At 43.7% G+C, this 288,358-nt stretch overlaps 6 protein-coding genes and 2 long non-coding RNA genes across 15 annotated transcripts; 3 read left to right on the top strand and 5 right to left on the bottom strand.

Annotated features, from left to right (window-relative positions):
• The first annotated feature begins 50,466 nt into the window (after positions 1-50,466).
• Positions 50,467-90,627, top strand: CREB1 (cAMP responsive element binding protein 1). 2 transcript variants are annotated; one of them, XM_066189716.1, is made up of 8 exons: positions 50,468-50,796; positions 69,347-69,468; positions 72,857-73,003; positions 74,840-74,940; positions 77,789-77,931; positions 79,352-79,534; positions 80,957-81,107; positions 84,084-90,627. In XM_066189716.1, exons 2-8 carry the CDS (start codon positions 69,355-69,357, stop codon positions 84,226-84,228), a joined length of 984 nt encoding a protein of 327 aa, XP_066045813.1. In that variant the 5' UTR covers positions 50,468-50,796; positions 69,347-69,354; the 3' UTR covers positions 84,229-90,627. The 2 variants fall into 2 exon arrangements, with proteins under 2 accessions (XP_066045814.1, XP_066045813.1); XM_066189717.1 differs by lacking the exon at positions 69,347-69,468 and having other exon boundaries at positions 50,467-50,796.
• A 3,527-nt stretch (positions 90,628-94,154) lies between these two features.
• METTL21A (methyltransferase 21A, HSPA lysine) lies at positions 94,155-97,429 on the bottom strand. Its single transcript, XM_066189718.1, has 3 exons — positions 97,240-97,429; positions 96,039-96,150; positions 94,155-94,989 (listed from the first exon to the last, which is right to left on the bottom strand). Exons 1-3 carry the CDS (start codon positions 97,384-97,386, stop codon positions 94,592-94,594), a joined length of 657 nt encoding a protein of 218 aa, XP_066045815.1. The 5' UTR covers positions 97,387-97,429; the 3' UTR covers positions 94,155-94,591.
• A 232-nt stretch (positions 97,430-97,661) lies between these two features.
• Positions 97,662-104,801, top strand: LOC136293230 (uncharacterized). Of its 2 annotated transcripts, none has more exons than XR_010722113.1 (4): positions 97,662-97,972; positions 99,855-99,947; positions 100,269-100,424; positions 103,140-104,801. It is a non-coding gene; the product is annotated as an uncharacterized lncRNA (long non-coding RNA). The 2 variants fall into 2 exon arrangements; XR_010722112.1 differs by having other exon boundaries at positions 99,855-99,982.
• Positions 104,802-107,737: 2,936 nt separating this feature from the next.
• CCNYL1 (cyclin Y like 1) lies at positions 107,738-140,941 on the top strand. The gene is made up of 10 exons (XM_066189714.1): positions 107,738-108,006; positions 120,087-120,161; positions 122,385-122,419; positions 124,094-124,194; positions 125,636-125,671; positions 126,407-126,458; positions 129,534-129,653; positions 131,672-131,838; positions 136,247-136,409; positions 139,201-140,941. The coding sequence occupies exons 1-10, from the start codon at positions 107,760-107,762 to the stop codon at positions 139,315-139,317; spliced, it is 1,113 nt and encodes a 370-aa protein (XP_066045811.1). The 5' UTR covers positions 107,738-107,759; the 3' UTR covers positions 139,318-140,941.
• A 3,285-nt stretch (positions 140,942-144,226) lies between these two features.
• On the bottom strand, positions 144,227-148,689 carry FZD5 (frizzled class receptor 5). The gene has a single exon (XM_066189713.1). It carries the CDS (start codon positions 148,687-148,689, stop codon positions 146,959-146,961), a length of 1,731 nt encoding a protein of 576 aa, XP_066045810.1. The 3' UTR covers positions 144,227-146,958.
• Positions 148,690-160,463: 11,774 nt separating this feature from the next.
• On the bottom strand, positions 160,464-241,639 carry PLEKHM3 (pleckstrin homology domain containing M3). Of its 3 annotated transcripts, XR_010722111.1 has the most exons (9): positions 241,564-241,639; positions 231,918-232,777; positions 224,543-225,478; positions 211,970-212,115; positions 209,767-209,960; positions 197,985-198,048; positions 180,807-180,964; positions 163,459-163,587; positions 160,464-160,513 (listed from the first exon to the last, which is right to left on the bottom strand). XR_010722111.1 is itself a non-coding variant. In XM_066189711.1 (8 exons), the coding sequence occupies exons 2-8, from the start codon at positions 232,573-232,575 to the stop codon at positions 170,615-170,617; spliced, it is 2,334 nt and encodes a 777-aa protein (XP_066045808.1). In that variant the 5' UTR covers positions 232,576-232,777; positions 241,564-241,639; the 3' UTR covers positions 164,371-170,614. The 3 variants fall into 3 exon arrangements, 2 of the variants coding, with proteins under 2 accessions (XP_066045808.1, XP_066045809.1); XM_066189711.1 differs by lacking the exons at positions 160,464-160,513; positions 163,459-163,587 and adding an exon at positions 164,371-170,792; XM_066189712.1 differs by lacking the exons at positions 160,464-160,513; positions 163,459-163,587; positions 241,564-241,639 and adding exons at positions 164,371-170,792; positions 233,079-233,092.
• Positions 241,640-256,573: 14,934 nt separating this feature from the next.
• Positions 256,574-259,224, bottom strand: LOC136293224 (uncharacterized). Its single transcript, XR_010722109.1, has 2 exons — positions 257,303-259,224; positions 256,574-256,845 (listed from the first exon to the last, which is right to left on the bottom strand). It is a non-coding gene; the product is annotated as an uncharacterized lncRNA (long non-coding RNA).
• Positions 259,225-259,358: 134 nt separating this feature from the next.
• Positions 259,359-288,121, bottom strand: CARF (calcium responsive transcription factor). 4 transcript variants are annotated; one of them, XM_066189706.1, is made up of 16 exons: positions 288,032-288,121; positions 286,291-286,530; positions 285,173-285,293; positions 282,825-282,954; positions 282,360-282,444; positions 278,645-278,834; positions 276,344-276,464; positions 275,323-275,466; positions 274,662-274,895; positions 274,107-274,269; positions 273,043-273,118; positions 269,295-269,425; positions 267,960-268,320; positions 266,789-267,494; positions 260,544-260,597; positions 259,359-259,504 (listed from the first exon to the last, which is right to left on the bottom strand). In XM_066189706.1, the coding sequence occupies exons 2-14, from the start codon at positions 286,471-286,473 to the stop codon at positions 267,376-267,378; spliced, it is 2,058 nt and encodes a 685-aa protein (XP_066045803.1). In that variant the 5' UTR covers positions 286,474-286,530; positions 288,032-288,121; the 3' UTR covers positions 259,359-259,504; positions 260,544-260,597; positions 266,789-267,375. The 4 variants fall into 4 exon arrangements, with proteins under 4 accessions (XP_066045803.1, XP_066045804.1, XP_066045805.1 ...); XM_066189707.1 differs by having other exon boundaries at positions 288,027-288,056; XM_066189708.1 differs by lacking the exon at positions 275,323-275,466.
• Positions 288,122-288,358: the final 237 nt, after the last annotated feature.

Below are 288,358 nucleotides of genomic sequence, written 5' to 3'. Positions count from 1 at the left end.
CAGCACTTGGCAGATCATCTCATTCAGCCTGTGGAATACTGCTTTTCTGGGTGAGACAGATACCTGTCTGCTGGAAGAAAGGCAGTAACTCCAAGAGCACTCCATTATTCCTAGGGTGTTGGTACCAGAACACAAGAGTTTGTGGGTTAAACATGAGAGAGACAAAGCTTAGTCCAAAGTGGCAAATCATCAGAACCCAGAAAGAAACCCATATCCTCTCAAACTGCAGATTAATGCACAGTGGCTATCATACCTGATTCCCTCTGAGCTCTCTCTGGCTGGAGAAGATTCCTGGCTGACCGACTTGATTTGGTTGTTGAGGAAGCTCTGTTGGCCTGTCCTTTCTCCTGGGGCAGTGCTCAGCAGAGGGCCAGCAGTTTGTCATCCTTGCCCTTTGTACCCATAACAATTCCTGCTGACAGTGCCTAACTGTTACTACTGGTAAAGCCACAGGGAATGTCATGAGATTATTTTATAAGGAGTGGAGGAAATCATTTTATAAAGTGGAAGTTGCCTGCACAAGCTGAGCTGAGAAGTTGTTCTGAGGAAAGAAATTAAGAGGTTATACAGGTGATAAAGTGGTAGCCAAGAAGCTCTGAGTCTTGTTCTGCAAAACTCTGCCTGGTTTGTGGGTGGCCAAGCATAGACATGCTGGGTCTCATCATTCCTGCCACAGCTTTGCCAAGGAGAAGACAGGTGCCTTTCATGCCAGATGGATCCCTGCTGATTTCCAAAACCAGGAGTTGAGAGACAGAGATACAGAGCTTTGGAGGAGGAAAGGGTGAGGGAGACATGTCTCTCCAGAAACTCTTACAGATTCCTGGAAGCAGGTGAGCCGGCTCAGTGGCTGCCTCAGTCTCTGACATCACTTTTTCTCTGTGGTAACTTCCACAGAGACATCACTGAGTTTTTGACAGGGGTGTCTCAAGGGCTTTCATGACCTGGATGGGTGACATACAATGCTGCCATGTGCTTGCTGTCAGTACCGCTCTGTTGGCAAATGAGCCCTCTCCTGTTCCGATAAGAAGGAAAAGCACTGGCCACAAACTTTCCACCCTTTGACTCCGCTACCCTCCAGTTCACCAGGGGCCACCCAGGGAGACCAACAGTGGGAGCTGAACCACTGCCCTCTTGCATTTTTCAAGCATGCAGTTCTGCTGCAGAGTGTCCTGAGAAACCATGACAAATCCCTTTCTAGGCAAACTCATTACAGCATGCATATATACACTTTTTAATAATTTTTATTAACCTGTTTGCTGAAATCTGCACAAATTCAGGAATAGTTTTCATTAAGTTGCCATGATGAAGGTTAGCAGAGTATTCCTGAAAAAACTTTCACCCAGCACTTGTGGTGTTAAGTGTGATTTTATAAGCCAGCAGGATTGCTCATGCCTTGCCAAAACTGGGGATGCACAGCCCTTCTCCTTAAGAAGGGCAACTGCTGCAGGAGCTCACTCTGGGTCCCTTTGAAGTCAATGGCAAACTTCCCATTGGCTTAAGTAGGAACATGTGTTTCAAGAAATGAATAACGTGAAACTTGAAAAGTAAGGGGTGGCGCGATCAGGACACGGCCTGGTTTGACCTGGAGACTCAACTTGTATTTTACTACTATGTCTGCCTCCATCTCTCAGCTGTGCATTAAGCAGTACAAGTTTGATTTGTGTCAAAGAGAGCTACATACTATTATTAGTAACCTATATTATTAGCATTAATGGGATTAGGACTGATAAACTATGGAGGTTTCTTTGTTTTCCGTCGGTAATTTCCACTTTAAACTGGACTTGGACAGAGTGTGTGTCAGGGCTTATGGCCTCTGTATTTGTCATGCATGTTTTGTTCCTGCTTTTAACAAGCTGGTAGAAAAGTCTAGGAGTACAAATGAAAGAGGTATTTGGAAAGAAATCCCTTAACAGAGACTTGTTGAAGCTGCTGCTATTTTCTTCTCCAGAGCAGAGTAAACAGTTAATAAAATTACGTTGCTGTTGCTGTGATGAGTTGATCCTAAGAGCTGACATGGTGCTTGTCCCCAGATGCAAATCTTGCTTGCTGCAGAGAAGTGGGTGAAGACTCCCCACGCCCCCAAAGAAGCTGGCATTGTGGGAGGGTTCCAATGCAACTGTGATCCCCAGCCTAGCCCAGATGGTCACCCCATGTGTCTTTGCGGGACCCGGGCAGACCTTGGCTGCTGCAGCACCAGAAGGCAGCGCTGGGACCTCTAGCCTGGCCTAAATTGTTCTAGTAAAAGCCACTGGTCATAACGCCAGGGATTTATAAAACAGCACAGTCTGTAGTGTGGGGCTGTGTCTCTGCAGGGTGTGGGGCATCTCAGCAGTGCTTTGCAGAGCATGTTGGTGGAGGGCTGTCCCTGCAGGATTGCAGAAGGGACGTTCCCTTGGCCAGCAGCGCTGTAGCTGCCCAGTCTTGGAAGCACACTGGCCACCACGGGTCCAGCTGCACGGGGAGCCCTGCAAGGCAAGACCCCGCCTGTGCAACAGGCACCGGCACAGTCCTCGCTGGCCAGAGCATCCTGAGGGGGCCGGGGGCTCCTGTCCCCTCGATACCCGCCACCCAGGGGCCATGTCCTCCCCACTAGACCAGCAGGGAGGCTGGACAGGCATGGCCATGTGTCTTGCCATTCACTGCAAGACAAATGCTTATTGAAATAATTGCCTCTAACAGCTTGGGAGAGGCCATTAGGGTCTGCCCGGGCAGTGATCTACAGATAATGACTCCCTCCGAGATTTTCTCACTCCTGCAATCCTCATACCAGGTGCATTAAAGCTGACCTATGAAGAAAAATGTTTTTCTCTTTGTCTCTTGCCTTTGTCTTTTTTATTATTTTTTTTAATTCCTTGTAGAGTTTTATGAAATACTACTGTTATTGGTGCATTGCTCATTGCTTCTTAGGGTTGCACCAAAGGGTGAGCCTTGCTATTTACAGAGTGGGAGACAAACTTGCTGATATTTTACCTTAGAAACAGGGGGACTGTCGAGGTGAGCCTCCACTGAGCAGAGGGACTGTATGGATCTCAGGCTGGGGATGCAGACCCTTAATTGGAGGGACAAAGGTGCCAGGTGTGAGGAGAGGTACCTGTTCTCCAGAGCCCTTCACCAGCAGTGGCTGTAAAGGTCCACAGCAGAAGGGAATTTTCATCTGAAGAGCACACAGGGTTGTTTTTTTTTTAATTGAAGCATTTTGTGAGAATGTGCCCATCTGGATTTTCCACAGGAAAGTCAAAGTGAATTATTTCGGTTTCTGTCTTGTTTTGATAATGGTGAAATGTCTTGTTTTGATTTCCATGATGAAAAAAATGTTTTACTCCCACCTTCTCATTTTACTACATTTTCTGCTAACTATAGACATACTGTTCAAAACAGTTAGCAATTTATTGTTCTATTTTTCTAAATATTATTTAGTATTATATCTATTTTTTATATGTGCTGTCGAGTTTTGACATCTAAGCCAAGTGTCTTTTTATTCTGGTCAAATGAAACAAAATTAAGTTTAAATGCCTAGGCAAAACAATTCAATGTTTATTGAAACGAAATATTTTCTTAGTTTTTGAGGGGGGGTCAGGTTTTTTGATCTTTTGTTGTTGTTGGGTTTTTTCGGGGAGGGGGGGAGTTGTTTTGTTGGTTTTTTGGTTTTTTGTTCATTTGGTTTTTAGTTTGGGGTGTTTTTTTTTCGTTTTCCACTTTCTTATTGGAAACTATATTCCAGGTGTGAGGCTGTGGAAATCTCGTGTTTTCAGTCAGTGTGCTCTTGGGCACTCAAATCAGAGCTAGCAATTAAAAAGCAAGCAAGCAGGTTAAAAAGAATATGAGAAAAAATCATTTCCCTTTTTAGTTAATGAGGCTTCACATGGAAGAAGAGAGGATGAAAGGCTTTGGTGTGACCTGTTGTGTAACAGTAGCCGTGCTTAGGAAATGACTGTAGGATGTCCATGCTTGCAGTCACCTTCTGATCAGCTCCCAGGCTGGAGTTTATGAAGTTGTGTGCAGAAGCAATTGAGAAGGTGGTGCAGATTCCTGAGGAAGAGTAGAGGGCAGTGCCTCTGCCTGGCACAGACATCTGGCTTTGGGTGCTGGGGTTTCTGTTATCAGTGTCGCTAACTTGTTGTATGATGCTCTCACACTGGGCTGTGGTAATGGCATGTATACATCACACTTCGGAGATGCTTTTTATTGACTAAATGTGAATATTATTGTCATCGTTTATTACGGGGAAGTATCTCATAGTAATTGAAATACAATATGGTGCCATTAATCACTCTGAGTATGAAATGCTAACTTTAAACTGTTCATAGTGTATTAAATGCTCCTCTAACCATAAAACAATTTGACTTGCAGTCAGATAGTTTACAAATGGCCAATGTTTAGGATTCACGGTGATTGACATTTATGTGGCAGTGTTCATGTGTTCGAGTTCCTGAACAAAGTACTTTCTTTGGGGTTTCTGTGAAGGTATTGGGACTTGCTGCTTTCCAGTTCCCCCATGCAGAGATATAAAAGGATGCAAACTGCAGGCATGACCATTGTGTTTTATAGCATGTCCACTGCAAACTTGAGAGATGTGTGACAGTCTGGATTGCCCAGTGGGCAGTGTGTTGTAAACATCGCTGGCCTTCTTTTCTTGAGACTCCTGGTGAAGGAAAGCAGTAAAGAAGGGACAGAAACTCAAGTGGAGAGGTTTTAGGCAGGGACTGCTCAAATGAAACCCATTTTCTTTCATGGGATGCTTTTCTAAATTCTCTCTCCTGTGTTAAGTAGAAATGAAATAAATGCTTTTAAAAATAATTTTCAATTGAAACTTAATCTACCTACCAAAAAGGAAACAATAATTTAAACTGATACCATTGTAAAACAATAACAGTGCTGTCCACAGTGCCTTGGTCAGATGTGATAGTTCATCTCTGCGTCTGCCCGGATTCTGACCTCTCCTCACCAATGGCACCCCGAGAGATGGGAGAGGCCCTCAGGTGCAGCTCCAGCCCAGCTCCTGTCTGCCAAGGATAGCCAAGCGCTCCGTGCTCAGTGTCCCGGGATTTCAGCAAGAAGCACCAGGCATTGGAGCCAGGCTGTGTCCATCCATTCTGCTTGTGGCACAAACCCCATGTGTGCCCAGTGGCACATGGCACAGGGCAGTGGGCAGGGGTCAGGGGCTGTGTGCTGTGCAGAGGTGTGCATGACAGGCTGGCACGGCACAGCACGGCCTGGCCTGCACAAAATACAGTATTTTAGAAAGCTCAGACATTTGCTGGTGCTGTGGCTGTGAGAAGCACTGCTATTAAACCACTTACAGAACCCTCACTTTTACTGCCTCGTTTAAAAGAGGTACTTCAATGGCATTCACAGGAGGGGAGAAGATGTGTAAGGTCAATTCACAGGGCACATGTTTAAAGATTTTCCAAGAAGAGCAGAGCAAGGTCTTTCTTCTGGGGAGGGAGGGGCTTTTTTTTTTTAGCCAGAGCTTTTATTGTCAATATGTATTTTTAATACAAGGGAAGTGATAGAAGCAGTAGCAGGTGACAGAGCCCATTGCTGTTCAGCTGCTGACATTTATAAAACAATGCCAACATCTCTTCAAAACAGACGCTTGCTTTCCACTACTGTATTGATGTACACATTTATTTTATAGCCAACAGCAGCAAGATGAAAATGATAATGCATGAAGAAATCCCAGAGGCACAGCCCAGTGGTTTTGCAAGGCAGCCTCTTTGCCTTTGGCATCATCTGGATGCTAACGGTCCTGGATGAGTCAGTATGAAGCAGCACGGGCTGCACTCATACACACTGAATGCTCACTCTTTTTTTTCTGTTTCTGGTGACACCTGTGTATATCTTAATCATCCCGGCACATTTACATTTGTTCCTCAGTTATGTACAAACAAACCTGGGCAGTTCAATGGCAGCTATTGGCTAGAGAGCACCGATCAACTGTGAGGTTGTGTAACGTGGTGGGCACCAGAGAGGTGAAAAGTAAGTGTACTACAGGCTATAAAACGGGAGAGGGAACCTTCCAAGTAGCATACTGGAGCAGAATAAATTTAGTGTGCGGCATCAGTATAGGCTGGGGGACACATGAATGGTGGTGCCAGTCTGCAGGCTCAGCCCCCGTGTGACCAGCTCAGACCCCAGGTGTTTGCTGGGGGAGCACTGAGGTGCCGTGGGACTCACGCTGAAAGCCCCATGTCCAAGGACTTCCCATATCTGGCACTGAGGTTCCTCCTGTGCTGAGGAGGAGGAGGAAGACTGGTCACACTAGGTTAGAGCCCAGCCTTGCAAACCAAGCATTTTTGGTCATGTAAGAATAGTCCTCATGGCAGCAGGCTGACCTTCAATCCAGGAGGAAAGCTTATCACGTCTCGGATGATTCTTACCGCAAGGAAATCAATACAGCAATGAGCTTTTATTTCTGGATGGAAAGTTAAAATAAAGAATACGCCATATCTATTGATTCTTTGAATTTACATATTTGGATATTTATATATTTGATGTCTGCCTTCTGTGTGCAGCTGTTTGCCAAATGTGACAGGATTTGTTTTTTAAACCTGGGGGTGAGTTCTGCCCTGTGCATTTAAAATAAGATTTCTCTAAATTATTGAATATGTCAATAAATAAAGCAGAGGAAGCAGGCAAGGAAAAACCCAGAGGTCCTTGCTGAAAGGAAGTTGTAGATGCTGGTAATAGGCTCTTGCAGCAGTAAAAGAGAAATAAAAAGGGCAACTAAAAAAAATGGAAGGGACAAAGAGTGGAACTGGGTATCTCTGCTCTGATTTTCTCTGGGTTTCATGGTGTTTGTTGACTTGGCCATGGACTGCATTTTTTGCTTTTCTGTGAATTTAATTCTGCCTCGTAGTGGAAGGTGAAGGATAAGAGAAACTTTTAAATAAATGCTTCAGTAAAGGGAGGAGAGAAGTCTGAGATGTGTAGGTGTTGCAGACGTCCATGGGATGGAGGAGATAAGCACCAGGGTGAGAGAGCCCCAGAGGAGCTGCCAGTCCCCAGGCATAAGGAAGGACAGTGCTGGGGAAACCCAAGGGACTGGCAAGGAGGAATGGACACCAGTGTGGCCAGTGGCAGGGCTGGGGGCTGCCTGCAAGTGCCTCGGCCCTGACCCCACTGGCCCGCCAGCTCTTGGGGGAGCTGATGAATAAAACATCACATTTTACAGAACATGTGTCATCCCAGCCCCAACATTATCAAGTCCCTTACTCTCCTCTCAAGAGATATTGCAAGAGCAACCATTTAAATGAACGTTACATTATTTACAAGTTTCACTATTATTAAATTAATGTTACATTCATCAGGGCTTTTATTTTGTTTTGTTTTCAAGGCAGAGCTGTAATTTGAGCAACATATTCATCAAGTCTGAAATGGTGGCTCCAATTATTTTAACATTCATTTGCCCATTCAGCTTCCTTTGCATCTGCTGGTTTCCTCCCCGTGACAGTATGTCGAAGCTGGGACACATTTGTGCTGCTCAGCTGCAAAGCTGCCGCAAGGGATGTGATGGAACACATCCGATCCCAACACGGTCAAGGCCAGAGGGGCTCTTCTGTAGGGGCAGTAAGATGCTGCTTTCAAAGGCAGCACGTGCCCAGGTGTGGATCTCCTTTCTCCGCTGGCAAACCCTTCCTGGTGTCACACACGTAAAGATGGAGCTATCAGCTTCCTAAGGGTAACAAAAAAAGGCTCCATTGATTTGCTGGCACAGGAGCTTGAGTACAGCAGTCGTGTGCCTGTGTTGTAGCAGTGCTTGTCAAGGTGAGTGTGGGCTAATTGGTCCAAATCTGAAAGGATGCTCTTGAGTGCTGGGTAAGCAACCATAAGAAAGCATCAGCCATTCAGCAAGTGCTGAAAATAAGCCAGAATAGCTAAAAAAAAAAGTTTCATTATTTATTTTAATGCTGGAAGTGTAAGCTTTCCTGTCATGATCGTAAAATCTGATCATTTATTAATGCTCCTTGCTTTGAGGCTACATCATGTACATCATCCCCAGCCTTCTGCCATTCCTGGTGTCTTCAGCCTGGTCCCACAGCTGTGCCCTGCCGTCTACCCACACTGCTGCCCATCCCACAGCAGGTGCCAGGACCCCCCTCTTCCCAGCCACAGGCTCTCATAAGGCAGCGGTGGGGAAAGAGTGGACTTTTAGAAATAAAAAATCAATAACCACGATCTGTTTTCCCTTTGTCTGCTTTCTCAGCCTGGGAGATTCACTTGAGCTTTTCCCTGCAACCACAAGAGCTAATGACATGCTTTAGGTTTTGGGTTTGTTTTTTTTCTTTCCCAGATGAGACAGGAGGATCTCATCTGATTATTTACCCGCAAAAGCTAGAGCCTCTGGGGCAGACACAACCCAAACATCACGGGGCTCTGTGCAAGGAGATGGCCCTGATATGCAAGCACTCTTGAAGGGCCACGCTGATGTCTGTGGGATTGAGCCCTGGCAGCTGTCTTGGACCCTGATTTTGTGCCTCCTCTGGAATCTCTCCACTGCTGTGGCAGTGCAGGAGTTGTGGGGCCACATCCCTCAGGGACCAGCTGGAGCATCAGTAGGATGCATGGCTGGGGGGCGGTGTGGGAGACAGGATAGCAGCATTCAGAAAAATAATGAAATGTGGCCCCAGAAAGACCCTCAGCGACAGCTCCTCGGATGTGCCTGTGCTCTGTTCATTAATCTGTGATAATTAGACTTATTTGCAGAGGTTAACAGCAGTGGCACATGGTAATTAACCACTTGTTCCCTGCCGAACCACTCATAAAGCTTCTCACATCCACAGGTCCGGCTCCAGGTAGTTTTGGTGCTGATGAGACCCAGTGCTGGGAGGTCAGGGACACCCACCCCGGGGGACATGTTTCCAAGACCTCTTGTTTGTCCCACACCTGTTTCAGGGACAAGCTGCAGGAGGGGTAGGAGGAAAACAAATTGGTATCCATCTGTTCTTTGCCCCTCTCTCCTACCCTGCCTTGATGGCCAGCTGGGGGCTGTTAATTTCCCCAGAGCAGAAGAAATATCGCCCCCAGCGAACCCTGCAGGGCTGCTGCGGGCAGGTATTTTGGCAGGGTGGGTGGAAAGGGATCAATGTACCCGCCCAGTTTTGCAGGGCAGCGGATATATGGCATTAGAGCTACCGAGCACTGCAGTGGGTCCTGATGGATGGTATTGGCAGAGCTGTGCACAGCTTGACCAGTGTAGGGGTCAGGGAAGATGGAGCAGAAGGGTGGCTTTTGGGCAAGACTTCCCCTCCCCTTTCATCTCTTCTCCCCCTCTCTACCCCCACAGTACCCCCCCTCCCCCCCAGCGAAACCAAGCTAATTAGTCAAATAGATGAGGATAGGCCAGGCAGGGAGAAGCCCCGTTGCGTGTCCTATATTAGTAACTCACGTGGGAGTAGCCAGATTGGAAGGAGATTGAAAGGGAAAATTGTAGGTGTACATCGGAAGATAAGTGGGCTAAGCCTTTCCCCCGGCCCCGCGTGCCTGGCTCCCAACACAAAAATGATGTCATCCTTCTCGGTGGCCGGCCAGCCACCCCACATCAGCCCCCTGCAGTGTGACGGCCAGCGGGACGCTGCTCGGGGGCTTCAGCCTCTGAATAAATGATGAGCCGCGGGGGGGAGCGAGGCAGCGCGGGCGCTCTGACCGGCATTAAAGCAATTAGCCAGCAGCGAGGAGGGAGCGACACTGGTTTTAGCCCCCAAAAAGTTGCACAGGCAGTTGCAGGGAGGGGGGCAGCCTGTGACGGGGGTTTCTGTAGGCATTGACTGCATCCGTCTTTCTTGAGCTGCCTGCCGCTGCCACCCTCACCTCAGGCAGAAGGGCCCCGCTTGCCAAAGTACAGCCATTGTGTCTGCACTGGGTTGCTTCGGAGACCGCAAGGCCTGAATCTTCCCTGCCTTATGTGGGGTTTATCGCAGGTAACTTCTGTTCTCAGGAAGTTGCTGTGTTCTAACACCATCCCATCTGTCCCAGTGATTAGAAATCCTCTCTGCTGCCCTGATCTGCACTGTCCACTCCCAGAGCCCAGTGTACTGGGGTCCCCAAATGGACCCTTGGAGTGGGCATCACAGAAACACATGTGGTGACTGCAGCACATCCATTAGAAAGCGTGTTAAACAAAGGAGCACACCTTCTAAAGCAGCAGGCAGCAGCGTGGCGGGGGATTTTCTGACTCACTAATGGGGCAAATTTCAGTATTGGGGGCCTCATGCAGTGATTTCTGTTCTCCTGTCAGTGACCAGCAGCAGACCCTTCCCTTGAGGAGAGACACACCAGCCTGTGGAGTGCTGTCCTGCCACTCCGAGGGAAGCAGTGGGTATTTGCAATTAGCACCTTCTCCCTGGGTTCAGGAATTTGTTTCAATTATCAGTCAGGCAAGTGCAGCATGAGATGCTCAGCCTTTGTTGGAGGCAGGTCAGCAGTGGGGCTGCATGCAGTGCCATGCTTTGGGAGGGCAGGGGCTCCCTGCTCTGCCTGGCATCCCAGATGCTTCCTGTTCGGCTCGCTGGCTGGCACTGGCAGTTCTCAATTCCCACGCCAATGGCAACTGAGGTGACAAGTCCAGTTCTTGGCTCTGTCAAACCTACTTTCCTGACCTACTTTTCTTCACTCCGCAGTGGTGGAGCAATGCCCAGTGTGTGCCTTGTGCTGGTGGCACTGTTGTGTGCAGTGAGAGGGCATCTCGGCAACAAAAGTTTCCAGGAAAAAAAGAATACACAAACATGGAAATGCAAAAAGCAAGGGGAACAAAGAACATCTCCTGCTGACACCCTGCAGCCTGCAGTGCCCATCTCACCCTGTGAGATCCCCCAGCCCTGCTGTTCAGGGCAAAACACAGCCAGCTGTGGGCCCTGCTGAGGGGACTGAAGGATGGCGGGCCCAGGAAGGGCTGTCCTGTTGTTCCTTTCACTGCGTTCACTGCTGCTGCTTTCACCTGCAGAGTAAAAGCCAGGCAAAGATGCTGTCACCATTACCAAGGGTTTTTTTCCTTCCAGGGTTTTTTTCCTTCTGGGTCAAAACCACCTTTAGCCGGGTGTTTCAGTGAACCATGGCTTCACTGAAGTCAGTCATTTTGTGTATGCCTGCCTTTCTTTGGTGATGGTGGGGAACAGAAGAGGCAGTGCAGTGCCTGGCAAGCTCTGGGCCTTGAAAAGGAAAAACAATGGCGAGAGGAAGCACTTCTGATGCCAACCTCTACCTTCACAAAAAAATATTTCTTTGCACCTGGGAAAAATCACGTGGGGAAAAATGTCTTTGCTCACAGTTTTACTGGTGTGTGGTCCTGCACCTCTCCCTCTCTTCTCTCTTCAGACTCCTTTGCCAGCTTGCTCTCGCACTTCCTCGAAGCCATTCCTCACAGCTTTCCTGTCTGCCTGCTCTTCTTGCCCCAGGACATCTTCATAGTGACAGCCAAGCACCTTTGTTGCACCAGCTCCCACTGACTCTCTCAGGCAGCACAGGTTTTCCTTGTGTGTCTGTGCTGTGCATATTTTGCTTATTGTTTCAGCTGTTTGGGGTTTCAGATGAGTTCACCAACTTCTTTATCCCAAGTGGCAGGACACAGGAACCTCCACACATCTAACACACAGTTTTGCTGGTACACAAGCTTTACAGTTCACAGGATGTGCCACTGTATCCAGAAATTAAAAGCAAACATTCTTTCTGAATTAGACAGAAAGTTAAAAACTAGCTAGACTATCCCCAACCGGAAGAATGTCATAAGTGAGTTTGGGAAGCTCTCAAATCTTGGCTCTGGGCAGACCCACCAGGAGTGCAAGCATGTCCTTGTGATTTTTTTTTTTTTTGGTTCAGTGATAGTTCATTGAGCAGGAGATGAAACATTTCAGGCTGCCATTTGTCAGTGCCTTTCTAACTAGCTGCAAAAATGAGTGCTTGCATCTGAAGGAAAAAGATAGATAGGCACATGTGCAGTAATGACTATAATCATTTGGTCGGGAGGACAGTTCTCTCCCAGCTTGCTGGCAATGCTCGTGGTTTCTGTGGTTCAGGATCTCCTCTTACCACCTGTCTCAGCAAAAAACCAGTGCAGATCCCACCACATGCAGCCCAAAAACAAGACCAAAATCCCATGCTAGTGCTGGCTTACCAGAAAGGGTCACATGCTGACATTTTATCTGCAAGCCCCCAGCCTGTGAGTCCCCGTTTGAATGCTGGCCCTCTGTGGCAGGGCTCTGTCCATGGGCTCTCAGGGCCTGTGTTGGTGCTGCAGCTCTGCTGCTGGTGCTGCACAGCTCTGCCGCTGCACAGCAGCTGCCACTGCCATAATGCTTTAATGGTCGTTCACATGGCACTGTGAGACAACCTCATAGCAGCAAGCAGGTTTGCAGAAGAACTCTGGAAATTATGCCAAATGATAAAAACACAGTTTGAGGGTTAACTGGAGACCTTCCTTTAAGCCACACTTCACCCCCTTCCTGGAGCCTATCTATGCATCCGTCTGGGTGTGCTCAGCAGGCACAGAGGGCAGTCTTGTTTCTGGAAATGCTACTGGTGGTCTCAGTTTTCTGAAGTCTGAACACATAACACAATATTTGTATTTTTTTTTTCTTCCACCTCTTGTTCCCTCTTGTTTCTGGCTTTTTTTTCAGAGCTGAGTGGACCATGAGAGCAATAATAACTACACCAACACAGCAAAGGAAATGTCTATTGGTGTGCATACTGACAACACAAACCCACGTTCTGAGCCGCAGTTCTAAAGAGTGATTTTCTGTAAAAAGATAAAAATAATGCAAAAACCCCGCTGCTCCTTGATGAATGAATTTTCATTCCTCTACAGAATGAAAATTAGTCTAGTGATGCAATTTTTATTTCATTTAAAATGTTTCCCAGTTTTCTAACCAGCTATTGCAAAAGGATTTGCCATTAGTAACAGAAGAAGCTTCACATCTGGTCGGGGTTTCACCGTCAGACAAAGGGGAGGACTTTAGTGAGGCATTAAATGTAGATAATGGATTATCAACAGGGAGAATAGACCTTGGGAGGGTGGGTGTGGGGAGGGACCCGGGGACGACGAGGCATCAAGGGGCACAAAGGCAGCAAAGTCAGACATCTGGGAGGGCTGCAGATAGCTCTAGGGGAGCTGCTGCTCCCTCCTTGGGTGGCTGTGCTGATCCCCTGATGCCTCCCAGACACGGCAGTCAAGAGGGGAAATCAAATATTAACTGGTTCCTGCTCCCAACCTGCATGAAGAAAAAGATGAGTGAAGCGGGAGGGAGACTGGTGGAGCCAGAAGAACAGTAGGAAGCCATGCAGAAGCCAAACACTAAATTATTAGTGAGCATGAGTAGCAAAGCTTTCAAAGGCAGGTTTGACAGAGACACTAACAAAATCCCCAGGGTAAACAAGAGCCTTTGTTAAAATTAGTGTAAGACCTATGTAGCAGCTTTGGTGGATTCAAAGAGCAGCCCTGAGATGGAAGGTGAGCAGGAAGAAGCCAGGAGGAAACGAAGTGCCTGGAAACAGCAGCAGGGAGACCTAGCAGAGCTGAACAAATCTGGGGAGGAGGAAGATTTGCAGTTAATTACACTCCATCCTGCCCAGCAACCCCCAGCCTGGAGCAGGACCCCAGGCACGTGGCAGGCCCAGAGTCAAGGCCAGCAGCCAGGGCAGCAGGTGCTGGGAAGCCGTGCCCAGAGGAGCACCACCATTGGCAAACACCAGTTCATCCGGAGCACCTGGAGCAGTGGGGTTGGAGCAGCAGCAAAGGCTCTGTGTGTCTGTCCTGGGCATGTGGAGCCTGAAGCCCGGCTCTGCGTCTGTCCTGGATGAATCCTGACAGGTGTCCCACGGCATCTCTGCTTTCCCCTTCCTTTGTGCCTTGTAAGTCAGTGCCCTCCCCAGACAGCCACTGCCCCTCTGGCAGCCCAGGGGAATGGGTTGGTGACTTTGCAGCCCCAGGAGCCTCGGGGTGTGGGAGGGCCCAGAGAGAGCCCCGTATAGACCAAAAACGGGGGAGCAGGAGCCAGAGCCAGGAGCCTCTGGGCATGGGAAGGGCAAGGTGGGGAGGAGACGCCATGGGCAATAGATTGCTTTCTGTCTCCAGACCTTCCCCTTGTCTCTGACTTCGTGATAAGGACTCAGAGTGGGAGAGAGACGCCTAGATATCCAGCAGGAAGGGAAGGCCCTCTGGAACAGCCTGAACTGCTGGTTATTTGGCATTTGCAGTATTGCCTTAGAGACATCTTTGGGATCAGGGCACCTTGCAATTTGTCTTTTCAGTGTCTCCCACTGGAAGATTAGCAGAGCTGGTCCTGTAGCTTCTCAGTCCCCCAGATGTCAGCAGAGTTTTGTGGCAGTAACCTTATCCCTTCAGGAAACCTCTGGGAGAGGAAGACATGGAGGGTTGATGGGTGATGCTTGATGAACTGGGTAGACATAGCTGCATCTGCCTAAGAAACAGCTGGGGCTCTCAGGGCAGGGATTGTGCCAGGTCTGCTGCCCACACCAGAAGCCTCAGGGTCTTGGGGGCAAGACTCTGGGAAGGGTCAGCCAGCTAAAATGAGAGGATGTGGTCAAGCTCCATCCCTGGAGGATCCTGCCATGGCCACGGTGTGGGCCTACACCCCACACCGTCCTCTCTGCTGTCAGCAGAAGCAGCACAACTTAAAAGCAGCTTTGGCTTCACCTCCTCTGAAAGACGGGCCTGGGTCCAAAACCTACTGACGTCAAGAGCAGCCTGGCCCCGGCAGAGCCTGCTCGAGATGGTTTTGGTCTGATGAGAGCTCATCAGTCATAGCACAGCTCCAGAAATGCCAAACAAAGGGTGGCTCAGCCCAAAGTGTTTGTATGGCCACGTTGCTATAGTGCCCGGGAACCTCGGCTTTGAACACAGCCATCGTCACTGCAGCCTGAGAGGGAGGGATGTGCTTGTCTGGGTCCCAGGCAAGGAAATGGAGGCCCAGAGCCATAAATCACTTGCCTGTGGCTGAAGGAAAGGAGAGCTCATGGGCTGTGAGCCTTCTGGGGTACAGGCCAGCCCCTCCCAACCACCCCTGTGCTTGCAAGAGTTGACAAAAGACCAACCTCCCAGTCTCTGGTGTTGCTGAAGGCCTCTTTGGTGTCCGTTTGGTCCTTGCACAGACGCAGAGAAGCCCATGGTTAGGCAGCACCATGGGATGGAGCAAAAAGGCAGGAGCCATCACTGTGCTGGGGGACAGGAGCATGGGAGGGAGAACAGCAGTCTGTAAATAAGCTATGGCAGCAGCTGACCAAGCCTGTGGGCTTTCTTTGGAGAAGACCCAAGCATGTTGCTTTGAACATCAGGCACTCAGCACCCACCAAAGGGAGGCTGCCTGACCCGGCCAGGATGGATGGCTGGAGGACACAGGGCAGGGAGCCGTGGTCTGTAACAGGAGCTACTGCAACGATCACGCTGTCTTATTTTGCAGCGATTGGGCTTCAATGCTAATGCTCTTGGTACCTTTCCAGCAGGGATATGCAGGAGCGTCCGGTGGGTGTGACTCAGCACAGGCAGAGCTGCAGCAGCGTCCCCAGCCCTGCACCACTGCCCTCATCCCGCCTGCGAGCGTGCCTGGCATTGCTCCGCCCAGGGCAGGCACTCCGGGGCTGGCAGCAGCCTCGGCCCAGCAGCAAGGACTGGAAAAGGTGGGGCCGTGGCAAGGAAAACCTCAATGCATCAAAGAGTGGTGTCAGCCCCATGGGAACTGGGTTTCTGTGAGTGATTACATTCCATAAGTGCTTTTGCTGTAAATTGTATAGGCATACACCCGGGGTCAGAAGCGACCCCAGCTCTTAACAGTGGCTCTGGAAATAAGAGAAAGGTGAGAGGAGGGCAGCGGGGGTGTCCATGCAGGAGTGACAGGGACACAGCTCCCAAGGACACACACAGAGATCAAGACGAAAGCCTGCGTGAAGTGGTACAGGCTTCACATGAGCAGTCTCTGATGGCAGAACAGCCATAAATTCTGCCTCAAAATGAGGTGCAGGGGGTGGCTGTGCTGTGCTCATGGAAGGACAGCGCTCTCCTTTGCCTGCTGCTCATGGAAGAGCAAAGAGCCCTGCACAGCCAGGGCAGCCCTGGGGCCCCTGGGGCCTGAGACCGGATTTTTCTTATTTGGGTTTCTGTCTTGTAGGTATCTTCTCTGTATGACAAAAGTCCTGGAGGGAAAAAGCTATTAACAATGTTTCCTGTTTGCTGGTTTAGCTGATGGAACTGACAGTCAGTAAGTTTTGCTGAAGCAGATGGAGAATGAGCCCATGGAAAATGTACCATAGGAGGAGGCAGGATGCTGAGGCTTCAACAAAGGCTTTTTATCCAAAATGTCAGCTGGTCATTGAAATTAAGTGATGTTAATTACAAAACAAACAGAAACACTGGACACCAAGCAGCCTGCTCCAGTCACGTCACAGCAGCTCAGCTCACATCATCAAATTCTGTAACTACACCATAGGCAACCCTTTTTTGCCTCCCCAGGGTATTGAGGTAAAGCAAAGATCCACATTCCTAATGCCAAAAAGTAGCTTTATAAAAATACCCACTTCCAGGTCTTTTTATTCAGCACGGGGAAGCAAACACTGGGCATGGGCCCAAATTGTACTTTCCTTTGTGGGTCACCTTTAAGAACTGAACAAATGGAGGATCTTAGCATTAAAATAGAATATGACTGGAAACTTCATCAGGGATTGAACTCCCTCTGGCATGCCTCTGACCCTCCCTGCCAGCTCTGCTCCCTGGGACCTGGAGCTTCACGGAGCAACATTGTCCAGGAATCCACACTGGCCGCTGGGAGCAGGGTCCAGGCATCCGCTCACCGTGCCGGATGCACTGCACTGCGGAGATACGCCCTGACCTTTACAGTGATGGGCCTTGGAGGGTTAGGAAATCCTGGCCTGGCTGAGGGAAAATCCTTGTGCACAAATAAGCCTTGCAAAGCCCCCACTTGGTTGCAAGGTTCCTGCACCGACCGGTGCCCCTATGGTGGGCACTGTCATCGGGGGAAAGCGAGGATAGGGAGAGGGTTCTGGGGAAGGGGTGTGGCAAGAGAGCAGCCTTCCCACACCACCTACCCCTTTTTCTATCAGTGATGGGGAAAAGTCTGCTGGACACTTCTGGGGCTGCTGTGTACCTGCTGGGCACCTGTGCCTGACAGTGGCTCAGACAGCAGGGAGCAGGCAGCTCCCTCCTGCGCTGTCCTCTCCCTGGTAACAGGAACTCTGCTGAAACAGGTCATGATGGTGTCTCTTTGGGGACTGAGGAGTGAGCTCAGGCTGAGCAGCTGCTTGGAAACCCAAGCCACCCCCATGGGGCTGGAGGGGCTTCCTGGGCATCCTCTGGCTGTTGCCAGTAGATGTGGTCCCTCCCTGGTGCCATGTTTTATCCCTTCATGTCAAGAACGTGGCTTTTCCCTGCAATATTTCAAGACACACTATTACAAACCAGGATGGAAGGGCTGTTTCTTGCAGCAGGAATTGTGAAGAAAAGTCTTTTCCCTCCCAGGTGAGTGGTGGGAAATGGCCTATGGGCAATGGCTCTTTAGGAACCTGTGGGAAGGGGCTTGATGGCCTGTACCCCGACTCAGCTTTTTCTTCATCTGTGCTGCAGTAGCAGCAAAAGCCCTCAGCTTAAATTCCAGCAGGTAGGACTATACCATCCTGAAGTTGGAGAAAGCAGGGCAGTGAGAGGGGAGAGACCTGCCTGGAGCCCTAGCTCAGTAGACATCTGTCCTTCCACCACCCCCCACTGCCATGCACCCCCATGTCGCCTTGCAGGCTGTGCAGGGATGTGCAGGGATTTCTTTCCTTGATTTCCGCACCGCCTTCTGCCAACACCAGCCAACTGCCTTCTCACTGCCTTCTGCCAACTTCTGTACCCCCAACACCAGCTCCTCTCCTCCTTGGCCTTCCCTCCTCCTACCACCCTCTCTGACTCTCATCCTAGGGCTGGACAAACCACACACCTCCTGCTCTCACTTGCAGCTGCAGCTTCAGCGTGCTTACATCCAGAGTGCACGGTAAATAAATCCTGGACGTATGCAGATTTATAACTTAATGGTCTGGCTGTAAAAAGTTATTTCCCTTTTCAGCCCTTTTGCAATAGGCTTGCCCCTCCTCTCCTCGTTTATTTGTTACTATGAATATTTAATGGCTGACTGTAACAAGAAGTTTAAATACCTAAATTCATTCTCTGGTACAGGCACACTGGCTGCCCTGCTGTTGCCAGGGAGTTGTGTGACAGCCTGGGACATGGGAGGTCTGGGGAGGCTGTGCAGGCGATTGGGGGTTCAAGGAGAATTCACATGCCAGCGTGGGCTGTGGGGTGAGACCTTGCAAAGGCTCGGGCAGTGACAGGGCTTTAGGAAGGCTTGGTGAGGACAGGAGGTGGCACTGCTCCCACGGTCATCCCTGTTGCTGCCTTCACCCCTTGGTGACTCTTCCTTTCTTTCCTCAGCTCCCCTGTCCTCACTGTGCCCCAACCTCTGTGGGGAGCATGCTTCGCACCTCTCACCCTGTGGGGGCACACGGGCCTTCATCCCTGTACCAGAGGTCAGCCAACAGAAAGAAAACGCATCCTGGCTGTGTTTGCACAGAGGATATTAGTCTGTAGGAGGAAGGGAAGAGCTGCCTTATTTCTCACGCAGGCTGGCTGCCAGCTCTGCAGAGAGATGGTCAGGGCTCTGGCCTTGCACTGGGGCTGGCTGGCTCTGAAACCCACCGTGAGCCACAAGAACAAAAGGCCCGCAGTCCCTGTTCCTCGCTGGCTTGGCAGCTTGTGTGCCCAGGTTTGCACAGATGTTTTCCCCTAGCAGGTCCAGCCCGCTCAGGCATGGCCTGTGCAACACATTTCTCAGCAGTTCCACCACGTTTTCTCCCCGTCCTGGCCAGGCACATGGCAAGCCCAGACAGCCCCTGCAGAGCAACAGCCACGCGCTGAACATGGAGGCAGGTTTCAATGAGACCTAGGAGCACCCAGCTGACTGCATCCAGATTCACTGTCAGCACCTAGGAAAAAAAAATTCCCCATCAGATCGGTAGGAATTCAGCTTGGTTTTTTCTCCTGCACCTAGCAGGGGTGTGGAGCAAAGCCACCCAGCCCACCCTGCCCAAACAAACCTGCCCTCGCTCTTGCACCAGTCCACAAAGACTTAGTGCAGGCACGAGGAGTGTGGCAGCGCAGACAACCATCCCTCACACCATTACTGGAAAAACAGAGCTCGTGGCCAAAACAAGGGAGGAAAACGCCTTCTGGAATGGCACCTCCCACACACCTGCATTGCTATAATTTGTCAGAGGTCAGGAGGACCTGTAGTAGCCCAGCCTGTCCCTCTGCAAGGGGACTTGCAGCTCATGTCGCCGCTGTCTGCCCTGAGCATGGCATGGAGGCTTCCAGGGCATAAATAATTCAAGAGCAGTGAAGAGGATTTCTTCCCCCCTTCCTCCCTTCCCTGGCTTATAACAAATGTTAATTTAATCAATCGGCAGTAAATCTGGCTGGTTGCTGACTCACGACAGATGGTGCCCCTGCGGGCTGTAGCAGCAGCTCCCCTCCCTCCTTCGGAGATGAACAATGCGGGAGCCGTTTCCTTGCTTTTCACCTTTTCCCTCTTTGCCTTCAGTTGGTACCAAACGGACACGACTGCAAAATATGTCGGAGGCTGCAGGCAGAGGTGCTGAGCTGGCAACAGGAAGCCCTGGCTTGTACACGGCCCTGGCTGGGCATAATTTGGGGCTAATGAGGGCTCCAAGGTGCAGGGCTGGCAGTGCGGTATTTGCCAGCACCAAGGGGCTGTTGCAATATTCAGAAGCCCAGCAGAAGATGTTATTCAGGTGAAGAGAGGTTCCCCATGCTTGTGACCTTGTTCTTCTGAGACAGTGGGAGCAGAGCCCTGACAGGGGTCTACCCCCAAAGCCCCCCACCCCACTCTCCATCCCCCACAATCCCAGATGGGAAGTGAGGGCAGGGAAAGGCTTCCAAGGGCACCGAGGCTTTTGGGAGTGTGGGACAGGCAGTGTTTCAGCACAGGGATTGATTTTAACAGAGAAATTAATTACTTTCTGGTCATCACGTCTGCTGGTGTGCTGGTGGTGTTGGTGTCTGCTCACCTGAGTATAGGTCATACTCCATTGTCTGGCTGAGGATGTTATTTAGAAATGGGAGAGAAACAAATGTCCCCATCATGGGCCTGGCATCAACACGCAGCTACCTGAGGGTGTTATTCTCTTGGGCTGACAGAAAAAGAGGAAAGCAGCTAGACAAAACTGTCAGGAAACAAATATAAAAATACCAATTACTGCTAAAACAAGCTCACATTTTTGCACTTTTATCAATCTCTGGTAATGTTTTGACCTGCGTAACAGCAGGACAAGGAGGATGTGACGAGACCAAATTGGAAATTGTATGCTGAAATGTTCCCCTAAATGAAAATTGGCTTACAATGAAATGGATTTTTTTTCTGCTTCAACATGTCCATTTTTGCTTACAAAAAATCAATGACAGCTTAAAAAAATTAAAACATTTCTTCGAAAGTTTAATGGGGAAGAAAAAAAAGAAGTCTTTCCATGATGAATGTACCGTTTTCATCAGATAAAACCTATTAAGATGAGCTAGAAAGCTTTTACTTAGTGGGTTAAAGAAAAAATTACTCCAGTGGCCTTTTTTTGCTGAGATCAAGAGCAGTATGTTTAATATCTGTTACAGCCTCTGTCAGGAGACTACCTGCTGCCTTGGCAGGGGATGCAGTCAATTATCTAATAGGTCCTTCCCGTGGCGGAGCGTCAGGTTGCCTCAGTGCTGCCAGGGCTGCGGGGGATGAAAACAAGGGTTCTGGTGTAGCCTCCCCAGGTGTGATGGAAAGGGGGGGGCTCTGTGGGGGTGCTGCAGGGTGCTGCTTCCCCCCAGCACTGTTGTTTCCCTCAAGGAGGACCAAGATCTAGTTTTGAAACGAGCACCGGGAGCCAGCTGCAGGCGGGAGCACCTGACATTGGGGTTTCCTGAAAAACAGGCGGCAAATGCCCAGCTCCCAGTGAGGGGTTTGGCTTTGACTGGTTTTAGAGTCCTCATACAGCTTTTGGTTAGAGGAAAAGACCTCTATTCTTCATCTGTTGTTCTGTGTTTCCTCTCCTCGTCGTGCCAGACACCTGCTCACCCCTTTTTGCAGACTTCTCCTTAACATGCATTTGCTGCTTCAGCCTGGGTCGGGTGTCTCCCACAGATGCGCAGCAGAAACCTCCACTCCTAGCCTTGATTTCCCTCTGCATTGGTTCTCATCTCCCTGGGAAAGGGATGGTGGCTTTCACATCTCGAATGCCATCCAGACCAGGACCAGGAGATAATTAATAATGGAAAACAACGCCACAACCGTTCCTTGGATGTCACTTACCCTGAAATGGGAAGCAGACGAGGGCTGTGAATCAGCAGCACTTGCTGTGGAGAGTGCACTTTCAATACATTGATTTTGTGTTGCACAGCTCCCTAAAGAGCGCGTGGGGTTTGCTCACAAAGCTTTGATTTGGCTAATCAGCAGGATTATCTGCTGCAGCGTGTCTCGAGGCTCTTGGAAATGAAAGGAATTATAAAAGTATATTAATATATTACAACATCTACTTGCCAGCGGCTCCTGCCCAGCACGGGCCCTGGCACCCGCCATGGGGGAAGCTGGCAGAGCTCCCAGCACCTCCAGCATCTCCCTCCTTCCCTGAAGAGTCCCTGTCCACGCTTTGCCCTGGGGTGAGATTGCTGCTGCAATCCCATTCGTTATCACGCTTAGTGCTACCTGGAGTGTTTCTCTTCCCAGCTATAGGAGGAGTGAATGTCCCTTCCTTGAAGAGCGGCCATGTCAATGCCAACAAACAATAGGATAACCCAGGTAATGAGAAGGAATATCCAGACTTCTGTTTCTTCTTCTTCTTTTTTTTTTTTTCTTTTTTTTTTTTTTTAATGTGACTTGAACTTCTGCAGCACCGCCATAGGGCACATCACAACGCCACCATCCCAGTTTGCATGACACTGACACCAGTGGGTTTTTCCTGTCCCTGTCCCTGTCCAGCTGATAATCACTATCAGTGTTTTTTTTTAAAGGAAGCTCCAGTCAGGGCTCCAGTGCATGGTTTAATGCATTTTAAATTGCCTGGTAGTTGCAGCTGGTGTCCCTGTCCTCCAGCAAGAATGTTTCCAGGGTACATGTCACCCACTGAAGCAACGTGTCTTTTCTACCCCAATGTGTGGCCCTGGTGTTGTGGAGTAACTAATCCCTTCCCCAAGGAGTCAAATGGCTCTTGAGGCAAAACACACATGACATGGTTTCTGCATGATTTTTAAAACCTGCTTTTAAACCTGCTTGTGGAAACCTTGAATTTCTACTAGACCACGATGCTCTGGAGGGGAGCTGTATGGCAATTAAAATGCTGCCGTTGTTCTATTTCAATTAGAGGTCCTCTTAATTGCCAAGTCTTCAAGGTTTTTAAACTAGCCTCTGGTGAAAGACTGCAGCAGCGTGTGGAGATAGATTGTGTTCACGTCATCTCACGCCAGCAGCCATCAGAACAGCTACTCCGCTGCAACCACATCGGGCTATCACGGCTTGCTTCTTTATTTCTTTTGTCACTGTTGTTCATTACCAAAGAGCTCGGCTGCTGTTCAACAAAGCACTTAAGGCCTTGCTTCATTTGCAGTGAAGTCAATTCCCTTTTGCGGTGCTGCAGCTTGTCTACATCAAGGGTTTGCGTGGAAACAATGCCGGATAGCCGCTCTGTCACTCCTCCCAGTATCGGCAAGCTGGAAGTGATGCTTTACCTCCCAAAGCACTGCAGAGAGTGCGACTGCTTTAAAAAAAAAGCGTGCATATTCCACACATATTCTCCAAAATACACCTATTTATTTGAATTTGTTCCTATTCAGAATTAGCATGAGGGTTTCCAAACAGATTCTTATGTTCACTTCACCGGGTAAGGAACAGTATTGTAGTCTCTTCCCAAAACTTTGTGTAACTGTTGTCCTTCCTTTTTTGGGCATTCCTGCTGCCCTCAGTGCACCATTTCTAAAGGAGCATGAATCTTCGGGGATGCACTGTGGGATGAAAAGGAGCTGGACTGCTATGGCTGATTAGAGGAAAATTATTTCCACGTGCACAGAGGTTACTGCTTGCCTGGGAAGGGGATATGGAAAGGAATCAGTGCAGAGATCCTTAAAGCTTACGGCACGCAGAGAGACAGTGTGGGAGGAAGAGGAAGGAAGTTTGCAGAGATGAATCTGGGGAGGCTGATTTAAATAAATCCCACAGAAGGGTTTTCTCACAGGAAATATATTTATTGGATCAAGAAGGCAATAAACCAAGCAGATGATCCTTATCGAGGCTTCTGTGCTTGGGGGAAGCGGGGCCAAAGGCAGCCATAATGATAACACGGATGACCTCAGTGACGATTTGCTGTGAGTGACACGCTGAAGTTTTACATGCTTCTCAGAAGCCCTGTCATTCAGCCACTCTCCTTGCTATAAAAAAGGTTAATTGATGCAAACCACATTTTTTCCACCAGCATGTGCCAAAGCAGCCAGTGTATTGTACACACACAAAACAACAACCAGGCTTTCACATGGCTTGAATTAGATGGATGACAAGAGCTACCAGGGGGAGTCAATTAAGCTGCAACCTTGGAGTCAAACTTGCAGATTTTATAACAGTGCCTAGTAAATAATGGGTACTTGCACATCTCCTTTCACTAAGAGGCACTAGCATATGTCTTTGAATATGTTCTCCTGGTAATTGCACAGGGAGCATACACATTTGGTCCTGTTGTCTACCATGAATAATGCATAGTGAAGAGGGGGGAGCCGAAAGTGCCGAGCTGCTCGGTTTTAGATGGACTTTTTTATCATTGTTATTTAGATGTCACAGCCGTTCTCCTAAAGAATTGTTCGCCTCCTTTGTCACTGCAAAAGTGGGCTTATTTAGGGGGGAAACAAAAAAATGAACCATGGACTAAAGCTAATCTGAGATTATCCATGCAAATTGGCAGCTGAGATTCAGATGTGAAAAATCTACCCCTGATAAAAATGACTAAGAGGATTTCTGCTGAATTTTGTTTTTCTCCTGACTCACTAATCCATGCTGGGGGAAAATCCTCCTGTCCGGCCTTGTTTAGGTTAAACAACATTAATAATGTTGAGCTGAGGACGGCAGGCATTGGGATCCATTTTAAGCGCGTGCTGCACTGCTGTTGTGCTGCTCACAAAAGCACAGGCTTTGCTTCTCCTCTCAGTATTCCTCACATTTGCCTTAAATCAAAAAGGTTAGTCAGCACAGCCGGCTCCTTTGCTTTCAACCTGCTGGGGTTTTTTTTTCTTAAGACTCCCACTCAAAAGGCAGAGTCAATTCAAAACCCAGGAAGCCTAAAGGCTAAGCAAGCTGCCCGGGGAAAATAGAAAGAGTATGTGTTTGCAGGCTGAGGTTTGAATATCTTGTAGGAGCCAGGGCTCCAGCTGTGTCTGGATTGTACCTTTGCAGTATTAGCACGCAATGGGAGCTTCTTTTGGAGACGTCGCCATGCTGGCTCTGCCTGGCGCCAGCAACCACAGCAGTGAGAAAGCAGCAATGCTCCCAGCCATGCAGGCAGTTTGGGTTGCCATTTCCAAGGAAAAATTGTTTAAAATCCGGCTTGCCAGTTAGGTATTTACTGTAGAACAGTTTCTATCGTTCACAATGCAACATGAGAGTTACCTCCCGCAGCGGTGGCTAAACCTGTGTGAATGCATTTACAGCAGCTGAGGTGGAGGCTGCACGTGCTGACGCTCCTGCATGCAGGGTGTGATTGCTTATCCTTTGTAACCACCTTTAACTGCTTTGTTACAGCACATGCCATGCAAATTGCTTGCTTCAGTTCAGCTAGGCTAAAGTAGACTGTTATTTATTAATATCAAGAGTTATCTTTTTTTCCCTGTGACAAACATGCTTGAAGCCCTCTGGGGATCCTGAGCAGCATGTGCTGAGGTGCAGCTCCCGGTGGGGTTTCACTCAGGGCTTAGGATAAATACACACCAGCAGCTATAACTCCTGAAATGTTGCTTAAGCCAGCTCGGCACACAGGGGTGCTGGACCTTCCCCCGGTACACGATTGAGGATGCCATACAGTTCTTGGTATGGGCAGAGCTGTCACATAAATAGTCCTTATCACAGGACCTGGTGGCAGACCATGGAGGGAGTGAAAGATGCTCTCACCAAACACCACACGATCACCCAAGTAGGGTGGCCATGCAGTGCCATGGCTGCAGGACAGCTGCCCTGGTGTGGGGCTGGGAGCAAGGGCCAGAGCAGCCTCCCTAGATCACCACCAAACCCCCTTGAATATCCATCCCAACCTTGTGGTATGGGGACTCGAGAGGAAGGAAACAGAAATTTGTGTATGGTTTGTTGTATTTTTCAAGGGATTTTGGGTCCGCTTGCTTTTAATTTCATTAAAATCCCAGATATTTGGACATGTTCCACGGCTGACTGAAAAATGAGGGGGCTGGAAAGGATTATGTGAAAAAGTTGTCAACATATTCCTCTTCCCACACTCTACGCTTCCCAAAAGTGCCCCAAAAACTCCAAAAATGTCAATCAATAATAATTAGCCCATCAGACACAAGTGAGAAAATTCAGGCCCGTGAGCCGGCACGTCCCCCCTCCCCGCGAGCACGCCGCGAAGCCGCCGGGTACCGTGCCAGCCTCGCCGGGGGCGTGGGAGGATTTGGACGCGGCAACAGCCTCGGTGCCAGCTCTGGGCACCAGCAGCTCTGGCAATGACAGCCATTTCTTCAGATTCCCGCGGCCCGCAGGGATGCGGAGGCTGCAGGGCATAGAGACTCAGCCTCAGGGACCCAGGCTTCCAGGGGACCCAGAGGAGTGGCCTTGTGGCCAGGTGGCTGGAGAAGGGTGACAACTCCCCACCCTGCAGCTTACTCCCCTGCCTGCCTGAGGGATCCAGGGGATGTGGCCTGGCAGCCAACGTTAGCATCCAGGCAAAGCTATGGTCAGGAACTGTCTTGCTTGGATAACCTCGAAATGTCAGTGCTGCATCTCACCTGCTCCCATAAGCACAGCTATTGATGCAGCAGCATTTTTTAATCCCACAAGTGAGCTAGATTTCAAGGAAAGCATAGAAAGAGCTGCTGAAGCTTGTGCCAAAGACATTTGGGAAGAGCTTTCTATTCCCCTACATCCCCCTGCTCAGCTGACGAGCACAGACCCCACCACTTGCTATTAATCACACGTTGGTAGCACCTGGCTTCAGTACAGGCTTTTTTCCTCTAAAGAAATTCCTCTGACCTAATGAATGCCATTTAGCTAGAGTGTGTCAGAGGCCTGAATTGGCCCAGGAAAGCTCCCTGGGCAGAGGGGTTTTCTTTCAGGGCTCAAAGTCTGCTTGATGTGTTTTAACCCTTAGATGCCTGGAAAAAAAGGTCTGTGTTTTCTGTAGGAAAACGGCCGTTTTATTGTCATCACTAGATTTACGAACACATAGAAAAGGACCCACGTTACAAGTTCAGCTCCTAGAATGGTCACTTTTTACCTGGCAGTAAACAGGTAAAATGCCTCTGTCATGGTGGGATTTCACTTTGCACTCTCACAGTGACTCTGTTCAGGTCTGGTGGGGGTTTCCCTCAGCTGCAAGGGGACCCAGAGCTTGCAGTTTCTGGTAGATGTAAGCAGCTAAAACCACCCTGTTTCCCAACCAAAAGCTGGCACGCACGCACATGAGCACATCCCCGCATGCAGCCATGCTGCAAATGATGCAACCACTGCTAGAAATGCATCAGGGCCCCGGAGGGAGCCGCTGGCAACTGGTGCTCCTGGAGGCTGTCAGCTCCTGCTCTCCACAGCAGCAAGAAACTGTGGTCAGGTCACCATGGGAGTGGATCGTCACAAAACCAGGACAAGCAGTGTAGCTAGTGGAAACACTGATATATTAGACTTTGAGGACCCAGAGAAGGTTTTTATGAGATTTTAATTATCCTGTGTTTTAATTATTGATTGATTGGTCCCCCAGTGAAGCGAGAGTGCCAAAAAGCAGGTTTCAGGACAGAGTAAAGCCCATCTGTGTCTCTCTGGGTGTTAGTTGCTCGAGGCACATTCAGTAGGCCTGTTCGCTGTGCACTAAAATACAGGCAGTATGAAAAGGAGCTTGGCTCTTTACTAAATACACTGCAGGCATCAGTCCCTCAGGAGTGATGCCTTTAGCCTTCAGCCGGTTTTCCATTTTTTAGGACCACCGGTCATGACAGGGGCTGTTGCATCTGACCCACGGCTGGCAGTGCCCTCTCCTTCGGAGAGCTCGCACTGAGCCCCAGCGCTGGCGCACAGACTTCCCCACGTCTCTCCCTTCCTTCTCCCGGCGCCTCCCGCTGCTCTCCTCGCATCTCCTCCCTCCCGCCCATGGCCCCTTCGCTGCCCCTCTCTGCCGCCACGGAGCCCCGTCCCCCGGCGGTGCTGGCACTGCCGCAGCTGTGCACAGGCTTTGGCTCTGCGGGGATCATCCCGGCTTGTCCACACGGATGCGCTGAGGGAGAGGCAAAAAGCCCATCGCCTGCGGAAGCGCAGACCCCAACAGGGTGCCGAGGCCACCTGGCCTGCCCCTGGGGACACGGCCAGGGCTGTGCTGGGGGCTGCTGGAGGGGCTGGGCACCACAGGATGCTGCACAGAGCAGAGGAGCGTCACACACCTGTGCCCGGCTTGCAGTGCTCAGGACAGACGGATGCTCGGGTACAGCATCCCAAAATCTCTTTGTGCTGCAGCAGTAGAAGCAACGGGAGGGCTTGTGCTCTGGCAGGGGAAAGATTGTCCTATAACAGCCCGTTTTGGTCATCATGTGGAAAGGTGGGAGGCACTTGTTTATTTATTCCCAATCCCCTCAAAGACCCGCAGCCTTCCCTCCTTTGGGGGCAGCACTGCCCGGCAGAGTCTGCACCGCCAGGCTGCACCCTGTACCCTGAGGGTGCTGGGCCACCCCCTGCCCTGCAGCTCTTCCCTGCAAAACAGGGAGGTGTGTGCTTCATTTTAGCGGCACGAGGAGTCCCACAGGGGCTAATTATAACTCCTAGGATTTTATCAACAATTAGCTCAGCACGGATGGTCACATATCTGCACAGTGCCAGCTGTTGTTATCAGCTGAGCTGGTTATAATGCTGGCTCCTAATTTTCCCAAGTATTCCCCATCTTGAAGCCTTGATTTTGGTTACTCGCAAGGTTGCCAAACTCTTAACCATTGAGACAGACATTTTCCATCCCAAGAATCTGCCTCCAAGGAGGTTTTCTTTATGTCTAGAAAGATTTCATTCAGGCTGAGACAAAGAAATAGCTTTGCTCATGGAAAGCACTCTCCAGTTTTAGGCTTCTCTGGGTTTTCCCTACTTTGGCAACTGGATACTTTGCAAATGTGATTTTTTTAGAGTACATAACCCATGTAACTCACTGCTGAGCAATCTCAGGAGTCAGAGGAACTTTGTGACAGGGCAGGAGGTAGTCACAGCATCGTGGCTTCTGGCTTGCTGCTTCTCTCTGAAGCCACCAGCACTGGAGGTTTGCTGCCATTAATCTCTAATGTCTGGCTGCTTTTTTTCCAGCCCAGTCTCTACTGAGAGAAACCCAGCCCAGCAGTTCGGTGTTCATCTCACAGGGGTCTAATGCAGGAGGAAATGCTGGCAAGGAAGCAATGAGGCACATGGGCACCACGGGAGATATGCTGCAAAGCCCAGCGCCGTTGGGGCAGAGTGGCTCCAGCCGAGGGGTCTGCAGTGATCCCTGGGTGATGGGACTGGACGGACCATGAGGATGAGGGCAGCTTGGGCAGGGATGGCAGATTGAGTATCCCTAGAGAACTGTCTCCCCTGAAAGGTGTCAGGAGTATTTGGACTGAGCAGAGATGAAGGGCAGTGCATTTCTTGGCACCATATCACTGCAAGCACCTCCAGGGAGCAAAGGGCTGAAGATGCAGACAAAATTGGGAAAGAAAGGGGAAGAACTGATGGAGAGAGCTAGCAAGGAATGAAAGGACAGGGTGGAGACATAGGGCTGGCAGGATGATTAGCACCAGATGGCAGGTATCAATTATTTACCATTTATGTACAATAAAAAAAAATACAATTTAACGATGGGAAGAGCATGAAACAAGTTCAATAGCAATTCAAAAGCATATGGAAATAAAATGCAGCAAATTAAGGGGTTGTAATAAATGTGCATCGCTGGTTGTAATGCCCCTGAAAGAATTATAAATGTGAAGCCTTTGTGAATTACACTTAAAAATAAATGTAACATAAAAAAGAAATTAGGTATACAAATAACTTTACATTCAGGCATTTATAAAATAAAATCTGTTTGCAGCAGCTAATTAGGAAAAGGGCTCTAATGAGCCTCACTCTTCTTTACCTTAGAGGCAAGGCTGAAATGCGGATAAAAGTGGATATAGGTATGGTGGGTGCCATTAAAAACTCGACTTCCCTAACTTTCCAGTCATTTCAGAGATGAGATATCTCTTTTCCAAAGACAGGAGCTGAAATAGCGGTGCCGTTAAACCTCTGCTGTGTCTGGAGAGGCCATCTGTACCTCCCTGCAGATGCCCCGATGCTGGCACTGCCTGCCTTTAGTATTGCCACTATTACTCAATTGCTGGATCAATAAATTAACATTGACTAGTGGGAAAAGACATGACTACGCTGAGCTTGAAATGTGCAACTCCCAGTGAAGATCCTGTGTTGCTGTAAGTGGTATTTTTTGGTTTACCACAGGATGGGTACTGCTGGAGCTGGCAGAATAATCTTAGTGCAGTGATCGGGGCCACTGCCACCTGAGCCACTCACTTTGTGTAAAACAGTATATCAGAAACAAAAGAAGGTGAAAGCACATTACTCCTTTCTACTGGATTAGAAATTTTCAATCAAAATATCATTAAACTGATCACTTCCCACAGAGCATTTGCTTTTCACTAGCTGGTGCTTTCCAACAGCTGTCCAACGAAGGCAAATCAGCAGTGTTCTTTGCTTTGCTCCTCTCCCACCCCAAATTATTGGCAACCGCTTTGAAGTTCTCCACAAATGATGTTTCACTGGGCAGAAGCCTGGGAAAGGTTTGTTCAGCACTTAAATTGCATTTTCCGTCTTTCTTTTCTAAAGAGCACTGGTAGCAAAAGAAGCAGCTGCCAAAAGGGGCTGGCCTCATGTCCTGAAGTTTTTGGTGTGGAAAATCATTTGGAGAGGGGAGTTGTCTCACAGAGGCTGTGGGCAGCAGTGCTTATGGGCAGGATGATGGGCAGAGTGGCTGCTCCCAGCCTGGGGAAGCCTTGCCAGGTGAGATGGCAGCGGCCGGGCTGCAGGACAGTGGCGTGGGCCACAACCCATCCATGTGGACGGAACAGAGAGACACCACTTGCCCTAAAGTTCTTGCATTTGCCTCGCATGCCAGCATCACTTCCATATTTTTAAATATTTAATCTATGCAGCCTGGTTGCCATGGGAACCCTCATGTAGAAATCTGGACTTTGGGTTAATCAGAAGAATCCTTCCCACGGCTGGGCAGGAGCCGGCCTTCCCCCCCGTGCAATGCCAGCGAAGGGGCTCCTTGTGAAGGGGTTTGCTCTGCCCTGCTTGAGGGTATGTTAGTATCAGCCTCTAATACACTGTCACCTAAACTTTGGGAAATCCTCTCTCTAACACTCAGGTAATTCCTACTGAAAGTCCTGGACTGCCCCAGAGTACTCACTGTGGAGAAAGCTCTTTTCGACAAGCAGTCTAGGAAATGTCTGTGCCACCTGGTCGGACACCACAGGACACCTCTGGTTCCCACTGCACACAGTGCCAAGCAAGAGAACAGAGACCACGAGCAGCCTGCTGGGAGAAAAGGGCTCTGAATTCTCATGACGGGCTGAAGACAATCATTCCCTTGTTCATTTCAACACCTCTGTAAGCAGCAGGGACTTGGGCTGAGAACACAGAATAAAGCACACAGGTTATCAGCAGAGCTCAGCCTCTCCAATTTGGCCAAAATACACCAATGTGTGTGAAAGGACGAGCCCACTTAGGAATATCATAATCCTTTCACAGATCACCATTTTGTGTTTCTTTATTTTCTGGTTTGTGGTCTGAAGTGCTCAGCAAGCTGCACAGCACAAGCAGCTGCACCTCCTGCACAATGGCAATGAGATGCTTCCCTCAACTTGGGTCCCCTCCAGCAGACTCCTGCTCCCACATGACTCCCACAATTCATCCTCCAGCCAAGCTACTGGGAACCAAAGTCTTACCAGAATACAGACTTCTCATCCCATACAGTTGTCCCAGTTACCCCCCAAAAGGTCCATCAGCCACAGGAGGTGTCCAAGAGTGGGAGGTGCTGGTGGAAACCCATCACTGACCATAGCCAGAGTGCCTGGGCACAGGGTTTGACAGAGCTGAATCCAGGGTACACTGTGCTTTACTCCTCATAATGACCTGGATGTGTTAGCCAGGTCATCCTTATGGCCTCATCCAAAGCTTTTCATCTGGCATGGAGGATTTTACATTACTAGCCTTTAAATGGGAGCAGATTGGTGGCTCTTGGTCTGCTTTCCTGGCCACTTTTCCCTTGTGTCACCCAGGGAAGACAAGGTGTGACTGGTCACCCCTGTGCCCAACCCCTGACAGTGATGAGAAGGAGGAGAGGGGTCCCTCTGCACAGCCAGCATTGCTCTTCCTTCCCTTCTATTTTTAGATGTCTTCACCCACTCTTGTTTAAATATATTACCCAGATCCCTAATATTTGCCAGCTGGGGGTAGTAACACTGGCTCCCAAGGTGCCTGCGGCATTTACATGAAATTAGGCAATGGAAGAAAATCGTCCCAGCAATTACGTGAGACATGACGGGGAGCCAAAAAGAAAAATGTATGCAAAAGGTGTGCTCTCCTGCCAACAAATTAGGGTTAAGTTACAGAGTCCAAGGGCCTTCAAATAACTTAAACGCTGTATTACAAATTTAGTTTCAATTAACGAATTAAATAGGAAAACAAGCTTATTGCCTAGCAGCTACCATAGGAGGTAAACAGCAGTGACCTTCTCTCCTGTCACCAAATGACTCAATTAATAAAAAACCTAAATTAAGAAAATTTCCTCAGTGCTTGCACTCTGCAGCCCTCCTCTGCTCTGAATCGGCCCAAGTGCTGGGGCCGGGCGGCAGCGAACACATGCCACACAAAGCCCCTCCCAGCTCCTCTGCAGCCCTGCCTGGGCTTGGCACAAGCTAATGGTTATTCTGTAACCTCTGTGCCTCCCGAACAGGGCCGAGACCCTCTGCTGTGGTCACTTGCAAGCAGGGTGGCTGCAGGGAACGGGGCCAGGGCCCAGAGCATCCCCCCAGCGTGGGTGCTGTGACCAGTGGGAGCAGGTCCGCCCTGCCACATCCCCTGTGACAGTGTTTCAGCAAACAACTCGCTGCCGACTGCCCTTTTTTATTACTTTACAGCACAGTTTTTCCTCAAATTTTATGGCATTTCATTAGAGCCGCCAGAAGGTGATACTGCCCCCTTTCCAGAAGTGAAATAAATTCCAGTTTTATCGCTTCTGGAAATGCTGGAACAGCTGTCAGGACATTTGATGGATTTTCTCAATTACAGGACTTGTGGAGCATTTTATACTTACATCCGCACCCAAGTCTAATATACTGTACTAGATGTTTGTTCCCCCCGTTATCTCTTTGCATCTCCCTCCCTAATAATGGTCAACTTGTTATTTTCCTCTTAATTCCTTTCTTTACTGTAACCTTTTTTTCTCCACAGTAATAATCTAGCCTTTTCCTTCTTTACTTCCTAATAATATTTAACTACTCTGTGCAAGCAGGCAGTGACCCCATAGCTGGCAGGTGCCCCTGTGGCAGCTTAATCAAAAGAGCACTTCCCCCCAGTCCCAGCAGCTTTGGGGTTGGATGTCATGGGGACAGACTGAGCAAGGAGGAGTGACTCCTCTGTGCTCCCTGGTGCCTACGGGGCACAGTTTCCTTGGAAATATAGCCCCTCTCTATCTGCCTCCTTGCTGATTTTGGAGCTTCCCAGTGCAGGCAACACCCCACATGCAGGGACCCGTCACCATCTGCAGGCCCTTCTGTCTGGGCCAGGGAGCGCAGGAGGAGGCCCACAGCCATCTCCACCTCCTGAACACATCCCTGACAGATGAATGCTCATTTCCCAGTGCTCCCAAGGGAGCCCTTCTCATCTGGGCTGCTCCCGGGACTGTTTTCCAAGTGATCTATAAGAAATAATTTCTCAGGCACTTCTCCACCCTGTCATGTACCTGACAGGCTGTATCAGCTCACACGCCACCGTGAACAGATCCTGTACTGACAGAGGCATAATCTTGTTGCATCTTTCAGAGAGGATGCCCCACCAAAGTCAAGGAATTGATGGAGATACATATTTTTGTCAGGGTAAAATTATCTCAGCTCACCAACAAAATGCACAAGGATGCCAAATTACACCTTTCCATTCTTTCTGTCTGTGATCCAAAGTGGGTGACAGCTCAAGGTCTGCAGCTTCCTGAGGCAATGAGCAGCACAGGGGTTCAGACAGGAATGTCCCCTGTGAGCATCCTCCCTCCAAAATGAGGAGAGTGCTGTGGGCACCAGAGCTAAGCACTGTGGAAAAAGGCCGCTACTGCTTTGTGTCACTTAAAATAGGCACTTTAAATCCATTCCTTCCTCCGAGGCACAGGGAGAGGAAATCCTGCAGAAACGAGTGCCCCACCACTGCATATACTGCTAGAAGTAGTTGCAACAGTAAAAAAAAAGCATGTGTGTTTTGAGGTTTGCTTAATTTAACACAAAACTTCATCTCTTTGAGAAGATGAGGGCAACCAGGGAGCAGGATGAGGTCTCTCCTTGCTGTAGGAGCAGGGGTGAAATAGAGTTGAGATGAAGATGTAGTCCACCCTAGAGGAGCACTTGTACCCTCTCATTGCCAAGATCAAGCACTACCTGAGTTTCCCGCCTTCCCCCATCTCCTGCCATCCCACTCAAGAGAACTGACAGAGAAATATGAAAGAGTGGCTCCATGCAGAACACTGCAGATCTGCAGGAAATTTCCACAAGTCAAGGTGTGATCCCAGATTTATTCAAATGAGAACAATCAAGGCAATTAAAGGCAAAGAAGTGCTTGTAGATGGGGGGAATCTACTACCAAACAGACTTGCTATTAGAGTCTATCAAATTGACACAAAAATATTAAAAAGCTGATTTACATTAAGAAAAAAAAAAAGGAATAACAAAAAGACTAACATTCCCTAAAATAGATAACACATCCTGCTGAGAAAATCACTCCACACATAAAGGAGAAGCAAAGGTGATTACATATAACAAAACTAATCTTTTCTATTGCTTTAATCACCTCAGACCATTTCACCTGCTTATTTGGAAACTGTTAACCCAAGGAAAAAATTATTGTGAGGACGTCCTCATTTCCAGTGCTGTGCTCAAATGGGCTTGTTTTCCTAGACATCCATCCCCGGTGTCTTTAACAACAGCCATTGCTCTGCAAGATAAATGTTTGCTTAAGACTATTCTGTAGTTAATACATATATTCATGACTCAAGCATAATGCAGCAAGGAAAGAGGGTACCAGGAAGCCATGAATGACCCACCAGGGTCATGGCAGGAGTCTGTCTGCTGCACAGTCAGCAGTAAATTTTGCCCAGATTTTACAGGTGTGTAGTCTGGGGGCCTGGTGGGTGGCCTGGGCACAGGGTGCACCACAGTAGCCTTGAATGCTTCCTTCCTAAAATCCTGACTGGCAAGGTCAGGACAGAGCTTACCTGGGCCTGTTCACAGAGCTAGTGACATGAGTGTCTGTGGGATGAGCAAAGATGAGGGATGATCATCTCTCCTTTCATGGGGTGCCTTCCACCCCAGCAGCTCTGGAGCTCCTTGTGTGCCAGGACCAACATTGCTGGGACCCACAGGTAGTCAGCAGCTCATACCCACACCCTGTCACAGCACAAGAGGGAGAGCACTGCATGTGGAGAGCAGGAAGAGAGGTTTTCGATTGGGAGCACGGATTTATGCTGCCAGTGCTGGGGTCAGTTCAGAGGAGCAGTGCTTTCATGCACCCGTGTGCACATGTGTAGGTGTGTGTAGCACACAGCAGTGCCCAGGTGAGTGCAGACCCCCTGTGTGCCCATGGTTGGCCCCTGCCCTGCACACCACACCAACACACAGCCTGCAAACAGCTGTGGCACAGTTGGTGCTGACCCGGCAGCTGAGAGCCAGGGGCTCACTGCTGCTCTCCAGGGGGCAGGAAACTGCAGTGGCTGGCACGGGCACAGGGGAAGAGGTGATGTTAAAGCAAATGGATTTCATACATTGATGCTCTGGCCTCTAGTCGGGGTGAGCTGCAAAGAGCCCCAGCTTTCAGGTGCACATGGTGTATCGAAGCTGTTGACTCTGCACTGGCAACAAGAACAGGAGCGCCTTAGCTGGCTGCAGGGACCTTAACACACTGTGTCCACAAAGGTGAATGTGTTGGATGTCTCCTATATGTGCGTGATTATCTTGAATTTAATTGTATTTGATACTGGGATGCAACACCTCTTGCTGAATCAGCGATGGTTCTTTCTTCACCCAAATAGCAGCTTCTGAGATTTTACAGACGGTTTATTGTTATATGTCACAGCTTTGATCCCACTGAAGCCCACGGAAACTCACCAACCTGGCAGGTTTTGTGTCAGAGCTAAGTGAGTAAATAAACATGCAGAGGAGACTTCCAAGCAGCAGCAGCCTGGAGTGGCACCAGGCGCCACTGCTGTCACTGGCAGCTCCGTGTTGTGGCGGTAAATTCTTGCAGCCCAAACAGCTCACTCATTTTTCTTACAAATGCTGTTTTGCCATAATCTCCAAATTCAGGGCTGGCATGAGTGAGACATGTTATCCTGCGATGTCAGCAAGGACAGGTAAAAAAATTCCTTCTCCCAGTTACTGCTTTAAAACTTAGTTCAGGCAGGAAATACGTGCACTACCCTTTCAGACACTCATTACCTCCAAAAGCCAGGATATGAGGAGAAGACATCAAGCCTGGGTGCATGGAGGGAATGGAGAATAGCGAGCATCCTCCTCCCAGCCATAAATCACAGAAATCGAATTAAATCATGTCAAATTGAGGGACAAAAAGCCAGTTATAGATCCATTTTGCAATGCCAGCCGACATGGCTTCCATTTGTGATTCGTTGAGTGACATTACTTATCCTGAGTGCTCCTCTGACAATATAAGCTCTTAATGTGAAGACATGTGTAAAATTACAGTAAAATGAATGAAACCCAGGAAATTATGTAAAGTTTACAGGGTTGCTGTATTTTTTTCTTTTTTCTTTTTTTTTTCTCTTTTTCTTTTTCCCTCTTCCTTTTTTGAGGCCTCCTCTCAATTTCTGCCTTCTAAATGAGGATCTGGGCAATGCGTCAGCTGACAGTGCCTGCCTGGAGCAATGGGCTCTTCTGCTTTTGATGCATCTGAGCAACTTGAAACTAATACCAGCATGCACTGTACAGTGAATAGACCTTCATGTTTATGAGGCAAATCCTGCAGCACTTAAAAGCAATCTATGCTGAAGTGTCCCATGTATCTTCGTCTTCCAAGTGCAACACACTTATGAAAATTGCAGATGCTGTGGAGCTGTTTGTCTGCAAGGAGACATTACAGGTGACATATGAACCTGATTTCTCAAACAGATGAGGTCTGTGAGAGGATTAAGGAAACATCAATAAATTAAGATGTAGAATAAAGTTCCTGCTGTTTTCCTTGGCCTCTCTCTTGTTGGCTTGAGAGTCAAGTGCTCACGCCTGCAAACTTGGCAGAGCACCAGGTAATCCTCCTTTGCCTACTGCTATTATTACAAGCAGATCTTCTGCCGTGATTCCCCCTTGGCAGAGAAGGCAAAGCCCCAGTCCCCAGTACCCCTGGCAGTGCCCCCTCCCCTGCCGCCAGCCCCTCGGCCATCAGCCCTGTGGGTTTGCGAGGCATCCAGCATGCAAATGCTGATTTGTCTTGAATTTTTTTTCTTTTTCTAGATGTGCACTGCAAACCCACGTGGTGCCCGTTCCTGAAGTCCATCGGAGATAGGTCCGTCTGTCTGGGAGCACAGACATGCAGGCAGCTCATGGGTCTGGGGTTACAGCCTGGGTCCCCACATCAAATGCAGGACCCCTACAGAAGGCAGTCACCTTAGTTCAAGACCCACGTGGAGATTTCTGGGTTTCCTCAGTATCCTTTGTGCATGAAATAGAGTTAAATGCAAGGGGAGAAAAGCTTCTTTCTCTGCAGTGACCCCAGGAAAAAGGTCATTAAACCCATATCACAGCCCTATTTGCAGCAGCCCTGTGCTGTGCTGCACTTCCCAAGGAGACAGAATACAGGAAGGGAAACCAAATTCCTGCTGCCATCTTCAGCTCTGCCCTGATAATGCATTGCAGCAGGGCTGTGCAGGGGCTGCACACTGGGTAACCTACAGCCCCCAAAACTCCCATAGGCAGACCCCTGTCCTGGATGCTCATAGGAAGAACACCTGGTGCTGTCGGGGGTGGGTGCTTGCTGCCAAACAAGGGAGCTACAGCAGATGGACACCACCCCAAAATCAACACTCAAGAGATAAATTGTTTGAAATCCCAAGAAGTATGTCTCTCATAAAGCATTCACAGTGACAGAGCAAGGCATCAAAATGTTTTGCTTTTTCTTCAAAACAGAATTTTTGCTGTTGCATTGTATATAAATGGAATTTTTTATAAAGGGTGAAATAACTCCATGAGGGTCTGTACCAGCTAAACAATCTAGACTGGTCTGAACTACATAATTTTCCTGACTTGGTTAGAAATTGCATGACTCCACAGACTGTGTGGAGAAAAAACACACAATAAGAAACTACTATTTTCTTTATGAGCACAAATCCAGGTGGAGAAGGTCAAAGATAGGAAGGCAGGTAAAGGGAACAGATATGACCTGGTCTGACCGAGATGCTATCACCAGCACCCACATTTGGTTGAAGCAGTTGGCCAGTGTTATCCCCTTAGGACAGAACTGTCCACACAAGGAATTAGGAAGGAGCAAGGGGTGAAGGAGCTTGGCTCTGTCTTTCCTGACTGCAATGGGGGCAGAGCAGCAGAATCCAGGCCCCAGAGAGCAGTCTGGGAACGTGCAGGCTGTGCTAGCAGCATGACTCCCACACTGAAGCCGGCTGCCAGCCTTTCTCCTTTTCGTCAGCACAGTCTGCTTCACGGGAACAAGGGAAATCTCCAAACCTGGAACGTAAAAAAGGCATCAAGCAAAGACACAGAAGTCTTTCCATTTGTTTCATTGCAGATAATGGGTGGCAGCTACCACTCTGAGATCAAGTCTTCCACTGCTGAAGACCTCCAGCTGAAACATCACCAGTCATTTACAACCTGCCATTAAACATATACGGTCATTATAGCTCCTTTCCCTGCTGTTTGCAGCCTCAGAACTTTTTGCTTAGGCTGCACATAAGTTCTTGTTCAGAAGATTTAAAAGGAGAAAAAAAAATAACAATCTTGATCTCCCAGAAGCTGTCTCAGGCTAGGGAGAGAAATCATGCTGGTGTCCCAGCAGGGCGGCACACTCAGAGAGAATTATCAGAGTAACTCAAGGTACACATATAGCTTCTCATGGTAGTGTTCCAAACCCCAGATGCCTATGTCATCCTACATATTTCTGGGCATGGCACTCCAATATTCCTTGCATTAAACCCATCTTAAACAGGACTCCAAGAGTTTGATTTTACTTGCAGGCAGTCACAGGAAAATCTAATGATTAACCAAAGCTTTTTCCATAGCAGTTTTTCTTCCCTTTAGCAGTAACACCTGTGTCTCTGTAGCTATTAAATATGTAACCCCAGGGGCACTACCAGCCTTTGCTGATGGGCTCAGCTTTGGCCAGAGGCACATCTGTCTTGGAACCAACCAGCATTGTCTCCATCAGACATAAGGGAAGCTTCTGGCAGCTTCTCAGAGAAGTCACCCTTGTAGCTCCCCACTACCAAGACTTTGCCACGCAAACCCAGTCTTCCATCTGAAAAGCAAGATCAGACCTGCAGGGAAAGGTGATATCCCCTGTTAGACCCTCTGCTGTGGCAAAAGCCGATGGAGGAGTTTTGGAACCGCTGGTATCCCACAGAGCACTCGGCAGCCACCCCTGTCCTGCACTGCACGGCAGCATGGAGGAGGGCTTCACCAAAGCCTCCAAGCCTGGTTTTTCCAACTGTATTCTTTATTCAGATCAGAAAAAACGCCTGTCCCTACAAACCTTTCATCACCTGAGGTACCTCCCCACAGAGATGACATGAGAGAAATGATGGGAAAAGGAACGATCAAAGAACTCTGTTATCAGGATTTCGGGAAGCTGTGCTATCATTCCAAATGTAGGCATGGCAGACACTGCTGTGGAGCACTGATGGGCCCATGGCTGCATAGCAGCCCATGCTAAGTGAGATGTCCTTAATGATCAGGAATCCTGCACAAAGAAATCAATGCTGGGAAAAAACAGACTTCCTCTCCAAAGGTGTCTGACCTGGGGTAGCTCATGTGAGCTTGCCTAACAGAGCAGATACCATCACCCAAATTTTAACTAGGTTAAGTAACTGGCACCCAGCCCACTGCCCTTTGCAGATGAAGCCAACCCCAGATTATCTGGCCTGTGCAGCTGTTTAACCCGAAGTTATTCCTTGTGGACTGTAGTTGGCACACTCTAATAGAGCTTTGGCATTGTGCTTACAGAAACAGCTTGTTTCTGTTCACTAGGAGTTAGTGCTGTAGTATGGGGCTTTCTCTTGCATTTTCAGGTTCCTGCGTCTACCACGCTTCTGCCTTGATGAGATGTGTCAGCCAACTCATGGAAATTTGGCACTGAAATGGTACTGTGTTGCATTGTTTTCTCACTCTGCCGTTCATGATCCCTCCCGTTCCTCCCAAGTCACAGTTACAATAAGGGCTGGCAAGCCTCAAAGACAAAAGCAGCTTTGGGATATTTATCCCACCTTCTTCTTGGACATGTAGTTGATGTAGCCATTATGGAAGTGATAGTCACGGCAAGCCCAGAGAATGAGAGGAGGATGAAATTCAGAGCTTAGAAATACAAAAACTGCTGTAACTCAGGGCAGGTCTCCTGTCCACCATGGGAATCAGTGGTGGGAGACATCAGGAGCAAGGCCAGACCTGCCTACGGCTTTGCAAAATTCAAAGCTCCTACTGCATTTCTGTTTTGCAGAAATCAAGACTCATCCAGATGAGGTTCAGCAGAAACTCCAAATTGAGGCAAGAAACCTGGATAGGAAGTGTCCAGTTTGTTCCTTCTCTGCTAAAAGCATCCATGAATGACACCAAACTGGATCTTTAAATTTGTTTTACTTGTGTACTTATGCTCCCAAAAGAGTTAAATGTGTTTGGCAGATTAAGACAGGTGTGCTGGGCACAGGACTAGAGATCACCCATGCCCCAGAGCTAAATAAAAGTGAGGAAATACTCTCTGCTAAAGAACATCAGCTTTCCATGTGCTGCATCCAGATAGAGCAGCATCCTTCCACTGTTCTTCTTACTCTCTTTCTACTGATAAAAATGGACAGGAGAGTTCCTCTCCCAGAATAACTTACTCTCCGTTCAGAGCAGGGTCTTTCCAAGGTGAAGCTATTCAAATTAAACCACAAATCTTCTCATCCAGGGATAACAGTCTGCTGCCTTCCCAAACCTGTTCTCATTTTCTTTTGCCATTTTGACACCATTAGCCTTCCACAAGCACTAGCACACACAGAGATAATTCTGTTAATTTTATCGTGCTTGGAAAGGCACAGAACAGCCTAAACTCAGCCAAATGCTTGGCTTTGCTTTTTCCCCATCGTATAATATCCTTTTGTATATAGCTCTGCGTGGCAACTCATTTATATCAAACCTTACCAGTTAAGGGAGGGGGAAAGGGGGGCAATCAATAGTTATCTTGCCAAGGGGATCTGCAGTTGGTAGCCTCCACTTTTCCTGCACGCAGAGCCAGCTCTCACTTGCTGCTCCCCAGCCAGGCTGGTGCTGTGAATCCCATGGCTCCACACCCACAGTCGGGCAGCTGGTACAACCTATGACTGGACACCCACGGAGCACCTCACAGCCACATAGCCACTGGTTGTGGCTGGGGGCTTGGAAACACAATACCTTTGTACCCTTGGGGTTTGGGGAAACCGCAGAACTGGAGGGAAACAAGCATTTCCACAGCTGTATGATCTGAGCAGGGGCTGTCTAAAAAAAAAAAAAAAAAAGGATGCTTTGCATATAAGTTGAGGTGAGGAGCTGCTTTTCGGGTACTGATTTCTCATGCAGATTTTCACACAGACATCCCAGGGCCGTTTCCCAGCGGCACACTGGGGCTGCCTGGGAGCAGCAGACAAGGCAGGTGCAGCATTCAGAGCCCCCGGGCAGTGCTGAAAATGCTGCTGACCGTGTTCCCAGCAGTGGCATGCGAGGGTCATTTCAGTGGGACTGAGGGTCATCATCCCAAAGAGGGGACACCAGGTCAGACAGGGTCCTTGGGGAGAGCTAGAGGCCACTTCCCACCACAGCCCTCACCTATGCCCCAGGGAGATCACCCCCAGAGAGAGAGAGAGAGAGGGAAAAAGCAAACATTTGTACCCCAATGAACTGACTAAGATTTTCTAAATTAGTAGATTCCTCTCTACGCACAGTTTTTGCTTCAAGCACAGTGTAGAAAAAAAAATCGATTTGCTTCTCTCAGTCCAATTCCCTTTTATCTAATAGGGCTGTTGTAAATGCCAATTTTACTGTCATTTACACTGTGCCCATCTGAGCTATTTTATCAATAGTTAAATAAGAATACTTTAAAGTAATGTGATTTTTTATTTGAATTCAAATTTATGTTCAGATGCTTTGACACAAATCTCGTAAGGAAGGCTCACTATTTTCATAGAACAAATTAAATTGTATGTTATATAGCCACACAAGTAAATACGTTATATCATTGGATAAGTAAATACTTGTGATTAGATACAGTATCTCATTCTTACCTACACATAATAGCAAGGCTAATGGAAGTGTTGTACAAATCACTGTGTTTTAATAGTTAGCAGTCCATAAAAGTCAACCTGAAAGACAATAAGCAAGAACAAGCGCGCACACACACACACAAAAACGCTAAACCCAGTTATCTGGACCGAGACTTCCTGCTTGCCTGTTTCCAATTCAAAGCAGCTTAGACTCATTTTCACTTAAGCCAGTGCCTCTGGGCAGAGAGGTCAAAGCGTAATTAGTTCTGCAGAAGATGTGGGAGGTGGATAAAAGGTGATGATGGACCCTGCTGGTGGGATGGATGATGGGGATGGACAATGGTGATGGGCTGCCAGAAACAGGGCAGAGTTAAAGCTGCAGAAGCCAGAATCTGGACAGTCCAATAGCCAAAACTGCCCATTTTCAGGGAGTTTGGGAAGAGCACTGATCTTGGTTCATGTTGTCAGACAACGCTTTCCTTCTGATTGTGGAAGAGAAAATCAGTTCTTTTTAAGCTGATAAACACATCCCAGCTGGGACCCAATTTGTTGTTTGGATATTACAGGCTGAGAGACAGACTGGAGTCCTGGCATGTTTTAAAGAAATTGTGGCTCTCTCATCAGCTAAATTAGTAATAGATAGCACACGCCTGTTATGGAAACCAAAGAGGGCTAATGGTAATCACTGTTTTCTTCCACCCACCCTCTTTTTTGCCTGCATTTTGTTTCAGATCAACCTGCACTACTTTTTAAATGTTTTCACTATAATTTTCTTTTTTAAACAACCTCTCCCTCCTTTCCCTAATTCCTGCAACCTGAGTTTATACTAAGTGGACGTGCTAAGAAATGGAGCTGCTGAATGTACATGGACTGACTGTGAGATAGTGATACTGAAACCAAACACCACACGCAGGCTCTTCTCTTTCTTGCAGAACCACAATTATTCACCAAATTAGTTTGCTAGCTTCTTGAGAGGTAAGACTTATTTTTAAAAAAAATTTTTCATTCAACAGTCAGTCTAAATAATATTTTCTATATGATAGGAATTGGCTCAAAACCAAGATGCTGTGCAGATAGAAATGGGGTATTAAACATCAGAAAGATATAGAATATACCACCTTAACCATCCATGTCTGAGTTAAAATGTAGGCACTCAGGGCCACAGCTGAGGGTATTTCCAGGAATTATTCCCTAATTTCCCCTTCTCTTCCTTTTTCACCCTGACAGAATTTACTGCATTTGGTTTGGTTTCTCATTTTGGCTTTCACTTCCACTGTGTCTCATCCAACAGCTTTTTCCTCCATGTCCAGCAGATGAAATCCCATTCCCCTTTGAAAGGAAAAGCTCTCCTAATGGTGTGTTAGCTCTCCTAATGGTGGTGCCGAGAAGCCCCAACTCCTTCTCCCTCATGTGTAGGGCCAATGTGGCCTCATGATAGCAATTGCTTCATGGCGTGCAGGGTCCCAGGTACATTGCAGTGCCAGGTCAGTATCCCATTAATACTATATTTGCCATGCTTAACCAGGCCCACAAGCCATGAAGTATGTGATAAATGGCCTAATAGACAAGGAAACAGTCACCATTGTTTGGAGAGGTACCTGGTATTTACAGCATGTCTAAGCCCCTCCCTGGCCACCAATTCATTTCAATTCTCCCTTCTGTGTGACAATCTGTCACATGAAAACACAAGATGCTCTTTAAAGCTTATGTGACCTTTAGAGGTTCAGCCTAAAGCAGTTTTGCTGACATCTGGCACATGAGGGACTTGCCATAAGATGAGATAACAACAACAACCGCTCTTCTGCAGAGCCAGCATCTGTCGATCCTAAGGCAGGGAAAGCAGCACAGAAGACAGAGGCCGACAGGTTGTACCTGAGCTGGCCCTGCAGTGCTGAGCCTAAGTCACACCTTCAGTAAGTTAGAGGGGACAGAGACAGGGGCTAAAGCTGGTGAGAAGGGGGTTTAGTGAGAACACAAGTCATCATTTATCATTGGCTAAGGAGAAGGGGGTCCCCGGAAGCCTGCGATAAATAAGCTAGGATGTCTCTGCAATGAAAAGACACTGTATGAAGAATCTGGTCTAAATTCTCAGAACAAAATAACCTAAAGGAGAAATCATTAAATAGGCCTCAAGCAAAGTGAGAAGAAATTCAGCTTAATGAGGAAGACAGAGAAAAGTGAAGCTTTAATGGGAAGAAAATATTCAGGAGGCATTTTTCATGTATTGAAGGGAAAGCCTAGACTTTTTCCTAGTCTGCATGAAGTTCAGACAGTGGGCTGGACTGGGCTTTCTGCAGTGTGCTCAAAAAGCCAGAAAATTTCTTTTTCTGGCTACCCTTAGAAAATACAGCACACTGTCAAAGTGTCAAAAAAAAGCTGGTTGTGCTTATCCGTTCCCACACTCCTGCCCTTGAAACATCCCCTCTGCTTCTGGGAGAGGTGATATTTGATAATTCCAAAATGGGCTGTTATTTAGCACAGAATGTAACCAAAGTACTCAGAGCTCCCTAAGTAATGGCTACACTGGCGGAGCTGGCAAACCCTGCTGCAGCAGCCCGTTAGCTGGGAAGGTCCTCTGCTCCACACAAGGAGATGTGTGGTAAGGAACAGCTGAATCCTTCACTCAGGGCAGAGAGTTTCCCCTCCCCGGCTGCTCCATTGGTGGAAGAGACATGATGCTGCTCCAGCAGGATGGTGCAGCAGTGAGACTCCATATTTCAAACAGCAGGGGTCAGGCAAAGTGACCAATTTCCTTGGGCTAATTGAGCATGCAATCTGCCTGCTTGTAAAGCCTGTATTTGGCCAGGAAGATTTATTCCTATTAGCAATGATGAATGTCCAAGAGCACTAAGGGCAGATCTGAGCTGCAGATCATTAACTTTAAGTGGGATGATGTTGAAAACCCATTTCTATTACTGGTTACTTTGTTCTGAGTTAACTGCGAATTTAGACCTAATTCTGTAATAAAGTGCTCAGGGAGTCCAGTGAATCTTGTTCTCTGTGGCAGATGCTAAACCTGTAGGGTTTTGTCCATATCCTGATGAGTAAGCAGTTCTAGCTGATCCTGAGAGGCTATGGAATGATAGAAGACTGCTCTGTATGAGAGTTTGAAGTTAAGCCTCCATCTATCTCAGAAGCAGAGGCCGAAATGGAGGACTGGGATGCCTTTGTCATTGGATTTCAGAATAACACCTCTTTATTATCTTCATCATCCTCAGAAATTCAGCACTAGTTCAGAGCTTTGTCTGTGCTACTGAACGGCTATGTCAGGGGTATGGATGCATCCCTGCCTTCTCTTACATCGATTTGAAAATCAGTTGCTCAGTTTGTATAGGCTGGAAATTGCAATGCAATACTCTGTACAGTGAAAAGTGCTGGATGCTTTACTGTCTAATGTAATATCTGCTACTCTCCACATTCATTTTTTGCAAATACTCTCCATTTCCTTGGGAGAATATCCATTAGTGTATGCAGCTGCAAAGCCCCAGAGCACACTCCGCCTTCTTTGCCTTCTTTTCTCCCCAGTGATACTTGTTCTTAATGTCATATTTGTACAAAACACACTCTCTCTGTTTCTGCACTGACAGAGCACATTGGTCCTCTAGAAATTGTCAGTGAGTGTTTGACACTGAAAGACTATTTTGTTATAAATCATTCCCAAAGATTGCTGTGGCCGGCAAAAAATACTTTTGTGTTGCTGTCTTTACAGTAGTATGTAGACTGAAAATGCATGTGCTTCTGTATTTCCACAATAAATATTGTCTTTCATGCTACCAGTGCAGCAGCATTGACTGCTCCAGACGACATCGTGGGCATTGTGACTCTGCCACGCCACACAGCCAAGTGCAAACCTTCCTTGATCTACATGTCACTCATTAGTCTCTATGGAGCGTGGGACATGGGCAATCAATTGCAAAGCTGTGTGCAAGGAGTCCATTGCCCAGGGTAACCAACCTGGATGCTGAAAACTAATGAATTTGCCTTTGAGGCTTGATTGTAAGAAAAGTAATTAATCTTGCTGGGTTTCACTCTTCGTAAAGCAAACTTTTGCCGATGAAGAAGAAAACTGCTGAGCATTCCAATTCACTCTCCAAGTCAGCCTCTCCCTGTTGGACTTTGTGGGTAATTGTCACATCATTGTTATCCTATTTTCTACAGATTCCTCAGGAGGCATCTTGGGGATGATGGAAAGGAAGGTGTTGATGTCAGTGAGAGAAGGAGGTTTTGCAACTCAGACTTTTGTTCCCTCTCCCGAAGAAGTCCCAAGTTTGCTTAATGCCCCAGTTTTGCTCAGAAGGGAAGGAGGAATGCGCACAACAGCTGTCAGAAGGTTCCACAGCAGTTGTGAATGAGACGTCCACACAGTCCTGCCACTGAGCCAGTATGAGGCAAGCATGAATCCAGCTCACATCCATCCCATAAAAGCCTCTCTGATGGTGCAAGAGATGGAGATACACAACACTGGGTGTAATCTCAACACCCTTCAGGCATCTGGCCTATCGGAGGCATTTGTTTCAGTTTGAGATCAATTGCTCTCTTGAGCTGTCTGTTACATGGGGTGCCTACCCTGGCTCACAGAGAAGTAGCCACTGCTCAAGATGCCCTGTGCAAACTCATCGGTGGGCTGCCAGACTCAGAGAAGTGCTGAGGAGCCGCTAGGGAGCTGTGAGTGAGAGCAGGACTGGCAGAGTCAGCAGGGCTCCAGGGCATCGGCCCCAAAGGGGCAGCAGGATCAGAGCCACGCAAGGAGCTGTGTAGCTGCATAAAGGCAGTCCTGCCTAGTCTGGAGGAACACCAGTGGCACTCGCATCACTCAGGCTGGGAGCGTTGCCCAGGTTTCTGATGGGAGGCATATGCTGAGATCTGATTATTACAATTTATTTGCCTTTCAAGGACCAGAATTTATTCCCTTTAATTCTGATTGGTGTGATTCTCTAGGCTTGCTGCACAGGGGCAAGCAATTCAGTTCTGGGAAACATGTATGGGTGGTAAACGTATGTGATTTTTGTCACTCATGTGAGCAAAAAAAAGCTGATGAAACACAAATATTAACATAATGAGCAAAGAGAAGGATGAGAAAACAGTTAAAGAAATCCATGAGTCAAACAAGAGACTCAGGTGGCTACATTTGTTTTGCTCATTGTAAATATTTTCTAACACAAAGTACTTTACTACTAAAAGGAGCACAAGAACTGAATCTTTATACTTTGATTTTGGAATCACTTCTGGAAATGCAGAAGTTCTAGCAAAATATTAAAATGTTCATATTTTAGGTAAATTAAAACATATTTTGAATTACCTAGTTTGATTTACATCTGTATATGATAACAAACTGCAGAGAAGATACTTAATTAAACACACATTAAAATATTAAAACTAAGCAATGGGGCTAGAATTCAAATGTCAAAACACTATCAAAAAAACCCCTCTACCTCAGTATCCTGTGAAATGAGAAGGATGTGATGGACAGACAAGTCTTTTGCACCTCTATTGGTGATTTGAAGTGAGAAGCATTTCCATTCACTGCCAATGAGTGGACCAAATCAAGAACATTGAGTTTAGATTTCTTGCTTGTCTCAAAAACTTGAAGTGGAAAATAATTTCCAAAAGTTATGTCAGCCATACGCTGCAGACAGAAACGGATAAGAGCCAAAGGCACAGCAGAGGTCCACAATGGCTGGGGCAAAAACGAGTGGCAGCCAAGGCTACGCTATCCTCCAACCTTGGAGCTCCTGTCTGCAGGCAGGGCAGAGGGAAAAAGTGCAGCAGAAGCAGAAGACGAGCTGTGGCCCAAGCCATAGTACACGTTGGCAATGTAACAGTGTTTAGCTGTTTAACCCGAGCTACCTTTTTTTCTTTTTAAATATCAAAGGTTTATTTTAGAGTAACTGTAATCAACAAAATCTAAGGCAAAGTACAGCTGTAATCACTCCTTGCACCATCTCTTGCAATTTGGGGGGGAATTAGATGAAACTCAGCATAAGTAAAATCAGTTCAACCTTTCTGAGAAAACAAGACTAGAGATGAACTGAACTAAATGGCACAGCAGGGCCATGTCATGTGGTGCACCTGGCAGCGGTGTCGGTGTCGTGCCAGGCCAGCTGCAAAAATGAACCGGCTTTGGAGCTTCAAATCTTGTTATGTAGTGCCATCTTGAGGTCTTTGGAAATGAAAAGCAGCTTTTCTGAGTACAGATAGTTTTTATCTGGTTGTGGGTGGAGCAGTCTGTTCTTCAGGGTGTACGATCAAGTGCATTCAGCTGGGTTTGTGAACAGAAGACAGGGATAGACTCACATGGCTGGAGCACCACTGCCTCTTTCCCTGCTCCCTGGTGGCACCAGCTCTTTGAAACACCTTTCCCAGAAACAGTTCACCTATCCAGCATTTAAAGCCCCCAGCGACAGACATCATGCTGGCGCTGCAGAGGAGATTGAGGACCACAGCACATGGCTGCTCCTCTTCGACAAGGCACAAACACATAGCTGGGCCTCTGCCCTGTGGTGCCAACTTTCATCCCTCCTGAGAGGTGGCAAAGTAGGGAGCTGGTGCCATGTGTGCAAACCCCCACCTTGCCCCCACTACCCTAAACACGGTGGTTTGATAGCTTAGGTGCCTGGTGGCCACACCTCTGTCACCTCCAGCACTGGTGGGGGCAGTGGCTCAGGGCTGGGGTTTTCCATGGGGATATCATGTCATGATGGAGCACTAGTCACCCTGTGCCTGGTTTTGGGCTGCAAGGGCTGGCCATGGGGCTAGAGAGGGCAGGCAGCAGGATGAGAGTCACAGGCTGGAGCAAAAACAAGGCAGCAGAGGAAAGTTTAGAGGAATAACCTGAAGGACCACATGGGGAGGGCACAGTAGGGACACCAGGAAGGCGGGGTGCATTGAGGGGCAGAGTGGCCTGGCCATGGCACCTCACCTGCCATGCTGTGCCTGCGAAGGGAAGAGGTGGTTGAGTATTGGGGTGACACTTGGGGCTGAGGAAGGGGGTCTGGGCAGTGGCCCCAGCAGTGGGGCACACAGGGAGGCAGTGCCCATGGAGACATACAGCTCTGCACAGCTGGGGGTAGCAGGTCCCCCATGGCACCAGTGTGTTTGCAGAGACATGCCTGGTCCTTTGATACCATCTCCCACCACATACTACTGGAAGAGCTGGCAGCCCATGATGTGGACAGGTGCACTCTTCACTGGGCTAAGAACTGGCTGGATAGGTGAGCCCAGAGAGTGGTGGTGAATGCTGCTGCACCCACTTGGTATCCAGTCACTAGTGGCGTTCCCCAAGGATCGCACAGGGCCCAGTATGATTCAATATCCTTATTGATCACCTGGATGAGGGGTTGAGTCTGCCATTAGCAAGTTAGCTGACAACACCAAGTTGGGTGAGTGCTGATCTGCTGGAGGATAGGAAGGCTATATAGAGTTATCTGGGCAGGCTGAATCAATGGTGAGACAAGGGGCATCAGGTTCAACAAGACCAAGTGCCAGATCCTGCACTTGGATCACAACAATCCCATGCAGCTCTACATGCTGTGGCAGAGCAGCTGGAAAGCAGGTCAGCAGAAGAGTACCTGGGGGTGGACAGCTGCTGAACATGAGCCAGTGTGCCCAGGTGGCCAGGGAGGCCAGCGGCATCCTGGCCTGTCTCTGGAACAGTGTGGCCAGCAGGATCAGGGCAGTGATTGGCCCCCCGTACTTGGCACTGATAAGGCCACTCTTTGAATGCTGTGTCCAGTTCTGTACCACTCTATTCAGGAAAGGCTTTGAGGCGCTGGAGTGTGTCCAGAGAAGGAAAATGGAACTGGAGAAGAGGCTGGAGCACAAGTCCTATGAAGAGTGGCTGAGGGAGCTGGGGTCTAGCCTGGAGAAAAGGAAGCTCAGGGGGGACCTTCTCCTCAACAACAGCCTGAAAAGGAGGGTATAGCCAGATGAAGGTCGGTTTCTTTCCCAGGCAACCAGCAACAGGACAAGAGGACACAGTCTTAAGGTGAGCCTGGGGAGATTTAGGTTGAACATCAGGGAGTAGTTCTTCACGGAGAGTGATTAGATACTGGAATGGACTGCCCAAGGAGGCGGTGGAGCCACGGTCCCTGGTGGCGTTTAAAGAACTTAAACATTTAGTGCTATGATGTCGTAGACATGGCGGTGTTGAATCACAGGTGAGACTCGATGATCTCACAGCTCCTTTTCAACCTAATCGATTCTGTGCCTGTGCTGAAACAGGGACGGGGAGGCGCGGGTGCCTGAGGGGAGCGGCGCGCGCTCGGACTCCTCTCAGCCGCTTCCGCGAGCGCTCGCGAGTTTCCGGGCGCCTCGGCCGCGCGCACGGCGGGGGCGGGGGGAGCGGGGGCCGAGCGCGCGCCCCCTCCCCCCTGCAGCCCCGCTCGGTGCTTCCCGCGCGGGCCGCCCCGGGGCGGAAGCGCCACTCGCGCCTTCCCGCCGCCCGCTCGGCTCTTTCCGCCTCCCCCACCGGGGCGCTTCGTTCGTTTCCGCGGCCGCTCGGCTCTTTCCGCGGGGGCCGGCGGCGCGCTCGGCCGTTCCCGCCGCCTGGCGGGCGCTCGGCGTTTTCCGTGAGCGCTCGGCGGTTTCCGTGCGGGGCCGGGCGCGCTCGGCGCTTGCTCCCTGGCTGGCGCTCCTCAGTCGGCCGCTGCCTGCCTGTCGCCGGGCTGGGAGCGCCTGTGTGTGTGAGTGACGCGGCGGAGGTGTAGTTTGACGCGGTGTGTTACGTGGGGGAGAGAATAAAACTGCGGCGAGATCCCAGGCGCGAACGAAAGCAGTGACGGAGCAGCCTGGTAACCGGTAAGAGGAGGACGGCGCCCAGCAAACAGGGGCGGGGGGGAGGGAAGGAAATGGAGCCCGGCGGGGACCAGGGGAGCCGCCGGGCGGCAGGACGCGGGGGCCCGGCCGCGCACCGCCCGCGGGAGGGGCGCCCGCCTTAAAGATGGAGCCGAGCCCTGCAACATCCCCGCCGCCGCCGCGCCGCGAACAAAGGATAATGGCGGATGGGAGCCGGCCCGGCGGCGGCCGCCACGGCCGGGCGGCGGCGGCTCTGTCGGCAGCCAGCGGCGGCGCTCAGCGCGGCGGGGAAGGGGCACCGCGCCCCCCGGCTCCCGGAGGAGGCGGCGGAGGACGACGACGAGGGGGAGCGGCGGCGGGGGGCGGCCGCGCTCCCGCCCGCGCCCCCTCCCCGCCCCGCCGTGTGCTCTCCGGCTCTCGCTCTCCCGCTGCCGCCCCCCGGCCCCGCCGGGCTCCGGGGACCCTCCCGCGGGGCCGCCGCGGCCCCCCGCGCCCGCCGGAGTTCCGCTTCCCCGGCGCCCCGAGCGCGCTGTACGGATAAACAGACTCCCGCCGCGATGGACACGAGTGCGTGGGGCGCTCCCCGGCTCTGTAACGAGAAGCTTTTAATAAAATCTGTGCTCGGAAGCCGGGGCAGCGCTTGGTCTGGTGGTTCGCTGTGACTCCGTCTCCGGGAGGCCGCGCCGGGCGGTGGTGCCGGTCACCCAACACCGCGCTCCGGGCGGGACCCGCGGGCAGAGCCGAGCCCGGCGCGCAGGTCACGTAACAGGGATACGGCTCCCTCTTGCCGCGCTGCTTCTCCCCGGTAGTATTTTTAACCCAAAGCGAACTTGAGCCAGGCTGCGGCTGGTAAATCTCGGTTTGGGATTTGCTTTTGCCAGTTTTCCACAGACTTGGGTGCTGCACAGCGAGCAGGATATGACCTCTATCCCAGCTTTAATAGCAAATGTCAGCTCAGATGCCTTTTTCTGCCTTACACCAGCCTTGCCTTGCTGCAGCAGCGGGGCTTTTTTCCCCTCTTTTCTTGCCTAGAATAGAAGACAGTGTTTTGACTTTGTTCTACTTTCAAATCCTGGATATCTGCAATTTTGTGTTACAGTAGTAAGCAAAAAACAACGTGACAGACTTAAAAAACTTTTTAAGCGAAGATTGTTACACCTCTTAAGTGTGTACAAGGATGAAAAGTTTTAAATAATGGCCATATGATTTTTCTTCATGAAACACTTCTAAAATATTTGTTTCTTCCTCCTAAATATTGGAATGCCTGCTCACAATATGCTTCTGGAATCACACCTGACTTTTTTTTTTCCCCTTGGAGTTAGAAACATGTTTCCCATTTCTTAAATAAAAGACCAGAGGCTTTTTAGAAATATCGTGTATCTCTGTTTAGTCCCACTCTAACCACCACTAAAAACTATTTTCGAGTACAGGAATTTTCAGACTCAACTTGCATCCTTCCTTGTATCAACAAATGTGGATTTATACAGTAAAATATGAAGTCACTGGAATAGGTTTTGTTCAAAATGGATGTTTGAGTTACATGTATACTTCCTTGTATGTGAATTTCTGTTTTCTGTCACTTCCACCACTTATTTTGAAACGAAGGCCAAAGATGCTCTACATCACTTCACTGTATAATACCAACATAAAAAGAGGGTTTCTAAACTTCTAATTGATTAAGACATACAAGGACTTCAATAAGCAATGTAGCTATTGATAGTGATTAAAGAGAGTGTGTTTGTTGGTGTATTTCATTCATTCTTGGTTTGGTGGAACAGGCACTACATTTTAAATACAAAAATGGGACAGAAAATCCTTGCTTGTTGTTTTTTGTAGTTTTAGAAAAACATTTTATTTTTTCATGATAGAGTGGAAGACACTCAGATCCATACTTTCAAACACAGGTACCTTCATTTCCTCACCAGCTTTGTTCCCTCACAGGTCAGAGAGAAAAGGAAATAGAGAGGTTGTTGTGTATTGGCTAAGCATCACTTACAGGTGACCTAAAATGAAATTGTTGCATGTAGTAAAAAAGAGTGTAATAATTTTTAATGCTTTCATTTAATTGAGAGAACACCAGTATTCAGATTTGTACTCTCAATATAGTGTTTGGATCTGCACTGAACGGTCTGCATCTAATTTATTTTTTTTCTTATAGATTTGATAATAGATGTGTCTACTACTCTGGGTAAAAAAAGTAAAGAACCGTACAGAAACAAAACAAACAAAACAACACAAAAAGCACTCCAAAGGTCTAAACGGGGAGAGGGGTTTGCTGCTACAGAAAATTTAGAAACATCTGATTTAGATTGTCAAGTCATCAGTCTGGTTGTTTCTTGGAAACCTGCACCGGCACAGCTATTGCTGTACAAAGTCTTCTGTAGATCTTATTCTGCAGAGTAGCTGTTCTGCTGCAGTAAGAAGCAGCCTCTTCCTGCCTAAGTGCAGCTCCAGCTCTGTAGGTGCATATTTTGATAGGAGACAAGGCCCCAGCTCGGAATTTCTGTTGGCACCGTTTTGAAACAAATGGGATATTCACACTTCATCTCTATTTTTGGATCTCTGGAAGCAAGTGGAGATTGGTTACTCATGCCACACTTCTCAAGGCTTTTGTGTGGTGAGAAGGCCATGTTAGCTTTCTGCCACTAATCTAACTAAAGTTAGTTTCGTAGAACATGACAGCAATCCTCATCTACAGAAACAACCCTACCCAATTTGGTTTGAGCTCTCTGGTACCCTGCCTGCATACAGCTGAAGTTCATGACATGGCAGTGATTTTACTTATTTTTTACTGAATCAAAAATTGTGTTGCCTCATCTGCAGTCTGTGAGGTCATATTTCATAGTGATTATAAAAACCTGAGCAGCCTGCCATTAGTGATCTATGCACATCTCCCAGCATGAAGGCATTGATACTTGTTTTGTTCTTCAAAGCTTTTAGATCACTTGATTGTACTGCGATTAAAAAAGGTGAGTGAGAACAAATACAACATCTTCCAGCTTTCCCTTTTTCTAGAACAGCCTTGTCAGCTGCGCAGGAGGTGAAAATGTGCCAGGCTCTAGTTGGCCTTTCAGGTAAAAAAAGCACTTGAAAACAGCCAAGGATTCTCTGCTGCTGTTTTTGTCTGGCAGTGCTGGATTTATAGTATTATGTGTCAAGTGGAAGGAATAGAAAACACATTGTTGGAAGAGCCGCTTTAAGGTGAGAGGATAAAGAATTTGGAGGAAGCACGTTCCTGTTTGGATGCACATATATGGTTTACCTAACATATGTACACACACACAAGTTTAAAGCAGCACTGATACTTGTTAGTTACTTGCAGTGGTTTTTGAGTAGAGTGCAGAGAGGTACAGGATATTATCCTTAAGATAATAAGCATTCCTATTTTTGTCCTGAGAATATTGTGAGAGTTGATATTTGTAAAAAAGGGTTGATATTTTGTAAAAAAAAAATGACCATTAGGTGAAAGATGGAAAAATAGTTCTGCAGATAGGAGAGTCCTGCCAAATGCTCTTCTGGATTTTGTTACTTTTCAGTTGTTTTCTGACAGGAGACTACACTGGCTACTTGAGAGACAGATGCAGGAAGCCTTACAGTGAACCATTTTGAAGGTACTTTAATGCAGGAAACTGAAATAAAATTCTCTATCCTTGATGCTTTCACACTTTTTGGAGGGGAGAGTTAAAGTGATCTGTAAAAATCTCTGATCTTCTAAGTGTTCAGTAATAGCCTGTTTAGTCAGTGAGGTTATCAGGAAAACTCCTTTTCCCTGCACATAGTAGAACTAATGCTGGGTTGTGTTTTCTTCTTTAGGCAGAAACTTTTTCAGATAGATTTCGAAACTTACTAAAGAGCAGGTATCCTGAGAAATCCAGGAATTCTTAAAGCTTCTCTACTGGCTGATGAACTGAAACCATAGTTCCTCATAGCATTTTTTGGTAGTAATACTGGCTAAGGCATCTTCCATGTCTGTTCCATTGCACTTACACAAAAGCTTGGACTACTGGATGGGGAAATGATCCAGCGGTTTGAGAGATGTGGAGCCTGGTTCATTTTCACCTGCATCACTCCCTCCCCTGATTGTTGCATGGCTGCACAGTAGCTGTACCAGCATAATTAGGGGAAGGAATGGGGTTGGAATGAGCAGGGAGATAAGGGCAGCTCAAGCAGTTACGCTGCTAAATGAGAAAATGCAGCCTGTGTAAAATTTTTTAAATTATGGCTGTGTTTATAACCCCAGATCCTGCTGAGGTTCTTCTTGCCACAGAGCTGGATCATTCAGCTAAGTCTAAGTTCTGACATGTGCTAACCATGAGCAAATGAACATGAGCAACAGCTGTTCCCAAACTTCAATATCATGTATTAAAGTGACTTGTTGTGCTGCTTATTTACTTGTCCTAAATGCCTTTTGTGTATGTTTTTTTAGCAAGTTCTCTGTGCACTTCCTTTACTTCCTTTACTTCGGTTTTTTTTATTCACATTTTAAGTTTGCCTGTTGCTGTTCACTGCAGCTCTTTACTGCAATATTTTAATCATCTTTTCAGAAACTGCAACCTCCTGTGACATTTAGGGTCCAATATTAGATGCAGTTTTCTTGTAGGTGCTACCCTAAATCTCTAGTTTTCCATGCTGTTCCAGTATCAGTTGGATTTTACTTTACTTTGCACCTTTCCTGGGGCTTGAATGTCAAAATCTCTTCTCATCTGCAAAATCTCTCTCATCATCTTTAATACCCCATTAAATAATGGATGGGAGGCATTATTTTCTTGCCTTTTTTTTTTTCTGATGACACATCATCTGGCTGTGTGTAGCTGGCCTGGCCTCAAAACTCACTGGTGCCTGTCCATTGCTCCAAGTAGCATACAGTATCAGCAGGATTTGTAAATTTACACATTTCTGGGTTGTAGTGAGCTCTTTCTCTTGAAAAAAAAAAAAAAAAAAAAGCCTAGGGCGTTACTGTAGGTGTAGGAGCCCTGCCCTCTTTGTGAAACTCATCCAAATTTTCCTTGTGCTGATAGAAAAATTCGGGGAGATAAAAAGGGAGGGAAGGTGTAAAAAAGGGTACTGTGTCCTAATGCCACAGTATAACCAACAAAAGTAATCTGTTGCTGTGGTTTTATCTGAGCTGATACAATTGTGTGTGGCTCTCAGGAGACAGAGGTCTTGCTCGCTCCCACCTTTTCCTGGTTATGTGGTGTTGGACCATCCTTTTACATTGCCTGTAGTGTTGATTGTATATAAAACATAGTAACCCAGTTCAGGTTACTAACCCAGGAGAGAACCGTGCTTTTTTAGTAGATAATTTTCTCCTGCGTGAGTGAGCTGAATTGGTTGGTGATTGAGATGCTGTTAGCACAAACACCAGTGCAGATTTGCAGTGATGGTAGGGGGAGGAAGGAGGGGGACACAAATTTCTCCATTCAACAGCAGAGAGCTGTGTCAGCAGACCTGTCTTGGGGAATGGCAGCATATCCATGACTTGGAGTGAAAGAAGGAAGAGTTGGACTGTCCATAGTGACCAGAGCCACATGAGTTTGTCTTTACAGCTGGGAAAGCTAAGAACACAGTATATCGAAAAATAAACAACAGCAAGAAAAAACGATGAGGAAAGTGTCCTTGTTTCAAAAGCCTGGTGATACCTGTGTGATTGAACTAACTGCTCCTTATCAGAGGCAGATTCCAGTCCTCTCAAGAGGTTAGGTCAGTGTACCTCTTAGGTGCTTTTCATTATGAGGAGCCCAGTCAGCAGGGGAGAATTATAATAGCATATTTTAAATGAAGCCCAGGTTGAAATAGGAAGCTCCAGAAGGGTCCAGGTCCACCACCTGGGTGCACGTCCTGTCAGTTGGCCTAAGGCACCTTGGCAGTCAGCTCACTTTAGTGTCACTGTTGCTACAAACTGATAAATGCCTTGGCCTGTCTTCTGGATTGTAAAATAATTAATGGTGGCTAAAACTACTGGCCTGGAAGTTGTAGTGTAAAGTTAATGCGGCATGTGTAACCATTGCACATTACCCTGAACTGGGGAGAGGAAGAAGCATGTTACCTGCTGCAAATAGCTGCTTTGTCAGCAACGTAGCTGTTTGAAAAATACATCTCTGCCCAATCCTCAGAAAGCTAATGTCGATTGTATAAAAAATACTAATCCTGTTTCCAGCCTCCTACTCTTAACCAGAGTTTATCACAACAGTAATCAAATTACAGAATGGAGGTGTTTTTTTAGGATCTTTGTTGGCTTCCCACAGTCTTGTGACTCCTATACCCATAATCTAATCTACTCATTGACAGGCCTGGCTGCAGCAGGATAGACTCTGCTCCACCTTCCCTGTTCCTGCTCCTGTTCCTGTGCCGGTAGCACCAGTATGACTGCCTGTGAACTGGATCAGAGAACTGGTCCAGGCTAGAAATTACTTGCGTTTCCTTGTCTGTAATGCAAATTGGTTGCCCTGTCCCATTTACTAGACAGCTTCACAGACAAGTGTAAAGGTGTAAATAAGAAAGAATTTAGAGGAAACCAGAGCCTGGGCTGGAAGTGCTGCCAGCAGAAATGCTTGCAAGACTGTAGTTGCAGAAAGCAAAATGGAGATTTTTTTTTGTGTGCAACACATTGATATAAAATGTGGATTCTTTTTCTTGCCCTTTCTGGTTCATCAGTGGCTCCCGTTGCTTACTCTGGGTCATTGCAAACCTTCAGCATTACCAGCAAATCACACCCCTGTTCCAGGAAGAGTCATGTTGCTCACAGGTAATGGAGGCCTTAAACTCCAGTTAAGTATTTGAGAAACATTATTCTTCCTTTGGAGATGATGCTTTTGCAGCGTAGATCTGCCTGGCAGGCATGAGTGGCCTTTCTCCTTTAAAAGGCTCTCCTGCACTGCTCAGGCAAATTTTAAAAATACCTGAAAGATAAACTAGAATCCACTTGGTTGATAACGTTAGTCAAAGTTATTTTACTATAAAGTTTGGTCACTGTTGCATTTCATTTGGTTTTTAAGAGAGAGGCTGGGTCATAGATTTAATTTTGGTTCATTAAGCAACATAGTCTGATGATGCTTCAAAACTAGTGCTAATTGACCAAGCAATGATGTTTTCAATAAAACTAGTAAAGCCAAAGCAATTTTAGGATTTAAAAGTATTTCCAAGTCTAAGCTGTGGTTTAAGACCTAGATCTTTTGGTTTTAATGTTGCAATTAATTGTGAATAGGATGCATTCAGAAATTTAACAAGGCCAAGGTTTGTAAGGAAGTGCTGTTTTTCTTGGGCATACTCTACTCTAGCGCTCCAACCTCAGAAGGAATTCAAAGGTTTTCACTTCCCAGAGGGCACTGAAGCAAAAAAATTTTACACTGCCTGTTCAAAATGAAACAAAGCTATTAAGTCATAGAAAACCCCCAAATTATGCTGCTTTTAACGATAAGCGGTTTTTTGGTGGTTTATTTGGGGTTTTGTTTTCAGGGATTTGAATTGTTATTTGGTAATTGTCAGCTTTGTATGTATAACTCAGTCTTACTTTCAGGTGACCATTTCTAAAGATACCTAATAATAAAACAGTGAAAGCATTGGTCTGAAACATCCATTTTGTTGTGTTTTCTTTCTGAACTCCAGAGAAGTGTTTTGTTTGGGTTTTTTTTAAACAGACTTTCCAATATTTACCAAGTTATATAACTTCATGCTTTTATACTATGGGTTGAACTCTAGAAATACCACGTAAGTTCCAAGCATCAATCAGAATGAGTACAGCTTGTTTAAATAGTTTGTGTCTGTCAAGCTTGAAGCATAAATATCTGAAGTGACATTTTTTATTAATTGATGCTTTAGACACTGACATTCAGAAATGGGTTAGAAACATTAGCCATGGAGCTGTCCCTTCTCACCAACAGACAAAATATCAGGGGTCACAGGTTCTACCTAAAATTCTCATGTTAAGTTGAACTGTGCAGCTTGTAAATACCTGAGAGTTCATGCTTGCCCTAAATTCCCCAACTGATTTGATAGTTCTCTGCAACAGAAGAATGATGGGAAAACAAGTGTGGTACATGTCATTTTGGGATTCCAGTATCTGCCCCTTTTCAGTGTACAGTATTTTGCTGATGTGGCCTACATTATTTAAACCTCAGGATGATGATGATGATTATTATTATTATTATTACAAATGGATTATAAAATTCAGGTCTCTAATTTAACATTTCAGACCATACAAAGAACTTAAAATACTGACAGTTGCTCTCCTTCATTTTAGGGTGGAAAAGGAAACATCTACTTTATTAAGGGGAAAGTCCTCTGAATATCTGGGACTTCCCAGAAGATTCAAATTTCAGAATATAAATTTACATTCAGATTACTTTAGAATGTCATATTTAATCAGTGTGATCTCTAGGAGCCTTCAGTCCAGTCTTACAGTACTCTGTTCTGATAAATTGCCTGTGTCTATTAATATTTTCACACTGTAAAATTAAAAAAGACTAAAAACATTTCTTTGGAATAAAAAGATTTTAGGTAATAGTAAACATGTTGATGTGGTTCTCTGGCTTCATCACATTATTCCATTAAATCATACCTGGCATGTTATTTTAATTAATACAGTTAAGGAAACACCTATATGGAGGTGATTTCTTTTTCTGTTACAGGGCGGAGATTACCACATGTTGTATTTTTTATGAGTTTTTCCTGATTTGCTCAGAGCACCAAAAGGGAGCTGGGTGATCTATGTAGTTTCAAAGTAGCTTTAGCTTTGGTCACATCAGCGTTTGTCACGGACCCAGTGACTGAGCCAGTGGATTTCCCTGGCACATCCATGGAGTGCAGCCTGTGCAGGAGGCAGTCATATATTTAAATACCCTTGTCCTAACAACAGCATCTTAGTTGTTGAAGTTCTTCACTGTAGGAGAGTGACTCGGCTGAGCAGTCAGTCATTGCTTCTGTAGTTGTTTGCTGAGAACAAGTTTCAGTAGTTCCCTCACCTCAGAGATAACCCTTTATTTAATAAAAATGTGTAGAGGCTCTCCCTACAGAGTTGCAGGCTGCCCCAGGGTTGGAATTGCAACAGTTCTTCCAGCTGATGCCTCAGACCTGGAATGTTTAAAGGTCGCTTGGCAAGTGGACAGAGATCCTTACAACGTATGAGAAGGTTGTCAAAATATGTCATGCAGCATTTAGGTGGTTCTTAAAGATCTGCCAGAATGAATGGTGAGGCGGTAAAAGACCATAAAACATAGACATTCATGTAGAGGAGAACTAATATAATATAATATTCATCTGAATGACTCTGACAGGTCAGGTGGTGGAAATCTCAAGTGCTGACTGCTCTATCCAGTGGAAAAAAGGAATACATGCACCTTCTTTTAGATGGATCTTAGCCTTGCTAACTTGGCATCATTTTCTGCTCTGAATACTCCTTTAATTATTGCAGTGGCAGTCCTCTCTCCTTTCTGTCACTCTGGGCTGCCTTAGCTCTTCTGCTGGAATGCCTTCACATGCCAGTGTTTGCTGTGAAAGGAAGTGGCTCAAAATGTTCTGCTGGTTGACCAGTACAGCAGGGTAAATTATTTATTTGGCTTATCTAGATATCTGGGTGATAGGAGAGAACTATTTCTGAATTGCTCACTGTGTCAGCCAGGTACAGCCTGCCTCCTTATGAGAGGTTGTAGAGCAGCTTCAGTGTGGTGCTGAGCCCAAGCTGTCAGCCCGTGCTAAGAGCAGGGTGTACCAGCTCAGGCACAGGGCCTCCTTAGCAGAAAAGGTGTTAGTTTATTTTACCCACCTCTGTACTCCTGTTGCCTGGGGTCAGGCTGCATTAATAGGCTCTTCGATGGGTGCTGTTTCCATCCAGCAAGCTTTCACCCTGGGCTGAGCAGAACTCCCTCACTCGTCATACTACAGATGTAATCGTGTCATCCTTCTTAAATAAAAAGTGCCATCACACTGCTGTGCAGTCATAGTTCAGCACTGGAGTGAAAAGGGCAAACATGAGAAGTGGCTGGCGTCAGGTAGCGGCCCTCTTTGGGCTGAGGTCAGCTTCAAATCCCATGGAATCGTGGATCCCTTGCTTCTCCTGCCACAGCTCTTTCAGTCAAAGGTAAAATGAGAATTTGATTAGGGCCAGAAATTAAAGCTGTCACAAGTGGCAGTGCTCATTATTGGCTGGCTGGGCCTGTACCAATTGCAAAGAGCCTGTTCCTGGAGTTGTGTATTCACCAGGAGCATTAGCTCACCAACAGCGTGATAAAAAAATCATGTGGTGCCGTATTTTCTATTGCATTAAAGATATCTGCCTACGAATGATACTGTTCAGAAACAATGTTGTGATGGATTTTATTAAGTAACCAGCTACATGTGATGAGGTGAGCCACAGTGCTTTCAGCAGTCACAGGGAGAAAAGAGGCATGTATTTTGGCAATTTCACGTGGTATCATTTTTGAGAAAGGAACGCTTTTACAGTTGGTAGGAGTTGTAAGAAATCTGCGTAGATTGAAAATTAGGTGAGTTTTATGTCCTACAAATAATGTCAGAGAACGGATGCTAAGCTGTAGTAAAGTGCAGTCAGTCTGTAAGTAACTGAAACTCACAAATATGATATTGGCAATGAGTGTGTTAAGAACAACAAAATGGCCAGAGTTCTCAGAAGTCTCTGAATACATTGAATATGTTGGCTAGGACATTTTTTAAAATGTCTTGCTTCTCTAAAATTCAGTTTGCAGATATCTTCTGGTGGGTTTGGGTTTTTTTCACTGCACTAATGAAGGTGTTCATAAATAGTTATCACAACTCCGTTCTGCGTGTTGAGGATCACAGACTTGAAGCATGTGAATTAGTCTTTTAATACCCTAAGTGCCTTCAATAGGAGGACAGAGCATTTATAAATAGAACATATTTATGGATTATGTTTTCAATAATAATAGTTACCTAATGACTTTGTAACCTTCCTGGGATTTGTTTTGATGTTTTGTCGAAGTGACATCTGGCAGTATTTTGGGGGCATTTCTGAACTGGGAGGGGATAAGACAGTGGAGAGTCATTTGTTTGCTTTTCACTGTTAATGCCTTAGGAAATGCTTGTTCTGGTGTCTCCCCTTGGGTGCTTCTACTTGGCACTGCTCAAGGCCTATAGATAAGATCAGTAAAAAGGGGTGAGGGCTATTTATTTATTTATTTATTTATTTACTATTTCTGTTGAACAAAAAAAAAAAAGGCACTATAGGTTAAACTTGAATTAAATTATGTGTGGGTACCAAATACTTGCTGGATGCTTTTGTATTTTTTCCTGTAATTTGTGATACAAGAACCAAATTGCAGTTAATAGCTGCCAGAGCCTTTTTTCCTTTTGAAAAGCTTGAAGGCGGAAACACTGGATACTAGTACAATACCAGGAGTGCAAAGTCAAATCTGGAGGATACAGCAGTGAAGAGTGTTTAAGCAGCTTTCACTCGTACCCCTTACCTGTGTCTACTGATTCACTAGGCCTACTGCCTGGTAAATGTCAGCTTGCTTGAGTGATGCTAACAGAGGAAAAAAATCTAGAGGAGATTGCTGGTTTGGGTGCTCACCACTGTAGCCGTGAGATTACATTTTTGGTTTTCTGCCCTTGATTTAAAATCTACTGCCATATTTTCTTTAGTATAACGGAGGTTGAGCATGCAACACAGATAATTTCCAATACTTTTTATCACTCATATGTCTAAATCTGTTAAGTGTAAGAAATTTTCACTGACTTTAGAAGTGTAACAAGAGTTTTGTTTAAAAAGTCATGAGCCAGAAAAGTTTGTTAATTCTAATTAAGAGTCCTGGTTGCATTTCTTCTGTATCCTGTATGAAAATACTACCTTGTTCACATCTCTTGCAGTGGCTGTTATAGGCTATATTCAGTCAGCGGAGAGTTTTTAGACACTGCTCTGAGTGTCACATTGATGAAGACAGAGGGTGGGACTACAGGTATTACATTCTGTTGGTGGAATGATTCTGCTTTGTGCGAGATATTTTTACAGTGAGATTAAATTTTTCTTGTATGTTCAAGATTAAATACTTTAACTTCAGTCACAAGAAGAATTTTTCCAGCTTTTTTTTTTTCTTCAGTTTGCCTGACTGATTACTTTATTGCAGATTATTTGCAGAACACAAGCTGAAGACTCTTCATCATTTTTGACATTTTTAGTGGTGGTGGTTGTTGCGGCCATTCTTTTTTTTTCCACTTCCACTTGGTTTGCCTGGCCTTTGGGCTTCCCTGACCCAGAACTTGGTGTGATCATCAAATGGCTTTGTGGAGAACCCATTCTGTGGAGCAGTAAAAGGCAGATTTCAGATGAAGGAGCAAACGTAGGTTGTGTTCACAGCGTGACACACACAGGCTGGTCACCCAAGGGAGAGGACACAGGGAGCAAGTATCCAGGAGCAGTGGCACTGCCAGCTTGGGATGACAAAGAAGCTGTGGTATAAATTGCAATTCTTGTGCCAACCCACTATAGTCATTAGTGACAAAGAGAGATAATTACGGGTCTGTCTTGTCCTGTTAAGTATTTATTACTGGTTATTTGAAGTCCCATGTGTTAGCTGTAAATAAAATTATTTTCCTCTGAACATTTTCAGTCTGGCAGCTGCTGAATGGAGTTCATAAAGTGGCTGTTGAGCTGTGGCTGAAAGGCCCGCCACTCTGCAAGGTGACAGTGGAAATGTTTACAGATTGCAGGTCAATGTTCTTAGTGCTTATGCTGGAAATGTAGAAACAGTGGTGTTTGATGATCTTCTCAGTGCTTTCATGGTGGATCTGTGGCTTTATAAAGCCACATGCATTAAATACAGAATGAGTCAAATTCCTGAACTTCAGATACTGGAGCTGTGCTTGCTTCCTGAACAATTGTACTAGCATTGCTGTGAATACAGGGCTTGAGAAACAGGCATTGCCTCAATATCCCTTCCCTCAGCTGCTCTGGTCCTTCACTGCCATGAGCATCTGGGTGACTGGATAATGCCCTGAATCAGGAGCCTCATGTGGCAGTCGAGTGACCTCTGAAGGTGTTGGGTGAGCAGATGACTGGGTATGGTACACGCAAGTCAGGCTCAGAATGGGCATGGGTGTTGGGTCTCTGCTCTGCACTGTTTCTGGAGACAGTTGTTTTTCTTCAACATCTGTGTGTATACTTCAATAAAACAAATCCAGAAGTCAGAGGAGTATTCCTCACTTGGTGAAGCTGTGCTTGTTGGGGAGCAGGTGGGACAGTGTAAAGCGAACTGTGTTTCCTGGAGGTGCAGTTATATCGTACGAGCAGTAACTGTCGGTGTAAGCTTGAACTTCTGGCAGTGAATTGCCACCACTATGCTAATAAAGAGAGAGAAAAAGGGCTTCTGGGGAGAGGTGGCGTGTTTTACTGTGCCAGCTGTCCAGCTGAAAAACATGGAAAGCTGTGGGGTATTAAGGACTTTTGCATATAAAAGGGGATGGAAAGTTTTATCTGTTCTAACAGCCACAGAGTGGTACTTTGGTTCTTGGATTTCACAGTGTTTGGGAAAGGATCTCCATCTTTTTTTTCTCCAGTCTGCCTTGGGAGACGAGAAGCAGCCTGTGTGCAGAGTAGGAAAGCTCCGCGGCTTGTGTGGGCAAGGGGAAACCAAAGAGCAGAGCCTAATCTTTAGGAGATGTGCTAAAATTCGTGGGGGTGAATCAGACAGGAGTTGGAAAAAGATGTAGGGAAGCAAAACAGAGCAGGCAGACCACAGACATACCAAGGGGAGGATACTAAAAAGTGAAGAAGGTGGGATGAGACCTGTTGGAAGACAATTATATTTTATCCCGGTTCTAGGCAGGTGGGAGAGGAGGTAACCAACAGCTCATGCTCTGAATACACAACTGATGCTCACTATAATTAACAGGGATTACAGGAGTTAGCATTACTGTAGCACCTTGTTCAGCATCCTGTCTTCAAGATAGTGAAGATCGGTAGGTACCTCAAAAGACTACTGGAACCTGCAAAAAATACGTGGGATATAATCTTCCCCCCTCATAAGAGCATTTATTTGAATTTTTTAAGATTAGAAATCAGTTTAAATCCTGACTCATTAGGTTTTTGTCTTCCTTTTGGTTCAGCACTTTTTTTGGCATGAAAAAACTGTACTAATTCAACATACTCTTGGATATTCTTTTTACCCAGGTGCCTGTCTAACCCATGTTTAATTCCTAATAAATGTATTGTCATCAGTAGCATCATTGCTTTGCTTATGCAGTACATGAAGCATCAACTTTCATATTTTTAATATATATTTTTTTAATTTTTCATTTTTATACTTTAACATCTTTAAATTTTGCTGGTTTGATAATCAGACAGTGCATGTTTCTAATTTACTTACCCTGTTAATAATTTAAATGTATTTTTGAGGGTTTTAAGCATTTTCCTTCTTTCTGGGATAAATAATAAAAATCCGTCTAGTCTCTTCATAAAACAGGTTTTCTTTGCCCTAAATAGTTGCTTTCTCTGAATACCAAAATTCCACAGTACCCATTTTTAATACAGGCTCCCAACCTCTGCACTGTAATCCAGCTGATCTAGGGTCCAGCTACACAAATATAGTAATTAAAGATTACCCTGTTTCTTATTATTGCAGTCTAACTCTCTAGCTTTTCTTTTCATAAATGCACGTCAAGGAGAAATCTGAAGTGATGTCTCTGCAGTAGTCCTTAGCTAAGTGCCCCTTCCAGGTTTATGCAACTAAGGAGAAAGGTTTATTTGGATTTTTCTGCAGTGTGTGTAGTTCATTTGCATTCTGCAACTGTTTGTTTTTAGTAGCATCTGTCTTCTGTAGTGATAGTGTAAATTCAGCTGGGACAGTTAGTTATCCTCTGCTGAACTTCTTTCTGCCCATCTTGATTTAGCTAAAATAAATGTCCATCTGTCAGCTGAGTATTTCACTGTTTGGCTCTTTGCTTCCAGAGTTTGAGATCATTACTAAGTAAGTTATTAATAAAAAGCATTAGTAAATATAATACTGCTTCCACTTTTGAACTAATTGAGAAAGCTGTATACCACAAAAATCACGAGTTAAACCATCTCTAACCAGGTAGTCCCATCAGCTTTCTGGTGTTCAGAGTTCATACCCAGGATGTTTTAGGCAAGCAGTCTCAGGTTTTCCAACTTTGATTGTTAATAGCTGTTGTCTTCAGTTGGTTTCATTTAGAACACTTGGTTCAATACTGCAGTTACTAATCTTTTCTCAAAGTTTATGTGTGTGGGTGACAAGCTGGAAAGTAGCCTGGAAGCAAGGAAAAATGAGAAGTGTGCTCCCTTGGCTCCCATATGTTGTCCATGCTCTGGAGACTTGTTCCCCACTAGGACACTTTTCAGACCTCTGTCTTCAGTTAAGAAGTTCTGGTGTGGTGCCTGCCAGAGAAATCAGTGTCAGGGAGCAGGGTGGGCCACTGTGAACAGGACAGGAGGAGGAAAAGGAGGGGGTGGCACCCACAAGAAGAGAAAAATGCTGGGATACACATCAGCAAAGCTTGTCTAGACTAGGGGTACAAAAGCTTAGAAAGGAGATGTATAGATTGGCATTCATTTATGTGTGTTGGGAGGTTAAGGTTTCAAACCAAACATATTTTCATCTGTTACACTGTAAATTGCAAGAGTAGGAATTGACAGCCTTGATTTCAGCCATCATGGCCTTACCCATACACACAACTTAGTGTTTATGTTGTGCATGCATGGTTCTGTGCATCTTGGCAATCTTAATCATACCCAAACATTAAACAATGTAGTGACCAGTGTCTCTGGAATATGGTGCCTTGATGCTCAAAAATCTGATTCCTCTTTTTTTCTCACAAATTACTGTAAAAGGTAGTAGTGAAGTTGTTAGAATTCAAATACTGTGGTGTATAACTGCAAGCTAAATTGAACCAGAGTCCTTAGAACCTGTAAATAACATGAGACTGAGAGCCTATCAAAAAACTACAGGTCGTTGGAAACTCACTTAAACTGCATGTGTCAGGATGTAAATCTTGAAGGCAGTTTCCTGCATTGCTTGGTTCTTATGTTATGAAATGAGGAAGATCCTTTTAGGTGTTTGCAATTCATGGTAAGAATTTGATTTCTGAAATGTTGGTGTTGTAGAAGAGGAAGTGTCTCAAACAGTTAATCCTTTTGCTGATTACATATGCCAAAGATGATGCAAGTGTGGAAGCCAAGCCTGTGAAAGCACAGAACCTTTGCTAAATAGCGTATGAGAGGATTGGAAATTCTTCCTAGGAGAACATTGCATTTATCAGCAGGAATTTGGCAACTAATTTACCTTTGTGAACAGTGCTAAGTACCTGATACTTGCACATTTCATCCGTTTCTAATCCAAATTGACTCCATGCTGGAGTCATGATTGCTATCAGCAAACAAAAGTATTATTAGTTTTGCAATTTACTTGGATTTGTAGCTGGGAAGTTGTGTTTTAAAGTTCTTTGGAGGGACTTGGCTGGGAGGTGCTGCTCATGTAAAAGATCTGCTGCTGAATTGGTTCTGATGAGGTGGTCTTTCGGCTGGAGTCACCATGATACGTGCATAGAATTGGGAAAAAGTTGTTGATTTGCTTTTCTTGGACAAATAGTAAAATGGTAATGGAAATGGTAAAAATGAGAGGAAAACCTATGATAGTCTGGGTTGTAGTTCTCAAAATACAGTATACTCAAAAGAAAAATGAGCATATAGCATGGAGGACTAAGTGTTAAAATATGACGTGTGTTAAAGTTGGGATAGAGAACCACTTAAACTATTGTAACTAAGTCTTTAAAAGCTGTTTGGTAATGTGTATTGCAAATACTAATAGTGCATGGGTGTTCTGGTGTGCTTTTTGAAATATGAAATGGAACATGGGAAAGACTTGGTTTGTAGCATAGAAATCTTTGCTAGAGAGAGAAGCATAACAAAATTCCACTGCTTAGAATAATTTAATTTGCTTTCTAAAAAAAAAACATTGTATGTTTTCTTTTATTGTAATTTTCAAGGAAAATCAAGTTTAATTCTTTTCCTTCTTTACTGATGTTAGAACTAAATGTTTGATACTTTACATTTCAGTGTTGACACACACAAGCTCATTTCAATGGTCACTTCCAATAGCAAATAGACAGATTTTGATTTATATACAGACTTGCTTTCTTTAGATGTAGGATGTAGCTACCACTGTGAAAAGCTGTTTTATCTTTCTTGATTATCGGTCGCTTACTGTAAGACATCTCATATTCAGGGTTGAAGTGTGGCTGTTTTAGGCAGTATAAAAGGTATTCTCTTTCCTGTAACATTGAGGTATAGTTTGCATTGAAATGGAAGTTTCCCTGACCCCGTATTTAAAATGAAATGTCTGGAGTGTGGACATGGTACCACTACCTGTATTGATGTTTCTAAGTCTTTTCCTCAGGGGTGTGGGGAAGGAGAGGGTATTTCTACTTCATTCCACCTTTCTTGTGCTGTGAGCATCCTCTGCTTCCAGGACCCTTCCCAAAGCAGATAAGCTCTGGTGGTTGTTTTGGACCCGCTCTGAAGAGAGGCGTGCTGCCCGAGGGTAGCCAGAGGCTTGAATAGATTGGGCCGCACAGGGTGGCGCACAGAGTAAGTGTTGTGGCTATGGAGGTAATGCCCATTCTTAATATTTGGTATTTGGAGTTCTATATAATACAGTAGCATTGCTATATAATTTCCTTGTATTTTTGAAGTTCTTTTTTGTATCAAATACTTTTATATTAGTACTTAAGAACTGAAAAGTGATTTTCTCAGATCAGTGCAGAATTTAACAGGCATTGCACTCTGCCTACGTGCATGGGTTTGGAAGTTATGCAACCTCTTTTTATAGAGTTGTATGTTCTGGTGATCTAGGTTTGCTCAGTTAGTATTTAGAAATATCAGTGTATTAGGAGCTGTATATCATGAAAAACTTAGGTCATGGCAAACTAATGTGTATCTCTAAATATAAAAACGTTTGTGGTAAAGTTCAACTAGAAATGGCTTCCATCATTTTGTATACTGGCTTTAAAATTACTGGATGGAACAGGCTAAGTTGCTGTGACATGGAGCCATACACAGTGTGGTGATGGAAAGAACTTGCATGGAGATGTTGCATATTTAGCTCAGGCAAAGATGACTGAGAACTGAGTGCCCAGCACAGAAACAATTGCTATTGGATATCTGCAGATTGCAGCTGGGGGGAGAGGGAGGGCTGTAACAGGACATGTTGTCACCATGGCACTGAAGGATTACCCTTCCTGACAGGTCTTTATTCCAAATTGCAGAGGTGCTAGGTCATCCGAGTGCAATTGCTCCGGTTTTTTAGGATGAGCAAAATGCATTTTTTCTGTTCTCATTGTTGGAGGAGACTGGACTTGTTTTTCAGAAACATTGTACACAGAAAAATCAACCTGAGGCGAACACCTGGCATGAAAAGAATTTGCCTGAATACTAACAGTTTGGCAACATTTAATAAGTAAATTAAAACAGTATGTAGTAATGGGAATTCAGCTGCAGTGATTACTGCCAGATCCACCAAGAGTAATGGACTTGCATACCAACCCAGACTTACAACAAATATTGTGATTGTAGGTAACTAAATGACCATGGAATCTGGAGCAGAGAACCAGCAGAGTGGAGATGCAGCCGGTACAGAGGCAGAAACCCAACAGATGACAGTACAGGCACAACCACAGATTGCAACGTTAGCCCAGGTATAAAAATCATATGGTGTAATAGTTTTACTTGTGGTTAATATTCTGAGAGGAATAATGTCTGCTCACGGGCCTGAGAGAAGATTCTATTGATACCGTTCTGAAACACGTGTGATGTATCGTTCTTTTAATATTTGTCTTCACATTTTTAAAGCAGCAGAGATTTTTGACTTCCCATCACGTTAGGCTGTGTCAGTTCTGAAGAACTGTATGTGTGTAAATTGTGTAATGTTAACACCGTAATGAATGAAAATATTTCTAGCATTCTTTACCACAGCCATACCACTTAAAGATATTCATTTCAATACGTGTAATCTACTGTCTTTTCTATATTGACTGGATTGCCTTGTTACTGTGTTTTCTGTTAAAAACTTGTCTGTAGTAGTCAGTTTAATTCTGAAGAAAACAATCTGAATATGTAGATAAATATGTAGCAAATACAACATTTTATCTGATGGGATTAATATTATGAGCATTATAATCAAGTGGAACAATCTGGCACTTGACAGCTCGTGTTAGCTTGTTGTCTCCAGAGTTTCACAGAATTGTTGGTGAGTTAGAGACACAGAAGTAGATCATTTGTTGTCCCCAAATTATTTTGGAGAGACAAGAAACACAATCCCAGCTGCATCTCTGATTTTGGAACTGGGTTTCATTTTTGAATACACTGGTGGTTGGCAGAAGCAACCCCGTTGTATAAATGACTGCAGAATCTGTTTGGCTCTCTTCTGTAACCATTTAATTGGAAAAGTAATTGTAGTCTGCAAAGAACGAACAGGTGGTTTTGATCTCATAGTTTATGGAATTGAGTGTCTTTTAAGTGGCACAAGTATTAAATCACTTAGCATTTTATAAATGATTACTGTCTTTTTAAAGTCATTGCACCTTTTGGTGGTCCAAAGACTTCCAAACAAGTCCTACCCTCTGTAGTCCATACACTTCCATTCAAGTGATAGTGTAGGAATTGGAGCTGTTTAAATGCACAGGGTGATTTGGTTGGGTGAAGCTGTTGTGTGAATTTACAAGCCACCAGCTGCCCTGCACCAGCTTGCCTCTTTGGGCAGTTTTCTCACTCTCTAACTTAGGCACAGGATGTAGGTGGTGTGAATAACACTTCGTTGTGAACTGAGTGGAAGTAGTTTATTTCTCCTGCAAAACCAGTTAAGTGCTGCTCACTTGATGTGCTTTAAGGTTTAGTCCAGAGAATCAAGAATGTTTTACATTTATGTGCTAACATATTAACCTCCAGGGAGCTGAACTTACAAGTGTGTAGTGGGTAGAATGCACTTTACTCTGACATTATTACCCCAGTGCTTGAATGAGACTTTTTTCCAAGTAAGAAAACACTATACAGGTATGGTTAAAATCCACATGAACCACCTTGTTGTCATTCACTTTATTATTTGCACCTTGGTTTTTCCCCCGCCTGTACAGAGTTTGTGGAGGTGATAAAGCTGTCTAAACATAATTCCTTGTGTTGTTCACATCAGTGTTATGTTACTATGATATTTTTAATAAGTGAAGTGGCAGTGTTTGGCATTAGGGACGGCCCTCAGAGGCCTAGCCAAATCTAAATAACTATATCAATTTAATTCTTCCATTATCTCTTGTATTATCTCTTGTAAGGTCACCCCTCTTGCAAGCTTAGTTTAACTGCTGCGTTTTTAGTGAGCTCAGGGTAGTTTTCAGAGTCAAAAGGAAACTCGTCCCAGTTCCACAAGGTATGAGTCAGAGACATGTGCGGAAGTTACACTCTGCTGTGGGCTTAATCCAACCACAGTGGCCTCCAGTTGATCAGCTTTGCTGTCATTGCCAAGGACTGTTTAGTCAGACATGCATTATTAAGAAAGGTCGCTTGGTAAAGAAATATAATTTGCCAGAGGAAAGTGCTCTCATGTTAATCTCAGCCCGGGTTTCTCTCAGATGTGAGTTAAGTAGCACCATGTAATGCTGCAGCTGCTTTCCTGAAAAAGGAAGGTAAAAGCAAATGCAAATTGGTGGATTAGGGAAAGACATCTGTGGAGGAAAGAGTTCTACGTGTAATTCCCTTTAATTTTGTTGTTAAGCAAGATTTCATTGTAAGTGGTGGATATTTATGGAAATTCAGAGATCAGCTACTGCAGCTTTTTGAGAACCACATGTTCACAGGGACAGCAGAGGATTTCCCTCTGTATCCAGTACCTGGCAGCCCTTTGAGATTAGATAGGACAGCAGTGCAGCCCTTGCACTGCACCTATGTGGATCAAATTTTTTTAAAATGCTGTTGAACCCTGGAAGTTTGTTAGTTTTTCCGAATTTGGGTGACTAGAAGAAAGCTGGCGAGTCAGTGACCCATGACCTGGCTGAGGCCTGCCGGAGCAGCTCATGCTCGCCTGCAGTCCTTCCCTGAGGGCCATGCCATGTGCGAGGGACACGCTGAGGGCAGGGGGTGCTGGCACAGCGGCCCTGGCACCCTGCAGCCTTTCAGGAGCCCCCAGCCCCAAACACAGGCATTGTGTCAGCAGGCAGTTGGGAGTTCTGCATGTGCACTGGGCGTTGGCCCAGCCATGGAGCAGCCTTGGTACATGGCACTTCAGCTACCCAGAGTAGATCCTGTGGCCACCGGCGTGAGACTGCCCCGTGTGGCATGAGCAGCTTTGTGTGGCTACTGCTGTCCCCAAAGCCCGAGCCATAATGTGCCATGCCTGCAGGTCTGTGCCGGAGAAACACAGTTGTGTTTAAAACATGGGCAATTTTTCCTCATAGAAATGATTTTTGAAACTAGAGTTTGTGTTGACCTGTTACACAATAATCACCATGACTGCCTACAAAATACTTATTTCCACTGCAAAGTCATGGGGTTTTTCTCTCAGAATGCATGGTCAGTTTTCTTCATTTACATGCACTTTGCCAGCTACTCACTCATATGGCTTAATCTGTAGAAAGTGAAAGGTATGATTCCCTAAAAGTGTTAAGTTCTTACATCTGGCAAACTCTTTGCGTTTTCCTGAGTGAGAGCAAAAATAGCTCCACTCCCATATGTTTCTGCCTCTGACTCAGCAGTGTCTGTAGGAGTACACCCTAGTCTGAGCAGTATCCAAGTGAAGTAAGTGAAAGGTAATGATGTGTTTGTATCAGGTTACCTCAAAATAGAGGCAGTTGTGTTTTTCTTATTCTGGTCAGAGATTTTACAAATTATGTTTGAGCCTGCAGAAATTCTGCTTTAGGTTATTTTGTGAAGTAGGTCAGGTCTTGGGCTCATGCAGTTCAGGGGGCTTTATATATATACACTGAAACATTTGGGTCATCTGACTGGGGTCTAGAAGAGACAGTTCTTTGACTAAAGCAAATACTGAACAGAGGAAATTTTGCGGTAACCTAATTTGTGCTCACTGTCTCTTCTTTGCAGGTATCTATGCCAGCAGCTCACGCAACATCTTCTGCACCCACGGTGACCTTAGTTCAGCTGCCCAATGGGCAGACGGTTCAAGTGCATGGAGTAATTCAGGCTGCCCAGCCATCAGTTATTCAGTCTCCACAGGTCCAGACAGTACAGGTACTGACTGAAGAAATTCCTAATATGTGAATTGGGCCTTTGAAATAGGCCTGTCATTGCACTGTTTTTAACGTATTTGTGTCCTGGGTTGTGTTTTTGCAAATCTGTACAGTATTTGCTACTCTGACTTCTTTTCTGTTCTGGCTTAACCACTTTTCATTATCAAACATTGCTTAGTTTCATTTCCCTCTAGAGTTTGTTTGGTGAGTTTAACAGCTTTATGGTTTTTCTTACGGTATTACTCTACTTTTTCTCTCTACTGTATTTCCATAGATTTTTGAGTAAGAGTTCATACTATTCTGAAGCAAACAAAAGGATGAAATTTTTTTTTATAATGTAATTTTTACTAATTAATGAGGCCGGTATTCTAGAATGAGTCTTTGCTCCATAAGAAATATTTGCATTGGTTTACAAAAAAGGTCTCTGCATGTTACTGGTTCTTAAAATAAACCTATCAGTCCTTACATAGAAATGGTTTTAAAATGTGCTGGTTGAGTGTTGTGCGCTTTGTAAAGTCTTAGCCTTTTCTTTTCTGTAAAGCAAGACAGGTAATGCAATATGGTGAGACAGCCTGAAGATAGAGGAGACAAGTAGTCTGAAATCTTTTAAACCTCTAACTTGCTTTTTATTCACTTGAAGTTCAGTGTTACTGAATGCAGAAGTTATCTGGTGTACAGCAGCTACACAGGGCAAGGACTGTATATTATTCGTTTGCTGTTAGAACAATGAGCTCAAAAAATGTTTAATTTCAAAAAGTAGGTATTGTGACTTTTTGATACAGATATTCAACTGGATATTATTTTAAAAAATAAGGCATGCATAGTTTAAAACTAGGCCATTCTGTTAATAATCTTTATTTTTTCCTTCTCAGCTTCAGTGCTGAGTTTGTGGCAGGCTCTACTATCCTCACCCATTGTAGTCAAAAGTTTAGAGTTTTAATCTGACAGAGGTGAGCTGTTTTGAGATAAGTGCACAAGTTGCTGCCCTGGAGGTAGAAGATAAGAGACTGACAATGAAGCCATGCTTGGAATTCACCTGGTTTGGTGCAGATCCATCAGGTTTTGATTTTCAGAGCCCAACAGTTCATAGTCAGCCTTGGACATATTCAGGCCTTCTCTCTGACGATTGTGAGATGTGGGTGCCAGCAAGATTTTTGAGCCTTTTGGAATCTTCTCTACAGTGCATAAATTGTCAGGATGTGAGCTCTGTTTATCACATTAGCATCATTACCTTTTTTATATTTTGTCATGCAAATTTGATTTTGAAAATATCTAAATTATTTTAATATTATTTTTGTTTTAGCTTTCCTGCATAAACATTTTCCTTCTTTTAGTGCAGATATTCAGAATTGCAGCACTACATTATTTTTAATATCTTCATGAATGACATTTTCCTGGTAATTTCCCCCATAAAAGGCAGTCTCTCTGTAACATATCTACTTCATTATTTATAATTTGATGTTTTCCAGTATTTTATTCTTTGTTTCCAAATGTTTCTGCTACCTTAATTTGGTTTACTTATTCTTTACCTAAATTTTACTAAAATAATCTTTGTTTCCTTGCAATGGATGAAAACAAAATATCATGGAAGGCAAAAACTGTATGGTATTGATGTTTATGTTTTCTTATTGGAATATTTAAATTATAAAGAACATTCTGATGGGTAGATCACTGACCATGGTCATTCTTTCCTGGATCTATTACTAAGCAGTAACTTTCTGTTCATTGTCTGGATAGAATACTTGCATTGTGGTGTTTTTCACAGGATGTCAACATTTCCTTAAAATAAAGGCATTGGAAGTGTCTTGTTAAATTTGACTGCTGTTCTTATTTACAGATCTCCACTATAGCAGAAAGTGAAGATTCACAGGAATCAGTAGACAGTGTCACAGACTCACAGAAACGAAGAGAAATTTTGTCCAGACGACCCTCCTACAGGTATGGAGGTTAAAGCAGAAGCATCTTGCTTGATGGATGCGTGTGTTCTCATGGAGATATAAACAGTGGGATTGTATTTTTATTACTTTCAGATTTACCTTCTAACCTTTTACCTTTAAGAGAGATTTGAGAGAAATCTCTCTTCTATAATGTCTTGGAATTGGAATATGGAATATGTCCGTGGAATAGGATGTAAAGAGATAAGCAAATAGGAGGAGGAGGAAGAAACCTCAGCAGTTGCACTCACTTAAGACAAAAGTGAGCTGAGAACATGCTAATTGCCACATTTCAGAAAATTGAGGTATCATTGTGATAGATGCCTTAGAAATAGCTTTAATGAATACTCAATACACAAAACACACTGAAGCTTTGCAAAAAGCAACTTCTGTGTAATCTGTAGTCTGCAAAAAAATCAACTCTACTGGTTTTCATTATTGTTGAAATCCTAGCAGTAATCCAACTTAATTTCTTTCTCCCATGAGACTTAAGGAAGTTGTAATGTTCCACAGCTCAGAGAGAATTTCTGCTTGAGCAAAATAGTTTGTGTTTAAAGTTTAAGTCAGTGTATGAGTTGAATATAGTGAAAGGCATTTAGTCTCTATTTCTCATGGTAAATACCTCTGGCAGAACCAGCTGAGGTTCCCCTTCACGTGGTGTGTTGTGTTAATTTATTAATTAAGCCTTTGTACAGCCTTTTGTGTCTGTACTAAAACCCATTTTCATTCTTAAAATATGCTAAATAGCATTAAGGAACAGCTCTGGGGTTCAGTAGGTTTTAAGTGACCTGTTAGTTCCTGCTGCTGTAGAAAATTCAGATGCTCCTTTTTCCTTTATGAGCATAGCCTTGGAAATAGAAGCTGGGCTGTAGGCCTGAGCATATCTCAACCGTTATACTTTTTTAGTACTTGGGAGATTATTGTCTTCCTTGTCTAGCAGCCTTCAAGACTGTTCTGCCAGATAGTGAAAATCATTGCTGGAGATCCCTAGCCATTATAGATCTGGGAAAATATTTTTATTTGTGAGGAGCAGTGTTAGCTTCAAGGCTGCCACAGATTCCCTTCAGTCTGCTTCTGCAGCAAGACACTTGATTTTACTATATATGGAAGAGTGGCTGAATATGGTGAGAAAACAGAGCTAAGTAAACAAACAGCAAAACTGAGAAGAGGGTGCTTGTGCATGTTGACTTCTCATTGAGATGGACTCCTTTGCATGCACTGCTGCCACAGCACAGCCTCTGTCTTCAAACCAGATCGTGGTGATGCAGCAACACTTGGTAGCTGTAAAACTTCTCTATGCAGCACAGACTCTGGGCTGGTGCTGGTTAGGCCAGAAAGGTTGAGCCAGACCACTGCTGTCTTTAGTGACTTCACAGCTGGTGTTATTCAACCTGCTGTATTGTAACTGGCCCCAGAAACAGGATAGGTGCAGGTATGTTCACGGAATTGAAAACTATACCTCTTCCACAAAAACTCCTCTGTGATTCTGCTACTAAAGTACATCACGTATTCCATGTCAATTCATAGCTCCCATATTCGTAAAGCTGCCACCTTATCATTTACCTTAAATCCATCTTTATGATGGCAAAGGTAGGTTTTAACCACGATGTCATAATGACATGAGCATAAAAAGTGGTATTTTTATCTCCTTGGATTTTGTTCTTCATCATCCCTGCTCTCTCCATATTTTTTCATCGGTTTCATTCACTAGTTTCTGGTCTAACACCTAGATTGCAAACTCTTTGGATGGGAATTTTTTATTTGCCCAGGTGGTTCTTCGCACAGTGTTGTGCACTGCTGGGGTTTCTTGCATGTGCACAAAGTCAAAACAGCAACAGCAAAGCTATGTCAAGCTGCTAAACAGAATGACTGCCCTCCCCAGATAGCTTCATACAGGTGTTTGGCTCCCACAGCCTTAGGAGGCTTGTACAAGAAAGTAGTGTTGTCTTAGAACTTGGGGTCTACAGCTGTTTTTGCTTCATCCCACTGAGTCCAGTGCCAATCCACTGGAAAACATAGGAGGAGAATTACAAAAAATATTGCCCGTTACCTAAGGGCATTACATTCACCCAAGGTCATTTACTGTATTTTGCAGTGACAGAATAGAATATGCCAGCAGTGGAAAGGGCTTGACAGTCCTCTGAGGAAGGACAGTGTTTGATCTCAGTGATGCAAATTGCAATGACTGCTGTGGTCAGTCTACCGTCATATTCAGTGGGACTTGTAGCAGTGATGTTTTAGAAGTTTTGACTTTGGATAATCAGCTCATGGAAATAATGAAACAATCTGTTCTTTCCTTTACCCATGAATTCTCTCTGGCAGGGCACCTGTGAACATAACTGCGAGACTGTTCTTAAACACTGGGTATTGTCTCCCAGGCAGGTGTTAAATTATGAACTGCTGGCTCTCTGCAGGCATTTCTGCTAACTCCCTTGGTATTCAGCTCTCTGGCTGAGGTGTTTATAGTCTTTGAAATGGAGCACTTCCCCCAGTGTAGGTGAGGAGACAGGTTCTGACTTTCTTTTTCAAATGTTTATATAGCTAAAAGCAGGAAACAAATAAAAATGGATGAGAGAAGCATGCCCTGAAGAAAAAAAGGGAAGGTTGTAGTAGCTGTATCGTGGGTTTTCAGAAGCACAGCTGTTCTATGCTGGCTCCCTTGCCCATCAGTGCTTGGCATTTTGAACAATCCTCTCCAATAAGTTTGAAGATAGTGTGTGGTTTTCCTTCTCCACTCATATTTTCCTTGCTGGCTTGCTGCACTTCACAGTTTTCCCCAGCACTGTGTATCAGATAGACTATTTTTCCCCCCTATTTTTATTAAAATCTCTACAACACACTGTCTTTGCCAGAAAAATTTTGAATGACTTGTCCTCAGACGCCCCAGGAGTGCCAAGGATCGAAGAAGAAAAGTCTGAAGAGGAAACAGCAGCACCTGCCATCGCCACTGTTACGGTGCCAACTCCCATTTACCAAACCAGCAGTGGGCAGTACAGTATGTAGTCTGAATTTCTCAGTGGTGCTAGTAAGTGGGGATGAGAAGATGAAGAACTATTATTTCTATAACTGTTGTTTGGACTAGGACAAAGCAGGAGGTGAAAAAAAGATGGCTTTGTTTTGACTGTTAACCAGGCCTTTTAAACACATTTCTATTATAAGTGTTTGAAAGGCTCAATTAACATTCTGGGACTGCTTGCCATTTGGTGCAGCTAATGCATCCTGAGACAAAACCATAATGCTATTATAATCTTCTTCACTTCAGGAACTAGATGGGGGAATTCAGAAGTTTCTTTTTTTTCTTGGCAGATCCTTAACACTTGTTCACAAAACTGTAACCTCATCATTAGAAAAGACCATTACAGTCTTCAATTACATTTTTAGAAAGCCCTGAAAAAATTAATGACGTCAACAGCCTTAATATATGTCATAGGTATATGTTTCTGTGTTTTCTTTATTGATTCGATTTTATAGATACAGTGTTTTGACTTGAAGAATGATTGAGGATATGGCAGTAAAGATAAAACCACATGCTCTCTCACACTAACACGTACAGTAGGAGACATATACAACACATACAAAACGGGAGAAAGATCTACTTGTTTACATCTGTCTCTTAAAATCTCTTTAAAATTTTGTATCTCTCTTTAGTCCTTAACGCCTTTGCCTTGTACCCTGCTTAATTTTATTGAAATGGATGTGGTTAATTCTGATTCCTATTATAGCTGTAAAATAACTGCATGTGCAGACACTTGAGATTTTGGTGTGTCTGTATATAGGAACACTGTGAAATTCTGTGAGTCACAAAAGGGGTGATGTCCCAGTATACTTGCATGACAGGACTGAGGGAAAAGAAAGGAAAAAAACCAGCAAAGTTAAGACTGCCTGAACCAAACTGTACCTTTATGAATGAAAAACAGTAGAAAGGGTCTGAGAAAGTTGCAGAGAAGAGGGGACACAATCAGAAGGAAAAAAAAAGCCGAATCAACACAGGATGGATAGCACTAGCAGCAGAAGAGACTGAAGGGCATAAAGCACAGAAGATGAGAGGAATTTCAGATGAGAAGTAAAAGTAAGGACTGAGAAACATGCCTAAACCAACCAAGAAGAAAATCTTAACAAATTAAAAATATTCCCTGGGGGTGGGTTGTAGCCCTTCCGTGTGATTCTGTTTTATTAGAGGAACTAATTTGTATTTTAGGCTGTGGGTTTTGGTCCTCACAAACATTTGAAAACTGAACCTTTCAAAGGATGATTTCTTTCATGTACATTGAAGCCATGTATTTGATTTGGGAGTGTGTAAGGGTTCAAAGGATTTAGCTTAGATCAGTATTATTCCATATGTAGGTTTAATACTGTAAGTTAATGAGTGAATTAGTGTCTTAAATGCTGGGTTGTTTTTTTTTTCTTGTCTGCAGTTGCCATCACCCAAGGAGGAGCAATACAGTTGTCTAACAATGGCACAGATGGAGTACAAGGTCTCCAGACGTTGACGATGACCAATGCAGCTGCAACCCAACCTGGCACCACCATTTTGCAATATGCACAGACCACAGACGGACAGCAGATACTTGTACCCAGCAACCAAGTTGTTGTACAAGGTGAGAAACTTCACAGCCAGTCATTCTGTGTCACATTTTCTCTATGCAGATGTAAGTTGCCAGCCTAACTCTTTCAAACGTGTCAGGAAACAGAATTAACAGCTTTGGCACAGATAAGTCCATAAAAAAACTGAAACTCTGGACAAAGCTATTTGTCATATTTTCTTGAAGCCTTTCCCTTTAGATTGGTAAAATTGTGGATATTTGAGGTTTAATATATTTATTTTTGATTTTTCCATGCTGTATTTCCTGGATTTTATCCACACAAATTTTTATATGTTCTGCAAAAACTAATACCACTTTAAAGTTCTGAGTTCTCCCATATGTGCAACAATAGGAAATTTAAAGCAGGCATTAAAGATAGGAGAGAAGGATGTTTGATTCTTTCTAAAGGGACACTTTAATTTATTAGTAATTTTTCCCCTTTTTCAATTGCAGGTCATAATTTCTTCCTACTGTGACTTTTGTAACTAGTCACAGAGCGAGTGACTCAATCAGTGAGTCTTGGAATCATGGAACAATTTAGGAGAGTGCCTTAAGTGATTGTTTCGTCTAGCCCTCAACTTGGCAGAGCTACTTTTGCTTTCAACAAGTTGTGGGAACATATTTTGGTTTATTGAAAATTCAGGAGTATTACAAAATTTTTATTGAAAATAACAGAAGGGTACCCCTGCTTCTATGACTAAAGTAGTTGATTTGAAAGTTAACTAGTGAAGAGTTTACCAGGCATCAGTAAAGATGCATAGCACAGAAGAGTACTATTGTTGCACCAGTCTTTGGGTTTTTGTGTTCTTACAGATACATGGTTTCTTTAGGTGGTATTGTGTTTTTTTATGAGCTCAGGCGAAATTAACACACTCCTAAGATTACAATAAATAAAATAAACGAAAGCCAGGACCTTGCTTATCCTAGAGAATCAATAGAGTGCATTGTCCATCTCTTCTGGGAGTAAATGCTACATTTTTACACCTTTTTTTTTCTGTGCTAGATACTTACACATCCCGTTCCTCCTTTTCTAGACAGACATTTGGATCATTGCTAGAAATAGTGACCCCATCCTTCTCTAGAAATGCTAGAACTGCCCAAAAACGTAAGAAGTACAAAGAAATATAATAAGGGAGAAAGAAGCGCAGCTATACCACATGACAAATCAAGTTGCCAAGCGCAAGTGAAAAGACTTCTTCAGCAGGAATGCCCAAACCCTTGCTTATAGTAACAAACTAAGCCTGAGGTAGCAGTGGTGACCCAGATGATGGCTGTCCCTCCTGAGCTGTGGCCCAGGGCGCACGGTTAGAGACGTGGCTGGGTCAGAGAGGTGACCGTGTGTGAGATGACAGGTTAGAGAGATGGGTAGGTGCTCCCCACAGCACGTGTGACAGCGCTGTCACCAGACTGATGCCGTGTTCCCATGTGTCCCTGCAGCTGCCTCAGGAGACGTGCAGACCTACCAGATCCGCACCGCCCCAACCAGCACCATTGCACCAGGAGTAGTCATGGCATCCTCCCCAGCACTTCCCACCCAGCCGGCAGAAGAGGCTGCGCGGAAGAGAGAAGTGCGTCTAATGAAGAACAGGCACGTACATTCAGAGCACTCGTTTTTCCCAGTCAGCTCTGCACAGGCCTAGATTGTCAAGCACTAAGAGTCCTGATCTTTCCTAGTCATGTTATGAAATGCTCTCGGAAGAATTTGCCTTTAAAGATGCAAAGCAAGAATACACATCTACTAATGCTGTGTGTTGCGACTCTGAAACCTTGAGTAAAGTGTCAGACTCACTCTTGTGAGGTGTGTGAATTTGCTTATTGCAGTAAGGAGAAAAGTAATTGGTGAGATACGTGTATGACTGCAGATATGTTCTTACACCAAGATGAGTTGCTTTTTTTGAGTTACTACATTCATATGGTTTACTTTCCTGGATTCTTTCCCTTAGCTTTCTGCATGCGTTTTCCTTGCTGCTGGCCCACATACTGCTCTTCGTGAGTAGTTTCTTGATTGTCTGACTTGTTCTTTTAGCTGCTTTGGGTTTTCTCCTCCAAGGGCAGAAAGCCTCAAGCAAAGGCTAAATGAGCAGCTATTCCTTTTGATTGAAGTCCTGTGGAACCAGTAGTGGTAGCAGAGGGGCTAAAAGAAAGGTAAAGACTTGATCCTGTAGGATTCAGTGTGTGAGGAGGAACAGCTAAGCTTAGAGGTGGGAGTTGGTGGAGGTAGCAAAGGAAGGGAGCAGTAGGGAGAAGTTGAGCAGGATTCTCCTGAAGTCTGTTGCTGTGGGAGTGGGAAGGGGTGGGCCTGAACTGGCCCATCACACCCAGCTTGAATGCTTACCCACAGGCCACAGATTGGAGCCTGCGTGTTACACTGTGACACTGAGAACTCAGTGCTTGCAGCCCTTCTGAGCAGGGCATCCCCTGAAAGCCTTGTTAACTTCATCTGTCAGTCTGAAAAAACGGATGTTTTACAGGTTCCTTTGTCTTCTGTAGGTTGCTGTGCTGTGAACACAATAGAAACTTACTTGAGCAGACCCAGGGCTTTTATGAGGGGCTTTAATGAAGTAAATAATGCTGAATAGCAGAGTTCACTTTTTTAAAAGGTTTTTGTACAGGATGTCATCCATCTCCCTTTTTATATAGTTTTCTCATACCAGTGAATAGTAGATATCACCCTTTCAGGCTCTGCATTAGAAAAAAAATTAATTAGAATCACAGAATACCCTATTTAGTCATCAGTCTTATTCCAGTAAAAGAAAGCTTTTGTGTTTGTGAAAGCCAAGAAAAACAATGGGGAATTACCCCACTTGAATTAAATTGACAGCTTTTGCAACAGTATCATGTTGCATGTGGTGCTTTTAGCCTGTCTGCTTAATAGATATTTGCAAATCTAAGCTCCACAGCAAAGTGGGGAAAAAGGATAGAGAGGCAGATGGTAAGGTGGTACTTACTGGAGGATTATAGTGTAAATATTCATAGATATTATTGTGCAAATTTTCTGTATAAATTTTACATTTTTAAAACTCTGTTGTAATTCAGCAAAACTCTGGTTGTTCATAATGAACAGCTAGCACACGCAGACTTGAGGTGGCTTAAAATACACAGTCTAAGCTGGAAAAAAATCACAGAAAGAAAATGTTGCCCAAGGAGACATGTTAGTAGTTTGCACTGGGTGGCACTTCCTGATCCACTAGTACTTAATCTTTTGGTAAATTACTTAAATTCTAAATGTTATACCTGGTTTACTGAAGCCCTGCAGGCATGTGAAACTGTATTTGTGGGAGGGACAAATGGATACCCAAGTCCTTTCAGGGCTTACAGGCTATGTTTTCTTCATCCTGGCTCATTTGTGGAGCTGAATTTCAAAAATTACTTCAGAGGCTTCTTATCAGTTAGGTCCTTGCTTGCATTCTGTTTTTACGGCTACTGTTTACCTAGTATGGGGAGAAACTGGGTTCTGATTTCTCCTCTCATTTCCCAGAACCCTGTCTCACCAGTCTGTGTAGTGTTAGCAATGAAGGGGCACACAGACTCTAATTTTTGAAGCTGTTCTTATTTGCACCTAAAGGTTCAGGGCAAATAAGTGTTTATTTCCATGTGTCTGCAAAGTGCTGCGTGGACAAGTTGCACTGCAGGAGGAGAGCCTGCTGCCTGGGCTCCCATCTGCCAGTGGCATTTAGCCTTGTACTTACTTTGCATGTTGGTGCCATTATATTGCTGTGCAGGGTAGTTCCTGCCTTCAAGATGCTCAGCAGCAGCACATTAATACCTTCTGGTACTTTTCACTGGTGTTCTTGGTATGTTACCAAGTTACTTACAGGCAGCTCACTCTTTACAAGCAACACTTAGAAGTTTGACTATCTTGAGATCTGCTTTTGGTTTAGCTGACAGGGACTAAAGAATTACATGGTTCCTACTGCTTATTTTGTGATTTTTTAAAATTATTTTTATTTTGAGTCATTAATAGTATCATTGCAATGATGCAGACATCATTATTAAAATGAAAGCATTTCTCAATATATGTATGTTTTAAATACAGCACCTTTTTACACCAGTTGATCATTTTGTTGGACTGCGGCAAAGGGAAAAGTTACAGACTGTAAAAAGAATAATAGGTGATAATAAAGCCAAATTATTGCAGCAGCATTTGACTCAGCCTGAAGGCTCCAATGTAAATCCTGAAGCAGAATTTTATCACTGAGGAGGATCCTTTGCTCACAGAAATAATAATAATAATAATAATAATAATAATAATAATAATAATAATAATTTAAATCCTGAAGCAGAATTTTATCACTGAGTAGGATCCTTTGCTCACAGAAATAATAATAATTTTATTGGTGCTGTCTTACTGGGATCTGTATATTGAAATGATATGTGGATCTTGAGTGTGTGTGATTTGTGAGGAGCAGTTGTTATGAACTCAGTGTTTTTTTCTCGCTTGCATTTCTTAACAATAAGATATTCTGAAAATGGCAGTACTAGTAAAGGTTTGCCTGAAAGCAGTTAGGTAGCCCATATCTGCAAATGATTGTTCTGGATTTGAATGGCCTTTTTTGCTTTGCAGAGAGGCAGCACGTGAATGTCGCAGGAAGAAAAAGGAGTATGTGAAATGTCTAGAAAATCGAGTGGCTGTGCTTGAAAACCAAAACAAGACACTGATTGAGGAGTTGAAAGCACTTAAGGACCTTTACTGCCACAAATCAGATTAATTTTGGATTCTCACTTTCACTTGTCCAGGTGGGATAAAGACTGGTTCTGGCTATACCCAGAAAGACAAAGTAAACTTTTTATTTTCTAAACATTTCTTTTTTTCTATGCGCAAAACTGCCTGAAGCAACTACAGAATATACTTCATCTGTGCTTTGCATCAAACTGTGAATGTTCAAGTACTTGCCTCCACTTCTCCCCTTACAAGATGAATTTCATCATCAATCTCAGCGTGAAGAAGAACAGGCTTCTTTCTCGTCTCCCAATCCTCTTCAAGGAGTAACAGTGGTCACTTGGGAAGTTACTGTGGGGAGGGTCCTTTTGTAAAGATGTCAGGAATTTGTGCTGAGCTCTTTCCTTTGCCTTAGAGACAGAACCACCCCAGCCTCTTGGTCCAGAGAACTGTGGGCCTCATAGGTGGAGCATGCATGGTACAGTGAGGAAGCAATGGTTGCCGAATTGGTTTCGCGCATTCATGCTGAACTGTACACACACACAGCTGAGCAGCATGCCAGACGAAGGGCGCTTCACTGTCATGTTCTTGGTGTGGAGATAACAGACCTTCAGACTAGCCCAGGAGGGGGTTTGATTTGCAATCTGTATTAAGCCCTCCTGGACTAGTAAAACCTTCTCCATACTTCAGAAACAAATGCATTGAAATGAGCTTCACTGGTCAGTTGTTGCTTCTCATAGCTTATGTGTGCAAGTGCATTCAGCATTCTGAATGCACAGAAAACAGACACCAACTTCATAGGATATAGGCTGGGAAATGACATTTGGATGGGAAAGAAAATTTTTTAAAAAGATGCAATTGTGATGTTCTGAAAACAGTCACATAGTAAACAGGGGTAACACAAGAAAGCACTACCTATTTGTATGCAGAACAACTAGCAGCTGAAGCATGGCCAACTCCACTTAAGTACTCCCTGATGAAGTATGGTCTGTGTCCCAAGTCCTCTCAAGCATTGAGGTTGTTTTTATTTCCCTACCACTGTCTTATGCAATGGAAATTATTGTACTCAATAGAAATATCAGCCTGGTTTGCTAAATTATTTTTCAAACTTTGAGCCTGCCTTCTATATATAAATTAAGTTGCAGTATGACAACTACTACAACAACCTCAAATATTAAAGAGGACTTCAAACACAAATAATCCAACTCCTGCTTCATAAGGGCCAATACTGATTATTTGAGCCTGGCCAGGTTAACTAAACTCTTAATTTATTTGGGGTATTTTTTCATGGAAAGGGTCAGATTTACTGAGTAATCTATTCCTGCAACTAAATTACTCATGTGCCTCGGATGTTTGCAAGATCAGGTTTTTTTCTGTGCACTGAGGAACTTTCTTTCCCAGATTTATGGTGTTAGAAAAGGTAGTTAATATTTTTTAAAAAACTCGGTACTAAGCATTAGGACTTAAAAAGAATCATGCTCAAAAGGAACCAAAAAAGAAAGTCAAGAAGTTGTCAAAAAGAATGTGTCCAAAAGAATCATGTGGTTTATGTACTGGCCCTCTGAAGCCAGTCTCTCACTGTGTTAACTTGGGTCATTTGATGGAGTAAGTTTACTTTGGGCTTCTGGTCAAGCTTTTATATATAAAAACGTATGGATAAGACTCCTGTCTATAGCAATGCCTTGCCTAGCAGAGTATTAGCTAATATTTTTCCCATTCACTCTGTCTCTTCTTAGGATAAATTTCACACACAAACTTCTAAAAGGTTACACAATGAGTGTGACGTTATAAGAAAAATACTTGGAAGACGCTGGGCAGTTGAGTCTCAAACACCTAAGCAGTATTAAAAGTTCTAGATTTCTCATTCGAGAGGGCATTCAGTTTCCAAGAGACTTAATTTAAAAGGAGCAGGGTTAAACTTACAGCATTATTGTTAAATCTAGAGTTATCAAGAATTTCAAATTACACTTGTATTTCAAGAAGAGGACATAAGTATCAGAAATGTAAAATAATTCACTTTCACAGGTTTTGTGGGTGTTTATAAATGGTTTATTTTTATCTGCCATAGAGAGTTGATTTTCTTGTTTTTATTTAATGGGAGATGAATCTATTAGTTTAGCAATGCAAATTTAAATAAACCCTAAGTTCTCAGCAGTGCTTTTATAAAAATTATCTGATTCTTAAAATCAGCAAATACAAATACATAAAACGGTTACGTTTTCCAGAACGAGTACTGAAGTAGCAATGTTGACAATACAGGAGTCATTCTTGTAAAATGTGATGTTCATGGTGGCCTCATTTGCAATTACATGGAATGGTTTGTCCAGCTTTGAGAAACTCAGAAAAGGCTGTATATGCCCACATTAAGGCTCTTTCTTTTGTGGAACATCTGTCTGCAAAAACGTGAGGTTTTGCTGTGAACCTGAGCAAGGCGAGCTGGGCGCTGAGAGCTGTGTCTAGTGGGTAATGAACTGTCCAGAGCTTGCTGATAATCACTGGGCACAAAGCCTGGGGGCTGAATGGGCATGGCATCCTAAAACAGTGCTCAGGTGGGGTTCTCCTTATATGCAGTTTGTGCAAATTTGTGTGGCAGCGAGAGGAGAACTGTGTTACCCGTTTGTCTGTGTGTGGTCTGCAAGTGGCCTGTAGTGGTTTTAGCCTAGGCTTCATTAGCCAATAAAGTTTCAGTAAGAAAAGGAATGTAACTCAAAGTACATGGGGGTCTGCAAGAATCTTTATTTTTATTTATGCTGCACTGAGGATTTAGGGACACAAATTTATTTAATGAAAATTATAGATTACAATAATAAAAATGTATTAGACCAAGTACGGGGCTGGCTTGGCTACCCATACATGCTTTACTATTCATATTGACCCAAAAAGGGAAAGAATGAAACACAGGAATCCATTCCTATGTTATTTACCAGGTAGTGAGGTTGGGGTAATAAGTTTCTATAAACTAAGGCCATTTGGAAGTAGGATGGAAATTATGCTGACAAGGGGGAGGGAGGATTAGTTTTATATCTCACGGTTGTGAGTTTTCAAGAACTGATAGACTGTTTTACCTGAAGAGAGGGTTAGAAAGGGCTAGATCCGTTATGTTCATAATAAACAAGAATTGGTTTGAAATATAATTTTTGTAATGTCATTATTTTGCAAAACAACAGCACCAATCAGGCAGTTAAGATATTGTCAAAGGTGCTCTTTTAATTTAGATATTCTTGGAAAATACATATGTATAATATATGTACATATATATATATATACACACAGTATATAATCTACAGCTCTGAGAGCTTTTAAGTCAGGAATGCTGAGTATTATAGTATATGGAGGTCAGGAAAAGAATTTTTACTTTTCTGTGTGTCTGGGTGTGTGTGGATGTGTGTGTGTGTGTGAAAGCTTCCCCTCACCCCAGTAGCTCTGGGCTGCGTTATTTTAGCGCTTATTACTGATTTGTTTTGTGCTGTCTCTCAGTTACCCATTTTCAAGATTTTTTTTTTCATCTTTCGTGGCTTTTGTGAAGTTTGTTTTTTATTGATGAAGATTTTTGAAATTATGTAAACAGTTGTTTTACCACCACCACCACCCAGAGTAATTCACTTTTGTGCTTTTTCTCTTTGGCAGCTATATATCAAAGGCAAAACATTTGGAAAGGTTGTTTAAGGTGTTATTTTCTAAAGGAACCACTGGTAAGATTTCTGTTTTCCTCCTGGGGTAGTGGCAATGCATTCTTCCTTAGGCAGCAATTTCACCAGCACGGGGTAGTTGCCGGCACCATTGCTTGTATCCGAAAGCACAATTTTAGCCTATTGTGCTTGTCAGGACTGCTCAGACACCTGTAGTTCTGGCTAGCCTGGAGTTGGCATTTGCATTGTAGATCACCGTCTTCTCTGGTACTTGTACATTGGTCAGAAAATTGGTGGGGTGTTTAGAATCATTAAGAGGCTCAGGAAAAAAAAAAATTAATAAGGAAAAAACAGCCCTGATAGTTTCTGACCTAAATTTGTACCACAGGTTGCTTTTTTTAAATCTGGGCTTCCAGTAAACTGCAGCAGCAAGTAGTCATCTGTTAGTGAAAACTGGCACCTGCTTTTCCATTTTGTTTTTTCATTTACGGCAGATAGTGCTTTTTGTAGTTTAAAGACAAGTCCACCCATCAAAGCAAGTTTGATATCAGTGGTTGCAAATCTATGACAGTTCATGGAGGATTTAATTGATTTTCTAAGACCTTGATTTTACTGTAATTTTTTTCACCCTGGAGCCTGGTTAGTGATGTAACATTTGCCAATGATCCAACCAAAAGGTCATGTATTTATTTTTGTTACACTATGTTCTTTGTAAATGTTTAATTAAAATGTGCACTTTTAAAAGAAAATTTTTAAAACCCCAAAAAAAAAAAAAACAAAACCCCAAACAAAACACAGAGAACAAAAAAATTAAGATGAATTTGGTTTGCTTGAGATTTCTGGCATAATTGTTGTCATCCTGCTGCCTGCACACAGTTCACTCCTCCGCAGCAGTTGACTCCTTCACTAATTGAACTTGCGGATCAGCACCTGGTGCCCAGCAGGCATTGCTTCAGAAGGGCGGGAGAGCTGAAGGGGCAAGAATCAAGCGTGTGGTGCCTCAGAGCAGTACATAGAGGATGGATGTGAAATTATTTTTAGAGTAGAACTAGTTCAGTGATCCCATGTGTGAAAGGGAGGTTAATTTGGAAGGAAAACTAAACTATTTTTCAGCCACTTTATTCCCCTTTTCTTAATTGGAGATTTGTCTGTGGATTTTACAAGCTGCATTCCAAGAAAATAAATCGAAAGGCTTTCCAATAATTTGACACCAGGAAGTAAAGGTACATGGAGAACGTGTCACCCTGCTTGAAAAGAAAAGCACAGCCACCTTTCTTTTGCAGGAATGATGATAATTTAACTATGACCCTGAAATCTGTCACTGTGAGCAGATTTTAAAAAGCATAGAGTACATTGATGGTTCTCTGTCGTCTGCCTCAGAACTCATTTTTCTGAGCTGTGTAATTTGCTAGCTGTAAAAGACACTGATTTTACAAAAGCCTGAGTGTATCCTGAAGCTCAGTTGGTCTGGAAGGAGCCAAACTGGTGAAGAGAGGGTGCTGAAATCCACCTGCTGTGTGCTTGTGACAGGTTCAGGTCTGTGTATAGATAGACCTTAAGTGTGGGAATCTTTGGGGAAAAGGGACCACAGATCAGGTGGTGTAAAGAGGGTTTGCATTTCAAGTGTTTTGCCTTGGAATGTGTTTTTAAAATGTATTTGAGCTGTGGCCCGCAAAGAGATGTGCTTGGACTAGTTGGCGTAGCACAGATTGAAGAGAGTGACCTGTTTGCTTTCTGGCACTGCAAGTGCAGGTTTGTGACTTGCTCTGTGGTGAGTTCAGGGCTCACTTTCAGCAGGAGGCAGGAGCAGTCAGCTGTCCTCAGGAGCTGTGTGCTGGCAGGGAAAGGGCCAGAAACAGGCTGGACTGACCCATGGCTGGCACACTCTGTAAGGTGAGCAGTCACTGCACTTAGGACTCCAGCAGATCACTCAGCTTCAGCTGCGTATTTCTCTAAATTAGGGGATAGCTGAGTGACAGCATGGGAACAGCAGGCCTTGAGCCAGTCGCTTATCTGGAAATGGTCCTTCTTAAGAACTAAGGATGTTTGGGTGCTCTCCACAAGTTGTGTTTTAACCAGGTGCCACTCCATTTTTTGTGTGTTTAATTACATTTATTTATATTAAAATATTAATTTTTAAAAAGGTCTACAACTTCAAGTTTCTATGAGATTTGAAACTGTGCTGCTTACAATGGACTTCTTGGGATGGGAACAGTGCAAGAAGAGGTGCTAGTTGGCAGCCAACCCCTCCACAGACTTTTGTCCACAATTGGTTGTTCACTTCAGAAATGAGTTGTTTCTACTCTGGATTTATAATTTGAAATTGTTTTGAAACAGTGTTTTTCAGGGAAGCTTCCAGAGCGAGGGTTATTATTCTCCCTTTGTAGTGCAAGCTGGAAAGAGTATGTCCACCTCATCTGCGTTTCTGATTCTTTACCCAAACCATGTCAGCACAGAACAGGGTATTTGAGCTTGACTCCCACATACTTGTGGAAGTTAAAAGACTAAATGAAAATCTATCATTGGGGGAAAATAAATGCTTTTTTACACCTCCCCAAAAATCTAGAAACATCCCTGTTGTGTTCTGTTTTGTTTTGGTTTTGGTTTTTTTGTTTTGTTTTGTTTTGTTTTTTTTTACTTTTTTTTTTGTGCTTTATCTGTGTTTAAAAAAATTGTACTGGGTTATAATGCATTTTATTAACACTATGTACATATTAGCTGCTTTGTGTTTCAGAATGGTAGTAATTGCTTTGTATATTAAAGTGATTCTTGTGAATTTGTGAATTATTGTCATAAAGAAGTGCTTTTTCTTACTGTAACCTTTGTGGTATAAACTGTCATAACTCCCTTTTTACACAAACATTTATGTGCAGTCACATAAACATGCTTTTAAAAACTCTACAAAGTCTCTTTTTTGAGAAGGGTGTTCCATTTACACTAATTTAATTTATTGGCAAATGGTAGCTGGAGGAATATGGGAAAAGGCATATTTTGAGCAGTCTATGGTGTCCTGTCAATCTGTGCCCTGCCCTAAGTATTCTCAAAGAGAAGGTGTTTTTAATCTTAATGGAATTAGGTTAGTCAGAGGTTAAGTCCTGAAAAACAAAGTTTCTCTTCTCCTGGTATTTTTAAACCTGCTTTCCAGTATCCATTCTGGTGGCAGTTCTGTTGTTCAAAATGTTTGAAAGGCTTATGCCTTTCACAGTTAAAATATGCTGCATGTCTCACTTTTAAGCATTCTTGTAAACCATGTACTACTGGTCTTTATAACAGAACAGAAACAGAAGGCAGCAAACACTGCAAGGATCGCAACCCTATTATGTAATCTGCAAGGCTGGATCCAAACACTGGGATGGAAGCCAGGAGAACAAATTCAGCACTGGGGTAAACACACCTCTAGTGAAATCAAGGGGAAGCACTAAGCTCAGCTCATTACAGCTGGGATTTTCTAGTTTTTATAATGCCATTCACGTTCTTGCTCAGAAAAATCTACAGTAATGAGAGAGAATCCCAAACGGGTTAGTCCCTGAGATAAAAATGCAGTTTGGCTTGAATTTTGCACTAAAAAGAACTGGGTAATAGATCACTGTGTAGTCAGCTATGTATCTCGATATCAATCAAACATTACCTTGGTTGCAATGACATTTCAGAAAAACTTGTTCTCTCGCATATGTTTCAGGGATGGTCTCTCAGTATCACAGCATGGTTGTGTCTTACCTGGTCACTTTCCTGTGGCTGGGACCCACTCCCTAGAGTGAATTTCTCAGAAGACTGAGTGCATTGCCCCACTACTCAGAGACATACACCAAACACATCCTTCTACGGATGAGCTCAGATCACCTGTTACAAAATAGGATCAGTGTAATGGAACCACCCAAAGGAGAGTGGGATTCTCTAGTGCAGGGATGAACAGGGTGACAGAAAGTGCTTGGGCACGGTGTTGGTATAATTGCCAAACAGCTGCTGGCAACAGCTGTAGTCATACATCATTTCATACTAGGGTGGGAGTTCCTGTGGGACCCGTGAGTTGGGACACCCAAATTTGCAGGTGTCACTGCAGAGGGCTGCTCCCTGTGCTCACTCACCAGCAGTTACACCTCTGCTATTTGTCCTGCACACCTGCCATGATTCACTTGCAGCCTGACTCACTCCTGACCTCTCCCTGAAGGTAAGTGTGACGGGAATACAAAAAACTTGGGAAGCCCAGCCTGGGACAATGGAAGGCGGAGCTCAGTGCCTGGTACACGTGGGTGTCAGCACTGCCCAGGGGGGATGGACTGCCGGTTTCAGCTGAGTTACATTCTCACTGTTGATGCCTGCCCCTAAACACTAGATTTAAATGAAACCACAGCTGACATGCATATGGCTGTGGCCTAATTGTAGTATTCCTGGATTTGGTCTCTTGAATCTAACAGGACCTGCACCGAGGTAACAGTCAGGGGAGAAGGTGTCCCCTTGGAGGGTGCCACTTGCTGGGCTGGGGAAGGGCCACCAAGAACTCTGCAGGTCAGGGGCAAGGCACTCACCTGAGCTGGCAGTGCCATTTCATGCTTTTCTCCACAATTCTTTATGGGCAGCAGCATTGCTTCAGCCTTCAAACGTCCTTCCTTGGGTGTGCACTTCTTAGAAGTGTGCAGGTTGCTGCACCAGCCTTTATTCTGTGCTATTTAAGCAGGCTTTTTAGCATGTTCCTGCTATGGCAACAGTGCAAGCTGCTATGGCTGTCAGTGCTGCAAGCTCCAGCCTCTTGCGAGGGCCGAGCACTGCCAGGCTTTTCCCACAGGAAAGTTCCCTTGAGCACTCACGAGCCCAGGCACCACCACACTGCTTTCTGCCAGCTCCAGCCCAAGCCCAAGGGGAGCCTGAGCTACACATGAGCCTTACGTCTAATCCCAGATGAGCTTGGAGACAGACACCAGTGAGGAGGAAAAGGAAGACGAGAGGTGAGAACTTACAGCGACACTCTGAAAACTAGAGCCAGAGAGAGAGGAGAGAGCTCATAATTCTTTTCAACCACTGCTCACCCAGCTGATAGGACAGAAGAAGCTACACCTGACACATGAGAGCTCATCTCAAGATCTGTTTTCAATTAAAGGTGTTGTCTTCCTTCCCCCAAACTGACTGCAACTCCAGTTTCAGGCTGCGAATTCCCAGCCAGCTGCCTAAGTACTGTTTTAGTGACACCATGTGGCTTCTGAGGATACTGTTACAGCAAGTGTTTCGAGCATCAACTCTGAGACGGGATCCGAAGCCAAGCAAGGAACTTCGCTGAAAACATGCAAGAGATGTGCCAGGGATGAAGCACAAATCTTAATGTCATTACAGTCGCACATTACAGTCAGCACAGCACTTCTGGACCACCGACCAGGATGTATGATGGGAACAAAATTGACAAAAAAGTTCCAAAATGTCCATGGCCCAAAGCAGCTGCTGCTTCGTTCTACAAAGCTGTTTGCTGTTGCCAGTGCCAAACACATGCACAAGCTCGAAGTCTGAGTCTGACCTGAGGCTTTTTGAGTTTAAAGCAAAAGAAGTTCCACATCCACACAAAAAAACCAAAAGGTAGTAAAGCAATTCCTGCATTTAGAGGTGTAGCTGTCTTCTTTTAGCCCATTGTTTTCATCAGTTTCACTCTTCAACCACTAGAAAGAGAAGGAAGTTTGCTGCTGGTGCGAGCTGGACTCCCGGATCTTGTGGGATAAACACACAGATGTGTTTTACAAGCGCAGGCTATGAAATCTGTTACTCAGTGTCTACTGCTATGCAGTGAAAGCACACTGAAACCTAGACACTGCCCCAAGGTCCCAGGTAATGCAAGAGTAAGTACTCCCCCTGCTACAAAGACTTTACAGAGCACCCTCCTTTCCTAAGTAACAGCTCTCAGAGCCAGAGGGAGCACAAAGGCACAAAGTAGAACGTTATCTAGCGGTACTTTGAGAGTCAAGGGCTGATTTGATGTTTTAAGACCAACTTGAGTCTCCTTGTTGCACTTTCTCCGGCGGCACATGTGCATGTGTATCTCCTCCAAGAAGCCTTGATGTGTGTGAGGCAGACTTGTTAGGGACAACTCAGAAACCACAACTGCTTCAGTACTGCAGGCACAGCCCACTCGCTTGCAAGTCAGGTAAAAATACCACTGATTTCTAAGCTGGCTCATTTGGCAATCCCTGTTCCCAGTGCCCTTTCAGTTCTTGTTCTTTATTTCCCTGTGCCTCTTCAACACAGAAGTGAACAACAGTGAAGCAATAGAACAACTTTATAACATCTGCCTTTGGTTCTTTTTGCCTTTTAAGTGGTTTCTTTTGCCACAACTTCTAAGATACAGAAGTCCTGAAGAGTTAAAGCATTTAGAGCTAGAGCATTAGCTTTTATTACACCCACTCTTACTTTTCTAGAGTTAAGGAAGCTATAAAGGGAAAAAACCCTTTATCTCTTTAAGTTTTGCCCAGAAGTTAAATGTGGTTTGATTTCAGACAACAGACCTTTTGCTATAACAATTTTGATGCTGGAGATTTCAGCAACTTGAATCAGTTTCAAAAATTACATTTGATAAAAGGACAGTGGAATACTCTATACAACTCTATTCAGAAATGAAGCAGAGGTTCAATATGCAGAACAGAAGTACAATCCTTGCTGTATCAGGCCCAGTGATCAGACAAGCCCAGCAGAACAAGAAGCCAGTAAAATAACACAACTGCAACTTCATGCTTAGGAACAAGTGTATTGAGTAGAAACAAAGGGGAGAATTAAACAGCATTAGTGGCTTACTAACAAAGCAGAGAGTCAAAAGTCATCCTTGCGACTGCCTCTCTGTGCTTTGTAGATATGAACATCCTTACTGGAATCATAATGGACCTCGGATACAGAGAAACGCTCTCTCAGCATCTTCAAGAACTTGAGATCCCGCTCATAGCGGATCCGACAGGAAAGAAGGATCACCGTCCGCTCTGAGCACAGGTGCTCCAGTGTCTGAAGCAGTTCTACGAATGTTTCTTCCAGATAAACGATGTCTGCACCCAGGATGAAGTCAAATGCTCCTGGAGGGAAGTTATCCAGGTCTTTTCCCCACGTCAGTTCCTTCACCACAGCTCTGGGGCGTAGTTCAGGGGGTAAGTTCGCCTGCACATTGGACTCCAGGAACTCCAGTGCTGCTGCCCTGTCTGTGATGGTAACATGGGCACCTAAGAGGGACAGGAGGACATGGCTCACACTCACAGTCCATGTCCCTCAAGACAGCACATGGAATACAGTGCTCTAACTCCAGCAGGCTTCTTAGCTACTGTTAAACATTAACAGCTCCCCTGAGCTGCCTGATTAAAAACAAACAAACAAAAGAACAAAACAAGCAAACCCCCTCTGTCTACAGACATCCTACCCTTCATCAGTCACTTAAGAATATAAAGTGTATTCTACGTGAAGATTAAGTCATGTAGGGAAAAAAAAAAAAACATGTTTTCTGGTGCTTTTTCTTAATACATCAAACTCAAGGAGTTACTTTTGGCCTTTCCATATGCGACAAAAGAACAAATTATAGGAGGTGTTAAAATTTACCTGCTCCAATTCCATATTTTTCTGTAAGAGAAAGGAAGGTAGACAGGCTCTTTCACAGGTCAGACAAAAATTATGACTGTGTGATTTTGCATGGCATGACTGTATTTTGTCAAACTGTTTTATTTCTATGATTTCAGTAGGCACCTTTCACAGCCACTATAGAGCTCTGAATTACAAAGTTAACCTGGGAAAGATAACACAAATTTAACATCGTACCCAGTTCCTGCTTCAGCCACAGACAGATCAGCAGCAAATCACTTCATTTCTCCATGCCCTGTCTGCAGGAGAGGCTAATGAAAGGCTTACGCAAGCTCGAAGAGTAGTTTCTGTCTGTAGCTTTATCTGCATCGGAGGACAAGTGGAAGACAGGAAGCACAGCCCTTGTTCCCTGGGGGGGAATAGCTGCAGAGCTGAATGCTGCTGAGCTGCCTGCCATGGCAACAGGCCTCAGCCTCAACAAGGTCCCGCCATAAAGTACACTGCAGTGGCACCATCACTACAACAAATATCGCAGCAGGCTCCCAAGTCTAACAAGGAAGGAAGATGACTCAGAGAAGAACCATCACAGTTAACGCATGCAGCTTTGGTGCTCACTTCTATACCAGGCACGTACATGTAAAAAAGATGGTTTTACTACAGTTGTGAGTTGCTTTAAACGAGACAACAAAAAAGCCCTTACCTAGTAACGTGACCACTATTCCCAGCAATCCAGTTCCAGCTCCCAGCTCGATCACAGACCGATCCCTGAGATCAATGCCTTCCATCTCCAGATAAGCACACAGGACAACAGCCTAAGCCAAGAGACAAGGGTGATTAAGCACAGGGTTTCAGCCACACTGAGAGAGGTTATGGGAAGGGTCAGGTCCTTCAGGTCTGCAGCAAGACTTTGTTCAGCCCTTCTCCACCTCCTGTGTGCACATGTAGTCTTTTTATGCTTTATGGAAGTTTCTAATAGAGTTATATGAAGACTCCTACTGGCAAAAGGAAAAAAACCCACAGATGTTACAACCTGGATGTGGTAACTGCTCCATGAATCCCCAGACAAAACAGGAGGTAGAAAGGGTTGTATTTGGAGGGGTCGTCAAACACTACGGAATGAACACAGTATTGCAGAAGTCCAGAATAAGGTTTTGTAGTATCTAGTATGGTATTTCAAAAGGTTTCTGCAGAACACTGGTATGCCCTTGGGAAGGACACAGGGAAAGTAAACTAATGACACTTCTAGCTGGTTGTATCTAGCATGTTATTTGGATCTTGATAAGGACCTCTCCCACAGCAAGTTCTGTCAAAGCTGATGTCCAAAAAGATCAGCAGCCCTGTACACCAATTCATTTAAGAAGTTTGCTAAAAATGCTACACTTCTTTTAAACTAGAGGTAAAAGTGCAAATTGTGTATGGACTGAGATCCAACCCGATGGGAAGCCCTTGGATTCCTACAGTGATGCTGTGAGCAACTGCCCTGTGGCCTTGGACCCACCACAAATCCCTCTGTTTTGGACGGTTCTTATCCCCAAGATAAAGCCTATCAGCAGTCCTGCTCGAGGCTACAAGCAGTGGGATCCATGCTGTGCCCTGAAGGGTGCCAAGCTAATAACACCAGCCACTGTAAAGAAAGAGGTGAGAGTTATCCAGAATATTTCCTGGCCGTGCAGGTATTAGGTGGTGTGTCTCCCTTGCGTTCCTGCAGGAGCTCTCATGGGGGAAGAGGGAAAAATAAAGCACAGTTTAACATTTTTCCAAACATTTTAAAAAAAAAAAAAAAGGCAGCATTCCCTTTACAATTTTACGGTAAATATATTTCTGCGCTGAATCTGAAAGCTCGGCAAGAGCCACAGGAAGCCACCGAGTGCAGAAAAGCTGTGCTTGCCATGAACACCTACCGCGTCCCAGACCACGGCCGCCACCCCCAGCCGCCGCCAGTCCTGCTGGAGGCGGATGGTGCGGCTGGCGAAGTGGAAGGTGGCCGAAGGGCTGTGCAGCTGCCGCGCCGCCCAGCCGCCTGCCTCCTCGTAGGGCACCAAGGCCATCCCGCCGCCGGCCACCGCAGCCCCAGGCCCCGGCTCAGCGCGGCCCCGGCTCAGCGCGGCCCCGGCTCAGCGCGGCCCCGGCTCAGCGCGGCCCCGGCTCAGCGCGGCCCCGGCTCAGCGCGGCCCCGGCTCAGCGCGGCCCCGGCTCAGCGCGGCCCCGGCTCAGCGCGGCCCGGCCGCCGGCCAGGCCCGCCCCAGCGCGGGCAGTGGCAGGCCCGGAGCCGCCGCGGGGACAGGCCCGGCCCCTCGCCGGTGCCCGGCCCGCCCGCTCCGCCCGCGCCGCAGCCCCGGCCCCCGGCGCCTCAGCCAGGGGCGGGCGCGGCCTCTCCGCAGCGCCCGAGCGGGAACGGCGGAGCTCGGCTGCCGAGCCGGGGCGGTCACCTCCCGGGTACGCGGGGCTGGGCTGCGCCGCTCCGGAAGGTCCCGGAGCGCTGCTGCCCCTCGGGCGGCAGGGAGGCCGTGCCGGGGCCGCCGGCGCGGAAAGGGCCCCGGGGCGGCCCGAGGGGACAAGCGCCGCGGTACCTCCTGCGGGAGGCCGGGCCCGGAGGGGCTCCTCGCCTGCTCGCAGCCACTGCCACGCCGAAAGGTACGGGGGGAAAGGTCCCGATCCCCGTGGGACACTGTCAGCTGTCCCCGCAGCCTCCCTATGGTGTCAGCCTCTGGCTTTTGCTTCGGGGGGTTTGAAGTCACTGCCCGGGAAAGGCATTTGTGCAGCCCGGCAAGCCTCGTCCTCCATTGCTGGCACGGAGAGCATTTTCTCTGCAAGTATCATCACAGCCTGGAAGCGCTCCCTCAGTCGCAGAAACACCGGTGTTCTGCATCTCAGTGGAGCGCTGACCAAGGCAGCACAGCCAAGGCTGCTCTCGGCTGGCGGTGTGGCAGAAACGCTGCCCGGCGCTGTTTGTGCATGGGCCTCTCTTCACCTTTGGCTCCATTTAATCTCTTGTTTGGCAAAACAACACAGTGCTCCTCTCCTGTGTTAGTTGAACTAGCTCCAAAGACTGCTAGAGGCCATGGGAGAGCCGGGGAAGTCTTCTGGCGGCACTCATACTCTGGTTGCCCGCAGGCAGTGCTGCAGGTGCCCCGCAGAAAGGCGCAGTGCCCGCAGCTGCACTCCTCAGCCCCTGAGAGGAGCCTGGGGCAGCAGGGGCAGGGGACACATCTTCTCTGCCCCATCCCTAGTGGCTCTGTGCCCTGACAGCTCCTGGTGACACCACCAATGGGGATAGGCCAGCCCCTCGAAGTTGGGGACCGTTAGCAGCTCCAGAAAACATCCCCTCTCTTTCCCACAGGGACCAGCAAATCCGTCTGGCAGATGTGGTTACATCTAAAAGCTGTCATTTTCAACAGAGTGGCTCAGGATTCATGAAAACCGCTGTGGAGGATCATTACAGGTTGCACAGGGGTAGCAGAAAGGAAAGCTTGTTTTTAGGGTTCTGCTACTGTAGGAGAATGGAACCCAAAATTTGACTTGCCCCAAACCAGTCCAGACTTGTCTTATGACAACTCCGACTCCTCCCTATAAACATGCCAGAACAAGTGGGATGATTCAGTTTTCTGTGGTTTTATGTCCCAAAGTGCTGGTCCCTTTCCACTATTCCTGCTTTTGAGAGTTTGAAATTGCTTGTGCTGTTGTTTCAATTATTTTTTTAATTATTTATATAGGCTGTGTGGGAAAAGCAATGAGAGTCGTTATATTTGAAATGAGAACTCTGTTTGAATGACTTTTTGAGTCATCTACACTCTGCCTAAACGACACCAGCAGGCAAATAGAGGGAAACTCCCAAATGGGACAGAGCTTTCACCTCCACCTCCTGCCCCATGCCAGCCCTGAGATCTCTAACCAGAATATGGAGGAATGTGGCAGGGCTCTAGTGCTCCCAACTGCCTCCTTTCTGTCCCCAGATGAGTTTTCTTCCCCTGTGGTATTTCATAAGACCAAGTGTCTGTCTGAATAGCAACTAGGCTAAAAAAAAGGCTGCATGTGAAAATGTATTGTTCTCAAAGATGATAATGCAGTGAGTGCTTTTATCCCAATAATGTGATTTTGTTAGTCAGATATCCCTGAATATCTCTGGAGCACAGCAGGATCTCTACCAATCCTGCCCTGCTTCCCAGAAATATTTCCATTTCTTCCCTGATAAAGTTACTCTGGCACTGACTTCCATGAGCCTTAGACAGAAGGTCAGAAATTACTTTCCAGATCATAACTGGATAGTGAAGCTATTAAGAGAGAAGCAAGTCCACTAGTTTAGTAGGGCCCATATTCATTCAGAGCCTATATTTACCTTCTCTTCACCCTTCCACATCCATTTTCTAAGGAAATGGAGTACCTGGGTATTACAGTGGCAGAGAGACACACTCAGTTTCTTCTACCTTTCCTGACAGTAGAAGGATAAGGAAAACACAGCAACACAGAATTATGGCTAAAACTGATGCCCAGAGCTGAAATGCTTTTCTCCCAGCAGGGCTAAAGCTCAGCACAGCAGTGAAGTGGTGAGAATGTAGCCTGGTTTGGCTCTTGAGCACTGCAGAGGGCTGTAAGGACACCTAAGCTGCAGGTAATCTTGCAAAGTGGGAAACAGCTGATTTTAAGGTAAGCAAGAATGATTTAAAGTATGAAGAAACACCAATTCAAGTCCATTCTTACCTCATTCAACTGCTTGATAAAGCAGGCATAATGTAGGCAATTATGAGCAAATCCCACCACCTCGGATTTGGGTAAGCTGCTCGGGGTAATTAAGAAAAAGTGTTTAAGCATAATGGTCCTTGAAGTACTTAAAAGATCAAAGAACAAAGTAGATAAGATAGAAATGAGTACAAATTATTTTGAATCCATACTAATATAACTCTCTTTCTGCAATCTTCTCTTTGCTGCTTAGTATGTAAAATCCTCTCTTAGAAATGAATGTGACAGTTCTTATGAAGGCTCTGCAGACACTGGGTGCACTGCACGTCTGCGCATGGGTTTTGGAGAGATCCATGACGGGAAAATACTGCATCCCTCACACAGTCTCTGGTTACCAAGGCAAAGGCAGGTATAAATAGAAACAATCTGATTTTTTTAAAACTCTATCTAGAAACCTGTGTTGTTGATAACCCTCTGACAGCAACGCCTTATTCCAAATGGTTCTGTTCTACATTTGTATGGAAACTTCTGGTTTAATCCTTTCCTCCCGAAATAAACAGCAGCTACTTCTGGTTGTCATTCCACTGAAATATGAAAATTGTCTTGGAAGTAAAGGTTGGACAAATATCTGTTTTGCTAAGAGCTTTCATCAACCAAATGAACAAGAGCTAACACAAAGCTTGGAGGAAAACCCAGAGAAGAAAGCAGTCTTTCTCCCTATGTATCACTGTAAGTGGCCATTCAAATGACTAGCACTGAAATGATTTAACAAGTTCTGCATTTTCATCTTCACCAGTAGAAGAATCTTCCAGATTCTCCACACCAATAAAATGGATGGGGTAGTGAATGACTTGCTGTTAAATACAAAGGGAATAAAGCAGAGATTAATTTGGTTGATGACAGCTTGCAGTTGCAGAATCAAGACAGCTTGAAGTGATTTGGATCATCTTTGAAACTGATGGGGTGAATTAAAAATAAAAACTTACATTTCTGTAGAAACTGGTGGTTTATCAGTAGACTTAGAACTTGCTGTTTCTGCAAGATCTTTGCAAAAAAAAGTGAAATATTGAAATAAATTTACAAAAAGTGAAATATTGAAATAAATGTACAATCCAATCTAGCATTTCATTTCCTTTACACACAGAGTTACATTAAACAGTGGAAGTAATGATCAAAAACATGAAGATGTATAATTTCATAAGTGCTTGAGCTGAAACACAGGAAGTTTCTGGAACCTCTGAAGAGGAATTGTTCCCATCAGTAATATTACATTCATGCCTTGCATCTTGATAAACTGCCACATATAATCACCACATTTATTAAGGTGTCTTGTTACAGAAAGATCACTTAGCTTATAGTAGAATTATGTGAGTGAGCTCTCAAAGGCCTTGCAGGTCTGAAAGATGACATTGTTCCTACGTTTTAGTCAAGGAACAAAAAGCAAATTGAGTAAACTGTTTTTCACAACCAACCACTGGAGTTCCAGCTGCACTTGCTGGATACCTCCCTCCACTTTCAGATGTCCACAGACCTACAGCCTTACCCACATCTCCAGCTGCTGAACTTCCAGGCCATGAGATGCCAGTGTTGGGTCTTGTGAGGAGAGAGTCCATAACCCAGGGAGCAAGAGTGACACGTGAGCAGGTGTGGGTACACCCAGGGAAAGGCTGCTCCAGCAGCACTCCTGGGAGCACAGGGCTGTGGTGGGGAAGTGGAACAGACATGGGGCAGGGGAAATGCTACAAAAACCTTCCTTTTGTGGAGTCTGAGTATGGATCTAGAGGCTTAACATTAGGTGGAGAAATTTATTATATGCTCTATATGTTCAATGTTTTGCCATTGAAGAGGAAATTACAGTGCAAGTAATGCGCTGTATTAATTTAAAACTAGTTAACAACAACTAAATTTAAAACCATTTTAAAACAATTATATGGACAGGCAGACAACAGCTGTAGCATTCATACAGATGCAAAGGCATTTCCCTCAGTGCAGACATGTTACTCTTTTAAAAGAAGGAAGAATCCAAGCATATGAAAAATGTGGGGGATTTAATGTTATTTCTAATGATATTGTCAGTGCTTCTCTTCTTGAGTCCTTAGAAGGACTATCCATCAGATGCCAGAGAAGATGGAAAAATCTAAGCAATTTCAAGTACTAACAGGGAGGGCCCCTTAGCACCACTGTCCAGGCTTTGGTGGCCCAGAGTTGGAATTAGAACTGCAGAAGTTACCCTAAATAAACTTGCTGCACGACTTAGACTTGCACAGTTAGACTTCTCTGAATAAACTCACTATTCATGTTAATGTTTGTGGTAAAATACTGGAAAGCATTTTCCTTTTCCACATAAGAAATCTGTATCCCTGACTGGCAGTAACAGCTATTTCTAAGACTTGACAAATGGAAGTGGTGGTTCTGCCAGCCCAAAGTAGAGCTTTGCAGGCCTCTGTCTTGGCTCCAGCACATCTCAAATTTTCTTCTCATGTACTAAGCCTCCATTAACTCTAACTTAGTCTTTAGTAATTGTCAAGCTGGTTTTATTTTACCTGAAGACAAAATGAAGGTAGGAGCAGAAGAGAAGCTAAGATAAAGGTTTACTCCCACATGCCTGTGCTGTTGGTATCCCTGCAGCAATCCAGATGCTCGCATGCCAGCCAAGCAGCTTCTGCATTGCCTGTAATGACATCTTAGATTGCAGCAAAGGCAAACGGAGGGATTTAATCAATAACAGCAGCACTGCAGTCTGTCCTTATGCTATCAAACACAGGCTCCCCAGCCCTGGTCGGCTTGTATTCACTGCTAACCAAGGTAGTACAGGAGACTTAATAGTGTCTGAAACTTTAGGGCTACTAAAAATCCACGTTGGGTGTTCTGAATAACCTCCCTGGTTACTTTTCTTCCCCAAACATTGGAATATTCTATTTCCCTAACTGCTGTTTTGCTCAGGGATTTTTCCCTTAAATGGCTGTAGTCTTAGGTTATTTGTCAGCTTCAAAAGAGATCACACGTGCAACATTTTTGTCCTGTCAGCTGGTAGTGGTTTTCAAAACAGGATGCCTATTTTTCCCCCAATTATTTCCAAGTGAGACACAGAAGTCTGAGCTTTTGTTTTCGGTTGGTTATACAGGTTCAACCTGGTGATTCATTCTTCCTGCAGCTACATTTCCAGGAAAAGACAAAGCCCTGGCTCTTCTCCAAGGTATCCAAGTAAGATCAGAAAGCACTCCTCCCCCAGCTGTGACACTTTCTAAGAAGGGAGAAATTGAACAAAACACATCCCAGAGTTGGTGTCATCACCCTGCAGACAGGCAAGGAGGTGCATGACCTTGGAAAGGCATGTGCAGTACCAAGTCAGGGTGAAGATAACATCAGAGTTTACTCGATTTAAGATTCTTGGCCCTGTGAAGCACAACCAAGTGTGTGCAACGAGCCATTCTCCATTTCTGGGACTGATGGTGACTGTGAAGCTGGATGGCTTACAGGAAATCCTGCAGTTTCATTTCAAGCCTTTTACAAGACTCTCATCTTCTTGTTGCAGCTGGTGTGGACAAGAACATATGCTTGGAGTTGGGAATTTTTCAAGAGTTATTACTCATAAAGAAGCTGGTAACGTTGGTTTCGGACATCTCCTCTTAGGGATACTGCTGCTTGCAAATGAAGGGAAGCCTGGTTTTGCATCATGAGGCAAAGAATGACAGGATTGTGTGGTGGTGAATGCAAGTGCTGAGATTTCAGAGAGGGAGTCAAAAACCTGCACAACTCTGCCTACAAGGAACCATCACAGGAAACGTAAAGACTTGTCTGAGAAGTGGAGTTCCTTTGAACACAAGCAGACAGCAGCTCACATGTACTCAGCAAATGGGCCAAGTAAAGAGACAGAATTACCTCCCCCTGTAAGCCCACAAGCCAAAACACAGCTGGTAGCACTAATATTAGTCCTGTCAAGCCTGGTAATCTTCATTTATTATGCATCCTGCAAATGATTATACATATAGTTAAGTTTATGGCTCAGAAGCTGCATTTAGTGGTTGGCAGGGTGTGCACCTCACTTGGAGTAGTTGGCAGGGTGTTGCTCCTCTGACCTCATTGGACTAACATGAGGAGCAAGTCTGGTCCTTTGTATATTCAGAATAACCCACGGGTCTTTCTAATCCCTGCATATTAGGAGCAGAGGTCACTACTCCTTTGGCTGCCATCACAATCTGATTTAGGGTTTGTTTCAAGATGCCGTCTGGCCTTCCTTAAAGGCTGTGTGGAGTTCTCCCGAAGTTTGCAGCAACTTCCTGAGAAGGCTTAAATTTGGATTTGTTTCCCACATTTTTGAAAGTTACTTTGGTTTCCCTTTTGTGAAAATTAAAGCACAGGAGGGTTGCTGCCCACTGGGTGCCCTCCTCAGAGACCATTGGGGTGGTAATTGAGAGTGCCATGGCACACACCTCTCTTTCTGGAGCAGGAGGAAAAGAGGTTGGATCCCAACAGTCCGTAGTAAGCTATTTTCAGCACAGGCATTCATTATTGCCACAATCCGCCATCCAAAATGCCTGCTTATGCAAAATGTGGAACTAGGTACGTGCTGCCCATTGTACATCAAAGTAATTGATTTTTTTTATAATGGAAACTGTCTGATGATTCACTAGGGTAAATCAAGCAGAACAGCAGAAAGACGAGACAGAAAATAGGAAGAGGACCAGGATCAGTAATAAATCATGATAGAGGGTGTTCAGTGTACTGCTATAGCAGTAAGTCAATAGAATGTTAAGCTGCATAAATAAAAGATAATGTGTTTCATTTCTGCAGGGTGTTGCTCAGACTCCACCTATTAACAGGATCGCCTGGTTCTGCAGAAAATACACACAGCAACAGGTTTTGTCATATTGTCCTGATAAATCAGATCTGAATTAAGATTTTAAGAGTTATTTTGCCAAAGTGGAGCAGGAAATGAATATTCCTCATCACTGCAGCTAAAGGAAAACATGCACAGATATGGAAAATTACTCTTTACTGGTGTACTGAGGTATGTGGAAGCGGAAGCTTAACTTCTCCTGGAATGACAAGGAGGTGGGACAGTTTGCTGTTTCTGTGACTTCCAGGGATTAAAGTCAGCTTCCTCTTGCTTAAGACCTACATGAATAAGTCCTCACAGGGAAACTGATTACTGATTTCTTTCCTCCCTCTGCATGTTTGTATTAATCCCAATACTCTACAACAGCACTAGTGCAGGGGAAGAGCAGCCTTCATCTCTTCCCCCTTTGCAGAATTACACACTGAGATCAAATATGAAACCCATGGGAAACTTCAGGCAGAGGAACCAAAACCTTCACACCCAAATTGCATTGAGGCATGTCACATACTCCAGCCACTCCAAGTTCCCAGCATTTTTCACCTATCGGCACAAGTACATGGGGTTTTGGCTGTTGGCCCCGATGGCTGGATCCTGGTGCTCAGCTGCCTGGTGAGCCACTCTTGCTCACTTCCTCACCCTTGAACAAGGATTTTTCACTGCCCAAAACCGCAGCTTTGGCAAAGGATTCCCTTGTGGCTGCTCCAAAGCTGAGAGCTGGTAGAGGTCCCAGCTTGCTGCTGGGATTCCCCGAGGCACTTGCTGCAGCTGCAGCTGCACCTCCCTTTGCCGAAGCCAGGCAGCCCCACAGCACACGCTGGCATGGCTGCAAGGAGCAGACGGGCTTTGCTTTAGACACGGACACGGCATGGCTGCTGTCTGACTGAGGTGTCCAGATTTGCCTGTGGCTCCTACCACTGCTCTGCGTGGAGGAGCTCACCTCCATCGGCGTGCAGCCACTGGAAGGAGCCCAGAAGTGCAGCAGGAGTGCAGCTTGCTCAGCTGCTCCAGCTTCTGAAAATAGTCAGCCAGGTGCAAAGAGTGAGGGAAGGTATTGCTTTTCTCCTGCAAGAGTAAATGATGCCAGTTTTATATTAAATAGTGCAGATGCAAGCCAACTCTTACTCTTGCTCGAGAATTAATTACTTCAGTAAGCCATGCCAAGCCTCTGGCTTCTTCTCTTTCACCACCATTCTCACAAAAAATCAGTGGGTGCAATGCCAGAGGGAAGAAAACACCAATCTCTGCATGGCTGTTTCGCATGAAGCCCCTTTTTCCCTCCCTGGCTCAACTCAGTCTCCTGTTCCACCCAATGGTTAACCCCTGGCCCTTCCTAGAACTGGGAGCAGGACTGGCTGGCCTACAGCTTTCCAAGCAGAGTGCAGAGGCTGCAGAGGGACTTCAGTTGGCCCGAAGTGGTTCAAGAAGTGCTGAAAGCAAATCTTCCCCAAGGCCCTCGGGTAATCCACAGCAAGGTCAGATTCTTCTGGAGTAACAAGGCTTTGCAAACTGTCAGTAGCATGTAGGCAGGATTAGCTAACACAGTTTAGAAATTGCTGGTAAGTGAAAAGGTATCATTCATCAGTCTGAGGGAATAATCCTCATATAAGACTATAAATCAGTTGGTTTGTCCCTTTATTGTGCCTGGGATTAAGCTGTAGAAATTCTGGAAACACAGCATCTATGACTTCCCCTCTTCAAAGAAACTACACGTGGTTTACCCAAAAACTCGATGTTTGTCATCACATGGGAGAGCCAACATTAGGATTTTTCCTACAAAATGGAGTAAAACCCTGAGCCTACTTATCTTTGGAATAACTGCCAGCACGATAGCAGTTTTGTAATACTTTCGTGTGTTCCTAAGTCTTCTGCAGAGCCATTCTTCTTATCAGGGGCCAGAGTTAAATTTTTGTAGCGATAGTGGGTTGTTTCATTGCAGAACAACGCGTGTTTGTGTTTATCAGGGCCTCTGATTGCTGTGGGTATCTCGCCCTCTAATCCATCTTCCCTGGAGTGTATTTGAACATTCCAGTCCTCTGAGGAGTTCTCAGGTAGCTGAAACTCAGCAAACAAATACGCAGCTGCTGCGGACTGTCAGTGGTCCCTGGGGATGCCGGCGGCATGGCGCAGTGTCCCTTTCCCGGAGTGCCGGCAGGTACCGCGCACAGCAGCGAACTGAGCGAGCAGCGGGACGCGGCACTGCTGAGGTTCTGCTGCCCCCGGGGCGGGAGCCCTTCAGCCTTTTAAAGGGAGAGGGGAAGCTGGCCACGAGCTGCTCCGACTCGCAGGAGCGGCGCTGGGGCTGGCGGCGGGGCAGCGCTGGCGCTGTGCCTCCTGCGCGGTGCGGTGGCCGCCGCTGTCCCCCGGCCGTCCCGCATTCCCTCACGGCCGCTCCCGCCGCGCCCGCAGCACGTGCGCGCAAGACCAGCGCGAGCCCCCCGGGGGCGGCGCCGAGCGCGCGGCGCGAGGGGGCGTGACCACGGGGGGGGGGGGGGGGCGCGTCTGAGGCCTCGCGGCCGGCGGTGCGTGCGCGCGTGCGCGTGGAGAAGGCGAGGGGGAGGCAGGGGACGCGGGCCAGGGGAGGGCGCGGCGGCGGCCGCGCGATGAGCGCCGCGCCCATTGGCGGAGCGGCCGTCACGCGGCGCCACGGCGGGAGGCGATTGGGCGGTGGCGGGGCGGGGCCCCGGCTCCCCCCGGTGGCCGCTCGCGCGAGGGCCGCGCTCGCCGCGCGCAGGAGGCGGTGGGGCGGTCGCGCGGCCGTGGGGGCGGGCGGGGCCGCGCGCGGCCGGGGCGGGGGCGGCGGCGTTGAGCCCGCCCCGCGCTCCGACCCGCCCTGCGCCCGCCTCCCCTCCCCCGGCCCAGCCCGGAGCCGCGCAGCCGGGGCCCGGCGGGGGAGCTCCGAGCTCCATGGGCAACACCGTCACCTGCTGCGTATCCCCGGACGCCAGCCCCAAGCTCAGCCGGGCCCGCGGCGGCGGCGGCGGGGCAGCGCCGGGGCCCGATCGCTGGGCGGACGCGTACCAGGCGGCGGCGGCGGCAGCGGGCGGCGGCGGCGGCGGCTCGGGGTCGGCGGAGGCCGAGTCAGGGGACTCAGATCCCGGCGGCGGCGGCGGCCCCCACCTCCAGCACATCAGCGACCGGGAGTTCCCGGATGGTGAGCGGCGGGCGGGCGGGGAGCGCCGGGCACCTCATCCCTGTCCCCTCGGCGCCCCGCTCCGCCCGGGTGGGCACCCGGGGGCACTGGCGGCCCGAGGCGCGGCCCCTTTGTCCGGCGGCGGGGGCAGCGCGGTCCCGCCGGCCCCGCGGGGCTCGGCCCGCGCCGCGCCCCAGGCAAAGTTCCCCGTGGCTGTCACGGCGCCGGCACGGCCCCGGCGGGTCCGGGTTCGGGCCGGGATCTCCGCCCGCGGGACAAGCCGGCGGCCGCTCGGCAAGTCCCCGCCCGGGCCAGGAGCGCCTCCCCTGCCCGGCAGCGCCGGGCCCTGCCCGGGTCCCGGAGAGGGGGTCGGGGAACAAGAAGAGAACGTGGCAGAGCCCCCGGTGCTCCTGGCTGAGGTGGAGAAGTCTGGCTGCTCTTTTCTCCTCAGCTATGGAGTCGTGACTCGGTCGCAGTGTTCGGGCAGATCGCAAAAGCTGCGGCATTTCCAGTCTCTGTTGAACGGGAGGAAGGAAGAGGGTGTGTGGGGAATAAGAGAATTAAGAATTACAAAGATCGTGTGCATATGACATCACCGTGGCTGGACATGGGTAATTTATACTCTGGCTGTGCAGGGTTGTAACTGTGTACTCATGACACCGGCGTTCCTCGTCGCGTAGCTCTCGGTGTTCCCAATTTGCTTTCCTTGGACTCATGGGAAAGTACGTGTGTGCTGCTCAGATTCCTTGCAGTTAAACCCGGAGCACTGGTACCTCGCAGACTCGCTCTGTAAGGCATCTCCTCCTGGCTCGGGAGAGCTGCAGGGCTGTGCTGCGGGAATTCCCGAGACATGTAACAGGTTCGGGGTGCTCCTGTCTGGCCGGGCGCTCACGTGGTGCCGCTGCAGCCGCACGGCGCAGTCTAGCACCTCATGATATTCAAAACTTAGTTTAATTAACAGACATCTTGCTATTCCTCTTTGCAGTCATAACCACACCTATGCCAAATTTATTCACTTGGAAAAGGATAGCCTGCCTGACATCTTTCATGTATGGTGCATACAATAACGATAATCACTAATCCGTACTCTTCTTGAACTTAAGAAAATTCTTTTTGCTGTCAGACTCGCTGCAGAAGAGTGCGAGGAGACCTTCAGAAATGGAGTTATTAAACTTGCAGTGTTCTGCACAGCACCATATGGTGCAGCTGTTCCAGAAATGAGATGGAACAGTCAGCCCCTTGGATCTCCTCTGAGACAGCTGTGCAGTAGTAGAAATTGTGTTTGCTGCCTAGGAGAAATAAACCTTTATTTTTGCAGGAAGATTATTACAGAACTCTCTCAACTCATTAGGGGAGGAGGAGCTAAACTCCCTAAAGATTCTAATAAGCCAAGCAAAAATGCCTAAGCTGAACAAATCTCCTCAGGAATAAGGGTTGTATTTGTTTGAATCATTAGTGTGTGATCATGTCAGCTGTGCTAAGTAACAGATTTAATTGTGAATTCATTCACATTTCAGGACTGGCCTTGAAGTAGAGAAGTATTTAATTTTTTTGAATTTGCAAGCCTGGATAAGAGTGTATAGCCCAAGAATAAGACAGTAACTGTCTATCACAAATTTTACTTTTGTGGCTATGGAAACTTTAGTCTTGAGGAGGAGATAATCCTAAAATTAGAGCTGCATAAGTAGTATATGTTTAAGATGATTTTAAAGATCACTTTTACAGTGCTATGTGGATCACTGTTGCTCTTCGAAGTTGATCTGATGCAAGTGAGAGATGATATTTGAAGTTTTCTGATTGATATAACCCTTTAGCAGTGCAGAAAGTGTCAAAGTTTGGTACCTTTATTAAAATAAAATTCTGGATAGTCAGTTTTCAAAGTAAAACTTCTTGGGTTGATTTTTGAATATTACAAAGCACTCCCTGGATAGAATTGAAGCATTTAACTTCAAAATGTAAAGCAGTATTTTTGAAGTCTGAAATCAAGTGTTATGATACAGGCTTTATGAAGAAGTTAGAAGTGAGACAGATATTTAATTTAATACCTTCTAAGAAATAATAAATCTGTAATAGACCAGATAGCAATGCTTATTCCTCTTAAACTCTAGGATGTAAAAGCTGTTGGCATGTCCAGGCCATGCAAATAGCCTGCATGTTTCTGTGCTGTTGACTGCTAGAAAGTATTAGTTTCATTTGGGGGATAAAATGTATTTCTGTAATTGATTATTGTGTAGTATCATAGGCTAGCTAAGATGCATACTTAGTCTATAACGGGAGGCTGAGAACCTACTGACTGCCCTTTTCTTGAATCCTTTGGCAGGGAGAAAGGAGAAAGCTGCAAGGAAAAAAGTCCAGGATCATTTTGGCTATTTTTGTTCCATGCTGCTCAGTTCTAGGAGTTTCTAAGAAAACAGCTAAATATATAAGAAAGCTAGCATCCAAATGGGATGGAGATGCTTCATTCCTTAAATTTCTATCTCTACATTGTTTGTTGTTCTAAAATCTGTCTTAAGTACTTTTGCACTCGTTTTGCTAAAATTGAATGTTTTAGTTGTATCAGGAATGCAGAAGTTACCAGCTGAGCTTTGGACTTTTTGGTTTGTGTTGTTTCATAGCTTTGTGTTGCTCTTTCATAGCAAGTGGAATGTGTTCCTCGCAGGTCTGTGCTCTTAAGTGAGGATTATTCTATAGCTTCTCTAGTGCTCGCCTTAACAGGCACTACTTTCCAGTCAGCACTGCTTAGATTGTCTGTATCAGATCAGAATGAAACAAGAACGTTCTCACTTTCTTAAAATGGGCAGATTATGATGTGGTATTTATGTATGACAAAAAAAGCAGTGGTAGGTGGAATGGAAGTAAAACTGAAAGTTTAATGTTTCAAGAAAAGTTAATTCAAACAGGAAAGGTTTGTCAGATCCTCTCCTAAGAGAATTTAAAGCATGACCTTGTATTTTATGGCTCTCACGATCCTGAGCCATAACCTGTTTGGTGTGCACTTTCTCCCAACGAAAAATAAGCCTGTATTTGTGATTTGATATGCTCAGCCAAGCTGGATTAAGTAACTTTGAAAACAGAAGTTTCTTCCAAATAGGTTCACGCTACTGCTAATAGTAAATATCAAAGTCTGCCATGAATCTAAAGCAGCTAGTTGACTTTTCAGCTGAGCATTAAGTGTTCCTTAAATCAACAGTTCAACACAATTTGAATTGACCAAAAAGGCTTTCCTATCTAGTTTTAGTAATGGTAGCTCTTTGATCTTAGTGTGCCATTTGGGCTGTGGTGATTGGTTTGGTGTTTGGTTGTTTGGGTTTTCTTCCCCAACATGAGGGCCTGCTAATCATTGTTTTGGGCTTCCTTTTTTTTTTCCTGAGACCTTTTTTTCTGGTTATTTGGGGGAAGAACTTACGGCTGGCTGACACTTTCTTGCTAGATCCTTGTGTTTAAACATAGATCTACTTCTTCAAAAACTCTTTGATGCTTGGGTAAATCTAGAACGAGACCTTGCTTGGCAGATGTTTCTCACTTGTACTTGAAAACATCTCCCTGCCCTGCTGCTGGTCACTGAGATTGAGCAGAGGTTTGCCTGATTTCCTCGAGCCAAGGGGAAGAGTTTTATCCTGCTGAAGTGGTGGGACAAAGTGACCTGGTACCCTCACCTGAGTAAAACTGGGGGATGGAGAATGACAAGGGAAAAGACAGTCAGGGATAAGAGGGAACAACAAATGGCATCAGGAGAGGAGCTGAGTAGGATGTGACCATCACAGATAGGTTAGATGGAAAAGCAAATGGAAGGGGACTTTGAAGAGGAGAGTTAATAGGGATGTAGTAAGTGAAGTTTACTTGGCTAGTGCCTAGAGTAACTCTTGAAAGCTTCAGTTTGCCTGCATGCTGCAGTTATTAAACAGTGTTGAAGATGAACAGATACTTGGATATATTGATTGTCTGTGATCTGGTTGTCTATAACAGCTTGTCTATAAACCTCCTTGCAGAAGGTCTAAATACTGTTCATTTGTTTCTCTTACATAATTTCAGCTTATTTCAGGCATGTGGGTGTAGGTTTTTTCCTGTTTTTTTTTAGTTCGGGGTTTTTTTGTTGTTGGGGTTTTTTTAAATCCTAGTTAAAATGTTAGTTAAGTTAAAACTCTTTGGTGCAAAGAATCAGCTTTTTGATGCCGGCAGTTTTCATCACAGGGAAGGCTTAACCGTCTTGTGTTGACTTTTGTGCCTCTCTATTTGAAAATCTGTAACAGCATAGGTTGACAAATACCACTGTATATCTGGACAAACCTGAAGCCAGAGCTAAAAACCAAATGATGCTCTGGTGCTTTTTCTTAGTGTTCCCTCTCCTTTTTTCCTTGTAGTCACCGAGTTTTTCACCTAACTTAAGACTCACTCTTGATTCCCCATAACTGTCAATATCCCTTTCCACAAACTGACCAGACATTCATTACAAAGGTATTAGTAGCAGTTGCAGATAGTCTGTGATCTTGACAAATATGAAGTACTGGACTTTCTGTAAGCCTGAAACACCTTCTATGTTATTGTCTTAAGAAGTTTGGTGGCGTGACCTCTAGAAACAATCTGTGAAGTACCTGTAGTGGAAATGACTGAATCACAAAGTCATCCAGAAACAGTGATGAAACTGATCTACAGATTTGGGGATTGGAAATAAAATAATTCATCGCTGTAGTACAGTACTTGGATTTCTGTTCTTATGCTTGGATGCTGCTGGCAACTAAAGAATCCTCTATCATTTTTTCTATTCAGTAAGTCTTGGAGACTTTTGCAGCAAGTAAAAACCTTAGGTTTTTAAGAGGAGTTGGTATGGAACATACATACATCCAGCTCACGTGAAGGGAGACTGATTTGTGTTTCTGGTGCGTTTCTTCAGGCTTTCAGCATAACAGGTATTGAAAGGAAATATATAATCAGAGGGGTTTGATGAAACTTACAGAACTAAGGAAACTGAATTAATTTTAATCTTTACTTTTTTTTTTTTTTTAAACTGGTTCTGTGTGACTTACCTCCAGCATCCTTATCCTCTGCTGGCTTTCTTTAGGAGATTTCCTGTTTTCCCTCCTACCTGCAGGGTAGATGTTGTAGAACAACAGAAGTTCTGTGGCTAGAAGTATGTGTTCTCTCAAGTGTGATCATTGTGGTGAGGTCATACCAAAAAGCTGACTAACAGGGGAATGAACTCTTGCACAGCCAACAAAACACAAAACCGTACTCCTCCCAGATTCATATTGCACATTAAATTAGCATTTCTAACAAAGTTTCTTCCACATACAGGGAGAAGGAAGGAGTTTCTGCGGGAGGCAGGAGAGAAATTCTACCGGACATTAAGAACCCAGACCTTGCATCTGTAGTTCCTTGCCAGCAAGTCTTACGTTGAGATTTTTAAACCTATCTGTTTTTTCTGCCTTACCTCTAGAGTTTGAATGTGCACTTTTATTTCACTCACTAGAAAAATAATGTTTTCAGAAGAAAACGCTGAATGTTTTGATATCAAGAGATAAGTGAGGATGGTACTGACCTAAAAAAAAACCCCACAAAACTTGGTGCTGTTTATTAAAATGTGTGGTAAATCCAGATGAATAAAACTGAAGATCCTCCTTGCAGGTGATGTGAGTATCAGGATTATCTTAACAGCTTACACAAAAGTCCCCCTGTCAGTCAGGTAGCATTCCTCAATGTGTGATGAGCTGTGTGTGTCTATATAGCACAGCTTTGCTTCTGTTTGGAGTTCTGTAAAGGTCTTGAATCATTGCAGTAATCAAACACTGTTGATTTTTTTCCAGTGTAAAAACTAACACTGCCTTGTTATGAAATGTGTCCATCAGGTTCAGATAATAAGCTGCTGAATGCCAGTATATTTCAAAGACTAAAAAAAGGTTTTCTGCAAAGCTCTTGGACATGTTTTGTTACATGGATAGTTTGGGGTTTTTTTTACAGAACAAACTGCAGGTAAGATCCAGGCTTCATTTGAAGTTTGCAAATGTGAGCAATTGGGAGAGGTGAAAAACGTACCATGTGCCAGTCCATCAGGTGGCATGTGACACCAGCAAACACTGCAGTGTGTCTTGGCTTTGGTCACCTGCAGACACTACCTGAGACTGGAATTTCTGGTACTCACCTGTTTTGCTTTCTGAACCATGGCTTGGAAGTAAGGCAGAGAACATGTGAGGAGTTGTTATGGGAAGGCTTTCCTCACGTTTGCTGTGGTCAGCATGGATGTAAGATTCTAAAATTTGGGTGCTCCTAAATGTGTTCCAAAATTTTTGATTTGGTTTGGTGTTTGTTTGTGTTTGTTTGTTGTTTTGTTTTAGCTTATGAGTTAGAAAATTGGAGTTGTGGACTTTGACTTTAGCCTCTGGTGATAGTGAATTGCGTTATGTGTGAAGGTCAGTGTGGGGACTAAAAAGTGACAGCATAGAACTAATTCTTTCTCTTTGTCCTTTAAATGATCCTAAATTAAATGCAGTACAGGAACACATCCCTAACAAAATGTTAGTTACTTCTACAATCCAGCTTGTGAGCTACTGTTTTCCTTCTAGTTCAAAGATAGAATCTTAGGGGCATCTTGTTTACCACTGTTTTAACTTGTCCTGCTTTTGCTATGGAATTGGAGGCACTCCTGATACTCTGCCTTGGTTAAAAGCTGTAGAAATGCTTATAACCCTGGCAGGTACATCAGGAAATGTGTGGAAGCCTCCTGGGCTCTGTTTGGTCCCAGAAAGGATGGGTGTTGTGGTGTGTGGAACACATCTCTTGGCAGTGTTTCCCCAGCAGGGGCTATGAACAGGGTGCAATAGGATTATGCGCAATGTCCTGTGGAGGCTTTAGAGAGTGGTGTGGATCCTCCTGCACTTTGAGAAATGAAAAAAACCCCACATATTAATATGGTATTGATTTTTTTTAAGACACAGAAATCAATATATTACTTAAACCTTAGGTAGGCTCCAGTATTTAATACATATTCTGCACTTTTGCATTCTAAATTCTTCTGATTTTAGTAGAAAAATTGAAATGTTTACTGTGTCAGTTTCTCCAGCCCAACTCTGGAGTGTGGTGTAAAAAGCAAATAATTCCTTTCTAATTATGAGAGCTTGTTGTATATTGAAGTAATTTCTGCATCCTTCCAAAACATGAGTGTGTACTTAGATATGTGCTGGGTATTGGTAATGATATTACTGTTTCTGTAGTAGTGCCATAAAGATTAACTGACACCTTTTAAATAGCTTTAAAACATCCTTCTGTGTCTATTGTGTAAATTCACAATATTTAGAAATAATCTTTTAACAATCTTTCAACAATGAGAGTTGCAAATGGAAAGCAGCCTACGCGTCCTGGGCTCTCTGGTGCATTTGGAGTGGCTGGGACAAATAAACAAAGCAAATTAAATTTAGAAATCAGAGTTGTAACATTCCTGAAACGTTTTGGGCAAAGAATTAGAGTAACGTAATTTGAAGGAGAAATAATTTTATATTAAATTATTGTTAGGAATAACAGACTCTCTGAAATGGATTGGCAGACTTGCTCATCTAATTTGTTATAATTTTTACATCTTTTCTGGGAGTGTTAAGTGGCTTGCATCTTTACAGCATAAGGTAATGAAATATAAGGGAAGCTCGAGCATTAGTCACAGCTAGTAAATCATTGAGCAAGTGACAAAATGCAATTTACAGCAAAGAGATTATTGTATCATTTAATGCTCTAAATATGCGCTGTATCAAAATGTTACTGCTGTCTAATAAAGCAAAGGATGGGGCTAAAACTGTTAAAGGAAATGCAATAGTTTATTGTTCTGAAGTAATGAAATTATCAAAGGACTGCTACTTAGTGACATCTTTGGCTGTCAGCTTTATTCACAGGATAATACATGTAGCACGACTCAACGTGTAAAATGTTTTTGTAATAATTAGAAGTCACCCCTGGAGGTGTGTAAACCATAGATAAGTAGCTAGCATTATAAATTCCTAAAACCTACACACATTCTTACATGGCATGGATAAAAGTCAAGTCTTGTGGATTTTGTGTTGTGGAAAGGATGTGAGACCTTGAGCTAGGGCAGGGGATTGCTTTCAGAATTGATGTGATCTGCCCTGTGGGGGGACCGTGTGTGCACAGCAGCAGCAGAGGTGGCTGAGATTGTCTGAAGTGCCAACCAGCTGCGAGGGATTCCTCAAAGGGGGAACGGTGGCAGAGGGAAGCAAGTTCAGACTTCTCTGCTCCACTTGGAGGCAGGATTGATCTGACAAGCTTGGTAGTACATGTGAGTAAATGGCTCTGAGAGATGCAGAGAAATAAGGGGGAAGGTTCTCAGACAGGTGAAGGGCCCTTGTGTAGCAGCATTATTGTCCTGTTCTCAATGACCTAATTTCTGGTGGGAATCTTCCCTTCTCACCTCTTCATCACTAAGTGTGAGGGTCTGATAGGAAGTGTTTTGATTTCTATTGAGTTAATAGCCTCTAAAACAAAAACGTTCTGGAGCTGTTTTCTTGCTTTTTTTATCACGTTGTTGTTCCTCTCATTTCTCTCATTCTTGTTTCTGCATGTTTTAATTCCTATTATTCCCATTTATCCTTTGGCATACATGCTTTCTTTTTCTGTTAGCTTTCTGTGAAGCTTGAGTTTTCTGTCATACAACTTCTGATGCAGCTCCTACTCAAAACTTACCCTTACCTTCATGGGTATCTTGGCTTTGGACTCATAAGTGCTACCAGGATGAAGTATTAAGAGTTATGCTTGGTTGTGAGTCAAATTGTTTGCAGACAGATTTATCTCTTCCTCTGCCTTTTCTTTTGCTGTTTCCCATTACATTTTACCTCTGCTCATGCCCTTATCTGCTTCTTGCCTTATGTTTCCTTCATCAGCTGTATTGCTGTTGCTTTTTGGTATTTTGTGAGCAACACTGGTAGTTTAGGACAAGCAAATCACGTGACTACTTTTTCCATTGCTTAGAAAAAAGCATTGTCCAGGGAAAATGGCACAGACAGGATAGTTAAAATTCTCTGGCAGCTTATAAGGGGAAAGCTACAGGAAGGTGGTCTGTTAAATGCATCTTTCTTTGCAGTCTCTTGCTAGACCAAAACAGGTACACTGTCTCTGCTCACATCATGTTATCCTGGAATAACAAACCCAGCTACTTTTCACCCAGCTTGATCTTGATAATTTCTGGTGGGATTTCATACCGGGAGACGTGTGATATGTCTTGGACTTCATTAGTATCTTAACTCTGGTTGTATAATTTGTGTTGTGGGTTTAATGTGCTGTGGGTGCTGATAACGCGGCATCATCCAGCAGAAAGCTCCTTGTGCCTGGCAGAGCCATCATGGAACTGGAGCCAGTGAAGTCTATGATCCTTTCAGTTCTGTTCCTCTCCTTAAATGTGTAGGTCTGCTTGGTTCAGGGCGTTGACCCATGTGGCCTTGTCAATTTTGTGTCACTCAATGCACGCAGCAATGCTGTGGATCTTCCTGCCTGGAGTGACAAGAAGACATTGTAGACACTTCTTGTCTGCGATGAAAGTTGGTTATATTCATTGTGCTTTTAGTCCTAGATCTGATTTCTAACTTGGAAGAGGCATGGATATAGGGACTGGCAGAGCACAAGAAGAGGAAGAAACAATGTAAGAAGTGAGCATTAACAAGTCACATGGTTTCAAAGTAAATCAAAACCATAGGGAAACCAAGATAGTAGTGTATTTTTTTAAGGAGGTGAGGGAGGACGGGTGTTATCCTGTACTGTCTCTTCCATGAGGAAAAAAAAAATAAAATCTGCCCTGTTTAATATTTATCAATGACCTGGAGGAGGTGATGGAGAATGCCCAAATTGCAGATGACAGCCAACAGTCAGGCTGCTTATTCAGGGGGACCTGGACAGCACTGAGCCAACACCAACCCGATGAAGTTCAGCGAGGAGAAACATGGAGTCCTGTATTAGGAGTTACTGACTTCAGTAGCCCTTTTCCTTCAGTTTTTCTTTGCTTTTTCCTCCCCAGTTTTCTTTGCTGCCTTTCCCTAAATGTGGCCCAAGACTTGTACAGTCCTACAGACTCTTCCCTACCATTCCACAGTGAGTGTCATAGCCCCGTAAGCATTAATTCCTGTAAAGGGAAATGTGATCTAGGCTCCATGGACCCTCACTGGAAGTTTTCAAGGCTCAGCTTGGCCAAGTCTTGAGCAGCCTCATGTTCTACCAAAAGCTGATTCTGTTTTCAGCAAGAAGTTGAACTGGAGACCTCTGAGATCCGCTCTAACCTGACTTACCCAGTTATTTTAAAAGTTGCTGCTGAACTTTAAATAAATAAGTTCTGAATTGTTTGCTCTGTTTGCATCATAACTTGCTGATAATAATCTGTATTTTAAGTCTGCATATTTCAGTTTTGCTTGGCCTGTTGATGATACTTCAGTTGTAGTCTGGCAAAATACTTCCACTTCTGAATCACTGTTTGTGTTGGGTTTGTTTGTTAATGCCCTGCTACCATTAGAAGCTGTATACCGTCTCTTTAAAGTGTTTTTGTTAAATCAGTGTTAGAAACTTGCCAGACTTGTGAACAAGTTTTAAACAAGTTATACTGTTTTGTTAAGATGTTACAAATGGTACTTAAAATGTGGCAGTATGGCATGCTATTGCATGCTGGATTTTTTAGTTTTTCAGAGAATGAACTGTGTATCAGAACATCCTTTTTGAGAGGAGGGGGGAATTCCCTTTTGAACAGTCTTGGTCTTCCTGAGCAGATGTTGACTACACTACTTAAACAGCAGAGATTCAGAATTGCAGGGGTCCACTTCCTGGACCAGTGCCAGAGCAACACAGTTGAACTAAGATCAGCAGTGTTGTAAAGCCCGGTCCTTGGAAAACACGGAGGTCTGGACAGCAGTGTTGTGCACCAGTGGAAATCTGGAATGAGAAGTTTGGGGGACTCTGTACTTTTGCAATTACGTTCCCTTGCTGACGCATGGGGGCCATGGCTGTGTTGTGGGGAGGTGCAGCAGCACAAGCATTCACACAGTTCAGCACCCAGGCAGTTTGTGGTTTGGCAGAGTTCTGTTGGTTGGGTGCATAAAAAATTACGTGGGTGGTTTTTTTTTTTATTAAAAGTTGATGGCAATTCTTAGATGGCTTTGCTTTTTAGGGGTGTGGCAGCTGTGTTGGTGTCCCACCTTGAACACTTAAAAGTGCAAGTGCTCATGCATGAGTGTGTGTGCTTGTATGGCTGGCATGGCATAAGAATGACACCTGTAAATGGATGCAAAATTGCTCTTTCCAGGACTTAGAGGATCACAGGGCTAGATTATTCTGTTCATGTGTTCACAAAAGTCAGTATGTCTGTAGCATGACTTCCTTGGAACAGCTGTTTCTTCTGTCAAAGCCAAGGCAGCTCAGAATTTCATCATGATGGTCACAGTTTCATCAACAAACTTCCATGATCACTTCCATCTTAATCTAAGGGAGCAATATATCCTCTTCTAATGCCATCACTGCTCTGTTGTGGCAAAGGATTAAAGCAGTCATTTTGTTCTTCAATAACACTATTTTAGGTTTACATGGTTTTATTTGAAATTCCAAAAGAACTGAGTAGTGTAAGCTCCATGTTTTGATATTTATCAGCACTGTAAATGTTACTTATTAGGTTCTTCTGTAATACCACAGAGATTGTTTCCTGTTGTATTTGGTACATAATGCATAGAGGGAAAAGACCACAGAGGGAGATATCAGCAGTGATAATTTTCTGTTGTTTTGGGTTGTTGTTTTGTTGGTTTTTTTTAAATTATTATCTTTATAAAGTTCTAGCTTTCTGCACACTACTGAGCACATGCCCCACACCCAGCAACCCTAACATGCAGGGGCACTGATTGACTTCTGAAGATAAATGGGGTTTTTTGAGATCTCCCTGTTTTTCTCAGAGGGAAAAATGTTAAATTTTTATTCATCTTGGCAAAAGTACGGTTTTGTTTCAGAGAGACAGCCCATTCCATGTGGGTTTGATCTTGTTTCCATGGCTGTGCTTGAGCACTTTGAGGCTGGGTGGGAATTGTTGCAGTTATCATCTTTTGTTAAAGGTATCTCCTTTTTTTTTGTCCTTCCTATTTCAGATTTGGCCTTGGAATCTAATCCATCTGATCATCCCAGAGCAAGCACAATTTTCCTGAGCAAGTCACAAACAGATGGTAAGCTAAGGCTTTTTCCAATTTAACAAAAAACAGGAAAAAATTGGAAAAATAACCAAAAATAACAGCTCAAGAACAGTGCTTCAATTCTTTCAAAGTGTACAGATTAGTAATTTATGTTTTTACACAGAAATGTGTTTGTAGACAATTTTACTTAACACTTAAAATCACCTGATCTTTAAAATGCTTCAGTATCAGATTTCAGAGTGCAGATCCTAGTAGTCTGAAGGGGCAAGGCTCTCTTCATTAGTGTAATTCAAGTTTCAAGCAATGGTGGGTTTTTAATGACCAAGGACTGTTTGAAAAATTGTTTAAAAGTAAAAAACTTTGTAGTTAAAAATCTCAAGTTTTCTGTAATAAATAATAAGCCTAAAACATTAGTCTATATCAGTTGCTTTTGAATATGTTGTTTTAAACTGTTAGAATAGTTTCAGAGGGTAAATATTCTCCAATCCTGGCTTTAATAATATTAGATGTATTGGGATTTTCAATTTCTTTGCAGATCCTGTATTTACATAATAATGAAAATTTGAAACAATTGCTAGCTTGTGCATTCCAAAAAGCTGTTAAAAACTGGAGGCATTTCTATAATGCACAAGTAAAAGCAAATTCTGACAACAGGACATTTTGAAGTTGCAACTAAAAAAAACTTTAGGATAATATTTTTTAAATGCTTTTGTTTCTTTTATAGTTGGTTCTTGTTAGAAGCACTGTTTTGCTAAGAAAGTGATGCACTTGAGGTTGGATGTGTTGATGGAAAGCTGCAGTGTGTCTTAACTTGGCACAGCTTTGCCACAGAAAAGAATTATTTTGACAGGTTTGTCAGTTGCTGTCCTGCTATTCAGTCTTGTGGCAAGTGGTAGAATTGTCAGTTGTATCAACTTTGCAGTGCTCAGATAGTGTGTGAGCAGTGGGAACAAGCACTAGCCTGGCTCTCCAGAAGAGATGATACCAAGGAAATGTAAAGCCCTTTTTTTCTGGGGCCTCTAGGGTCAGTCTTCAAACAGCCAGAGGGTCTGACCTGCTCATTTCAGACACCTCTGAGTTGAGCAGTGCTGAAGGTGCAGCTCACATGCTGACAGAGTTCATGAACACTGTCACTGTGCAGCCTTCCAGCCTCGCTGTAGATAATGTTCAAACCGTGTGAACGGGCTTGTTGGGGGTAGCGTTGCTTTTAAACGTCATTTGGTTTTCTTCAGATGAAATGTATTGAATTGTGTAGACTTGTGTTCATGTAGAAAAAGGCTCCTCTAGGTGAGATAGTAACTATTAAACTGTTCTCTGAAGTTTGTATTAAATTAATTGATTTTTATGGAGAAGTCAGGCAGAATAATTTATTTTCTAATTTCCCTAGTTCTTCTTTAGTTGACCTTCCATAGAATTAGTAGAATTAATATCCATAAGTTCTCTCTCAGTGAGACGTTATCAGGATTATGAGTTCAGATTTATGCAAAAAGACTAAAAAAATGTGGATACTCTTTTCCAAGTGTCAGTTTTTCTAAATATGTAAGAGAATCTGTCCTGCTAAAGAGTGGTACTGATCTGAGGTTAGAACTGTGGAGAGGTGCCTGTCCATGCTGGTCACATTTGTATAATTTGTGCGTGTGTGCAGCTCTCAGCTCTCCCTGATGCTGCTGTATTGCTGCTGTCACAGCTGGAAGTTTAACCTTGAAGCCTCTTTTGAAAGACTAATGCAGTTTAAAATGATCAAATGACATGGTTGCAGTTATGTGATAAATAGCTGCACAGCTTGTGCCAGCATCCTCTGTATAGTGAAATACTCTTTTACCTTCTGCTGTTCTAGTAAGAGGAGAGAGGACACATAAATGGTGCTGGGCACCTCCATTCCTCCTTGTGTGCCTTTGGCAGGCTCAGGGTGTGCTGGTTTTGCTTCTGTTTGCTGTTGGATATTGGACATTGTCTGTTTGAACTATCTGAAATCATCCTGTTTTTCATGATACACAGCATCTTTTCAAAGCTGAGACGTCTTTCCCCTTTGGAAAGTGATTGTTCATGAATGTGCATGTGGGTAGACAGGAGTATGTATCTTACTAGCTTGATAAAACTTGTTTTTTTTTTTTCCTCAAACTACTTTTCCAGACACCTAAAGTAAAATTTGAAACTTTTAACACTTCCATACTTTAGAAAACTAGGTTAATAGAATGACTTCATTGAATGTAAATTTGGAAACCTTTCAGTTCACATTTTTTTCCCTCTTTCTAGTGCGAGAGAAGAGGAAGAGTAACCATATAAACCATGTAAGTAAACTGGATTCTATGTAAATAATATTAGGTGTTGGGCCAAAGACAAATTTAAGGAAACAACTGTAGTAGTTCTAGGTATATTGTCTTACACATGTTCCAAATCCTCCTTAGAAAGGTGAAACTGAATTATCTTTGCCTGTCTCTAAGCAATAAACAGGCACAATACCACAGAGCATAGAATGGCTGATGTCAAAAGAATGATTTTTTTTGTTGTCAGTCTTAAGCTTTTCAAAGCAGTAAAGAAGAAAATATAAGCTAACCTGTCGGTATTTTTCTTGAACAGAAATAAAACTGCATTAATTGCTCAGCCAAGGTGGCAAGTCTTGAATGACTTGCTAATGGAGTATTGCTACAGGACTTATTTTAAGAAGTGTATCCAGTATGAAAAGAGAATAATGAACAAATGTCATCAGTATGATAAACAATTGATAGTTCATTCTTTTTAAAATCTGAAAATACGCTCTGAGCTTCTTCCACAAATATTAGTTGGTTTGGACACTTCACTTACCAAAACAACAGCCAAAACAAAAAAGATGCAATGTCACTAATAAGTGGAAAAAAATCATTGACTAGTAAAAGTAAGAATGGAAGTTAGTAACATAAAGCTTAAAAAACATCAAAAGTGTCTACTGATAAAATACTGGTAAGATAATGGTATTTCAGATCTCATATTTTGCATGATTATGCAAGGAGTGGGGGTGATTCTTTTCCCTTTTTTCCTCTCTTTCTTTTTTTGTTACAATTCCAGCTTTGGTCTGCCAGTACCAAGGTGAAGTGTGATTGGAGTGTTTTTGCTGGCAGACATATTCCCAGGCAGCTGTTGAGTTTTGCAGGGTGTCAACATTTTCATATGGAAGACTTTCAAGTTTTAGACGAGGCATTTAAAAAAATTCTGGTGAAAACTAATGAATCTTGAATTGTTCGATTAAAATTTCTCCCTCAATTATGATGTCCTATCTCTAGTGCAAGGCATTCTCTGAGAATGCTCAGGGAAGCCTGGGTAGGGTTATATTGGAAGATTTTGTGCAGTACAGAATGGCCAGGATTAGGATGGATGATGGAGCATATTGCTAGCTCTAAATAAGAATAGTAAAAATAAGGGTAATAGCAGTACTCTGTTTCCAAATTCCAGATGCTGAACAGGACATGTGTGAAGGGAGCCATGTCAGGAAAAGGTTTATTTATTTATTTATTTATTTATTAACTGTAACATGACAAAACTCCAAATATTAAACTGGATAACCAGAAACTGTGAAAAGGTGTAGGATGTAAAAGAAGGGAGATGGTGATTATGGAGTCACAGGGAAATCTAATAGAGTACATCGCAGAGAGGGAAGACTGGGACACAAACTGACAAGAATGGGATGGGAGAGAACTGAGAAAATCAGGACTTGGTGTTTTAGCTCAGCTATTTCTGCTGTAAATTATCTAAAATCATGCTGTGTGTTACAAGGGATGGTTTATAAATGTGTCTTACACAAGGGAACTAGATGGCTCCAGGGTAGCTTACATTGCAGCAGCAACCATCCACAGTCACCTCCTGTGCAGTAACCACTTGAGGTGTAAAGCCAGTATTCAGTGTGCTAAACAAAAGCTTACAGAATCCCTCTTCTTGAATGTATTTCAGTTCTTTTCTTCTTTTTTTTTCCCTTTTTTTTTTTCCCCAAGGTTTCTCCTGGGCAGCTTACGAAAAAATACAGCTCATGCTCAACAATATTTATAGATGACAGCACCGTCAGTCAACCTAACCTCAGAAGCACAATAAAGTGGTAAGGATCCTTGTCACTAACAAGGGCTTGAGTGGCATTGTAAGGGTTTTTTGGGATTTTCTGGGAGTCTTTGTCTGTTCCAAAGCCAACTGCACCCTTGAATGAGAAGCACAGCACTGTTTCTGAGGTTGGTCATGGAAGGGGTGTGGAGGTCTGGCTAATTGACTGCTGGAAGCAGCTCTTGTTTCAGGCACAGAGCTCACGGACTGTCCCAGTTCAAAGCCGTTCTCATTGTGAGGCAGTGCAGAAGTGTGTCAGCATTGTGGGTTTGAAAGTATGTGTTGAGCTGGGGAGTTTAGTTCACACTGAAAGCCAAAGCACGAAATTCTTGACCTGGGAAGACTTGAAATGGATTTTGTGTGGAGTTGAAGGAAAAGTTACAGGACTGTGTTTGGTACTTTCCAGTGATATTAGTCTGCCCTCTAGTTGTGGAAAACCAGCACGTTGCTGACTTGAGGTTTAGTTCTGGCCTTTCTGCCTTTTCTTCACGTAGTTGTTATTTTAGGTAGGTGGTAATTATGTTCTCCAATGTAAATGGCTGCTGGAGCTGGTTTTCTGGGTGCCACAAAATCAGGTATTTGCCTTTAGATGATACCAGCTGAGAACTGAGAAGAGAGTTTTATTGTGCTTGAGGGGAAAGGAAGGCTGAGTAGATTGAGTCCCAGAAGGCTTTACTGATTTAATAGTGTTGTAGAGCTTGGAAATGTCTAAGTTCATTTGTTACTTTAAAGTTTGGTTTCAGACAAAAGTATGCAGCATGTCACTTCTCTTTTTCTAGAGAAACAAAAACCTAAAAAGTATGCTTGTGCCAGTTTGAAGTGCTGTACAGCTGACAGCAGATCAGAACTTTTCGTGATAGGTTCCTGTGATGGCAGCACTCCTGTTATCACCATGAGTAAAGAATCTGAAATTTGGCCACAGTAGATGAGTGTTAATATATGAAATCTGTTGCCTCACTTAGCAGAGACTGAAATCTGTTCTTGTCCACTTCTTGGATTATGCTGGCATAACACCATCTTTATTATTTTCTTTTTTAAACAGTTCCTAAATTAGACAACCAGACAGCGTTAAAACATCTGCAGAATCTCTGCAATGGTATATTTAACATCAAGGAGAACTTACATTTTAGTTGGGAATAGTCCACATTTTCACTAAATATCACCTAATCAGGAAATGAAGGGATATGTTGAAACTGTTGCTTAACACTTATTTTGTTCCACAAATATCTGTACAATGAATGTAAAAGTTTGGCTGGCAGATTTGATTTGGCCAATTTCTGTCCAGTTAAGCATCAGAAATGAGATGTGTAGTACTTGGGGATGTGAGAGGAGGTCACTGCAAAATGGATCTGTAACACTTTGCGCTGAGTGACAGCTTTTACAGTGGAAGAGTGTGCATGGAATATGCTTTGTTAAATCTTTCTTTCTTTTCTGTTTTTTAGTGTAACATTAGCAATATTCTACCATATAAAGAACAGGTGAGTGAACTCTTCCTTTGCTGAAATATGACTTTCTTTTTGAGCCAGGGATATAAAATCATAGAATCACTAAGACTGGGAAAAAACTCAAGATCACAGAGTGAAATATGGTCTTGGTCACTTCAGTGACAGCTGGGGAAACTCAAAGGAAGTGAAAAATCTGGCACTTTATGCTCTGTCTGTTTTCCCTTTATACCCTCTCTTGAGCAGCTGTGGAAGGGTCAGTAATGCACCCATCCAATGGCACGTGAAACTCCGAAACAGAGAGGGAGGAAAACACATTTAACTCACCACAAATCAGCCTTTGGACTTTGTTTAGCTTTTCCTGAATACAGACGTACGGATTAGTTTTGATGGGTGAAGGAACGCTCTGTCCATGTACAAATCACTCTTGCCATTACAGCTAGTTCCAACATATGCTGCTGAATTACAGCTGAGTTTTTGAAGTAAATGCTATTAATGAGTTTCATCCAGTTTCACATTTTGAGGGAGAACTTCAGTAAGCATAATACAAGAACATGGAAAGCTATTCATTGTTTAGCATCTTAAATATTTAATTGTAAGGAGTCATCATTAAATGCTTTGCAAAAATACTAGCTAGCTCCATACCATATTCTAGGAAAAGCCGAACCATAAGGTATGTCCCTTGATCCTCTTTAATGAACAATGATTTTTAGTAGAGCATAGCATTACCAATTAACTCTTATTGCTAAACCAGATACTTTTGTTTTGTAGAGATTCTGACAGATCATTGGATATTTTTGATGAAAAATCTCATCCTCTCACAGTAAGTGTAATTTTTTTGTCCTCTGAGTGTGTATCAATAACATCTTGATTTATATGGTATAAGTCATAAAAATGTATAAGCACCGGGCCACAGTCAAACTGATCTTAAATTGTCTCTTTATATCTAATACAAAGTGCAGAGACTTTTGAGATCAGCTAGATCATTAACAGAGCCCAGTCTTTCTAACTACAAACTATGTTTGATTTTCATGCTTTGACTATAAATAGAAGCAAACATGTGCCCAATTCTTTTGCATTCCATGTCTGAAGTTTCTTGTCTGTCTCTTTTCTTCCCCCATTTAATACTGCTTTATTAGAAGTTTTTCCTGTTTCTTTAGGAAGACATGGTTAGTAGGTATGTGCCTAACCTTTTAAATGACTGCAGATAGGAGAATATAATACATGAAGCATCACACAAAGTAGGCAACAGTGAGTTCGGCCTTTAAAAAACAGTAAAGGCAATATTTTAAAGCAATTAAGGTTAAGACTGCTTTCAGTAACAGCAAGGAACATTCAGGATGTGATTTTAATGTGACTTGTCCTGGTACACCTTTTTAGACACTCTTGAAGATGCAAAACTTCATAGTACGGGAAGCTCAAGAGTGGAGTGTGTGCTTTTCACATCCAGTTTGAGCACTCCTATCCTAATGCCTGTCCTGCAGAACCACTTCCTTTGTTTTTCATGTGAAATTAATTTAGCAAAGATCAAATGGCTTTAAAATTTGAATTTGCTGTGGGACTTACACGACTGAATGCAGTACAACCTATTTCACAGATTTTGCTTGTTAACAAACAGATTTTAATAAACAATTTAATATTTATGTTTGAGTTTCATCCCTAAATATGACCCATTGTGCTAGGAATTCTACAATACAATATAAATATATACAACCCTTTATTCAATTAAAAAAAAAAAGAACTTCAGGGCAAGAGCTATATTAGCCAAGATTTCTTGTATGAATTGTAGCATTTCAGAGCAAAAAAGTGTGGACCAAAACTATTCTAAATGCCTGAATCTGTTGGTTTGCATTCAAAATTATTTATGTAAGATGGACTCCATCAGACAATTTCTTTATTTTACAACGTGACATCCTTTGATCCTTTCAGGTAGCCTACCTCCTATTTAATGAGAAGAAAATCATTGTGTCCTCTGGGGAACACTTAAAGGTCTCTTACATCTTACTGCAACATACTTACAGAAATAGAGTTATGGCTGATTGTCACACTTCTGAAAGGCACACACAGCTTGTCAGTTTCTATAGCAATGGTGTTTTGCCTGGGTACCTACTGTTCCTTCAGAAAGGTTAATTAGCAGGAAGAAATCTCTGAACACCTTGTCTTCTAAAGATGCAGTCACAAGGAGTCCACACCAGGCTCTGTTGACCCTAATGGGACCCAGTTACTGGTATCATGGATTTAGTCACAAATACCAGTCTTGGTGCTTCCTTTCTCAGTTCCAGTGTCTTGGTTTAAGACAATTTAAAAGGAGAATTCTCTGGAATAAGTTGCTTTGCTGTATAGGTTCAACCAATCCCTTTCCACCAATAAGGAATGAATATAAGTAGATGTAAGTGAAAAAATAAGTTTACTAACAAAATAAGCAACAGGAAAAACTAACAGTAAATAACTGCTACATACCCAACTGCTGAATCTCACACCCTGTGAGATCAAGGAGAGACCCAAAAGGCCAGAAATATCCTTCCCAAGATGAGAAAACCACTAACTACAGTCTCTCTGAGACCAGGAAAAAAAAAAAAAAAAAACACCAAAAAGAGAACCTAAAAGGGCAAAGCCTGCCTTAAGGCAAGACGAAGCAGCCAGCAAAGCCAAGACCCCTCAGCAGCAGGGCCCAGCTGCCTTCCAGAGCCGAGTTTAAAAGCACCTGGGATAGCACCCAGCCATCCCCAGCTTCCTGCAGCAGGGTCCTAAAGGGACCATGACAGTTTTTGGGCAGAGATAGATGGGGAATGCAATACCACTTTGGGTTACCTCAGGACATCCAGTCAGCAAAAACGTACTGCCAGATGTGCAGTATGTTTGTGCCATGTGTAGCACAGGAATGATGAGTGCTCCTGCTCATGCTATTCCTAATGTTGCATGTCCCCCTTGCAGAGATAACTTCTCTGTTGGTTAGTGGTGTATTAGAAGGCTGTGTGGGCAAAGCTAACTTACCTCTGCATTTTACTTGACAATGCTCCTCAGCTATTTTAAACTACAAAACCATAGAAAAATGCTGCTTTGCTTACCTTACAACTGCTAACTTAGTGTCAAGGAGGTATGCTCTTACTTAGCTGCTGTCCTGACCATACTGTAGGTCTAACTTGGACTGTAGGCAGAAATCTATTCAGTATCAGTCTTGCAGAATCAGTGTGCAGAGTTGGAGCTCTTGAAGTTTCATCCCTCCAGAAAAAGTGCTGAATATCAGAATGTATCTCAAACACTTCCTTTAGGATTGCTTTTACAGACTGTTTATTGCTGAGCTTTTCTTATCCCCTGTGTTTCGAAACAGTTTAGCACTGTGTTGGAGTTAAATCTAGTTCATTAGCTTTGTTGTCTTTCTGGAGTCTCTCAAGAATGAGTCCTATGAAGACAGTGTAAATTACCTTCTAGTTCAACCTGTGACAGAATTATTGCCACATGTTCTTCAGCGCTTCCTCAGCTGGAAGAAGAATCTCATGAAGTCTGGTAATTCTGCCTTTTGAGGAGCCATTGTTTCCCTGGTGTGTATATACCTGTGATTTTCTTGCAGGGAGAAGCATTTCTTTTCACATCTCTTTCAATCTGAAAAATGTTCCATGGACAATAGTTAGCACCTGCAGTGATGATGGTAGTTCATGCTCTTTCCTGTTGGCCGTACAGCTCAAACAAGTGTTCTGAAGAGAGATACCAGCTAAAGCTTCTGTGTTTTGTTTGGAACGTTTGCAATATTGCGAGGCTGCTTCTTTCAGTGTATAATTCTGTTCTGCCTCTGTGACAGGAAATGAGTATATACACCTCAGTGAGAAGAAACAACCTGTTCTTTAGAGTCAGTGTTAAGTGTGACAGATTTTCAGTAATCCCAAGAACTCTCTTTCAGCGGGAAGAAGTCCCAGATGACTACTACAAGCATGACCCCGACCACAAGCACATCTACCGGTTTGTCCGGACGCTCTTCAGCGCCGCACAGCTGACAGCGGAGTGTGCAATAGTCACGCTGGTAAGAGGCTCCCCAGGGCTGCAGCTCAAGCTTTTGGGGAACTTTCCCCTCTCCTCATTAAGAGAATCAGGCTGAACTGACATCTAAATAGTTAAGAGTATTTCATGAAACCCTGTTAATGAAGGCACAGTACAAGTGAGTTCAGTAGAGATTTCTAAGTAGTCACAGAAGTGATTAAATAAAAGGGCAATTTCCTTTTCTGTATATAAATATGTAATGCTTAATTGCTTGTCCAATAAAACCCTGTTTGCTTCATAATACATAACGGGCTGAAGAAGCTGGAGAGCAGCAGTACAGTGGGATGCTGTAAACAGTGGGGTGTGATGAGATCATACACAGAGATGTTATTTCAGCTATGTGGAGGGGAAGGTGTGAGTTTGGAGTTCATATTAACCAGAACAAGCAATACTGCCTCAAGGGATCAAGAGTCAATGCTATAGGAACTCTAGGAGAAGATCGTTCTCATTAAGTCCTTCAGTCATTGCCACCTTCTACCAAACTTTTTTTTTTAATTAAGCCAAAGAGGCTATAACTTTTTTTCCCAGGTGACATGGATGTACTTAGAATATAAGAACAATATTAAGATAATAATCTCATTACAGTTTGTTGTTTGATTTCATAAAGCATGATGAATTTAAAAATTTATCAATGACAATGATTTTTTATTTTTATATATATACGTGTGTGTGCACAAACGTATATGGAAGGAAATTTAAAAACCACAACAGGTATAATTGCTACTTTAGACTGTCTCTCAAACTGCGCTTTGTTGCACACTAAACTTCAGTTTTCATTGTGATTTTTTCTGAAAAATGGTGTGAAAGGAGAACAAAACTGTCGCCAAAAGACAATATAGCAATTAAGAAAACTTAGCTCGAAGGACTCTCTTTAATAAGGAAATGAGTAATTAAAAAGGCTGACTATTTAAGAGCTATTGAAACTCTGGAAGTAGTTGGAGATTTTTGCTTTTTCAGACAGGGAAGCAATGTTGACAGAATAAGATGACAGCTAACCCTAGACAAACTATGTGAAGTGTTTACAAAACATGGAGTTGGTTTCTAAAGTGAATTTTACCACTAGATGGCCCTGTTATTATAGGAACACCTTTAGGCTATTTGAAGGCTACAAGCCAAGGACGGGAAGACAGCATGGGGAGACCTCAGTGACAATTACACCTCCCTTACACCTTTAATAGGTGGAGCTTCCCTTACCCACTGATTTATCTGAAGCTACATTAGAAACTTGGATTTAGATGAGGGAATAGAAAATTAAAAACAATTTATATTCAAATTTGAATGTGCATATTACTTAGTGCAATGGATCATTATAGGAGTGTGAATAGTAGAGAACTTTCAAGGAAGAGATAGATTCAACATCCTAGAGTTGGTTTGAGATCTCACAGGAGGAAAAGGCCAAGGCACATCTTTGGAGTGGGGTATGTCTCACTACCTAAGCAGTTGGTGATGGAGATGAAGGGATTGAAGTCTGTTCTATACAGGGTAAAACAGAAATAGCACCAAAGGGCTTTCATTGTGAAAAGACAGCAATTAACACATCTTTGTCCCATCACTAGAGGTGGAAGTGCAGGTTTTAGTACTTCCTGTTAAGCTACAAGTGCTGCTGAACCTTAACCATGATGACAGGCTAATGTGATGTTGAGTGATTTGCTATCCAGGTAGGCCCTGATGAGAACCTGCCAGTGAAGTGTGACTCGGTGACAGAGCTGTAGCAGTGTCTCCCTGAAGGAGCAGTGCTCATTGCTCACACCTCACTAGCTATTGTGTACCCTGGTGGTCCAGCTCTTGTGGGATAATAAAAAATGGAACCTGTAACCCCTGAAAATTTTGATTCTTAAGTGTGAGTAGTATTCACTGATACTTTATGTTGCCACACTTAACAGTAATAAATCGCCATATTGGACTGGCATGTTTGCTGCTCAGCTCTGCTCACAGTCTTAATTACACACATACAATTGTGGCGTTTTGCTGTTTGGGTTTTTTTCCTTCTTCTTTCTGTAGGTTTATTTGGAAAGGCTTTTAACCTATGCAGAGATTGACATATGCCCTAGTAACTGGAAGAGGATAGTCCTAGGAGCTATTCTGCTGGCTTCTAAAGTCTGGGATGATCAAGCTGTGTGGAATGTGGATTATTGCCAAATACTCAAGGACATTACTGTTGAGGACATGTAAGTTGCAAGGTTTGGGTAATCTACAGCGGTGGGGTTTTTGGTTTTTCGTTGTGTGTGTTGTTTCTGTTTGTTTGTGGTTTTTTAAACAGCAATTTTTGTGATCATGCTGAAAAAATATCTCTCTATTGCTATGATGTGTATATAAGGTGTATATTTAGTGTCTGGCCTCATTCTCTTTTGCCTCCAGAAACTTTGGATAATTACCCTACTTTGAGACAGATCTGTAATAATAATTTTAATGACTTGAGTGAGTGACTTCCAACTTAGTTTTCTTTACCTTCTTTATCTCAGTGATGAGCCATGGAACAAAACTGCCCAATTTACAGTCTTATCAAAAGGGGGTTTTAGAAGGGGAAAAAAAAAAAAAAAAGTGAACTAAATTTGTCCCCTGCCTTTTCTGTTTTAGAATTTGAAGAATTGCAAGGTGAACCATAACTTGTGACTTTCATGTGTACTTGTGTATCCAGTTAAGGCCTCAACATCTCACGGTCTGAACTCCTAGTGCTGCTGCTGGCAGTTGTTTGTGTGGGTAGCTATGGTTGCCTGTGTTACACAGAACTACTGCTACAGCTTATCCTCCCTGGGTAGGTTCTTAGATGTGCCTCCAGTGCTGAAAACAAAGTCCTCAGTCTTATTACTACTTGTTTTTGTAAGGCTGTTCCTTAGATGTATTTTTGTCTCAGATGTCAATTTCAGTTTTTCAAAATTTTTGAATCTGCTGTCTTTTTTTTTTTTTTGCGGCACTCAGCTTTAAGCCAGGTTCTGCAGTATGGGAAGATATTCATCCTCATACTATGGGCTGGAGGTGTGTTTATGTGGATGGTAGTCGGCCCATTAGGTTTTCTGTTAAATTCCTTCTCACAAAGTTCTATCTCAGAGCTTTGAAACGTCAACGTTTTTATTTTAATTCTATTTGCTAGCTTGTTCTCCTGTTTCTCTTGTTATCAGAGGTAGAAATGATGCAAGTCCAGCTTAAAGCACCAGGCTTTCTGGCCTTGCTTTCATGACATGCTTTGTGTGTGTTGGGAGTTTAATCACAGTGCTGTGCCCTGAGCATGTGTCCACGCCTATGCAGTGACAGCCAGTCCTAGCACAGGAGCAGACTGAGCTGGCAGAGCTCTGCACACAGCGCTGGGAGGCTGCCTGTGTCATGGGGCAATGTTCTTGCCCCAAGCTCTCTTCCCTGGATTCAGCCCAAACTAATGTTTAAAATACAGTATTATTCATTTGGGACATTCTAGGAGGAGTAGTATCTATTTTTTTTCCTTTTAGGTAGGGGGCTGTATTTCTAGAAATGAGGGAGTTTTCTGCACCAAAACTGTTTTTATTATTCAAACGATTTCACATCTCAAACAGCAACCACTGCTATTTGTTTTATATATACCCCTTGCCTGGGAGTTCTTTGTCTCAAAATGCAGCACTGTGCCAGCCCTGCTTTCGGGAAAGCATAATTAGTGATTTTATACAATGTACATCTTCACTCAGCCTGGCCCCGAGTGCTCCTCTATCTGAGGAACATACTTGAGGCATTGCTGCAAATAATTCTGAGATGGCTGAAGTGGGGTCAGCAAAGCCAGGAGTGCTGGAGAGTACATCTTGCTCTTTTTGATGTCTGTTCTTGTAGCCCTATTTGGGACAAATCAAATTGATAGCACTGAAAATATCAGTAACAAGCAGGATATTTATGCTCCATTGCTGATGGTGGGTCTCCTGAAATTGTCAGTACTTGCATTTTCAAAGCAGTGGTGGTGGTAAGGAAAATAGATGGAATTTAGGCATACTTTTTTTCCTCCAATTTGAGGATGGGAGTTTTGTAATCCCATCTCATATGAGATGACTTAGACCTTTGAATTTAGGTATGGGCAGACACTGTACTGTTCCCTTCCTGAGAGTGGCACAGGATGTTCATCCTAGGCTCAGCAACTGGGCAGACTTCACCACTCCTTGACTGGATAACATCACCATTAGAGGGACCTTGGAAAACTGCTTCAAATACTTGGCAAAATTGTTTTAAGTTTACAAGTCTACTTTCAATTCATGGTTGGTACTATAGTTATTGTCAGTTTTAGTAGTTGCAGTATTTTTTAAACCAGTCATTTGATAGTGAGTATTCCAAATACAAGAGTTAGTGAGAGAAAATAATTGGCAAAGGATTTCAGTCACAGTTGGAGTATAATATTGGAGATGGCTGGTGATGCTGCCAAAAAATCCACCCAAAATCTCAGCAGCTCCCCAGCTAAAAACTGCTTGGCAGGACTCAGCCAGGTATGGCTCCCCGGGTGGGCCATTCCTATGCAGGAACAGCTGATGTACAAGAACTGGTGGCAGGTTTTGTTTGTGAACTCCTCTGAATTCTCCTCTCGGCTCTCTGTATCTAGAATAATCTCCATAACCTGACAGATGCTCTTGCTGAACCAGTGCAAGCCAAGCACAGGGGCTGCACCACTCTGGAACTGGCAAAAGGTTTTATATCTGATTATCTGATTTAGTTCACCCAGTTTGCAAATCTCTGTCTGTGTGTGTGTGTGTGTGTGTGTATGTGCTTACAAGCCAGGCACCCCTTGTGAAGGCAGCACAGGTGCACCTCCTCCCCACCAATGTCTCCCCAACAGCTTTGTTCTGGCAGGAGCCGGGGGCTCTCAGGTTTTGAAGGGATACAAGATCCAGGCCTGGCTACTGCCACATGTGGTCATTTGCCTTTGCCTCATCCTACTCAACATAGCTGAAGTGTTCATCTTAATTTTTCGATCACAAGCCCTTTTCTATTTGACCAAGGCAAAGGTGGGGTTTTTTAATGGAAGACATTTGTCTTTTAGGTTTTGGGAGATAGTTTTTTTGTTTTGTTTTACTTACTTCTGATGGGAAAAAAATGAAAGGAAATTCAGTTGACATTTGGAAGTCATCCTTTGTCAGAACTTGCTAGCTTTGATGAGACCGAATCCATAATTGCTGAAAAATTAACAGTACAGCTGCTAATCTTGCCATGATTGATTGTAAGGGGACACATGCTGTTCATTCTTTAGGCTACATATATTTGTAAATAAGGCACAGAAAAAACATGGACATTATCCTTTCCCGGGTTTTAAACCACTGTTAATAGACTTGTTAATCCAATGAAGAATTGTATTTTTACAGAATTAAAATGTATTAGCCTAGTGAGTACAAAAGGGGCAGTGAAGAGCATTTACTCACAGGGTAAATCAAGCTCTGATCAGCTGATCATCAAAACATTATCTGATTTACATTTCTATAGGCTTATGACTGTATGAACAGGAAATTAATTTTGGCACTAGGTTCAATGATACTCAAGTGTGCTATGCTAGAAAGAAGCACAAAGCTGCTATTCATATTGAGACCCACCACCCAATACAGGACAACATGGATGATTCCTTGATTTATTTGCCCCCACACTGACAGGTAAAGCATTCACTTTAAATGCTCCCCAAAAAGCAGTAACAACCTTGGCACTGCCGTGGTGCAACTCACCTTCTGATGTATTCACAGTTGGCCTATACAGCTGTTGGAACAGATCTGCTACCTGTAGGGACTGTTGTTGAGTTGTTGTTGAACTGAATTGCTCAGTTTGGGTACCACCAGTTTCTTTCTAGGTTAATTTGTAAAACATTGTTTTTCCTCTGTGGAAAATCTCTGCTTTAGCTGAAACCACATTACAGTAGCTGAAGCAGTTTATTTCATAGCATGGCACTCTCCACGCTTTCCTCCAAGTATTCTGCCCAGTGAAAACAGACAAGAGAGTAAAAACTGGACAGTGCCCTTTGACACAGTACTTTGTTATCCTGCCTAATGCTATTGAGGAGAAAATTCCTTCTCCCACCTAATGCTGCTTATTTATTTATTTATTGGAGATGAATCCATGTTGCTTCAAGAGGCTTTTTTCTGTGAGATAATAGCAGCAGCTCTTCATAGATCCATTTGTTGCCGTGGTGATCTGCCTACTCCTTTTGTTAGTCCGCCTCTACTTCAATAAACCCCCTTCCTGTTATCAGCCTGGTGAAAATGTCTGCAAGTTCTTCAGAGCTAATAAACAGCATACATCATTCCTTTCATCTGATCACTATAGTGTGGGGCCGTATGAGAGTGAGAATGGCGCATGAATTGTACAGCTGCACTAATGGAACTCTGAAGAATGAACCTCCCGGCTCAGCCGAGCGAGTGCACGACAGGGCACTGCCTTCCTCGCCGAGCCGGAGGTGCCAGGACTCAAAAGCTGCACCTTGTTTGGAGCACCAGGGAATGACCTGTCTCTCGAAACTAATAATGCGGAGCTCTCAGTGACCTGTTTCAAAGCTGCTGGGTTTAAAACAAGCTTGAGGTCTCTTCAGTGTTTTCAGCCAGCTAAAACAATCTTTTTTTTCCTTTGTCTCCTGTCCCTTACGCCTCCTAGGAACGAGATGGAAAGACACTTCTTGGAGCTACTGCAGTTTAATATCAATGTTCCTGCCAGTGTTTACGCCAAATACTACTTTGATCTTCGCTCCCTAGCAGATGACAATAACCTGAGCTTTCTGCTGGAGCCTCTCAGTAAAGAGAGAGCACAGAAGCTGGAGGTAAATGGTCTGAGAGTGGCTGATTAGGGAACCCCTCTGTCTTGTATGAGTAGGAAGAGCATCTGTTGCTAGTCATGTTAAGTGGCAGTTAGAAAAACTAAAAAGCTTTTAAATTAGTGTATTACAGCGTAATTTAACCCCTTTATAAATACAGTTAGCACTTCTAAAACCATGCCTAGGCTAAGCTAGAATTCTGAGGAAAGGAAGGGTTTTGGAAGAGATTACAAATGTCTAGCAGATAGCAAAATAAAATGGATGTTATTTTGGGAACCGTAGTTCAGCTCGGCTACTTAAGATTGAAAGGATTAGTGTCATATGTAATGGATTGTCTGTCCTTCCCTAGTCACAGTCTGTATTCCAAGCACCTAGAGACAGTCACACTCAGACCCGTCTAAATACTACCAGCTGAAGGTTTCCCACTGCCTCCCACTGCACAGCTGCTTTTAGATTTAGAGGGAGCACTCTTACTGCTCTGGTGGTTTAATAAACAGTTTGTCTGGGGGCAGCTGCAGAAATATGTTGTGGCTTCCCACCTTTCCAGAGAAACGTTGCCTTAAGATAAACTTTCAGAAGAGCCCCTTCTTGGGAGTCCTTCAGAATGCCCAGAGGAGTGTAAATGCAGATTACTGTCCCTTTCTGCTCCATGGGAAAGGCTGCCCTTGTGGGGAGGCCCCGCAGCCTTCTTGGTGTGAAGGCTCATTTTAAAAAGCTTTAACTTTTGCAGAGTCTGTCTTTCTAGTTGCTGGAGATATGTAAGACATTTTGAAAATACACAATTACCTGGGTTCCCAGGGAAATTTCTTGTTGGATCAATGCAACCTTTCATCTGTCCAGGTTTAATTGATGACTCTGCATGTTGTTTTGTTGACCTTTCAACAAAAGCATTACCACAGGCCCTGTGTACACTGATACCACAGTCCCTTTCAGAGAGGGGTGTGCTGCGGATTCTTGGCTTATGTTGTTCCATTGTCCACCCCCAATAATTCTGCCAAGGGCTAAGGATTTTATTTTGTCCCATAAGTGCCTGAACTTCAGGAGTAAGTGTGATCCCTCCTGGTCCTTTGGAATGATAAGTATGATATGCCTATGAATTCCTGTATTTAAAGTTAAGCAATGCAGCTCTTCTGCTTTGTCTCACCCTTGTTACTTGCACTTTAAGCTAACACTGTCACTAATTGTAAATGTGGTTGTAGGGCAGTTCATAGTCCACAGGAAATTGTTTACTGAACTGCTCAGTGCCAGGGCATAAGTGGATGATTTACAGATTGTGAGCCTGTTTTGTTTCTTCTTTCTTAGTATTTGGGGGCTTGGTATTTAAAACCAGAGTAATTTTCAGTACAGTATGTAATTTGCTATCATGCACTTATTAATGCATGTATATTGGACATTTTGGGGTTTAATTCTAAAATGTGATAAATATTTAGACTATTTGGTAAAATTTTTAATTCTACCTTTTGGTTAGAAGCACACGAGCAGCTGATAGGAGCCGGTATAAAGCAGTGAATTAGTGAATTCCAGAAACTGAAGACTGATTTACACCATATGGGCAACTGGGGCTGAATGTGTCAACACAGGTTGCTGTGTGATTGATGTGCTAGCATTAAAGCAGGATGGAGAGTCTGTCTGGTCTTGCACCAGGAGCTCATGCCGCCAGTGTCTCAAAGAATGCCACTCTTGAGCCAAATGCATGCCTCCAGAAGGTCGGCAGAAATAAATGTAAATAATTATTTTAAAATACACTTAGAACTTTATTCATGCTCAGAGTGCTTTTCACCTTTTGAACTTGCAGAACACTGGGCTGTGCTGAATGGGTGCTGCCTTAAAGGGAAGGTGTAGGCTTGTAGCTGATCACAGGACTCTGAAAGTTCATCTGGTGATAGGTGGTAAATTATTAATGGAAGTAAATGTTCAGGGCTGAAATTCAGTTTGACTTTTTATTACAGGTATCCTTATTAATTTGCATTGATAATGCTTGAAAGCTCCAATCAGAAACAGGCCTTGCAGGGGAGGAGACACAGTATTTTTTTGACAGTTGTGTTATTAGGATTTAAATAATTAGGATTGTTACTGGAATAGCCAGATAAAGCAGGGCAGAGGCAAGCCAATAAATGGATGCAAAAGCAATTCAACACTAGATTGTCTACACATGCTAATATTTAACTACCATAACAAAGTACAATGGCTGCCCTCCCCTCTCAGATCATGGGGGTGATCCTGGTAAGAAAAAATATGTTGGGAGTGAGGGTGTAGAGAAGGTAAAGGCAAAAACCTAGTAGAAATTCATTTCCTTGGCTTGCTTGCCCTGAGTGGCCGAGGGTAAGATGCTCAAGGGAGTGCAGAAACCTTTTCAGTTTGAACCTGTTCTCTCAGAGAAATGCCTGTATGTGTTTCTGCACTGTTAAAATAAAACTTTTGTGCTGCCGTGTGCACCAGACCCAGCCACTAGGGGTGATTTTCAATATAACTTCCACAAACTTAAGTCTGAAATGGATCCAAGTTTTTAATTAGATAGTGAGACTAGTAAATTAAAAAAGATACTTGCACATGGAAATCATTCACCTTCTTTAGGTCTACCTTTCTGATGGCTGGGCTTCATGTTGACCTGGGGACAGACCCCATTACTATTTTCCCTCCTGAATAGTCCCTGTTTATTGTCATTCTGGGTAAAAGCCAGGAGCGTCACTGCTGCAGAGCACCTGTGCTGCTGGTATTGCACTTGTAAAACCTCCCTTGGAATGTTCCAACTTCCCTAACGCGGACTTTTCCTTCTGTGTCTGTCTGTGGTGTCCAGGCAATCTCCCGGCTGTGTGAAGACAAATACAAAGACTTGTCAAAAGCTGCTATGAGACGATCTTTCAGTGCTGATAACTTAGTTGGTATTCGCCGTTCTAATGCCATCCTCTCCTGAGGAGAGAGCAAGGTGCAGCACCAGGAACCAGCATCCACACCAAGCGGAGGAATCCACCACTCCATGCACACAGGCCAGCGGTGATGGTGTCTTCCAGCGAGAGGAAGCGAGGAGAGTCCATCAGCCAAGGGAGCCCAGAGCTTGAGGAACATACTTGGTGCAAAAGACAAGGCCTTTGTCAAATCATCTCTCTCCTCCTCCTAATGTATCCAGAGGTGCAAAAACAAACTTATCTCCTTCTCTCCCCCACAGATGTTTGCTTACTATGTAGGCCTATAGCTGTGAACTCTTGAGGTTTTTAATAATAAGTAGTTTTAAATTTTAGAGTTTAAACACTAACCACATGACTATAGTTACTATGTTCTTCCCTCCTCTCCCCTGTCATCCAGAGTCTCACTGCATTTGTATTTCAGGTCAATGCAGTGTTAACAAAAACAACACATGGGACTCTTAAAGTATAAAGCCGCTCTGGAGCTGAAAACAGTAGCATAGACACGTGTTGATGGCTTTTCCCTGGTTTGGCTACTAAAAGCTGCTATTATTGGTGATGTGTTCATACCAAGAAGCTGCCCAGCAGGAAGGAATTCCATCTCTGCACCCACAACTTCACTCCAGTAAAGATTGTCAAAAGACTTTGAATGTTTTGACTGGGGGCAGAGATCCGGTTTTATGTATTGTTAAAATGTATAGGGTCCATGCTGCATTTCTTGTGAAATATGGTGCTTCTCTCATTTTCTAATTCTTATATTGCTCTGGAAGAGATGTAATCTGTGTATTTTTCTGAGGCATTGAATGAAAAAGTTGGTCTGGAAACATCATCACCATCCCAAACAGTGTAGCAATCCAGTGGTGAATGGCGTGTGTGCAGCACTGCTTCTCTGAGTTCTACTGCAGATCTCTTGTGCTATATACAGTGAGTTCCTAAAGCTGATATTGTGCATCCATCTGGCTCTCCTTGGGTTTCAGTTTCCTGGGAGGAAGTTACATTCATAATGAGACAATAATGAGAATCCTGGACTACCTTTCAAGGTAGATGGAAAAATACTGTGTTCAACTGAGAATTATCAAAAAGCTTTCTATAAACCTTTTTTTTTTTTTTCCAAAAGTGAATTTTATCATGTGCAACCGCTCTAGAGGCTTGGGGTTTGCTCTTTCAGAGACTTTGGAACAGAGCTTACTTTCAAACTCTGAAACTGAACTCTAAACAGGATAAGTATTATTAGACTCTTCCTGTTACAAGTCTTTGTAGTATCTTCCCTTCTTGGATCCAAATAGGTTCTAGGCAGTGTCCTAGGAGCAGATCTCCCTCCAAATGACACGGGTTTTGTGCACTTCCTCTTACAGCCAAGGCCCAGAAACTTACACTGAACGACAAGTCCATCTGCCTTTGGGAGTGGGGCTGTGTGAGTGCCAGCGTCAGTGTGGCTGCACTCAGCTGTTCAAAGGATGCATACAGCCTTTTGCAGTATGCAAACGTGCCAGCCCCTGGCTCCCAAACCCACAGAACTTGGCACTTCAGGTATTGATCACAATTCAATATTGAAAATAACACTACATCTTCAGGTGGTTTTCCTTTCTCATGTTTGTATTAAAAGAAAAGCTAATAAACTCTATTTTAATTAAAGTTAAAGGTGAAAGGTGTGTTCTGTACAGCTATTGGAATCCACTGCCCCTCAAAAAAGGAAAAAAAAAGAAAGAGAAACCCCAGTGGTGTGTGTGTGTGTGTTAAGGCCTCTCCATTCCCCACACCAGCCTATCACCTTCATTTGGTCCCCGTGGGCTGGCAATGTCTGGGAGCAGGCAGCAGAGCCCTGGGAGGGATGCAGCCCTACACGGCTGCCCAGATCTTCCCACATGGTCTGGATTTAGAACTTGACTTGAGCCGCTCAAATAAACCACTCACTGACAGTTTCTTTGCACCTTACTGGTCTTTAAGTAGGGCCAGTCTCTGGAGGCAATTTGATGGTTTTTAAGTCCTCCCTTGAGGAGCACTGAATTGGAAGGTACAAGTGACCAGATCCCGGATTGACTTGTGACCTAATTGCTAACGAGCTTTACTTCCCTCAGCACTGCCCGGTGCTGTGTGGGATGGGCCTGGTGCACTCTGCTGCGGGGCTGCTCCAAAAGCAGCCGCTCACTGTGAGCTCCTCAGCAGACACTGGGGGCACTCCTTTCCCTTTCTTGCCAGAGGAGATGGAGACTCTTCCTGCTGATCTGGATGACAGGTGAATGACATCTCAAGCTGATGGCTTCTTCTGCAATACATCCTGCAGGAGACAGCTGCTATGAACCTGATTTTGCTTTGAATATTACCTGGCTTTAGTTTTATTGTAGCCCAGAGTACATTATCAATGGGATTTTGATCTGTTCAGCAGATACTAAGCAGGCCTGAACTCCAACTCAGCTTCTTAAGAGGGAAAAAAATAGCAATTCCATTTACCATTCTGGTATCCCTAAAAGAGTTAGATTCTGAAAAACACAGCTAGCGTATTTCTTAGCTAAACAATGACATGTAAACCATACAGCTCCCTTTTGAAGTGCTGGGCAATGTTTCAGAAGGAATTGCATTTAGGTGGTTCTGCTGGACAATGAACTGTGGAGGGGAAATACCCTCCAATTTGCATTATTCTATGTGCTGGCAACACTTTTCTCAGAGGCAGAAGAAAAATTACAATCATGGTCAGAATACTGGAATTACAGAGACTGTTACCTACCTCTGCTCCCAGGGAAGAGCAACTGGCTATGGGATGAATGTACCTTGTTTTTCTTAATCCAACAGCTGAATAATAATTAATCTATGTTGAGGTGATCTGCTTTCAGTTCCAGAGTAGCACTCCCCATCTGGCAGTAAATGCTGTTTGCAGAGACAATAGCTGTGTTATGGCCCAGCAACAGTGATGTGAGCACCAGCCAGGCTAGCAGGAAGAGCGTGTGTTAGCAGTCAGCAGGGGCAGGAGGCCATGGAGGTGTTTGTGGGCTACAGGATGCCCTTGGGCTCCAGCGGCCCTTCCCTTTGTGTACAGGGACTGTGTATTTTGTTTCCAAGGGAATTTTACGAGAACTACTTCAGTTTGGGTTTGGCAGTTAAGAGGACAGGCACTTGAGGGATGGAATAAATGTCAAGACCACTGCTCCTGGATAAGAGTATGGGTGTCAAGCATACCCTGAGCAAGCAGAATTGGACAGAAGGGCCATTGAAGCAAGAGCTTGCACAGGAGGTTGGCAGGAGTGCTCAGGGCAGGGTGGGCTGCCCCGTTCAGAGCTCAGCACTGGGCAGGCTGCAGCCCCCATCCTGTCCTAGGATTTCCCATCGTGCAGGACAATGACCTAGAACTGGCATTCCATACTGTTATCTGGGAAAACTATCCTTGCACCAATTAAGCTGTTTGCCAACACGGAGTGAATTTCAGGGTGCTGCCAAAGTGATTGTAGTGCCCTTACCAACACCCACCCCCCAACGGACTGGCAAAAGAGCACTTAAATGGCAGAGCATGGGCCTGTTTGTCTTAGGATTGGGAAAGTCTCGGGCTGCCTTCACAGACAGGCATTTTCTAGGTGAAATAACCACTTTGGCTTCTGATCTATTATATTAAAAACTATCTGAAGAGCCACATGGTCCCCATGCCATCAAACACTGTCATTCCCCATGCCACCCAGCCTGAACTTCTGCTGCATTTGCACCGTTCAGCCCCAGGGAAGCTGGTGACTGCCTCAAGGGTGGCTGCAGTTGACCGAGTGGAATCTGGAGAGCGCAGGAGCACAAGCATTAGGCCAGCTGTGCAGGATCACCTGTGTGCTCATGGGGACGGAGTCCTGCAGGTGATTCACACACTGCCTCCAGGGAAGGCCCTTCCCTTGCTCGGAAACAGTGGCTTGAGGTAGGCGGTGGATGGCAGTGCTGCCAAACTCCTGTTTACTGAGGAGCTGAGGACACATCAGCTTCCTGGCAGGCAAGAATGACAGCAAGGCTGCCAGCAAGGTGCTGGAGTTACTTCCGAGAGCAGGCAGTGAGTGTCCAAAGCTCCTTGAGAAGAACCTGATGCTGAAATGGTTCATGTCCCCTCCACACCCCAGAACTGCTGCCCCTCAAGCAACAGGATCAGCCCCAATGGTGTGTTTTGCCTGTACTTGAGCATGGTGGGGCAGATCCCTGCAGAATCAGGTGAGTCAGGCTGTGGGACTGTCAGGTTTATCACTGGGTGCTGGAATGCTGCTTCCAGGTAAGAGATCCTATCTGGTGGGACCTGGTGTGTGCCTACACACCTAACTAGATAGCAGAGTCCTGCACCATTAGTCACCATAGAGCCAGCCTTAACCCCTTGCTATCCCTCCCCAAGTGCTCCTCTCATCAGGAGAGGTCACACAGCAGATGGCAACGCGGCCACCCAAATGGGCCGGCGTGCAGCATCCTGCTGGGTATGGAGCTGTCATCTGCTTGCCCTTAGGAGTATCAAAGGGCACCTCTTCAGGGCCTGATCTCAGCACAGGGCAAGGGACACGTACTGTGCAAACTGCAGAATGCCAATAAAAGTTGATAGTTAACCCTCTTTTAGCAGCGAGGCGTGACCTTGGCCCGTCACGGAAAGCGCTGTCAGCGCGGTCACGGGCACAGCCGGCACAGCCGCCCCCGAGCACAGCGCCCAGCTCAGGGCAGAGCCTGACTGCACCACCCAGCCCAGGCACGCCGGCGCTGAGGGCACGGATGTGTGGCATCCTCCGTGCCAAGGGCAGCCCTGCGTGGGGTTTGTGCACATGGAACATGCTATTCTTGTGCTACATGAGGTAGTTGCCTCACCAGCTCCCCACGATCCCCAGGGATAAGAGCCCTGCGTGGCCCTCCAGCACACGCCTCCCCCTCCCCCTGACAGGTAAGCTTTTAAGGTAATAAATACACTAACAGAAGCAGAAGTAAAGAAAACAATACACACTACTTTTTTATCCTCATAAATAACTAATGGTGATACTTCTCTTTGAATAAAATTTCTTCAGCTTTTCACATAATATAGTACAGTTATTTAAGCAACATTGAACAGCATCGGTAACGGAAGAGGCAAAACCCAACATATAAATTGGCTACAGCAGACAGGGCACACGGCAACGGCTCCTTCCCCCCTCCTGCCACTTGTTGCTGAGAAGCCAGGCTCAAACACGAGTTGATTGTATTACCCTACCATTAGATCAAAGCCGAAAACGCTCTCGCATTTTTCAGTAGGCAACGGTTTGTAGCTAATCTTGGATTTCTTTACACAGTCAGTTGCACTTTGGAAAAAACAAAAACAGCAAAATACCACCCTTGACACGGTTTTGTTCATTGTATTGCATGATGTATGTTTAGCTGTATCTACAAAAGGCACTATAGAGAGAGAGGAGTCCAGCAAGGTGCAGACTGGAGGAGGCTGGAATCATGAAATGCCCTGGATTACAGCACGAGACTACCCACAGCGTCTCTGCGCCTGACCTGTCTCACTGCTGAGAACACACCTGTCCCTAACCTGTATCAAAGGTCACTACGGCTCTTGTATGTACAAATTAGGCTATAATACAACTATTTACAGTTTGTAACACAATATGGTGCAATTCTGTCCACAATAAAGCACTCCAACATGCTGGAGGGGGTGAGCCCTGTTGCAAGAGTGTGGATGGGTGCAGCTGAACAGCCCCTGGTGAGCCCTCCATCCTTGCACCTCTGTCTCCTCTATCCAGGACACCCCAGAGACACTCATGCAGTACCTTTATCCGGAGACGTGCCACTTGAGTGTTCCCTCACTTCCCAGGTTTTCATTTTAAAATGAGGTGGAAACCTTTTGACTGAAGTGGTCCACAGGTGTTAAGAACAACCTCAGATCCTTGCAGTCCTGCAGGAGCAAAGCCAGCAGTTGTTCTCCAGTGCTTGAGCAGCTGGGTCACGGTGCCATGCTCGAAGGAGGGCAAAAAGGACTCCAGTAACGGCTGGGTAGTTACATCCATCACCACTGCTTAGGGCAGGGGAAAAAAAAATTAAAACGCAGGTGCTTTCACAAGTGGCCTGAAGCCAGAGGCAGCCAGCCTCATCCCGTGCCACAGCTGGAGCCCTTTGCCCTGGCTGCATTTGGTCACTTTGACAACAGAGCCCCTCACCATTATTCTACTCACTGAAACCCAGCTGTCACCACTGCTTAATGCCAGGCAATGGTTCTGTCAGTGCTCAGCTGCTGTCTGATCCAGGGAAGTGAAAAAGGCTTGGAAGCTGGAGGAAAAGAGGTACAACCGCTCTGCTAAGTTTTCCTCAATTAACTGCTGCCTCTCAAACCCAGTACTCTCTCTAGCAGAGGCACAGCTTTGAAAAAAGCAGCAACAATATTGAAGCTGACTGACTGCAAAACCCAGCTGCTGCTTCAGAGAGACAGCGTGCCGCCTGGCTGGGACACCCCCGTGCAGTCACTGCTCACTGCAGGGGTACAACCACCCTTTTAGGGTTGGTTGTGCCACGCTCAGCTGCTGTGCCACATGCCACAGCTGGCAGGCAGGACACAGGGCCTGCCTCCCTCACCCCAGGTAACTCACACGGGACAAGGGAAGAGAAGGAACTCATCCCGCTGCAGAGGCGAGAGGGGCGAGCAGCACCGACCCTTCCAAGGGCAGCCCAGGAAAGCCCTGCTCTCAGTGCCAGAGCCAGCAGTGCAAACCCCGTGCTGGGCCGGCAGCCTCACCACCCACACGGCCCTTGCGCAGCCCCTCGGCTCCCTGGGCTGTGGCTGCCCGGGCTGTGACTCCATGGGCAGTGGAGCTGGCTCCCCATCGCAGAGCAGGGAGTCAGTGCCACCCTGCTGAGCCCACCGAGCCAGCTCCTGCCCGGTCCTGAGCCCCTGGCTGAATGGAGCCAGATGTGCTGGCCCAGGGCAGAAGGGACCACTGCAGACAGATGGGACCCTGCTCCCTGTAGCCGATCCTCTCCACGGCCCCTTCCTCCAGCACTGTCACCACCCATGAAGTCCCCGGCCCGCGCTGCTCCACCCCTCCTGCTCGGTGTGCTGCTGCCCAAGCAGGGCCAGTGGCTGCCTCCTCACACGAGGGCCCCAGCCTTCTCCTCCTCAATATGCAGCTGTGCCTGGCGGCCTGGGGGCACTGAGGGCAGTCTCCAGCTCTGCCCAGGGCACCCAGGGAGGCAGCACCCCCTGCCAGCTCTCCCTGACCCACTCTCTGGGCTTTAGTGACGGGCTCAGTGGCAGTGCCAGCCCCCACCTGGGGTTGGGGACCACCATCTACCCTGTCTGCTACAGCTCTGCCTTTCACCCCAGCACCAGCAACACCTGCTCAGAGGCTCGTTGTGGGACACAAATCAGTGCTTGAGGGCTACTGCCACCTTACTGGCCCACAGGCAGCAGCATCCCAGGACGCCAACCAGGATGTGGGACCCCAAATGGGGCATACATGGCAGTGCCAGGCTCCAGGCCTCCCTGTCCCTCTGCCCCCACACAGCTGGCAGCACCTCCCCCTGCCCTGCCTGGGGCTGCGGCTGCTCCGTGCCCGTGGTCCCAGGCAGCACCACCATCGTGGCGCTGAAGATGCCAGGGGTGGCCCAGCTGTCACCCCCTCTTCTGTGGCCCAGGGTCTTCGCAACCCTCTTCTCCCTGTGGCTGGGGTCACCGAGGCTCCCTCCGGTCACACATGGGACAGTGGGACCTGCTTGTGGTAGGAGGCCATACTGGGCAGTACCGTCCTGCCCACCAGTGCCGGGCTGGCCTCACCGTACACAGAGGCGCCCGCAGGCTTCCTGGCCCGGCAGCAGCGCATGGTGAAGCGCCTCCAGGACTCGAGTGTCTTGCCAGACCAGATCCAAACGCCAGAGGTGATCCCCACCACAAGGCACATGAAGTACTTGAGCATGAAGACAGCATAGTCAGGCTTGGGGCGGTGAGGGTCCCCTGGGCAGGAGCAGTTCTGTGCCTGCTCCCAGGCCTCCCGGTTGTGCTGCTCGTAGATGTAGCAGGCAATGACAATGGTGGCAGGCACAGTGTAAAGCACGGTGAAGATGCCGATGCGGATCATCAGCTTCTCCAGCTTGTCAGTTTTGGTGCCGCCCTGCTTGATCACGCTGCGGATGCGAAAGAGCGAGACGAAGCCAGCCAGCAGGAAGAGGCTGCCGGTGAAGAGATAAACCACTAGCGGTGCCAGCACAAAGCCACGCAGATTCTCCAGGCTCTGGTTGCCCACATAGCAAACCCCGGCCACCGGGTCACCGTCCACAGAGCTCAGTGCCAGTACAGCGATGGATTTGGCACTGGGGATGAGCCAGGCAGCCAGGTGGAAGTACTGTGAGTAGCTAGCAATGGCCTCATTGCCCCACTTCATGCCAGCTGCCAGGAACCAGGTGAGGGACAGGATGACCCACCAGATGGAGCTGGCCATGCCGAAGAAGTAGAGAAGAAGGAAAACCACGGTGCAGAGAGCAGGGCCCGTGGTCTCGTAATGGATGTGGTGGTGCTCTGGGTTGCAAGCCACATTGGCATGCCCTGCCACCAGCCGCACAATGTAGCCCATGGAGACGAAGAGGTAGCAGGCAGAGAGGAAAATGATGGGGCGCTCAGGGTACTTGAAACGCTCCATGTCAATGAGGAAGGTGGCCACGGTGGTAGAGGTGGAGAGGAAGCAGAGGATGGACCAGAGGCCGATCCAGAAGGTAGCGAAGGTCTTCTCATCCTGGGTAAAGTAGGGCTGGTAGCAGGGGATGGCACAGTTGAGCACCTTCCCAGTCCTGATGCGGTTGTACAGCGGATGGGACTCCTTGGAGATGGGGATCAGGGGCGCTTTGCACTTGCAAGTCTGACCACAGTCCAGCCCTGAGAGGCGCTGCCCATCGAGTGGCGTCAGGTTTTTGGCCATGTCCTTGGCAGGGCGCGTGGGCTTCCCAAAGAAAGGCGGCAGGGTGGTGGCTTCTGTGTGGTTGTATCCCATGCAAAGCACCTCGGTATCCCCCAGCACCGGCAGGTTGTCGCAGCTCATCCTCTCGGGCCAGGCAAAGCCGTACTGCTGCATGATGGGCGAGCAGCCGGCTTTGGCCCGCTCGCAGACGGAGCGGCAGGGGGGCAGCGGCTTCGTGTAGTCGGACAGGCAGATGGGGGTGTACATGCTGCAGAGGAAGAAGCGCAGGTCCGGGGAGCACTGGATCTCCACCAGCGGCCAGAACTGGTGCACCTCCAGCCCGGCCTCGTCCTGCGTGTCGTGGTTGAACTGGTTGGGCATGTAGGTGAGGTTGTAGCCGATGCCCTTGCACATCGGCACCGTGATCTCCTGGCACACCAGCGCCTTGGAGGCGGCGCGCCCCGCCGCCGGCAGCCCCAGCAGCAGCGGCAGCCCCAGAAGCAGCGGCACCGGCAGCCCCCGGCCGCCCATCGCCGCCGCGCGTCCTACCGCCGCCGCATGTCCTGGGCACCTGCCGCCTCCGCTCCGGGAGCGGGGCCCCGCCGGGAGCGAGAGCGGGATCCCGACCGCCGCCGCCGCCGCCGCCGCCGCCACCTGCGCTCTGGGGCGGGCGGGCGCCCCCGCTCCGCGCCGCGCCCGCGCCCCGCCCCGCGCCCCGCCCCGGGACCGCCCGCGGCCCCGCCCCGCCGCTGGCCCCGCCCCGCCGGGGCTCCCCGCGGCCGCCCCCGCGCCGGCACCGAGCCCCGCGGCGGCGAAACGCCGCGCTGCGCCGTCCCCGTCCGCCGGCGCTCGGAGTCCTGCGGCGGCCCGGGGGCAGGCGGCCAAGTGAGCAGATGACGGTGCTGCCAAACCACCGCTGCCCCGCATCTGTGCATCTCCTTCCGCTCTTGCCCCCCGGGACCCTCCGCCCCCCTCGGTGCCGCGACGGCCCGCCCGGCTTCCCCGGCACGGCGCGAAGAGCCAAGCGGCTGGAGGAAGGAGGGCAGGCGGTGCCCGCGGCGCTGCTGCCGCTTCGCCCCTTCCTCCTCGGGCCCTTCAGCCCCTCTTCGCGGGAAGGGGCCGGGGCCTCGCCCGCCGTAACGGGATTGGGACGAACGAGGGGAAACCCTGCGTAGGGGAATGGAAGACGTGAAAGGGTCCTGGCCGGATTTGCCTTGCTCCGGCCCATGGCACATCAGCCCCGGTACAAGGGGCCGTGTAGCATCTACCTACGCTGCCCGCACCCAAGCTGCCCGGCGGGGTAGCGCTCCCGACCCCCGGAACGCTGAACCGCGGCGGGAAGGAAAACCGCTCCTGCCCGGGTGCAGGCAGCTGCGCTACCACATTCCTGCCCCGGATTCCGGTCGCCATCCGCCCCGCCAGCCCCCTTCTTCCCTCCCAGGCGGGTGGCGGGTGCAGGAGCGCAGCGCGAACCGACGAGACCGCACCGGGGCAGAGGGCTTTGCCCAGCGCCCTGGGACCGCGGGCTCCTGCCAGGGGCACCGTGCTGGTCACCCTCAGCTGCCAGGAATTCTAGTCCTCCAGTCCATGCATTCGTAAACACCCAAACTGCCAGCCTGATTTTCAAGCGCTTCCCTGAAAGCCCTGAAGCCCACAAAATGTTCAGGGCACACAGGGGATCCGACCTGCTTCAGAAGCCAGATTCGGGGGTCACAGACTGCAGCTGCTATGGCACAGCCTTTATTCTGGCCAAGGCAGAAGGCTGCTCCCAAGCCCTTGCACAGGAGCTACTCGCTCCACCTCGGTGGATGCGGAGGAAGGGCAGTTTGGACCAGAGCACTTGCGTTCAGCCCTGGATCTACTAGCCAAAGACATACCCACAGCACATCACAGATACAGGCAGCTTGCATTCAAGACCTGGTGCTGGGGAACACCAGCACCCAAAATACCCCTAATTGCACCCAGAGCCCACAAAGCAAAGACTCAAAGCAGGGCTTAGCTCCTGCTTTCCTCCCAAAACCTGGCTTGCTTATTGCTCTGAGGCCATTGGCTGATGTACCCCACGGGCAGAGCACTGACGGCTGATGACCAAAGTCGTCAGGGATTTTAAGGCCGGAGACCTCACAACCACCCCTGAGATCCATGTTCACCCAACCTGGGCATGCACATTACTTGGCACTGTCAACTTTGATGCTTAACAACATTTTTTTTAAAATGAAAAAAAAATCTGACATCCCGATACCTCTTTGCTTTACACTCTATGTTTTCCCTGTAATAGAGCTATACAGAAGAAAATTACAAGTCACATGTTCCTTTGGAAGACAGTGGCATATCATTGTAGCAGGAGTCATAACTTTTAATTCTCCCCAACAATGAGTTTCTGTGAACTAGCAGCCCAGCAGAAAGCAATCACAGACAGTTTCATTATGGCTGTCAGTTGATTATCCAAATTATAGCTGAGAGCAGAGGGCAGCCTTTTTATTATCATCATTGCTGTACAATTAGAAAATGCTGATGAAGCTCCATAAGAGCAGAAATTCTCTTTTTTGTTGGCATTTTTTATTTTTATAAGCATTCTCTTGGGCAATATCTTAGTTTGATTTGACACACAATGGGGAACGGGTACATAAGTGGGAAGGGAGAAGATAAGAAGGGAAAAATAGGGCAGCTCTTCATTTCAGTTAATCTATCAACTCTTGTAGCCTGGTTCAGGTTTTGCCACTCCTCCAGATATATCTAATTCTTAGAGCCTGGCTGTAAATAATGCTATATTTGCTACACTGGGGACACATAAAATCCAATTAAGAGCCAGGTAGACATCTGTTGGCTTGCTCTGTGCTTCTGTTTCCCTTTTGTTTTTTATGAATATGTAGCAGAACAACCAGAGCAGGATTAAATATGGTCTAAGTGCAAGTGCAGTTGATAGGTTTGTTACTCATCTCTTCAGTACGAGAGTACAGTGCTTTATGTGCATCCAGCACTATTAGTAACAGAAGATGTGTCTGCACAAAATTTACTGTGTCAAATCCTGCAGACAAAAAAGGAAGTGTTTCCTGGCCCAAAGAAACTGCTTTTGTAGTAAAAAAACTCTTAAATTATTAGAAATTGCTTTACCTTTTATCCATGTGCAGGAGTATCCCTGAAGCTCCACCATGCTAAACAGGTCTGCTTGGGAGTTCATCTAATCCCTGCTCCTGGCTCCAGCCCAAGGGACACAGGCATGGACTGACAATACATGTCCTCACAGACATACTTTCTCCACCCACTGAGGCTTTTTCAGCTGGGATGCACTGGTTCCTAGTAGAAGCAGAAAGTAAAAAGGTGATAAATATTTTTGTATTTGGTTCTTGCACTGTTGATTGTCAGCGTACACAGTTCACCTAGACAAATTGCTTTTGTGAAGGTTACCATGACTTTTAAAAGACTTTAGAAAAGGACTAAGCGAGTTTCCTTTGTAGAGACTGGCTATTGCCCTTGCCCTTGTTAGAGGACTCAGCAGACTTTCGCAAAGAGCCTTTCAGCTCAGGCTTTGGGCAGGGACAAAGCCAGAGAGCACTGATCTCACTCTTGGCTTTGCTGGTACCAAAGCAGGGCAGGAACCTCCTGCCCCTTTTGTCATAGGATCAGCACACCACCCCTTGGCCCTCGACCCTCCTTGCTTGAAGCAGCAAATCCTGGTTTTGTCTGCACTGCTGACAAGACTCCAGCTCCCAGGAAGGGAGCGGCGGGGGCCCAGCGCAGGTGACTCCGGTCTCCCGGTGCTGGTGGGCAGCCTGCCAGTCACCCCAGCTGGAGGCTGTGCTGGCTCAGGCATTGCTCGAATTAGCAGTGACCCCTGATAACAAACTGCTTGAGTGAGGGGGTGCTGGGGACCATAAGGTGGTTTGCAGCAGCACAAGGCTGTGCCTTACTGCCTGTCACAAGTGCAGGAACAGACATCACTTTTGGCCTCACGGTGCAGCCCCCAGGCAGCTCTAGCACAGCAGATCACTGTGTACTGGTACAAAAGGGTATCAGTGTTTGCCCCACACTGAGGACACGGCTGCATGCTGCACCAAGGTAGGTGTGCTTCTGCTTCCACCTGTGGCAAGCGTTTGCCTTCCCACCTGAGAGCTGCAGCTCCAGGCTGCCTGTGCTGCAAGCACCAAGACTGACCACGTGCAACAGCATCTGAAGCAGGGCGCTCCTAAATAAGACCAAGGTTCTTGCTGCACTGCAGGCAGGAGGGACCTGACAGGCAAGGAGACAGAGGGATTCTTGGCCCTTTGCAAGCAGGCAGAGCAGAGTGAGAATCACTGCCGGCATTTGCAGAGGGACCCTGGCACCCAAATCCTACTGAAGTGCAACAGCAGCAGGGGTGAACATTTCTCATGTGCCAGATGAATTAAAGACTGTGTCCTGGGAACAGGAATTCAGATTTAAATCACTTGAATGCTTTTCACCATGCCTTGCTGAAATTCCCTTAAAAATCCTAGCTTACATCAATACAATTTGTTTTTATATACACCTGTGCACTCACATACCTTAACATATTGCAGGAAAACAAAACCATGCCAAACTGTAGCCATATCCAAAAAGTTACATGGAACTTGAAAACTTCTGAGTGCATTAATCCAAAACTTGATGTCTAAGAGTGACACAGACTTTAGCAACACCTAACACAAGTGCTGCAGTTTGTAAAATACCACCAAAAGTTCAGGTACATAAGACCAAAATAAAATCAGGAAGAGTGGCTGCACATAAAACTAATCTTGCAAAACTCATCACTTATTAATTAACTATAGTTGTACATATAAGTGCACATAAAATGTATGTAATAAGTTTTCTTTGGTCTCCCCAGGCACTGGGAACCTTCCCCTGAGCCACAGTTGGAATACTGAAGGGATGTTCCTGTCCTGAGATGCCACTAGCACAGGATGCAGAGGCAGGATCAGGGCCCTGGCCCAGAGGTGCAGGAGGGTTGTTGGTGATGAGGACGGGCCTCTGCCATGCCACAACCACAGGTGGTCTTCAAATCTCCTGGCTGCGACTCACACAACACTGAGATAAAGAGGAAGATGTGAAGTTCCTTACATCTAATTTTCTTGGGGGATATAGTGCAGCCTGAAACATCTGAAACTTTTCAGATATGTAGTTTTTGAAACACATCACGTTATGCTTTTTTTCTTTTCTTTTTCTCTCATGGGCCCTTGAAAAGAAAACAGTCCCCATAGTGAAGTTGACATGATAAATTAGTATGGCCCTGGCAAAGCCCTCACTCTTCATTTGGCAAATACTTATTTATGGACTTTCAATTTGTGGCTTATGTAACAACAGGGTGAGTGACTTTCAAAAAAGCTCTGCCATGTATTGACCTGATACAGCCTAATGGGTCCTTCAGAGCAATTAGGATTTATTGTGTTAGCGTCTATTGTGTATAGAGACCATTATAAAACATGTGTTATTTACCCAGAAAGCAGTAATGACTGTTTAAATACAGTGAGATTGTTTTTTAACTCTTGCTGCTCTATACATTGCAAAGAAGGTGCTCCAAATATTTTTCAGAGTTAAATACTTTGCTCCAGTCTGGATTATTGTATGGCATATATATTTGTATGCCTATAGCTATAAGTGAACCAAGCTCTCAGGAAAGCTGCAACCTTGAAGCATGGAATCTGAGAATTTTTTTCTCAGCCAAGGGGCCAGTGCTTGCCACTCTAGTGGTCTGAGCAGCTCAGGCCTTTTCCTAACTTAGAGCGCAGGGCACTTCCCATGAACCACCTGAGTTTTGCCCTGTCTGATCTGAAAGTCCAGCAGAAGTGACCATAAGAGCCACGAGGCTGTGGTTTGCATCGTAGCACCTCTAACCCTCTACATGCACATGAGGTGGGGCCGTCACCACTTCCCTGTAACCAAGAACACCAGTGTTGGCTTCTGAAGACCAATGCAGGTGTGAGAAGCCAAACCCCTGGCCAGGCTCCTCAGCAGGCCTGAAGGAGCACAGCTTTGCAGCCCAGCAAAGACCAGCGCTGGCTTACACCAGCTGTGACTCTGACCACAGAGTAAAACAAACTCATACATGGGAGCCATCAAGCGCCTCTATGAAACAATAACAATATAGACTAATTACTGCTTGACTTATCTTCAGACCAATCTCTCAAAAATACTTCTGTCCTTTTCTGCTTTTTTCCTGCCCTCTCCTTTGCTGTGTGAGACCTTCAGGGTGAAGCTGCTCAAAACAGTTCTTCTTTGGCAAAATGCTTTTCCTGCCCTGCTTCAGATCACAGCCTTTGGAGACTTGTTCGAATCTGCTTGTTTTACACCAAAATTAACATATTATCTGTTATAGCTGCAGAGACAGAAGTAGTAAGCAGTTTTTTATTCCAGCAAAAAGAGGGACAGGTTAGAGGACCCTCTGGCTGAAAAATTTGTGGCAAGTTTTTCAGAGTTAGGATGCAAGTTTGTAATGGCCAATCCTCTGGAGAGCAGTCAGGCAGCCTAGACTGAAGCTGGCTATAACTTACAATTTCTGTTTTCTAGAAAATTCCAACATTAAACAACAATGTAAAACACACCAGTTTGTTCCAAACAGGGCAAGCTGCCCAAACTTCTGAGCAATCCTGCAGAATCAGGAAAAGCTAGATTTCCTCTCAAAACATGGAGAATTCCTAGAAGCCCCCTGCCCAGGAAGGCCTTAGGAGCACAGGATGGGGGAGGACTTGGAGCGGGGGACACGGAAATCCTGGAGTGGCGGATCTTGCTGGCAAACTGGGCAGACTTCAGGCAGGAATCTGCCTGGTGAGCGTTTGTCTCTTAGGTCCTGCCTAATTTTCAGAGAAAGTTGGTCATTCAAAGCAAACATTTCCAAGAAATTTTCTGTCTCTGCTGAACTGACACTTTACAAAGAAACTGCTCTCAGTATGAACATCTGCAGTTATGGGTGGTCTCTCCTGGCCTTAAAATTCTACGAATTGGTGCAAAACATATGATAACAACTGTTGCTGTTAAAAGCAAGTTCAGTCTGTGTTCAGAATTGTTGGAGTTCAGTCTGTCTTTTCCTGAAAATACTGAGTGTATTTAAAATAGGTTTCAAACATGTAAGCCAGTTTGACTGCATTTCTTCACTAACCTCTCAAGATGCTGCGATCAAGACCTTCCAGATGCGGTGATTCCAGACTCTCTTGAGGCAACCTTAAGGGATCTTTATTTCCCGAAACTGGACTTCTTTGAAACACACCATATTGATCACTTAAAATCAGAAGTAATCAAAAATTATGCATTTGAAAGCTTTATTCTGTATATGTACTTATGTACATTACCCTAGAAGGAGAACATTCACATACAATACATGCATATTGTGTTTTCATGTTTCTATGAACCAGAAAGTATCAAAGCCAGAGACCTCCTGAAACAATGTCCTCTACCTGACCTTTTAGGCATTCTTGCTAAGATCAGGCACTTCAGATTTTCCCTATCTGCTTTTGACATCCTTGAAGTGCTTGACTCTTGCAGAGCTAGAGGAATATTTGGAACTAAGATTTAGTGAGTCATGTCATTCACATCATGTGAATGAAACTATGTTGAAATACAGATTTAAATCCCTGCATAATCAACATTTATTGGACACAATAAAAAGAGCCAGAAACAGATGAAAAGGCAATTAGCACTAGCTAGAACTATACACATTTTGATTACTTCCTTCTGCAGGTCATTCACAGCATAATAGAATACACAGGTCAAAGTGATTTTTGGAAAGGATGTTGCTAGCAACCTTCCCATTCAGGTATTAGTCAGATGTGAAGGATTAACACCTGCAAGTGACCCTTATGTGCTCTAGTGGAATGGAAACAAGGAGCAGAGTCTGCAGCAGGAGCCAGAACCATCTTTTTCCAGCTCAAGGCTGACTGGTTGTTTTCCCAGCTCTCTGTGGCCATAAGGGCAGGGACTAATGCTAACAGAATTGGAGCAAATCAGGAAATTTGCAGGGCAAAAGAAGGACTCCATTCTCTAAAGCCTGTACCTCACTGCCATGTACAGAAACACTGAGCATGCAATTATGTTAACCTGCTTGGGATATGACCTGGTGATGCAAGAAAGTGCTCCAAAATATTCCACAAGTGCTAGCATAGAGTTGCCAAAAATACTGACAACAAGGTCGTGTACTTACTCTTACAGTTTATTTTTAACTAAACTGATACAATCAAACTGATTTTGTATAAGCAACAAGCTGACACAAAAGGTAGCACAATTGCTGCAAAGATGGGGCTCACGTGGGTCACCATCCTAATGGCATGAAAATGCTGAAGTAGCTTGGTTCAGCTTTTTGCTCAGAAAAGTCTGTCCAAGTGTAGGAAAATTCATGCTGGATATAAATTTCCCTTATGTTGGTGAATTAACTGTTCCACTATTTGTGACAAAGGAGAAACTGAGCCCTTCTCCATGTCTCCCAGAGACTGGCACTGCCAGACCCCCGACCATTACACCACCACGAGGTAGACAGGATTCTACTGGGTGCACTCACAGAAATCCCTGTGCAAGCTTCCATCTGTGCCAGGTGCTGAATGTACCTGCAGTTCAAACTGCTCTTGGGCTGAGCAGACAGGGAACACAAAAAACAGGAGGAAAAAAAGGTAATTCTCCTTGTTTCTGCAGACACAAAAGGTCTGTGGTTTGTCTCTATGGCCAGAGAGAGCAATGAAATCAACCCCACAGTCCTAAAGCTGGAAAAATACCATTTTGGCTCCTGCTGCAGATGCTGTTCCCTGTCTCTGTTCCACTAGAGCACACAAGACTGACAACCTCTGGCTCTAGTGCAGGGAGGCAAGGCTGCACCTCCCTTCAGTCAGGGCCAGACTTACTGTCTGAAGATAAAATCCATCTTCTGGTAGACGAGCAGTCTGGAGGGAAACAAGGCAGTTTCCTTACCTGGGTCAGCCAGGCTGCATCCTGACAGAACCAAACATCCCTCTTTGGGGGAGGAAGGGATAGAGCAAGGTGAGAAGACAGTGTAATCCTTTCAGCTGAGACCCTGCCAAGGATGTTGCTAATTAGCAGAGAGGATGTAGTGTGGCTGGTGAGAGACAGACACGTTCGGTGTTGTGAGACAGTGCCTTCAACCAGCTCTATCTGTGAGACACTGTGAGCTCCCTGATTGTGTTTGTATTGCAGGAGCCATCCCAGCAACACCAGCTGAGCCCTTGATGCCCACTGTGCTGCCCACAGTCCTCATATGAAACCCTTAATGGGATTCCAGACAGACAAAAAGTCTTAGTTGTAAATCTTATTTTCACTGTTCTGATACAACCAAACCTATTTTGTATAGACACAGAGTGGCTGTGGATTCCAGGTTATGGAAAAAGACTGGTATTGGAACAACATCTGTATTTTCTAGGCTTGCTTGGATACCTAGGAGATAGGAGAGTGTTGTACTTGTAGCTACTAGAGGAAACAGGGAGGCATTTTCAACCTCTACCAGCAGTGAGATGGTGGTCCAAAACCATGTGTGTGTATCTCACAGGCTGCAGTTTGGAAACATTTCCAGCTGAGCCTACTAAATCTGGTCAGTTGGTGTCTGGCCTAACCACAGTGTCTAACCACTGAGCTTAATCTGCAAGAGTACAGTTTAAATTTGTGGGACTATGAGTGGTTGTGCTTGAGATGAGCACCTGTTTCAGCAGCCTTGTATTAAAGGATAGCTAAGATATACATCCATTAGCTAAGAAAAGCCAACAAACTAACCATCAGACCCCACAGCTTTCTTCCATAGAGTTTATGTAGATTCTCTGACAACATAAAAGGAATTATTCTTAATTTTGTGTCCCTGTGTACTTTCCATCAGGGCTAAGATGCCCCAAATTTCTCCTCAATACTAAACCACCTTTATGTAAGGTCAAACCTGCCTTGGGCTCTTTTAATTTGGCGTATGACCAAGACACAGCTATCTCTGTGGGACACAGGCTCCTGACTGAACCTAGTACAAGAAGTTCAGGAGATGAGCTGAGACTGATAACAGCTGCAACCTGATCTCTACAGAAATACTCAGACATACTCAGCTGCACCCTAATGCAGCTGCCTAAGACAATCCCAAGGTGTGCTGGGCCAAAGTGTTCTTTAAGAACTTCTGCATGTACCGACGAAGGCCTTGGTGTGACTGAGAACCAGCAGAGATATCAGAGATATGAGGGGAGAGAGGCGGAGGCAAGTGCTGCTGGCACTGTGCAGACTTTTGGAAGGATGGGCAAGGTTTGGTCTTCAGCCTGAGCAGATTCCTCACCTTTACTAAGCTGACTGAGGTGCTGTCAGGCCTTTCCCTAAATAGATCATAAAAACCCGTGCAGGTGATTATCTTATGAACAAAGGGGGAAACAACAGAAGCAAAACAACAGCAGCGGCCTCCAAGTCTCTGCTGGGGAAAGAGGGATAGGCCACAGACAAGCAGCCCAGCCTCAAGGTGCATCGTGCCAGGCTGCAAGAAGGGACAGGGGTGTTTAAAGGTCCTTGACACGGGCGCGGTGCTGACTCTGACACCATCCCCCTGCCCTGGCTGCAAAGTACCTCCTGTAACTGGCTACGAGCTTTAGAGAATGAAATCCAATTTACCTGCCACAAAGAAGAGCCTGGTGAGGCCTCCCCAGAGCCGGTGGGTAAAGGAGGGCTGCCAGTTCCCACCCCTGAGCTGCTCCCCTCCCAGCCAGACCGGAGGGGAGGGGGAAGGGGCAGCCGTGGCAGTAAGTGCAGGAACAATTCACTGGAGAGCCACGGTGCGCTTTGCAGTTTGCCCACTAATTACTATTAAGCCCCGGTTCCTTTTTGTGTTCCAAGGGGCGTCTTCGATGTGGCACTGCTTCTTGGGCCTTTCATGCGGCTGGGCTAACCTCTGAATAGCGGGCTCCCCCCCCGCTCCTCGCTACCTCTCCCTTTTTCTTTCCCCTCTTTTGCTTTTCTGATAGTATTTTCTGTCCATGTTGTGTAAGGCCCTAAATGAATCTTGACTGCCCCTACAGCCGACTGGAGACGCACAAAAGCGGCCCATTCCAGTGGCCACAGCGCCATTGTGTGCCCTAACAATGCACTAATTGGCGGTGACAATTGTGCGGCTGGGGAAGAAGAGGGGGCCGGGCGGGGGTGGGGGTGGAACACGGGACATGGGTCCTTTCCAATCACTGAGGCGGGTCAATAAAGAAAGAGAAGTGTGAGGAGCGAGAGACGCGCTCTGCTCCGCGTCTCTCCCGCAGGCACGTTCGTGCCCGTCCCAGGCAGCTTCCTCCAAGGCACCCCCCCAGCCCCGTATTCCTATATGGAAGTGTAATGCGAAAAATTTTAACGCGTGGCTATGCAGAGCAAGAGCTGTGCAATCTAAAAGGGTCATCTCAATATCCCAGGCTGTCTCACCATGCCAGAGGCTGAAGAGCTCCCGTGATGAGAACACGACTGACATATTGATGGGAAAAGGTCACACACAGAGCCAAGAAGATGCTGGTGCTGGGGCACTCTGCTCTGGGTACACATGGGAGACTGCTCACCTCTTTCTAAACTGAGCTTAACGTATGTGTTATTTTGTACCAGGACAGTGGGATGCAAGGACAGTACTCTGCTGGGGTAGGTGCTGATCCTGTAGAGTAGGAGCTTCTGGTGCTGTTGGGAGTAGGGGAATGAATCTGGGCCACATTTCCAGCACCAGCAAAACTGGGGGCTGCAGGGATGAAAGGGACAACAGGTGCCATGGGACTGAAGCTGTTTGTTGCCACTGTGACACCATCCAGGACTCAGGAGGGACTAACTCAATCTCACACTGAAATATGGCAGGAATGAACCCATGGACTTTGAAAGCTGTCCCAGCATGAAGTTAGCCCTGGAGTTTGAAAGCTGATGTAGCTGACAGGTGAGGGACAGATTTCAGCTCTGTTCATTAGCTTTTAAGATAAAATATGGGACAGGAAATAGCATGGACAATGCTTTTGAGAAAGAAGAATGGAAGGCTCATCCAGTTGCTTTGGTTCAAAATTAATTCAGACAGTTGACAGACAGGGGGGTAGATGCTGAAGTGCTCAATACCTACCCATCTGTTTTCCAAACAGCTCCCATCAGCTCCCTCAGAGAACAGTGAAGACTAGCAGGTGTGGAGCACTCTGGTATCTGACAGAGAAAGCAAGGCAAGCCCAGCTGGCAGCAATACCCAAGTTTATGAAGGGCTCTGAAATGTCTTCTGGACAAAGATGTTTCTCTTACTTGAAGCTGACTGACCTTTGACAAGCATTGTCCAGAGCAGGGTCAGGAAGCAGGTAATTCTCCTACTCCTCTCAGGACAGCTGTGGGACTGCTGTGGTGGGGGAGACTTCTACTAAATGTTTTGAAAAAGAAGAATTGCCTCCTGCATCTGGAAAGAAGCAAGAAAACACCTTCCCATACAGTGTCATCTAAACACAGAACAGCTACATGGGAACCATCTCTATGGAAGAGCAATACTTTTCTGGTAAGTCCCATGTATTGGCATGGCTTGGAGAAGCAGTCTTGCCATAACCTCATGAAGGGCAGACACAACAAGCAGGGAGGACAAACTGGAGCTACAGACCCATGGACAGGCAGGCACCGTGCCTAGATCTGAACTCCCTGGTGCTCTGACTGATTGGGACTGGCATTTTAGTTTGGTCCACTACATATAAACACTAAACTCAGCTGAGAAGTCTGGTCCTGCAGCCAAAATGCTGAGGGGAAGCCTACTGTGAGCCCAGTGTGAGTAGCAGAGTTGCAACAGCCTAGAGCTGGAAGTGTGCAGAGTCCAGGGTACACTGGGTAGAAACTCTGGGACACTGGACTCTTGCCCTTTTCACCTCATGGCCACCCAGAGCACAGTAGTTCTCTTATTGTAATCTCTCAGAGTTTATGGGTCCTTGTCTATGGAACACCAAAGGACATCCCTGCTGCCAGGAGGAACCCTAATCTCTCCATTTATTGCAAGGTGGACTTATCAGCAGCCTTAGCTCCTAGAATTTGGTGGTGGCAATATCCTCCCTGAAACAAAGTCATTAGTTACCTGCTCTAAACATAGTAAATGTGCTTCTGCTTGCCGTCCCCTAGCAGGCCTCCACACAACTCCTGCTGACAACTATGGAAACATTCCCACAGATTACCACAGATGCAGGAGGAGGGCCTTATACAGTGAGACCTCTCTGCCTCCCCTTTGCCCTAAGCCCTTCACAGAAGTACTTTATTGTTTTATGACAGTGCAGTTAACACTTGACATAAATCTCTAAGCACAGCTAACAATGTTGATACTGTGTAAATACCTACAGTACAGACCTGTATTTTATTATGGTTTTGCCCTCTTCTACCTGTTCTCACCCAGGGTTAACTCTGTGCTAGATGCATTTGTATTTCACAAAGAATCTGCCAATTTTATACACTGCTACAGCTCCTGCCTTTAAATACTGAGAGCCCAGCTCTGGTTATCTGACAAACTACAGCTTTCACTGGAGCCAGTAGAACTTGGATCTACTTAAAGGATCGAACATGCTGGCTGTTAAATCTGAAACAAGTGTCCTTCAGAAGTGCAGAGTCCAAGCCAGAACAGGACATTTTGCAATATGTACACAACAAAGTATGCACCAATGTCACAAGCCATTTTGTGACAATGTCTGATGACAGGATGGTGCTGGCATTTGTTTTCCACCCTAGCCTTGCTTTCATGGGCATTTGTATCCCTGCTCTCACTTCTCATTGTAGGGGAAGGTACAAACTGAAGGAGAGGCACAGAATCACAGAATAAGTTAAGTTAGAAGGGATCCACAAGAACTAGAGAGTTGAACTCCTGGTCCTGCACAGCACTATTCTCAAGAGTCACACCCTGTGCCTGAGAGCATTGTCCAAATGCTTCCTGAACTCTGCCAGGCTTGCTGCTGTGACCACTTCCCTGGGGAGCCTGTTCCAGTGCCCAGCACCCTCTGGGTGAACAATCTTTCCCTAATATCCAACTTGAATCTCCCCTGACAGAATTTCAGGTCATTTCCTCAGGTCCTGTTGCTGGCCACCACAGAGATCATTGCCTGCCCCCCCTCTTCCCCTCATAAGGAAATTGTGACTGCAGTGAGGTGTCCCCTCAGTGTCCTCTTCTCCAGACTGAACAGATCAAGTGACCTCAGCTGCTCCTCATATGGCTTCCCCTCAAGGCCCTTCACCACGTTTGTTGCCCCCTCTTGGATGCTCTCTAATAGTCTAACACCTTACTTATATTGTGGTGCCCAAAACTGCACACTCCTTGTGTTTCATTACTTTGTTGGTGCACTTCAGATGTTTGCCTACAGCATCAGTCAGAAATGAGATTAATTTATAATCTTAAATGCTAGGAAAGCACTTTGGACTGAACATGCTCCTCATGTAATGCATGCTGATTACATCTATTACTTTCTTACACCGATATGGTAATTTGCACTTTATTTTTAAACAGTACCTAACTTTACTGATAATTCCTTCTTTCTTACCTCTAAATGCATCATATTGTACCTACATGATAAAACACCTGAGAATTTTCAAGCCAGTGCTCTTAACACAGGCTCTTATGTGACTTGCCTTGCTTTCCAGATGAGCCTTACAACTTCATTTTTTAATATCTAAATGAATGCTAATGCCTTGAACTAAATTATAGAAAATTGGAAGTCACTTACTATAAACAATGGACTGACTTTTTAAAAGCATGTTTACAGCTTCAGTGCCATGTTTTATATTTGTCTATGCTTAAAATGGATCGAATTTACTCCTGCTTGCCTTGGAGACTTTGTCTGGCTTTAATTGTAACACTTGATTATCTGAGATGCTTTTCATCACCTTCTCATAGTGATAATACACAGGCTTCTAGATGGGACCACTATTTTGGAGCATATTTAGTTAAACAAGAACTCTTTTAACAAGACAGTCCAGAGCTATGTACACACACTCCCAGAATATTTTCATTTACTCTCTGTGTGCTTTCACTGAAAAGGTTTGGTTAGCCTCACACCTGGAAGGTCCCCCTCAGTCCCTAAGGAAAGAAGGAGGTTGCTAGCTCTACTCTTTCAGAATGGACTAGCATCTTCAGTCGACTTCACATATTAACCCAAATATTATTAATTTTGGTCTGAGAGCTAGAAGGGTAGCTTTTTAAAAATAAATTACCCTGGCTTTAAAAGTAGAGCTAGAGCTTGGATTGGCATGCTCTTCCCAGGGCTCTACAGACCCCACAGTGTCTGCTCTGCATGGATGCTTTTTCACGCCATCTCTTACAGGGTGAAGTGAGGAGGGGAGGTGGCAGTGAAAGGGGAAGGAGATGTCACAACAGAATTTGCTCACCTTGTAAAGCAAATAAGGAGGAAGAGAAGGTCTTGCACATGGTTTCCTTGTGCAGCTTGTGTGGTCCCGGTCAAACATTAACTCATTGCTTGTAGCTGATTTCATCACAGGGATGAAGTCCAAAGGTTCCTGCAGGAGAGAGGATTGACATTCCTGATGGACTTCTGGTCTTTCTGAGAAGGGGCAGGAATAGTGAAGGAGGGGACATATCCTTCTCTTTGAAAGCTGCCAGAGCATAGGGCTGGGTGTGGAATGCTCTGGGGAGTTTCAGGCCGTGGGTTTAGGCCCATGAGCTCCACCACAGCTCTGTGCTACAATCTTTAGTCATCAAATCCAGATTCAAGGAGCTGCAGAACCTCCTTAGCTGGTGCACTGGAATAAACAAATAGAACAAGATTGTTGCCTGCTCCTACATCCATAGGTGTGAGAATCCTTATACCATGGGCAAAATCCTGCCCTTCTAGCCTCTCAGTCCACCTGGGACATGCCTCCCTTAGTTAGAATTCAAGGCCCTCACCTTGGACCCCTCTGGCAGAGGTCCATGTGGCAGCCATACAATAAGCAGCTGCCTCCCGCAAGCCTCCCAGGAGCTCTGTATCCAAGGGTGCCTCAAAGCCACAGCAAGCTGCCCTGGGAACTTGTGGCAGGGGTCAGCACCATTAAAAATCTAGGAATTTGTGGCTTTCCAAAACCACAAGATTTAACTGGGAATCCAAACCCTCAGAGCCTGATGCAGACATCTAGAGTACTTCCAGAGGCCCTCCTGGTTGATTTCAGGGAACAGTATCACATTTTCTTAGTTTCAGAAGGCTTTAACTAGCAGAAAAGCACTTTTAAGACAACAATCACTCTTTCAAAGCTTTTTCTACCCATGATCCAGTACCCACCAGAAGGCAAATTAAAAAGTACGAGTAAGATTTTTTTAGTGTTTATTGAGAGTTGCCTTTATACAGGAGGGACTGGTGCTCTGATGCAGTCACAAGTGAACCCAAATAAACCCCGCTCAAGTGTCAACAAGCAATTCAACTCAATGGATTTAAATTATAATGTCATTACACATCAATAATAAATTAAGACTACTGCCCAGTAGTTGCAGATAATTTTTTAAAAAATCCTTATCAAAAGTAAAAAAAAAACCGAACCAAATATGCAAACACAAGAACAATGAAACACATGTAACAATGTTGCAAATAAGTTAACAGAGTAGCACACACACATTACCCTATTCCAAAAACGCAGGGTGCACTGCCAGCAGTGCTAAAATTCACTGTAAGTGGTGCAGGTGAGCTGGTGCTCTGGCAGGAAGGAAAGCCCAGGCTGTCAGGGACCACATCAGCCACTGTGCTCTGCTGCTCACACCTGCTCTCCCTGGTTTTTAACTGCCTTGCCTGAACTAAAGTTGATTTGGAAGCTGCCTTTATCACGTAACACCTATGAAACACACATTTTGTTCATGAATTAACTTTTGCTTACCTGAAGTATAGCAGGGACTCAGACAAGGTAACTTGGTATCACAGGTATTAATTAAAAATCAGCCTGAAAGCACAGCTTAGTTTAAGCAAAATCAACTTGGTAGACAAGTGTATAAGCAAAATTGAAACAAATACCTTTTCCACCAAAACAATGCTGTGTATTCAAGGATTTATAACGGTTTAACATGTGGATTAGACAGGAATAAATAAATAACTGAGCGACTGACACTTGTGCACAAAGTCTAATACACTTTGGTCCTCCTGATAGCTCTCCAGACCTAGATATCTGATGCTGACAGATTGCAATTTGAATTAGTGGCCACCCCAAGGAATTTGGGTGAAATTGGCATTTTAAGGTATGACTCAAGCCATCATGGCCACACCAGGGTTTTCAAGTAAAGAAGAACTTTGCACGTTATTATCCAGGCTGTCTCCTCACTGTACTGCTAAAATGCAGGAACAGCACTGCTGCTGTCAAATGGGATTTCTGCTACTGGTGTCAAATGTGGACTTATAAAATCACAGTTAGTATGGACATGTGCCCCACGCTGACACATGCCACATACTTTAGCAAATAATGCTGAAATTTCAACGGGTTACCCTCTCTTTAAGGTAAGGCTGACCAAACCCCCACTGGGTCAGCCTTCAGGGAGCCAGGCTGCATTATAATTGAGCTTCGAGTAAACACCTTCACTCTACAGCACTGGACCCAGCTGTGCAAGTGAGCAGGGAGCTCTGTATGGGAGTTCCTGGCCACGTTGTGTGGACTGGCCAGGGATTCTGGGAGGAGCAAAATTGCATGTGACCTGACCCTGTTTTAATTCTCTGTACTTGACATTATTATACGTACACAGCTTCTGAAGGTCTTGCACAACTGCATCTCAGGCTAAGCAGCCCAGCTAGTCTCAAAAACACACATAATAAGAACCAATACCATCTCCACACTATCCTCTCTCATAATGCCCTCACAAAGCATAGACAGTAGAGAAATTTTATGGTTACCATTCCAAGTAAGATGGAGAACTGTCATGAGCAAGGGTTTTAAGCTCCAATGCCAAACACAGTGCATCGTGGCAGAGCATTTCTAAAAATTTATTCACTTCTCAAAGTTTAAGGCACCAAATGAGCAAAAGTGAGGAGTTCCCACACAGCTTGGTGTCTTCAGAGCTGGTATATGAAACCTGGAGAGCTCACTTCATGAGGACAGAACAAGCAAATTGATTTACTCAGCTGCTCCTGCAAAAGAGCAGGCACAGCACAGGAGAGTTTCAGTTTAAGTCTATGAGTTAATAAAACAGCAGATGCAATCAGGAAATCCAAAACAGGAAGAGAGATGCTAATATACAGTACTGTAAGGCACTCCTACTGGGAAGGGAAAATTGGAAGGCAAATCACAAAGGAGAGAATGACTGGACTCAACTGGTTCAAAAGCAACACAATGAGCTGTGAAGCTCCAAGTCTGGCTATAGGCTCAGTCCTGTGAGTAAGGACATGGACAGACACAGTGGAGAGAGAGGGGAGACGGGTTTGCAACTGAGTGGCAGAAAAAGAATTAGAAGATTATAACGATTATTCAATTAATTTCTTTTATACAGATAAACAGTCAGCTGCAATCCAGGCAGTGACCTTTGGGAAGCCTAGGAAACTCGGTGGCTTCTGTTGCTACAGGGAAAAAAGCAAAATTCAACTGGGCAGCTTCCTCATTTCATTGTAAACAGACATCCTCTGCTCTTTTTAAAAATCTTTCAAGACATTATCATCAATCTACTATAATACACACAGTATCCTAATAATAAGAGAAGCCTTGACAAGAGGAGCTCTAGAGACACCCTGATGATTCACTCCTAACAGGGCCATCAGAGCCTGTGCAGTACTGCAAAAAACTTAAGTTCCTCTCAAAAAAGTATCTTCCCTCCCACCTGCCAATTCCTATCGATCCCAGCAGTGAGCTCATATTGGTATGTGCCAGCCAGGATATTTTGTCACATCATGAATCCATCATTTTCCACCACGTAAGACAAACAAAAAACAAGAAAAGCAATAGGAGGATTCCTACACGAGAAATACAAATTTCTCTTTTTATATATTGATAATACAAAAAGAGCCGCATTTTGCATCCCCTAGGTAGGCCAGTCTTCCCATTAAAGGAAAGGTAGATGGTTAGGGTAAAGAGGAAAAGTGACTTGAATAAGGATCTCAATAGTGTCCTGGATTAAAATAGTATCAGACTAACAACTATAAGTACCTGTAGAGCGTGAAGCTATGGTCCACTGCAGTTAAGCATCCTATTTTTACACCGATAACAAGTTCTGTACAAAGCAAAAGCAGTAACTGGATTACAGATCAATTCCTTCTCAGTCAGCTAGGAAAGCGTCTTCTCTTTGAAGAAGACAAACAGCATATTTTATTTTTGATTCACAATGAAACGGGATCGTTCAAATTCATTTCATGCATGGGTAGGACAAGACTGAAGTACTAACACATAATTTCACCTGGGGTGGTGGGGAGGGTGCAGGCAGAGCCATGCAATCTGCAAAGCCCCCAGGAACTTTACCAGCTGATGCTCATCAGAAGTCTGCAGAGCAGAGCCACATGCAGGCTGTGGGCTGCAGAATGAGCAATGAGAACCAGCATGGAGCACTGTTAGTACAGCAGAGACAACCATGCAAGGGTACAGTGCTGTCTGAAACCCAAACCACATGCAGAACCCCAGGCTGAGGCTACTGCTTGCAGATGGCTCCTGCAAGAAAATCAGCTGAGGGCAGGATTAAGCCTTTCATTATGCCTACAAAAATTGGTGACAGAATACTTTATCTTACCCATTCATAAGGAATAATTATTTTTGGATAGGAGCTAGGCATCCCTGAGAGGACATCATCTTCCACATTACAGCCTGCTCCTACAGCCACCGTGAAGCTTATCACTTTTCCAAAGCAGAAATGAATACCTATTCATTTTAGGAACTAGCTGGTTTACAACAACACTGGATTTTAAAGCAAATAACATGATCTGTATTTTACAGTATCCTTTTACATAAAGCTCTGGGCACTGACAGAATATCGTAACATGCTCTTGTTCTATGTCTTTGGTAATGGCAGTGGTTTCAGACCCATGGCTAATTTCAGCAGTTTTGCCAACATCATACTCTATATCCTTTAAATCTCTATTAGCAAAGAAACTGTTCTGTGATACCTGTACAAACCCAGAGTAACTCCAATGCTGTCTATGTTGTTATTCCAGAATTCAATTCCAATATCTAACCACCCACATGACTGGTACTTTGGAGACAGAACATATGTCAAAGTAACTAATATTTTGCAATGTCTGAACCTCGATTCCTTGACTCTGTATGGTTTTTGACAGTGCAGTCAAGCTGCCCTCTCTAAATTGAGCTGGACATGAACCAGCACTGTGAGGTATCATAAATGCCAGAGCATGATGATATGAAAAACACCACCATTTTTTCTTTAATGACCTAACATTATGCCTACAGATAATTCAAAATAGTACCTGCCAGATGCTGACAGTTTCAGAGCTACTGGCTTTGCCACAGGAGTAATTGTAGTGACACAAGCTGACAAACATGGGAGCGTTCTGTTTATTCAGCCAGTACCAGTGCAGTTCCTGTTTGCCTGACTAATTCCACAGTACTTCCTCAGTGTTTGCATTTCTGAACACACAGGGAATTCTTGCATGGGAATGGATTTGCAAGGAACATTATACCTTTAAGGGTGATAGCCAAAAGCAACTCATTTCACGTGAGGAACAGTGAGCTGAGACAGAGACACCATTGTGTATAGGAAGTATTAATTTTAGTGACAAAGGTGCATGATTCACCAGGTTTATTAAGTAGGGGAATCCCTACAGCACTTTGCCAAGAACATGGAAAAACCCTCACTTCCTTCTAAAGAATCCTAATGAAAGAAGGACTTCTGGAAAAGAAAGGCACTGGTTGTCTAATGTATACAGATATAAACATGCTTCTATATATATAGTAGTTGCATTCAAAGTTGAGAAAGCTACTTTTTCTTTGACTGGAGGCTGGAAAAGGTAACCATTTATATTCCAGTACAAGGCAACTCATTGTAGCATTTTAACTTTTAATCTAATTATGATGTACCTTGTTCTTTTATTTAACATACTTCAGTCATTAGTGCGATGCTTCAACAATCAAAACTGCTTTCTGCCTTGAATACAACAGTCTGTAGATTACATAGGAAGCAAAAATCAGTATTCCATATTTTCACAAACCTATGTGAGAGGAGAGGAAAATACACATGCAACTGGCATTATTCTCCTGAAACCGTATTTGCTTTCTGTATATAGATGTGTGCATGTGTGTACATATATATATGAATGCTGTCACAGATTGGTAATACACATATCACTGCAGGGTGTGGAAAAGAGTTAGGAATGTGAGACGAGGGGAAGACAATCTAACTGCTCATTGGAGGTGAACTTGCCATGAATTAAACATACTGCCAGTACTGACACACACCTCTCCAGTTAAATCCATCATGTACTTCCCTTTACAAATTAATTCACTGTGTTTAATACTTCCCTATGTTCCAGGTGTGTGGAGCAGAATCATACCTCGAGGAACTCCACCGTCCACCATGGAAGTCATTACAGAGCTACAGATGCCTTGGAGCTCAAAGAGAGTGCAGGACACAAGTTGCATATGAAAAGAGCAAGCTAGTGTTTCACAAATTTGAAGGTATTTGCTAACTAAAATGGGCAAGACCACTTTCCTGACTATCAGTTTAACAGGTTCAGATTAGAAAAACATTTGAAGAAAACTTCATGAAATAAAATGAAAATCAATGTGAATACTTAAAATGCCCTCAAGTTTCAGACTGGAAGGAGGAGAACCAACATCATGTTACTACAGACAAGGACACAGCTTCCCATAAATCAAGAGTAACCAGCAGACATCTCAAAGGACTTCAGTGACAGAGCTTAACTGATATTCCCAGCCTGAAAAAAAAGAGTAGCAAGTCCCATGCTTATCTGAATATGGGGTGGTTATAAATATATAAACATAACTGAAGGAATTATTCTGCGTCTTATGTTTGTAAGCACCCCAAATAAGGTTTAAGGGGATCCTCTTCTTTCCTTGGCAAGGAGATCCTTTAAAATCTAAATGCACTGATCCTTTAAGATGGTTCTCTGAAAACATGAGGAAATGGAACCACATGTCCATATCACAAGGAGACAGTGGATTAAAAATAATTTCTGCTCTATTGGGTTCCGTGAAACTCCTCACCAGAGCCCCTGCCAAGGCTACCAGTAAATAAATAATACACATAAATAAGTAGATCATTCATCAATTATAAATTAACAACATAAAAAATAATGCAGTCATGGCAGCAAATATCTTCTGCCTTGAGATGAAGTCTTCTCCAGAGGTGGAAAAGAAAGTTGGGTACTTAATTAGCTAGACCTAAAGCATTTCTCGTAAACCACATTTTGAATGAGAGCTAACGACTGGACTTCAATGCAGTTTAGCCATTGGTATTTCAAAGCCAACAAGGCTTTATGGCCACTTTGGCAGCTCTTATTCACAGATGAAGAAGGTCAGGTAATATTTTTCAAAAAAATTTCTGCCTGTCTAAGCCGAGAATTTGCTTGAGCTGGCAGCTGGGAGAGGGATTCTCTTCAGGCTGGCCACTGCCTTAAGGACCTCATGTGTTCTGATATGACAATTCAAACATGTTGCAAGACTCTTCGAAGTTCTCGTCCATATTCAGTTGCCTCCAGAAGGATTTCTGCTTCTTCTGCAACTCTTTACGCACACACCTGGGGCATGGTACAGCCTTCACTTTGCACTCAGAGTGGAAGACAGCACCACAGCTTTCACACCTGCAAACACAAATTAGTGTCAAAATTGAGTCACAAAATAGGACCAGAGCATGCAATGGGCTTCACGTGGGCTGTGGGCAGTAGGTTTTCCTTGACACCATTCTGGGAGCTCTAAGAGCATTATGCTTCATTAGAGTGGCGTCATAAAAGACACTGGTATGGCCACACCTCTGCTGGTATTAAGCTACTCAGGAGCACTAAAATAAATTGACTTGCATTCATTTTGCAGTTGCTGAGAATCTGTCCCAGCACTTCTGCTTCACAGACAAGTTTTTAGAAGGATTAATACTTATCTTCTTAGTAACTACTATTCAGGTATGTCACTGAAAAGACATCAACTTTGTTTTATGAGAGACAAGTCTTGCTTTGTTTGTAACTGAGAAGTGACTATATTGTTTTCCAGTAAGTTATATTTCAGCTTTTGCAGAAACAGATTCTGTGATTTGCAACAGCAATGATATGACATATTTCTCACTGAAGCTCCAGTGGTCAGCTGTTCTGGAAAGAGTGAAGAACAGACCACTTCAACAGCAGAAGTTGTCATTTCAAAAGTAAAAAATGAAACAGAGGTAAGTGATATTGTCTGCCTTGTGTCCTGTGGAAGACTAGACTAGATGAACACAACTGATCTATGTTGATCAATTGATCAATACATTGAGCTATGCTTCTGGCATTCAAAGCTGTCTTACTCTGTTCTGATCTATGTTGATCAATTGATCAATACATTGAGCTATGCTTCTGGCATTCAAAGCTGTCTTACTCTGTTCTCAAATGTGACATTAAAACTCAAACAAATCAACTGGTCAGACAAATGACTGATTTACTTTTGGGGCACTGTGAGGCAATGAACTTAATGTCACAGCAGATCAAGCCCCATTTGTGGATGGATGTCGAGCAATGAAACATCTGGTGATCGTGAGTGGGCTACAACTGAACAGTTGGACACTCTCAGCCTTTCAATGCAAATAACTATCTTAGTGATGAGTTGTCACTACAGCTTTGTAACCAAAGGAAAAAGTAAAAGGAGGACTGTCAGAGGTAAAAAGTCTTAGTTTTAAGTTGGATAATCAAATAATAAAAGCAACAAAACATGAAACTTCAGAGTAATCCTGAAATACAAGCAACCGGTGTTGGTCACCCTTGGTGATTCTGCAGGACATCTTGAAATGCCTTGCACTTTTTTCCCTTTCTTGTAGCTACTGTAGTCAAATGACTATATAAGAATCCAAGTGCCCATTGTTATAACTTTAGTGGGGTTTTTTGTTGGCTTGCTTTGAACCTATTTTTCATATAAATAAGGTTCCTGTCTTCAAGACTGTTAAGAAAAATCAAAAACGTAAAGAAAGAATCCCCCAAAAAGTGAGAAGCCATAAGGCATGTGGTCTGACAATACTGAGAGAAGTCCATAAGCTAACACAACCTGTTAGCTGTATCAGCTGCATCTCACCTGTAACTTTTAAAAAAACTGTTTCTGGTCTGGCTGCACTTGAAGTTTTATGCATGGGTCCAAACATGGCCTAAATCTTAATAACTGCAGAGCTTTGAGAAGTCTGTGCAGAGATTTAAGGAGGTGCATTTCTAACTTGCATAAACTGATAAAACTCAAATATGAGTATGAAAAGGCAGGTGAACAAGGCTAAGTATAAAGCAGTATAACTACTGGCTTCCATGCTCTCTTCCAGTAAAACTTGGTTGCTGGATTTCTCAGTCCAGCTACAGTCTAAATCTGGTTTTCAATCAAGAAACCGGCTCACACAGAGGTATTTACAATTTCTGTACTCAAGAGAGTGTGTTATTGCCCTTATCCACTGAAGCACAGGCACACATGCTTACGACTCGTATGCCACTGATTTCTTTGGGATTACTGATCTGCCTTCCATTAAGTGTGCTTACGTGCTTTGCTGGGTTGGGATCTCCACGAACAGACACACTAATGGGCAAAGAAGAGACAGAAGACAGCAGTGTCTTTAAAACTTTACACCACTCTGAACTGACACTAATGGTGATTTTATCAAGCTAATTCTCCCTTGTTAGTCAGCAGTTTACAGTGCCCTGGAAGTTGCTAGAGGGTAATGATTGATGAGGAGTGTAATTCTGTGCTCTCACATTGCCACTCACTATGCTAGCCCAATATTTCTCTACAGCATGCATGGAAATGACAAAACCTATCAGAAATTGCTGCTGAAATGGATTGAACAGGATGAGAGAGAAGCCAGCACACCTGCTCTCTCAAGTCAAAGGCCATCAGCAGAGCAAACAAAGACTGATGGTTTTCAAATTAACACAAATTCATTTTTCAGAAATAAGGTCAGTGGAAAGATTAACAAACTTTTTTCCCATTGCTCAGAATAAAAACACAGAGAAAAACCTGTCTGAACTGTTAATAATTAGAGCTAGTGCAGCAGCTGAAGCTCTGCCCAGGATCCCACACTGTCAGGCACTAAGCAGAGGCAGAGCAAACAGCCAGCCCTGATCTCACAGTCACTGCACTGGCACCCACTGCTGCCACTGTTGGTCCATTCTGGTGCCCCCACCCCTGCTGCTGCTCTGAAGACCTATTTTCTGCCTTCTCTGGTGAAGGCTGAGCTCAACCAAGAGGTGCAGATGACAACAAAGCAGCAGCCTGGAGGAAGGGTGCTCTGAGTTGGAAAACAAAGCTGCCTCTAGCTCTGCACAGGAACAAGGAGAGAGGACGCCCATATCAGCCTTCACTGCATGCCTGTGTCCCCCTCACTGACCAAGAAATTCACCAGGGAGGGGGGGCAATGCTGATCTTGCTCTGCCTTCGTGCAACTGTTACTCCTTTTGAAGTGGTGGAGGAGCTGTACTACCCCAAACTACCTACACAGCTTTGCTCTTCCTCATATCAAATACAGCCAGTCTTAACCGGCCCTGGAATGCCAACTGGTTGACCATTTGACCATTTCTAACCCCACTGCAAGAGATTCTCCAGTGATACCAAAAACTCCACAACATTATATTCCTTTTTAGAATATTACAGATTGCTTCCTAGTTAATCCTGAGATCTAATTTTATCTCCCCATGTGGATTTTATAGGGTTTTTTGTTGTTTTCAAGCCTCAGTATATCAAAATGATTTTATTTCTCTGGAGAAATAAAATATATTTTGTAGCCTATTAAAGGCTCACTTAATAGCTCACTGCACTTACTTATCTTTCCCTTAACCCTTGTTGTTGTCATAGGTAATTCACAGTTCAGGTGCTATTTCTGAATCCTGACTTATTCTTTATCTAGAGGCCAAAAAGTCCCTATATCCTTTGTGAGAATGCTATTCACCACTGATAATAAGCTGATGAGCCCATAGCCATTCAGGCCTTTCATGTTTCCTTCTTTAATGAATGATATTGTGACACTGCACATTAATAGCATCTTGCTATTTTTCAAACAGTATTTGAAGATTTAGAGAACACTGCATGTTGTTTTCACACAGACTTGCAGTCTTCTAAGAAGGCAGCTGAAATAGCTTCCTCTCTATTTTGGTGTTTTCTCTTTTTTTTTTCCTCTTTCCTGACCTAACTCAATTTCTGTTGAGACTTTAGGGGGTGTTTTATGTTTTAAGGATGTTTTACTTGTATGGACTAAAAAAATGCAGAGAATTATTCAGTCCTCTAAATAATTTCTATGGCACTGAAAAGTGTAAGAGAAAGGGCAAAGCTCTCCACAGCCAGACAGGCATTATAATGCTCTTATTATTATCATTACTAGTTAAAAAAGAAAAGCCTTTCTACATTAAAAGCATATAATCATTCCTTGTATGCTGAGGAAATGCCAATGTTCGTAACTCCCATTAAGTCTGGACATTTGAAACATATCAATATTTAGTAAACTGTAAATTCCGGCATGTTCTTTTCAGGCTTCCCATCTATTTTTCCCAGGATTATAACTCAAGCAATTCTAGATGCTGCACGACCAATTGATTATGCCCATACTTCTCCCCTGTACTGCACCACCATTAAGTGCCCCTGCGCAGAATCACATGCCTGAAGTGAGGGGTACAACACAAAGAGGCCTCAAAGACCTCTCACCTGAAACAGACAAAATGAAGCAGGGATGATCAACAGGTGGTCCAGGATGTCATCTGAAAGACACGGTTTTTGTCTCATAGGAACCTTACTGGTTGACAGACTTACCAATGTGACTGGTATAAAGGTGGGACGAAGCTGCTGGAACCAACAACGTTTATTAGGATACCTTCAGTGCCATGCACATGGGCTGGCTGAACCAGATATACCACCATTCAGATACACCTCACAACAACAAGTGAGAGGTGAACTGGCTTGCCCAAGGTCAGCCAGGGCTCCTAGCAAAGCTGAGAAGGGCCAAGAGCTCTCGTCTCACTGCAGTGCCATATTCACCCACCACCCTTTATTCTGTAATTTATATATTAGCTTTCATTTTTTCATTTAGAAAACTCACTTCCTTTGTGCCAGAACTCGCACACATTTGGTCAAGTGAGTAATCCCTTGAAACGAATTTCAGCAAGGATTTGATTTACGACTGAACCCTTCACTGACTAACTCTTCAGTTTCTTCTTTCCTGCCATGAGGAGTAGAAGCAGAATTAAATGGGTTAACTCATTATGTTTTCCTTAGAAGATGCTAAACATTCACCAAGCATCCAAAACACTAAACCACCTGTAACTTGGCTATTAAAAAACCCCAAAGAGCAAACCATACTGGTTGAAGTAAGCCTTGCCTGGGGATTCCAGCATGACCACCATCCCACAGTATGCACATGTGCCTGTCTGCAAGCATTTCTGAATTGCTCAGCTGTGAATATCACAGACAGGCCCTTCAAACTCTGAGCCTTTAGCAGAACACAAAGAAAAGGAAAAAGGACTAGCCTGTGTTCACTTACAACAAAAAAAAAAGCCCCAAAGGCAATCAATGCCTGACACACACGTGCAGCAATATTATTCCAGTTGCCTAGGAACCAATGCAAGTAGCCTGCCTAGTGAGGGATGCCCACATAGTAAATGAATGGAAGAAAGTTGGCACTAATATGACATTGATTGAACATTCTAGTTAAAAACCACTGTGACATGAGGCAAGTAAAACCAACCTCTAAAGCTAATTCAGGTGCAAAAGACAATACTTGATGAAAAAGCTTTATTGTTTATTGTATACTTTATTGTTTTCTGTTTACGTATTCCAGATAATATTACTGTGCTACCCTGCACAAACAAAAATAAGACAATGTGGGCCAGAAGATTTTGATCAGTTTTGACAGATTCAGGTGAAATTAAATTACCAAGAGAACTTAACATCTACTTAGGTGCCTACATTTCCTCAAAGAAGTGCTGAGCAGATCACTTCAGGGTACTTTGAACTAGCTATCAGCATCTGATAAGCTAAGCTCTTTGAAAAATTAGGTACTAAACTACTGGCACAACTCAGGTGAGTCGGGCCTGGGGAAAGGCTTTCTAGCATAAGACAAACCAATCTAAGCAAGAGGAAAATTATGTACTTTGAACGATGCCTTTGACCTGTGCCAAGGTATTTCCTGCAAATGCTGTATACTACATATTTCACTCTCTCCACCTCGTATCCATCTTTAACATTCTCCCAAATGCTTGAAGTTGCATTTGTCCAGTGACACAGCATCCGTAACACAGTAAGCTGTAACTTTGCAAAGACTTCGGCATGCACAGCCTGAGCCTTTAGTAAGAGTTCTCACTATGTGCAAAGTACATTCACAGGTCTTATCAGGATGGTGACCAAAGATTATGGAGGCATCCAAGCTGGTTGATATAGTCAAGCCTGTTCTGTGGCATGTCTATTTTAAACTTGGGCCTTCTGGTTTGTATCTTAAAAGGTCTACATGTCTTAACTGATCAGCAGAACAAATTAACTTAGCAAAGTGAAAACAGTTTAGCCTTGATAAATGAATATGAACACAAAAGAGCAACTCTCCATGGTTCACATACATCTACAGTCACCACATAAAAGGAAAGGAATGGACTAAATTGTTCTTAACACGCAAGTAACTTTACCAGCAAAACACAACAAATTTAATTGCCTGTGAAAGTAAGCACTAGGATGATGACAGGCAAGACCAAAACTTTATTAACTGGGTAACATAAAATAATCTTAATCATAACCATGATTGCTTAATTATCTGATGGGACAGAAAACATGTTTTAACAAATTCTATTCTTATTTCAAAGGTAATTTTCTCAGTATTCCTTAAGATGTAAAAATTGTTAAAATTTGTTCTAAGTTATAAAACAAATACAGCCACTACTATAGACAACAGTACACTACACAGACTTCACTTCTGTTGTTTGCTTGTTGGGTCTTTTTTTAATTTCATGAGAAAGAAACAAAATCTTTTCCCCACATTAGTGAAGAACAAGCAAAATCAGAGCAATTGAGGGGAAGTGCCTGCTTGCTAATAGGCAATGATAGCTCTAAGAAGCCAATCTACAGCCAAGGATATTTAAAGTCATTGCACAACACCTGTAAATGTAAAGTAAGTGATATAATATGATAATTTTTTAATGTTTCCTCACTAAATTTAAGCCCAGGGCAAATTTAGTCCAAGAAATAAAAGAGGAGGTAGAGACTCAGTTCGTTTCAGTTGCCAGAACTCAAGCTAAAGCAGAGCTCTGAGAGTTTACATTAGCTGGAAATTTGGTCCATGAAATGTGCAATTAATTCAAGAGGCTTTAAATAGTTCTCATGATTTAAAGGTCTTCAAAAACAAGGTGAAATTGTGAAAATCTGAAAGCACCCTGATTAAGTATTATATAAATATGGGTAAGACAGAAAAGAGGGAAATAAGGTACAGAAGGATCAAACTGATTGGAAGAGGCATCGAAAGGATGAGACAGTTTTTAAGAAATTGTTTAACTACTGAATCACAGCTTTCATTATGATCTGTGCAGAATGGCCACCTCCCAAGAAAAGCCAGAGAAAGAATGTATCATTAGCAAGCTTATGACTTCGTGAGCCCACCCTTACATTCAAGGCAGCAAACTGTTGCGCTGTATTGTTGAGCAGGATGTAAAGAGCCTGCCAAGCACAGCCCACAGACCCGCTAATTAAGTGAACTGATTGTGTTTGTTTTGGAACCGTTTGCCAACAAAGGAATGTGTCACACTGATTAGTGAGAGAAGGGTATGTAATATATGTGTATTCAAACCCTGAGGAGTGCATAACCCAGGTATTCACTCTGTTTGCCCAAGGACTGACAAAAATGACTCTCAAGCAAATAACCAGACCAAAGAGAAACTCCAGCCCTCAAGAGGGGCCCTCTTTTTCTCTCAGCTGTATCTATCTAAAGAATATCCATCCTTCATAAATTCCTGCTGAACACTGTGCCAGAAACTGCTGAGAATATTTTGGAGAGAAACAATCTCTTCACCTCAAAGCTGATCTAAGAGACCAGGAGGATGGAAAGTTAAACAGCCAACTGAGAACCACTTTGGAATTGTAATGACCACTCTGACAGCTGTCACTCTTTTCTCCAAAGAGCAAGACAGGTCAGGGAGGTAGCAAAAAAACCCAAATGCCAGCTCAACACAGACATACATATATACATACACACAAACAAAAGCAGGCTTCAGTTTCAAACATGCAGAAAAGAGCTGAAGTCTGCAAAAGATGTCATGCACCCACTTTTGAATATTTCTAACCTAACAGTCCAGTTTGCTGGTAGAATTAATAGCTCAAAAGTGAACAAACATTCAAATGCAAAAAGAAAAACATGATCTTCAGAGTTCAGCAGCTCTTTCCGCCTCAACTCACCAGCTTCAGCTGGGGTACCTGGCAGTCCAGTATTGTGTGAAATATGAATACTATGCTGTAGACAGCAGTTCCAGAAAACCAGGATGGAGAAAAGGGAGTTGTAGTCAATTATCTCTGTACACTGTGGACTCAAAATAGTACAACTAAATCACAAATCTGAGCTATTTACTCAGAGCTCTGTATGACAATTGACAAGGAAAGCTGAACACATAATCAGAATTTTCAGGTATAATTGCAAGTCTTCACACGGATCTTTTAGCATTTGCCATTCCATTTGTCACAGGTTACTCTCTACATCTCCCTATTTCTATCTAGCCTCCTCACCTTACACTTGTCTTTGTAGTGGTCAGTACATCTACTTCAGAAACCTCTCTCATCATCAAGAGATGTAAACAAACACAAAATCTCTCCACCTGGCCTTGTCCCTCACTGCTTTGGAGCTGATGGAGCTGCACAGTAAAGCATACAAGCTCCTCTGCTGGCATAACTTGCCTCCGGAGCAAAAATGGAACTGAAATCATCTGGTTAGTTCCACATAGGCGCATGTGTAGTAATGAGATGAGAAAACTAACTAAGAAGGGAAACAGACAATGCTGGGGATAAAAACAAGGTTTAGTTATAAGGAATACAAAAGGAGTAAGCAGAATGATGAAACAAGAAAGAGAAATATCGGAGAACCTTTCATGCTGATTGCGTTTTAATTAAAACCATTAACAAGGGCCGCTGTCTTTGGCATGACATCAACCATAACTCCACATTTGTGAAACATGAACACAAGTCCTTTCTGGCTTCTAACTCACATAAACACAGGAGCGAGAGCAGCTTCTGTTGGCTTGAACTGCTGACAAATTCTATTTGATTCCAGAGGGGTTTGAACTCTGTAATCGCAAGGTATGTCTGATCTCAGCTGAAGGGCAGGGAAACAATATATACCCAATAATGTTTTTGTGGGACCAAAAATCCCCCAGACAAATCAAATTTTAAAGTAAACTTGTATTCCCAAATGTTCCTTCATATTCTCATTAATCTTTTGGGAATATTTTCAATCACCTTTTATGCAGCCTCAACAGATATTTTATGTTTTATGCCATCTTAGTCTTTCTTTTTAACTCAGCCTATCTCATCATGCACCCTGGATGCATTCTTTCTTAAAAACTGTCTATAGAACTCAGCCCCACACCTTGCTTAGCTTTTATCCACTGCTTTATCAATCCATTTTTTAGAATAAGTCTCTGGAAAAACAACGTGCAAACAACATTTGAAACTCAGATCAGAAAATCCCTTAAGAGTAGTCTATGGTTACTTGTAATTTAACATCTTTGTGCACGCCAGGGAACCAGATTCTTAACAAACCCTTTTAACAGGCTAGTCCTGATTGTTTTGATAGGTGGGTCCTTGATTTTTTCCCCTTTCAAATGAACACTTTGGAGAACAAACTACAGTGTCTGTATTTGAAACAGCAAAAAGACCCCGCTTATCTGTGGAGGAATGCTGTACTGTCAGATATACTGTCTTTCTGTTAAGGGTGGAAAAATCTATCTCCTTTATTCAAAATCCAAGACACTACTGTGTTGCCAAGTCTGCTTTGGTTTCCGGCATTTTGCTTCTAGGTTTTCCATGTGACTCCTGTCCCTAACCTGGCATCCAATACTCTACATGATCTGAAATAAAGGGGTTTTTGTTTAGTTTAGGACTCACATACACTTACACTTACTTTGTTGCCACCTGAGAATAGCAATATAATTAAAAAAAAAAATTCCGTACACAGGCACAGATGAATAAGCAGACAAAGAGCAGAGAACTAGCCATAACATTTCATGGGGACAACACTTCAGAATGGTGGTTATTGTTTTATAGTGGATGATCCCTGTACATCATGGGTCCAATGATACCAGAGAACAGAAAGATGTCTGTGATCACTCCAGAAAGATCATTTGGCTTTTCAGGACACTTTGCAAACTCAGAAGAACTCTGGATAAATCACACTGCGTAATGATACTGGGGGCTCTTCCCTTTTTGAACAGCTACTCTGAGACTTCCAGGGCTTTTGGAAGTAGCTTTTCTCATTTGTTTCCACATTTACTCATGGTGGCCTCCCTGGAGCAGTGATCTACTGCAGCTGCTCAGAAATGTGCATTAGTGGAATCCAGTCCCTAATTATTTAAATAAAAGGTCATGAGGCTGAGAATCCTCAAGACTTTAACACTCAAATCAGATGTATGACTGACATTACCACATTGGAGTACCTGCTTGTAGAAATGTCCTCAAAGGGGTAAAGGATTTCTCCATTGTTGCAAATCTCACAGATGAAACCCTTTTGGCTACAAAGGCTGCAGCTGTACACATGAGAGGTGGCAAACTTGATCACCTTTCCCAAGAAAGGAGCCAGCTTTCCTTCAATAACCTGGAATGAGAAGACAATATTGAATGAACCCCCAGAAATAACCAGAATGCCCTGAAGGACTGAGACAATATTTATTACTACAGAAATGCAGCTACATGCTCTTGGTTAAAACAATAAGAAAGTTACTTCCCAACTATTACAGCTCCATGAAAACACAAGTGATAATAGTAGTGTATGAAGCAGCAATGATCTGAACATGAAAACTAACTTACTATCTCTTTGTAAGTCTATGCATGGCAATAACAAAATATTAGTATCATTTTAAGTACAATAATGCATTCATACAATAAGGCACAAAGAAGTAAACAGGACACAAGTTTAAGGCTTCCACATTATCTCTGACAGCTATGAATACTGCCTTACAATTTTTCCTTCTTAGTTTTTATGCGCATATTGAAGTTTTGATTTTGTTTCTTTTCCTTCAAAGTACAAAGTACAAAGCTTTTTGCATGTATTTTGTGAACAGAGTCCTGGCTTTAGTCCTTTAGTAGAACTGTGTTTCCCACTGAAAACCATTCAAATATAATGTTCTGCTCCTTGCCAAAATGAATAACTTCTTAGGTAAAGTCTTAAAGAGAAACTTGGGGGTTTTTTTCCCTTTCGTGTCCAGCTCTCAAATCAAGAAGTCCCAGAGAATCCAGCTAGACTATTAGAAGTGATTAGCACTCCTCATGTTGGTGTGGAAAAAACCACCAAGCCTTAAACTGCTAATCACAACACTCATCTAAATTTGTGACTTGGAGACAATGCCTCAATAAGGGGTGCTATTCAGGCAAAATACTTTCCATTCAGATCAAACTTCTAGAGACTTTAAGGAATTCTGCTGCTGTAGGGAATAATGAAGATGGAATAAGGCCCTAAGTGTATATTCTTCTCTCCTGGGCTTCCTGTGGTCTGAATGGCAGCTTGCCAGATTAGTGATAGAAATGTGTCATGGGATTTGATAGCAACCTTCTGTAAAAAGGAAAAAGAATGCAGTAATTGCTGACTGAAGACTTGCACAGGGCTGTGCCCTGGAACCCAAAAGTGGGGAGTTTTACACGTAAATTTGAATGTCAGAGTCAGTTCGGGCACCCCTTCCCTAAATATGGTAACGCACCACTTGTAATTTGGGTTTAGTGTAAACAAATCTAGAGAAAGCAGAGATATCAAGGAAAAGAAGAACAACAGAGAGTCTGGAACCAAATGCCAGGTAGTAAGGAAATTGTGTTCCAGGGTAACTTTCTGCCCACTAGCCAAGAAAGCCACTACTAACAAGTACACCTGGAAAAGGAGGTGCATGGGGCGTGCTGGTGTTGGTGGCAAGGAATGGCACAGGCTGAAATGTGCCCCTTCTTTGCCTTCAGCTCCAGCCTGCTAACGACACCTGCAACAACAGGAAGCAGCAATGTTATTACTACTACTGCAGATAGGACATCTGCTCATGTCAGAGGAAAAATGACAATGACGTTCCTATTGCATCCTGGTATAGGAAGATCCCCTTCAACCACAATATAAACAATGCAGAGAAGCTGCTGCATGAAATACAAAAATGAAGCCAAAGTTCAAGGTAGTGTTACTGCTAACCTTCTAACAGATGGTCAGAAGCTAATTTAGCTCCCCTAGGCTGAGGTTTGTTTTTCATTTTGAAGGAAGAAATATTTTGCTTGCAGACTCCACAGTTACGGAGGGGGTCTGAAAGCCAAACAAGCCGGGAGTAGGGGAAAGACACAGAAGTTGACAATATTCAATAAACAGAAAGAAATAAAGAGTGAAGCCACCCAGCTAGTGAAAAGGCTGCAATTCCCTCCAAAAACCCACTCAGGCACTAATAGACGAAATACAAATACAAAGATAATAAATAAACCACAATGCATACAAATTTTCCAGAGAATTTTCATTCTATAGCAGTCACCTCAGGCCACAAGTGCTCAGCTTAAAATGCCAGGCTAAAGACACACTGCAAACAAACTCTCTAAATCTGAACTAAATGTCACTGTCAGCAAAGATGTAAAAGTAAAATCTCTGATTTGAAGTAACATTTTTTCGAATAAGAGAATTATCATAATCTGTTACCTTTCTAAGCACTGGGGGTGAATTTAAAACTACAAGGAACAAAAGTTTTCCTGTGGTGAAGAGCTCACAACCTAAGCAGGACACATCGAGTGGGCAGCTGCCCTGAGGAGATGGTGTTATATGTCCCTCTTTATTTATTTTTTTGTATGGCTTGCTGCAGCAGTGTAGTGGGTGGGCTTGTTACTCTGGCCACTGCAGACATACAAGGAAGATGGTATCTTCAAAGAGCCATGCATGCCAATTTTGCAATGTGAATTACAGGCCATTTTACTGTATTATAGAAGGAAGACAAAGTGCAGCATCAAATCGATGTTATCACTGGTTTTAGCATCTGTAAATTTTGTGTTATTTTGTTTCATCAGAGACCTCAAGGCTGTGCAAGGATGATTTTTCCTTGCAGCTTTCTCTCATTCTTGTTTGTGGCTAATAAGACTAAAATCCTCATCTCCATCTATGCTAGGAAAGCAGAAAGGAAGATTTCTACTTGCTGTCCCAAGTCTACTTGCTGTCTACGCACTGTTTCGTGGTAACAGTTTCACAAGTTAGTGTTTTATGACTTGGGAAAAGGAGCACAGAACATGTCATCAAAGGTTTTAGAACTTCTCCTGTGACTGCCAGAGGTCCAGAGTCAGTCAGTTTAGACATCTCAGAACCATGATGGAAGATCTCAGGCTCTTCTCCCAGTTGCTGCTAAAATATGATTTTGAGTTTCAAGGAAACACACGTGATTAAAGAATAGAAGTATGACAGTCAAATGTAATGCATTATCCAGATATCATGGAAATTAGGGGAGGAAAAGAAAGACCTCAAGAGGCTGTGTTGGCAGAGCCACTAATATTTATATCTCTCTTTACAGCAGTATCTGTTCCTAAGGCCTTTCAGTGACGAAGACTTCACAGCCCCCCATGCAGTCTAATCCAGCACACTGCTTCTCACTGCACTGCTTCTAATCCACACACTGTTCTCACTGCTGGAGTCACTCCTAAGCTTTGACCTGAACCTTTCCTAAGAACATTTCAGTTTACAAAATAAGTTTACAAAACAGAGAAACTGTGAAATCATGCACTACTAGCTGCAGGAAAGTACATCACATTTCAGAAGTGTGGCAATTTAGCACAAAACTAAGTTAAGAGTATGCCAAAGGAACAGAAACCAAAATGTTCACCCTTGACTTATCTCTTTAACATAGGGGATGTCTCAGCATACACCTGGCAAAAAATAATTAAAAATACATGCCCATCTCTTAAAAAGAAAAAAGTATCTAGCTTAAATTAAAATTTTGCTGAGTTTAGATTCCCTTCTACTTAGAGCACTCATAAAGAGCAAGGTCTGTTTCTAATCCAAACTCTTTGTAGAGCAAGCAATTGTTTAATTGGTCAAAACTACAGGTGAGAGGTGATTAATGATGGCATCCCAGTCAGCAATTGACAGAGGGTACAATGCAGCTTTTTTTCCTTAACTGGTCAAGCAATCCATCCCAACATCATTTTGGACACAGGGCCACGCTTATCACTGCCGTACCTGGAATTCATTGGGGTACACTACTTGGTGACAACAGAAGGAAAACAGTTGTGTCCAGAGGTCCAAATCAAGTTGTGTCTTTGAATAGTCCCAGTGTTCAGAACAGAATCACTGTTCATCTTTCTGGATCAGGAAAAACATTTCTCTAAGCTTCCACAAGACAAAGCCATGGCTTTGCACACAGCAGCTCCTGTGTGTGTCACATTATGAACGGTATAAAAATACACACCCACATGTACATACATAAAAGCCAGGCCCTGCCCTCAAAGCACTCACAATTTAAACCAGCAAAGCAAACACTGCTTTTTACAGTAACTGCCACATATTTCCCACCTGAAATGGGACAAGCTGTGTTTTGGAGGAGCCTCCCATACAGGTTCCCTGCCCACACTGCAGAGCATCCGTCAGGTCAGAGTTTGGCTGCAGCTGCCAGGGCTGCCAGGAAGAGAAGAAAAACCAGGAAATCTAGCAGGAGAAGATACCTGCCCCACTGCCCACCCTCCTGCACCCAGCTTGAGAAAGCTCAAGCTGTACTGAAGAGCAAAAGGGGAAGGCAGAGACTTGTCTGCAGCAATGGGAGAAACAGAAGGGGTACAAGTATCTGAGCATGTGCCGAAAGGGTGGTGACACAATTATTTTAGATCGTTTCTGAAGAGGCTTCTCATACACGTCGATGTTATGAACAAAGGTAAATCAAACTTTCTTGGTATATCTTTGTGTTCAGTGGGGGAGCAGCATAATTCTGAAGAAACAATCGCTCAGAATAAATGAGGTGAGGGGAAAATACAGGGACTACCAAACACCAGCAGACAAGCCAATGTTGGCAAAGGCTGTGAGAGTTGTGCAGTGGGAAGACAGGACACATGCACTGGGTTATGTGTTTCCTGACTCACCAGGAAGACAGAAGATAAAAGGCAGCAGTGGCTATGGTACAAGTTGAAGTCCCTTTGGACACATCACATTAATATGATTATGAGAGCAATGTGTGATCAGTCAAAGTTTAATTATTTGTCAGGAGGGCTGCTCGACCCCAGAGGTTTCCTGATCCTTCTATTCAAAGACTGGAAGTTACTCATAGTTCCCCTGCTCTATCAAGGTGATGTTTTCACAAACAAACAGGCAGCCAGCTGTCCCCAGAGAACAGGAACTGCAACGGCCATAGACCAGAGCATCCACCAAGCCAGAGAAATCCCCCCCACTATGTGCACAACAGGGCTCTTGTTCACAGACAACTTTCAGAAGAAGCAGGTGCTGCCCAAGGGCCTGAGACCAGTGTCCCTGTGTCTGACCTTCACAAGGCATTTCTGAGCCCACAACACTGCCCTGCACTGGAGGAGAGGCAGTCCCCTCATCTCTGCCACATGCTGAGTTCCAGCCCTGTCCTGACTCCATTGCTCATCCCGGCTCCCTGGGATGAGCACAGTGCTGGCAGAAGTCCACCTCTGAAGACTCCACTGCCCAGACCCTGCTGTGCCTCTGTGCAGCACAAACCTCCAGCCCCCACTACACACAGCAGAGAAGTCAAGTCACTTCATCTTCCCTGTTCAGTCAACAAAAACTTGTATGAGAACCTACTTACCAGCATGAAGGAGGGTTGCACAAACCAGTCCCATGGGAGAGCAATGTAGTGAATATGGTGTTGCAATATATGCTTTCATATTAAAAACCAAACTAGAAAAGTGGCCAAGGGAACAGTGGCAGAACTTCTCAAGTCTGTAGAGAGTTTTAGCCCAGAAAGATGGTAACCTAAACTCATGACTCTTAATAACTTTCTGTTTGGGAAACAGAGCAAGACCAAAACCTAGTCATGAAAAAAACCTATTACAGAATTAGAGTTTGTTCCAGTTCCTGACAGTTGTTCAAATTACAAAAGACATTAATAGAAGCCTCAGCCTGGGACTAACTGAAAAGCAATCAAATATTGATTAGACAAGGCAAGCAAGGAAGACCGCTCCTAACTCCTAACTGTGTCATTTCCATAGATGTAATATCCCAGCAAACTTAGCAGGAACTAGGGGAGCGACGTGTAGAAACAGAAGGACAAATGAGTTAGCTGTAATCCACTAGTGCTTCAAGTAACACCTGCAATAGCCTTCCACCCACCTATTAGATCAGGGCCACAGAAATACCCAAACTTTGCATCATGGCCACATAAATCAGCACCCAAGTCCATCAGATATGATGAACTTCCTGGACAGGAAAGAAAAAACAGCAGAGTTTTCAGACATTTCTGAGGGCAGTGAGTGTTTGGTTTGAGGGTAGGGCTCCTGTCAGCAATGCTAGATAAGAAGTAAAAGGTACTGAGTAAGACCTCCATCCCTGCAGGAGTCTGTTGTGAACTGGAGTGAAAGTCATCAAAACTCCTACCCTGTCTGTGCATTTTTACCAACTTCTAAAAGTGCAGTAGATGTTTACATAGCATGGAGATCATAAATACCTTTGATCACCTACATTAGGACTGTCAGAACAGACAGTAAAGGGAATACAGCTTGCTGAGCTTTCAGATACACTGTTCTGCTCAATGTGAGAACTGCCGAGTTTAAGAAGTCTAGAGTCTCAAGAGTGTCACGGTATATTACAACCACATAAAGTGTTCCTGGATTAAAATAATTTTTAAATTAAATTTGCTACTCTGAGTAATTCCTACCGTATGATAATAAAAGCAGAATCTGACACAGTCTAAACAATAAAAATCCTTCATTAAGATCCAAGACAATGGAGAATCAACAGATGAAGGATATTTTAACAGAAGCTATCCAGAATCTAAGAGCAGGATAGACTACACACATCTTTGGGTAGATTCTGCCAGCTCTGGCACAAGGGGCAATCAACCAGAGGCATCATGTAACAGTGTGTCTGTAAACACTGTCACTTCACTGTGGCTAAGTGATCAGGGAATAAACACTGAGATGGGAACTCGTGAAATGTCTCCAGCATTTCTGAATCCTCAGACTGTCAGATTGAGACCTGCAACTTCCTCAGGTATCAGAAGCACTGGAGGAAACTCTGGTTATCATCCTCATAAAGGAGAATCTGCTGCTACTGCTCTGCCGAAGAGCCTGACCAACAGGGTTAAGTATTCCAGGTAAAGTGGTAAAAATACTGTAAAACTCAGGTTCTGTACTCCTGCCACTGTGAGATAAGCTAAATTTGCCAAATGGCTTTGTGACCCCACCCTCGTAAATCAGCTTGTTAATCATTATCATCATATAGGCGATAAAGTTGTTTCATGAGCCAACACTGAAGCAGTAACATTAATTACTAATGCAGGGGCTGGTGTATTTCTCTGCAGACAACTTTTATTAGAAGACACTCTCTTCAAAGGCACGGGTTTGCTTCATAACCTTCTTTGGGAGCACTGAGCAATCTGCTCCTCTTATTCCTCCAGCCTGATCTACATGTCAGACACAAGTGGTGCCTGGAGGGTATGGGTTAAATGATATGAAATCCCTAAAACACCTTGAACTACAGGTTCAAATCTAAACTGGATTGTCCTGGCCTCTCCTCCTGACAGAACAAAATTTATGATTATTTCTCAAGGCCAGATGCATGCTTGGTTCTATCTGAGAGACAGACATAGACAGAAATTGCCAGGAGGCACTGACGCAATGCAGAAGAGACATGAAAGGCCAAGAGTCACTTAGAAAACAGAAGGGGTGGTGGACATGAAACTCATTCATGATCCCCAATTATGTAAATTGAAGAGATAGAAAGTACTTTAATTCACAGGAATAATGTCACAGGCATGTCTGGCAGAAGGAAGCTACCTGAAGGAGCAGTCAACAATTGTGCCCAGCTTTCCATCATCTACAGAAAAGGTTTCTGCCCCCATTGGTTGTTTCCTTCCTAACTCTCCAGAAACAGCTAGTCTGAACAAATTCCTAACAAATTCAGAGGTAAGCTCCAGCTTTGCCTAGACTTTAAAGCACCACAGAGAATATGCTTCCTGGCCTGAATGAAAAAGCAGGTAAAATATCCTGAACAGACTGTCTTCAATTTACCACTTGGATGCTCACTACCCTCCAAATCCCACCAGTGGAAGCTTTGTGGAAGATGACTAAACATTCAATAATCTTTCTTCACCTCCAGGACAGATGAGAAATATGCTTTTAACGGAACTACCAATGATACAAGAAAACAGATCAAGAAAAATCACCTTTAGACACATCCAGTTTGTTCCTCACCCTCCTCACAACCAAAATGACTGTGTGACTTGCTTAAAAACTTCTCACCAGAGAGATACCACAACAGTCCTGTGCTCAGAACAACTGGAAGGTTATTCCTAATGCCTGCCTCGGATCTCTTTTGCTGCAGTCAGCTATCTTTACACTCTACCTCCTATCCTTACATTGCAACCTTTATTTCAGAAACCATTTTCTGACAAATTCTCTTGTCTGTCACAGGTAATCTTTGTCACAAGCCAGGACAAGCAAAAGTAGACTGGGGTGCAGGAACAAGACAATGGTGCCTTTACCTATTGATTTACTGCATTCATTAAATATGGAAGCTGGGCATTAAAGCTGAAATGGTAAATGCAGTCTCTGCCCCATGAAGACTTCAGTGGGGTTAGAACTTCTGTGATAAAAACAGTGACTTGGAAACACACGTGCTACAATATACTTAGCTAAGGATAATGCAAGTTGCAGAGAAAATAAAGGGAAAACATTCCCTAGCTGGGAAGTTCCCAGTAATTTATATCTAGGGAACAGACAATGCTTGTGGATTGCTAATTTCCTTGAGGATTTTTTCTCTTCCGTTGGCTAGATTCTTAACACCACAAATTCTTGTTATGATTTCAATGCACAATTAATCTTTAGTTCAGAGGAAAGGGAAATGGAGGGAGGAAGGATGATCATGAGGTAAAAATCACAGAGAGGCAGATATCAGATCTTAGGCCCCATCTTTTGTGCAATATACTTAAGTCAACTGGCCTTCTTTGCTCCATTTTGACTCCCAGTCATCTCTTTCAGATTGCCATCGAGTTTATTTAAGTTACAGGTTAAATTAAGGGAATAATGATCTCTTACTATTGGTGTGCATGCACACTAGAATCAGCCACTGTGCAAGGCTATAAAACAAATTAAAAAAGAACACAGCAGTAACTTTAGAAGAGCCCCATCTTTGGTTGTGACAGGCATGCTATGGGCCATAATCCCGGCTCCCAACAGCAAGAGCGATACCACTCCACCCTCTCTCTCCTCTTTACACCCCCCACAGGTCCCTTGCTGTCCCCAAAAGCCTGTTCAGCCTGTGGTACAGGTGACAGCAGGGCTGGCAGGAGCAGGGGAGGCCTGGGACTCTGTTCACCCACTGCTGACACCAGCGAACATTGTGCCACGCTAACTCATCACCCACACAGGGCAGAGAGCAACCCAAAAGGAAACCTTGCAATAAACACTGCAAAGAACAAAAAGAACCCCACAAACCAACTGCCAAATAAATCAAACTAAAGCAGAGCAAACTAAATGAGTGAGATTTGAATAAACAGAAATCAGAAGTCCCCTCTGACTTGTTTGCATCAGGCAGTCTGCACTGATGGCAGAGCCATTTGCTGTTCACAGTCCTTCCGGAGTACGCTCCCGAATACGTTTCACCTTAATTTGGTATTAAACAGATACTCCACAAATTTGCCCCTAACTAAAACAGGCACTGGGAAGAGGAAGAAATACAAGGTCAAGAGCAAACACTGCTAATCTCTGACAAGCACACATAGGCAGGGGGCAAGGTGAAGATGGAGTTTTACATTGGCTGGGGGAGAGGAAAAACAAACTGGTGACAGCTCAAGTCAATTTATAGCAGGAGACAGAGAGGATGACAAGGTTCCTCCAAGCCCTCCCCCACTCTTCTCACTGAAAGGAAGAAATGCCAGAAATTTCAGCAGGTCTCTGGATGCAAGCTGACACAAGTAAAGAGGAGATGGAATTGTCTCAGTATAAACAACATGCTTGGAAATCACCTGTGCCAGCTCCCCCACCAGCTCTGCAACAAGACTCACACTCACTGTGTTTCATCTTTCCTCCTTTCTCCTTCCCTCAAGGGCAGCTACAGATTCCAGGCAGCTACATGTCAATTTTGTCACACCCCAAGTTCTCCTGATCATGTTGCAGGGATGAATTATAGGTTGTTTTAAGAAAAAGGTATTCAAGCAAAGGTTAAAGGCTGTTTTAATCAAACAAGGTTGAAAGAGTACCAGGAATTTGGCTGGTAGAAAACAGAAAGCACTTTACTTAGCTTAAAACCATACATGACTCTAAATACAGAAGCAAATATGCATTCAGGCAGAGAGTATATATATGCTTTCTTTTTAAGATTAAGCAGGCAATTGCATGCAGAGCTATTAACTGACTCTACATGCCCACTGAGCAAGATGATATTTCATGAGTGATAGCACAAAATTAAAAACTTTCCTGCCTTGCACAGGACTGGATCTGGGCATTTTCAGGAGAGTCCTCTGAAGGATTTTAGAACAAGAAAGCAACATACCAAGAAAATGGCTAGGGCTACTCTGAAAAAAAACCTCTGTGAGTACAAAGTATATTTAAAAGAAAAATCTAAAAAAAAAAAATGTTCTTCTCTCATCCAAGCAGGCAGCCCTGAGACAGTATTTTATTTCTTGGGAAATCTGGTTCCTTGGGATGTTAGTCCTGAAGGAATACACAGCTGGCTCTCCCAAATCATCATTTTACGTGAAGTAGAGCAATGAGTTCAGAGGCCAATCTTTCACACTGCTAATCCGCATCTCCAGTACGGGACTTTTCATTCTGCACAGCAGAAAATAACAGAAGAAGCCTGTTTAGCACAAGGCAGCAGAAAAGGGGTAACTTGCATTACTGCTCCTGCTTCTATGGGCTGAAAAAAAAATTAAAATATCTCAGGAGATCTCAACTCAAAAACTCCTGTGAATCACTGCCACCACTGCTGAGTCATTTTAAACAGAGTTTCATTTTAAAAAGCTACACATGCCCCAAGTGGCCTAGATTACATATTCACAGGGAAAAGGACTATAAGTATTTAATAGACCCTGCTAAAAATTCTGGTTTCATGTAGCACTGGAACCAGTCCTGCTATTAAAAAATATCTACTAACAATCTTGCTAGATCTCTAGATTTTGCCTGCAATACCTAATTCAGATGAACTTGTCATCCTGACAGTCACCTGCCAAAATGCTCCTAACCAGCTCTTCATCCCCGAGCCCGGCAGGTTCTGCCATGCTCTCTGCCTGACCATGAGCCACTCTGAATGACAGCAACTCCCTTCCCCAGCAGAGCTGAGGTAAAAAGGAAACACCAGTAAGATCACTGTCATTAGCACTAATTGTAGCCAGAGCTGTCAGCACTTTGGGGAATTACACACCCACCGGGAATATCAGCTAACCAGAAGCTTCCTGTTCTGCTGAAAGGCAGCTCAGTGCTGGCAAACTCCAGGGAGTGACAGAAATAAATGATGTGCCAGGTGCTTTAGGATGACCGTGCTTGAGCAGGGAGGTTGAACCAGATGACACACTGTGGTGCTTCCAACCTCACCTATTCTGTGATTCTGTGATAAAGGAGCCACAGCCACAGGAAAGTAGACAAGCTGTTTAACTTGCTGCTTTGCAATCAGATCTTTCAGTATTTCTGAGGATGTATATTGTATTTTTTTCCCCATCCTAGGACTATTTTCATATTCCTCTGCTAAAATACTTACTTTAGAAATATAGAGACTTTAGAATGCTGTCAATCAGGCACAGGTCATAAAGGATGTCATGAAGACAGCTATTAACATTATGCCATTGTGGTCCAAGATGTATCTTAACATAATTTGTGTAGAGAACTATCTGGTATTATTACACTGGCAGTGACACACTGCAGGGCTTGCACCTCTGTCCCACAGGCTGCGTCAGCCCTTGCTTGGGAGGCTGGGGATGTGAATCAATGTTTTCCCACCAGTGCCGAACTCTGAACTGCGGCAGCTATGGCACAGATGATGTGCCTGGCATTTTGCTGCCCTTGTTGAGCACAGTCAACTCCCACAGAGAACTGTGACAGACAAATCTTCAATCATCTCAAACAGCCAGGCCTGCCCAAAACCTAATTCTCCTTCTCATTTTCCACCTCCTGCCCTTCAAGCAGAAAAAGGGCTTGAAAGGGCTTGTCTATAATTAAAAGAATCTTGCTGGTACAGCTACATGGGTAAACCTCTTTGGTAAATAGAAGTTTAAGATGATACAGCTCATATGGAATCACTGAATGACACAAATTACAGCAGCAGACTTTCTCATTGATGTAACTGACTTTGCACTCATGATTTCACAGGCTCAGCTACACACACTAAGAACAGGAAGGCGTTTGTCATGTACCCAATCCAGTAATACTTCTAAAACTAGAGCAAGCCCAAAGTACGTTAGCCAAACCCCATTTTTTTGCAGTCAATACAGCCACATGCACAGTCTCTGTGTGGGTTAGATGCTACATCCCATCCTTTTACTGCATGAATAAAAAGGAACTGCTGGGCAGGGACACCACCACTGATGCTCCTGGAATTCATCAGGCTCTATGTTACAAATCTATACTAAGCATCTATCAGCAATTGCATGAGGACTGATTTATCAGAAAAGAAGTTTTACTTCTGAAAAGAACAGCAAGTAAAAGGCAAAAGAAGCCCACATCTTGCGTTCTTTGCTATTGGTGGGATTGATGAAACAACTTGTCTAAACCAACTAAAGTTTTGCACATATATGAATAGTACAATGAGCACCTCATACCTCCTCCTTCACTGCTGTCTAGGAGGTGCAATGAAAGTGGGTTAAAAGCCTGGAGGAGTGAAGGAGATCTAATGATTACTTTGCTCTTCTAAGACTTTCTAATCCTAATCTAACAATGTATCAGGCTCAAATTAGGTAGAACTTTGTTTCATTGAAGTTCATTTTTATTCCCCACACTCTTGTTAGGGAGGCTTATATGCAGAAAAGCTTGACCACAAACATTAAGATTTCCCAGTGAGGAAAGCTCCTCTGAGACCAACAATCCAGCAAGCCCAAAATGCTCCCAGAAGCTGTAATCAGTGCTGTATATAATCAGTGTTACAAATGCCAGAGGAAGATGAAATCATTGATCTGTCTGTCAGTAGGGGAGACATCTTCCTAATCCCTTCAGTACAGTGTGTCTAGTCTGAAATCTTATAATCCCTTTATTTTATGTACTGTAACTGTGGATATTCTCATTATGGATACTTAATCCTCTCAAAGATGATACATTTATGGCCTCACTGACACTATTGTGGCATTAAACTCCTCATACTCACTGTGTTCTGCAAAGAAGCATTTCCATTAAGGATTTTTATGCATCCCTAATACTCACTGTATGATCTGTGCCATATTATTGTGGGAACAGGGCTTTCCTGTTCATCCTTTCTCTGCACTATTCTTCACATTATTTGTTGCTTCATCTACAGGTAGTCAGGAGAGTTGATCTGAAGTCAATAATGTTTTAACTAAATTTCAACAGATTAGTTTATCTACAATGTTAAACTGGATAAATTATACTACATTAAATCCCTGTATGGACATACACATTCAGAATGAAAATGGCCTTAACACAATTTATGTCACTTTGCTTCCAAAGTAAATGGAGATAAACCAAACGAAAACCACTTATATTTTGAGTAACAGTATTTACATAGTGATTCAAAGTAATTAAACTCATCTTTTTAAATTCCCATATTTTGTCACTTCATTATTTTTCCCTGAGTGTTCCTGTATAAACAAGTCTTCAAATTATCCTCTTTCTCAATCTCCCATCTTGCTCACAATTTCCATCCTTGACATCCAGAAATTTTTGCCCTTATCTGGATCCTTTTCATTTTACTGCATCTTTTGGGCTTAGTATAACCAGGATGAAATAACTGCTGAGATTAAGAGAGTTTCTACAGTAAGGACCATCACACAATGGGTAAGGCCGAAAGGGCCCGTAGTGGGTTATCTGCCCCAACCTCCCTGCTCATGCAGGGTTGTCCCAGAGCATGTGGCACAGAACTGTGTCCAGGCAGCTCCTGAGTATCTACGGAGAGGGAAAACTTCACAACCTCTGGGCAACTGGTTCCCATGCATGGTCACTGCACAGTAAAGCTCTTCCTCATGTTCAGGTGGAACTCCCTGTGCAACACAGCACAATAATCTTTGGACATTTGTGTATCTTTAACATAAAAAAAAGGCAAGACATTAGTTAACTCTCCATGGATGAACCGTCTGAATTTGGAAATCACCACAATAGCCCCTTCTAGTCTTTTACTTCAAAAGCTCCTATTAAACACGTTATGTAGTACAAGTAGCAAGAACTACTTTTCATAAGAAATACAAGACTTCTGTCTGAGTCAACTTTAGTCCAAACCAACATTTAACAGTGTAAAAACTGTCAGTTTTAATAAAAGCTGCCCCATAATCACATCTGTAAAATCTGAATGGATAGTTTTTAACTCCTGTTGCATGAACTTTGTCCATACATGCACAAAAGCACTGAAATGCCCATCGGTAATCTCAGCAGAGAACAGAGCTCACACCTCCAGCAGGTTTAGGATGAAGCTACCCTGGACTGTAACAGCACATCATGGTCTGTAAGACTAAGCCATTTTTCCAGTGTACTACGACTGCTAAAACCAGCAAATTCAGGAGTGAATACTTGCTTCCTAACAAGCAGAGATCTCCCTCTTGAAAGCTTTAATTGACTGGAATAACCCTGGATAAACTGCCTAACAGAGATGCAGAGGGTTATGGGTGATGCAGGGCAGATGACAGGAGGTTGCAAAGACAAGCAAGTGCAGCCAATGAGGCAGAATAGGCAAGCTGTGGTGTTTGTGCCTGTTAAATCACACTTGGTGTTTCTGCCTATTCAATCTGAACACACCCAATCAGTTATCTTGTCTGCTGACACCTCCAATGACACCAGGATTCTAAGAAGATATAACTCACAGGAATGCCCACAGACAGACTTCTGTAAACTTTACTGTAATCCCTGGGGCCTTGTGTCTGCAGCAAAACCTTCTGGAGTCCATGTATGCATTTGTGTGCACATACAAATTGCTGCCTCTTTGGTTACTCACGTCTGCACTACAAGCACTTGTTAATGGCCCAAGTACTATGAAAAACCACTGCCTCACCAGGACTTGGGAAATTTCCAGAATTAAGGTGACTTTGTTCCAATTTTTTTTTTTACTCTGCTTTTAACTTCACAGTAAAGTCTTTCCCACTAGAGCCCTATCCAAATAAATCCAAGTGACAACCATCCCCAGACTACCAGATAACCCAAGTATATACTCTGCTGGATTCATAATATCTAGACCCTGTTAAGCTTGGAAAGAGATTGGATTTTATTTTACAATAATTATTACAAGCTGCTTCATCTACTGGCAAACAGGCATTTCAACCTTTTAGCAACTAAGAACAGACCCTCAAACCCCATTTTTGAAACTCGGCTGCTTGGTAGGAAACAGCCATGTTTTCTAGGATCTTTAAAGGGAACTTGGCCAGGAAACAAATCAGAATTGAGTTGGGACTAACCAGGGTAAAGGTTTCTTATATCTGCAGATTACCCCTCTCTGCTTTTCTAATTCACTCACCATGCCTTATCTTTCCATTAATCTTTAATAAACCTTTTAGTTAATTCCCCAAATACATGCAATCTACATGACAGCAGGATACAGTGCAAAAGCAGCCCATGGATATGAGGAAATAGGCAGCAGAGGAATCAAAAGGAGGAAAAACTTCCAGGATTAAAACTACCAAACTGCAGGTCAGTGGAAAATTATGAGCAGCTGGGAGAAAGCAGCAATAAGTGGCAAAGCATACAGGAGGGAGGGGCTGTTAAGGGTATTAGTATTTATCTGACCACTGGATTCATTCTCTCAATGGGGCCCTCTTCTCTTTTCCACTCTGGATCCACTTTGACAAAAACAGGCAGTCCAGTTTCAAACTTGGAGCCTCTGAAATGTGGAAAACCCTCTCCATGTTGACAACAAGGATATAGCTAGATTAAAAGGTAAATGTAATTTAACCCACCCCAGCAGAAATGGTAATCAAATTATATTGCCTCTAAATATGATGAGTTTGGGACTGGGGCCCTCAGGGGAAGAGAAGGTGTCTTGCAAACACAAACACAAAGAAACATGTTAAAGAAAAGTGCTAAATCAATGCATGATTTATGACTTCTACCCTCCTTCTCTCCCCCAGGGTGCTTGATAAGCTGCTGATTGCTTCTAAAATATCTACTACCAATGTTAGGAACTGATTAAGCAGCTTACAAAGCACTGGGGGCTAATAGACAGGCCCACCAGGGAGACTGCAGCTCTGGAGTTAAGTAGCTCGCTTTTTCATGGCTTGATTATTAAAGATGAGATAGCAGAACATGCTGAAAAGATGTGGAAACAGTTTCAGACCACAGGCAACCGGCCTTTATATTTTATATATGGAATCATTTCTACCCTGTGATTTCACCAGCCAACAAAAGCCACGTTTCCTGTTGTTCTGTAGTCTCCAGCTCTGAGGGGCATCTGAACTACCTCAACTTAATATGTCAATTGAACATCCAGAACTGACTATGCTACCCTTATCCTGCCAAAAAGGCACTATTAGAGAAGGGAAACACAGGTGAAAGCAGCTTAAATTACTGTGTTTCACACACCACTGGCAACAGCATTAGTGTGAACACAGAGACGCCCAGGTCAGCCAGCACACCTCACCTCATTGCTTCCTCCACTGTGCATCTGAGCATTGCAGCACATTCATCTTAGATTCCCTATCCTCCCTTTTCAGCTCTTCTTTCCCAATTCTTCTTGTTTAATCTGCTATATAATAAAACTCTGCTGTTCAGCTAAATGTACTTCAAGGTTCTTGCTTAGTTGAATCAATATCAACACAAAGACAGATTTTGCTGGCACATTACCTCTTCCATGGTCACATCTGCCACGGTAACACTGCATGGCTCAGCTTTGTGTAGTGGGCTGGCTGAGGTTTGGGGAGAAGCGGGGGTGGAGGTTAGGTTCCCCCCTACTCCCTCCTTGTGGCAATGCTCAGCAAACTTGGTAAATAATCATGTTGCACATGGGACTTAACAAACTTCAAAATTCCTGAACAACTGCTCTTTCAAGCAAGGAAATAAATAGCACTTGTCACCTGTAGACTGAGACATTAATGAGAATTTACTGAGCAGATGAAAAACGTCTCATAGCAAAGTTCTCTTTGCAGACTACAGTTTTCTTTCACAGTCTCTTTCCATCCGTTTGAACAGTGATGCTCTAGGCTTTCATCCCTGACTGATGCCACTGTTAACCCATTTTTATCCTAAACTACAAACCACAAGCACAACTTGGAAGTGCAGGTGTTTATGCTATGAATAGCTAGAAGGGAAATGTACAGTTAGCTGTGAAGGTGAGAACAGGCTCCACACAGGTAGAATTAACCAAAGACACTCACCTGCTGAAGGTCTGCCAGAGAATAAAGATGGATTTGCTGAAGAAGATACTCTCTGGGAAAGATCCTGAAAAGAGAAAAATGGATATGGGTCACACCTTTTTGACTGGGAAACTGGAAAGTTTCCTCTCCCCACCAAATAATGGCAGGACAGTGATGTCAGAGAGAAAGAAACTAGAATTCTATCACCCTCTTAGCACCAGCTATTTTTACAGCTTTCTGCATGGGCACAACAGTCCCACAATAAGAATAATTTCTGTGCCAGTGTCATTATCTAATTGTCAGGTCATATACTGAGACATTAAGAGCCATTGAAAGCTCCTTCTGACCACACACAATGTTTCTTTAAACAATTAATGCAGCAATAAAAACAAAAAATGCATACTACACATTAGAAGTATTTCTTACGGTCTGAGACAAGATTCCCGGTCTGCTACAAAGCTGCAACACTTAGTTTCAGACGTGATTTATGGTTTCGTAACTGATACAACCATATTGGGAAAAAGGCCACGCAGATACTGTTGTTCCAACATAAAGCTGACTGGTATCAATTCCGCTTTCCATACAGCAATATATGTTTTGGTATAGACTCTATAATGACCTACTTAAGAAAGCAGTATTTACCTTACATAAGCCAAGGTTTCAGGCAAGACCATTGCTTATGTACTGACAGACAAAATAAGTAAAGCTAAATTACAGGAAACTGAACAGAGAAGAGATGCCTTAGTTAGACTGATTGGCAGTAATATGAAAAAGTGGGTGAATATAACATCACAGAGGAAAAAAAAAGGACACTGGAACATTAAGTGGATATTAACTAAGAAAGCTTTTTTATGATGGCAGGAACAGAAAAAGTACATCTATCTTTGTGTGCATGCACAGAGAAACAACAATCTGACCAGCTTTACTTTCTATCCACACAGAACAAATATACCCCCACACTCAGGTCTCCTGGGGAGGGAAGTACACTCTTGCACATTACTCTTGCAAAAAAAGCAACCAAGGATCTTAAGAAGTGTAACTATTTCCCACTATACGTTTTCTTTCAGAGTAGACATTGTAAATCCTGTTCCTAAATCTCAATCACATTGTTTTAAGGCAATACAGAAACAAAACTCTATATTATTAAATGGATGAACAAAGCTCTGGCAAAGACTGGCTTGTAATGGTAGAGCTGAATGGCAGTGAACAGAGAGACCACTGCACATGTTCCAAAACACCCCAAAGATAGTGAAAGGCCGATATGAACTTACATAATATCATGATATGAGACTATTGAGAAAGCACACAGTAGCTCAAAGAAGAGATTCTAGAAGCTGCAACAACAAAACCAGCTAAACCACAGAACAAGAGAACAAGACTACCAAGTGCAATCTTTCCACAGAACACCGATTCTAAGAAATAATGAAAATGCCTCTGGTTCTGGTATTCCATCAATTGTCTTAAACAACAGCCTTACACTGATAGTTTTCAAAGCTGAGTGTACTGAAGGGACTAGGACTTCTCAGTGCTGCTAACGTGGACAGTACAAATAATTTGTAATTCCTTTTGTGCTTTTGAAAAAAAAATTAAGATTTATTGGGGTCGGAGAAGAGTTTTACAAGCAAGACACTGACAACTGCATACCACCTATCTTACGGCACTCTTCTGGAGCTGGATTGTGTCACTGCTCCTTCTCACTCACCAAGCATATCCACTCTACCCACCCAATTCTCAGCTGCAATCTCACTAGGGCATTGCCATTTTTCCCTTTCAGCTCTGTAGGCTATACTGTGGCTCCTTTTTCAGGGGACTGTGTTGCAGTGGCTCTGCTGCATCACACCTTCATAATACATTTGGCACAATATCAAAGACCACTGGAAAACAGTAAAAATCCAGACATCAGACAACATATGACACTGGAATTGCTCATTTGCACATAGCAGACTTATTAAAAGTAATCAACTCTGAACAGCATTTTGAAGCATTAGTATTTTTCAGCTCAAGATAGAATTTCTTTCATTAAAATTTACCCATCATTCTCCCCTGATCACACAGGCAGGCACTACACAGCTTTGCCAGAAACTGTTTTGTTTGCTGATGCCCTCACAGCACTGCTAAGGAAAACAATTAGCTAATGAAACATTTCCTTTTTCAGGAAATAGCCTGAATAGCCCATAATGTAAAAACTGTAAATGACTAGTATTGATGACTAACATCACATTCCTCTGCCTTCAAGGATGGCATTTTATTTCCTTATTTCCTGCAAGTTCTAACTCCTACTAAAAAGTGTGCAGGTGAAAAGTAAACTCATGATCGAATTCCTTTGTCAGGCGAGTCTCAGCCAGTACAGGCCCTGGTGACAAATCTCACCCCTGTACCTGTCCCCTTCTTTAAAACATGCTAATTTGCAGCAATAGCTCTGCAGAGCTGGTATCCAACGCACCTCCTCCCTTCCAAATCTATTTCCAGGGAAATAAAGTAGGCACTGCCTTCCCAATGTTATGCAAAACATGTATATGTGTGTGTGTGAATATATATATATATACATTCACACAGACATATACATGTTTTGCATGAGTATATATATATATATATTTATATATATATATATATATATATACACACATATATACTCAGCACTCAAGGGAGGGGAGTGATTATTTCCACTGCTACAGAAACTGAAATATAACATTGCTACTGAAACTGAAACAGGCATAAAAAACCCCTCAGTAAGTAAGGCTGGTCCAGCTTCAGATTCGCCGTCCTTCTATTGAGTTGAAAAATTAAAATTGGTTCTCTGTGGTTGGCCAAAACTCACAAACGCAACAGCATTTACAGAAGTCATGAAGCAACCAGGCCAGTCCCTGCACAATTCCCAATAAATGCAGAGGTGCAAAACACTCCTTCAACATTTGCTCACACTACCGAAGGTGGAAACCGTACAGCCCCATGGCTGTGAAACCCTGAAATTGTCTAAAAGGAGGCAGCTCAGCCCCTATTCATATAAATGAAGTGCTTTCACCACACCTGCAGCAAGCTGAGCTTCAAAAACAGGTCTTGCTGTGCTGCATGTCTGCAATTTAGTTTTCCTCCAGAAAATTTCTATTAGTTCCATTTGGAAAGAAAAACCCAAAGCTCAAGAGTTACCTGAATGTAAGTGGTGAAGCCACCTCCCAAAAACGCGTCTGTTCATTGCCAGTTTTTGTCAGCCTCTAGTGGCTGAGGAACAAGACTATAACAGGCACCAAAATACCAAACCCAAACACATTTTCAAAAAAAAAACTCATCATAAAATGCAAGCAAATTAGTTGGGGCAGGAAATCCATACAGACCAAGTACTCCAGTGAGCAAGAAAATGACTGAAAGCCGGTTTCCAACAGTCTGCTTGCCTGCACAGGTTCTCTGAGCCTAATGAGGTCATGGCTTATATAAAGTCCTTTTCAGTAGGAGGCACACAGGACTAATTCAGAGACTCTTGCTTGCCAACACGGATGCCTCCTCTCATGTAAGTAGTAAGAAAGTAGTCTCTATACTATCTCTGTCCCTCTGTCATCTACAACTGAAATTGTTCAAAGGAAATCAAAGTCAGTAGAGAAGAGCAGGTGAGATGGGGCTCACACAAACATCACACCATGGCATTAGCATCTAGACAAAGTACTACAAGGCATCCAGATCAACCTAAAATCACACTCATCTCCAAAAATCTCACAGAGACCCAGAGCAGGCTAAGATAATGACACTTAGGAACACTTTACTAGAAAATAGGTATTTATTTCTGCACGAGGTTGCATCTGGAGCTTTGAGCACGCGTGGATTAACACAAGGCCTTGATACAAAAAGACCAAAACGTGCCTGAATTTTACTTTTCCCTTAATATAAAGATCCTTTATAAACACCAAATGGGAAATCTCTGATTAGTCATTTGAAAGCAAAATAAAAGATGTCAGTTTTGTAAATCTTTTGATTGATGTGCTACAACTAACTAGATTTTTTTTTAAGTTGGTCAATTAAAAGCATTCAATAAACAGTGGCCTTTCAGTCAAATCTTAACACAGAAAAGAAACTGAAGTGAACTAGACAGAGGTCAAACACAAGATGTTAAGACTCATCACAATAAAAATTCAAACCTCTGCAGCTTCAGAATGTGACCTGTGACCCTTGAGAGGCAAATGGTATCAAGTGCACTAAAGCCCCACTAAAAGCACCTCCTAAGCTTTCACAGTTTGGAAACTCCCAGACCAGTTTGACCATTGATGAGTCACAGGGCTGCTGTGCTGTAAATCCTGGCTACCAGTCAGAGTTTAGCCTGAACAAACTGAACAAACCAAGTTCAATGCTAACCAGCTTCTTGCTTTGCCAGTTGCTGTGAACAATGAAATCCAAAGTCCTGTTGGTTAAAGGTCTCTAAATTGCTTTATTGTTATGTCCTAGATAAAAACACAGTCAATGCAAGCAGAAAAGAAACACACCATCCAAGACTTTTGATCCAACTAAAAGAAGTGAGCATTCTCAGTTTCTGATTATTTTTCTTTTTTGCTTGATACTTTGTAATCTGAAGGATAACTTTCACACAAGACAGAAATTTCATCTGTTCCTTCTCGGATGATCTTATCAGGTAAGTATTTGAACAAACAAAGGTTATCTCTTAGTGTCCTCCTGCAAACAGAACCACGGATAAGAGTTTGCTTTTTGCATTTGGATAAAGTGTGTAGTCATGGTGCTTTTTTAGCACTAAGTAATTGCTCTGCATTTAAAGCCTGTTTATCACCAGCATAGGTAATTTTTTTTCAATGGGTTAAATACCCTGACAGCTCTGCTAAAGCTACAACCAATTAATCTGCCTATGCCTGACACTATAACCAAAGTACAAACGTGATAAGCGGAGGAACTCTTCTTTTTACAGTGCAATCAAAAGAAATCAAGTTAGCTAGCAGGTGGGCACAACCAAGCCTCCTTTATACCATAAAGACTCTTAAAACCTAGGATGTGAGGGGGGAAGGGTGGGGAAGCTGGCACCACGGTTTCATGAGCCAGCCAGGAGTGTCTGGTTTGACCAGGTTGAGAAGTGTTTGACTGAGCTGTGACTCACAGGGGACGCAGATGACCCGGTCCAGCGCAGCGCTGCATTCAGCCTCCTCCCCACCCCTCTGCAGGAAGCTGCTACACCCACAGCTGGCACAGCACCAGGGTGCCAAGTCTGCTTCCTCATCCAGCACAGTTCATACCCTGGCACTGCAACTCACACCTTCGGAGCTACTGCACTACGCTGCATACTAAAGCAGCAGAAGGACAGCACATGCTGATTACTGCTCTTCCCCAGGTTTTTTGGCCCTGAACAAGAGGCAAGAGCCCTCTCTGGTCTTGTCCCTGCAGCCATGCACGAGCATCAGCTGCAGCCACGTGTGCAGCAGATGGGCAGGACCTATGATCTCACAGAGAGCAGCTCCAATTTTTCAGAGTTACTATTCAGTCCGAAAAGTAGAGAGGGGTATCAGTGACTTGCCAGTTATCCCTAATATACACAGCAAGGTAAATAACATTTCTTGCTGAGTTTTCTCTTGTAATTCGTTTGATATGGACATTGTCAATTTAAGGAAAAGAATGGCATCAGAGGTGAGGGGAAAAGGTAGGATTTTTTCCAGTGTTGCTAATTCTCATCATTTTCTTCAGGCTTTTGATTTTGTATTTTCTTGGAAATCTTAGCTCCTGGAATTTTGCTGGGAGAGAAGAACCCAAACTTTCCAGCCAACAAAAGTTGTTCAGAAAAGTAGGGGCTTGGGAAAATTAGGGATTTTGAAGACAAAAGGTAAAAATAAATGAATTAATTTAAACCAAACCAAAACACTACTTGTTCATTTAATTCTTGTGGCATTATAGAAGATTAATTTCTTTTTTTTTAATTCTATGAGTTTATGCAAAAAAGCATTTGTGAATCATTTCACATTCATGAGATATAAACACTTCTGGTCATGTTCTGGGAACAGTCACTCCCACATATCTTCAGCCCACACTAAGTGCTAGATTTACTAGCAAGCATGTCCAGGTAAGGTATTATTTCACATTGTTATGAAATTCCCCATGAGAATCCCTATGTTGAAACAGTTACTCTTATCACCTATCAGCAATCCTGAACCAGTTTGTAAACTTCTTACTAAAATGCAGCACACCAACTCTCTCTCCTTTGTGGTTCCTTGAGCAAGGTTACGGTAACATTGTGAAAGACAGAGAAATTACTACAGATTTAACTCATGAATCAAGTACCACTGTTACTTAAAGCAGAACAGAGAATCCGAGACAGTTTCATTTTGAAATCAAAATAGTTTAGATCCCCCAGTTAACTTGAAATTAGGAATAAGAAAATGGTCTTTGCTTTTGTCAGGCACTCTTGAACCTGTTGCACTTTGCTGCTGGAAGTTCTGATATAAAAACGCAGGGATAAAAATGGCACAAGTAATATTTAACATGGTGTCCACATCTAACAGGAACTTTTTTTAAAATCATTGTTTTGTTGAAAGCAACCTGGTCTCAAAAGGTGAATGGATTGTGAAAGAGGTGTAGTATTATTCATCTCTTTGACAAGGAGATACAGGTGTGCCCCCTAGACCAAAAAAACGCTAATGTGAACTGAAAGACCAACCTGTCTTCTGGAAAACTTATCATGGAAAGTTCTGGCAGGTTCCTCAGCTGGATGCTTACCATGGTAGAGCATTAGCTTGGGCTTTTGACCTTCCCTTGACATGAACAGACAGCAGCACTGCCTCCACCCGGGCTGCTCTGGCACACATCTCAATGTTTCAGCTGTTGGTTACCTCTAGATGAAATGAAAGCTCAAATTACACCTTAACACCATCCCCTCAGTTTTAGCCAAACACTTTTTAAGATGCTAATTTGCAAAGATCCTCCATGCATGGTTACTTCTTCCAAAAGAGAGAAGAGTTGAAGCAAAGAGGTGAAGGTAGTCCATTCGTATGAGTTCCCTCAACAGGCAACTTCAGTTCAGCTACTGCAATGACTACAGGCATGCAGGATGTAAATAAAACAACAAATGGCTTGGGCACACTTCTCTGCATTTATTTTCTCACCTTTCCTCGCTCTGGGTTGTTGTTTGGTCTTAACACTGGTTCCTCTCATGATATGTAGAGATATGTATAACTCTTTGAATGAGTCATACATATCTCACCCTGTCACCCTCTTTCCAAGCACCGATGCAACAAATTTTCTTCTTCTGTCGGTCCTGCCATTATCTAAGAGCCCCAAACCCACATCCTTCTGTTTCTTCCCTGCTCAAACTTTTTTTTTTTGCAGTTTACTGCTTTCAGAACCTGTATCTTTGTTCTCCTGCTTTGGAATTTTCCACTCCCCAAATGGCCTAAACATTGCAAAGAAAATGGAGAGTCTCCTTTGACAGTCTGGAGATGACTTAATGACCTTCTGTTGTCCTTGGTCTGAAAGATGACATAGCCCCAGCTTCACATACATGAGGTATTTGGAGGTATAGTGATTGCATTAGATCAATCAGGATTCCTGCGATGTGTTTAGACAGGTTCTCCAATTGCCACACAAATATTTTGAAAGTAATCTATTCCTGTGTCAGAAGTGATATGTCTAAGGCCTCACTGTAGGAAGTGACAGGACTCTATTGTTCAGCATAACCGAATTTGGGCTTGTTTCACCTTGTGCTGACAGACCAACAGGCTCAGCCAGGACCACACGTCTGCAGCAGTGGAGGGGTACCTTTAACCTCCTGCTGCTATACAGGAAACCAAACTAGAGCCTGCTAGGTGATATATCTAGCCCTGGAGTTTTGCTGAGGTAAAACTGATGTACTGCTGCTCTAGAGCTGACAGACAAATGGTATCAGACAGAGATCAGTAACAAGAGGGAAGTTTTTCCACACAGTTTCTCACTACCATTCAGATTTACTTACAGAACAAGGGCACTACAACAAGCATTACTGCATAGGGAAATGTGCTGCAAAACATTTAATTTATGTCACTGACATCTGTCTAAAGTATCTGGGCTAGCAGCACCTGAATTGCAAGTTCAGATGTACAGCTGAGAGAACAGAGAGCCGGGAGGGCTCCCCAGATGGAGCTCCAAGGTTGGCCTAGGCTACCCTACCCTACAGCAGATATGCAGGCATCTGAACACCACCCCAAAAATCATTCTGACAGTTCCCTGACCTGAAGAATCTTCAATCATGACAACAAAAAAGCAAATCCAGAACAGAACTTGCACCATTCAGCCCGGTTTCATAGAATACCCTCATTATTTAATCGACTCAGAGATTCTCTTTCTTTCCCAGCCATCAATTTTATTGACTCCATCTGGGTTTGTCTGGGCCATGCATTCACCATGTGCAGGTGGTGGTGGGATCTGTACAGCACCACTTACACTAATTCTGTGTTGGCCCTAGGTTTCAGACCTGTATGCCTCTGCCTGAACAGCATTCACATGAGCAAGGCAACAAAAGCAAGCGAGAACTTGTTCAGTAAAGACATTTGAGGCAAATGATGTGTTGCAATACTGAGGTGACAGTTACAGCTAACTAGGCATAACAACATCCCTTGTAAAACTGGGAGCTCAGCAACAGGCTGGGAATCTCATCTGGCTAATATCAGAGGAACACTGCTGATACGTGCCGGTGGAGGGCCTTATTTCACCTCCCAGCCAAGTCCATGTTCCTTATTTTTTTCCCCTGCAAATATAAAAGCGTAGAATCCAGTGGAGCAATAGTGAGAATAAATCACTATAACTGACAAAGACCATTTTTATTGTGAGCCTTTTAGCTACTTTAAGGATTTCTTCTGTCTTTTCCTTCCTTCCTTTTTTTCTTCCTTTCTTTCTACTTTGTCACTTGTGTCTTCAAGGTTCACAATGTGGTTTCATGCCTGAGTTCCCTGCTAGATACAGGTTTCAAAGTTCTCAGAGTACCTATCTAGGAACACCAAACGTTATAAATAACATTTCCAAATTTAAACTGACTGGATCCCGAGCTAACCTGGTTTATAGCCATCTGGGATTCTTCAGAAAATGTGACTGTAAGCATTGTAAACAGTTTTGTCTTCACAGAGGACACCGAGAGTTTCCAACTTCATTGCCATCTTCATTTTGTGATCTGGGTTGAAGAGCCAGGTATAGATTTAAAGTAGATGATAATGCAAATAGTATTAATAAAAGAAACCTCAGAGTGATCTGCTTTTCCCTAATAAGGCAGGCTCTATCAGTGTTCCAGAGGCAGCAAGGTGCCAATACAATTAATCAGTCTGTTTTTAGTTCTCTGTAGACAGCAATATTAACAGTTTGTTTCAGTCTGTTTATATGGGTCTGACAGGTCTTCAAGATGCTGTGTTCACTCTCTTGTGATTAATAGTTATTCACATACTAAGGTGAAGACCAAGCAGAAAAAGAATGTTTTTAGAGCAGGACAGATAACTGGATTCTCTCTTCACCTTTCACTTTTAATTAGGAAACAGTACTAAATTTAGGAATGCTGTCTCACCATACTGTTTAAACTCCTCCTTTTCTTGCAACTTTCCCCTGTGATGAGCCAAAGGAAAATTTAAATCACGTATTTTCTTTGTTTACTTTGCAGCTGTAATTTATAAAGTCATCACATCGGTAGTGAACATCTGCACACTGGGATACTAGATGAAGGCAGCAAAGCCATTGGGAGCATTTTGAGCAAGGAATAAAACCTCACAGGTAAATAACATCCTTCTCATCTCTGCACACCTCTTAGGGGACATCTAAGGGAACAACTGAGCAGCAAAGTCACCTCAGTGGAGATGTTACAAAGCAAGAAGGAGCTGGACTCTAATGTGTGTATTGTACATTCCTTCAGTGGCTTTTACACTTGTATCAAGGCCTATCGAACTGGAGACGCTTCCCTAGTATAAAACCAAACCCTTCTGAGGCTGAGATCCTTCTCTCCATCACACAGCTTTAATTGGAAATGGTATGAAGAAACTCTTAAAAAAGAAAAAGGAGCATTAGTAGCACAGTAGCCCAGTTTCTCCTGGGTGTTTAATTTTGACGCGGGGATGTTTTCTCCTGCCTCTCTGCCCCAAGAAAAGAGCATGCTCACATTTCTGTGCTAATTTTTGTCCGTTCTCTCTTCTATCTCCTTAGCAATTGCCATCTCTCCATTTTGGAGGCAGATTTTGGGTTGTTCCTCTTTTGTCCTGGTTTCTTCATTAACTCAATTTCCTGAGATTTCTTCCTTACTTGAAACTCCTCCTGGCTTTCCCTCATCCCTTTTTTTACGTCTAGTCAATTGATAGCTATGCTAAGCCTCCTTTGAACTCCCTTCTTTCACTCTCTTACCCAAGTCCGATGAGTTCCTTGCCTCTTCCCGTCTATTTTAATAAGAGAATTACTTTTTTCAATACTAACCAGAAAGTATCTTTTCCTTTCTGCTACTTTTTCTGAACAACCTTCAAAAAATCTTATTTTCCTTTTAGTCTTATTGCAGAGGGTGGCATAGAAAACCAGTTCTGCAAGAAAATACCATCCTATGGAATAAAAGAAAACCATTGTAAATTTTAAAACGCTGTAAGCTGCCCTAGCAAATAACAGGGATTGAGTAGTAACACACAAACACATATTAATCCACAGTACATCTGACACGAGAACTCAGCAATGCTCTCCATAAAGCTGTTGCTGTATCCTTCTCCCACTTGTTCTGGGTAGTTCATCAAAGCAACGACACAGGTTATGTACCAAACAGCAGACCAGCTCTCTTTACCTCGGATAAAGACACCAGTGCAGCCTCCTCTCTCTTCCAAAGAATTCAGGTCCCTAGAACACCATGTTCAAAATACAGCCACTGATGTCTCCTGCTTCCTTCCCTTTGGCATCTCATAATTTCAAAGCATTGGCTTTCCTACTTGTAGTCTAGTCTTAAAAACTTGGGTATACAAATGCTTACAGCTGAATCAGGTCAGCTGCATGTGCCCAGAGTCACCCACCACACAGTACGGCATGGGCAGAGACATCTCCCCATCTCTTTTGGAGATCCACACCAAAAACTGCTTGACCTTCTTAAGATCGCAACTGTGGCTTGACAGTTTTAAGAAAATTGTTCATTTTTAGCATGTTAGAAAAATGCAGCAGCAGCTGAATGGACTGAGAGGCAGCACTACTAAAATGAAGTTCACGTTTTATAAAATTCTTGTTTTCACCACAGCAAACTCAATATGAAACACCTTCTGCTGTGTTGTGACCATGTATTTACCAATAAACAAAACTTCCAGGGCAGCCACGTCATGGCTATTGGATGAGCAAGAGACCAGCATAAATCATATGCTGGGTCACATGCCAGGGGACTACATCTGACCTCTGGGACTACATATGACCTCTACGCCTTTGGCTGAGGTCATATCACAGAGGAGAGCAGAGGTGCTGGAAAGGTGATTGACTCTGGCCCCCCTCATGCTTTGCCACACTGTGAGGTGTTTCAAAGGTCCCAGCACTGGCTACCTCACTGTGATGCCATGGCAGGGGTGCATGAGGTAGCAGATCTGCCTCAAAATACAGCCAGAAAGCCTGAGGAGGCTCATCACAACGTGATACCCCGGGGCTAACAGCTGTCAAGAACAACTTCAGATATTCAGACTCTATAAAACCATTTTCTTTTGCAGAGGATAACCCAGCTTCCCAGGGAAGTCAGATACATGCACATCTTTCTAAATGGGTAATGTCTTCAGAACCAGAGTGTGAGGAAAAAAAAAAACAAGTAGCAAGAGAGGCAGCATGCCAAGGAAGCTCTATCCTTGTGCTGTAGGTTGGCTGTGGTTCTTACCTTCTACGCAGATCTTCAGCCACTGCTGCTCTGCAGCTGAACAAGTAGGCTCGCAGGGATTTTAGCTGCTGTCTCAGGCGGACAACAGTAGCCAGAGGTTCAGCATGATTGTACAACATGGGATTTTCCTGCTGGATATCAATTAATGGCTCCTCATAAATATATTCCAGGAACTCTTTGGCTTGCTTTGACACCTAAAAAATAAAGCAGTTTAGTTAGGCTTTTCCCCCAGCTCTTTTTAAGTAGATCTCACCCTCAGTAATCTGTCAGCTATTCTATGCATCTGAAAACATACTGTGACCAATTACAAATGGAGACAGAGTTGAGAGAGATCCTCTCCCTGCTTATAGCCAAGTCAAACTTCATCAAGCCCTTCAAAATTTCATGTATGAGTAAGCTACTTACCCAAAGGACAGTGATATCTGCAGTCACATAAGCTTTTGCTGCAGAGTAATATACCTTACTAGATTATTTGTAAATCTAAAATTCGAATAATCAGTTTCTTTCCTGTTAATAATCTTCTGTTTGTCCACTGCTTTCTTTTTGGCAAAAAGCAAGCTGTTGTGCTTTCTAAAATATAGATAAATAAAGCTGAATCTTATTGGTATTACTCCCACAGTTCCATCTGCAAGAAGTTTTTCATGCATTTTTCATGATAGTGGCCTGTTTTATCTCTACCTGCAAAAAGTTTCTGTAATCTCAAAAAACGAATGGGACTCTTGTTCCATTAGAAAAGATACTCCTGCTCCTTAAGTAAAAAGGCCAAAATCCCTCTCATTCCTGATTTCTGTATTTTATCACAGCTGGAAAAGAGAAGATGGGATTACATGAAATGAGCTGCAAATCACCTGAAACTCTGCTACAGAAATATTACTGGTTCCACAATTCAATTAGTCCTCCAGGACCTCTAAGTCAATGTTTGCACTGAGACAAGGGAGGGATGAGTTAGGCTAACAAAAGCAGAAAGGGCACACATGCTACAGCCTCTTGAGATTTAGGAAGTTAGTTCCCTTCTGGTGCTGTAGGTAAGAACAATACACATCCTAATAAATAGCACCAATTCCTTACCATCCATAGCCCCATATCAGGTCTGCTTATACTACCACGTGCTAGCAAGTTTAGTCCTTGGTAAAAGCAACCAAAAAAAGAACTTTTAAATATTCCTAACTTCTAGGCATGAGAGGACTTTTTGAGCCTCCACACCTTGGAACTTTTCAACTTTGAAGAAACTTGCATTTCACAGAGCAAGACTATCATTTTCCTGATGGCAGGCTCTGGCTACCTTTTAATAATCTCCCCATCTGACAAATTTTCTTCAAGAGACTTGCTCTTCCTCTAATAGGGCATTTACTGGCTATCTTTTTCCTTTACAAATAGCACATAATAATAATATTTGCAGACAAAAAACATCAAACAGCCTCTCCTTACAGTGGCTGCTAGGTCTGAAGCTCTAGCATGGTCTGGATTCCTTATGAGTTTGTTATTCTTTCAGCATATACTGCCTGAGATGGCAAAACAACACTGTTACTTTGTTTGCTGGTTTAATGCTTTAAGGCATGTAACCAGTGCCCCTATCTAGCAACCAGCCACCGAAGCAGCAGCAAATAGCAGATTATAAAAGTTTTAGAAAAGCTCTCGTGTGGCAAGTGAACAACTATAGAATTTTCTCATTATGTTACTTTCATCTGACTGGTTCAATCAAGTGCTACAGTAATGTCCTTCTAGTGTCCTCAAAATGCTCATGCTAAGAGACAGAACATACTGGGCCTCACAAACACTGCATTTGGGGAGCCAGTTTCCTATAGGCATTTCCACAATTTAGCATCCATCAGTAAGCACTGCTAATCCTTAGTCCCTGGTGGTCATGAAACAGGTACTCCTCAAGGGCCCAATAACTGCAAGGATTAGAGCTAAAAGAGAGTTTGCTGTGTGCTACCTCTCCCTGTCCCTTGAACAGCCAGATAAGCAATGATGAAAAAGATGCCACCGAGAAGGAGGAGCATGACTGCTCCTGTGGAGGAACACCTCAGATCTGGCCAAGGGAACTGTGATGAAGACATGTCCTGTCAAGAGAGAGTGGTTCATTTTGTCAAGAGGGACCAAGAAGACAGTATCAGCAGTCAATGCCTGCAACCTTTGGGCTGTTGTGTTTCTACCAGCAATTCAGTACACTTGCTAGCACTCCAACCTGCAGGGAGATTACCTTGTATTTGGAAGTGTCCCAGTTATGAACCAGCCGTGCAGGGATAAGGAAGTTGTCATCCACGTGGCAGGTGCTGCAGTAGTACCATCCACTGTAGCTGCACACCTTGGCCTTCCCATTGGACAAACCTATGGAGCGCTGACAGCCTAGAGAAAAGAGAAGAGCAAAAGTCTGGGTCTGTACACCAAGCCAGAGATATGCATTCAGGATGGAGTCAGAAAAGTATTTCTCCATTTGAGAACCTTTTAATATTTTCTTTATTTTACCCAAAAGACATTTCTCATTCCATAAAAAAATTGAGAAATAAATACCAGTACTCTTGGACTGAAAAAGCACACACTAATTTGATCATCTGTGACAATTAGTTCAGACAGCAGTCAAAAGATACTTAGCACTTCTCAAGAAACAAAGACAGAAGACTTGCTTGTGAGACAGTGGGCATTTAAAAGCCATGGCCATCTGAAAACCATGGCCTGAAGCTTAGATAGGCCACATTCTTCTGTATGCTTGCTCCAGAGAGTTCCCATTTTCCCCAGAAAAGAACGGGCCAGCATTGCCTGCCTGCAGGAGTGCAAGCCAGCTCCCGCTGACAGCCAGAAGGGATGCTGACTTGGCAGGTAAGACTCAGCCACAGAATTAGCACAGCCAAGGCAAGCCACAGTCAGATCATGAATAATAACTGAGCAGCAGTCACACTGAGAATGAGTAGTTCTTGACTAGCAGCACTGACACAGCTCAGTTTCCAGCAGGGTTTTTTTTTTTTTTCCTTACAATTGCAGTACTCTGTGTCTTACAAGGTCTGAGGTCTGCCTGACACTTTTTTCACAGCTAGATCCCTTGCTTCTTCCCATGCTCTCTTGTGTGGAGCCCCTGAGGTAAAACAATGTATTCAGAAACTGCTGCTTTAGTTGGAAAGAACTAATGCAGACATCTCCTTCACCTGACCACCTGTTTTCACAAAACATAAAAACTCAATGTACTTGACACTTCTGTCTTTCAAGAGTGACTAAAATGAGCCAAAAGTTCATATAATATTAGAGTGGATGGCTGAAGACAGACAGTACAGTCACACTAAACAACCTGCTCAGGAAGTGGGGCTAAAAATGTTTGGGTAAGATACATCAAGATGTCTGTGGCTGTTAACAACACCTCTAGACACAGCACACATGACAGTATTTCTGCTTGTCCTTCAAATGCCAGTATCCCCATATAACATTTAGAGTTTCAGCCAGAGCACCAGAGCTGTACCCTGGCATGTGCTGTATGCTCAGATGGTCTCTGCTGCAGCTGGTTAGAAATCCTGAGCAACAGTATCCTTGTACATCACTTTTACTGCAAAAGCATTGGTGAAACAGAGTTTTTCAGGTACAAGTCCACTGACCGATTGCTTTTGTCAATATAATTAATTTCATCTAGTGTAATTATGTGACTTTTCCAGCTGAAAGCATCTTTTCTCCTCAGTAGAAGTTACACTGATTTGAGGAAAGATTGCAGGTCAGCTACTCTAGGCATAAATTGAGCTCCTCCTTCCCCACATCAAATGATGCCACCATGTCCCTCTCTGCTCTAATAAATATCATTAGAACAACCTAACCAACACAATTAGCTCACTTCCTCCTCTTTCACACTCCAGAGCCATCTGGCCACTGATTCTCTGCAATACACTACACAACCAAGTGAATCAGTATGGGACATATCCTGTTTCCATCTCCCTCTTCCCCTGCCCATTTTTTTAAAGAAAGGATATGCAGTTTCTTGGAAAAAGTAAATATATAAACAGGTCAGTTGATAAAAAAAAATGTTCAAGTCTTCTCCTTTACCCTTCATAAGATCAGCACATAAGTATTAATGAAGTTTTAGTGATAAAGCCGTGTCTGAATGCACACAGTCTCCCAACTCAATGTCACTGAAACCTTATAAACATTCCTCACTAGCCAACACTTACTTGTCTGGGGATGAGGATGGGACAGGACATACTGATTTCACCTAACTAGCACCATGCATCCCCTGCCACTCCACTGGCTGCTACCTTGTCTTAATGCCCTACCTCCTGTCTGTTAGACTGAATGGTAAGAATAAGCTAAAGTCCAATCTGAACTGCCACAATTCTAAATTAAATCATTTGCAGTTGAGAATTCACCACTTTAAGGCCTAATTTCTTGCAGCCTCCTAAAGCCAGAAATTCATTCCAGTCTGTGGAGGGAGTTTTCTCAGGAGAGGAGTGACAAAGCACAGAAATGCTGGGGGGCTTCTCTTCTCTTCTCTTCTCTTCTCTTCTCTTCTCTTCTCTTCTCTTCTCTTCTCTTCTCTTCTCTTCTCTTCTCTTCTCTTCTCTTCTCTTCTCTTCTCTTCTCTTCTCTTCTCTTCTCTTCTCTTCTCTTCTCTTCTCTTCTCTTCTCTTCTCTTCTCTTCTCTTCTCTTCTCTTCTCTTCTCTTCTCTTCTCTTCTCTTCTCTTCTCTTCTCTTCTCTTCTCTTCTCTTCTCTTCTCTTCTCTTCTCTTCTCTTCTCTTCTCTTCTCTTCTCTTCTCTGTCCAGCCCATGAGAACAGAAGTTCTCTGGGGTGAGGAGAGTCTCAGCAAGCAATGTGGGATGCCCTTCATCTTCAGGAAGGGTGGTTTTATGAAGAGGAGAAAGTGGAAGAAATTTGTACTCAAACAGCATGCGCTGCTTTCTCCCTTGTTACAACCCTTTCCTGAGCCCACATTTGTTTCCTTGTTCCTCTTCACAACTAGTATTTTTCATTCCTCTTCATATCCTCAAGAAAATATGTTCTGCAAAGCTACACGACAGTTGTGTAGTTGGGGTTTGTCAGATGATAATGTGGCGCTGGCATCCACCTTACATTTTCCCCTACTTTACAAGCTATGCTGTTTGAAAATCACCATCTTTTCCATTCCTCTCTGTTGTGATTCATAATGATGGCTATTTCTACAACCCTTTCAAATCAAGTTATCAAAGCACTGATTTTCTTTGATGTTATGCAGTTCAAAGTGGTGCAGCGTGACAAATATATTTCTGTGGCATAGACCACTTATGCTACTTTGTTTTTTTAAGATGGAAAAAAATAGATCAAGAATGAGAGAGAAAGAAGAGGAAGAAGGACTGGCCATTGGCTTAATGACCTTGGAAATCCTGCACCTGGGCATACAGGTACATCAACTTGCCATGATGTGTACCAGAAGCAAAGCTAGTACTGATTCCTGGCTTGAAACTCTTGAGCAGCTCTCCCAGCAGGACAATCAGATGTAGCTGACCACCTCTAAGATTGATAACACAATTCAACAAAGAGTTTAGGGTTTGGGAAGGGACCATGTTTGCAGAGAAAACACTTAATTGCCCACAAAACTAGAGAAAGCACCTTGCACAGGATGGGAGAAAAAAGCAGCACAACTATTACCAAACCTCTCTCACCTATTCCTAACACTCACACAGAATATTATCTATATAACACCTGTACAAAGGTCTGGCAAGCCTGGAGCCTAATGCAAAGAGAACACCACAGTATTTGCTGGCATCTAAAATCATCCCTCCCCCAAGAATGCTACAGAGCAAGCTACAGAGGGAAGAAGTGTAGCTGTAAGGTATACTGTTAGCAAAGAGAGGGAAGGAATCATCCCAAACCTTTCATCACAGAAAATACAATAAAACAACCTTGGAATCAAGGAAAGAAAATAGGGGTTAGAAAAAAATAGCAGTAAGGAAGTGCTGTCGGGCACAGATTTCTGTGAGCATTTCTGTGAGCAGAGCGGGAGTATCAAGAGGCTCATGCCCAAGTGCCAAGACTTCAGGAAGAAAGTAGAACAGAAGGTGAGGCTAAAAAGTTGTAACAAAAGTCTCCCCTTAACTTAAGGTGGTGGTCTAGTATGGAGGAGGAATCCAAGATATCTGAACACAATTCCTCTCCTCTGAAGCATGGAAAACACCACTTTCAGGTAGCTGCATACTCTTGTGGTCAAGGAAGACACATACATCTATCCTTTTTATCCAGACAGCTCTCTCTTTATCTTTTGGCAATAAAAGACTGGAGGAGCTCCACAGTGAAACAGAGAAAGTGAAAGACCAAATTAGAATCAAGTACACAACTGTTTTCCTTATTCAATAAAGTTCCTTGCTCGGTACAGGAAAAAGCAAGTCCCTTGTGATTGTGTGCCATAATTAAATCTGTGACAGATTAGCTTAGAAGCTAATTCATTTAGAAACAACATACAATACAAAGAAAAGAAAATGATCCACGGACTTCAAAAGGCTTTCAGCTTGATAAAGGCATAAAGCAGACTAAGCAGAAGGAGCACCACAACAAATTTTCAGTGTTAGATCAGACATTTAACATTGCTCCAGCAGCTCAGCACAAACAGAAATAAGGTGAGAATTTAGTTGCTTACCTTTATTTCTGTGCATCTATTCCAATTCACTCCACCATGGGAAAACCCATATTCACAAGGAAGATACACTAACAATCTAACTCAGTTCTCTCTTATGCCTAACCAGGTTTGCATTACACTTTGTCCTTTTCCCACCATTACTTTCCAGAGCAATTTTATTTTAAATAAATAATTAAAAACGTATAAACCTCCAAGCAAAGTCTGACACACTACTCCTCTTGCCTACGTTTTCCGTGAGCTTCTTATAAACTTTAAAAAAAGACAACAAAGCCTTAACACATGAAAGTAGAAAAAAAAAATCTATGTTGAAACCATGTTGGTTTTACCCTATCAAGTTATAATTACCTAAGCAACACATAAAACTCATATCATGTCAGCAATGTACACATCCCACTTTAACTATAAACTAGAACAGCTTCTCCAGAAATAAGGAAGGGTTCACACATCCCCAGCTGACTCTGAAGAATGGCCCAGCTGTTCCAAGTCAATGGAAACCTTGACTATCAGCTACAGCTCAGGACTAAGTGCTAAAATAACAGATCTTCCATCTTTCTTAGCACCATTTCAGGGTACAATGCATAGGCCAGTCTTTCCTGTCTTATACATTCCAGCTCAGCTGAATTCCAGCTTAGCTGTGTAGGATTGCTGGCTCTGGGCTGGGGAGACTGGACGCTCCAGACAGTGACCCATCCCACCCTACTGGAGATGTCTCACAGGCACCCAGCTACAGAGCAGCTCTCCAAGGCACGTGAGATGAATTACTCCCTAGGCACCCAGTCTTTCTTCCAATCAGCAAAGATTGGATTGGTGTAGACATCCAATATTTAGATGGCTGGGGGTAGGCGAAGTGAATAAAACCCTTCATATCAGTCATGCTGAACGCACAGAGCTGTGACTTTCTCTGCAAAGATCAACAATCAAGAAAAAAAACCTTGATGTTGGAAACAAGTCAGGTGATAGCACATATGGGTGCATACACATTTTGCAGGCCTGCATGGTACATGCCCTTTGTAGAAGACAGAAGACAGGCATGCTGCAGCTTACACAGCTAAATTCTGCCTTCCCAGTAAAACTAATAGTAGTTAAGGCTTCAAATATAATACCAAAACTTAAAAGTCATGTAAGCTTGCTCTTCACATGAGTAAGTCAAGAGTAACATTTCATCACTAAATGAGAATTAAAAATCTTAGCTGTGTCAAATGACAAGCAACAAAACTATACATTTGGAAACTAGATTTTATGTGCCTGGATTTCCCCCCACTTGAGTGTCCTCAGAAGATAGGTTCTTTTACCTTTAGTGTCATATTCTAAGAGGTGGCAAAGTTATATTCTTCCCAGAGAATATGATCTGAGGAAATTACAAACAGCTTTGAAGACATGCTTTACACATAAGCTGTTGTTTGTGATCCTTGTAACACATGGCCAGTCTGCATTCTCCTACTGCACATTTTCAAATCCTTTCCCTGTGTTCACAGGACAGCAGTGCTGAGGAATAACACCCTACACCTCAAACTAATCTGGTGTTCTTTTCCCCATGCCCTTATAGGATTATTCTCAGCAGCATTGGGTGCTCTGCTGAGACTCTGAAGTGCTCCTGACAGAAGGAAATGGGATCCACCACGGAATGACTTATTGGTAGGATTCAGTAATTCACCAGCTCTTTGGTCAGGAATGGGAACTGAACACACTCTCTGGGCCAGCTCTTGAAGCCTGCCTGCCAGCTAGAAGTAAGGAGATAATGTAAGCATAATAAATAATGGCATTCCTATTCTACAGTCAATTACATTCATGCTTGGTTTCACATACTGAGAAGGTAGACCAGAGAACAGAGCAAAGAGCAAGCCAGCTATTTGTGTATCAGAACAAACACTGGTGCCAGCACCCTCAGCCAGGTCATTTAGCAAAATGAGTCTCTAACCCAGTTTTCATTTCTGCTCTGTAGTTAGTTTGAAGACCACTTACCCCTGCACTGCTCACTCCTTGACTGACACTGAAGGCTACCTGGTTTGCCAAGTTTCATTTATTTGGTACAGCATTAGCATATCTAGAAATAACCAGCTCTTTCTGTTTGAATACACACAACTGGTTTTGTATCTCCTTTTAACAGAAGGAACAACTGTGCAGTAACTGTGGTTACAAATTTTAACCAATGCTATTTGGCTGAATTTCTTCTTGGTCACACATCACTACCACAGCACTGCCTTGGGCATATGAACTATCCAGATTTACACAGTACAGGTACATATCAGAGACTACAGATGTTGCAGAAGGCCAGACTGAGAACCTAAACCCTTCCTACCAGTTGGCCTCTGGTTTGTTCTGTAATTCCTTTTACATTGCCCAATTTAATCCACATATAATAGTTTTGCAATAATACACTGCTTTGGCATGCAACAGAAGAGGGAGAGCCTTGCCAAGGCACACACAAATGCCCTAGTTTTGCAGCAGTGGACCCTAAAGCAGCCATATTCTTTGAGTGTTTGTCCCTCAAGGCTGTACATCTGCAAGGACACTCTGATGCCAAACAAATGCATAGTGCATCACTTCACAGGAATTTTTTCCAGAGCAGCATTAGGAAGGGCTCCCTGTGATGCTGGCTTCTCTGAGATTTACACATCCTTGCTACCTCTTCTCCTCTGTCAAATTTTGTTAGAACACTCAGGTAGATCCAAATTCTATGGGGCAAGGGTAAAACCAAGCAAACAGCATTGGAACACAAGCTTTGCTTTCTTAAAAAACTAAATTAACAACCACGGCCCAAACCAACTCAGGAATCTGGTATAAACTGCAACTGCAGAAAAAGTGTTATGCAGATGCCTGTGCCTTTCGGTGACAACAAGGCCTTTAGTAGCAAAAGCTGGTTTGACTGATTTAAAAGATGCTAGCCCAACAAATAAAACTCTCTCTTGCACACAATTCATGAAGAACCTCTGGGTTCTCCAGAGAAGAACTGTGGGGGTGGTATATAAGTGTTGGTGGTTTCAGATCTGAAAAACACTTCCTTTTGTCCAAACGTATCCTTTTTGCCATCTCAACAAAGGTGAGACTTGGACATTCAGCCTCCCTGGTTTGGGCATCCTCTTCTTTGAACTCTATGCCAAAAGATCCCTCAAGACTAGTTTCATACAACAAATGGAGACCAAAAAGGTTCCCAGACAACCAAGAGTTCTTTGGGGGCAGTGGAACTCATACCTAGCACCCACAAGCCAGGAAGAAACAAGACATAGCCAAGAACAAACAGCCTATGCTTACAGCGGAGACACATTCACACCCAGCAGAACTGAGCTCACAACAGCATTATAAATTAGCACAAGAACATACTGAAAATCTGCAGAGTTGTCGACAGGGGCAGGTTAGAGCAATGGGGGCACCTATCCCCATACAGGCAGAAAAGGCTCCTTTCAAGGCTGCCAGGAGGAATACGTACATTCATCAGCCAAGACAGTTGTATCAGCAGTTCCTCTTGGAGGGCTGAGACAAAGAAGTCACTCAAACACCAGTCAATTGCGAAGTGGACATGAGGGCACAGAATAGGCAGTGAACTGATCAAGCACTTACCTAAACTGCACTTCCAGGCAGCAGGAGGCCAAGTCCAAACCAAATCCCATGAAGGCAAAAATCTCACCCTGTGAAGGTGCCAGCCAAATCCCAGGAGGGTGAAGGACTCAACTTCTACCAGACAAAGCTGATAGCTTTCACTGTCACTTCCTCTAGTCATGCCATCCTAGAACTGCACTGAAGAACTCATCAACAAAGATTAAACGGCCTCTGTGATCATAACTGATCACTGATAAACAGGTTTAATCAAGCCAAGCATGTGGTATCTTCTGATCTTTTTCCAAAACGAGCTGTCATATGGCAAAGCCCTGTGGCCCAGCAAGTTTGTGTTTTGAAGCATGTAGGTCCACTGCAAATAAAGTTCTCCCTGCTACACAAATTCCTTTTTTCCACCCTTACTTGGAAACATTCCCCCCACTCCTCCCAACAAGTCAGTGACCTTATTTAAACATGGTGTATTTTCCAAATACTAACTTAGACCATGTTTTTTTCTGCTCAGCTGGTTTAGAAATCCCACTGCTAGCAGTGGAAGTTTTAAATGAATAGAAATAGGGCCTGAAAGTCACATACAAGACTAAAAGACTAAAGCCTAAAGTGAAGATACCTAAACAATAAAGCCTTTACAGTGCAAAACATTCCTAGGGGATTTTACAGAGTCTCAAATACAGGGAAGGTAAAAAGCTGCTGAAGCCTTGGAAGAAAGAGATCAACTGAAATGAAACCAAGCACAAAACAAATACAGCACTTAGAAAAAGCACAATCCTAAAAGCCCTGGACAGGTGAGAACAATGGTTACTCAGAACTGAAATGTGACAAGAGTGCTGAAAACCTTCCAAAGGACCTTATGGTATTTCATTATTGTGCTGCATTTTCTAGAGTTTATCCTCTAGCATTTCTATTTCAGTGACACGCTACAAATAAGTGTTGGGTGTAATGACAGTTCACTAAGTATTGCTAAATTCAAAAATGCTTCTCAACTATCTGTATTTGTGAAGTTTCAACTGTAAGGCTTTTTGATGATGCCTTGGGAAGTTGAACAAAATTGACATCACACATGACTATTTTGTTTTGTTTTTAAAATCACACTTACTGGCTTGCAAGCTATTAGGAAACTGTTTTCATTGGGGGGGGGAATTTTATTTTTACTGCAGAAAAGACTGATTCCAGACCAAGGGGCTGACATAGAGCAGAGGTAGCAGACCCGCACATGTTGCACTGGGTTGCCCCCATGGTACACACATGATCACAGCACTAGGTGCAGAATGATTCCTTGAAAGACAACAGCTCTCCACCTGCTGCTTCATTTGACAGGGCTGCAAGATAAGGAAATAGCACATTTACTAACCTTGGCTTCTCTGCACCCAGTGTTCAGCTCAGCCAGCCAAGTCATTCAAGCCCTAATAGCAGTATTTATCACTTTGGCAAGTGAGGAGACATGGAGCAAGCAGGGAGGAAAAGACAGAAGGCACCCCAGAAGAGGAGCAAGGAAAGCCACACAGACAAATGAAAGGGTGCAGAGCACATTTTCCAGAACACTGAAATTCCCACATCCATTAGGACTTGCTGTCTAAGCAACAGAAGTTCCTGGCAGACACAACTGACTTCTCTGGAAAAAATGTCTTTTTTAATAAAGGCAGGGGGAAAAGAAAACAAAAGGTGAACCAGAAGAGAGCCATCAAAAGAACAGGAGCTATGCAAAAACAGGAGGCAAGGACAAAGGCCATTTGTCTTCCCCATCTATGGAAAAGCGATGCCACATGACAGAGAAATAAGGATACTGAAGGGCACCTGGGGATATTTGCTCCTTACAGACCTCCAGGAGAACTCCACCAGGAAAAATGCCTACCTTTCCCTAGAAGCCTCTGTCTAAGCCAAAAATATAAATAATGGCCACAAAATTAAAAGGGTTTATAAACTCCTTGCCCTTCCACAGCTAATCAGTGGCCTGTTCGTTCAGTTTTTTCAAATTACAACAAATAATGCCCTGCCCTCTGCAGTCAAACAGAGTTAGAAATGTGGAGAAAAGCTTTTGTATCTGCTGGTCAAGCAAAAGACAACTTTTTCCAAACTGCCCTTCTGACTCCAGGGTATCAACAGTTTGTCCTCCCTGCCCCATGACTACATCTGACACCACTGCCCTGGCTTATATCGCGAGTTGAAAAATGCCAGTCAGACTCCAAGATAAACCTGTCAATAAGGAGGCACAGACACTCACATTCTTCCCTACCTGCTTGTGAGTATCAGCTGTTTGTCTGGGACCAATTCCTTGAAAAGCTTTTACTGACGGAGAAAAGGAAAGGGGTATGCAGAGAGCATTTCAAACAGGGAAAAAAACCCAACAAAACCGGAGAGGGGAACCCCACAAAGACTGCAAAGAGAAAATAAATTTTAAAAAGCCTGTCCCCATCAGGTCCTCCCAGCAACCTTCTTTATCAGAGGTTCATTGTCAATCAATTAGCCAAGGCAGCAGGGGTCTGTAGGAAGGGGGGTAGCTCGAGAGACAATGGTCTGCCCCGTTGTATTACTATTTAATCGCTTTTCCTAAATAAATAAAGCAGCCCTGAGGTGCTGTCATGTCAAGGGAATTTATAACAAAAAACCCATCATTTTTCATTGGTCATTACTTTTCCTTCCCTCCCACCCCCGCAGGACTAGAGAGGGTTATTACTGTAGCCGTAAGTTCCATCTTTGTGTTGCTTGCCTTTGATTCCCACTCGGACCTTGCCGCTTTCTGGCACTAATTTGTCAGGCTGAACAAAGGAGGGATTTGTACCTCCTGTAAGGTCTCAATTAGGAAAGGCTTCTGCTGTATTATGTGCCATTGGGACAGGACACAAAGACGGTAATTACAGGAATTTGCACTAAATGGCTGAAGAATTCACAGCAAAACTTTTCTTCCTCCCCCCTCCTCCTCATCTTTCCCCAAGCTCACCCCTCCCAGCAGCCCTGGGGAAAACCGCTCTCAATGCCTGCAAGCTGTAATTACCAACAGCAGGCCCCGCAGGTTAAACAGCAGCCCATGCCCGGAACGGCACAACTGCCCGCAGGGAGCAAGGAACAAGGAGAGAGGCTCAGCCTGCCCGTGTGCCTCCTCAGCACAAACTTTTCTGAGCCTAACAAGTTTCCCCAGTTTCTCCCAGTTATAACTAAAATTATTTATTTCTTTGCACCATGGTAACAGCTCCAAGTTCCAGCCGGCTCTAAGGGTCTCAGGAGTGGAGAAGGACCCGCTCCTACAGAAAGTGCTGTGAATCCCCATCCTCGGGGACAGAGAATGCCAGTGACCCAGCTTCCCACAGACCCTCCGCAACTCAAGAGGAGTTTCTCTGCACAAGAACATTTGTTCAGTTCGGCAGACTAAAAGGAGACCACAGGAGTATTGGGAATGCCTCAGGTGTATCAGGAAAAGACATCACGCAACCCTGCTCAGAGAACCTTATTTTTGCAGGGAATACATGAGTAAGTGGAGATTAATCATTCCATGTTTGGGAAAGGGAATCCACCCTTTCCCAGAGAAAAGTCTGCTCCCATACTACATAAAGCAAGATTATAACCTGTTTCACATTGGAGACATGTATTTTGTTGCCATCCCAGGGCCTGATCCTATTTGAGAAGAGGTCATTGAAAATATTCACTTGAAACTCTCCTGAACCTCAGTCAAAGAGGATGAAGCAAAATATAAAACAAATTACACTAAATCATAAAAATGTGGCCAAGAACAGAGCTGAATTCAGGCAGAGGCCCAAATACTGTGAACAAATCATTAACTGCAATGATGCCAACCTTCATGATGCTCCAGCGGCCAGGGGGGTGCCATGCATTGTGCAGAGATGAGCAGGAACATGACCTGCAGGTGACTAGCAGAGATGGACAAACCCAACTGCACCCACGGTCAATTTTGAGGGCAGTCCAGTACTTCGAGGGCCCAGGTGACCCCTGGAAGGGATTCAGGCCAGTCAGCAGGTCCTGGGCCCACACAGATACTCCCCAGAGTCATGTGTAGTTCCAGAGCAACATGAGAAGCACACTGCAAAGCAAGATGGGGAGGAGCCAGGACCATTACAGCTTCCATAATACAAGAGAAAAACTCTCCAAAAGAGCTGCTTCTGCCTGAGCTGACAATTTCTGAGTGTAACTAAAGCAAGTCAGAGACTATAGTTTAGGCATAAGGTGCCAAAATTTGCTCCACAGTGCCCTTGCCAAAGTAAAATGACAATGAACCGCATTCACACAGGTCCTCTCTATTTTCATTTCATTCCCAAACTGGATAAAAACATGATCTTGCCTATAGGACTAGAGTCAGACAACAAATGAATTCAAACCCCTTTGATTCTGGACAACCTTTACAGCGTCCTGAATCAAGAAAACAGCTCAGCCACCCTGCAGGGCAGCCCTGGCCCATGTAGTGCTGTATGTGCAGGATCTAATCTTTCAAAACTGCTCATCAAAAGCAGATGAACCTCTGAATATCCCATAGGTTTTTCTCCACATTCGACAGAGAGAAAGGCTAACTACAGCCACAGCAAGAGGCAGGGAACAGCTGTGCTGCTAAAACACACACATGCTCTTTCAAGTGATTTTTTTTTCCTGTAGAGGGGATGTAGGTGCAGATGCTGCAACCTGGCTGCTCACCTGCACATCTGAAGCTCTGAACTGTGAGCCCTCTCTCCAGAGACAGTGTGGTCAGGATGCTCAGGAAGCTGGTGGTCACAGACTGGCGCTTGGTCTTTCTAAGATCATTTCCAAAGGGCCGATCTGCAGGTTTGTTCCTAAGTGTGACCTGTGGGTTTTGAGTTAAACTTCGAGTAGCATTGGCTGCTGCTTTCAGTACCTCCATCCACTCCTGGGCCCTCTGACGGGTCTCTGCGCGCAGGCGCAGCACATCTTGGGGAAAAATGACCTGAAAGCAAGAGTCACAGCCATCCTGAGTGTCTGTCTGGACTGACAGGCACACATCGACATTGTAGCTCAGCAGGGGATCTTCATCAAGCCTACCAGGTTGGAAAGCCAAGAGGTAAGACCTGTTCAAGACAAAAGTAAATGCCTTCCAGTTATTCTGGACAGTTAACCTGTAAAGAGTCCCTGATTTCAGAATATTTTGGTACTCTTTAGTGTTTTCAGTCAAATTCACGGATGGGAAGAGTTCCATAGGCTTCTCTGATAATCCATTAGTTTGAGAAAGGTCACTGTTACTTTCAGGCTTTGGCACATTCTCCAGTTTCTCCTGCTGTCTTGTAAAGGCAGGCACAGAAGCACGCACCGCTTCCCAAAGTTTCTGTCCCCAGTCCAGAGTCTCCCACGAGGACTCTGCCTTCAGCTGTAGCTGTGAGCTGTCTGACAGGACAGTGTCCACCACCTTGGTTTCAATGCCACCTGTAACAGTGACCCTTTGAAAACGCATGAGTGGATACACGGTGGGAAGAGTCTGGTTGCCACTGCTGTCCAAGCAATACAGGTACAGTTTGTACTGGGAGAGCTCAGCGTAGCAGCTTTGCCAGTAGCTGTCATTGTCTCTTCTCACTTCCAAGTATCCCTTCTTCAGAAGATTTGGGAACACTGTCTTGTGTTCTGGAGGAAAAAAATTAGAGTATTACAATTTTTTTTTTAATTGTCTCAAATTACTACATGATTCTGGCTTCCACATCTCTCCTACCCATACACAGCATATCTGAGGATAGGATCACAGAGAGAATCTTCATCTGACAGGTTATAATTATCAAACATAAGCACTGACTCTACATTTGAGCCACTGAGAATACAGCACTTTTTTACCCAGAAGTACCAAAACACCTTACAAAAAGGGAACAAAGAAACAGAGGGACAGAGAAACAAAGCAATTTTCCTGAGATATCCAGGACAGTGGCAGAGCAACAAAACACTAGAGGTCTCCCAGAACCTAGTCCAGAAGTGGACAGTGCTATCAAGCAATCTACTGCCAGCTAAAATAGATTTTGACAGTGAGAAACACGTACAAATTAAAATACCTTGCCCTCTCTTCCCAGGCTCAACTTCGTGTTTTCACACACACCACCTCTGCCTCCCCCATCTTAAGCAGCTCAGAGGGAAAGGGAATAGTAGTATCTGGTCAGCTCCTCTCTGCTGCTCCTTCCGTCTCACACCTTTCCCCTGCTCCAGCATGATCCTCTCTAGGGGCTGCAGTCCTTCAGGTGAAACCTACCCCTGCAGGAGCTCTCCATGGCCACAGTTCCTTCAGGAAATATCCACATTCTCCAGCGTGGGGTCCCACATGGGCCTGCAGGGAGATCCTGCTCCACCACGTTCTCCCCAGGGGCTGGAGCACATTCTCATCTCCTGACCCTCAGCTGCTCTTGACACAGCTGGCAGTGCCGTGCCCTTCCTGAGATGCGCTCTGCCCAAGAGGCCCCACCTGTAGCTGATGGGCAGAGCTGTGTCCTGTGGAGGGGCTGCTGGAACCGGCTGGAACAGCCCTGCTGCCAGCACTGGGTACAGCACCTGGCACCTGGACTGACCCAGCAAATGCATAACTGTGCCCAACACAGCAGTCTCTTACCACATTTCAGCAGGACCTGGGATCAGAACATTCTGTGCAGCTCTGTTTACTCCAGAGTTTTGCTGATTTATGAGAATCAGGCTCAGGAGTAGCTGACACAACCAAAAATGAAAAGTAAGAGGCTGCCCAGAGGGATTCAAACATGTACACCTGAGCATCTCAGCACTTCAGGTCTGCTTTGGAGCAGACCATTTCACAAACTCCAGCCCAAGGCAAAGTCGAGGGGAATTTTCTTCATCCACAGAAAACCAGCCATACACAAGTCACTCCAAGCACTAAACCGATGTAATTTAAAAAGAAATTATCTAAAGCATTTCCGAGTTTTAAAAGAAGGCTTCCATACAGAATTTGTTCCAACCTGATTTGCACCACTTCAGCCACCACAGGCAAGATTCATATTTTCACCTAGGGCTAGGCATGTGGCTCTAGGCAATTTTTGTTGGTCCCTGTATAAATTCAGAGGCATTCACTGTTACACTGTAATATCAACTGTAGCACTTGGCACCCCAAAATAACCCAGGCCTGAGGAACAAACTCTTACTCCCATCTTTCTACTTCACCCTTCCAGTAAGGGTACCTGTGCTGGGTCTTGATTTACGAACAGTGACAGAATTAGCAGACACAAGCAAAGGTTTCTGCCTTTGATTGTCTATCTCCCTTGGAGTCTGCTATTCCTGGCACAAGAGCAAGGTAGCCACCTAGAAACAGCTCCTCAATCACTGCCCAGCATAATTAGGTCACAACAAAATCAGCATCAATTGACCTTAACACAAGCATTACAGACCACAGCAATCTGAGAGCTGGTCTACTCCAGATTTCTACCCTGGGGCTGACTGCCTTTGAAACAGGGATAGCTGGAGGCATGAAACATTTTCAGCATTTCAAGCTTAACCAGCTACATTCATGTTAACAGGCCACACTCTAACAAGCTTTAGACATCATCTCTGACTGTACTGAGGATGTTTGCAACCCAGAGCTAAGAAAACAGAAACATCTAGACTGGATGAAGCTTGGAAACAAAACCAGACCTGTACAGAAACTACATCCCCATCTGAACTGGGCTTCCCAGCTAATATGGCCAAGATTGTTGGCCAAACAGCTCTCACCACTGCTGGCTAAGGGGTGAGTCTGTCTGTCCTTCCAGAGCACAAGGAGTCAGGGACTCGAGTATTCGAGGAACTTCATTACTGTCCTGGGGCTTCTGATACCAGCTGGGGCAACCTTGGGCTGTAACCTTCATTCTAAGAAGATGCTCCCGCCTTTGGCTGGAAGTATTCCTCTAGCTAATTCTCAGTTTCTTCTCTGGGCAGGAGAAAGAAGCAGAATAGCAGCAGTGTAAAAGCTTTTACCGGCTCTTCAGCAAAGACCAACTTTTAAGGATTTATAAGGATTAAGTAGACAAGCTCCAGTTAAATTTAATGAACATACATGAAAATTAATTGTTTGATAAACTTAATGTTGGTATGGAGATCTCACAGGGGTTAAAAGTAGGGGGAGTATGCTGCCTTGCAGCCCCCCTAACAAAAAGGAGGCACTTAGGTTTCACTTTGACAGCTCAGCTTCCCCATTCACCCCCATACTCAGAATGGAGCCTGCTTTTAACACCATGTTCAAAGCACTCCATCTACAGAGGTTTCCTGCAGATACGGCTAAAACCATAACAACAATTTAAGAAATTGCTATTTTGACACTAGGCCTAAAAAGGTCAGTATAACTATACCTTGCATATTAATAAACTACTCAAGAGTATTTCAGCTAAATATGAACACTGAAAGCCTAATCTAAAACCCAAAATGGTAGAGAAAAAGCACACTTTGACAGTCCAAATGGATAGATGTGCACACACATGAACATACTAAAAGAGAACCAATTTTGTTCACCGTACATCTCTGGCCCTGACATTCATTAGTATTTCTGCACTAACTCAAAAGCCATTAATTTCTCTGAAACCCACACTAATCCCTTTGTAGTGCAGATAATGGACAGCCATTCTAGAGTCATCTTCCCTTTCTATTAATCCAATCAGGGAGGCAGCGCTTCTGCAGCTCCAACTGCAATCTCTCTCGCTTCCATCAAGTACAGATGACTGTTCAAGCTTCTCCATAATAACACAACTCATAACCTTCCCCCAGCCACCCCTCCTTCATCCGCACACAGGTTTGTTTGTCTTTTGTTGAGTTAGAGAAAGGCTATCTCTCCCTGTCTTTCACAGAGGCAGCCCCCTCTCCCTCCTTCACCCCACTCCTTCCCTTCAAGCTCTGTGAAATTGGCTCCGATGGCTCTCGCTCAAACTGGGACAGAACCAGCAGCCACCTTGATTAACATTCAAATGCCTCATATTGTTTAGGTCAGGGCAATAGCTGCTGGCAGAGACAGGTTGAATCCATATGCTGCACATACACACACATCTTACAGCTCTGCTCCTTTATCTCCTCCACAGGCACTGTGCCAGATAATACCTTTTTACTCAGAGAGCAAATGGTACCATCTCTATCCACCTTCCAAACAGAAACTGCATCTCTTTCCCTCCTTACGGAGAATGGCAGAGTAAATTGAAGAAGAGTAAAAAAAAAAAAAAAAAAAACAAAAAAGGAAATAATCACAGTAAATGGCCCACATCTGAGCCATTTGGAGTTATAATTTCAAGGGAAGAGGTGGAAGAAGGCAGTGGAAAACAAAGAGAGACTCAGCAGCTGGGGACAGAATAATATCTTCCGCAGCACCTCTCCTCTCCCTTGGGAACTGCCCACTCATCCCAGCTGGAATCCTGCACACAGCACTGAAACCAGGACAGGCTAGCACCCACATGCCACTCACCACACTTGGGGTAGCTGGGGCAACCCACACCCCTGGAGAAAGAGACCAAATGTTGTATCAGCATGTCCAGACCATACACTCCCCGGAACAACTGACTGTACTTGCACCTCAGCTGGCATGGCAGGAAAGCTTACTCTGCTTTCCAGCACTGAAGCATTTCTGACAACAGTCATTCCAAGTAACTTGGAAAAGAGCAGAAGCAGAGATGCCTAGTTTGTGAGGAGTTTGCATCTTGAGGGGGCACTCCTCTCTGAATTCTCTAATGCTTAGCAAGTGATGAGTGTAAGTTACAAGGTTTTTGTCAGAAGTTTTCCTCTGGGATTTTTACAAAACTGAGCATTTTTACAAAACACGTTTGGGACTTAAAATGCTCTCAAATTGGGTTGGGCTAGTCACCTTCTTGGCAGGATTTGCTAGATCAGGGCCAAACTGGGCCTCAGATCCACAATGTCCACTCTCATCTTACTTAAAAATACAGTCTTTTCTTCACACCTGTTTTCCCACTTGGGTCTGCAGATACGTATCTTTCAGTTTGTCAGTGTGCAGGTGCTCAACAACAGTGACAGCTCTAGAGTTCCCCAAGCTCACAGGCAGAGCAGGCAAACAAAACAGCTACCTAGAGAAAGTACTGTAGCACCCACGCTGTCAGGAGTGGCAGTGTTTGAATGATAACATCCACATGACCATCAAGCCGTGCTGTGTTTAAAACACTGTGTTTTAAAAATCCAAGCCAAGCTTCACTGTATATTACAGAAGCAGTATTCTGTCTTTGTTTGCCAGGCCACATGCCCAGAAGTACAAGAGCCTGCCTTGATTTTGCTTACAACTTCTGTCTTTGATAGCTCTGCTTCCTGCTTGTGCCCCATAGCACAAACAGGGTTTATTTCTAGCACATGAGTTCTTTCACCAGCAGGCTTAAGATCCTGCCCCAGAAGGCATGGCTTCTTTTCAGGTCCTTTTCTTTCTCAGTACATGGAAAGGATTCAGAGTCATTTTATTTGTGTTATGGTTTAGTGGTAGAATTGGCAGTGCTGGGTTAACAGCTGGAGTAGATAATCTTAAAGGTTTTTTCCAACCTAAATGATTGTATGATTCTATAAAAGAGCAAGCAGCAAGAATAGATAAGCCCCCAGTAATGGGTGTACTACGATGGTAAGGAAAAAAAAAAGTGAAGAGTTCATCTATGCAGTAACTGGGACAGCTTTGGAGGACTGGGAGACCTCTGCAGGCTCCAGAGGGAAGTCCTTCACGGCAGTGAGGACTGACAGTTGCTGAAGGTCCTCACAGCATTCAATTTGGATTAAAACCCTGAAAAGGGAAGTCTTCAAAGGATGCAACCACTATGACCCCTTCAACAACTGCAGCCGGTTTTCTCCAATCCCCAAATACATTCTTGAATCTTTTCTGGAGAGTAATTAGTAGCCACAGATACATGTCTGTAAAACCTACTTTCTTGCTTTTGCACTTCTCTTTTCAGCTCAGCTCACAGTAGCAGCAAACTTTTTGTGAGGCTCTCTCATAAACATAGAGGAAAGAAATAGTATGGCTACCTTGTAAAACCTGCACAGCAGCTGAACAGAACAGGTGAAGGAAACAGGTTAAAAAAGCATATCTTCAGAGCACAGAAGCTCTCCTTCCTCAAAGAGGGTACTCCTGCCTTCCAACATTACACACAGAAAGGCTCTTGGAGGGCACACAGCAGGCACTGAAAACCTCAAGAAGTGGGTCCATGGGAATCTCACATCACAGAATCACAGACTAAGCTTAAAACAGTATCAGGGACATGTATGGATTTTCAATGGCTACATTTTAATGGAGTTTCTGTGGGCATATGAAGTTGTTACACATCAAGTCAAACCCAAGAGATGCCCAGGATACAGTTGACAAAATTGCAGAGCTCTGTCTCCAGACTTGTGAGTCCATTTCTGTTCTGTATCCTTTCCACAGAAAATATACAGAACAGAGACCCCACTCTACAAGAAGCAATGTATCTCCCTAAACAAAAATAACAGCAGGTATACTTGCCTTTGTCAACCAAGAACACCATTCTTCAGGATACAGCAACTACGTCACAAAGAACACAATAACCTACATGTTTGTAGGTTCATATTGACAATTTGAGTGCTTTCCTTTCTATTAATTGTTTATGGACTGAAGAGTCAGCATTATTTAAAGCAAGAGAGCAGAGATCTCGGGCCTTACAGCAAAGCTCTGTACGCCCTCTTTTTAATGACCACTCTTTCACTTTATGAAAACTGCATTTGGATTTGCCATTCTCCCAATAGCTTTGGCATACAAAGCTTTTTTTGAGTTTGGAAAAATCATTTAAGGAAATGATCAGAAATACAGAGCAAATAAATTATTTTTTCCTGAGTCAAACAGAATAAGATAGAAGCAAAAAAGTAAAACAAGCTTAATTTTTTAAAACCATAAAAAGGATAGAAATCAAGGTAAGTTTAAACAATGATCCTTAGGCAGGCAAACACACAGAGCTACATCAAAGACAAAAGAACCATACTGATTTCTCCTCTTTTAAGAGTTAACTCACAGTAGGGTTTTGAGTAGGTTGTGTTTTTTTAACATTCAGCTCCTCTTTCAAATATTAAAACCAAATAACAAACTTCTCATATAAACATAATCCAAAGCACCAGCACAAACCTGTGTTTCCTTGGATGTCCTCTCCCTTGGTTAATGCCAGGTAGGAAAGCAGAGCACAGTTGTTGTCCTGACCAGGTGCAGGTGGCTGCTGCAGGGAAGTGCCCGTGAAGACCACTCTCCAGTTTACATGGCTGATATCAGAGCGTGACCTGTTGTGACCTGGTTTGAACATGGAGGCTTCCTCATTCTGCACCAGGATGTCATTCACTGACCGAGGCCTATCTCTCCGCCGCTGGCAGATCTTGAAGATATTAAAAGCCGTGGTCTCCCCTTCCCCTGCCCAAGCAAGGCTGTCAGCAGCTGTTCCCCTCTGCACCATGCGTTGGTCTTTGGCAGAGAACGCTGTCTGAGCTTTGGTTTCCAAGAGGCCATTTTTGCAGTGATCCCAGATGAGGCTATTTTTGGCCAAGGAGGCGACGTTCCTCAGGTTCCTGCTCTCTGTTATCTGATCAAATACCTCACGCCCAACAAGTTCAGGGACCTCCTGTACACCATACACCTCAGAGGGCTGCACAATCTTTTCAAGCTTAGTATCAAAACTATTGAAAAAGTCTTCAGTCACTTCCAAGGCAGGGCTAATGTCATCCACTTCAAGAGCCTCCATATCCTGTGCTGCTGTGGGCTCAAGGCGTTGCGATGTGTCAAGAAGATACCACATCAATACGGAGCTGAAGACCTGCTTCACATCTGTCCTTGGCACACCATTAACTTAGATGTGGTGGGCAAACACAGTCACCAACCCCGATCCATAGCGGTAGGAAGTAACCAGCTCAATTTGTCTTCAGAGGGAAGATCTAACACCCACTGACCAAGTGGGCTATGGTCCCTGTATGAAACAAGCTCATAGTGATGAAGAGTACCTGTAAAGAAAAGCGAAACATCACATCAATAAGAGTCTATTCCCAGGTAAATACGTTAATCACATCACTCCTTCCACAGTCATAATCCCCTGCATTTAACTTTCTCCTTCAATTGGCACCAATACTATTGTGTATGAAGAAACCCTTTGTGGTTTCTGTTGCTCACTCTGTATGAATTCTGTGCATAATCACTTTTTGAACTGAAAGCTGCAGAGAGCAGAATGGGGCACCAGATGGTGGGAAACCAAAGCGATACCATTTTTTAACCAAGCTTTAGAAAGCTACATTGAGAGGTACCCACCTGAGGAATGTTTCATAGTTTCCCTTAGGGCTCTAAGAAAAAGTTTATAAACTACAGGGTCATAAAATAGGCCACCAGACTCAAATAGCTTGCCTTTTTGTCCAAAATTACTTGAACTCTCAATTTTATGGAGACCAACACTAGTTTTACAGTGGCTACTTTGCCTACTGTCTGCATGAACAGAAGTGTGACATTTGCCAAATAAATCAATGCTACGAGGCTGCTGCACAGCTCTGCGCACAGTTAGATTCTTTCTAGAATACTACTGTGAACCTAAGTGAAACCATGAAGCAACCTAAGCCCCAGAGACAAAGCATTCTACCACCACAACAAAATATACCACATCCTGCACTGTCACAAATCTGCAGATCTTTCCTTCCAAACTGCTGGCTAACTGGGTAGAACATAAAACCAGCAAGGAGCTTTAAAGCTACAACTGCTGAGAGCTGTATTGACCACCTGAGCTTACACCTGTGAGGAGGAAGGAAGGGGAGTTTCTATTCCCTATGGTGCAGTAGTGGGGTGTCCCATTGCTGGCTCCTGCCACACCAAGTCTGCTGCTGTCTAACTTCTCGGTCTTGAAGCTCCACCCACAGTGCTGCCGTGCTAAAGAGAAATGCATGGTAGGTATGTTTAAATTGGGGTAACCTGTCAAATGTCTGTGAGTTCTTGGGACCTGGAGACTGGGCATTTGTACTGGCAGGAGAACAGCCCTCAAGTCTCCTAAGACAAATCACAGTATTTAGAGCCTGTACATGCAGAATAGCTTAAAGTCAGAGTTTTGAACACATCAGCTCAAGTCCTAGAAGCAGGAAAGCTGCATTAGCTCAGAGCTCTGCCCAGATTAATACACTCTTAACAAAACTAATTAGCTGGGCTGGGCCGATAATTAGCAGCTTATTAGCTTGTAAATGCTGCTGAAGTGCTACCAGGACCCACGAAGATTTACACTTAGCAGGAAAAAACATCTATTAAACAGCATCAAAACCAGATAGTTCTTCTATTGAAGGTGGTGGGGTTTTTTTTTAAATCCAGAACAGTCTATTAGCCTAACTTCTATTAGAAAAGCTGCTTAAATAGGCACCTTTTACTACAGCAAGCCAGAGGGAGAGACGAATGTGGCCAGCAATCCCCCAAGAAGGGGGCACAGAATTCTGTAGCACAAAACAATTTCCACCACAATCCCCCAGTGGCTTCCTCACACACCTGGCTCCAGTTGTAGCCAGCCACGACACAGCTGTGCTCAAAAGCAGCAGCTCACCCTCCCTCCTAGTAGATCTGCAGTTCAGACTGTGATGTCCACAAAGATATTCCAACTAAATAACTTTCAAAAGCAATAACTAATCACATACACGACTCTGGAGCATCAAGCCTTTACACTGAGATCTTTCTCCCCTTAACTCCTTGCAAGGATTCACTTTGCTAGTCTCATAGTGAACCAGAATAGGATCCGCTTCAATTCTGTAAACACAGAGTAAGACACTGAAGACAGAGAGAAAACCACAACCAGAGGGGTGAACAAAACAGACCTGGAGTTGTTTCAAATCAGAAGTTTGGGAGCAGACCCTTCGCAAAGCTGTGCAACTGTGTCAGTTGGCAGCAGTGGGACATCAAGTCATCCTGGGCACATGTGCATTGTCAGCTTAACGCAGCATGGAGTTTATTCTTGAAGCTCATTCCTGCCAGCAGCCCCAGAACAGTGTTCTGCTCCCTGGTACCACCAAGCTTGGGAGCTCAAGGAACAGCCTAAGGGACATAATATGGTGCAACCTGTCCACTCATTCTGCATCATTCTGTAGTATGTTTTTAAAGCAAGAATGGTATTTAGAAGTTGCAAATGGCAAGAGACATTCACTTGAACAAAACCAGCACCAGCATAACCACAGGCCTGCAGTGAAGGTTACAGCCTGGTCCATTCAAAGATGCTGCCTCATGGGGATTGGCAGAGAATGCGGCATTGCACTCCCTCATGCAACTGGAGCAGCAATCCCTTCAGAAGGGCTTGTGACAAGCCACTGCAGCATTCCAGTGATAGCAGATACAATCTTGGTCTGTTCTTTATTTTAAATCACTAGGAAAGGTGGAAAGCAAGGGATAAAAATTGACACTTACGTTTAACAAGTTCATTTTTAAATGCCAGAGGCTTCAAGCAGCTGAATGTTTCTCTGGATCCTGTGAGACTGGAGCTATCCAGTGCCACCCAGCCAAGTGTGGTGATGCCAAACTACAAACTGACCTCACATCCAGTAGGATGTTGAATCACATGGTCATGAGGAGATGACAGGCCCCAGTATCACATGGATCACAAACTGCAGCATTCAGACCTTCCCAACTAGTCTGTTTGCCCTGCTCAATAAAGCTGTGAAAGATGACATCAGTGGTGGCAGGCTCATCCTTTCCCACACCACCAAAGGAGTCGTGCCAGTAATTCCCACCAGCACTGGGATCCTGCAATTACATATCCTCCATAAATGCAATTAGGCACTTTCTAATAGTGGCACTCAACAAAAATTTAATTCAGATGTCTGCATGGATTTGGTGCCAGATGAAAGCAAACTCTGACATGGCAGTAAACAGTTTCATCAGAATCTCCTCCAGGAGGGAAAGCAGTGAAAATCACTTGTCTCATGAGAAGGGTAAAAAAAGGCAAACAATGGGATAAGTTAAACTCCTTTTAAGTTACTGTAAAATGTATTGCTTTATGACTGTTTCTTGAAACACCTTAAATTTTCCAAGACATTCAGTCTAAGCCAGTGAATATGAGAGGAAGAACCATCAGCCCAAACGATTACAGACTGATGAAGCTATGGGCAACTGTAAGCTTGGATTTGTGCTCATCCAGGCACAATCCTGGGAACTAGTCTTAGTGAAAAAAGGATGAAGAAACATGCTGCACTGTACTCAGCAAAAACTGCTGGACACAGGGACTGCAGCAGCTGAAAAACATTTTTCCATACATCTGCCCAGCATGAACATGCAGCAGTCAGACAATTAATGTGCACTTACAACATGAGTAGTCTTTACTATCACAAGTTTATAGTGACCCCATCACTCACATGGCTGAGGTAAACAAGCAAGGATTACTGGTCATACCATATGAGACACTGAATTCCAGCTTAATAAAGATTACCTCCCTTGGAGAAGCCACATGGATTTAACCTGGATGACAGCACAGTCTGACACCAGAGAAAAATGAATGACAAAACACCAAGGAACATACACTGGAAAAAATCACTTAACTTTCTGATAACGTTTTCTCTATCCTCGTGGGTCATGGAAAATATCCAAGCATTGCATGAAAAAGTTAAAAAAAGCACAGAAAATGCTGTGAAGCAGAGGGGAAAAACAGAATAGGAGACCTCACAGAACTTGATAAGCAATTGTTTTGGTTTTGGTGCTCGGAGGACTTCCTAGCTCTATTCCAGATAATAGAGATGCTTAACACAAGTGATACACAACAGATACACAGAGACTTCCCCTTTCCTCTGGTATTTGGAGAGAGAATTAGAAAGGAACTATCAATGATGCTTATGAGGAAATGCATAAATTACAGGAGCTCTCAGTCAGTAAAAGGTAGCAAAAGACAGGTAATATTACAAGTCCCTCAAGTCTCATTGATTCTTAATGACTCGGGCTCAAATTCCTGGCAAAGATTTGGGTTTCTGAGAATTTTATCTCAAGAGCCCAAGAGGAATTTTACAAGCTACCTGTACACAGAGAGCAGGGGTGCCTCAGGCACTGAGGAGCTTGCCCTATCCCCTTCTCAACACACTGGAACCTTCTGTGGGAACCAGCTCTGCTTATCTCACACTGCATTACAACTGTGGGCTGAAACTCCAAGGCCAAGAAAGAAAACAGTGAGAGATTCTTTCAGTTGGGTAACAATTCGGTAGCAGAGCAAATTCAAGCAGCCTAGGGACTTTTATTTCTGTTATGCTGTAGGCCTGGACCACTACAGTCCAGTTTATGAGCTATGTGTTGTTCAGACAAACCTGGTCTGAACAACAGGTCATCTGAAGAAGAGGTGGATGCACCGTCTCATTGAATACAATCCACTGGGGCTGGGACAACTAAGGACCTACTGAGCTTTTCTACCTGTCAGTCTGAGCAACTTCAGACTGTGAACTGAATGTCTTGCAGTGGTGCCTCAAACAAGCACAACTTACAAGTTTTGCTGCTACAAGGATTTCTGACCTGCTCTGCAGGTCACATCAGGCAAGTATTGCCCTGAATCTAAACACGACACACTTAGGTCAGTAACAGTCCTTGAAAACCTGGCTCTGCTGTGCAGAATCCCTGGAAAAAGCTAGGAAGCTGATGACTTAGGTGCGACCTAATAGTTGAGAAGTTGAGTTGTATTTATCAGGTAGGCACACCCGAGGGGACAGAAGAGAGAACAAGGATGCACAGATAGCTGTCACACACACAACGCTTTTACCACTGCCTGTGCAGATCTGCACATCACTGGGACACAGTGCTTGCATAAGGAGCAAGAGTCCTGGTTCATGACTCTTCCCCTCCGAGGGGTTATGAACGCCAGGCAAGGCAGTGAGCAGCTCTCTGAGCAGCAACTGAAGGCTGCACTCCAGCTTGCCTGTCACACTCATCTTAGAGAGGAAACTGATAAGGGGGAATTTCACAAGGAACAACTTGAGAGAGTGAGTATCAGCTGGGATACTGTCCCTGTGCAAACTATCACATTGTCCTGGATCCCATGGCACACGGCAAGCCTTTTCCCAAGTGATTCCAAAACCCTAGATGACCTACTGCTGTGTATATCAAGTGAGACAGAGCACAAAAGCTTGTTAGATTCACCATTTCAATGGCAGGAGGGAATTTACAGTGCCTCACAAAGAAGAGGAAACTACAAGAAACTTTTCAGATACAGGGAACCACAGTTTCAAAAGGTTGCCATATGACAGTCAATGACTGATCCAACATCACCTGGGCAATTGTCTTTAGATCTCATTTTTAAAGACCCTCTCCAAAGGCCTCTTTCCTCAACAGACAACAGAGAAATTAATTGCTTACATTTTTCACACTATCCCAACTTTAAAGTGTCTCACAAAAATATCTTTTGACTGATATTCCTGCACAAACCCAGTGGCAATAATCAAGAAAAACTCACAAAAACTGGAGAAAGAGACTTCCTGGTCAGGTATGCTTGGCTATGGGGTCAAGAGAGGGTAGCTCAATGTACGCATAACCATTTCCATGTTGCAAACACACCTGTTTGCCAGTCTTATTGCCCTTAAGGATGAAATTAACTGCCAACATTTATCAATGAAGAAGAGCTCCCACATCCTGTCTGCTAGACCCAGGGAGAGGCAAACAGCAGGTACAGCTGCAATTAACTTGGGGCCTAATTACAGTCAAGTTAAAAGACAGTGGTGATCTCTTCTACTCTACAGAAAACAAGACAAAAGTAAACATGAAAAGATGAACTGAAGAAACAAATTAAACCAGGTAGGAAGAATGCCACATTCTGTGAGGGGAAGCAGACCTTTAGCAAGGACACGTACATCTGTGAAGCACAGATTTTCCCCAGCTGCTGAGCTCACCCAGTGCCTCCAACAAGGAAGCTCCCCAGGCATCCTCCCCGTGTCGAGAACTAACACATCACAAGCTCCAGAACTGCTCATCCAGTGATGAGCACACAGCAATGCACAGTAAACAGCACTTACAGTATACATTAATTTTAACTGTCATTTGGAAACAGTGATTAAAACACAAGAAACACTAAGCTGCAAAGAGCACAACAGCCTGCACTAGAACAAAGTGGGGCCGGAGGCTGAGGAGCACCCAGGAGTGGAGGATGACAGACCACCAGAAGGATTTCTTTTCCAGAAACTGACTGCTGGACAGCTCTCCCAAGATCTTTACCGCTGACTGGTTTGCCTTGCAGCCATCTGACACACATCCCTCCTGGCTGGGGAGCACCACCAAGTAATGAAGGGCTGTGTCACTTCCTGGGGATGAGTAACCATTTAAAATCACAGCAGCTGGACTGGGAAGAAGGACTTTAACAAGGAAAGGAACAAAAAGCCAAGTAGACTGACCACAGGGAAGCAGCTGGTGGTGACATACAGCCCAGGCTGCAGGCAGCCAAACCCACCAGCACATCGGCACTTTCCTAGGTCACATCATACTGAAACCCAGACCTCCCCTCTGCATGCTGCCTGGTGGCTGCCTGACCTTGCAAAATCCACGGGGACAAAAAGAACAAAGCAGTGCAGTGATTTAGCCCAGGACATGGATCTGTGGACTTAAACACACCTGTAGCCTCAAAAAACAACCCAAGGGAGTGAATGATTTCTGTGCTTACATTCCAGTTTTGCCTGAAGTTGTATAACTTGGATTTTACATGCTGTCCTTGTCCACAAGAACACTGCCTGTTCTGCCAGGCACACAGACACCACAAAACAGTCTGTCATCTGCCTGTCACCTGTGAATTCAGCACAGAGTACAGAAATTGTCAGGGAACAGGGTATCCAAGAGGGGTGATACAAACTCCTCCAGTACAAGAGAAAACATGATTGAACTAGACAAGCCGGAAACAACAAACAATGTGACTCAGTCTAATACTTCTAATTGTATCTGCCTCTGTGGAGCAGCTTGGCTCCTGCTAGGATGTGGAGGAATTTTGTGTAAGTCAGGTGAAATGAAACTCCTCTTAAAAAAAAATAATAATATTTCTACTTAATGCAAACTGAAATTTTATAAGTATCTCCTCACTCCACATCTTCTAGGACTAGGTTGAAGAGGAAAGACGGTCCTTAAATGCTTGACCTTTTTTTTTCTTAAAGTTCAGAAATTAAGAAATTTTCGAATTGCCCTTGTTGAGCTCGAAACAGAAGTAAAAAGCACAGCTGGGAATAACAGCTTGCATTGCCTCAGAGGCCTAAAAGAAGATAAGAAACACACCATCTCCCACAAGAACACAGGAGACCATTTCTTCCTCGAGACCCCAGCACAGCTGTAAGAAAACACACTTGACATCCAAATCTGTACTGTACAGTTTTCTGAGTAGCCCTGATCTGCAGCTGGAGCTAACTCCTCTCTCCAGCTGTGGTACCCAAAGAAATAGTTGGGACAGTACAAGCCATTCTACAGTGAGACCTGGATTTCCCATAACTGTTAGAGGTTGCATGCTGACACTGAAGGAAATACAGTGCTTAATCACCATCTCATTTCAGACCTCAAACTAAGCTCTTCTCTTGTTTTTCAAACAGCCAGGACCACAGTGCTTTGTCACATAAATTGGCAGAAGGAAAAGAAGCAATGATCCAAATAATGCTTAAGTTCAGCGACCTACCACAGCAACCCAAAGGCTCAGATCCTGGCAGCCCTGACACAACAGCTGATCCTGCAGGATGGTTGTAATCACAGGCATCACTACAGAGTTCTGTGACTACCCAGCACAAGTGCTTGCTCTTTTCCAAACTGAACTGCATCCTCATTACAGAAAACCTTAGCAGAAGCCCTGTAGAAATCTCAAGGCATCTGATGATATTGAAATGCTAACAGTAACCTGACTTCAGTCTGCTAAGGTCCTGCAGGAACAATGTATCTAGCTACTATAGACTGGTAAGAACTTTCATTCCAACGTAAAGTGCTCTGTTTCACGTTTTAGATTTCTGATTTAAGTCCCAAATTTAATTCATTACTTTTGAATAAATAAGACATAAAAGTGGCAAGATGAAAATTACTGTTGCTTCAAGTGTATGGGCATTGGAACAACTAAGATTCAGATGCTTTCTTACACTGTGACTTTTTCAAGTCAGTAGGGTATGCAGTGCTGAAAGTGAGATTTGTCTGTAAAGCTTTGCAGGATGAGGGCCATTTGTGCATATTTGCAGAACAGATCAGGAGCGCGTCATGATGCTCTACACAAACGTACACTCGAGTTTCTTTCCTTACCTCACCTCGCACTGCCAGTGACCCCAACATTTCTGCTGACACTCCAGCTAGCACACATTCATTCCCATAGAACACACTCTCTTGTCAGGCCTATTTAATTCCAGAAGGTATAATTCTACTGGCTGTGTCTGAGTGCCTGCTCCTTAAAAGAGGCAATTTTACTGCAAAGTAAGAAGACCACGGCATTATGTCACACTCTGGGCTATTAAAACAGAGAGGGATGCCAGCACCCTGTGCCTACACATACTGGAGGTCTGACTCGAGGAGCACCCGAATTCCTGCTGAGACCGTGAGCCGGGTGGGGGAAACGAAAGCACGGGGCCTTTTTATGCAGAGGGGAACATGTCCTTCCAGACGTGCACATGACTACAGGCGTGTTTGTGCTATAAATGCAAACGCGGCCGCGCCCGGGCCCTCGCCCACAGCCCCATACGCTCGGGCGGGCAGGCAGCGCGGCGAAGGCTGCGGGAAGCCCGGCCCGGCCGCCCGCCCCGGAGAGGCCGGGGAGCCTCGCAGCCCCCTCCGGCCCCGCCCCGCCCGCGGACCGAAGGGAGGATTTATTTACCTGCGCCCGGGCCGCGCCGTGCCCGTGCTCCGGGAGGGGCCCGCGCTGGCCCTGCCCGGCGCCGAGCGGCCCCTCCTGCCGCCGCGTCCTGCCGCAAAGCCGTCCCGGCCGCCGCGGGAAACGGCTCCGCCGCACCAAGGTTCCTGCCGCCGCCAGCGCCGCGCCCGCGGAGCCGCCGCGGCCCCCGGCCCTGCGCCAGCCCGCGGAGCGGCGGCCGCCGCCCGTCCCGACAACCCGCCAGTCTCACTTTCCTTAAAAATACAGCGGTAGAAAAACCGCAGGTTTTCCTGTATAAACATCAAGGGGAAAGTTGCACCTTTCCAAGTTTAAAGCAGCCGAGATTCTCAGGGAGCTGGCGTTTGACTTCAGGAGAGACGGGAAACGCAAAATCCTAACGGGATTTTAACAGTCCCAAGTGCGAGCTCGCTTACCTAGGCGCGAAGGCTGCAGGGAGCAGCGTGGTGCATGAATCCATATCGCCACAGGGCAGCAAAACGATCTCTAGCAGAACCTGTTACCCAAGGAAAACAAAGAGTTACAAGACAATTACAAACGGCTTGTTTGAGGTAGCATGGCAACCCACCCATCAATACTGGTCCTGTAAAAATAACCTCACAGCAACAAATAGCCACACCTGGATTAGGGATGCACCTGAATTTTGACGTCTCGTGTACACAGACCACCTCTCACTAGCAGCATGCACAGGTCTCCGCTTACGGGCGCGGTGGTGTCTCACTGCCTGTGCCACAGGGGAGTCGGTGGTGCTGTGCTGAGCAGAGAGGTCAGGTTAGTGCTGAAGTGGAACCACAAGATGTGGTCCTGAATTAAATCCATAAAGTGGATTCACAATCCACAGCAAAAGGCAGGTCAGCTTCCACCAGTAGTTTTTCATCTCCTCACACATCAACCATTTAGTGTATAGTGCAAAATTCAACTGGCACAATTAACAAAGTAGTAGTTGTGTATGGGTTATCTCACTTCAGTGACAGAAAGGATAAATGAGTGCCTTTGGCACACAAAATACCAGTTAAACTGCTGAAAATGAATTAATCTCGGCCTTCAAAAATAACATATTACTAGACCACCATGCATTCCAAGTCCTGCTCCCAAAGATAAATGGCTTCTTCACTGGGTAACAGTCAAAGATTCATCTTTTCTATTCCAATTCAGATGTATCCACCTAGATCCCACAAATGACAAGGCAGTATCATTACCTGCCATATTATTTATCACCATCCAGCCTTTTCTCAAATGGCACTTAGACATTTATCTCTTGAGCTCCTCAGAAGGAAAGAGACTGTCTGGGACTCTGGTGTCTGACTGTTTCAGAACTTTGTCTCTCTTCCAGTTACAAACTAAAAAGTTTCTTTTCAGGCCCAACCAAATCATGCACAGGGCATGCTGGTCCATTATCTGTGAGGGACACAGTTATCAGGGGAGAAAAGCAGGTAGTGTGCACTGCAAAAACATCTATCTCTTCTTTGCTTCTAAGGTCTTTGGTTCTAAGCACCTTTGGTCTGTGTGCCAATGGAGAGAGAAAAAAAACCCAAAAAACCCACAATTATCAACATTATCTTTCAAAGCTGCAGAAAACCACTCTCACTTCTGAAGAAATAGGAACCTTTGAAATATTTTTTGTTGTTATTACTATGTATATCTTTCAGAATGCAAGCTTCAGATTTTGCAATTTTCATTGTTTAAGCATATCATTGTCCCCCAACACGAAATCACAAGCTGTTTCCAGTAAGATACACTGGTTAAAGACATAGGGGTGGCTATCTATCAGAACCTTCCACACAGCTTGACTTCCAGCTTTGTCCTCGTTGCTCACCAACCATCAGCACATGGCCCAACACTGACCTGTGTGTGGAGCCATATGGTGGTTTCCTTGTATGAGTAAAAAAAATGTGCATTATTTGTCCATATGACAAAGACATAAGGAACGCATCTTCTCATCTTCCTGCTACTTGGAATGTGTGAAATGTATTTTTTCCTTAGTTTCAACACTATATTGAAAGAGGGAAAATTGTCTCTCTTTAGTAATACCAGAAAATTAACTTAGCTGCTTTCCTTGTGGGACAGTTTACAGGACCAAGTGCTCCTTAGATCTGAACATCTTCCATGAGTACTCCAGAATCATCTGTCAAAGACCAGATCATTGCACCATGTGTTCCTAAGTTTGGTTCCTGTTGACAAGCATCCAAACCTCCTTCTCAAACTGGGAAACTCTCAACAACCCTCTGGGGACATCCTTTGCTGGCATAAGGTGGAAAGAGCAATGCCCGTTTGTTGTGGCCATCGACCGACTTGACAGCTCCTACCAGCTGAGCATGAGACCCACCAGTCTTCCACTGCCTCTGAAAAAGTGGCCCTTTTTTCACACGTTTTAATTACTGACTCCCTACATAGAAGCTATTTCCTCACAGAAAGGCCATTAACTGGAGCGTTCAGCACAAGATGAAGCCTTTCTGATAATTGTTGCTTGAGTTCATGTTTGTGAAAATAAATATCATCAGATGATTAAATTAAACACCACAGCCAGCCCGGCTATACACTATTTTCACTTATCATGCAAAAGGGGAGATCAAAGAGAAAGACTCAGGTAGAATTATCCCAACTCTTCCAAGTTTGGCTGATAGCTACCCATTGAACACACTAATTAGCTTCCTGCTTGGGGTGTGCGGCACTAAATTAACCCTCCCAAAATTGGGAAGTATAGCCATTTTCATGCTCTGAAATCAACTGCCTGCAGAAGGACGAGAGTCTCATCTCTTCTGTGTAGTAAAGCAGCAGCTCTGCCTGAGTCTGATTTTGGGGGCTGTTAGGCCTCCGTCCTCTGAAGAATTTTGTGTGGGTGCAAGGAGAGATGTGCCCGGGGACCATGAGGAAAGGCTGGAGACACCCTAGTCCTGCGGGGTTTCTGCCTCCCAACTCTCCCCCTCCCTTCCGCAGGGTGAGCAGCCATGCCCGTCTCTGCGCTCCTGCAGCTCTCACAAGCCCCCTGGCACGGGGGCTGCTTAAATAGGGAGATGGTTTCCGAGATGGAGTTTCGCCCAGCACTTGCCTGCTTTGCTTCCTTGGGCCCTGGAGAGCAGGAGAGGAAAGGGAAGCAGTGGGCGGCGTACTCTGTTCCCACTGCGAACCCGCTGTCCTCCCGTGAGCACACACACCCACACAACCAGAAAGCTCTGCTATTCTTCTGCTAATGGGATTGGCACCGCTTAAAGCAGTCTGCGAGGGTATTGTCTGCAACCACAGCAAGAGAAACATTATTCAAAGGCTATTCAGGCCCCAAAAGAAGCGGCAGAGCAGAGTAATTATCGAAGACTCTCCATTAACGAGGGCATCTTTGCTCTTTGTCTGTGTTGGTTTAATAAGGGCCACTAATGGGGCCGGGGGAGGGGCGCACTAATGCTTCTAAACAAACCTCCTTCCCTTTCCCCACCCCCGCACTGTGAGGAGAGCTGCCTTTATGGGCGCTGACAGCCGGGCTGGGAGTTACCATATTGCAGAGTGACCTTCAGGAAAACTTAGTGGGAACCCAGCCGCACTCAGCCCCATCCCCACCGAGCCGCTTGGAGCATCGTTTGGGTAGCTGTTCTCTTTTTAGCCTTTCCATATTTCCCGATGCTTGCCAGACCCTTTTGTACACCCCCTGCCCGACCTCTCTCATGTCATCTTGTGACCCTTCATGGCTGGACACGACGGCACTGAGTGGCAGTAATGAGGAACGACAGTGCAGATTAAGTTCTCGCAGCAAAACCTGGGGCTGCTGTCCATTATCCAGCAGCTGTGACTGGGAGATGCTGCGGCGAAGGCACGACTGTAGCAGCCTCCCCTTCCCACACTGCCAGAGAAGGCAGGCTGGGATTTAGCATGGGCCAATGTCCCCTACCTTCTAGCTGTGGGCAGTTCTCTGATGGTGAAGAGATGGACTGAAGCAAAAGCACGCATGAACCTCTATCACAACATTCTTCAGAGCCACTTTCAGAGGCATGCTGCTAAAATTCTTCTGAGGGCTCCCAAACTTCCCCCATCTTCAACCAGCTGTAAGGGGCCAGTTTTTGCAGAAATTTACAATATTACAGAGTCAGATGCATGCTGGTCACTAAAACAGTGAAATGGGACCAAGAAATCACAGGAGGTCTCTGCAAAAGACAGCACTGGAAGAGTGAACTGTAATGGTACACACAGATAAAGAAACTGAACGATACAGCCTTTCCCAAGATGTTGTGGATAGAAGGTTGAGAACTGCCAGACTAATTTTAACCAGTGAGGAATCTGAAGAACAATAACAGGAAATTATTCTCCCATGTGAAGGTCTTTCACTGAAGCCAAGCTATGGACACTGTGCTACCCTATCTCACCTTCAACCAGATGGTTGTACTGTACAACCAGTCCATGCACTACAGACACAAAGCAGTGCCTTTGTGCCTGCACATGTGCAGGGCAGCAGTCTTAGGAACCTCACTGCTGAGCCTCTTTTGTTCTGATAAATTATTTTATTCAGCCAAGGTATGGAATGACAAAATTCTCTGCACAGGCACCCACCCAGTCCTCTCCACTTAGGCAAATATCCTGGTGCTAAAGGTTTATCACAAGCAGAGGAAGAAAGATATGTGGAGACAGACTCCTCACTTAAACCACATGACTCCAGACTGAAGAAAGAGCCTCCACAAAGGATTTTACCCTTGTTTCCTCAGGGCGTGGTAGTTTTGAGATGTTCATGATTTTGGCCTTTTCAACATCTCTTCTAACAAAAGAAACTTTTCGGAGGTGCTCCTCTGAACACTGTCTCTATAGGATCAAAACATCTCAGAACAATCTTGCAAGTCAAAGAAAGAGCAATCATCCTTTATACACAGAGAGCTAGGCCTCAGTGAAATTAAATAATACCTGAGGTCATTCTCGCCAGGCAGAGCTAGGAAGTCAATACACTTCTTTCTCCAGAGTCTTATTGCAGTGTATCAAGTATCAAGGTATTCCTTCACCCTCTTTTGAATCACACTTCAGGATCATACTCCTGATACAGAAAATCCATCCTGCTTTCAGCATTTCATTCTTCATGTTCATCAGTTTCTGTTTATATTGGGTTTTTTTTCTTCTTAAAAGAATAATCATTAAACATGCACAAAGCAATGATTACTAGTAGCACAGGACCTGGCCTCTGGCATGGATTTTGCTTTATAAGTGTCTTTAAAAGTCCTCCTTGTCTGCCACTAGCAGATAATACTGCCAGCTTTGTTGCAAATGAAGACAATATTTGAGCAAAAACAAAGCAGTGACTCAGAAGGAAGAACTGAAATCTCATTGATAACCAAAGCAAGGGGAAAATAACAGAAAGGTGAAAAAAAAAAAAAAAAGCTGGTTTATGGCTTAGGAGATATGGATACCACAAAACAAGTAGATGCAACATATAAAGGAGGGGTGGTCAAGGCAGAGATTTGTCACGAGAAGGGGAAGTCTTGAGACCCTGCATGAAGGAAGACTCAGCAGCTTGTGCATGGCAGGCTGAAATGAGATGGTCCTTTAGAAAGGAGGAGAGCTCACAATATCTTTATCTCCCAGTGACAGAGATATAGGATGGGCAATGAGAGACTGGTGGATCTGTTCTTGGAACTTCAGCCAGACTAGCACAGCTGAAGGTAAGGCCTCAGGTACAAAGAGGTGGAAACTCAGCAAGTAAGGTCTTGGAAGCAAAGCTTCAGTCTAAGAGCCACCATCTTGTCTGCACATCTCTGTCCGATTTATTCTCCTCCAGGTCTAGTTCCTGCAGTGAGCAGGGAATGACTACATCAGATCTCATCAAGCCAGTTCTATTTAGACTTGCTCATTAACACCTATAGTTTAGTACAGAAATATTCTCTCACCACCCTCCCCCTTTATTTACTTTTACTATTAATTCTATTAGCATTTGAAGCTAACAGACAATGAATGTAAGTGGATTCCTCCAAGTGGTTTTACTTCACTCTATTGCTGTTATCCTGTAACAGTTTAAATAAACTATTTAACTGGGATCTGATCTGAATCCTACTAAATGAAAAAGCCTTCATTCGCTGTGCAGTTTTGGATTGTGCCTCAAATTGTGTTTGATCTCATTTAATATAGACTTAAGCCATTTATTCAATTGCACCTGTGTTTTGAAACCCAGGGGAAACTGGACTGGAGTAAGGAGGAGTAAAGTATGCATTTCCAGAAAATCCTTTGTATATATTTGCAAGGAGAAGACATATTACATGGGACAGGAAACAGCTATTAATCCCTGCAAGTGCCATCCTGGTTTAGTTCAGTGCAACTTCCCTGCTTTGTCTTTGTATCCTTAGAACTCTTCTTTCTCTACTAAACAGGTCTTGTTCTGCCAGCTTAGCAAAATCCTGTCCATCTAATGCCCTCCACTGGTGTTTCCTGCACCTCCTTTTTATTCCTGCAGGCCATTCTCCTGGATAACAGGAGTGGTACAGAGAAGCACTCACTCACTCAGCAGCCTGGTAGATCAAGGGTCCACTAGAATGGAGGGGACAGTAGAGACTGTGTGTCATTTTTGTCTGTCCAAGCAGCCCCATTTGGAAAGGTTTACAGGCAGGAATGCCAGATTAGGGTGGTGACTTTCTTCCTTTACTTCTCTGGTATGCCATGGGCTTCCTGTGTGAGTTTAAGCAAGCTGCTCTAGTCTCCACATCTCCATTTCCCTGTCCAGAAAGGGGAATGCTGCTGCAAGGGTACATTTGAGAACACTTAAACTCTACACTGATAGGGACTGAGAAATCAAGCTTTCATAAACTCCTGTCCTGACCAGGAGTGACCAGTATCCCTGCACCATGTTTAACCTCCCTATCTTATGGGGGTATAGGCAGCCTTAAGGGATGCAGCTGAATGTTCAGTACTCTCATTTCCTGACATGTTTTCTGCTCTGCTCTACCTGCCTATGAACTCTCCCTGCCTACCTTTGCTCCAAGCCCATCTCTCTCCTTGTCCTGGCCCCATCCAGTATCTTGGCCTTTTGTGGCCCATTTTGGTGCAGTCCATGGTTTCTCCAGCTTCCCAGTCATAGGCACTGACCATACTCTGCTGTCAGGACATTGCTCACTTGCCCTGTGAGGTCTCAAATACAGCAGAAGAGAGGAGTATCTGTCTCCATGGGAGACAGCTCAGTGCAGATTCCCCTATCCAGCACCAATCCTGCCAGCTTTGGGGCCAGCACCTCAGTGCTGTGCAAACACATCACTCACCTACCCGTGGGGCCCTGTGAGCAGCCATCCTGCACCCAGAGCCTGGACCAGTCCCACTGCATAGCAGCACAACCACGTGGAGCCTCCAGCCAATTCAGGGGTGTCTCACAAGACACTCTTTGCATTCAATGTGGATTACAGCCTACATGAGGTCCTTGCTGGGATGGAAATGCTGTGGGAAGGAAATACTGAAGCTGGAGTGATATGAGTGAACAGATGTTACACAGCAATAACTTCCACCCCAATTCCCCTGGAAAGGTTTGGATAGAGAGCCCTGACCCAGATCCCATCTAGAAGTCGTCTGAAATGACAAAGCTTTTGCAAACATACTCTGTTGACTCTACCTTAAAAAAAAGTCTACAACAACTGACCGCATTTAATTGTTGCTGCTAGCAAGTTGCTTTTATTTTCTCCTATGAAGTTACAGCCAGACCTTCAGTGTCTGCTGCTGTACTTCTCTACAGTGACTCTTCATCTTAATGCTAATTTAATTAGCATGTAGCAGAGCAGGGAACTCGATGTTTTAGCCTTTCAGGTGCAGCTGCAGTTCTATGGAAGTTAGAGCAGCCTCAGGGCTCTTTTTCTCTCTGGTATAAGGACCAGAGCTCTCAAAACCATAAATGTGGCCCACAGGTATAATTTCCCCACAGCTACAACTGCAATACAAAGACTATCCTGAGACTTAAAATCCCCTTTACTCCATCTATCCATCATGGTACTCACATTCAAAGTACATTCAAGAATACGGTCAGCCTCAATATTATGTATTATAATAGTCTCAGCCTTTTTCTTTTTAGCTTTTAAAGCTGGGGCACAAATAAAAAGAAGGGGAAAAGGCTGATAGAATCAACAGGGAATCCAAGGAAATAAAAATGATGTGTTGGTGTCACCTCTTACGTGACAAAAGAACATAAGTTTGCCTTGGACAGAGGAGTCTCTACAGTGTCACCTATAAGAGAGTAACAGTTTCTAGTACTTTCTGCATCCTGTAAGGGATCAAGCAATCAAGCTTTAGACAACTGTGTCACAAGATACCAAGGTGAAAAGCTTAGGCACTGTATCTGAGTACCCTGATGAGGGCTGAAGTATCTTCTATTCCACAAATCAGACTGAGCTGCAAATCAAACCTGTAGTACTTATGCATAGGTAGGTATCTATGAAGTCAATGCCATTGTAATGCCTTCTCATCTTCGGCCCTTTGCAAGAGCTCCCTTGTCTGGCTTCCTTAGCAGGACAGCATGTTTCTGGCAGTAATGTGCCACTGAAATACTGTGACTGGCATGCGAGTGATTGAGTCACAGCTCATATCCACCTGTCTATATGGACCTTCCTGTTCGATTTATTACATCTTCCCCACCATGGCTACTCTGCCGGAGCACGTGGCCGGGCATCACTGCCCTCTCCCGGGCAGAGCTGCCCCGGCACGAACACCAAGCCCGGCTTGGCAAAGCTCTGCACAGCGAGGAAGTTTGCTTTGCCTTCGGCACTGGGGCAGTACGATTGTCCATTTGCTGTTGCCCCGACACTTCAAGTAACCTCACCGAGGACTAAAGTGACAGCTGAACTTCTGAAGGAGTAAGAATTTGTTGAAATATAACTAAACAGATTAGAGGTGGTGCTCAATAGGATTAGAGGTCCACATGTCAAGAACTCTAAATATTGAAATGGATGTCAGGTAAATTAAAATTTGTTCTGATTATGGAAAGTTATTTTAGCTAATATATTTAAGCTAGGCCAGTTCAAGCGTAGCTGCATTTCAGCCTCCAAAGACCCTAAATTCTGGGTGCTAATGTGCTGTCAACTGCACTATTACAGTGACAGATCCCTAGTGAAGAACAACGAGGAGATGGCAAAAGTCAGACAATATGCTTCACGATGTTACCTTGTGTTTTCAAGTCTTCTCCTGGAGAATTTTGGCTTTGGAGAATCCTGGCTTTGGGGAATTTTGCTTGGACTACTACTTTGTGTATATATGCACACACACACACACACACACACACAGAGCAACACGAGTGTTCCCGGTGTTACAGTTTCCGTGTATTCCTAGGGATACGAGAGATAACTTATTTCCTCAGAGAAAGCTGGGCAGATAAATCCAGTCACAACAGGAAGGTGCTCAAATACAGAAGAAATTGCAGCTACAGCATTTCATGATCTGCGTGTCTCTGAAAGCCATGTGTAATTTCCTAAGCAGATGCATTCAGCCCCTCTAATTTTGCCAGTGATGGAAAAAGGTGCATTACAGTCATCAACAGCACTTTACTTTTCCATCTGTGTTTCCTCAAGAATTGTGCAAGGTATCATGATTCATTCTGTCTGCTCAAGCCGTGAGCTCCCTCTAGCATCAAAAAAGATTAATGCAGTTGGTACCTTTGTCATCCTAAAGGAACAGAGAGCAAATATAAGGAAATTTCAGTAAGATGAAGTCTGAAGTCTTTTCTTTTTTGCCAAAAAAAACCAACACCAACCAACCAATCAACAACAAAACAAAACAAACAAAACCCAACAACAACAACAAAAAACTCCAAAATCCTTTAAGCCAGTTATGTGCACATAGCTAACACTGTCACCCTAAGAATGATGAGGCAAACACACTCACAGGACAGGAAAAGACAGCATCTTAGTTTACATCCTAATCCGCGAAATACAGGTACAGATTGTACAAGTCCACTCTGGTTATCATCTTTCACAGAAGACCAATATAAACTGGCAAGATAATGATTCTGGCCTTAAAGATGTGCCCAATGTTTAGATGAGCATTGTCACCAGAAAAGAAATAAAGAGAGAAAACAGAATGAACTTGGATAATAAGCGGGTGAAATAATCCTTTAGAGCACCTGAGACCACAATATTCAAGTTGGGCATTTAGAGATTTTCTAGTCTTTCCTTCCATTTTACAGCATTTGGGAGCAAAACAGGATTGTTTCAGTGGTGTTAGAGCTCCTCTTCCCCAGGGTACCCAACGGTGTTACTTGAGTAAATTATGTGAGTGAGAAAGGCATCTATGGGCTATGGTTTAAATCTTCCAGAGTGTGTTGGCAAGTTTCCTTTCCCAGACCCAGGGAAAGACGACAACACATAGCCAACATCTTTTCTGGTGGTATTTGGGAGTGGTTTTAGAGGTGACAAGCACAAACATGCTAAAGCCTGTATGTCTCTGCTCCCCTGACCACAGTATTTCTGTTGTGCCTGGGGCCCAGGAAGCCTCTCTCTTTGGCACAGCAATTCTCTCAAAACACAGAGAGAGCAAAGAATGTCAGAGTGAGGCAAAATTTCTGACAAGACAGGAAAGGTCAAATGAATTTGCTGCTACACACAGTTGCTGGCCAAAACTGCAAGCCAAACTAGTAGACAGAAGCAACACCCACCTTTACACCAGTGCTCAGTAGTTTAGAGAGCTCTTTCTCCTACGTTCAGAAGAAAGCCACAACTCTGTAGTCCAGGCAGGCATTGCAGATTTCACTTGTTTGTGACCTTCCCAGTGACCCTGCACTAGTGTCTGCTGTCCTGTCTTTGACATCCAAGTCTTGTCTCTCATATACATCACATGTCCATCAGAGCTACCAATATTCCAGAAAGATCAAGCACCTAATTAAACTCCCTATGTGGCTTCAGTTTTGAAGAGGCTGTTAATGTAAGAAGAATCTGTCTCTGTGTTAAATCCAAACTGGTCCAGTCTTGCTGGGTGGATCACAGACTTCATTCCATGTTGCAAGTTGCAGAATAAGTAGCACGGGAAGTCCAGGAACCTCTCCTTCTCCCTTCATGCAGTCTGAGATGCTTTAACTTCATGCACTGATGTTGTGGCCAGAGAGTCCCAGTGAACCACACACAAAACAGATCTATTGTGGCTTTCCTTAGGAAAAGAACAGCACTGTGCTGAGCAGGGACACTGCGCCCTCTGCTACACGCCCCTACTCCCAGGGTAGGGGCAAAAGACACAAAGGGTGAAGTGCAGGGAAATCAGCTGATGTGGAAAACCAGGTCAGGACAGGCTGAGATAACCACGTATCTATCACTGCTGATGCTCCAGAAGTGGTGCCTATTAAAGTTGGTAATTGGTTACTGCTCATTTACGTTTAGAACTTTGGCACAGCCTCTCCCTTCATTCACTGCTACTTTTTCTGATGTCTTACATGCACCACCTCCTGTCTACGATTGCATGGGCCACCCCACTGCAATCCCTCTCTTTCCACCTGTTTGCAGAACAAAGCAATGCCTGGATACTGGCTGACAGAAGCTGGAAATGAATTCTTGATGTTAGCTGAAGAAAGCAGAGTCACTAATGATTCACAAACCATCCAGACCCTTCCCAAGAGTTTGACTTTACAATTCACTGAAGACTGTCATTGATTACAGCTGCTAGTGATTTTATTACCTTTCTTAAATTTCAATACCTAACTAGAATAAACCCTCTAATTCTTCTATAATGCCAGCTTGAAAACAGCTTAAAGACTGCATTCTCTAATCAAAGGTAAAAAAATCAAATTTCTGAGTGAGCAATTTTAATGCAGACTTCAGTGACTGCTCAGCACAGAAGCAGAAATACATGATAAAAGCCATGCTAAATGTTTACAATTGTTTTAACACACAAGTAAACCACCTAACACTTCAGAAAATAAGAATTTTCTAATCACTGTCTTTGTCAAACTGCTGTATATTCTGTAAACAGTTTCTAAGGTTCTTGCCTTATTGAGCTGGCCCACGAAAACAAGTTCTTTGCTTTCCATAGGATGACTGAAAGCAGCTTTCTTCCAAGTTGTTCGTAGCAATTACTATTAACAAATTATTACATAGTTACACGTGTGTGTGCACTGCATGAGGCTGCATATACACACAAAAATCCCAGGGGTTTTGCAGCCTCCAGAAGTATAGTTACTTCCTAAATTTGCCATCTCTTGATGTGTTCAGAGCACCTGCTGCAGAAAGAACTGGCAACATTTACAAGAACTGTACTAATGTTTGTTGTCTGAGCAGGGTCCATTCAGCCAACATCCATCTCTTCTCATAAGCTGCTGGCCTAACTGGCATCATCCTTCCCAAAGTCAAGAACTAGGGAATGGATAGCCTGGGATAGGACATACTCCTTCCAAGCAGTCTGAAGGAGGACTGGGAAAGTATCCTCTCACTTCCAATGCCACAGAAGTAGCTGGATGACTCAGTGGAGTTCAACCAGATGTCACCACCAAGCTCCCACCTCTGCTTTCTCCTGCAGTGCTGCTCATTAATTCCCCCAGAAATCCTTTGATCTAACGTGGTAACACCAGGAGAAAAACAGGGCTCACATCTCTCTTCTATCTCATTCCTTCTTCTCTTGTCTCCTGGATATAGAGATGGTGGCTGTGTCCCTTGCCCACACTCAATAACTCTGCAGCCATTGTTTTCCAAACAGCAGAACCCTCAGCCTATCTCTTCTGCTTGATCCTGTAGATGACAAAAAATTTACAGCAGGGCACAGACCTTCAAAGGAAAGAGTGGGCTCTAAATTATTATTGTCAGTTATCTACTGCCACTCAAAACAAACAGAAGTCTGAAAAAAGCCAGCAGCAGTAGTTTTGGATGCCCCATTCTATGCTAATTCTCTGCTGTGTGACACTGCTTGTCCCTGCATAAATGATAATGTTATAAATATGTATTAGAATGTCAAGATGTGCATTAGCAATGACAACCAGCCATCAAAAAAAAATCAGAAAATGCCTGTTTTCCTCATACCATATATTAAAACATCAGTTCACGTAAATATAGAGAGAAAATTAAAAAAAAACAACTAATTAAGAATTACAAGAGTATTTTTGTCCCAGTGCTTTAAGGCATTACGAGCACTCCTTTCTGCCACAAATTAATTAGACTATTACCTATTATGCTACATAGCAATAGTCATGTAAATATAATTTCCCCACTGTCTCCCTTCTAATGGAAAACAGGAATTACAGATTTGAACAGAGATTCATTTTTTTCACCTTCTACTTTTAAAAAAACGGAGCTTCAATTTTTGACTGCATCATTGTTTTTAGACTGCTTTCTCAAGCAACCCATTAAACTGGGATGTGGTAAAATGACACTAAAATTAACTTTAACTTAGTATGTGGCCTAAGTAGAGACTTCTTTTCTGGCTTAGGGTGAACAGGAACAAATTTGTTTGTGTGCTGCTGAAAGGTTTTTGGAGGTTTGGGATAGCTCGTGCTGAGGTCCACAATGCCAGCTTGGCTCATGCTCCAGGATTTCAGAACACGTTCTATGGGCTTCTTAAAAGCAAGTGTTTGTTTTGGTGCATATTTTCTTTGTGATACAGACTTTGCTAGATCTTTCTTCAGTATTTTCCACCACTTCTCTTTCAGAAATTTCTGACACAGCTCATTGTCACCTAGAAGACAGTTGAAGTACTTGGTTGTGAAACCGCACCTCTCAAGTAGCCAAAAGTTAACCACTCATTCTAAAACGGTGAGAAGGAATTGGAGTAAGTGCTGGTCAAGTAGTCAATAACCTAGTTCAGTTCTTACTCTGTGGGGAAGGATGGTAAACTCTGGCTGACCTGTGCAAAAGAATTTCTGCTTCAGGCATCAGCCTTGGTGAATGCTATGCTCCAACAATGGCAACATCAAAAAATTGTTCCCCTGGTTCTTAAAAATCTCAGTACTCACCATATTCTGCCAGTTTTGCCATCTCAGCAGCCTTAAATAATTCCATCTCCAGAAGACTATGTTTTATCTAGACAGCCAACTCAACAAACCTTCCTGTAAATCACCTCAGTAATGGGAAAGAAAATTTTTTCTAAGTTAGTAAACAATGCTACTTCAACATAGTGGAGACAGCATGCCACTGGAATGTACTGATAAAAATTCCCTGGAGAAATCCAGTGACAGCAACTAGAAGTCTGAAAAAAGCATCCAAATAGCTCTGTTACCAATCTGTAATATTATTAGCACTACCTGATCCTGAATCCTAGGAAACTCTCCAAATAAACTTAACATACTATCCTTCGTTACCAGACACTGCTAGATAGAGAGAAAAAAACAACCCAACAATTTTTCACTCCTCAAGACACTCATTTGTGTAAAAATTTTAAGCAAGCCAGCTCTTGTCTCTGTTTCTGGGTTTAAATGAAACATTTATCATGGATTCTCATCTTTTTATCATCTCACTGGTATGTCAGCAGCAAGACACTGAATAATGAGCACAGAGTATTCCAGGCATCTCAGAGCAGGCAGCATCACTGCCTCACACCACGCTATCCTTGGCTGTGATGACAGTCAAACTTCTCCAGAAACCTTGTTGATCTTTGTAACATTATGCCCAAAAAGCAGTGTCCCTCTGAGTGCAAAGGTAGCTCCAATGTCTCTTCTTTCTGGAAATCCTGGCCATTCAAAATTAAACACAAACCTGGTTTCCCCTACTTGAAACCATTTTAACTACAGTCAGGAACCTACAGTTCATTTCAAAATAGTAATTTCATTGCTAAAATCTCCTGACAACTCTCAAAGAAATGAGAATTCATCAGTTCCAAAACACAGACAAAAGGAATGAATACAGCATGTGAAGTCTCTCTCAAATGTCTTCTGATAATTATCAGGAATATTCAGCTTTTACTGTTCATTAGAAAATATATGAAATATCACATATGGCCATGAAGTACTTGTGTCTTATGCTCTAAGTAATAACTATTAACTTACTTTAACTTACTCTGCATAGGAGATCAGATAGAACAGACCCTACAATGGATACACAAAGGAACACCAAGAAAAAGCCTGACAAAGCAAACAGAAACCAAAACCACCACAGACTGGTATTTTACAAAGTGCTTTATTTCCCAGCTCTTTCTGCAATGGCTCATAAACATTATTTTTGTTTGCAAGATCAGAAAAAACATCAGTGTACCACCAAAAGTATTAGCCTGTAGTTAATCTCTGAAAGATCTTACCTTACTAATGTTAATTATGCTGGCTGACTTTATGGTACATTTTGTTAGCATCTGTCCCCAGTGAAACTTTTCCATTTTTGCAATTATTAGCTAATCTCACTAGCGATCTCACATTTTGCAAAGGAGTTCAGAAGCCTGAAATAAGAGGAATGGAGACACTTTTGTTCATAGATTAAACTAGATGAATAAAAACATTTCACTATGAAAACATCCATCTTTTTACAATTGCAACTGATGAACCCTAGGTCACAGCTCCTGAGGATGCTAAATTTGGTTCCAGTGTAGACTGCCTTTTTTTTTTAAAGATGTCAAATTCACTTTGCCTGATCCAAGGAACAAACCACAAGCTTAAGGAATACTTCAACACAAAAAAATTTTTGGTAGCTATGGAACACGGATAATCATGGACTTTTCCAGAGCAGCTGGTGGCTAAATGCGAAATGAAAGATTCTTTTCCCTTTTATAAAACTTCAAGAGAAAAGAGAATTGCCATATGTATTATTTCTATGGCCCTGACATAGCCAGAAAAGCTTACAGCAAATAAACAATAAGACAATAATCAATAGTGAGTGTTATCATTGGAAGAAAATACCTGAAGTTACAATGACCATGCAATTCTTTCTGAAGCTCATCTAATTCGTTATCCAAGAAGTCCTTTTCATCCAATTGTTCATAAACTGTTTTATGGACAACTAACAATTCATCATGTTCCCTTTAACAAAGACACTTCCCTTTATAGTGAAATGTGAAGAGAGAGGACAAAAAAAAATTAATTTAGCTAATGTTAGGAAGCTATCCATCTATTTTATATTCCAGTGCCCCCATTATAAACCAATCAGTGTGTCATGTCACCTAGTACCTTGTCTAGATACCCTTGGTGTCCACTACCAGGTATTTTCCAAAGATGGTGTAAGAACATACATATAAAGCTTACCCTCTAAAGGAAGTTCCTTTCTTATTCAGGAAAATAATCTCTGAAAAGCACAAGAATATAAATCTCATTCCCAAACTCTGCTTATTTCTTTTCCCAAAGTTAACAGCACTTTCACCAAAGATGCCACTTACCACAAACTCTGCCCCATTCTGAAGCACAGCTAGACATAACACTGGGAAGATGCCACATCCTTAATACCTGTAAGAACAGCTTTACCAAAGTAGATAAAGTAGAACTTACTGCTGCAGCATCCTCTCCTCAGAATGACTTTACCATGCTCAAACCTGTAAAAATATGGCTGAAACTCTTTTCCAGCTGAAATGTAATGAATTGGACATGTTCCTGAGTTAATTCTCCACCTGAGATCTACCCTAGTGAAGAAGTGAAAGGTGAATACACTGAACTTGAAAGACCTAACCAGAACACATTCAGAAATGCAATTCCTGATTCAGACAAGAAACACTATTAAGATTTGATTACTTAAAAAATTAAAGGCAATAGTGACTTGCAGTGATCAAACAGGAATCAGGATTTTCCACTGTGACTTGCATCCAGATGTAAATTTCAATATTTGAATCAATATGAGGAAAGCTTATTTTAATTTATTGCCAATTAAAATAGATTAAATCACTGAGAAACAAAAGCAAATTAAAACAGCACATTGCCTTCCTGTCGCCTTCTTCCCTCAGACTGAACTTCACACTTTGAACCCCCAACTTCTCTGTCTCCCCTTGTTGAAGGCAGCACAGGGCGAAGTGGAACATGGGTGTTGCAGTCAATCTGTAACAGCTTCTTTCTGTTGCTCCATCGTGGGTCTTCTCCATAGGCTGCAGTCCTTCAGCAGAAGCCTGCTCTGGCATGGCTCCTGTCCATGGACGGCAGTTCCTTCAGAAAAATCTGCACCTGCTCTAGCATGTGATCCTCTGTGGCCTACAGGGAAAACACCTGCTCCAGCACCTGAAGCAAATCCTCCCCCTCCTTCTTCTCTGACCTGGGTGCTCAGAGGACTGTTTCACCTTCTTCCTCATTCCTCTCTGCCCTTTCTCACAGACACCTCCACAGCTTCACTGATGTGCTCAGCTGTGTCCCATGGTGGGTCCATTGGAATAGAGATAGAGGAGAATTGGAATAGGATAGAGAAGTTTTTAAGTGAGAAGTTTGTTTCTCTGATGCTCTGGGTATGAGAAAAAGGCAATAGGAGAAAGGCAGAAAAGTGGAAAATGAGAACATGTTAAAACAATTTCCCCACTCCCAAAAAGCAATGAGTACAGCGGTAGGAGACAACAAAAAATACAGTCAGTGAGAGATCATTTTGTGGCTTGTATTATGCACAAAGTTAGACATGCACTAGCACCTGACATGAAAAACCTCTACACCCACCAAATTATTGTGAGGATATTGATTTTAAACTGGTAAAGCTCTCTTTCCACAGATCATCTGTTCTCAGTAGAAGTAAGGTCAAGAAGGTTCCCGCTTCCTCCATCTCCTTCCATGTACAGAACACCTCAGATGTGATAACAGCTTTGTCAACAGCCAAAAACACGGAGTTATCAGACCAGTTTGCATTCAGAAGATAACCAGTGCACTGAAGATAAAAGCAAAATAAATAATTACAATTACAGTTTTTATCAGATGTGAGCTCAGAGCATAAATAGTAACAAAATCAACAATTAAAAAGTAGTATAGTAAAAAAACATTTACCATCTGAAGTGAGCCATTTCAGCCATAAGAAATTGCAATCTTCAGCTGTAACTTTGAGAGCTTTCTATCTCCGGCAAGCAGCTTTTTGAAAACTTCCTCCTCTGTTCTCTGCTTTGGTCTCTTGACAGTTATCTGGAGTACTCTTAGAGGTAAGTGATCCTGAGAAAACAGCCAATACATAGTGAACTAAGAGATAAAAGTGGAAGACAAGGGGGAAACACCTGCACACTTCAGAGAACTGAAGTGTCCTCTGTAAGAAACAAAATTTCCAAGTCTCTCTCACATTTAATTTTAGCTTTAAAAGAAACAGCTATGAAAAAAGTTAAATTTTATAACTTAACAGTGACCTGACAAAAAACCCCTGAACTTAGATCTAGAATAGACTTTTAGTCCCAACTTATGACTAATTTGCAGAAGCACTGTTGAACTGTACAACGGCAGTGGGGAGAAATTGAGTTTTGTTTTCTTTTCACTGCTGACCAGTGTTTGTCAAGGAACATATTTAAGAAAAAAAAATGTTTAAGGGCAATGCTATGTGAAGAGCAAGAATGCCTACTTTTACCATGATATTCTTCAGTTGCTTATTCCTTCTACCTAGCTCCTATTCCTAAATGAAGTACACTTGAGGCTGACTGTTCTAGGTGCTCCCAACTCTCTGAACGTTTTCCACCAAGTTTTCATACACTGAGATTTTATCTTCCCTTAAGTGGAAAGCAGAATTCCATGAGGCATCCTTCAAGAGATTAATATGAGCAGCTTTGCATCAGGCAGAAACACAAATGCAGCTGTTCTTGGGAGCTGGAAGGGTTTTCTTCTGCTCAACAAGCACTGCAGAACACAGGGGCGTAGCCTCAAATTTGTCCCTAGCTCAGATTAAGATCAAATTCACAACAGAAGGAGACTCTCATTTCATGAGAATTGACCATTTTTGACACCACTGATTTCACTAAACCAATGCAAATTCCATGCACAAAGAAAATCCACCACATCTAGAACTGATGTGACAGATGTTAACGAACAACCTGTGGTTTGCAGATATGGTAAATGACATGATGTCAAGTGACCAGGTAGATCATGAAAATGAAAAAGTGCCCTCATGTGACAGGATAGGTCTTAACTATGGATTCTGGTGTTATATGCAAGACACTGAACATAGCACAGATGGAAGATCACCTACAGAGGAAGAAAAGTGCCAAACCTTTCAGGCTCTGAGCATGGTGGTTTTGAGCAGTAGTTTGGAATGCTTCATGTTCTGGATAAAAAGAAAAAAAATGAAAAGGCTTTGGTTATTTTAGGTTATTAAAGGGTTATAAACATGCAACATTATTAAGTTCGAGCTTACTCTGTAAAAAGTATTTATCTGAAAGGACTCTGGATAAAAGCTCTCTGCTGTTTCTTTACAAAACAAGCTTTCATTTACTTTAATAAAATGCACAGAGACAATAAAAAGATCAGGAGGTCATCACTGGCCTACAGTTTCAGTAGGACATGCAAAGATGGCAATGTATGAATGAATATTCATTAAAATTGTGGGATGCACTCATAAAAACACTGAGATCTGTCCAAACACCAGGCATCTTGTCAAGCAGACCAGAGAGAGTTAGCAATAATACTAATATTCTGAAAAGGAAGATTTACTTTTATTCTCTATTGGGAAATCCTCTTCCTCCCACCAAAGAAAGTGCATTACACAGAAGTCATGTCCTCAAACTTTAACCTCCTCTGTTTCATTCCTGCAGATCCTCTCATGACATCTTACACACCTTCATCCTCTGCATGTCCCTTGAAGGTTTGTAGAACTTCTTGAGTGGGCAAGCAGAAAGAACAGCCATGTCACCACACAAAGACAACCACTGTTTCTGAAGGGCGCTTTCAGGACTAGCACAGAGAAAGTCTTTAGATGTTAGTCTGGCACAAGGACACTGGGACTGAACTTCTCCCTCCCTCACTGATCTGCCAACACACACCTCTCTGTTTCTGGGTCTCCTACTGCCATTTGATTACCACACCTAATTATGTTTCAAAGAGTATCTACAGCCTGCTCTCCAAAGACCAGAAGTATTCCTACTATCTTTCCTGGAGCCACTGAACTGTCAACATTTGACCAAGGGAGAGAGTTGAAATTTTTACAGTACTTTAGTGGAAGTTTATGCTGTATTGACACTGTCTTGCTATTGAAAACCAAGTACATTAGACAAATGTCCAAATGGCAGATCCAATAGTATGTAAGCTTTTGCTCTCTAGTTCCTTCCTAGTGAGGACTCAGAAATTAACTCTTATGAAAGAACTATATTACAAACAGATTTTCATGATGAGCCTTATCAATCCCTATTAGAAAAAAGATCAGGAAGAGTGAGAAATTTAATTTACTTAGAACAGCATGCTCTTGTTTAAACAGGCAGAATGTCATTAACAGAAGCCAGTACATGCCAAATGACCAACTGAGCCGTGCTGCAGAGAGTGAAGGATGGTTGTAGTAAAAACATGAATTCCAATTATCCACATTAAAAGATCTGATTACATGTGCCCTAAAATATCTGCATCATTTAACCACAGATAAGTGTAATTAAAATGGCATTAAAGAACTATGTGCAAGCAACTAAAGTCATGTCTCCATTTTATATTGAGGTACATACATCTAAATATGTGTGCCTATGTATTTTAAAACTATTACGTATCCAAAGGTAAATTGCATAAGGGCCTATCATATACATGCTTTTTGCAAGGTTCCTTCTATTTATCAGAGGCTAACAGGCTGCTGATGAAAATTACTCCCAGAGCTCCTATTTTCCTGTCCAGAGAAGACTCCTCAGGACACGGAAACTCAGTACTTGTTCTTGTAAAGCTTTCCAGGCTTTTAAAACCCCTTCTGTACAAGAGCAGGATGGACAAACATGTACTAGTAGTTTGTATGATACAGCAGTACTATTTATGATCAATCCTTTGAAGACACTTCAGAAAACACTTCAAATCCCTCCAGAAAGTAGACATGTCATTTATCATGTGCATCAGAAATGGAATGGGATAGTAAGATGTAAGAGCTTATATTGGGGAAAAAGCATGCACATACACTCCTGTTATTTGGTCTCCCCCCCAATCATACCTTAGCTGCTGTTGTTGGCTAGACCAGCTGGATAGCTTCTGACCTAAAAAATCAACACCACCTGTTTTACACAAGGCTTTTTTCATTCATTAATGAGGTGCATTGTTGCTGGGAGAAGATAATTGTTACTGATGGGATAGGCTCTGAAGTCTATTCCCACAAAAGCTTTGTTCAGAAAGGCAAGGCGGATCAAAGACGATTTTTTCATCGGAGACCCATAAAGAGCAGTAACTTTTCCCAGCACCACCCTCAGCTATATCACACTTTCTATTCCTAATGGAACAGATTCTTCCTACCTAAACATCTGAGGACATATCTGCCTGAACAGGCTTAAGGGAGAAAATTGCACTTTTGCCAACAGAAAGACAACTTAACAGGCAGCTACTATCCACAGCCAGAATCAGAATTCAAGTGGTATGAGAGAGGCCAGCTTAACAGCTGGCAGATAAAACATCCTTTCCTCCTTGTTTTATCAAATTTTTTCAGTTGCTATCAATTTCAATGAATGGTCTGTGAAATGGGGCTCCTTCATATTCATCCCAGTATTGATGATAAACCCCTAAGCAAGCAAGTAAAAAAACTTAATGACATTTAAAGGAACATATGTACTTATGATCGTGGGGAAGGAGGGAGAAAAACTGATGGGGCAAAGCTCACCAGTATTTACCTGTGCAGTGAACTCAGCAGCTTCTTCAACAGTCCAACAGTGAAACACTGAGAATTGGAGGGCCTGAGGGCATGAGCTATCTGTGGAAGCCTTAGTAAGTGTGAAGAAAGAGACATTTGGGCAGACACTGAGCTGCAGTCAGTGGGATGAGGAAAGCAGCAGGTGAATGCAGTCGGGAAGAAAAGGTTTGTTTTCCTCGGTAAGAGGTAAAGAAAAAGAGTCTACAGCCCTGGGCTGAAGCTCCAAGAGGAGTTTCTTCTTCATACTGGAAGGTAAAAATGGGCACCTCAGACTATGGAGAGTCATTTATCTGCCCCTGGTGCTCACCAAAACTCAAGCAGCTTTTCTGTTTTAAAGAGCAGGACAGGCTTCTCTTTACTTCCATACCTTTAAATTCCTACCATGAACTCACACTATCCACTACTGGCATAGAGAGGACTGTGGACAGACTCAGGAACTGCACTGAACCCCCCAAGCACAGCCCCCATCAGCCCTCCCAGCAGGATCCTTGCTTTTCAGCAACTTCTTCCATCTGGTCTCCTTAGAGCTGTCCTATTTGTTCTCCATCATCTCTAAAATCCACTGCCCTGAAAGAGCTCTTGCATTTCTCCCCATGAGCCCCCACAGCCACAAAATAGACCATTACTTTGAAAGAACAAGTAGTTTACATTTGAATAGGAATATTATACATTAATTACTATAGAAAAAAAAAATATATATATATTCACATACATATACAGACATTTGAGCCTCTAAATTTTGTAGAAATTGCAATAGTTTTGTACCATAAAAAGCACCCATTACCAGTAGTGGTTTCCATTCAAGAGGCCTCCAGCCTTGAAGGACAGCTATGGATGGGTACTTTTTTACACCTTCTCTACATTTTACCAAAAGGTTATTTTTGCATGCACATACAGAAGAACATCTCTTCTTGTAAAGCAACCAATCACTCTTACAGACAACCAACAACAAGGATAACTGGAGAATCAGTTGTTCATTTACAGTACTGTTGAAGGTCAGGAATTTTAGGTTTGCAAAGTAAGTGCTTGCACACAACAACCACAAGAAAACAAAGTAAACATCAGAAAAACATCTACAATTCCAACACAAAGTAATAACCAACTACTTTGCATTAAGCTACATAGATTACTCTGAAAAATCGGCCTCAAGTATTCTATTTAAACAACTTTAACCATTGAAAGTGGTAGCATTTACTTCTGATTTTTTTCAGATACATAACAGTCTTCTCCATAAAATTTAGGTGGATGTTAGTGAACAAAGGCATTAAATCAAATATAGAGACTGCAAATGGGGGATGAGTTCATGTTCCTCCTTTAGCAACATGCACAAAACAAATGTGAAACACACACTTTGAAAGATTACATTAAATTAAAAAAAAAAAACAAAAAAAACACAGTAATAAAAAGAAATATGTATTTGGAAGACAAAGAACTGAAATTCTGTGAAAATGAAGAAAACTGAAGAAAAAAGCATGAGTATTGGCTGAAGAATCATGTAAAATAAATTTTTCCATAAACAGAATTGCAAGTCTAATCCCCAGCGTTTAAAAACAACTAATCATTTATTGCTTTTTAAAATTCTTCCAACTTTTTCTTCTATTGTTTTCAGAGTACTATGCAAATCAGGATAGAATACAAAATTAATTTCAGAGCCTTCAATTCAAGATGGACTAAAGGAGTGTTTCCTCCAGCTGTGAGCACTAGGTCAAAACCAGAAACACCGTCAGAAATACTGTGCAGCACAGGATGAGACAGTAGCTCATGGTGGAAAGAACAGTGTTAAAACCAGAACTGTTATTGAGGGAACTAAGCAAGAACTGATGGAAATGTGACTTGTCTTTCCTTAAGCTTTAACTCCAACCACAAATGTATTGTCTGCTTTGAAGAGAACTAGAACTGAAATAACCTTTTGCTGATTATCTTTAGCTGTAATTTATTCTTTTGAAAAGAAGGACTCTCAACAATGAGGAAAAATTCTCAAAAAAAGAGAAATATAGGGAAAGAGGATATAGTTTGGAATGCATTAGTTTAAACTTTAAGAAAAACTGATGGTGATGGATTATTGAATACAGCAGCATGGAAGGACGTACCAATTCTGGTATGCAATTTTTGAGTGGGAAAAGAGAAGGGGACTGCTGGCTGAGTGCTCCAGAACTAAAACTGCAGCAGAGAACAACCATTTGGGAGATATTTTGACAATCAGCAAAACAACCTACCAAAAAACCAACCAACAAACAAAACAAAATAAAAAAACCCAACAAAATTAAAAAAACCCCACACGTGAGTCTTGGGGGATTTTTCCTAGCCAGGAAAGCACACCATAAAGCAAGTCAGTGTAGACATTAAATATGAGAGGTGCCGAAAAACCTGGAGATCTTTAAATGCACTTGCATGATAAAATACTGGCTCTTATTTAATAAGAGCATGATCCTGTTGGAAAATTCTAATGGGAGCTAACCCATAAACATTACCTTTAAACAAATAGTGCTTACAATGTTAGTTAACCTCAGAGAAGTTAATATATATTAAGACTAAGATGTAGCATCTAACAGATTTTGCACATAAAGGCATTTGGAACAGAAGTTCAATGTAAGGCTTTAGAAAGTTTTAGCTTTAAATACTCAAAAGAAAATGAAAAAATAATTTTAAATGGCCACTGTTTAGAAGATGTTTGTGAATGCTTGAATGTAAGGTAAAGGAACACTTTAAAAATGTTAATATTTTGGTTCATTTAATATTCCCAACACTTTCTTCTCTACATAAATGAACTAATTATTTTCCTGGGGTTCTTTGTTTGTTTTCAAGTCTGAAAAAGAGTAAAGTCTTCACACTGAATTCTTCCACGGCATGCAGGAAAAACCTTATTTTATGATCAAGCTCTCAACTACTTAGTTCCTACCTACTTAGCAGGAACTAATAACAGAAAGGCTCCTATTGCTATATACAAACTACTCTAAATGTTGCTCTAGGAATTCAACATCTGAAGCAAACAATGCAATGCTTGATATCTATGTTGGCATCAGTTTCATTTCATTTACAGCTTTAAACTGATTCCAAGCTATTTGTAGGTGTGATTTTTTTTTCTTAAGGAAATGTCTGCCACACATTACACAGCTCAGTGCTTGTCACTTACTACGGCTTTAACTCAAATATTATTAAACAGTAATTCAACATTCTATTTTCTAAATATTCCTGGTAATTCATTTAATTGCATGGACCACATAAGTCTTAGAACATGTCACTTTGAAAAAGATGAGTTTGTTTTCTGAACATTGAGGTGACAGCACACTTGTACATATTGCTTTGATTACTTCTGTTGTTTTCTTGGTCTTCTCTTTGTTAGGAAGCCCTACATCACAAACAGCAGCAGGCTAAATCACATTTGTCTGAGCTGACAGCTGTAAGTGTACAAAGCAAGAGGTAGATAAGCTGAAATGGCAGCATCAATAATTTTCCATGAGAAAGACTCCTGCATTTAGTTGTTATGACCAACTGCAAACACAACAGCACTGCAAAGGAAGGCTGCATGCAACAATGAACCCCAGTAAAAAGGCAGAACTTAAGTTCAAAGATGTCAAAGTCAAAAACATTCACCATTACAATTCACACACTTTTCTTCAGCACACAACTTTACGTTCACCTGGCAACCTCACCTTCCTCCTCTCCTTGATCTTCACACCAGGAACATTATAATCAGGTCAAAGTTGCATTTTCTTAAGCATCCAAGTCCTTTATCACTTTGAAGTTTAGCATCCTGGACCTTCCTTTTGTCACAAAACCACTGCCATACTGATCGCTTTGCTGTTGGATTCTGTGATCTTGGAGCTGACAGATTCTATGGTCTCTGTAGTGCAATAAGAGTCAAGAGTCTCAAGGGGAAAATGCAAGCCCAGCATTGTGATCCACATTCTAAAGCTAAGGAATTAAACTGTGGAAGACCTTCAGAAACAATGAACAAAATGGCCCATTTGGATAGAATCCAAATTGCTCAAAACTTGAAACAGAAGTGAGAGGTGGTATTCCACAGGGCAACTGTATGACATGGAGCTGGCAGTGAGCCACATCAGTCAAACCAAAACAGCTTTCTGTCAGAACTACTCTAAAATATGCTCAGTCTGAATGTCGTAATACAATTCAAAAAGAATGGCAGTACTTTGAGAGCACCTGCCTTTCCTTCCAAGACATTTAGAGTTCTCCAATTTGAAAAATCCTTCCAGGCTTCACAGGTGAAGGTGAAGAACTATGGTGAGGAACTGTGGCAGTCTCTGATTTTATCTGTCTCCATAGACAATGCTTTTTCTCTTGGTTCTTGTTTAAATTGGCTCACACAGGTAACAACACCCTCTGTATTTTCTTCATCTTAAAAACAAAACAAAAATCAAACATTGAAGTTCAAACTCCATTGATAATGCTTCAGCCCCAATAATTGTGCATTTCAAAGAAAAATATTTTAGGAACTCTAGCTAATAGTTAAGGCATATATGAAGGTTACTGCTTTTTAGCTTGACAGCCAATTATGTCATCTACTGTGCTCTAAAACATTTCAAGTTGATATGAACTTAACTGCAGCAAAGCTCCTCTCGAGTAACAATATTTAAACAAATTTATTAAAAAAATAAAATGTTTGAAGATATAAAATCACTTTCACATAAAATGTTTTTCCTCTTTCCCATGGAAAAATAAAAAAACTAATTAGAATTGCCTGAAAGAAGTCTGTCTTGGAGTTCTCCATTATCAACGCATTTGTCTCCTTTCTTCAAGACACACAGAATAAAATCCACTGTATTTTCTATATTACATATTACTGAGAAAACCACAACTTACTAAGTGCTGGCTGGCTGTCCACAATCCGTACTGGAATAGTCCGTACATCTCCCAAGAGAATCTGATGCACTCCTCCTTCCAGGCTTCTGGAGTCATCCACCCCTTCAGTTGGTACCAGCTGGCCCATGGCAACCAGATCTGAGCCAGGCAGAGTCCCAAAAGCAGGTGCAGCAGCACTGTCCTGTGTTAGGCCAGTACCTGCTCGTAGATTGTGCCCCTGACTCAGGGCTAGAGAATGGCTGCTTATTGCACTCCCCAGGGAATCCAGGAGACTTGCAGGGCTGGGAGGAGAATGGTTATTTACAGCTAGCAGGGCTGTTGATCCGTTTGTCGAGGTAAATGTTGACTGCAGCTGTAATCCCTGTGAAAGAGAAGGCAGAAGTACCAACATAGCAGTATTTACAGCAGGAGGAGTTTGCATTTAACAGCATGTATTGTCTAGATAGCTTCTGACTTCCTACTCATTAACTCTTCTGAACACTGAATCCCAGCAACTCTAGGCTCAAAATGTACTTGCAAACAATTAGGAAAGTGGAATCCAGCAGCATTTAGAAGACTGCTTTTGACCACAAAGCTCTAATTTTGAATTGATATTCAGTTTCAGATCAATCCCCACTATGCCCATTAGCACAAGAGGTGGGCACTACAAGCTAAGCACACTGCTTTAAATAAAACGATGTGAGGTGGAGCCAGGCTGTCCTCAGAAAGAGAGGAAACAGCAAGTAGAACAGAATCTTACTCCAGACTGTATTTCTAGAGAAAAGATCATGCATTTCATTGGGGTTCAGGAAACATGAAGGCAGATTTTCAACGTAGTTAAGGAAGAGTATAAGAGAGCCAGCTTTGAAGGGTGATGAGCTTTAGAAGAAGCTCTTTTAGCATGACATTCTTATCCCTCCCTCTTCAGCCTTTCAACTTGCAAGTTTCAGAATTCTAAGATATTTTCTTAAGAGGCTGGAGAAGATTTAAAAGGAATAAACAAGACTGTCTTATCTCCCTGCAGTTTTGCAGCATTTTCATTATGAAATGACTGGACCATGTGGAAAATGAATAGGTACTTGGTTTGAGGTAGAAATCCACTGCCGTCATCCTCTCGGTTTTGCCTTCACAAGAGACCCTAACTTCAAAGTGTCAAAAGATGGTAGTGGGATCCTCTGCACCACAGCTACATGCTAAAGGTGACGTGCAAGAACAACCACAGAGCTGACAGCTACTTCAAAGTCTGTGTTACCCAGCTACGTTTGGGATCAGCTGAGAGGGAACTTGCTGTTCTCAGCTCACCTTCAGCAGTTCCAGCACAGCGTGTTTGATGTTCTGTAAATGACTTAACTGTACCTGAAGTTGTGCAAATATCTTGGGCTGAAGTGAAGAGAGTGAAGACAACAGCTGAGCTGTTTCTGGCGTCAAGGACTCCCCACTTTGGTTGGATTCTGCTTTGGTGATGACTGACTCCACTCCTGAGCTGCCTACAGTGCCAAAGGGAGGAAGCAGACAGTTATGTCAAATCTTTCTGTTTCATAAAAGCCTCCTCTGTGAACCAAACAAACTCCCTTCAATCTCAATACAGATATAGGGAAGACATATACGTACATACATACATATATGCTGTTCTCTTTGCAGAACTTGGAGGCTAAAGAAAGAAGACTGGGTATGAAAAAAAGACAATACTGCAGGAAGTTTGTATGTATCTGTAGAGAGCAAAACCAAGAGGCACCAATTAATCTGTTCCTGACAGAAAAGTAATTGCACTCTACATTGTGCTTTGACTTTGCAGTTATAGCATAAAAGCTGAAACATTTCTAGCAAAGCAGCAAATAATTTGACAGTATCTATACCTCAGTAAGGGCTTTAAACACACAGGCATCAAAAGAAAGGGTTGTCTTTCAAAATAAAAATCTACACAGAAAATTTTCTATGTCTCACCACTCCCTTCCCATTTTTGTGAAATTAGCATAACTTCTATGCAATATCATCCAAAGTCCATTTATCTGCAGCTCTTTCAGCCTATAGATTATATCCTATCCTCAAAATTCTTATTTAATGCAAGAATGATGGACTTAATTTCCAGAAGTTTTGTGAAAACTGAGATTTGTTTATAACAATTTCTGCAAGTAAACTTCTCATGAGATCATTGCATTTCCTGTTTGAGCCACCCAGAACATTTTGGTTAAGCTCTATGCAAACACAAGCAGACATTGCTCAGCTTCTTATTTCTCAGTTTCACTGTTATAGAGGTAAAAGAAGTACTTGCTCTGTGAATGCAGATTAGTCTGGTGAATGCAAAAAAATTGAGAATGGTGAATTGTAAAACATTTTCTATCAGAAAATCACAGGAAAAGTTTCCAGCAATCTGAGTAGACGTAGATTTTTCAACATACATAATGATCTGCAGACTCTTTTAACTATCGTAACTGACCAGAAGATACATACAAATCTATAAATCTTCTTGAACACAAGTACTTCAAATGTTTAGACTCTTTTGAATAATTTACAGAGATCCCATATGCATATGTGAATATTCAGATGCAGGAAGAGACAGTAGTTCCCTCCCTGGGCTGTATTCTATGACAACACCCCTGGGAAAAAAAGGTAATAGTTCAACTCCTCCTCTACTCACTACAAAGAAAGTTGTATCACATGGAGATACAGAGTTCTGCACAAACAAGTTCTGTTGCTGCCTGATTTCTTAAATGTACAGTTGTCTCCATTTGGCACAAGTAGAAAAAAAAAAAAATGTATACAAAGAGTAGTCTGAAAAGTCAATGCTGTTTTCCCTTGCTACCACTTCACAAATATGAATGAATGCTCATTTTTAGGAAGTCAGGCTTCTTTTTTTGTAATACAACTACAAACGTGTTGAAGTGTGTACAAACACATACCCACACATATAAGGAGAGACGAGACATGCTGCAATTAGAGTTTCTCTTTATATTCACTGAGCTGGTTCACATGTGCAAAAAACTAAACAAATCCAATACTTCTGCTTCCTGTAAAATTCAGTCTGTCACTGCATGGATGTTTACACATTTGATAGGCTATTTTGTCTCAGAAAATTATCTGTGTAAAACAAAGAAAGCAAGAATTGGTCTCTTTCTGAGTGTTCTCCAGCACTCAGTTCATATAAAAGTCATCCCTGCTGAGCTCTACCACAGATGTTGAAGGCACAAATATCCTGTGTCTCCCCATAAAAACACAGTAAGGCAATATGAACACAGGCATGCAAGCTTAAGAGCAGAAAGTCTGCTCACACTGCAAATTTCTTTTTTTCCTAAAAAACAATTATCCCTAAAAAAAGAGGGACACTGTTCTAGCTGAGTCTAAAAATTAACCTCTTGTTCTCTCACAGCTGTAAACACTGGAATTCTTCCATAAAAGCATCAAGCATACATAATGCTACTCAGTTCAAATTAATCCATTGCAGCAACAGCCAAAATGAGTTTAAAAATCCCAAACAAAACAGAGCCCAACCTTTGCCCTTTTTTAACAGTAAATGCACTGGTGTACATGGAACTGCTTCACATAAATCAAGTTCACCAAGTCACTGAGGAGAACTCATGCAGTGAGCCAAATCTCTGGGGGTTTCTATTTCCTGCTACAACAAATAAGAAATTGGCCCACGTCACTCCCTGACCTAAGGGGAAAGGGACACAAACACCTCAGAACTTCTTCAGGCAAGAACCACAGGATAACTGTTGACACCAGTAAATCCTGAACATGACAACTGTGGCAGTGCCCCTTTGGCCCCTGTAGACTTTTCTATCAGCTCTCTAGAACAAAATGTACCCACCACCATGTTTCAGTTAAATGTGGAAACCAGCTGGCTCTGCTACTGAGATTAAAAACATCTGCAAAGTCTGCCACATGATCTGAACATGTGCAAACAATTAGGCTCTTCCACCTCACTTCAATCTTACCCCTGCTAAAAGCCAGGGATAGTTCTGATGAGTTTCACATCAAACTTATTAAACAGAGGATGGGGAAAGCATCTACAAACATAAGGAAAAGCTCTTTTGGTGTCACAGTAGACAAAATATTCTTGAAACAAGGGCAGAATAATCTAATTTTAAATTTATTACCAGCCACCATAATCCAACAGAACATCTTAGTCTATGTGTAATTCTAACTATGTGGGTAGCAAGTAGATCTAGTTACAAACACTTGTATTTTGTCTTAGTATGTTTTGAAGTTGAAGTAACAGTAGCAGGAACCCACTTTCAACCAAGGAAAAACAGCATAACATCTTCAAAAAAACCAGTCCTTCGACCAAGAATGCATAAAAGTAAGTTTATATAAAAATCTACCATATCTACACTCCAGTTTTGCAACAGACTGGGAAGAAGTTTAACACTTTATGACTCATCAATCACTGGGAAGAGATGATACTTGGATGCCACATTAATAAAGAAGTCACATCACAAAGAACTGAAGAAACATATCTCTCAGCCCTGCTGGCACTTCAAACCCATATTTTTATTTCTGTTCTAAGTATCAAGAAAAAATGGAAAAGATTGTTCTCCATTTCAACAACAGAAATACAATGCTTGCTCTTCAGTGCCTGAGCCTAGCAATGGAACTCGTCAGGCCAATGACTTCTGAGAAGCAGGAGTCTCAGTGTGCATTGAAGTGCCTTTCAGCAAGACATTTAAACATATGTGAAGCACAAACCACCTGGAAACTCAAGTACCCTGCTGGATCATGAGTATTGTGTCCCCTGACAGATGTATCTGTCCAGTAGTAACTTAATACTCTCTAAACAGGTATTATTAGCACCTTCATCCAAGGTAAAATGTTCTTTCCAGGACACCATCCCATTAAAATTTCTGTTTGCTTGAAGATGCTAAATAGCAGCCAAATTATAATTTTAATACTTCTGTCAACAACATCGTGACTATGCATATTTTTTCCATACATGCAGTCAAATAGAAAAAAAAAAGTAAACCAAAATAGTTATAGCAAAATAATCCTTCTTAAATTCACCTGAGTGACAGGACATGACAGCAACCTCCCTGGAAAGAAACTGAACTTCTGTGACATAGCTAATAAAACACATTTGGAGACAGACAGGCTATACATGCAGTCCTACCATCTGAAGGTGGTGAGGCGAATGCAACAGTCACTGTTTCTGTGAGGACATTCCCACTGTCTGTGGTCCACTGCAGCTGAAAGGAAAAAGAACTCAGTTCTCAGAAACGGTGCAGGCTTGTCTACAGGAACACAGACTCAATACAGGACTGATAAGAAACCAGTGTCTAAAACTACATTTTCTCACGTTTTTATAATTATGTATTTTAGGACCCCCTGATTCACAAAAAAAAGTACTGTAAAAGACTTTTAAACATGCACTGTGTATCAGGAAGGTTATCTGCTTTATGTGCTCATGAAAGTTTAATGACTTTAAAATAGAAAATAGTCAAATCATTTGGCTAACTAACAAGCATACTCAACTCACCTGGGCTACACCAGTGTAGGGAGAGGGAAAAGACTGATGACACAGCATGATTTAACAGTACTGTTTGTCAAAGCTGATTTTAATTCAGCCATTTCTTAGCAGTTAGTCCCATAACTGGGAAAACCAGGATCACGCTGTACCCATTATTACTCTATACATGGAAGAAAATTAAGGAACAAGATTTAAGAGTTACTGAGCATTTGGAAGATTCAACTCCAAGCTCACTGCACTTACAATAAAGTGCATTCATTACTATTTACACATTCAAAATGTTTAATAAGTCTGAGTTTAGACTGCACCTGACATACACTTCATCCCCATTTTTTCAGCTACTGAAAAGTAATAGTAACTTCTTCAAAACACAGACAGTAACAAAGTCATGAATAAAATTTTAGGCCACATGTCAATTTTTCTACATCAATGGCTTCCAGTTCATGCAGTCATCAAGAAGTGCTAATACTGTGTAATTTGTCAACCAACTAACAGCAATCTAATGCTGACAAGGTAAATACCAAATAAGGTCAGAAGGTTTTATTCACATTTAATCCAATCTTGCTCAGCCAAAGGTTCCACTGAAAATATTGCTGCTGGAAATATAAAGTCACAGAGAATTTTGGAAGAAATACAACTAAGTGGTAAAAATTAGGATTTCCAGTATTGAACTCCAAAATCAAAAAGATACACAAAGGCCAACATACCGTTGCTGGGATACTTTCTGAATTATACACCATCTCTCCATTCCTTAGGGACTTCTGCACTTCATGAATGTGGTTCTTGATGTCATTCACAGTGGGGAAGAAGGACAGGTTATGTCTTTCTGGCACTTCATCAGGCGTGAACAATTCCCTTTCCACATACTTTCTGTCATATGTTAAAGGATATTTATTACCATACTTAAATATATTCCACTATTTCCCACTGTTAAGAGACACTGCTACCTTCTCCCTCCCCTTGTTGCAATGACAAGACAAAAGCAAGCTAGCTGATCTTCTGAGACAGTTCTTTGTGCATCTGCTACAGAGTTTGGAATTTAAAACCTCCATTTATTCAAGTAACTTTAAAGAGTACAGCAGCTCTTAGTAGCTACCTACAATGATATGAAAAGGTATCAAAAGCTGAGAAAAACAGACTCATGACATCTGGGAATTAGATTCAGTAATGCACCAGTACTGCCCTTTGGCTGCAAACCAAATTAATCAAATACAAAAGTAGATATAGCACTGTAGACTGAGACACAGCAGACAGTTCTGTACCTTAGCTGCTTCCTCACTGCATAGACCTGCTCTATTCCCTGAGACACCAGCTCTCGGATCTTGTCTGCCACTTGAGGATGAAGTCGAGAAGGCAGAGTATTGTTCTCATCTCTGATGACTTCCTCCTCCTCCTCAGGAGCAGACATGGAAAGATGGGATGGTGAAGGAGGGAGGCAGGAAGTTTCCATTTCATGATACTGGTGGGCTTGCTGAGTAGGTAACTGTACATACCACCTAGCAAGAAGGAGAGAGTTTATATACACAATTCTCAAACAAAGGCAAAAAATTAGTGTCTTGGGGGAACAGTCTGAGAACTACCAAGAACCTAGTCAGTGTGACAAGGTTTTACAGCCCCTGAGCAAGATGTCTTTCAGAACTCAGGGCCCTCTCACACCTTTCAATGCAAGACAAACTAGATCAAACCCAGAACAAGAGACTGTTTCTACTGATACCTGGCATGGAAACACCTGCTGAAGTTCCATAGCTTAGTGCTTAACATGTTTACCAAATTAATACTTCAGTGCCACAGAAGTCTTACTGACATTGTGGATTTTTTTACTATTAATAAGTGACTAAGATTAAAAAAAAAAAAAAAAAAAAAGTAAAATACTGCTCTTTTCCGCTTCATTTGTGAAAATAAAGAAAAAAGTGGAAGTTTCACCTGAGGACACCACCAGCATCTATCAAGTTCTTCTTCAGCATGTTGAATGCTTTCTCCTGCTCCATTCTTATGATTTTCTTGTCAATTTTAGGGTCAGTAGGAACCCTGTATTCTGGAAACTTTTGAACCTTTTTAATATAGATCCTTCCAAGGAGGAATAAAAAAAATTCTCCATCAGTATACTTCGTCCTTGGGAAGGGAAAGGCAAAAATCCCACTTATTTCATATCAGGCAATATAGAAAAAGCTCAAGCAGAGTGATGTAGAGTGTGAGGAGTCTCTAAAAGAACTGTAAAATTCTTAAGGATACATTAATAGATTTGGATGCACACTTCTGTTCTGAGCTGGAAGCCGCTCAGCCAGAGTGATTTTAGTCCTTTGCAAAAGCCCTTGTCCCTCAGTATAGTAAAAGCACAACACCAATTGTGAACAGGCTGCAGTTCACCCAGCTGTGCAGAATACAGCACATACAGACCTAGCTGGAACTGTTCATCAAACACACCCTTAGCTCAGTAAAAACTGAACAAGCACCCAGGAGAATGCTCAAGGGTGAGGAAAAACCCATTAGTGTTGAAGAAGGAGAAAAATCCCCAGTGAATAGGAAGAACTGTAACTCCTTCAGCACACAGGACATGCGCTAAACTAGGATGTCTGATATCAGTGCAATTAAAAGCCTGAAGAAGAAATAACAAATATGTTGAGTTTTAGGAGCAGAAATAGTCACTAAAGTACACCACAATAATTTGTGAATGCTCAGGTAGATAATGAATCCCACTTGTATTTCACAGAGTGAGGTACTGCTACTTTGCATTCAGGGAACCTATCAAATTTCAGCCTTATTCAGTCAAACAGGACAGCATTTCTTCCTTACCCTGAATGAGTATCAACCTCAACTTATCAAGGAGATAAATCTAAAAGCTACAGTATCAGCTACTACCCCAAACCAGTGCTCTGTCATGGCTCATAGAAAATGCTTTCTTAGGATGTTCAGTCACTCTTACAGCTTTACAGATAATTCTTACCTTGCTGGACAAGTGGCTTTGTACAGCTGGCCAGAGATGCTTTCCTGCTCACCAGCTTTTTTGGGCTGAAATCCTTTCCTCCTTGGCCCATATTGGCACTCCATTACAATGGCTCTGCTTCCTGGAAACAGAAAGTAATGCATTCTGTTCAAGCAATCACTGAACTCATTACGGTAAAATACTAACTACAGGAAACAAGAGTTCTGAAGCAGTTATTTCTGTTTGTCATCAGACTCTTCAGAAGGCAGGACCCTCAGGTACAGCAAGCAAATACCATGCAAATGCTTCTCTCACAGTATGTAAGAACACAGAGCACTTTAAACCGTTTCTCAAACATTACACCTCACAGCACTCCTCACCATATGTGAAGGCAAAATATTGGATTTTGCCCTGCTGAGCACCAATACTTTACAAGATGAGAAGTCTTTCAAACTACCAAAGGAGCACAGTATTGGTAATAAACATAAAAAGCAGAACCCCCAAAACAACAGAGAAAATCTGCTGACATCAAAGGTGTGATGGCTTTGGTTGGGATAGAGTTAACGTTCTTCACAGTAGTCTGTGTGAGGCTGTGGTTTGGATTTGTGCTGGAAACAGTGCTGATAACACAGGGATGTTTAGTTACTGCAGAGAAGGGCTTACACAGAGTCAAGGTCTTTTCTGCCTCTCTCCCCACCAATGAGGAGGCTGAGGGACACAAGAAACTGGGAGAGGACACAGCTGGGACAGCTGACCCAAAATGACCAAAGTCATATTCCATGTCATATGGCACCATGTGCAGCATACAGAGCTGAGGGAAGCAGAAGGAAGCGGGGGAGGGGGGACATTCAAAGTTAGAGTGTTTGCCTTACCAAGTAACTGTTACAAATGTTGGCGTCCTGCTGTCCTGGGGATGGAAGCTGTGACTGAATTCCTTACTTCGCTTGTGTGTGTGGATTTCCCTTTACCTTTTAAACAGTCCCTATCTCAGCCCATGAGTTTTCTCATGGGCTTTTACCTTCCTGATTCTCTCCCCTATCCCACTGGGGGAGTAAGTGAGCAGCTCTGTGGTCATTTCCAGCTGGGGTCAAACCACCACACAAGGCCAGCAGCCATTTCCAGCCTCCTGGCCTAAACCAACACTTCAGACCATGCTGTCCCATAAAAGCTCAGCCTTGCAGTTAAGAAATCTTAACTGCTAAATAACAGAGCTTCAGCACAGCACACCCACACAAAACCAGACGGGCTTAAACAAATGCTGCTTTGCTCTAAATTCGAAGTAAGTGACTTCTTCCAGTCAGACCTCTAACAAAAGGGATCAACAAGCAAAGCATTAAAATGGTCAAGAAAGGAATATCTTGCAAATTTCTTCCACATCATGTTTAGTTATCTTTTATTTATAGTTTGTGTACTCTAGTATGCAGGCAAGGAGCTGCCTATGCCACAACTGACATACCCAGAAACTTTTGAAGTATTAAAACAGCAACATAATGTGTTTCCATAAGATACCAAACGATCTAGATGAAACTAAAGATGTCTCATATATGTTGGGGAAAAAAAAGGGTAAGTTGCTTTGATTTTATTCTCAGTTTTCTTTTCTCTCACAGTTTATGGCTGAAGCTTTAAAACTGGTGCTAACATTTTCCTTTTTCAGTAACTTTAAGGGAAAAAAAGAAGAAAAACCCCAAACAACATATATTCCTGTCACTCATTTTCTCTATGTAGCAAGTAAAGCCTGTTCATTTTATATTCAAATTAAACTCTTGGTAATTTCACAAGCTAAATATATAATTACCAAGCTGTGAAGTCTGCATGTACATTTCAAGAAGAACCCCAAATGCCAAAAGTCTCTCTGCTGAGGTCTGTTGATGTTTTTCTTGCTTGTTTGTTTGGAGTTTTGAATTTATTTACTTGTTATGTCAATGTTTGCAATTTAAATAGTTTATTGACTCCTGTGGAACTAACTCTTCTGAAGATCTTTAAGTTAGGCAAGAATAATTGAACAAGCTCTTACCCTTATGAGAACTTTGACGTCCTAATAGAGCAGATGTGACCTCCACCTACAGACCTCATCACAAGAACCCCCATCAAATGGTACCTAGCTAATCTCTAAAGGACAAAAGGAAATAATCACAGCAAAACATAAAAAAGGAAACAAGCTCCTTCAGACTCTCACAGCAGTCTGCAAGCTGCTCCTTTATTTCCATGTTTGTGTCTTGACCTTACCAAAAACTAAGGAACAACATAAATATTCCTCTTTATGGCCAGCTGGGAGCTGACGTTGGAATTTTGAAAGCAGTTATTAAAATAAAAGTTAGTTACCTGCATTGACAAAGGGGATTCCATCATATGGGACATACTGAGATTTCCACATCAACCGTGTGGCGGGTTTGGCTGGGCTGGGAGACTGGCGCGTCCCCCACACACTCTGTGTCTGCTGCTTGTGTAGCGTGAGAACGCTCTCTAACTCTGTCTCGCTCACACAATAGCCACGGTACGAGTCCCCGATTCTCTGCGTGGAAAGGACGGGAAATAATAGGATTATTCACCCATCTGACTGCTCAACATTACACAGGAAAACAACAGCAGTCAGGGACTCCGGCAGGTGAGAACATAGGCCCAGATTTTTGGCATTCCATGTTTTTTGTCCCCACAGTAGTATCCTCATAAAGAGACTTATCATAGGATCTAACAGAAGAGCAGTCCCCACTAAGGTCAGGAGTTTGTCAGCCATCCAAGACCCCAAGAACAGCAATAACCCCTGAAAAGTTTACAGTCACTGTTAACCTTAATCAGCCAACTCTGATTTCCAAAGGACAGCTTCACTTTTGTGATTTACCCCCAACACACACTTCAGTTGCAGTCAATGACTAGACAGATTAGTATGAGATTAAGTTTTTCACTTGACTGCCACAGAGAATCTCTGAACCACTAATAATTGTCTCTGCACTTACTGCAACACACACCCTGCACTGAGCTGGAGCAGAATGCACCTGCCCATACCACCAGTAACTGTCTCAGCTACTTAATGCACTAACTTTGAACTGAATGTCTCACACAGCATTCCTTCCAACCTTCGAGGCACTCTTGATTCTCAGCATTACACAGAAACACACTATACCAGATTTACCATGTGCAAACTGATGATGGTTTCAATGAACTCTGCTAATGTCTGGGCAACTCCATAAAAACTGCATCTAACTTGACTCAGAGGAGTTTTCTAGCTACTCAGTGCCACCACAGCTGGTTCAGTGCTGGTCTGCAAAGGCCAGCCAGCAAGCAACAAAATTACTGTGACAGAGAACTTTTCATCCAAACTCAGAATGCAATGCTTGCTTCTGTTCATTTGCAGCTCAGGGTCAGGCTGGCCAACCAGCTGTAACAGCCAGAGTAGCTGCCAGTGTGGCAGCTCAGTCTTGAAGTGTATATCTGTGGGACAAACACATGGTGAATGAGTACTAAGGTGTGATAGATATGTTTTGCCACATTCAATGACAGAACAGCCAGATGTTTAAGTGATACTGACAGAAAAAGAGCAACAGTGTCTCTCCAAGATTATCACACAGATACCTTAGTGACAACTGCTTAAAACCTGCCTCACACTCATCTAAGCAAAACGGAATGTCTGTGGTTAGCAAGACCTAAAGTCAACAATGAACCAAAGATCTTGTGAACCAACTGGGCCAGCACAGTGCTGTTGCTAGTGCAAGGCCAGTTACAGAGGGTTGTGTGTGCACTGGGTGTGAGTCACTGAGACATGAGCTGTTCACACCTCAGAGCTCACTGCTCTGCAGGCACTGCTGCAGCAGCTAACCGAGTCTGCACAGGCTGCACTCACACGGCTGTGGGGAGGAGGATGAGAAGAAAACCATACAGCATGTACGATCCCTGATTTCTACAGGCTTCACAAGTAGGAAAGAAATGGACAAATGAGACTACCTTCTTCAGACAAATAAAGTAACTTAATTTTGTATAGTTACTTAATGCAGTTTTCAATTACATTTTATTTCGGTAGGCTGATACATGCAGGAAATGCATTTTGATCAGACCACTGAAAACTAAATATAAGGTATTGAAAGGAACTGTTTTTAAATTAACTCTGTAACAATGTAATTACCTTGAAGTAATCACATACTCTCCAGCCCTTTAACGCCAAGGTTCAAGCCAAAAAATTGAGCAATTCCTTTTTTCTCCCCTGGCCTTGCCTCAGCAAAGTACATAAAAGCTTACCCTAAAGTACGCACACCAAGACTGCAGTTTTCCTTGAGGGAACTCACGGCAGCAGGGTACCAGAGGCGCTTTGCAGTCCAGACACAGCAAGTGTAAGCTGAACATTTCAAGGCAGTCAGCTTTTACTGCTGTGTTTGCCACAGTACTAACTGCCAAAGGAGTCACTGCCCTTTGGGGTGCAGTGGCCTCACCCGCTGACACCTTGTGTGAGTCACAGAGACCACAACACTATTTTGTTTCAATTCTGGCAGACAATTGAAAGAGTGGAGTTGTGAGCTGCCATATTTACCACCATCTTCCCAAACGGAATCTCCAAATTTCAGTAGGACCCTTCAATTCTGTTACTAGTAACAAAACATTTTAACACCTGAAAGATAAATGACACCTCAGAACCCCAGTGTCTCTAGTCTGTGCCCAGAAAAAGGCACAATACACCCCAGCATTCTCTGGTGGATCAGGGAGGATTAATACATACAGACAACAGTTCTGCTGAACAGCAGAGGGAGATGTTTGTGTCCTCAGAACATATTCAAATAGACATTATTTCTATTACCTTTTCTTTAAAAATAAGAACTTTTCTATAAATGCCGCTGTGTATTTTTAAAAATACAGGTGAAATTTCTTGTAATAGAGAGACAAAGCAGATCGTAAGTTCTCAGATTATACCAATAATAAATCATTTAGATAAGCCACATGGATGTTAAGACAGGAAAGAATGTACCACGGAGTGCAAAAAACACAGTGAACTTCATGAACTAACAGCCAACTGAATTAAGCAACTTATTTGATAAAAATGGTATCTTCAGCATGGAAGAAGTCATGCTATTAATATTCTGAATTCTTAACATTTATGTGGATGTAAGAGTGGACAGTACCATTTGTATTAAATAAATGGTGTAACACAAAAGGAATAGATTAATATGTTTATTAAAAATTGTATCTAAGCAGATACAGAAAGAAATTCAATTTCTAGGTCCCTCAAACTGCAACTTCTAGTTATCAGTGGTCAAGTCAATAGGCAAACAAAACAAAAAGAAAAAAAAAGAAGTGGTAGAGATATCTGAAGATTAGGCAGCTAGAGAGTATGAGCTTTCCTTTTAAAAGGTATTAAGAGAAAGTAAAATAAACATCTATCAGAAAGAGTCTGGCAGCAGGAGGAAGAGGCAGTTGATCTCTCAAGAAACTTCCCATCTCCCCTCCCTTCCTGTTAAGGGACTTACAATGCATCCTACCTGCTGATAGCATCGTAGTTATCAGGACAGTTCTGCAAACATCTAATAACATGTAAAAAAGGAAGAGTTCTGTTTAGGTCAAAAACCATCACAGAACATAAAGAAAGAAAGAGAACATAAAGAGAAAACAAGCACAAGTAACTTAACTTGCTGTGACAAAAAAAGGAATCAGCAAGAATATCTAAAATAGGACTCTTCAGTGAAATATTGATATTAGGGTGTGTTAAGTCTCAGGCTTGACACTGGCCAATCACATGGATTTTGATTTCTATGTGATAAAACAAACCACATGAACAGTTATAGAAGTCAGCAAAGTTTGCACTGTTGTTCAACAGCAAACCCTAACACGGCACACAATGGCTCTTCCCAGCAATTCAAGGAAGCAGGTTTTGAGCAGCACATCTTTTACTTCAGGAGCTGTTGATGGTCAGTTGTTCTATAGTTCTCAAAATACAAAGGGATTTCACAGCATTTTATGTGTTTAATGTTGCTAGCAGTACTAGTGCTATACACCAGGAAACTTGAACATTTCAGAGCTAGATGATAAAACACTGTCAGAATTCTTTGTGGCCCACCTCACAGCTCCTGAGATGGCGCGCCCATGCAGGTGTATTTAGTGGCAATGGCTGAAGAGGGATGGGAAAAGAATCTTCCACTACCCTAAAAAAAAAAAAAAATAGAATCTATACAGACACTCAGAAAAGCAACAACTTAGTCTAAACTACAAGTAAGATCAAATCAGTGTATTATGTATAACCCTAGAGCATATGATCAAACAATGGATATTGTATCAACATGCCTTAAAAATCCGTGGTTCATTTTCTTCATATTCTATTTGTTAAAATAATTTACAGTGAATAAAAGTATTTTAAAACCCACTGGTTTCTACATTCAAGTCCTCCAAACATTTAGTACACTGTGGGTTCATAACCTCTGTTCCATAGCAATTTTGTGATAACCACTGCAAAAAAAAAACAAGAAAAAAGGCAGTGCTAACAGTGGATCAAAGTGATTGTTCATCCCTTTTACCCCTGACCCACCTGGTGGTTGTTTTTTTCGATATAGTTAGAGATGCCTGTGGATGCAGAATGTAACTGCTTGCACTGTCTGCTATAGAAGCCACCACCACAGTCTGCAGGTTCCCATCACCACACTTCTCTTCCAAAATATCTTCACAAAAAAAAAAAAAAAAAGCAGCTTCTTGGTTAATAACTGAATGTTTAACGAGGAAAAACAAGCTATGATTAAACTTTGTGTGTTGTTAAAGGAAGCGTTTTGACATAGGAAAGAAGTTTTATAGATTATAAAGCAGTCCAATAGCTGTGAATCAGTGCTCAAACTCCTGGCACACATATGAAGGTACACTTGACAAGGCTGCTTATATTTAAGGACTTTGGTAATTGTGCTACTGCTTATGAATCCCTCCACAACTAGGCAAATAATCAGAACAACTTGCAAATTACTTTGCTTCCAGGAATCCATATAGGATTGCACAAGTATTTTTTTCAGCTGCAAGTCACATACTGGTTGCTTTTAAAACAAGAAATAAATGAGGTAATGATACTGCTTTGTACTTAAAAAAGAACACTTAAACAAGAAAAACAGGCCTCTTGTAATTGAATCTGACATGCTGTTAGAACAAATGTTTTAGCCTTTCTTGGTAATAGGGAGCAATCCACAAGCCAAAAATTGCTCTTAGATTGAAGCCTGTGTATACAGTTAAACAAAAACATAATGGAAAACTGTGAAAGCAGACATTCAATATTTCGGTCTGAACATAAACACACGAGGTCTCTTTAGATGAGAGATTTTTGCCCTTCAGTTATGAAAGCTTCTTTCCCTCACCCAGAGAGAGTGGTAAGCTATTGACATAGTACAGAAATGGATCCACACAAAGCTCCATAAGAAGATTCATAAGTGTGCACTGGGATTAACACCACACTGGCTCAAAGCACTGGCTCCTCCTACAGAGATGTGCCCTTTAGACACTACAGGCTACTTTGAAGTCTGCACCATTCCACACATTACCACCACGTGCAGACAAGTGTAACTCAGGAGCTGACAGGCCATTCTCCTTTCTCTTTCACCTCCACAGTAAACTGCTGACAATCTCCACAACTGTCTTTTAAAGACCAAATCACTACAAAGTCTTTTACACAGTAAGTCTCTAGAAAAAAACAAACAAACAAAAAAACCAAACCCCACAAATGACACCTGGAGCACTGCTGTAGAACATGTATTCAAATACTGTGACACCAAGCCCCAAGTTAAATGAAAAATGGAAATGCAAAACTACTATTTAGTATTTCAAGTTAATGCTCACGAAGAGTAGCAGCAATTATTTTGTAACTAAAGGCTCCCAGTTGGCTTTAAAGTAATGTAAGACTCTGCTGTAACCAAACCTGGTTTTACCCCTGCAAGAGCTGCAGAGGGAGGGAAGGTTGAGCATTAGGGTAGGAACAAGTTTTTCAATGCCAGGTCAGGAAACCATATTGCAACCCTAAGCGAAAAGGGCTAGATCATGACTTGAATTGTGAATCTTTCTTCTACCCACCCAACACCAGGACTCTGTTCTTACTCTGAGCTATCATTTCACAGGAACACTTAAAACAGTGCTCAAATCTTGAGAATTTTATAGAGAGAATGAAAAAACAGTTTAAAAAACATTTGAGAGTTTAACAAAATGTGACAACCTCATTCTCAGTCTCACTCTGTGAGTGCAAACTAGTACACAGCATTTTGCCATCCAGCAAGGATTGCAGATAAATAATCAATGCATTCAGATTTCAGTATGTTCATTTTCTAGAGAAAACCTTAAAATTTGTGCTTCTAGTTGTGTATCTTAGCACATGCTTAAAATGTGACAACTAACACATTCCAATGAATGGAAAGTTACATCTCATTTTCCTTGACTGGGAACCAAATTTCTAGGTAAGTGATTCATTCCTGGCCTCACAGAAGATGCATCATCACCAGTGATCTCTGGAACAGAAGATTTAATGTTCTTCTGGCCTGTCTGCACTACGGGAATGAACTACTTCATACACAATGAAGTAAACAAGTACTGAAAATTTGAGGCCAATAGTACAGCTGATGGCACAAATATCCTTATTAAAGGTAAATAAGGCAAGAAACAACACTGTGCTTGATATGTCAATCTACCCATCACATATCCTTCAGAAAATGGGACATAATAGCTTTCATAAGGTTCTTGCCCAACAGAAAATGTGGTGTGTGAGGTGCCAGACTCACAATCAGAAAGCAAGATTTAGTGTGTATTCTGTCTTATAACTGACTAAGGAAAGGAGACAAGGTGCTTAAAAAAGACCATGGAGGATGAGCTTAGCCACAGGAGCCCAAACCCTCGAGTCCCACAGGTTAAACTCACCCTGCGGGCTGGTCACATCCAGAAGGTGACCTGGAGGAATAATCACTTGGGTCACTCCTGGCTGGGCAGAAGGAATGACATGCAGCACTTGTCCATTTTCTGACTGGCTGGCAACAATCATCTGTAAGGCAGTCACACAGAAGCATGAATGGCTCTAGTTTATATTGTGATCATGCAGCACAACCGGGTTTGATTATTACCAGAACAGGAAATCTTTTGCTTAGAGTTAGGGCTTGTATATTTACTTGACACAGTAAGAAAACTGTCTCTTTATTGTCAATTTCTTAAAATTACTTTCCCCTTTTAAAATTGGCCTTTAATTAAGGAAAGAAAAAACTGCACTACTTTACCTGACTATACAATGAATGACACATTTATTTGAAACTGACAACTCTATTGTTAAAGCTATCAAATACCTGAAAGCCATTCACAGTTGGATTTGCTGTAACTCCATTCACAGACTAGCAGAACTAATAGTAACAAAAAAATTGTGACCTTCACTTCTAAGAAACTGACCTCTATGGGCAGCATGTCATGCAAAAGCAGAGAGAAGAAAAGCTCCAGGGCTTAAAAAAACAACACAAATTAAATCACCTGGGATTCTGAAAGACTTGAACAACTCACTCCTTGTGGTATATGTACCCATAATTACAAAGGACTCTGTGTGAGAGTTACCTTTTTTACAAAATAGATATTACAAATCACAAAGCAACATTTTAAGAAAATTAATTGAGGGCTGGGGGAAAGGTGAGACATTATGACTTAGCTTCCTGCTAATGTTCTGATTCCCTCCAAAAAACACAGAGAGATTTATCCAGGGAATACAGAGAAAGCAGCAGCAGCGGAAATACAAGATCTTATCACACTACAGCATCCAGGCTCGATACTGACAAAAGACATCAGTTGTTTAATAAAATTGGTAGTGGTTGCAGACAGGATTTGCCTACCTGAAGAAGGGCAACTGGAACACGAACTGTACCACTGAAAAGTTCCACCTTGTTGCTAGAGATAAAGTCTGAATCAGGCTGTTGCTACAACAAACCACCACGTAAGAGAGTTCTTCCAAGAGCTCCCTCATCTGTGAACACAGCCCCAGCCCTGTGTGCAGACACACTCACCATGGGTGCACTGGGCCCTCCCAGGGGCTGCAGCTCACACAGGGGCTGCCTGGGCTGCTCTGCCAGGAGGAACTCCTCTGCAGAGTGGGAGCGCGATGCTGGAGGACTGCCCGGGACGGGGACTGTGATGGACAGGGCTGGGGGACAGTCGCTTTGGCCAAACAGTGGGTCCCTGGAATCCATGCACGTTAGTCGCTTTCACAGAAGGAAAACAGTAAAATGTACTTTGAGTAGCAACTTCTACGAAGAAAAAAAAAAAGAATATTTAAAACCAGTGTAGTGTGTGCTATACTGTATACTCAGAGGAGCTCTTGTCCTTCTGGATCAAGAGGCTAACAACAGCAGCTCTACTTTTGTTTTCTATTTCTATGCTGAAAAGTACTCACTTTCCAGCTTCCTAGAATGAAGTCTCTCTACCAAGGCGAAAGACAAATCCCTTTTGCTCAAAATCTGCTCCCCAAAACCACTTATCACTTTAAAACATCTCAAGTCTGCCCAGAAACTGAGAAGACTTATACCAAAAAAAAAAAAAACCCCTGTAAAATATTCACCAGCTTGATTTGACTTCAGAAGAAATCCTGCATACTATTCCACCTGGCCTTTCCATACATGCATTTAGCTATGAAGAAAAAATCTCCACACACTTTAAAAATTCTTTACCACAGAAGAAACATGAGCAACACAACTTCTGATTCAAGGCCCAGAATTCTACAGCACAAGGCCAAGAATGAGATTTTCAAAATCTTTAAAAACTTGAGCGTATCTTTATCAAGTTTGCAGAACTGAAGTCTTAGAGTACATCCCATTTTCATTAAATCTAAGTGCACAGGCACAAATACTTGTCTTGTTGAAACTATGACAACACAAACATTAAGCATGTAAAAATAATGGAAAAATAGGCAGTCCTTGTGTACAATAACATGTCAAGCTGTCATTTGACCAATGCAGGAAGGACAGCAATTTGTTGTATCTCTTGCAGCAACTGCACAAACAATTTTGATATTTTTGTGACAAAAATTAATACAAATCAAAAAATGAGGAAAAATGTTTCTAAATTTTATATATGTCAGATTTGATCAAAATAACCTCACAAAAAATTCTGGAGGTATACATCTTCTGTGCTGAAACTGTCTATTTTGAACCACACCAGAAAAGCAGCAACAAAAAAATGGCACCTGTTGTGTTAAAGACACTGTGCAGAGACCATAAGCACACAAGAAAACCACCACCTGAATGACATTTTATGTTGGAAGAACATTCTGCAGAAGAGCATTCATGCACAGAAATCTCCCCAGATAAAAAGACCTGGCAGTATCTGGTAAAAAATACATTAAAGACTCCTCTCCCTCAATATATACACAGGTGTCCTGTGTCCCTGGACTCTTTATTTGTCACATTTGGTCACTAAGCAATGCCACCTCATTTTCACCTGTTCTGAACCTCTCTTACTCCAACGCACATCACATTCTTTTTTTAAAAGGGTTAACAAAATAAAACATGCATTTCTTCGGCACTGTAGCAGGACATAATTAATGAAGGTTGTCATTACACATAACATCTGGATATTCATCAGTTCAAAACTGAATGGCACAGGAATCCAGGGGAAGGACATACATTCTTAAAAGACACGATGTATTACTCTAAAGGCAAGAAAAAACCCCTGCATTGATGAAATAGCATATTTTAAACTCAGAGTGGATGTAAAGGAAGCATCTGCAAGGACAGAGCGTTCATACCTCACCTGAAAAACCTGATCATTTGTTTCTGACTCTTCTGTACCATTACAGCTGCCTATGAACAAATCGTTAGATCCTTCCATAGCAATATCATGGTCAGCTCCACTTTCTTCCATTAGAAGGTGACCTGAAAAGGTTATAAAAGTTCATTTTAGCCTTCTGCCAGGAGACTGCTGCAGGCGTTGTCTTTAAATCTCGCAAATTTAGTGTTATGAGTTTTAATGCTGTTGCAAGATAACAGCAAAGTTCTCAAGAAATCCTTGCCACCTTGTCACTTTATTACTCATTCCAGAAAAATGTCAGTGTGTTGCTCCAGGAGTACAGCTTAGCCT

Source organism: Chamaea fasciata, unplaced genomic scaffold (assembly GCF_029207755.1).
Source record: "Chamaea fasciata isolate MVZ Bird 193981 ecotype frontalis unplaced genomic scaffold, bChaFas1.0.hap1 SCAF_8, whole genome shotgun sequence".
Classification (NCBI taxonomy): Eukaryota; Metazoa; Chordata; class Aves; order Passeriformes; family Sylviidae; genus Chamaea; species Chamaea fasciata.
This window is presented reverse-complemented; position numbering and strand designations above follow the sequence as displayed.

Bases quoted from the DNA above. Each gene is read 5' to 3' on its own strand.
- CREB1 (XM_066189716.1), top strand. From the start codon at position 69,355: ATGACCATGGAATCTGGAGCAGAGAACCAGCAGAGTGGAGATGCAGCC. The intron at 77,932-79,351 runs GTATGTAGTCTG...TCTTGTCTGCAG, and splicing joins AACCAGCAGTGGGCAGTACA to TTGCCATCACCCAAGGAGGA. The intron at 79,535-80,956 runs GTGAGAAACTTC...GTGTCCCTGCAG, and splicing joins CAACCAAGTTGTTGTACAAG to CTGCCTCAGGAGACGTGCAG.
- METTL21A (XM_066189718.1), bottom strand. From the start codon at position 97,386: ATGGCCTTGGTGCCCTACGAGGAGGCAGGCGGCTGGGCGGCGCGGCAG. The intron at 96,151-97,239 runs GTAGGTGTTCAT...CTCTTGGCTTAG, and splicing joins CGGCCGTGGTCTGGGACGCG to GCTGTTGTCCTGTGTGCTTA. The intron at 94,990-96,038 runs GTAAGGGCTTTT...TGTCCCTCTTAG, and splicing joins AATAGTGGTCACGTTACTAG to GTGCCCATGTTACCATCACA.
- CCNYL1 (XM_066189714.1), top strand. From the start codon at position 107,760: ATGGGCAACACCGTCACCTGCTGCGTATCCCCGGACGCCAGCCCCAAG. The intron at 125,672-126,406 runs GTGAGTGAACTC...TTTGTTTTGTAG, and splicing joins TTCTACCATATAAAGAACAG to AGATTCTGACAGATCATTGG. The intron at 129,654-131,671 runs GTAAGAGGCTCC...TTCTTTCTGTAG, and splicing joins AGTGTGCAATAGTCACGCTG to GTTTATTTGGAAAGGCTTTT.
- FZD5 (XM_066189713.1), bottom strand. From the start codon at position 148,689: ATGGGCGGCCGGGGGCTGCCGGTGCCGCTGCTTCTGGGGCTGCCGCTG.
- PLEKHM3 (XM_066189711.1), bottom strand. From the start codon at position 232,575: ATGTGGTATCTTCTTGACACATCGCAACGCCTTGAGCCCACAGCAGCA. The intron at 209,961-211,969 runs GTAATCTCCCTG...TTTATTTTTTAG, and splicing joins GGGACACTTCCAAATACAAG to GTGTCAAAGCAAGCCAAAGA. The intron at 170,793-180,806 runs GTACTCCAATGT...TTGTGTTTGCAG, and splicing joins GAGGACATTTCTACAAGCAG to GTGTGAAAGCTGTGGTGCTG.
- CARF (XM_066189706.1), bottom strand. From the start codon at position 286,473: ATGGATTCCAGGGACCCACTGTTTGGCCAAAGCGACTGTCCCCCAGCC. The intron at 285,294-286,290 runs GTGAGTGTGTCT...ACTGCCTTACAG, and splicing joins GAGGGCCCAGTGCACCCATG to ATGATTGTTGCCAGCCAGTC. The intron at 282,445-282,824 runs GTGGGTCAGGGG...TTTTTTTTTTAG, and splicing joins TCGAAAAAAACAACCACCAG to GGTAGTGGAAGATTCTTTTC.